At 34.0% G+C, this 229,657-nt stretch overlaps 5 protein-coding genes and 1 non-coding gene across 8 annotated transcripts; 2 read left to right on the top strand and 4 right to left on the bottom strand.

Moving 5' to 3' along the window:
- Positions 1 to 10,828: 10,828 nt before the first annotated feature.
- On the bottom strand, positions 10,829 to 10,910 carry TRNAL-AAG (transfer RNA leucine (anticodon AAG)). The gene has a single exon. It is a non-coding gene; the product is annotated as a tRNA-Leu (tRNA).
- A 6,196-nt stretch (positions 10,911 to 17,106) lies between these two features.
- On the top strand, positions 17,107 to 137,300 carry LOC140446044 (muscle-specific protein 20-like). The gene is made up of 3 exons (XM_072538551.1): positions 17,107 to 17,263; positions 108,030 to 108,241; positions 136,801 to 137,300. Exons 1-3 carry the CDS (start codon positions 17,234 to 17,236, stop codon positions 137,111 to 137,113), a joined length of 555 nt encoding a protein of 184 aa, XP_072394652.1. The 5' UTR covers positions 17,107 to 17,233; the 3' UTR covers positions 137,114 to 137,300.
- On the bottom strand, positions 31,531 to 49,965 carry LOC140447041 (circadian clock-controlled protein daywake-like). Its single transcript, XM_072539628.1, has 5 exons — positions 49,813 to 49,965; positions 44,606 to 44,760; positions 41,192 to 41,420; positions 35,624 to 35,773; positions 31,531 to 31,878 (listed from the first exon to the last, which is right to left on the bottom strand). The coding sequence occupies exons 1-5, from the start codon at positions 49,886 to 49,888 to the stop codon at positions 31,718 to 31,720; spliced, it is 771 nt and encodes a 256-aa protein (XP_072395729.1). The 5' UTR covers positions 49,889 to 49,965; the 3' UTR covers positions 31,531 to 31,717.
- On the bottom strand, positions 79,620 to 92,127 carry LOC140446043 (myophilin-like). The gene is made up of 3 exons (XM_072538549.1): positions 91,971 to 92,127; positions 81,658 to 81,945; positions 79,620 to 80,075 (listed from the first exon to the last, which is right to left on the bottom strand). The coding sequence occupies exons 1-3, from the start codon at positions 91,974 to 91,976 to the stop codon at positions 79,860 to 79,862; spliced, it is 510 nt and encodes a 169-aa protein (XP_072394650.1). The 5' UTR covers positions 91,977 to 92,127; the 3' UTR covers positions 79,620 to 79,859.
- Positions 137,301 to 148,864: 11,564 nt separating the features above from the next.
- On the bottom strand, positions 148,865 to 227,626 carry Ask1 (apoptotic signal-regulating kinase 1). 3 transcript variants are annotated; one of them, XM_072538546.1, is made up of 21 exons: positions 227,328 to 227,626; positions 227,033 to 227,241; positions 226,786 to 226,980; positions 209,496 to 209,644; positions 208,384 to 208,720; positions 203,374 to 203,524; positions 200,292 to 200,554; positions 193,102 to 193,308; positions 190,506 to 190,684; positions 190,275 to 190,449; positions 187,806 to 188,112; positions 186,021 to 186,173; positions 184,683 to 184,928; positions 180,720 to 180,858; positions 180,539 to 180,577; positions 171,549 to 171,614; positions 161,548 to 161,710; positions 159,795 to 160,034; positions 157,654 to 157,935; positions 155,837 to 156,046; positions 148,865 to 155,131 (listed from the first exon to the last, which is right to left on the bottom strand). In XM_072538546.1, the coding sequence occupies exons 1-21, from the start codon at positions 227,368 to 227,370 to the stop codon at positions 154,979 to 154,981; spliced, it is 3,906 nt and encodes a 1,301-aa protein (XP_072394647.1). In that variant the 5' UTR covers positions 227,371 to 227,626; the 3' UTR covers positions 148,865 to 154,978. The 3 variants fall into 3 exon arrangements, with proteins under 3 accessions (XP_072394647.1, XP_072394648.1, XP_072394649.1); XM_072538547.1 differs by lacking the exon at positions 180,539 to 180,577; XM_072538548.1 differs by lacking the exons at positions 171,549 to 171,614; positions 180,539 to 180,577.
- Positions 152,338 to 152,742, top strand: LOC140446684 (uncharacterized). Its single transcript, XM_072539279.1, has one exon. The coding sequence runs from the start codon at positions 152,338 to 152,340 to the stop codon at positions 152,740 to 152,742; it is 405 nt and encodes a 134-aa protein (XP_072395380.1).
- Positions 227,627 to 229,657: the final 2,031 nt, after the last annotated feature.

The following is a 229,657-nucleotide window of genomic DNA, read 5'->3' as shown; positions in this document are numbered from 1 at the left end:
ATTATTACATGCTGAACGGTGCGGATATCTGATTATAGTCTATGTCGCGTTTTTTAACATACCGTTTAGTGTATGACCATTACGTTTAACCTTTTAATTTTTGATTCATATCGCACCTTCAATGCCCTGAATTAAAATAATCCTACTTACCCATGCATCAACTGCAAACAAGTTAAACTTTATTACACCTACCTTCTAAAAATAAACAATATTGGATCCGTTCGTAATCGTAAATAAAAATTTCACAATCTTATGTAGGTACATAAATTTGTGATGGCGACATTTTACTTCGTCCCGATTTTAAACACATTAGTCCATCATGAAAATTCATGATAAACCTCTTCTGTGAAATTTTGCTTATTAATTTCTGTACAACCCCTTAAATATAAAATGACGGCGTGAGCTTATGCAAGTTTGAAATATAAGTATCATCAAGTCAAGGAAAACCGCTACTTTTAAATGCACAATGTGTTTTCGTTCCTGTTAACCAATTCACCCATATAAATGATTTAAAACATGTTGGAAACAAAACATTCATCATTATATTATATTCTTCCTAAATGAACAATTAACTGTCTACTAGATCGATATTGAAAGATTGCTCTGGTTATTATGAGATATAAAGTATAATTTATTCTCCTCAGTCCGTAAACCGCGAGCGCCCAGCCGTGACCTTGAAAAGATCATAAAATGACCAGAACGGACCTTAGATTTTCTTATGGAGATTTACATGTAAAAATGAACCAAATTGCACCCGTTCCTGTATAGCCTATTTACTGAGCTGAGTGTCCACGTTATATCTTGATGCAACTGATCTGTTTTTGAGAGAAGTGGAACAAGGAAGGAGCCTTCACACGTGCTATTACTTTTCTTTATTCTATACTGAGCTTCTTAGTCATACAGAGTGACTAAGACACAAAACACTGTCCCTACAATCAATGGCCAATCATTCCACCACCGGAAACCAAAGCAAACAAATAGGCTCTTTTCAGAGCCAAAATTGACAATTAACCTGAACATCGACGACATTACAAAAGCTAAAGAAGACAAAATCTCTCAACTGTGCGGAACCTACAAGTGGAACATAATATCCTTGCAGGAAACATACAGAGATGAAAACTCGAACATTTCCAACTTTAAAGGCATGCGCCCTGTTGCCAAATTACCCCATAATATAAATGTTAGAGCCATTTTCACAAAAACGAATATGACCATAATATCATCATCATCATCACGTAGCGCTACAACCCTGGGTGGGTCTTGGCTGACTGTACAACTTTTTTCCAATTTGTTCGGTCTTCCATCAACCTAGGATCAAATAGAATGTTCACTTTCCGAACAAATTTTCATTTTCCGGCGGCTACAAATAGCGTCTGTGTCCAGATGATCGGCTAAAGAAATGGCCCCTAGTCCCCGGCAGATCTTAGATGATCAAGGGATGCGAAGAATCCCCGGGAGGAATAGCCTAAATATTTTAAATACAAACTTTAAGATTGCAACATGGAACGTTAGAAGTCTGTTCGAATCAGGAAAACTAGCAAATGCATGTCACGAAATGAAACGTTTAGGGTTGCAGATATTGGGTTTGAGTGAAGTTAGATGGCCAGGTTCAGGTAAAGTTAAAACCATGAACAAAACTTTCTATTACTCGGGTAATAATGATCCGGTTCATCGTAACGGGGTTGGAGTAATTTTAGAAGACAAATATAACAATGCCGTCACAAACTTTGTGCCATTTTCGGACCGATGTCTTCTTATTCAACTATCCGGAAAGCCAGTAAATATTAACATCATTCAAACTTATGCCCCTACGGCCGATAAACCCATAGAAGAGCTAGACGCGTGGTATGCTGACGTAGAAAAACTTATAAAGATGACCAAAAAACGAGACCTAACATTTATCTTAGGTGACTTTAATGCTAAGTTAGGTAAAGGAAAAGTTTCTGGATTGATCGGAGACTTCGGACTTGGAGCAAGGAACGACAGTGGAGAGAGAATGACAGAATTCTGCCAACAACACAACATGGTAGCGACAAATACATGGTTTAAATTACACCCTCGCAGATTGTACACTTGGACTTCACCACAACACAATGAAAACAGAGTAATCCGTAACCAAATAGATTACATATTGGTCAACAAAAGATATCACAATGCATTCATCAGTGCAAAAACATATCCTGGAACTGACATCAATTCCGATCATAATCCTGTTGTTGCAAAAGTTCGCGCAAGATGGAAACTAATAAAGAAACAAAAACCTCAACACCAACTATTAGACATCCAATTATTGAAAAACGACACCATACATCAGACAGTAAATAAAGAATTAAACAAAAATTTAGGAAATATCGACCACAATAGAATTAGCGAGTACGATGACATAAACGTTCTGTGGAAAACTATTAAAGAACAAATGAACAATGTAACGGAAAAACATCTAAAAGTAACACCTAGAAATACCAAACAGGAATGGATGACAGAAGAGATTTTCCAATTAATGAACAAACGAAGAGAATCTAAAGGAAAAAATGACAAGGACGGAGAATACAAAAGACTAAATAGAATAATTCGAAAAAAAATAACCGAAGCAAAGGAGAAATGGCTGGAAACAAAATGCGTGGAAATAGAAGAACTACAACAAATGCACGATTTTTTTAATTTACATAAAAAGGTAAAAGAGTTTACATCGACTACCAAGAGAACGACTTTTCACACCATGCCGAACACGGATGGCAAACTGTTAGAATCAACGGAAGATAAACTGAAAGAATGGGAAAACTATTTTAAAATTCATTTTCACGACATACGAGAAGAACCAAGATTGGAAAATAACAACGAAGGGCCAACAATTCTGAAATCTGAAATCATAAATGCAATTAATCATCTTAAAACAAATAAAAGCCCATGTCCAGACGGAATATACCCAGAAACGTTAAAATTAATCAGCGAAGAAAATATCGAAATATTTGTCCTTTTATTCAATCGCATTTATGATACAGGTAAAATACCCCAAGATTGGCTGGAGTCAATATTCATCCCACTACCAAAAAAGCCAAACCCACAACACTGCAATGAGTTCCGTCTGATAAGCTTTATGAGTCATGCAGTAAAAGTCCTACTAAAAATCGTACATAATCGTATCTATAGAAAGTGCGAAACAATCATCGGAGACGATCAGTTTGAATTCAGAGCCGGCATGGGAACGAGAGAAGCCCTGTTCAGTTTACTAGTTCTCGCCCAAAAATGCTACGACCAACAGAAAGATATATTTATATGCTTTATAGACTTCGAAAAAGCATTTGATAGAGTAAGACACGACCTACTATTAGAACGTTTGCAAGAAGTCGGTTTAGATGGAAAAGACATCAAATTCTTAAAAAACTTGTACTGGAACCAAAACGCCAGAGTTAGGATCGAAGGTTCCACATCCGCAGAAGTAGAAATTAGGAGGGAAGTTAGACAAGGATGTGTTCTGTCGCCTGTGCTGTTTAATCTTTACTCCGAGTTTCTATTTAAAGAAGCATTGGAGGATTCCAAGGATGGAGTCAAGGTGAATGGCGTAAATATCAACAGTATCAGATACGCCGATGATACAGTGTTAATTGCGGATTCCGACTTAGGTCTACAACGACTCATCGACAAGACCAACTCGACCTGTGAGCAATTTGGTATGAAAATAAACATTAAAAAAACCAAAGTGATGTCAATCCGAAAAAACCAAAACGTACCTCAACCTTGCACAATAAATGGGCACATTTTAGAACAGGTCAATAGATTTAAGTACCTGGGACGTTGGATCGATAGCAGCCTAAATCCTGATCTAGAAATAAGATCGAGAATAGAACAGGCCAGAAAATCTTTCGAAAAAATAAAAAAACTGCTTTGTGATTCTCGAATAAAACTCGAAATTCGACTACGTTTATCAAAATGCTACGTCTGGTCGACTCTTCTATATGCAGTTGAAACGTGGACCCTTAAAACATCAACCGTAAATAAATTGGAGGCCTTTGAAATGTGGATCTACCGGAGAATACTCAAAATTTCATGAACATCGCATACGTCAAACGAAGAAGTGCTGCATAGAATAGGCAAGGAAAGAGAACTTTTTAACACAGTAAAAGTTAGAAAAACATCATACCTAGGCTACATACTGAGAAATAATAAGTACCAATATGCCCAACTTATAGTGAAAGGAAAAATCGAGGGAAAGAGAGGCCTAGAAAGGAAAAGACTATCGTGGCTCAGAAACATCCGACAATGGACAGGGCTAAATTTTGAACAGCTAATAAGAACAGCTGAAGATAGAGAAGAGTTTAAAATTGTAGTAGCGAACCTCCATTGAGGAGAGGGCACTTTAAGAAGAAGAAGTTATCTCCCCATCGCATTCTGGGACGTCCGAGTGGTATTTTGCCTGTGGGAATCTATCCGATACTATATCCGGACCATAATATCCGATACTGAAATACCCACTACCGGACTTTTCAGGGCAGCAATCAACAAAGTCAGAGTAGCCATGTTAGTGTCTAACATCCATAACGGATAGGCACCATAAGAAGAAGAAGAAGAAATACTCGCTATCGGCAGCGGGGCCTTTACATGCAAAAAAACAGGTATCAACCGCTTCCTAACAATTCCGCTTCCCACAGCAAACTGTTTTGACACGCCTTTTACCATGAAAGAAGACAACAAATGACTAAATTCACTCAAAATGGGAAAGTTGCAGAACTGTGGAACGGCATTCCAAATACCAAAACTATGGAGAGAAGCAAAAGTCATAGTGATACCAAAACCTGGAAAGTCCCACAAACGCCAAAGAGTTACCGCCCTATATCGCTTCTCTGCTACATATATAAGCTGTATAAAAGAGTTGTTCTGCTCTATATAGGAGCAGACGTCAACTTAAAAATTATACCACAGCAGGCTGGTTTCAGACCTGTTAGGATCTGCACCAGCCAAATTCTAGCTCTGAGGAACAAATCGAAAACCTGCTGCAAAATGTCTGCGCCTTTCTTAAGGATTGCGAATTCGCCAAAATAGTGAAGTCAATATTTAAAAATAGATGAGTATACTTGAGTCTTGAGAGGACAAAAAGTCACTGGTAAACCCAAACAAACGGCTTGGCTCAGGGTTACGGACTAGCACCTGTACTTTTCAACCTATAGACCAATGATCAACCAACGGGAACTTTTATTAAAAGCTTCATATATGCAGATGACTTCGTCACAGTCCAAGGTTCAAGGTTCGAGGAACAAAAATTGGAAGCTGGCCTGAATTTAATGTCCGATTATTATAAAGAAAATTCACTAATACTAATTCCAACTAAAACTCAGATCTCCGCTGTCCAATATCAGTCCCGACAGATCAAACGGAAACTCAATATCACTTGGAATAACACCACGCTAGAGCACACCGAAAAAACAACACACCTTAGAGTTATACTAGACCGCCCGTTAATATACATGTTCCATTGCGAAAAAAAAAAACAAAAGGAAGGTTACAAGAGATGTACTCTAATGTCTTGTATTTTTATAATCTTTACATAAAATTTATTTGTTAAATTGATTTTTTGTTCAATAACTTTTATTGTTGGTCTAAAATTTTTGTATTTTTATGAGGATTACCTAAGATTTACTTCCGAAATTTCTTTGTTTTGTTCAGTAACTCTGTATTTTTATGAGCAGGTTTATTTGCTAAATTGATTTTTTTCTTCACTCCTTTACTTAGTCCTAAGATACAACACCCTGTATCCCAAGGTACAATACTTTGATCTACATTGAGATACATAGCAAAGGTGAAGAAAATAGTTTTTTACTGCCTTAATTGACATATTTTATAACTTAAAATATTAATAGATTACTTTAAATCAGTCAGTATTAATAAAACTATTATAAAATGTGCCCAAGTAATCTTGGCTTTCCACTAAATATATTTTTTACTCCTTTGCTACTACTACAACCCTTCAATGTCTTTAAGCTCATCTATCAATCGATTGCATTTCATCGTCCCCAACTACTCATCTACTACGTCCCCAACTGAATGGAAACGCCGAACCCGATACCAATCGAAGATCAATGGCCTCCAACCAATCGCTGCAGAAATAGATTCCGATTTGGTCTATTAGGACGTCAGAACGCCGAGGAGATAACCGTTACACTCTCAATATTTCCAATAATTTCTGATATTGATGGTAGAACGAGAAGCGAAAATCAATACCAGAAGTTCCAAAAAATATTTTATACCTGGTAAATTCCGCGAGAGATTTGACTTGCATGTTAAGCCGGTCGCTAAAGAATGGAGATCACTCAGCTTTGTTGTATAGTGTTTAAATGAATGATACAAAAGATTATGTTCATTCTGATTTAGATTAGGGTGCCAGGAGCGCCGATTGGGGAAGAGCAGGTGCTTGAATTAAATTAAAGGATTTACAAACTTTTTTAAATTATAAAAATTTGTTATATAACATTTTAAGTTTACGCAATTTGATCGATATGTTATTTTTCATGATTATTATACAATATAATAATTACTTTTTTACGTCTTGTCTTTTAAACCAACAGTGAAAAATGTGAAAGATGAAACTAATAAAAAATCATGAATTGTTGGCACACGTGTGTCTATTTTCAATAGGTAAGAAAAAAACTGATTTTTTGTACCTTGAACGAACGGTTTTGAGTTCTATAACATCCAGCTTATCGTCAGGTCCCCAATTAAGATTTCTTATTCAATACCCATACAAAGAAAAAGGTCTAAAGTAATATACTACCAGCTTGATTATGGAAACCTTTAACAAGATCAGAGAAGAACATCTAATAGAAATGATAGAGAAGAGGAAAAGTTGGATGAATGACAAATAAGAACCGAAATACAAAAGGCCAAAGAAAATTTTTAAAAACACAGTGTGAAGGGATAGAGATGTTGGAACAAAAACACGATACATTTAATATACATAAAAACGTTAAACAAGCAGCTGGTCCTCCGAAATCCAACACCGGCAAGCAAACTGAAACAAATATTATCATAAATAAAGATCAAGAAATATGCATTTGGACTAAATACATACAAGAACTCTTTGATGATAATATGCTAAACTCATAAAGCTAGTTAACAAAGACGGTGTCAACGCCTATCAAAAATATTTAATGAGATATATTTAAGAGGAGTAATACATGGCTGATGTCGACGTTTATTGCTCTACCAAAGACAAGAAAATCTGTATCCTGCAATGATTTCCTGCGAAGAAAAAATCACCGTGCACATTTTGGTTTTTGAATTGCAGTGGGTACGAGAGGGAGAGGCTCTTTCTCGTACCCGCTCAATAGCATACAAATGCTATTTTAACCATGTAGAGACGTGAATTGCGATATTTATGCATGATAAAGTGTAAGCTTCACGAAAAGCTGATAGATATATTAACAAATATTGGAATAAAAAATCTCTGATCTAAGAATAATTAGCAATCTTTATTAGAATCAAATATCGTCTATCCCTACAAAGACAAAAGAATCCGATGATATCAAAATCAAACGTGGGTCAGCCGTCAATTTCATAGACTTTTAGCTCAGTAATACAGTGCGTTACGAAATTTTCAAAAATTTCATTATCTTAAATCACCACTTTCAGGTTCCGATGTAATAGTATTGTTACAATAGATGACATATTATACGATGACATAGATGATGATGTTACATATTTATTACTAATATCTTTTCTATTCAAGTATTTTCTAGATCACGCACCGGCCGGCGGAGTCGCAGGTAATAAACAATGGGTCCCCCTCCGATTAAAAAAAAAAAACAGCCTGAGTTCCCGTTCATTCGAGGCAATTCTTGTCAACACTTCCACGACCGGTCTTCCCCAATGTTCAAGTCAATTCATGTCTGCTTCTAGGGGATTCCGAAACTAACGGAGTTTTATATTTAAAGAAGGAATTCTGTTGTAAAGGGACAGTTAGTTTTTGGAGATCGCGCCGCGTTTTGAATTGTAACGCACGTATTATATATGTAGATAAATTATATAATTATTAAGTGTAAAATAAATTAGTAGTAATAAAGACTTTAATAAATTTTTGTTAAAAGTGTTAGTATAGAACCTTTAATAAATAAATAAAAACAATAAATTAGAATTAATAAAAACATAACAGTATCAATTGAATTTGGTGAGCATTGTAGCGTGAATTTTTTTTAAACACTTAAAAGCATTAAAACATCTAAACCAACCACCTAACAACCATCCATAACCATGTCCAAAAAGAATTCAAACAACTTTGAGTTGTTATTAACAGGTCCTCGAAGACACTTGTCTCAGGATCATGTAACCTATGTAGAGCCATACGTCGCCATGTTACCAATTCCAACGGTAACTTGAACATCCTAATTTGTAATAACATATAATATAACATAACTATAAATTAAGAACATTTAACGGGTTTTTACCCATATATTTTAGTGGCATATAGCATGTATACTTCGTTACACTGATGATGAAAATAAACTTTCCGAAAACGTTCTGTAAGTAATTGTGATATAGCCCGTTTGGGCATTTTATTATATACCTTTTATAAAAGATTTGAAATAAAAAAATTTGTGATACGTGGTATACAGCCAGCTACAGGAACTTAGTTTCCTAGTGGAAATTATTTATTATCAATTGCAAAAAAGTAGCCTACTTCTAGTTTTTGGTAAACTGTAATTATTTTTAGTAACGTTCAATAACAATTAAGTAGTACAATAATTGTATTAATTCGTGAATGTCCTGTATTATTGCTTAGAATTAATTTTAAGTAGAAATGAATTTGAGTGTAAAGCAAAGAATTGAAATACTTATGATGATTGGGTATGGAGGAAAATCGTGAACTCAGATGGAAGTGTGTAATTTATTTATTGGTAAATATACAGAAATATCCATCACGCAGTCATCAGTAAGTATGATTGAAAAGAAATTTCGAGAAACTGGTACGGTTGAAAATGCACGCAAATCAGGTCGTCCCTCTGTAAATTATGTTACATTAGATGTTTTACTTGCTTTTGAAGAAGATGCGTACACTTCTGTTAGTAGTGATCTCGATGTTTGCAAAACAACGGTACACAAAGTACGTAAAAGTAAATAAAGTATGTAAAATGCACAGTTGTATAGGAATTAAACGAGGATGACTAAATTAAATGGCGAGGTCAACCGTCAGAATTGTAGATACTGAGCAAAGGATAACTTCAACTGGATGCGGGAACATCATACACAATGCCCGCAAAAGGTAAACGTATGGGCTGGCATTGTAAGAAATAAAATCATTGGACCTTACTATTTCGAAGGTAATTTAAATGGGCCAGCATACCTTCAGTTTTTAAGTGGGTATCTCGTACCTACTTTAGTTAATTTATTCCCCAGTACAATTAATCTTGGAGGTTTTGATAAAAGTTTATGGTTTCAACAGGTTGGTGCGCCTCCGCATTATGCTTTAGATGTTCAAAGGTACCTAAACAAATTTTTCCGAACAGGAGGATTGGAAGACGTGGACATATTGAACAGCCAGCGAGGTCGCCAGACCTCAATCCTTTGGATTATTTTATGTGGGGTCATTTAAAGAATGTTGTTAATAAAACGAAATCTGCAAATATTGGAGACTGAAAAACAAGAATTCGTAAAGAAATAAACAATATTTCTCAAGAAAGCATAAACAAGGTTCTACAAGAATTTGTACAACGTTTGGGTTACTGTCAAATACAACACGGGCTACAATTCGAACATCGAAGGTTAAGTCATGTATTAATTACTGGTTTACTTTCAAGTTATTTATTATAATTTATTTATCATTTCTTAATATTATAAATCAGTAATAATTAATTTTCTAAACGCATATCTTTCAAATTATATCCGTTAGACCCCCAGTATTATACTTTTTTGGAATCAGCTCATTTTTATCGATCTAAAAATATCCTAAAATACAGGGTGTTACATTTAAAAAAGAGCCAATGACGTCATCACTGTAATGTGTATCACCTTGTATAATGAAATTTTATGGTAAAATGTAGAACATTAAATTTAAAAATCGACGTGTTTTAGATTTTTAAAAAATCCTTTTCATTTAGGAAAAATCGAATTTATTCCATACTTTACGGACACACTGTATAATACCCTACGTACGGAAAACACAGACGTAGATAGACAAAGTCTAATACATTACATATAAATATATCTATTATTTTCTGCATTTTTTTTAATTTAATTTTATTAATAACTCATTCTTTATACCTACACAATTGAAGTGTGTACGCCTTTGTAATATTTCAATACTACATTACATTATACCTTTCAACATTAAAATTTATGTTTTCAGCATACCACTCCCCAACTGCATAATAAATATACAATACATGCAAGTTTTTTCTATTATAATCCGTTCACACTTCTTAGCTATTTACCTGCGGTGTATGTCAGAGAGAAGAGCGTAAAATCCTTAGAACTTCGAACACATTCCATACACCTCCTCGACAATCTGTTATCCGGATATTAGGCGGGCCGAACGGAGTCTATACATTCCTTTTCGCGCATTCTTACCATTTTCAATGTAGTCTCTAAATTCTTTGTAGAGGGCACCACCACATAGTTGGAAACGTTGGATGCGTTGGAAGCACAGTTTAACCACAAAGTTTCTTTTTATACTATGTTGGAAGTATGTACACCATGTCTCAGTTCGAATCAATTTGGGTATCATGTTTTTTAATATTTAAATTTACTTTTTAAGATGGATTGGTATAAATAATTTATTACATAAATATAATTCCTAAAAAAAAGGAAAAAATTCTATTTAAACAAAATTACGAAAAAAGTTTGGCAGCGGTGGGATTCGAACCCACGCCTCCGAAGAGACTGGTGCCTTAAACCAGCGCCTTAGACCGCTCGGCCACGCTACCATTAACACCATACTTTCAAAATGTGAATTAATAAGCATTTTTGTAATAATAGAGAATTTTGTGAAATTTGTATGTATATAAACTTTATTAGACATACGAAATTTTTAATTTGAAAAATTATTTACATAGAATACAATAAACTATTCAACAGAAAATATGCCATAATAGCTCTATATACATAGTTAAATACACGAATGATTACTGTGAGGAAGCTCATTCGATCTGTTATATTATGTTAGTTAAAGAAGAAATCATGATACTAGGTTATTGCCTGTGACTTTGTGACTACATGAGAAAATGGAAACCATCTTTTCCGAAAAAAGAACAAACGATAGTTCTCCACGCAGAAGAAAATCTTAAATTTCTAGAATACATAACTCATTTGAGATGCCGTCGGACCAAAAAATATTACCTATACATCAAGAATTTCCAATAATAGGATCTACGTACATCTAGCGAACCCAAATCTCGTTTTGAAGTCCCACCCGGACTTTTTATTTTAATTACCTATCCTATAACAAAAATAAAATTAATCTCGAAAATCTCTGCTTACATTTCCTGTAATCTGGCAGAAAATTTAGTTAAGAACTTCCTCCGTGTCCTCTTTGAAAGCAAGCATTCCAGGTGATGAGTATCCTACATCCTCAACTTCCGCCGTCAGGTCTATCTTTTCTCCCTCTGATATCGAGCTTCACACGTCCTTACCTAAGGTTAATTCCTTACCAAGGTAATGAGAATAGGACAAGATGGAATCTAAAAAATTCTGTAACATCAAAATTGTACACTTACTCACGACGTAAATAATCAATGCCACATCAACAGAACATACCACTTTCTTCATTATATTATTGAACCATGTCTCTCTAAACCAATTTCACTCCATCTCTCTTTCTCCTTAGAAAAATACGAAAATGAAACAATACACGAAGAATCAGATAAACTATGTTGGTATCGCTACCAGTACCACGTTCCGTATCATCTATAATACAGGCCTACAGTGTTTTTGGTGCCAAACTATTAAGAGCTGATTTTAGGTAGGTATATTTGTAGTGCTGATTCCGAATATGGCTTTAGTTTTGCCCTATCAGTTCTAGTTTTTAAGATAACGTATATGGATATACGTATACGGGTATTTACGTATACGTATACATATATGATATACGTATACGTATATGGTATACATATATATGGATATGGATATACTTAATTGAAATAAAAATCACACAATTAGAAAATACGTATATTTTAAGCCATTTAACTACAATAAAACCATTTGCACAATGAAACAGATGTACAATTAGTTTTGAGAAAAAAACTAACAAAATAGAAAAAATACTTTACTTGAAGTACCGAAAGCTTCGCTTGCGTGATTTCCTGGAATGAACTTTTAAACAGTCTCTCTTCAAACTCCAGTAAAAATCTGCCATCATATGGGTGGCATACCTAGGTTTTCTGGAAAACAGTCCAGGTGGCTGTGAAGATAGTGGACTTTGATGCTAATATTACACCCAGGTGATTGAAAGTTATTCAGCAAACAGTTTACCAGCTCAGCATAGTTTTTACTTTTGTGATTTCCCAGAAAAATTTTTTCCCATTCATTGACCCCACAAAAGCCAGATCCTTTGTAAGAATTCTGATCTGTGGTGCATCAAAGATTCCAGCTTTAAGTTTTTCCGTACTTATCTAGGGCAGCTTTCTTCTAATGTAGGCGAACCATGATCCATTAGAATTAGAAAATAAGTGCCATAACGAATTGCTTCATTAGGCCTAGCTTAATATGGAGGGCTGGTAAGATTATTTTCTCTGGTTCGACTAAAGACTGGACAATAATGTTCTTTTGCCCAATTACCAAGTTTTTTTCTCTTAGGCCACTCTTTTTTAATCCAGTGATTTTTTCGGTCCCTACTATCCTAAAGGCACAAGAAACACGGACATTTTGTGTAGCCCCTTTCCTGCCCAAGACAAAAGTCTACCATTTTAAAGTCTACACAAATCACCTAGAGATGTTTGTGGTATTTTATCTTCTGTAAAACTAAAGCTATTGTAGCTTTAGTAGCATATTCTTCTTTCATCACGGTTGAATGAGCAATTGGTATTGAGCCAAACTTGTTTCCATTGTGAAGCAGAACACATTTCAAACTGCCCTTGGAGCTGTCAATAAACAAACGCCATTAATTTGCATTTGCATCGTAGTGCGGAAGTCAAATTCTAGGTATTCTTGGAATTCTCCAAGAGCCCCGTAACGTCCAAAAAAAAAATAAGGTTTTCTTCCTGGTTAAAGAACGGTAGCAGTTTTTTTCCCTTGTTCTATAAAAAGTAATTTTTGTGCCTTGTTCCAGTAAATTTTTATCATTTTATCTTGAAGCCAGAAGTTCCGACGCTTCCTTCGATAAGGCTAAATCTCTAACGAGATCGTTTAGTTTTTCTTGACTAAATAGTTGTGGGTTTGGTGTTGCCCCGTCGTAATCAGTATCACTGTCTTTATTGCAGTCAGAAATATGTTCAAAAATGTCACCTTCATCCTCAGGTAACTCTTGGAATACTGGGATCGGTAATTCCTCTGAGTGGGGTACTGGGCGTCTGGCTGAAGGCAAATCAAGATATGACCACTTTTGGCGATTGTTTCTATTGATCTTTGAAACATTGATCAGGCAAAAATAACAGTCGTCAAAGTGGTTTGTAGGTTCTCTCATACCACTGGCACGCCAAACTTAATACTTTTTCTTTTTCTTGTGGTCCACTGCCGTAAGTGTTCTGTGTCTGTTTTACTTACAATATGCGGTGCCCATGTTTTATCTTGATCACCAAGCCGAACCCCAAAATATCCTAGATATGCACGTTTCACAAAGTCAGTAATACTTTTTCTATTTTCTTGTAACGTATACTCCTTACAAAAGTAACAAAACACATCAGGATGATTAACACAACTTCTGCGACTTGCACTACTCATTTTTGAATGTCAAACCAATCTAAACTAGGAAAAGATTTGATGCAACACTTTGAACAACTCACAAAAATTGGAGGTTATGTACATTTGTTTTGAATATCTAAACAGAATTGACTACAACAAAGGCAATAATATCAGCAGTAAACAAGAATGAGTATGCAATCTAGCGGATACTTATTGAAATAATTTTACTAACTGGGCTTAGTCATCGACAGATAGCAGCACTAATAGTGATTTTGAAGCACCTAGTATTTTATCAGGTGGAGGCTGATTGGGTTTACAAGTGGTAAATGTATTATTTTAAAAGTTTAAAAATACTTTCCTTGTTGTTGTTTTATTTGCTTAAAAAATAGTAATGTAACGACATTAAAGTATTATTTCTTGCATAAATAAGGCGTAATACCGTGAGAACAACAAATATACTGAGAAAGAAGTTTAATTAACAATGTATGTTCATTTGAATAGCATATTCTTCATTATCTCAAATATTAAAACTACTATACATCGTCTCAATGTGACTAGTCTGTACAGGGTAAGATATGCAATGCTAACCTTATGGGAATTTCGCCAAGACGTTGCCAGTTTTATGCAGTGAGCGATGGCGTTCTCTATTGTCTATCTTTCAAAATAAACGGAATAAACCAGGAGTTCTCAAGTCCTCACGTACAATTTTATGTTATTTACAAATATCGTTTGCTAATAATTTGACATAATGCTATACATTATTTGTTTCTAATAGTAACTTATCAACTTTAATCTTTTATTAGTAGCAGTAGTATAATAAAATGTGCATTAAATAAACATTTGTTTCAAAGTTTAAAATAATTCCGGTAATTTTTATTAACTGCCAAATTTAAAATGGTAGTTATGTCCCTGCGGTGCTAATTACTGCCATAATGTGTAAGGAATTTGTAATTTTGGTTGATATCAACTGCAAATACTTTCTTCTAAGTTATTCAGTAATTAAAAAGCAATTAGAGTAATTCTTACAGAATATGTTTAAAAGCTTGATACATCCAGGGCCTTAATTGGTCTTTATTTGGTCTTCGGAGCGCGTAAACATATTCGAGTTACGATTATTTGTACCATCTTGGATGTACTGTTACTGTTTTGATATTGTTATTATTTGTTGGTGGCTGTTGTTGTGATTTACTGTTGGCAATTATTGTTATTTTCTGTTGTTGGCTATTGTTATATTTGACGCCGAATTTTTACCACAAAATGGAGGAAATTATTCAATGGAAACGTGGAAAAGCTCTGAAACTTTCAGAGAAGCTGATACTAATGAATATTATTAATTATCATCTTAATCAGGATAACAACGATTCTGTATTAAGTGTAATTAGGAAAGTGTCAGAAATGAGTGGTGTTTGCGAAAAAACTCTGTTTCGCATACGACAGGAATATTCATCACCTGGAATACAATCTCCAATGAGCAGGCCCAAAAAGCGAAAGGTTATTAATTCATAATAAAGGTTGTTAAAGGACAACAAGTACGATGAAGGTGTTCAGGTCCAAATTCGTAGAATAGTTCATCAATTTTTTCGTGACAACATACTACCAACAATAAACACCATATTAGCTGTTGTAAATGTAGAAGAAACTTTGCCCAACTTTTCACGGGCCACGCTATATCGCTTGCTGAGTGATATGGATTTTGTGTTTATAAAACGTGACAGAAATTCAATTCGTAAATACCGTGCAGAAGGATACAATATAGTGTATTTGGATGAATCATGGGCAAATATTGGGCACAGTGTAAAAAAAGAATGGGTTGATAAAACAATTACATCTCATCGCGATGCTTTTGTTCGTGGTCTGACAACAGGATTAAAAGCTCCAACAGCTCGTGGTGCACGGTTCGTTTTATTGCACGCAGGATCTACCAGTGGATTTGTTGATGGAGCAAAGCTCACGTTTTTGGCAAAGAAAAATACTCAGGACTACCACGACGAAATGGATTTACCGACCTTCGAAGATTGGTTCAAAAATAACTTAATGCTAAATTTGCCAGAAAAAACTGTTGTGGTAATGGACAATGCCTCCTATCACAGCAGAAAGTCAGAACAAATTCCCAACAGTTTAACATTAAAAAAAGATATTCAAGAATGGCTTCTGTCACCCTATCACTGTGAACTCAATCCAATCGAAATGGTTTGGAGTGAAGTGAAACGGTATATAGCTGGACGCAACGCGAATTTTAAAGAAGCTGAAATGCGAAATTTAATTACAGCAGCGTACCAGAAAAAAAAAATGTGGGAAATTGACAATTTGTTGGATGATATCGAACCAATTATTATAAATATAAATAACGGAGGTAGTGATGACAGTGACGATAATAATGATGATGATAGTGAAGTAGAATTTAAATGTGACAGCGATTGACAGAAAATGGAACTAAATATAATGGTGTACAATTACGATTACTTACACACGAAATTAAATACAATGACATCTTTTATTTTCAACTTATTTATTAGTTTTATTTTCGGATATTTCTACGTTTTGTTACTGCCAACATATACAGTGCGGTTTTTAAAAGTCCTTCCCCCCTTAACTTTTGACCGGAACAATACATAAACAAAATGTTTCTTTATATTTTAGTTTTATTTTATTCGATTTTATTTAAATCTATAAACAAATGGTTTGTATCGCTAGCACATACTGTAGAATTAAAAATAAACTGCTTGTGTGACATAAATAAAAGGCACTTCTTAATTTCTATTTTATTTTAATTCAACCCAAGTATGTTGTAGAAAATTTTATTTATGTTTGAGAACCACTGACAGAAGGAAGCCAGTCAGGGACGTTAGTAGGCATTAGTACTTAAGCTACTCTCAACGCAAAAGATGGATTAGGCTTATAGTTTTGACGAAAATTCTTTAATCAAAGGCCGAAAATGGAATTTATTTCGGGGTTTGACTGACCGTAAGTCGTAAGAGTAAAAAGTAAAGAACACGGAACAAGATAAAGTTTGTTTTACTATATTTTTAGTTTCTTAGTACTGCTCTTTACTCAAACAATTAAAAATAATTATTATTTTAAATATCTGATACCTATTTGGATATTTTCACCTAAATGTATGAATCATAATGGCTAAAATAAAAAAAAATCATCATCCGCCAATTTTTTCCTACGACAATTACAAAAACATAACCAATAACAAACAAACAACAGAAAAACAAACTATGAGTAAGGAATTCCATTTGAGAGGATATCCCGTGGGCGGGCTAAAAAGCATCGCACCGCCACTGAAAAAATGGAACGTATAAAGCTTGAGAGTAGTCTAAAATTTTCGTAGTTCACTTTGGGATTGTATTCCTGAATATTAACCGGTAGTGCCAGGTGACAGTGTTTAATTCTATATCCAGAAAAAATGCCAGGACCTTCAAGACCTCTGTGGCAAGTAAGTGCGCTTTTTTCCTAACTCCTGTTTACATTTCTGACATTTTGCCAACCAACGAACGAAAAAAGTGCTTGTTGGTTTTTGACATATTTCATTTTCACGACTATTAGCCTGTCGTTTGCGACATAAATAATTTGACCAAACTATAACTGTGATACTAATATTTTTTATAGAATATTGTGTAAAAAATTTGAAAAAAAGAATCACTTCCAACAATTTCGCAAATAGCCATTTTAATTCATTTTTTAATAATTATATATCAGTTTAAAACCCTTTTAACAGGTATTGCCGATAATACATCGACTCTCTTAATGGGCTGTAAAAATAAATTCTGTGAATCATGGGTAACTATCTTTAGAATGTTTATTTGCTCTAGAATTTCAGCTTCTACTGAAATTTGTGTCATAATTTGCTAAAATTAAGTATAACAGTGGAGGAGTTGGTTTACCGAAAGACGAGAGTTGGCAACTTTTAGATATTATGACTCACAAAAGACAATAAAACTAAGTGAAATACTATTTGTAAAGAAAAAAAAGTTAACTACCTATTTGTTTTTGTATTAGTCAAATTTTGGAAACTTTAAAACCGTTTTGTCATTCATGTTTAACACTGTTCAAAAGCAAATGAACTAATTTTTCTTTTGCCGCAATTTTTGCGTAAGATTCATTCATATTGTTCACCTATGTTTTATATTTGTGCTGTATTAGTTGTGTTATATTTGGAGATTGGTCTGTGGCTATTCCCAATTTGATCTCAAAATTACGTTAAAAATATTGAAAAAAAATCCATCTGGGTTATTTTTTTTTTCAATTATTTTTATCTATAACTTCTTCTTCTTTTTATATAGACATGACTCTGTCTGTTTTTCAATGTGCCTCCAGTAAGTTGTCATTCAATCGTTTGCGTGGTCTTTCAACTGATCGTCTTCCTATTGGAGAACCGTCTCTTGATGGCTTTCCTACTCTATTTGTTGTCATTCGGCTTATATGATAGTTCCATTTTACTCTTCTATTTCTTACCCAGTTTTTGATGTTCTCCACCTTGCATCTATGTCGTATATCTGTACTTCTAGTGCTGTCCCATAGTGTCTTACCATCAATTTTTCTAAGTGTTTTCATCTCTGCTGTTTCTAACATCCTTTTTGTTCTCTCTGTGTCAGGTCTTGTTTCTGCCGCGTATGTCATTATTGGTCTGATGACTGTTTTGTAAATTCTGCCTTTCGTTTCTTTCCCGATATTCTTATTTCTCGATATTGTTTCGTTTAGGTAGCCTGCGGCTCTGTTTGCTCTATTCACTTGATCTTCCACTTCGGTTTCGAGCTTTCCGTAGCTAGATAATGTGATGCCTAGATATTTAAACTCCATCACTTGTTCTATTATCTGACCTTCCAGCTCCAATTTACATCTTAGTAAATTTGCTGTTATAACCATGCATTTTGTCTTTGTTGGGAAAATTAACATGTTAAATTTTCTGGCGGTTATATTAAATTGGTGCAGCATACGTTGTAAATCATCTTCATTTTCAGAGAGTAGTATTGCGTCGTCTACATAGCAGATTATTTTAAGTTGTTTTTCTCCCATTTGGTATCCTTTTTTAGTTCTTACTTTTTTTATTATTTCATCCATAATCAGGTTGAACAATAGAGGACTCAGGGAATCTCCCTGCCTTATTCCATTGTCAGCTTCAATAGGGTCGGTTAGTTCTTCTTCTACTTTTACTTTTATTGTGTTGTTTTGGTGAATATTTTCGATCGTTTTGATTATTCCTAGAGGTATGTCTCTTGCATTCAGTAAGTGGATAACGTCTGTTAATTTGACCCGGTCAAATGCCTTTTTAAGGTCCACGAAACATATATATATATATATATATATATATATATATATATATATATATATATATATATATATATATATATATATATATGCCGGTTTGTTGTATTCTAATGACTTCTCTTGCACTTGCCTCATTATAAATATAGCGTCGGTGCATGATCTTCCCGACCTAAAACCTTGTTGTTCTTGTACTAGTGTTTATCTATAACATATGCATAAAACAAGAATTTGCGCAATATGCAATAAAACAACATTAAAATCAAGTTTAATTGTAAAAACAAGTATTCCTTTTAGATATGGATTTTCTGGATCTCTTTTCAACTTAGTTTGTGCATTGTCCACTGGGGCGACCCCTTTATCTAGTAAAACTAGCTTTATTAACTTAACAGAAATACTCTGCTACTGTCTTTGTAAAATCTACTAAAGCCAAATTACTTAATGCATTATCATTTCTTATCCAAAATATTCATACATAAAAGTCATCAAATCAATACTCATAATATAAAAAAATATACGCATTTACCACTTTTTGGATCTTAGTTTGATTGTATGCCAGTATGATATCTATTAAGTCTACACCTTCAATATACTTCTCCATCTTTTTACTTTATATAAGCATTTTTGCTTGTTCATTGGCGAATTGTTGTCTATATAAAGGATTGTGGGATTGTGAGGAAATCTCTTGCGTTGTCGGCTAATACTACCTCTTCCACTTGGTGATTTGTCCCTTGCTATTTTAACAACTCTTGTGGTTGTCATTCTACTGATGTGATTTTTCCTTTCTCTTTTCCTGTCTAGTGTTCATAAATTTATACCCTGTACATTACATTATGTTCTGATCTTGGTCTCTCAGTGCGTTTCCTGTAATTCTTTTGAGTATTCTCATTTTTACCGTTTTCAGTCTCCTCTGTGTTTTGGCTGTGTCGGGTCTTGTTTCTGATGCGTACATCATTATTAGTCTTATACTGGCCTTATAAATTCTTGATTGTTATTTAAATAGTATTAAGGCATCTTCTGCGTTTGGGTTAATAGGTGCATTTTTTGCAATTTTGTCTACAACCTCGTTACCTTCGATTCCAGTATGTGACGGTACCCAGATAAAATTAACTTCAGTATTTATGTTTTCTGCTTATTTTAGTTTCTTTTTAATTAGAAGAAGCAGTGGATGATCACAGTAGAGTTCGTTTAATGCCATTTTTGAGCTGAAAGAATCTGCAATAATGATATTTCTCTTTTTAATTTTGGCAACTATCAGAGGTAGTGGTTGTGGTTTTTGTATGGCAATGCTTCCTTACAATGTTTAGTGGATCTGAGATTCCTGTACAGTTTTCGCAGAAGTCTATTAGTTGTTCATAGTTTAAGGGATAACAGGAATTGTGGTCGCTAAATTATTCTTCTGTTGGTTTCAGCATTTCCTCTAGCGTCTTTTTTGGTTTCTAGTCTTGGTTCAATTTAGCCTTTTTTTGATATTGAAAAAATAAGTTCTAAGGAAGGAGTTGAGGACGGTGTGGAACGCTCAGAAACTCTAGTTAGGAGACTTCTGTTTAGTGTTTCATGTTGCACAGTTTGTTCGTTCAGTTGAGGTTGCTTCTGTTAGATGTCACTGGCTACTTCTTTCGTCACCTGATTGTTACCGTTTTCAATAGGATTCTCAACTTCTTCGTATTATGAGGTATTGAAGCTTTGTTGACTCTTGGTATTTTTGCATATTCGGCAAGTCTGGTTATCTAAAGATAAGTATACTCTATACTAACGAAAACGGAGTATGGAGATCTTCAAAAAGGCATCCATCTCAGAATTCATTAAACTTCGGAGACTTCGATGGACTGGTCATGTAGCGAAACTGAAGACTAAAATATTGCCAAAAGGAGCCCTAGATAGTAAAATGCAGGGCGCAATAACAAAAGGAAGGCCACGTAAAAGGTAAGAGGATGAAGTGGCAGCGGACGCGCAAAATTTGCTAGATGTGAGAATCTGGAGAAATCGGCGCAGGACCGGCGATGTTGTAGGCATAGTTTCGAGGAGGCCAGCTCGATTTGGGCTGTAGTGCCATTGGAGAGAGAAGTATATCCTATATGATGTCTCCTCATGAGTGATAAGAAAATAATCGTTTTTCTGCCTGAAGCTTAATTAAGGACTTGAAGTCCCTATCCGTAGAAACGATAAGGGTGACAAAAGGTTGACAACAAGTTCTTACAGTTCAGATTCTAAGATTGAATGTGGAATAAACGGACATACGTTAGAGAGTACTCGTCGTTGGCTGGAAGTGATGAGCCGACGTGATTCTAAGAGTTGTTGATTAGATAAATAATATCTGAGTTTACTTCCATTATCCATTAAACTTGTAATTTAATTCAACAAATTATTATAGATTCTTAGTGGTTACTACGTATCCCAATGTATGATTCTATTATTAATCATGCTTCAGCTTTACTGTATGCCACGTTTGTATCTACGAATTCTAAGTACATAAGTATAGCATTTTTAATAATTTCATAATACAAAAATGCAGTAAGAACTGTCGTTAAATAGGTTATTGCTAAGCGGTAGTCAATGTTTCGTTACAACATTGTTTCACGAGTACAAAACCAATGATATAATAATCAATACCACTATAGTACTTTTCGTATACCACTTTTAATATCTTCTTGCAACATCTCACTGTACTAGTTTAACAGAATTACATATTTAATGAGAGAAAAACATGAGTTTTAAACTGAACCCGGATGAACCCTAAAAGCTAGTTTCGAACCCACGACTCGCTCTCCACCAACCATCTGGCTGCCGTCCGCAGTGTCTCCATTGGTAAGCTTTCTAGCACCATCCCAAAAAGGTTTCCGAGGTTACAATACTAAATTACCTATTGTTGTGGATTTATTAAAAGGTTCAATATTTATAACACTTACGGATTTAATTTATTTCTTTATTTATATTAACTTATCTGACAAATTTATATATATCCGTACGTTACAAATTCGCGTGCGCGGGTTCAGAATTAACTGTCCCTTCCAAATAAAATGTCCTTTATATATGCCATTGCCTTTACGCTAGAATCATCGAACAGCCTTCTCGATTAGCGGTGAAATTATAACGGTAAGGCAAACGGGTATTTTTACATCGGCTCGACCGTTTCTGGAAGGTTCATTCAGGTAAATTTCTGCCGGCTAATAGAATACTCTCGTAAAATCTAAAAACAGAACACATTAGTCATAATATTTACGGTTATTTTAGGCCAGGATAATTATCGTAACATTGCCCCCCTCTTAAAAGATGGTTCCTCCTGGAACCTTGTCGGGACTGAAACCGGAACTGTATGCTGGTATCGGCAACTGGACCCTCTTTTACAACTTCCAGTTGTATAAAAATGACAAGGGACGGTTTTCTCTCCGCACCAGTAACTATGCGGATTGCAACAGACTAACACCTGGACTTCGGTGTCTTTAAAGATCTCCTCCACCATATTTCGGATAACCCTCCAATCTAATTGGCGGCACTCCAACTTTGGCATGGCTAACTTTTGCACGTCGGACTCTAGTACGTGCTCTCTCAATTGAAGTAAGGCTTCCCACACATCTCGGTAGGTAGGTTGGTCACGGGCAGTGTCTTTTGTTACCAGGTAGAAAAGGTAACGTGATGCATCTTGGAGTTTCAAGGTTTTACCGGGAGCTGGCACCTGGCATTGAAGTTCTGCAACTCGACCAAACTTCCTTCGAAAGACGGATGCCAACCCTGGTGCGTCTTTGATACTGGCCGGGATGGTAAGGGCCAGCGAGTAGTCATCGGGGAGCGCGAGTAGATCTTGCTTTTCTTCAGTGGTAACACCATGTCTTGCTTTACCGGTACCTCCATAGGCACCCATGAATTCCTCAAACGTGAGGTCAGACACGTCTTGGACTTGGTTTACTTCCACTTCTTCATCTACGTCGTGGTCACCTTCGAAAGACGCCAGCCGGTTATGGTGTACTATCATCGGCTTTCCCCTCGGAATCTTGCTTATTCGGTAGATGACATCGTTGATCTTCTCCATGATGAGGTATGGACCTTCCCAAAACTGCTGCAATTTGGGAGAACAACCTTTTCGCTTCTTGGGATTATACAGCCATACTTTGTCGTTCTTCTTAAAGCAACCCTTTTCGGCTTGTGTATCGTACCGTTTCTTCATTCGGTCGCTAGCGATCTGAAGGTGGGAACGGACCAACTCATGTACATCGTCCATTCTTCTTCGTAATTCGATCACATAATCTTCACCTGCTACATCTTCTCCAGGTCGACACCCAAATTCTAGATCACAAGGTAGTCGCATTTCGCGTCCGAATAGGACTCTGGCTGGTGTCTGGCCCGTTGATTCGTTAACAGCAGATCTGTAGGCCATTGTGAAGAACGGAAGGTATTGGTCCCAGTCTCGCTGATGATCGGACACCATCTTTGTCAAATACTTGCCAACTGTCCTATTCATTCGTTCTACCATACCATCCGATTGCGGATGATACGCGGTAGTTCTTGTTTTCTTCATGCCTAGTCTATCACATATTCCTTGGAATAGATCACTTTCAAAGTTCCTGCCTTGGTCACTATGGATCTCCAAAGGCACTCCAAATCGGCTGATATATTCTTGGATCAACTTATCTGCAACGGTGGCGGCCTTCTGGTCTGGAAGTGCATAAATCTCGACCCACTTAGTGAAGTAATCCATTACTACCAACATGTACTTGCCCCCATTTTCACTTTCTGGAAATGGCCCTGCAATGTCCAAAGCTATTCTTTCAAACGGGCTTCCAACATTATATTGTCTCATAGGAGCTCTCCTTTTCCGGTGAGGCCCGTTACTCGTAGCACAAATAGTACATTTCTTACACCAGTCTTTTACGTCGTCGGAACTGTTCATCCAATAAAACCGTTCCCGAATTCGCTGAAGGGTTTTCCTTACACCAAAATGCCCTCCCGATGGACTGTCGTGTAACTGACGAAGTACTTCGGCTATTCTGCTCTTTGGAATCACCAACTGTCTTCTTTTCTCTGAACCGTCATCATTTTCCAGGACTCGTTTGAGCAAGCCATCTTCGATGATAAATGAGTCCCACTGGGCCCAATACGTCTTAACTACTGAGCATAGGTTTGATATTTCCTGCCAAGGTGGTCGACGGTTTTCCTCTTTCCATTTTCGGATTTTCTGTATAACTGGATCTCTCTCTTGTTCTTCCCTGATCTTAGTAGGCGTCCAGTCGTCGTTGACAATCGTCGTTCTTAGCACTGCTGCTTCCTTGGATTCCGTTTTGTTGCAGTGGGAACACTCTGCTGAGCATGGCCTTCTGGAAAGAGAATCAGCGTTTCTGTGGCTAACTCCGGCCCGGTGCTCAATCTTAAAATCGTATTCTTGGAGTCGTTCGATCCACCTGGCTATCTGACCCTCTGGATTCTTAAACTGCATCAACCACTTAAGGGCGGCATGGTCGGTTCGGATTAGAAACTTTCTTCCATAGAGGTATTGATAGAAGTGCTCTACTGATTTCACTACTGCCAGAAGTTCTCTTCTCGTGACGCAATAATTCCGCTCAGGTTTTGAAAGAACTTTACTAAAATATCCGAGGACTCGTTCCTGTCCTCCTTGAATCTGAGACAGCACTCCTCCAATTCCCACATTACTTGCATCTGTATCTAAGATGAACTCTCCTTCTGGCAGTGGATACCCTAAAATTGGTGCTGTTATTAAATGCTTTTTCAAGGTCTCAAAGGCATTTTGGCAGTCTATATCCCAGCGGTATTCTCTTGCTTCCTCTGTAAGTCGCGTTAATGGCTTAGCGATATCTGCAAACTTCTTAATAAACCTCCGGTAGTAAGTACATAGTCCAAGAAAACTTCTCACTTGATGTTTGTCAGTTGGTTTTGGCCATTCCTTAATGGAATCGATTTTTCCCTTATCCACGGCCACTCCTTCTTTACTGACTATATGACCCAGATAATTGACTTTACTTTGAAATAGCTGGCACTTCTTGGGGTTTAGCATCAATTGGGCAGCTTTAAGTCGATTAAAAACGTTTTCTAAATTCCTCAAATGATCTTCGAATGTCTCCCCCAAGACGATTATGTCATCTAAATAAACCAGGCATGTTTTCCAAGATAACCCTCTCAACACATTTTCCATAAGCCTCTCAAATGTCGCAGGAGCATTACAAAGTCCAAATGGCATAACGTTGAATTGCCACAATCCAGATCCTGTGGTGAAGGCTGTCTTTTCTTTATCGACTGGGTCCATTTCTACCTGCCAGTATCCAGACTTCAAATCTAAAGTAGAAAACAATTTACTTCCAGCCAATGTGTCCAATGTGTCATCGATCCGAGGCAGAGGATAACTATCTTTCTTGGTAACGTTGTTCAGCAAACGGTAATCCACACAGAACCTCGTCGTTCCGTCTTTCTTCTTAACCAGGACCACCGGAGAGACCCATGGGCTCGTAGAAGGTTCTATCACCCCGTCTTTCTTCATTTCCTGAACAATCGTTTCAGCTTCCTCTCTTTTTGCCTGTGGTAATCGTCGAGCTGTTTGACGAATTGGCTTAGCATTACCAGTATCAATTTTATGCTTAACAACGGTAGTTCTTCCCGTTTTTCCTCCTTTCGGTACGAAAATATCACGATACTGCCGAAGAAATTCCCTTAATTTCCTTTTCTCCATCTGGTTTAGAGACTGTCCTGCAACTGCAACCATTTGGTCGAATTTGTCGTTGGAATTATCGGATGTTGTCGCCTGACGAATTATGGATGTCACAGGTACACAAGTTCCTACTTTTGTCTCTTTCTTTATGGTCACTGGGTAGTCGTTGACATTGATAAGTCTCACAGGAATTTCTTTAGCCGAAGTCACCAATTCCTTTCCAATTATGATTCCACGGCCAACCTCATCGTCGTGGTTCCAAGGCTCCATCATAACAGGTCTCCCTTCGTCTACAATTCCCTGTAGTCGCGCTACTATGATCGTTTCGCTTCTCGCAGGCACGACTGTATCTTCTGTAATGGCTGCTTGCACAGTGTTGTCATTATGTGGATGGAGAAATACTTCCTCGTTGCCAACTTTGATTACCTTATTCTTAAAATCCAATTGGAATCCATGCATATTCATTACGTCCATTCCTAATATAACATCCTCTTCGATGTCAGCAACTATAACAGTATGGACAAACTTTTCTGCTCCAATCCCCAATTGTACCTGGATTTCTCCATGAATGTTGGCATTTTCACCTGTAGCGGTCCGAAGTCGCAACCTCGTTGGTAACAGTTTCTTTCGGCTGTTTATAACTGTCGGGCGTATAATGGTTCTGGTCGCTCCGGTATCCACCAACAACGTATGCTTTTTACCATTTATGTCTCCATCTACATATACACTATCTTCACGACATTTCAAAGAAGCTATTAGTATAAGAGGGTCTTTGGAAGAGTTCCGGGTCGAAGCTGCCCCCCTAAGGTTGACTCGTTCTGGTTTTCCTGATGGTGAGTTTCTTGATTTTATGGTCTTCTTTTTCTTGCATGTCATGCTTTTCATCAAATTAAAGAGCTGGTCAAGTTTATCTTCATCTCCTTCCTCTTTTACAGTCCTAACTTTACTGTAACCGCCAGAGGCCTGCGTAGCTGACTCGTATTCGAGGGCGGCGGATAAAACATCAACCAGCGTCTTGTGACGAGCTAATCGTAGTGTTCTCTGCATTTCATGATCACGAAGACCATCAATAAACGTTTGAACGGCCAATTTTTCCATCATGTCTTCGGGAGCTGTTGGATAAGCATATCGTACTAATCTGGCAATATCTACCTCATATTCTTGAAGAGCCTCATCTTTCTTCTGTCTACGATTTTTAAGCTGCGACTGATATACATGTTCCAAATGTTCGTGGCCATATCGCATATTTAACCTCTTCTTCAGTTGTTCGAAATCATCGGTCTCCTCTACTGCTATGGTCTGAAGCACATCTAAGGCATCTCCTCGAAGAGCGATAGTCAGGTTTACCGCCTTTTCTTTTTCAGACCATCCATTTGCTCTTGCGGCTGATTCGAACTGTTTCATGTAGTTGTTCCATGATGATTTTCCGTCGAAAGTTGGGACTTTAACATGAATAGAACCTCCACTTCCTTCAAATTTCGGCCGTGTCTCCAACTTACATTTCGTCTCGTCTTCTTTTATCTCCACTGTAATTGGATTGTTTCCTCTCTCTGCTGTCCCGGTTTCCTCCATCTTCTTTTCCATCTCTTTCCATATCTTTTCTTCGAAGGCCAACATATCGGCAGCAACTTGGTTTTTTAACGAAGATATTCTATCGTCCAGGGCAGACATCTCAGAAGTGACTTTAGAGATTTCCGAAGAGATGTTAGCAGAGACTTTGCTTTCCAGAGAAGAAATCTCGTTAGAAACTTTGCTTTCTAAAGAAGCGATGTCGCCGGATACTTTGGCTACATCAGAAGAAACTTTCGAAATATCGTCAGAAACTTTGTTCTCCAATTTCGAAATCGACGAGATGACAGCATCATGTTTGTCTTCAAATATATAAGTCTCTGGATCTAGTCCTTCTTCTAGCAAAGCGTTCTTTAGTCGTTGGACTAACTCAGCCTTTTTTCCGGTGGAAGATAATTCTCTGTCTTCAAGATGTCTTCTTAAATTAGTCACTGTCAGCTCATAAATCGTAGCCATTTTCACAATTTATTTTATATTCACTTGTATTATTATTATAAGTCTAATTTATGTTCGATCTCACTCTGACACCATTTGTTGTGGATTTATTAAAAGGTTCAATATTTATAACACTTACGGATTTAATTTATTTCTTTATTTATATTAACTTATCTGACAAATTTATATATATCCGTACGTTACAAATTCGCGTGCGCGGGTTCAGAATTAACTGTCCCTTCCAAATAAAATGTCCTTTATATATGCCATTGCCTTTACGCTAGAATCATCGAACAGCCTTCTCGATTAGCGGTGAAATTATAACGGTAAGGCAAACGGGTATTTTTACATCGGCTCGACCGTTTCTGGAAGGTTCATTCAGGTAAATTTCTGCCGGCTAATAGAATACTCTCGTAAAATCTAAAAACAGAACACATTAGTCATAATATTTACGGTTATTTTAGGCCAGGATAATTATCGTAACACTATCAAATAATTTCTATCCATTAAACAGATCGGTGAAGGTCTTTCTTATATAGGATCTTAGACTAATAGATGTTTTGTAATCTTATATGTAAATAAAGTCATAATGGGACGTTATTGAATGGTTTTTCGTATTCTACGAAACAGAAATGCATTGCTAGATTGCTTGGTATGTTGCATTCTCTTACAAATTCCATTATTCTCCGTTCATAAATTGTTGAGAGCACGAAATGTGCCTCAAACTCATAAAACGGTCGTAAACCATAGGCGTTCCTGAGGTGTTTATTCATTAAATAATAATATAATATTTTTTAATACTGTTATATATAATATTAATAATATTTTAATACTAATATATTTAGCAAAAAAACATTTAAAACTTTCACGGCTAATGTTATGTAATTATATTATATTAATAAAAATAAGAATTTAACCATTAACAATTTTGTAAATAAGAATACCTTATCTCTTAGGATATTTGAATACTAATCTTCGCGTTTAATCACTTTACTAGAAAACCTGGAATTCATATCCGAAGGTACTATTCGTTGTAAGATAATTAGGATAGAATTCCCCAGATTTTTAAAAATATAATGGGTATGCTTTGTTCAGTTTATATTCGAAACTTAACTTAAAAGGGTGAAGTTATTACGAACGAAAACAATTTTTTTGTTTAGTACGTTTTTGATCACATGTAATTTACGGCTCGTCGGTCTGTCCGCGTCTACGGCAGTAATTAGCGTCTCGAATATTTCTTTTGCGAATTATATGCAGTGCGTGAGTGATTTTTTATTCCATATACCTACGAACATATATGTACCTTTCGCTCGTGCCCGTTTTGTTGGATTGTTTGTGATGGCTTCATCATCAACATCATCAAGTTTTACACCGGTACTGTTGCGTACAGTCAGTAAGTCTGTCTATTCACCAATAGAGAAGACTATTGTCCTGAATGTTCACGATGCTCTGGTTTCTCAGAATCCCACAAACACTGTTCGCAACTTAGTCGAAAGTTGTGCCAACATGACTGGCGTAGGAGAGTCAACTATATATAGGTTCCTATCAGAAAGAAAAAAACACGGTATAGCTAACCCAAACACAAACGAACACTTAAAGAGAGGGAAAAGCCTATTGAAATTGATGAATTTGCCAAAAATGGTATTCGAAGGAAAATTCATGGATTTTTTTTCAAAAAAGAAATACCAAACCTAAACAAAATTTTACAAGAAGTTAGAGGCGACCCGGATTTGCCTCATATCGGACGAACTAAATTGTGGTAAGTTTTAAAAGAATTAAATTTCCGGTGGGAGAAATCAGACCGAAAATCAGTTTTGATTGACCGGGAGGAGATAATATGTTGGAGAAGAAATTATCTAAGATCCATACGAAAATTCCGAGCTGAAGGAAGGCCCATCTTCTACCAGGATGAAACGTGGGTAAACTCAGGTCATACTCTAAAAAAAATTTGGTCAAATAAAAATATATTAAGCTCCAGGCAAGCCTTTATGGAAGGTTGGTCTACTGGTATCTGCCCACCTTCTGGTAAAGGCAGTAGATTAATAATTTCTCACATTGGCAGTGAAAAAGGATTTGTTAAGCATGGTTTGTTGGAATTTCAGTCCAAAATCACAAAAGACTATCACGAGGAGATGACAGCTGATGTTTTCGAAGAGTATTTTGAGCAGATGATTGAACACTTCCAACGACTGCGTGGAAGAAACAGGATATTCTTGACTGGCTGCGGAATAAGTATCTGCCTTACGAAGATGGAATGGTAAAAGCAGAACTTCTAAAAATTGCCCGGCAACACAAATCTAAGTTCAAGGAATACGTAGTTGACAAAATGACGGAAAGGCGAAACATTACAGTCCTTAGACTTCCACCCTACCACTGCGAAATAAATCCTATTGAACTCATTTGGGCACAAATGAAAAGTTATGTGGCTAGAAAAAATACGTTATATAAAATACAAGCTGTACGTGAATTGTTATACGAGTCTTTACAACATATTACAGAACAAAGCAGGAAAGATGCAGTAAGGCATGTAATAGAAGAAGAACAAAAAATGTGGGATCTTGATAACATAATTGATGCGACCGTAGAGACACAACCGCTAATTATTAACCCTCAAGATGACTCGGATTCCGAAGTTGATCCTATTTATTTTGAATTTGAATAGTTTTCTAATCGTAATTATATAAGGTAAGTAATAATAGTTGTAATCGTAGGGTATTAAAGGGGAAAGGCGCAAAATGTCGCCTGTCAAAATGTTCAATGTGTTTTAAATGTATCCATTTTTTTTTCAAATCCTGAGAAAACTAAACAGCATTTTTGAAAAATTTAAATATTTTTTAGAATAAATAAAAAGTTTCTTTTGCATGCAATATTTTCAATTAAAAATTATACTATATTTTCTCTTTTATTTTCACCCCTGTTACATAACATATTAAAATAAACATTGTAGAAGTTTTCAGGGACTTTCTGCCCTGAGTAATAATGTAATCTTTCATTCTGCGGTTAAATTTTTCAAAAATATTTATTAGTTTTCTCCGGATTCGAAAATATTGGATACATTTAAACACATTGGAAATTTTGCCAGGCGACATTTGGCGCCTTTTTCCTTAATTAAATAAATGTATCTTTTACAAATGGCAAGAAACTTTTTATTTTTGAATAAAATAAATAAGTTTTATTAAAAAATACAATTTACATAAGTACAATTTAAAAAATATATTTATTTAGTTCAAATAAATGTTTCAATCATATACTCTACGACACTGGTCGTTTATCTCTAACCATTCAAAATACCCCCGTAATAGGATTATAAGGTATTGTATTCCTTCAGATATAAGGTGGGTTAGTCTAAAACGTCTTAAACCGTCAGTTTTAGGTTGGTTTTTACTATAATATCGTATTACCTATCCTCTCTGTATTTCAGTTTTCTAATTAGGGTTAAACTTGTAGTGAGCTATCAACAAATTGTGAACCGACTGTAGTTATTGCAGACTTAGATTTTAATATCATTTAAGAATATGGCTTATTCGGGATCCGCAACTCCTTTGTATATATCTAGGAATTTTAATTTAGCTATATCTATAAACTTTTTATTGTATTCAGACTTTTTCAATACCATTTTCATTATACGTTTAGTAATTTCTTTTGTAACTCTTCTTTCTGCACCTGCTTTCCAGTTCTTTTTTATTAGTATTTTTATAGTATTTTGTATTAGTATAACACAAGAGTTAGATTACGAATAACTATAGAGGTTAGAGGTAGATACAAACAAAATAAGTTTCTCAACGTATATTTAGTAATGCGTTTCTTGTTTCTTGGTTTTTGCATTGAACTTGATATTATGAACTTATTATTTTCCCTAAAATATATTCCTAAATTTTAATAATACTTTTTACAAGAACCTATAAATATATAACCTTAATGAAAAACAGTGGTTTTTGTACAATTACAAATGCTTCAAAAACATTCTTAGAGTTCAAGATCGCCTAAAAAGAAGTTTGCTGGTATGTTGTCAAAAACTTTCTGTAGAATATCCAACATAATATCTTCAATTGTTTTCGACAAAATTGGATTTAGTGATTCAGCTACTGGCTTCCAGTTGGCGTTCAAATATGCGTTTGTTGATTCCTCTAAAAAAATATATATTTGTACCAAGACGAAATTTTAAGCTAAACACAAGATTCAATCAACAAGATGTGAGAATCTACATTACAAACAGTAAATAGAAACAATATTATGCTGTTAGATTAATAAAACCATTTCGTTAATCTAAGTTTTCATTAATCTAAGATTATGCCCAATACACGAAAAATATGTTGCAGAATATCAGAATTACATGGAAATAGCGTTGCAAAATACAGTTAGCCTGACGGTAACATGAACATGAACAAACCTCTGAATTTTGTTTATATTCATCGATTTGCTTAACATTTTGACAGTAGTTAAAAAATAGCTCTAAGATCAAAATCTACTCTATGGCAATATGTGCTTCTCCTCTTGGTGTGGGTACCACCTCAAGTCGGAGGTGAAAAAAGTTTATCAAAAAATATTATGGTATTCGCTAGAATAGTGAATTTGGGAGAGAACTGTAGAACAAAGGTTAAGGAGAGCGACATCGATAGGAGAAGAACAGTTTGGGTTTATGCCAAGAAGGAGGACAACAGATGCCTTGTTTACATTGATACAGTTGATAGAGAAATACAGTGAGGAGAAAAGAGGGCTACATTTGATATTTAAAGATCTTAAGAAGGCGTACTACACAGTTCCTAGACAAGAGCTATGGAGATGTATGAGAGAGAAATGAGTTGGTTTGCATCAAGGCTCTTCACTGAGTCCTTACCTGTTTAATATTGTTATGGATGTACTGACAGATAAAGTAAGGGAGGAGGCTCCTTGATGAATGCTCTTTGGCTCTACCTTGGCTTTTATATAACGAAAAATGGGACATTAGATCGAGAAATTGCCCACAGGATATGGCTGGCTGGTTTAACTGGAAGCGAATGAGCGGGGTTCTTTGTGATCGAAAAATCGGGGAAGAGATGAAAGGAAAGATATACAAGAGTGTAGTGAGATCTGCGTTGGTGTACGGCGGTAAAGTGTGGCCTGTAAAAAAGATGCAGGAAAAAAAGATGGAAGTAGCTGAAATAAAAATGTTACGGTGGATGTTGGGTAAGACTAGAGGTGACAGGAGCAGAAACGACTTGATTAAGGTGAGAGCCGGGGTGACAACAGTTTCAAAAAAAGATTCAAGAACACAGCCTGCAGTGGTTTGGTCATGTCAGACATAGAGATGAAGGGGACGAAGAATAGAGTTGTTAGAAGTTGATCAAAGAAGAGGTAGAGAAAAACCGAGGAGAAGTGGCAGAGGACTTGAGAGAGAAATGTTAAGGTGAATAAGACTCGATGGACAGAAATAAGTGGCGACGAAGAGTAATGAACAGCGACCCCTGAAAAAGGAAAAGCTAAGGAAGAAGAAGACATGAGAATCGGCTCAAACCATTGACGTTTGTTTCGATTGTTTTTTCTAGTAGTGCCTTTTAAATGTCTTCTTACTCGTAATACCTTTATTAAATTCACAGCTTTGAGTGGCCTGGTGGTTGGTATTACATACTTTTCCCACAAAAGGACACAAGGATAACAACATTTTCCGGGTGGGCATAGAACCAAATTGATCATTTTCTCAGATATAGACACTCCTAGAGGAAATTAGACAAACAGAGATCGATTTTGCCATCCGGCATCAAGAAATCTGGCAATAAATTCGGCCAAATGGAGGAGTAAGCTTAGAAAGGTGAAAGCTCAACTTAGGCTGTATTACTAATAATCATTATATGTCAAATATCGAACATCGTCTGCTACAACAATATCAATATATTAATATTTAAATACTGTATTTTCACAAAATTGGAGAATTAAAAAATTACACACTTGGTCACGTTGTTATAGGCGACAGCCATGCTTTGGCTGAAATGATTTGAGGGTGGATGTTTTGGAACTTAAAATTCTGATTATTCTAAGTGTTCTGCATTATTTATATGTGCTAGCTGTAAGCGTTTGTGTGTGAGAGAGTATTCGTGTATAGCATTTTTCATATAAAAATGCGTGCACGTCATTCAAGATTTACGACGTCAGAACCACACAGCTTTGCCAAAACATCAGAATAGTTAGTAAGTGAGGACTTTTTAAAATGTCAACTATTTGTCAAACTAGTTGACATTTTAGTTGACAGTAGCTAGTCAAACAAATTATATTAACAGTAAATACACTTAGTCTTAAGACTACCGTAACACACTAAAATCTATTAGAAAACATTTTAATACAAAATTATACATTCTAAATTTTAAACTTACCTCTTTTAGGACTTTAATAGTAAAAACGTCCCGTCATTATTTCCTGTTCAAAATAATCTGTCTATTTTTACAGACTATTTATTTGTTTTGGCATAGCACAATCACAATACACAACAATAATTAGTTTTTAAAGCTATTATTCTAAATTTAATATGTATTTATAAATACAATTTATTAATATATATTATGTTATAATCAAATTGTGCAAGAAATCAAAACATAAACAAAATTCTTACTCTAAAAAAGCGGCAACACTTTATACACTTTTGACAGACGCTGAACTGTCAATAAAATTTGAAGTATTCCTGTATCAGTTGCGTACAATTGTATAATCTCTTTAATTAAAAATATTATTTTGTGGAATATTAGACTTAAAGACTTATTTTATAAAATTTATATTATTAATAATAACAAATATTTTTGGTTATTTAATCATTATAATTCTAAAATTTCCAATATAAAGATATTTTTTTTTCTGATTATTACACCATGTTGACGCCTATGAAACATCGAGCAGTTCCGTATGGGTTTCGTATTATTAGCTGTGTTAGGAAAATTTTAACTCTAAGGTTGACGTTCTGGAAATTTTAAATATAAGTGACGTCACTTTATATAAATTGTGACGTGCACGCATTTTTATATGAAAAATACTATATTGTATACGTGTGTTGTGTATTGCATATGTATTGTGTAAGACTGAAAACGAGTGTTTTAGAGTTTCTTAATCCGCCATTGTTGGTATATTTTTGTTATTGGCTTTTTTTCAGTATTGAGTATACCAACAAGAATATACCAACAATAGCGCATTAATAAAGTCTGAGACAATCGTTTTCAATCATACACAATACATATGCAACACACAACACACGTATACAATACATTAACACTCTCTCAGACACAAACCGCTTACAGATCATATCCAAAATGCAATAATCAGAATTTGTAGTTCCATAGTTCAAAAATCCACCCTTATATCTTTTCAGCTAAGACATGGCTGTTGTCTATAACACCGTGGCCAAGTGTGTCAATTTTTAATTCTTCAATTTTGTGATATGACATAACCCCGTAAACAACTATGGCGGTTATACTTATCTTTTCAACAAAATTTTAAATAATCTTTTTTGATAACAATTTCCATTGTTGAAATCAAAACGTCAAATTTTTGCAGTTAAAAATGTAATTATATCGTTGCAATTAATTATGGTTTAATCCCATATAAACATATTTAAATTATACATGCCGCAAGAAAAAATTTTCAGAACCTGATAATAATATTTGTTTTCTGTATTATCCTTTTATTAATGTAATTAGATTCCTAGCTGGGATGTTCGTTAATTTTACTTAATTAAAATTTTGGAATTTTTTAATTTTATTTAATTAATAATTATCGAGGAACCTAGCTTTTAACTATCTCGTTATAATTCTCGAGAAAATCAGATTACTCTGACCTTGCAGGAATTTTCTGAAAAGCGTGATCTAAATTTAAACGTTTGTTTTTAACACAGTAATTTAGCAAACTGTTTACCTAAGGCTTTAATTCCGTCGAACAGGTTACCCATATGTAATTTCAAACCGCCAATGCTAAATTTGACGTGGACTTTGGTTACGTGGAAAAAGTCAAAACCATCATGTTTCTGCATAACTACATCACTCCTAACGTTGATTTCCAAATTTTCTAAAAAAATAATTAAGAATTATAATTGTCAAAATAAGCTATTTGTGATTTTTGTTTTAGTGATTTGATGTACACGTATGCGAAGATTTTCGCAAGTTTACAGTAGTTTACTGTAGTAAAAAGTATATACAGGGTGTTTCGAAAAGGTATCTCATAAATTAAATCACGTATTCCGGGGACAAAAATAAATTGATTGAATCCAACTTACCTTAGTACAAAAGTGTACACAAAAAAAGTTACAGCCCTTTGAAGTTACAAAATAAAAATTGTTTTTTTGCATTATCTCTTACACTACTTGACATTTTGTATTAAAAATGGACACATTACTTTCTTGTTCTAAAAGCATTTTTCATAAAAAAGAAACAACAAAATCTAAGCGCACAGAAAAATTTTAAGGGGTGTATGCAGCCCTAAATCTTCCCAAACTTTTGAGTACGTTCAAATCAAACGAATTTTGTGGCATCATTTTGCCTCAAACTTTTTTGCCTCTTATCACTTTTTCGAAAAACTAGTGTTGTTGGCCATCAATTAAACAGATAGTTTCTACTACTACTACTAAGGATTTCCACAGTTTTCACTGTCTTCCTTCACTCAACCGTTTTCTCCAATTTTCCCTGTCATTCCAGTCTCCATCTCGCAGGGTTCTTTTCTCCATAGCCTCGTCGATTTCATCTCTGAATGACCTTCGGGGTCTTCCTCCCTTTCTTCTTCCAATCGGGCTCCATTCTGTGATTTTATTTATCCAGCGTCCTCTGTCCGCTCTTCTGACGTGGCTGTACCAGGATAGTCTCTTCTCCTCTATATAGTCGATTATGTCTGATTGCACTCCCATTCTCCACTTAATCTCTGCGTTTTCAATTCTGTCTCTTTTTGTAAGTCTACAGCTTCTCCTCAGGAACTCCATTTCTACTGCTCTTATTCTACCTCTATTTCTCTTGTTTATTGTCCAGTTTTCGGACCCATATGTCAGGATACTTCTTGTCAGGGTATTATATATTCTCTTTTTTGTCTTTATCGTAATGTTCTTATCCCACAACACTGAGTTTAGTTGTCTTATACAGTTTCTTGTTTGTCTCAGTCTGTTGTTTATATCTTCTTCTGTTGTTCCCTGGTTCGATATTATGGTTCCTAAATACTTGAATTTATCTGTTCCATTTATTTGTCTTCCCTCGTCTATCTCTAGGTTTCTCATATCCTTGTTTTCTGTTGTTAGGTATTCGGTTTTCTGTAAGTTTATTTCGATTCCGTTGTTTTTATATTATTCTTCTAGTTTTCTGAGCATAAAGCTGAGATCTTCTTTATCTTGTACGATGACTACTTGATCGTCGGCAAGATAGTTTCTACGGATACAATAATTATAGACAGTTCCATCAATAATAGTCAATAATTTGAAGCTATCATTTATTGTGTGAATAAGATTAATATTAAAAATTTTGATATAACAATGGCCTACAAATTTCAGGAAATGGCAGATATGCATTTGACTTTGGGTAAGTTGGATCAGATTAAATTATGATTTCAATAAACTATCGGGAATATCGTAGATGAATGTCAAGGAAATAGTGCAGCAGGTGCAAGGCGTTATGCAGTAAAATACCCCAATCGAAATACACCCGATAGACGATTATTTCTGATCATTGATCGTCGTTTACGGGAAAAGGGTACATTCCAACCTCAAGTTGCTGGCAATAGTGGTTGTCCAATAATGGATGCAATTGATGAAGACATTTTAGAAATCATTGAAGAAGTCCCTGGAACAAGTACAAGGGTAATAGCTGCTCAACTAAATGTTCCTCACGTAAGGGTTTGGAGGCGTTTGAAGGATCAGCTGCTTAAACCCTATCACTTAACAACGGTTCAAGAGTTATTGGTTGAAGATTATCCTAAAAGGATTGGATTTTGCGATTGGTTGTTAATGGAAAACACTCGAAATTTTAATTTTATTAGAAATATTTTGTTTACCGACGAGGCTGCCTTCAGTAGAAATGGAATAACAAACCATCACAACGAGCACATTTGGGCCGACGAAAATCCTCACGCAAAAAAAAACGACTCATCACCAAAGGACTTTCAAAGTTAATGCTTGGACAGGAATTGTGGATAATAGGCCCAGTATTTCTTCCCAACAATTTAAATCGTGATAATTATTTGCAGTTCTTGGCAAACGATTTACAAGAGTATTTGGAAGAAATTAATATTGCAATAAGGCAAAATATGTGGTTTCTACAATGGCTCTCCACCGCATTACAGTAATGAAGTCCGGAAATATCTTTGCAGGCAGTATCCTGGTCAGTGGATTGGAAGGGGTCGTGTCGCACCTATTTCTTGGCCGCCCAGAAGTCCAGGCCATAACCCCATGCTTTTGGGGGTTTATGAAAGATAGAGTGTATTCTGTAACAATAGAGGTCGAACAACAATTGAGGGTTAGAATAATTGAAACTGCAAAACAATTTCATGTCATATGATTTTTCAGCGCATTCGGTTTTCCTTATTAAAACGATACCGAATGTGTATTGAAGAAAATGGGGGTCATTTTGAGCATTAATTGTAATATCATATTTATAGAGGTTATAGACATTTTTTGTATTTGTTAATTCATTTAAGCCATTTATTTAGTTGCACGTAATTTTTTAAAGGTTAATGAAAAGGGCCGTTACTCAATAAAAACTGTTTTTTGAAGTGTTCGGAGGCAAAACATTTTTAAAAATAATGTGTTAAACTAATGATGCCACAAAATTCATTTGATTTGAACGTACTCAAAGGTTTGGGGGGATTTAGGGCTGCACGCTCCCCTTAAAATTTTTCTGTGCGCTTAGATTTTGTTGTTTCTTTTTTATGAAAAATACTTTCAGAAAAAGAAAGTAACGTGTCTATTTTTATTACAAAATGTCAAGTAGTTTAGGAGATAATGCAAAAAACAATTTTTTTTATAACTTCAAAGGGCTGTAACTTTTTTGTGTACACTTTTGTACTAAGGTAAGTTGGATTCAAGCAATTTATTTTTGTCCCCGAAATGCGTGATTTAATATATGACATACCTTTCTGAAACACCCAGTATAAATCTAAAGCAAGAAATACAAACACAAGCGATAACAGCGGCAAGGATATCAGGATTTCTCCTAGTGTAACATAGAGAAATAAATATGTATACAAGCATCGAAAGCAAAACACGAATTTACAAAACCTCTGTAAGACGTATTATGAAGACTCTACAGAAACACGACCAGAAACAACCACTACCACCAACCACTAATGCCAGGTAGGTTATTGGTGACCACTACTAAAAACGGCAGAAATTAAGACCTTAAGATTAGTTACTGGAAAAACACTTAGAAATAGAGTGAGGAGCAGCGATATCAGAACCCTGAGTAACCTCCAACATGTTGTAAACTGGTCTAAATTAAGAAAAAGAACATGAAGAGACCACGTTCATAGAATGAGTAATAATAGACTTGCAAAGATTGCAAGAAAGGCCCCCCAAACGCTGGTATGAAAGTTGGTCATCGGAATCCCAACTAAGGCTACAACTTAAAAAAAAAACAAAAAATAAGAAGAAGAAGAAGAAGAAGAGAAAGTAAAGGTGGGTACATCAGATGCTCAAAATTGATGTCTCTTTACTTCAATATAAAAAGCCATACGATCTTTAAACATTTTTAGTACATTTTGCAAGATGCTAACTACTCAATTCTTCTCATCTCTTCTTCTTCTTCTTCCTTCTTGTATGTAAGCTTTAAAAAAAGATTTACATCATGGCAACACAAGACTCCTAGGTGTTGCCGAGCAAGAGAAGGTGTTTATCTCTATGAGTGTTCGATAGTAACTGATTAGAATGACGTGTAGAAAGTCTTCTTCTTTTTCCTTCTTGTATGTAGACTTTAAATCCTGTTTCTTCTTCAATATTAGTCTCCTAAATTATTTAAATTGTCGCACCATCTTTTTCTTGGTCTGCCAATACTTCTTCGTCCATTTGGTGACTTATGTCGTGCTATTCCTACTATCCTATCTTCTGCCATTCTACTAATGTGTTCGTTCTACTCCTGTTTCCGTTTTTTCACCCATCCATTTATGTCTTCTATATTGCATGCTCTTCTTATGTTTTCGCTTCTCTCCCTGTCCAACAGACTTTTCCCTGATATTCGTCGGAGTATTTTCATCTCTGTTGTTTCTAGTAGTCGTCTCGTTTTAGATGTGTCAGGTGTTGTCTCCGCCGTGTATGTTAATATAGGTCTAATTGCTGCTTTATAGATTCTTGTTTTTGTGTCTTATCTTAGGTGTTTGTTCTTCCAGATTGTGTCATTAAGAAATCCCGCCGCTTTACTTGCTTTTAAGCTTTGTTGTCATACTTCTCCGTACCTAGTTATATCTATCCCAAAATATCTAAACCTTGCTTCCTGCTTTAATATTTTCCCATCAATTTCGATTTTACATCATAGTGGGTATTTAGATGTTGTCATACATTTGGTTTTTTTCTGCTGACATTATCATATTGTATTTCTTGGCTATTGTATTGATGATGTGTGTTAATCTTTGGAGTTCGTCTTCTGTTTCGTATACATTGTATTTTCCATTTACCTTTGCCTGTATTCGATTATGGAAGTAGATGTTTTCGATGGTTTGTATAATATTGTATGTTTCTTTTATACAGTAGGTGTAAGACGTCTTCGACTTGGATGCGATCGAAAGCCTTTGTCAGGTCTATAAAACACAGATTTGCTGGTTTATTGCACTCGATAGCCTTTTCTGTGATTTGTCTTAGTACAAATACGGCGTCTACGCGGTATCTTCCGGATCTGAATCCTTGTTGTTCATCTGATAAAGTTGTTAGTTCATTGATTTTGTTGGTTAGGACTTTTGTGGTAAGCTTAAGTGCGGTGCGGTGTTTAGTAGATTTATACCTCTATAATTGTTGGGGTCTTCTTTATCTCCTTTCTTGAACATTGGTATTATTATGCTGTTTCTTCATGCGTCTCGTATCTTACAGTGCAATATTAGTTTTTGTATAAGTTTTGTCATCTCTAGGGTTATACTTTCTTCTCCGTGTTTTAGAAGCTCGTTGGTTATTCCGTCTGGTTCTGGTGACTTTCTATTTTTGAGTAAATTTATAACTATTTCTACTTCCTGAAAACTGATTTCTATTTCTTTCTAATTGTCTTAATTCAGGTACGTTATTGTGTTGATTATTATTTTCCTTTGCTTTAAACAGTTCCGTCAGGTATCTTTCCCATTCTCAAATTCTCTTCACTCTCAAATAGCTCTTCTCATCTCAAACATCACAAATACTGCTGTTTTGGATATTGTTATTATTGAAAGTTTTAAATAATTAAATTACTAAACTAAAAAGCCAATAGAAAATACTTACTTGAGTTTGATATATTTATTTCCATTTTTAAGCCACTACTGCACATAAAAATTACTTACTTGCATCAAACCACAAGGCTCCTTTTCCTCGTAAAGGTATAACCAGAATTTTGCCCAAAAGTTCATAGTTACCGTCAATTCGCAACCTAGGTAGTGAAAGTTTTGTATAAAAATCGTATGTTTTGGGATCTACACTGTTGTAAAGAATTTTGGTTTTTCCAAATCCTACCACTGTGACGTTGTCAAGGGAAGCATTAACGGTTACAGCTCCTCCACCACCTTGGAGGATCTAAAAAGAAGAATACATTTCTTACGAAATATATTTGTGTATTCTGCAATAAGTATTGTAAGCGTGTATTTCCATATTGTTTATACATAACAGGTGAATGCCTGTGGTTTAACTATAAGAACATTATTTACATGATTGATTCGACCGTTACTTGATGAAAATTCATTTTATATAACAATAAAACAATGAAAACTTTTGTTTCCAAAACTTCCACAAAATTTATTATAATTTTTTATCACTACAGCTGTTTCGGTAGAGTGCCTTTCTCAAGTGATCTATTTTTGGTATGTTTACACTTTATACTATTTAACTGAATAATTTGAGGGGAGGGGAGAACTGTTTGTCTCAAGCTGTTCATTCAGAGTCTGTCTGTAGTTTTTAATTTGTTAATTTCCGTAAAAACCAAGTCCAGAAGGTGAAGTCTGTATGTAGAATTTCTTTTTCTATCATTAAACTATTTTATGTTTTGCTATACGTTTGTTAAAAGTTTTACCAGTTTGACCGATGTAAGTTTTTGGGCAGTCGCCACATATAAGTTTGTTACACTATTGTGGAACTGTGGAAGTGCTTTTTCTTTAGGCTCTTGTAGTTCTTAATATATTTGCCTAAGTTATTTGTTCTAAAAGCTGATGTTATTTCTTTCTTTTTTATATGTTTGGCTATTTTTTTTGATATCTTGCCTACATATGTAATCGAGCAGAAGGTACTGGGTTTTTTGTCTGGTGGTAAAATACTAATTTCAAGGCTTTTTTTATGTAGTTTCTGATTTAAATTTTAAAAAAATTAATTATATCTGCTTATAGCCAATATCATCGACCATTTATATACACAACATAAATCATACTTGTAGTTGCAGATAATGTGTTCAGTCGCTTTATCTGCATTTGACGAATCAGTATTTTATTGTGTCCACTTTGCGCCCAGGTTATGTTATGATATCTGTGTGTGAGCCCAGTCCAGCGAGAAATAATTGTAATTACTTTAAGTTTAGTTTTCTATAGCTTTTTAATAATAAGATATAATAAAAACTAATAGAATAGCGGAGCTAGAATAGAACCTTGTGGGACTCTAGCTTGTGAAGTAAAGGTTGTAGAGATATTACCTTCATCTAACTCTAATAGTTCTGTAACTCAGATTTAATCTTACAATTTTTATAAATTGGAATAATGCCCTGATGTCAATCAACTTCCTGATCAGTCCATCATGTCATATTTGATCAAGAGCTTTTTGGACATCAAGCGACCACGACTCTTTTGAAGTCAAATTTATACCAATTTACTCCTCTCCCATTCGTCTGTTCTAGCAATACGGTATTCTATTCTTCATTTCAATTTCAAAAATCTTATTTTCCCATCTGCAACTTTTTTCATTTCCTTAGACTCTTTTTTCTTGTTTGGCACTTATTGTTATATTTAATATTTACCTTTTCATCTTTATTTAAACAAATATTATTACAAATAATGTCTTCTATCTACTATAGTAGAATAAGTATAGAATAAGTAGAAATATATTGCTTCTGCTACCAAAAATTACAAAAGTTTTCAACAATTCTTTTAAATATTTTAGATATTTCGATGTTTTATTTTTTTAATTTTAATTATTTTATTAAAGTACTAAATATTCATAATATTTGTAATAAAATAAATAAACAAAATAATTAGGTAATTCACGGCAATTTAAATTGGCAACACATTGGTCTAAAATAAATAATCACCCCTTGTGTACGTTTTCTCAATTATAATTACATATTTGTATGGTCAACTTTAACAGATGCAATTTTATGATAATGAAGGTATAACAAATCATGTCAAGCTTAATGCATTTTTGCGACACATAGTATAAATTAAATTATATGCCTGATGAATTCGAATACTGTCATTACCCGATAAAATGGCGTGACAACAATAACTAAGAAAAATACAAAAATTGAATTGATTATGAATATGGATTGATTAAGTAATTTTTAAGTAATGGAGTTTTCTGGAGTTTTGGAATGATTGGCCAAATTCAATTACAATATAGTAATAATTGTCCAGGAAGATAAGTAGTCAATTCTATTAATTATGTCTCTAGGAAACTTCTTCTTCTTCTTCTTTATAAGCAATTCTGTTCATTGGCGGATTAATACCTCTATGGAAGGTTGTCACTCCATCTTTTGAGCGGTCGTCCGATACTTCTTCTGCCGATTGGTGACTTATCTCTTGTCTCAGTCCATTCATTTATACACTGTACGATACATTTTCTTCTAATGTCTTCACTTCTCTTTCGATCTATTAGCTTAATGCATTTTTGCATTAAGCTAATAGATGCATTTACATGATCTATTAGCGTATTTTCTGTAATTCTTCTCAGTACTCTCGTCTCTGCAGTTTCCAGTAGCCTTTGCGTTGTGGCTGTGCCGGGTTTTGTTTCTGAGACATATGACATTATTGGTCTTACACTGGCTTTATTAATTCTTGACTTCATCTCAGTTTTAATGTGTCTGTTTCGCCATATGTGTTATTAAGGCTGCCTGTCAGTCTATTTGTTTTTTGTTCTTGATCTCTCACTTCTTTGTCTAGGTCTTCATAGCTAGACAGTGTAATTCACAGGTATTTTAAATTTCCATTACTTGTTTAATACTAATGCTAACAATTTCTATTTTACATCTGGTTGGTTCTTTGCTGACTACTATTGTTTTAGTTTTCTTAGACGAGAAAAGGAAACTTGAAGCAGCGAATTAACTTTTAAAGTGGTGTAGATTGTGATTATGACTAAACTCAGTGTGGAAAGGTATAGAGATGTACAAAATTACTTGGATTATCTAAAAGATTAGTAGCATATTATAGAATTACATAGAATATTCTAATGGAGACTCGAAGGAAATTTGCGCCTACATATAAAGTTTCAACAAGACTGGTTCTGTTGGTTCCCACGACTAATCTTAGCGCAGTAGGTGTTATGCACCATATCCAAGTGTTGGGGGTATTTAGAATTTTAGTTATAATACAATTGAACTATAATCACATTTGTTGCAGAATGCCAAAGAAATATAAAATGCACAAGTGATAAGTTTTTTTTTTATTTTCCTCGCTTCCAAAATATAAAATATTCAACTTTTGGAACATCGTTATTAGATATTTCAATATTTTAAATTATGATAAATGTTTGATTTTTCTATGTATATCTAAAAAAATAATACTTACATTTAAAACAGGAAGTTGTAAGGGATCTAGAACTTGCAAACCTATTTCTGGTAATCCTTTGGGTATTTCATTGAATAATTCTTGAACGGCATGCGTTGAACAGTTTATAAAAATATTTCTTGGTTCTTTTATCATACAAGTTTTCACAAAAGGAGCTAAAAAATAATTTACATAAGGTTTAGACATTAAATATTATTTAAATATCATCGACGGTAGTGATAATTTTTATGTTTGATCTTGTCCTTTTTGTATTTGATTATTATTTTTTATTGTGAATGTGTTTTTAATTTATCCATGGATTTCATGTGAATATTATACCATACACAGTGAACTAATTGACTAAAGAAATAGGCTTAGGTGACTGATATACTATGTGACTCGAAGGCACTGTTGCTCAGTCCTGGTAGATTATGAGCGAGGTTACTTACTATGAGAGAGGTGAAAAACACGTGAAAGACATACAAAACAACAAAAAAGAAAAAATCATACGAGATTAATGTTTTGATAAAAACTACGTTTAGAAAACTGGCGGATCTAGTAGGTCGATTTTAATAAACTTTGAAGCATTTTGTTTGTTTTGGTTTTCTCTATGATAGTTTACCACAATTTGACCAAAAAAAAATTAAATTTTTGTGACTAAAAAAAGTCAAAAAAATGATCAGTTTTTGAACAATTTTCAAGAATTTTGAATTTTTTTGGTAGAATATTACATAATGGCACTTCTTTTTTAAAACCCTTCCCAAATTTTATATTTCAAATTTGCCGTCCCAGAGATTTACTGTCCTTCCATGAAGCAGTAAGTTTTGGACGGAAAATTTTATATTTAAAATAAGAATTATTCAATGTCACACGTAGGACAAATTAAACTAAAATATTAAAACATTCTATGGGATGAAATGATAAAATTTAAATGTTATTGTTAACAGTATCTAACAGCAGATTTGTAATATGTATCAGGGCATACTTGATTATAATTATTAGAGCATACAAATTGGGAAATCTTTAAATATTTCAAAAATGAAGGGAGATAGGTACAGGAAACCCTAATATAGATTAAAAGCTAAGTAAATTTTTCACACGACAGACTAATAATATATAGGGGTTTCATTTAAAATAAGTACGTTATTACAGTTTGAATTTGCTAATAGAACAATCTAATATTTTGAACGCCTTGTAAAAAATTTTGCTATAATAAACATGTAATTAAATATGACAAATAGTCCATTGTTAAGGCTTAAGACAAAGTTGGTTTCCAATTCGTAGAATCGTAGACAGGGTGACTTCATCAACAAAAGTCTAATTAAAGTTCGTCCTGACAATTCGAATACTTTTCAAATAAGTTCTTTATATTGAAATACAGTTGCGGAAAGAATTACCGAGTGGACCGCCAATTTAAATGATCAGATTAAAGTAAAATCATCTAGTTTTGAAAGTTTTTCTATCTCCTGTGATGAGAGTTCGGACATTGGTAGCATAGCTAAAGGATTTAACCATTTTTGAGGAATTGTTGTAGCTAATATCGATGCATGTTACCATTATAAGACTTGATAGATTTAATAATGTTTTTAAACTTAAAACCTGCAAAAATACAATCTACTTCTGTAAAAATTTAATTCTGTAGCTACAGATGGCGCTCCTTCCATGATCGGAAAAAACAACAGCTTCGTAGCATTTCAACAATAAAAACTTGGGGAAATTCATGGTTCAAAAATTCATCAAACGCATTGCATTATATATCAAGAAGTACTATGCACGAAGTCGATCAAAATGGAGATTGTTTTGTCATATATAAAAAAAATTATAAATTTTAAAGATCTAGAGGCTTAAATAAACGATAATTCACTGCTTTCTTAATTAAATTAGATAGTGTGTACATATTTAGGTTTTCGAAAGAAGAAGAAGGACATCACGGTGTGGGAATGTATGTCGGCCAAAGGGATGGCAACTTTACAGTTTATTGAAGCTATAGTAAACTCAACCAAATATCAAGATATCCTTGAATATTCGTTTCTACCAAGTGCGGCAAAGATAAATCCATCCGGAGATTTTATCTTTCAGCAGGACGGAGCCTCATGCCATACGGCTAAATCTACCAAAAAATGGATGGGATAACAGAATATTAAAGTTTTATAGTTTCACCCCTGAATTCTGTGAAGGCCTAGTTAATACAATCCCTAATAGAGTTCAGGCTGTTATTCAAGCTAAGGCGACGTTACGCCTTATTAATTTTTATTTTAATTTGTTAAAATCCTCTTGTTCCAATATTTAGTTGTCAGCATTTTTTGGCTATCAAACAATTAATTAAATAGTAATCAACATAAAATATATAATTATCATAAAAAATGTTGTTAATTTGATACAATTAAAAAAATTAAGATGAAAGAATTTCGGTAAATTGGTATTTTATTCGCAAAATAACGGCTTGTTCCAACATATAGTTGGTAGGGCTTGTATTTTATCAAAAACTATCTCTGATTTTTTTTCGTAGTCTTCCGTATAGTCCACCATCTTCAAAAATCCCACAAACATGTTTTGAATGTTTGTAAAAACATTCAAAACATGAAAATCATGTTTTTTTGGGGGGTTTAAAAGGGTTTCGCACAATTTTTGAATGCCTCACGGACCTTATTTAATTTAAAATATATATAACCCATAAAGAAACTAGATTTGATCTGTTTTGAAGTCTACAAATTGAAGAAAATCTCCCAAAACTCCAAAAAAAAAAATAGTTTTTCCGGTTTTTGAAGATAGCACGAAAAATCTAAAAAATCAAATATACAGTTTTTGATCAAATACACAAAATAAACAAAAATTGGATCTTTAACCACCTCCCAAAAAAGGTTTTTTCGAAAAAAAAAATACATTTTTAGGTTATGTACACCCAACCTATGGGTCTATAAAAAATAGATAATTTTTGTAAAAGCCTTAACTACGCGTGTGATTTTTTTTAAATTTTTAAATTGATTCCACCTAAAAAAAATTAAAGTCTGGGTGAGAGAGCATTTTGCCTACCTTAACGGGGGTTACAAAGACCTGATAGTAAAGACCAAATACATGATAATAACAAAGAAAACAAATATACCAACAAACATACATTTGGGAAATGTACCGATAGAAAGGGTTGATAAATACAAATACCTAGGAACCTGGATTTCAGACAATAATGATCAAACAACCGAAATAAGAGCCAGGATAGAAATAGCAAGAAATGCGTTTGTAAAAATGAAAACAATTCTCTGCAACAAAGACCTTAGATTAGAACTGAGAGTAACAGCACTGAGATGCTACGTGTTTTCGATACTGCAATATGCGACTTGAATGCTGGACATTAAAGCAAGAACACATAAATAAGTTACAGTCCTTTGAAATGAGGTGTTACAGGAGGATGCTTAGAATATCATGGACACAGAAGAAAACTAACACGGAAGTATTGCGAGAAATGGGCAAAGAATGCGAAATAATAAACACAATAAAAATAAGAAAGTTACAATATCTGGGACACGTAATGAAGGAAAAGCGATATGAACTGCTAAGGCTGATAATACAGGGAAAGATAAGAGGAGGAAGGAGTATAGGAAGAAGGAGAGTGTCATGGTTGAAGAATTTAAAGGACTGGTTTAAATGCAGTTCTAGAGAACTCTTCAGAGCAGCAGAACATAGAGTAAAGATAGTGATGATGATATCCAACCTCCGATCGGGAGACGGCACTTAAAGAAGAAGAACGGGGGATACACCATTTGAAGTCAAAATTCATTGGTTCAAGATTTGAAATTACTCAAAAATTCGTATATGAAATTATTTTATTATTTCTATGTTTGAAAGTACTTATCAGCGATATCAATTATTTTCTGTTATGAATGGAAATAAATCTCCTGTCCCAACTGTATTAATAACGCTCACGTTGGGCTAATTTTGAAAGCAGTCTCGGCCAATAAAATTACTCCCGAAACAGGAAAGATAGTCGCAGAGAAGAGATGTCAACTACATGTCAGGACGTAAATAATAATTTTTAATAATAATAATAATTAATAACTTTATATATGTTTATTATTATTACATAATTTGCAGCAAATTATGTATATAATTACAGCAAATAAGACATACCATGCAAATAAAAAACTTCTAAAAAATAAATTACTGAGCAAGAAATCGGAAATGAAGATATATAAAACAATAATTCGACCGACTATGAGCAAGAAATCGGAAATGAAGATATATAAAACAATAATTCGACCGACTATGATGTATGCTGCCGAAACCCTTAGTATGACAAAAAAACAAGAGAAAGACCTTAGAATACTAGAAAGGAAAATCCTAGGAGCAATATTAGGACCAATAAAAATTAATGAAAACCAATATAGACAAAGAACGAATCATGAACTACTAAACGAAATTAAAGAGGATATAGTTTGTAAAATAAAACAGCAAAGGGCAAAATGGCTATATTTTCAATATTGGAATGGACACCAACTGGTAAAAGAAGACGTGGAAGACCAAGATCTACATGGCTACAAGAAGTAACAAATGATCTCAACAGGGCGGACGTACGGCAATGGAGAGAGAAAACCAGAGATAGGAAACAGTGGAGAAAAATAACAGGAAAAATTAAATAAAGAAAATGAGGACTGATCTACCTCGTAACATAGATCGAGAGAGATTAAGCGGCGTAACCCCGTGTGGGGTGTTTAGCCACAATATATATATATATATATATATATATATATATATATATAATATATATATATATATATATATATATATATATATATATATATATATCCAAAATTATTAAAAAATATATATTTGTTTATATGAACATTGATTTTTGTTGCCACCCATCTAAAGTTAAGCATCGTTTATTTGGGATAAGTTAGCTTTTAATTTTGACACCCTTGATCTACAGGTTAAAATAAATTCTTAATTTATAATATTTTTTGAAACGATGTCCGGATTAGAAATTGAAACGTCAAAAAATAGTAAAGTGTAATTTTCATTTCAATCAATATTGTGGTTTAATCCCCTATAAATACAACATTTAAAGTATTTTTGATTAAGATTGTAGCATATTTCCATTAAATACAGTAGTTAAAATATCTAATATTGGACCTGTTAAAAATGTGGACACCTATTGGAAAACATTTCAATTTTTAACACAAATATAAATTTAATTAATTGTTATTCTTAATTTATTTATTATAGTCACTTACGTTGTTTATCCAAAAAAGCATTAACAGACCCACAACAAATCACTACACAAGAAATATATAATTTATAAAAAAGCATGTTTCTATCAGAGGGGTGTGCTAGTGACTATTTTAGTTAATAGCGTTATGTACCGGTGCAAGCCGCAGATATCTATGGTTTTTCGCTTTCACTATTTGGTATTGCGATTTTCTGCTATTACCACTTTTTTGTTACGCAATAATTTGTTCTTGAAGATGATGACGGCAATAACAAAGTATAACACTTGATAGTCGGCAGATTTTACATAAATTTGTTATGTAGGACAATAGATTTATGACAAAAACAAACATTTTCGACCCTCTTTACTATTTACACGCCCGCATTTTATATTTTAACTATCCAAAACAATGCAACGAAAAAGGTGAAATAATGTATACTTTATTCCAAGAATTTGCGACTATTTTGGATTAGGGATGAAACGTTTGACTTAAACGGTCCGCTTTGCTGAGAAGGTGACTAGTAAATTCTTACAATATTTGAAGCACTGTCAAAGACAAGCAAAATACGGTTTTTTTAACTGATAATGTTTTTTTACTTTTACATTTTTTTAGAGAAATATACAATATTAGTGCAAAAATAGAAGAAAATTACAAATTTTATTGTTTCTAAATTGTAGTGGTAAATGATTTACTGATGAAATAATAACAATAACACTAAAAATATTTCTTATGAGAAAATAAAAACATATTAGCTTACAGTTTAATCAAGAATCAGATGCATACTCATAATCACTATCGTCGTATCTTCATTTGGATTGTAAATCATGACTGGGTTAATTGCTGCGATACGGTTTTCACGCATCTAAAATTTTTCCATTAACTTTTCACATTTCCGCACACTTTTCCCAAATTACAGGAGTAGCAGTATTCAATGCTTCTTGCCATGTTTCCAAAACTGTTGTGCCACTGTAACGTTACGCCACATCTTAGTAAGTTGTGCATATTCCCCAAATATATTCAATGGAATTGAATTCCAACGATAAGGGGATAGTCTTACTATGAATATTTTTGGTTTTTCATTTGGCTTGAAAGAATCCTGAGGAAATGAAATATGTATTTTCATTCGTTAACCACTCATATTTTATGTACCGTGTAGGACTTTGTTGATTGCTTATTTAAAATTTCCGAATGCTATGGGGCATTATCCAAATCTATAACATGATTTACGTAAACTTGAAAGCAGTTTTTTTCAAGTATTTCACAAACATATCTGCATTCATTTTATCGTGATAATCAGCCGATTTTGACGAAACACAAGATCCGCTTCATCAATAAAACCATTTTTTCCACCCACATGCAATATAATATGTCTCTTTCCCTCAGTATCGGTGGGTTTTATGGATTTTATACTCTCGTCCTGTCAAATCCGTTTTACTCCACCTTTAGCAAAAATCCTCGTTTTGTTAAATAAAAAAAGAAGCATGTTATTTTTCTAAATTATAGTTTTTACAAAACTCGATTATTTTATGAACGACCCTTTTCACACAAGGCTTTTCCACTGTCTTCCATTTTAAATCTAAATACAATCTGTTTGAAAACTCTCCAGAACCCTGGAAATTTCGAATGTATTTTGTCTTTTAATTTTTTTAACAGCATCACTACAGAAACATATTCTTTCTTTTCACACATTTTATAAATAATGTCTCGAATTTCAAATTCCAACTCTCAGGAAGATCTTTAGTCTTAGGATATGATCTAGGTTTATATTGTTCGACATCTCTTCACTATTAATCGTTTTTTCTGTTTTTCAACACTGACTTAGTTTTGTCTCACTGAGACAAAACTATTGTACGGATTGAACTTGTGGCAAAGTGCCTCATTGGCTTTTTCATCAGTAAAATAAACCTGCAAATTAAACATTACTTGATTTATAATTAAAACACATCTCGCCATTTTTGCTGTCAATACACAAACAAACGCAATCCAATTACAGATACTACTATGACAAACTTATTAGAATACCATTAATTTGAAACAAGGAGTATCGCTAAAGTAAGGTATCAGTATCTCTTGATACGAAAGTAAGAATGCTGCGATGCTACTTCTTTTCTGTCCTTTTTTATGGTGTTGAATCGTGGACCTTGAACGAAGATATGTGCAGAAAACTGGAAGCATTTGACATGTGGCTATATCGGAGAATGCTTAAGATCCCGTGGACTGACCGAGTCACAAATGAGAAGGTCCTCAGAAGAATGAATAAGAATCGAGAAGTACTGACCACCATCAAATCTCAAAAGTTACAGTTCTTCGGACATATATGCGAAATGAATCCAGATATGCTCTCCTTCAAGCCATCCTTCTTCTTCTTAAAGTGCCTATCCGTTCCGGATGTTGGCAATCATCACGGCTATCTTTACTTTATTTATTGCAGCGCGGAACAGTTCAGTGGTAGTCGTGTTATACCACTTTCGTAAATTTTGAAGCCAGGAAATGCGTCTTCTTCCCGGTCCTCTCTTACCATTTACTTTCCCTTGGAGAATCAGCTGGAGAAGGCCGTAACGTTCTTGATTTCTCATTACATGTCCTAGATATTCCAACTTTTTAGTTTTGACGGTCATGAGAATTTCACATTCTTTCCCCATTCTACGCAGGACCTCCACATTAGTAACTCTGTCAACCCAGGATATACGTAAGATGCGCCTATAACACCACATTTCGAAAGCTTCGAGCCGATTCATAGATGCAACAGTCAGTGTCCGTGCTTCTATTCCGTAGAGCAGAACTGTGAATATGTAGCAGTTCAATAGACGGCATTTTGTTTTTAATGATATGTCTCGACTGTTGAAAATGGTTCTCATTCTAACGAATGCTGCTTTTGCTTTTATTATTCGCTGTTTAATTTCTGTTGAGTGGTCCCATTGACTATTTAAATTGGTGCCTAGATATGTATATTGCTCGACTCTTTCGATATTGTGTTGGTTGATTGTAAGTTGAGCGTTTAGTATTGGTTTTTTACTAATTGTCATAAATTTGGTTTTCTTTATGTTAAGAGCTCGTCCGGATCTGCTGCTGACTTCTGATATGCGATTTGTTAATATCTGTAAGTCATTCAGATTATCGGCAAAAACTATAGTGTCATCTGCATATCTAATGTTATTATATATAAAGCTTCCTTAAATACCCATTCAGAATAAATGTTGAACAACAATGGAGACAAAATACAGCCCTGTCGTACTCCACGTTCTATTGCAATTTTATCAGTTAACTGGTCTTCTATTTTGATTTTGGCCGTTTGATTGTAGTAAATGTTTCTGATAATTCTAAGATCTTTGTTGTCAATTCCAATTTCTTGCATTAGAGTCATTAATTTGTCATGTTTAACTCTGTCAAATGTCTTCTGGTAATCTATAAAGCAAACGTATATGTCACAATTCACATCCCTGCATCTCTGAAATAGCACCTGTACAGCAAAAAGGGCCTCCCGTGTTCCCGTGTATACATTTAAATAAATTTAATATTCTTTTAGAACAAACCAGTATACATACTTTAGATAATCTAATAATAATGAATTACATAGTAATATACATAATGAAAATTGTTTCAACAGACTGAAAAAAGTACTCTGCAGCAGGGGCATTTCAATGTCTTTAAAGATAAGACTTCTGAGATGCTACGTGTTCTCCGTATTATTTTATGGGTTGTAGGCTTGGACATTAAAGAAAGATGTTTCGGACAGATTAGAAGCCTTCGAGTTATGGGCCTACAGAAGAATATTAAGAATAAGTTGGGTGGATAGAGTCACGAATGTCGAGGTGTTGAGAAGAATGGGTAAAGGTAAAGAGGTTTTAACTACAATTAAAGTCAGAAAACAGCAATATCTGGAACATGTCATGAGGGGCGAGCGTTATAACTTGCTGCAATTAATAATACAAGGAAGAATACAGGGTAGAAGGAGTCGCGGAAGAAGACGGATCTCCTGCTTAAACAATTTAAGAGCTTGGTTTAACTGCACTTCTGCTGACCTCTTTAGAGCAGCGGTATCGAAGGTGCGAATTGCCATGATGGTTGCCAACCTTCTTAGAGTAGATGGCACATAAAGAAGAAGATATGACATATTGGCGACCTTTGTAAATCTATCAATTAGACATTTAAATGCAACGGAGAGTTTAATACTGTCAAACGGTCCAAACTTTGCTCTTACTGGTACTCATCCATCTATTCCAAAATTAGACATAATTAGCTCAGTGAAGAAAATATCTCAATTGAAGTAAAATTGAATTGGAAAAGTCTAATAAAATTAAACAAAACATAAGCAAAGAGGAACTAAAGACTATAAGAACTTGACGACTCCATAATTATCCTACCAGCAGACAAGGGGAATGCAACTGTGATGGATCAAATTCAATATAAAACAAAATTAAAGATCTAATAACAAACGGACTTTATACAAAATTAACAAAGGATCCAAGAAAACCTTTAGAAAACAGAATATATAGAATATTATTCAAGTTAAAAGATTATTTTAAAAATTATAAATTGCAACTATTACAGCAAGACAGCTCATTTTTATAGAGTACCGCAAGTTCATAACGCGAATACATTACTTAGAGACCAATTTGTACTACAATGAAGTCTCCTTGTAATGAACTTTCAAAATTTTTATTAAATATTATACAACTATTTGTATCAACTAACAGAAGAATCACCGACAGAAGAATTCGACAGTCATCAATTCAAAGACAAATAACATGCTATGACTTTTCTGACGGGTATTCTCAAGTTAAAGTTGATTTCATGTTATCGAATGAACTATCTTACAATAAAGTCGTCCCAAGAACGCAACTCCACAATATTGACAATATCATTTTAAAGTCGTCTACTTTAAAATGTATAATATGTCTGAATTGTCAACATGAATCAGTCAGAAAAAATTAAATTATTACACTCGCGATCATAAAATCCGGGCCATCTTGAAAATTTCAAGTTTCTTAAATATTTTTGCCTCTGGTGCAGTAATAACCTTTTTTTTGGCTAATGTATTTTTTATTTGTCATCAATGTTTGTTTTAAAAGAAAAAAAATCGGTTGCCTGTAAAGTCGGTTTTACGGGCGAAGATTTTACGTGACAACGTCTTTTTTATATATTATTTTATATATTATATATTATTATATTATTATTTTATATATTATTTATATTTTATATATTATATTTTTATATATTATTTTATATATTATTTATTTTATATTATATTATTGATCTTATTATTTTCTACAAAATTTATTTGAAATTTTTTTCGATATATCAATTAGTTGCGGAGATATCGATCATTGAAGTTATTGTTTGCTACCAGTATTTTATATATTAATTTTTTCAGTTATAAAAAATTACTATTTCCAATTGTGTCTACCAAGTATGGTCACATGTATTTGCCTACATATTAAATAATAATAAGTACAGATAATGTTATGTGACGTTCACTTCTGATTATATATATATTTTAATATTTTTAATTTTAAAGAATCAATTTGAAAATCAAAACACTTATTCAGATCGAAGGTTCAAATTTTTGCTAAATAAATTTGAAATTAATTAAAATTTGTAAATGTAAATGGTAAAGTTGAAAATTAAAACATTTACTAAAATTGGAATTTGAAATTCTTGCTAAACACAGTTAAATTCTAACTCCGCGCGTGGTGATTGGTCGGTTTAGTTCGTTTGTTTGGTCGCCCTGTTTTGACAGGTTAGAAGTTCTCATAATTTGTTATTTTAAATGTTTGACTAGCAATACGCGCTGTTTCTTCTCAATCGACTGAATTACGATTGATTGCAGAGTGATTTAAACTAATAATTTACTTAACACTATCAACATTTGTCAATAGTATGACATAACCTATAAACTCAGTTTCTCAACTTTTGTGTCAATCTAACAATTAATCAATCAATCATAGTTTACGATAATGAAATATTACTGTACAATTATTTACCTTTATTGTTGTAGTTGTTGTAAATGACGAATCTAAGCACTCCACATTTTCACTACAGACACAGCTGACGATACTTTCAACGATTTTCAACTTTAGCGATTCAACGCGCCTAATTCTCTAGTGCCGCGCGCAGCGGACCGATCATGTTTGAGTGGGAGAGAGACGCAAGCATTCGCTGGTCCGGCGGGCCTCTCTCTCGTTCGGCGACTCACTGTAACAGACGTGAGCGGGCGTTACACTTTTCTTAAATGACTCCGAGCCACAACCTAATTTAAGACGTTGTCACGTCAAAATGGTTTTTTATTGTTTTTATTGAAAAAAACAGAAAACAAATCAAATTGTTGATAAAACAGACATACGAAAAAAAAATGGAAAATACAGAACGTGGTAAAAAATCAGTGAAATTTCAATGGCCAATATCGTGTATTGCCTCCCCTTGCTCTAATAACCTCTTGCAGACGACGGGACATACTCTCAATTTTTCTCCGGATTACATGTTGTGGTATGTTATTCCACTCTCTCACTAACAGATCCTTAAGCTCCTGTGCGTTGTTAGGAGGAGGTGTATGGGTTTGAATACATTTTTTCAAATCGTCCCAGAGATGTTCGATGGGATTCAGATCCGGAGACCTAGCTGGCCAGGATACCCTCGTAATTACAACTTCGTCCAAGTATTACATACTGATCCTGGCAACGTGCGGTCGCACGTTGTCCTGCATAAAAACGGCGTTTTCTCCAAGCCCTGCCATGTTGGGCATATCATGTTCTTCCAGAATCTCCGTAATGTACCTTCGTGCAGTTAGGGACCCATTTTCGATTAAGAGTAATCCGAGCCTCCACCAAATGGCATTCTTGGAGCAATGTAAGCTTGTGAAAATCGTTCACCGGTTCTCCTCTAAACTTTTACACGTCCATCGGATCCAGTTAGGCAGAAACGGGATTCATCTGAGAATAACACGTTGCTACAATCGTTAATTCCCCAATGCGCGTATTGTCGAGCAAAAGCTAGTCGTGCAACTCGAGGCACCCGGCGAAGTGGCAATCCTCTAGGCATTACCTGAGAAGATAGTCAAGAAAAACGAAGTCTTCTTCTGACTGTTGCAACACTAAAATTGCGATTTCGTACATCCTATAGTCGATTTTGATGCATAACCGCAGTTGAGGTCCAGTTTCGTAAAGCCTGAAACACAAGAAAACGGTCATCTAGTGCCTTGGTCGTTCTTCTTTGTCCAGAGCCAGGTCGCCTGGTTAGCAAACTTGCCTCCTGAAAGCGTTGAAGCACTCGTTGAAAGCGTAACCGTAGAAAGACTTACGCCAACAGTTCTTGCGACTTGCCGTTGAGTGTGACCGCGTGACTGTGCACAAGTGCAACAATTTGTGCAGTTTCAACAACAGTCAAAAGCATTTTTGTCAAAAAATAAACACTAATAATGGCACTAAGAAACACTAATGGTGGCAATAATAAACGTTTGTCCGTTGCATTTGAACAGAAAGTCGAAGTACAAACGAGACATTTAAAACAAGCGGAGTTACAGGTAGCGTTCATTTTGGGAAGTGTGCACTTTACCGCGAAATCGGCACTATTGGAATTCTTTGTTACAAAGGAAACCGCAACAATTCTCAGAAACATGCATTAGTTTGTATTTGTGTTATTAATATTTACGATAAAGCTCGTTAAAAATGAAATATCGATGATTTTCAAGGTGACCCGGATTTTATGATCGCGAGTGTAGTATAATTTTTATCAAGTAACAAAAAAAAAACAAAATTTGTTTATTTTATAAAAGTTTTGTATTTTGAGAACGATTTCCGAAGTGGAAATCGAAACGTCAAATAAATTTATTTCAAAGTAAAGTTGTGGCTTATTCCCCACACAAACAATAAATTGTATCAAGATGCCACAAGCAAATAGCTTCATAACAGTTGTATATATATTTGCCTGTCAGATTTAAATATGGCGTGTTAATAGAGTAAGAATTAGAGATGTGATACATTTATTAAATGGCAGGGAAATACCACTAGACTAAGTAAAACCGATTAAGATTATAAATATATAAAGACCACATAATGATGGTAAGATCCGAAGGAAAACTCTTGCAACCTATAAAGTATGAAATGAGAATTAAGAGTTAATGAGAAATGAAATTAGACAAGGAGATTCGCTAAGCCCATTAATATAAAGAAAAGGATATAAAATGGAAGAAAAGGAAATACAGATAACTTTATCTGACGACGCCAAAATAATGAAGGAGAATGAAGATGATTTATAAAGAGTAATTCAACCGTAAAAGTTAGGAAATAAGAGCGAGATGTGGAAAAGAGGAAATCTGTTGACAAAAAGAAAAAAGTAGAATATAATCAACATATGGACAGAAAACAGAATAGTAAGAATAGCAAGAGACATGTCGCTAAATAAAAGAAGGACAATAGAACGCCCGAGGAAAATGAGGTCCGACAATATCTTCTTCATTTTTGAGTGCTTCTCCTATCGGAGATTGGATATCATTAGGGCGATTCTAATTTTATTTACTACTGTTTTGAATAATTCGTTAGTGGTACAGCCAAACCACTCTCTTAAATTTCTCATCCAGGGCATTCTTCTACGGCCTGGATTTCTGCGTCCTTCGATTTTTCTTTGCATTATATTTTGTAGGAATGTGTACTTTTGTCCTCTCATCAGGTGGCTTAAGTATTCAAGTTTTCTCTTTTTTATATTCAGTGTAACTTCTGGATCGTTATTTATTCTGCGTATTACCTCTTCATGCGTAATTTTATCCACCCAACTTATTTTTAGTATACGGCGGTAGCACCACATCTCAAAGCTTTCAAGATTTTTAACATTCCTCTGTTTAAGAGTCCATGCCTCAACACCGTAAAGCAAAGTACTAAATACATAGCATTTTAAAATTCTAGTTCGTAGCTGAATACTAATATCACGATTACAAAATAATTTTTTCATTTTTATAAAGGTAGACCTGGCAATTTTAATACGTCTTTTTATCTCGTGATTTTGGTCACCTGTTTCATTGATGAGGGTTCCCAAGTATTTGTATTCGCTTACTTTTTAGAGTTGGGTACCGTTTATTGCGATACTAGTGTCATATATTGGATTCTTACTGAAGATCATATATTTGGTTTTTTTGACGTTCATCCTTATGCCGTAGTTTTTACATATCTCATTCATACTTTCAACTAGATGTTGTAGATCTTCCGCTGTTCTTGCCATTATCACAGTATCGTCAGCATATCGAATGTACAACCCTGTCGTACTCCTCTACGTATTTCTATTTCGTCCGACGTTTGGCCTTCTATTTTTATATTAGCTCGCTGATTCCAGTACAGATTTACTATTATTTGTATGTCTCTGGTGTCGATGTTCTTACCCTCCAAGATTTCTTTCAGTTTATTGTGGCGTACTTTGTCAAAGGCCTTTTCAAAGTCTATAAAGCAGGCGTGTACCTCTTGGTTAACATCTAGACATCTCTGTGTTAGGACGTTTAAGGCAAAGAGAGCTTCTCTTGTACCTAATCCTTTTGGCTCTAAGAGTCTAAGATGACTCTAAAAAATATTTTAAGCAGATGACTCATCAAGGAGATTTTTCGATGATCTGAACATTGCATTGCCTTAGTTTTCTTCGGTATGGTGACAAACGTAGACAGCAACCATTCTTGAGGTATTATACCAGTACTGTATATTGTATTGAATAGATGTAATATTATGGTTACGGATTTATCATTCAAAAGCTTCAACAGTTCTGTAGGAATCATGAATGTGTTGCTTGTGTGAGTCCATTTCAAAAGGTAAAAGAAATAATAAATTAGATTGTAAGTCTAATTTATTATTTCTTGTACCTTTAGTTCTGTAGGAATTTCATCAGGTCCATTTGCTTTGTCATTTTTAGCGTTTATTATTGCGTATTCTACTTCTTCTTTCAATATGTCTGGCCCAGTTTCATTGATTATCTGAGTTAAGTTGTTTCTATCGTCTTCAAATAATTCATTCAGGTATTCTGTCCATCTTTTTATTTTATTCTTTAGATCCACAATAAGATTTCCATCTTTGTCTTTACGTTTACCTATTTGGCATTTCTTTATGCTTCCTGTTATCTCTTTTACTTTTTTGTACATATTGAACGCATCGTATTTTTTCTCATAGGTTTCCATTTCTTCACACTGTTCTTTAATCCACGCCTTTTGGCTTCTTTTATTGTCTTTTTTATGTGTTTGTTTATTTCTTTGTATTCGTCTAGGTAATTCTTCATCTTTCTTCTTTATTCCATCAAGTCTAGTGTATCTTGTGTCATCCACCCCTTATTCTTTGTTGTTGTTTCTGTAAGATGTTTCTTTCCTGCTGTTTGTATAGCTGTATTTATGTACTTTAATTTTTGGTTAATGTTATTTGTATCGTTAATTTGTTGCTGCACTAAACGGAGGTTTTCATTTATTTCTTCTCCTGTTTCTTGTCGTATATTTTTGTTTCTAAGTTTATTTAAATCTAGTGCCTTTCTGTGTGATCTCCTAACAATATCAGTTGAGGCTAAAAACCGAAGTAAAACAGGCATGAGCCTATGAATAAAGTAAAAAGAAGACGAAGAAATTAATAATTATTCAAGAGGACATTAATGATTGTTAAAATATTTCCATATCTTTTTGTACTATTGTTTAAGATTCAAAAAAATTTAGTGTGTTGTATGCCATAAACAAATAGCTATAAAATAAACTACCGAATAGATTATTCACACATTATCACGTTAAACGATGTAATTTATTACTTGAACTACTAGCTAAAGGCTAGAATAACAAAGTATGTCATGATTGCATACGCAACCTATAATTTTTTAAATTAATATTTTTACAAGATGTTTGCAATACAATTATATATTTTAACAATAGAATAATTAATTTTTTAACTTCGTTGTACTTGACTTTCATTATCCTGAGATTTCACCCTATTTTAGTGTTCATTTCTATTTGTTAATTTTAATTACGACACAACTAGACAACAAGTTCCTTTGGATAATATGTAATTACTCTTATTGTGTTGAAAGCTATGAGATTGGTAAATAGATAATTCATCAGAGGAGTAGATTAGTAATATTTTGAGTATACTGTATAAAAAAACAAAAGGTATCTTTAAATTTATATCATACATACATTTTAAAGTTAAATTTAATTCAGCAAGTGATTGTTAAGAGTATGCCAATATTATACACATTGGCTTACATTTTCAATTTCTTTTAATTGTTTAACTACTAAGTGCTGTTAGCTTCAAAAACTTAGTTAACTTTAGAAATAGAAGAAGAACTGTCACACTTTAACCTAAATTATCTTGTCAAATTTACCTCTTAAATACTAGTAGACAACAAAAAAACCCAATTCCTCTCCTAGCAAGTAATGTAGTGCCTATAAGCCCCCTTTTTTAAAGTTTTATGTTTGTTTTGTCCTGTTAATTGTGTCCTGTTTGTCCCTAATTGTGTTTTAATTTATTATTTTAACATTTGACATCACAATTCTCTGCCTAGCAGAAATTAAATGCTTTGAATCAAAAGTTGATAATTACAAGTCACAGAAATTGCACACCCACAAAATAGTACAAGTACTTTCATTCATTGTCATATAACTGTCCTCTTTCTTTATAAAAATTTTCAATAATTTAACACACATTTCAAAATATATCTCTTCAATAAATATAAATAACTTTAATAATTTAAATAAAATAAAACATCACATTTTCTTTCAACAAACAATAACATATACCTTACTCCTATATCATCTGTTAACATCCCTCCCCTCAAGAAACTTCCTCCTAAGTTGTTAGACAGTTACAACATTGACCGAAGATCACTCATTATCAGTAATACGGGATAGTTTGAACTATGAATCACTAATCACTATATAATAACTCTTGTACCGGAATGTAAGTAGTATTTTGTTTATTTCTAATTTATTACAATTCAACAGATTATTTCTCTTACCAATTTGTGGGTTGTTACTCTGTCTGCTAATGCAATTTATTCATATTGATTAACACAGACATGTAATATTGGCATAATTACTAAAACCTTTTTTTGATCTATAACTTTTTTGATCTATATCCTTATAAGACAGCACTTTTTTATAATTTCAGTATTTAATTTACTTTGTACCACTGACCTGATGATGCTTTGCAAATTTTATAAAGCGAAACCGGTAGTCTTGGGTAGTAAAATTAAACTGATTGTGAGTAAGTCTAATTTATTTCTTTTTTACCTCTTGTTTAAAATGGACTCACACAAGCAACACATTCATGATTTATATTATACTATTCATACTTATGCTATGTAGTAGAATAGTTGTGGTGACGCGTTTGGTTTTGGTGATTTCAAACAACAGAAGAGATCAACCTTCTTTAAGAGAGTCTAAAACACGGAAGAAGAAGTATAATCCTTGAGATGACAAAACTTATACAAAAACTAATATTGCACTGTAAGATACCAGACACATGGAGAAACATAATGATATCGAAGTTCAAGAAAGGAGATTAAGAAGACCCCAACAATTGAGGTATAAATCTACTGAACACCGCACTTAAGCTTCCAACAAAAGTCCTAACCAACAAAATCAATAAACTAACACTTTATCAGATGAACAACAAGGATTTAGATCGGGAAGATCCTGCGTAGACACCGTATTTATACTAAGAAAAATCACAGAAAAGGCCATCGAGTACAATAAACCTATCTATGTTTTGTAGACCTGACAAAGGCTTTCGATCGCATCCAAGTCGAAGACGTCTTACACCGACTGTATAAAAGAAACATACCAATCAATATTATACAAACCATCGAAAACATCTACTTCCATAAAGAGAAGATTTGCCTTCCAGGCAAAGATAAATGGAAAACTAACACAGTGTATATCAGTACAAAGCGGAGTCAGACAGACTCGTTAAGCCCACTTCTCTTTAATATAATAATGGACGAAATAATACAAGCAGTACGTAAAGGTCATGGTTACAGAATGGGGAACAAGGAAATCCAAATAATATGTTATGCAAATGACGCCGCATTAACCGCCGAGACAGAAGACGAGCTCCAAAAATTAACACACATCTTCAATACTACAGCCAAGAAATACAATATGATAATATTAGCAGAAAAAAAAACAAATGTATGACAATATCTAAATACCCACTATGACGTAAAATCAAAATTGATGGGAACATAATAAAGCAGGAAGCAAGGTTTAGATATCTGGGAATAGATATAACTAATTACGGAGATGTTGAAGAAGTACGACAACAAAGCTTAAAAGCAAGTAAAGAGACGAGATCTCTTAATGAGACAATCTGGAAGACCAAGCACCTAAGACAAGATACAAAAACAAGAATCTATAAACCTATATTAACGAGATTATAAAACGAGACGACTACTAGAAACAACAGAGATGAACATACTTCGACGAATATCAGGGAAAAGTCTGTTGGATAGGGAGAGAAGCGAAAACATAAGAAGAGAATGCAATATAAAAGACATAAATGGATGGGTGACAAAACGGAAACAGGAGTGGAACGAACACATTAGTAGAATGGCAGAGGATAGGATAGTATGAATAGCACGAGATAAGACACCAAATGGACGAAGAAGTATTGGCACCAAGAAAAAGATGGTGCGACAATTTAAACAATTTAGGAGACTAATATTGAAGAAGAAACAGGATTTAAAGTCTACATTCAAGAAGGAAAAAGAAGAAGACTTGCTACACGTCATTCTAATCAGTTGCTATCGAACATCCATAGAGATAGATACCGTCTCTTGGGTGGCAACCCCTAGGAGTCTTGCGTTGCCATGATGTATATCTTTTTATAACTAAAACATTATTTAAATTTATCAACAGATATACAAAGTTAACAACATTTATAATGTTTTTACCCACTTCTATGTCTTTATACACATCTAAATGCAGTATATTTTTCTCTTAAATATTATGTATCACGGTGACACCATCTGGAAGCTTCAGATGGTGTTTATTAATTTTCAGGTGATGAGAAAAGGCTGAAGTATTGTCTCGTTTAGAGTGTTCTGCAAATCTGTTGTATATTCTACCGATAAAGATAATGGAAATTGTAGTTTCGATCACTTCTTTCAGTAATGTCCAATACAAGTAACTTATGTCAATGGATTATATTCTTACTAACTATTACCGTACAATCATTACAGTCACGTATATATTCATTTTTTGTCAAGAAATAATTTATTTTAGTATCATTTTGCACTATTCTATTAGATAAGTTGACTTTTTCTCTTTCGGAAGAATTTGTTAATAATAACCATACCTAATACCGTTGCTAATTCCAGCAAATCATCTTCAATATCATTTCTAGTTCCAAAATATAATCCTCCATGTATTGCTTTATATCCTCTTTCGGATTGACCCACATGCGCATTGAAATCATCTCTTATTATGACTCTCTCCTATATCCTCTATCGGATTGACCCACATGCGCATTAAAATCACCTCTTATTATGACTCACTCTCTCCTCTTAAGGAATATCTCTCAGTATGTGTCCTAATTGATCACATAAAGATATTCTTTCATTCTCAACTTAGCACCTTACACACCCGCATAACATTTCACACTTTTTTGTCAAATCAAAATTTCACTGAGATTATTCTATCTTACAACTTCTACTACGGTCTCTTTCATTTCACTGTTAGCAATTATACCAACATTAGACAAGGAAAGAGAGGGGACGCGTAATCATATGGAATTGACTGATGCCTAAACCGGCACCAGAAGGGTTGACAGGTCATATTTTATTTCTTCAGAAGATTGAGAATAATGGAAATATATATATATATATATATATATATATATATATATATATATATATATATATATATATATATATATATATATATATTGTTATGATATGTAAAATCAAGAAAAATATTGGTTTGTTTAAAATATTTTAAAGTTCAACAAAAAATTAAAATAATTCAGATAAGTAGGATAATATCCAACAAACATTTCGGAGAAGGAAAGTTATTAAATCTTTGAATTACCTGTACCAAACAAAATGTAAGCTTTGCATCAATCATTTCTTTGTTATACTTCAGTTGACCCGCATAAGTTTAAGTGAAACAAAAGACAAATTGAAACGGGTTTTTACAAATACATTAGTGTAGTGATTAAAGACAATAGAGGATTATAGAAAGAGGTTTTGGTTAGTTTTTAAGATTTATAGAAAAATAGTATTTGTAAATAAGTTTTAGGAAATTTATAATTATAGGTAAAAATTTGTTTGTTATCGAAATGAAGAAATGGGGGAATTGTGACGAGTTGTGATTGGCGGAGATTGAAAAAGGTGGGATAAGTGTGTGGGAGAAAGTTTAGCGAGATTGAGGAGAGAAAAAAGATATAGTTAGTTGGTTTCCAAGTCTTCAAGAAAGAACAGTGTTTGTTCTCTGTCGGTTCCCGAAATGTAGCAAGCAGTAGTGTTGAATGTTAGTGAGTTTTTGTGGAGTTAGTGTATCTGACAGAAGCTGAAACAACAAAATATTGTAAGTCATATTTCTCTACTTATATTCCAAGAGTCACTGTTCAGGCCAACGAGAGATTCAGTTTATCGTAAAGAGAAGATATTCCAAGAGTCAATTTTTCACTCGGGCCAACGAGAGATTCAGTTTATCGAGAGGAGAAAGGCTATCATAATTTGAATGATTTGTGCTTTTGAAGGAGATCATTAAGGACGATATACTTGCAACAATCTGATGTAAGATTGCTGATTACATAGGGAGCGGTTGAGAGGAGATAATATAATCTACAAGGAACAAGGATTTGGACCACTCATCATCAGAGAGAGATAATTTTGTTTTCTGCAGTTTTTTCTTTTATTGATAACACAAATTTTACACGTAATTTAGAAAGGATATAAATATTTGGATTAGGAGAGTTAGAATAGTTTGGGATTTTGAGATTTCAATTAATATTGTTTGTACCATTAATTTTTGATTGTTCACGTACGGAGAACAAAATTTTGAGAATCCTTATATGAGATTTGTTTATTGAAAACTTTTGAGTGTGAATTATTTCATTATTTTTATTTCAATATAGTGTTAGATCATATGTGTTTTTTTATTATTCCGGTATTCTCTGGACCTTACCTTTCACATGTAATAGCATAGATATTGAAGCACGAATTTAACCCTGAGATAAAAGAATTAAAAATTGTGATAGAGTCATAATCATATCATTTAAATAATTTTAATTAATCAAAAAAATTTAATTAGCTAATTATTGCTTGGCGCACCAAGACTTTAAATATCACAATAACTGGCTTCCAAAACGTGGGGCTTGAAAATATCGCAGCTTTACATTTGAAGGAAGGGAAAGAGATCTGGAATAAGTACAGGTGATCCAGAGATAAAAACATATAACATTGAGGGAATTTGAATTTGAAAGTATTTTGACAATTTTTTCCAGGGAATATAAATTTGATTTATTGATTGATCGTAGTTAGTGGATATTTACTGCTTTTGAATTATTTGATTTTATTTTCTTTACCAATCGTACATTTGATATTTATTTTGAATTATTTGAATTTTACTGATTGCATATTTGATATTTGTCGTGAAAATTTAATACATTTGGGGAGAAATATTGTCGTGTTCTGAAACATATAGAGTGTTGTAAAATTTCACATTTGGCGGGGACAAAAACAGTAAAGAAAAGAAACAACATGTCGACCACAAGGAGTCAAAGCAAAATGCAAGAAAGGAAGGAGGATAACAGAGAAGAGGAAACAATTGTTGAAGAAGGATCGGATAATGAAGGAAATGTTACAATAGTTGAGAAAAAAAAAGAATTATCAGGAATAGAGAAATTATTAGCAATGATGCAAATACAGACACAAACAATGAATGAAACATCACTAAAAATGGATAGAAATCAACAAGAAACAAAACAAACAATAGAGAAAAACCAAAAAGAAACATCACTAAAAATGGAAGAAAACCAACGGGAAACAAAACAAACAATGAGCAATATAGAGCAGCGTCTGGAAAACTATGAACAGGAAATTAGAGGATGTGTTGAGGGGATAAAGAAAGAACTGATACAACAAATAGAAGAGATTAATGAAATTAAAAATGATATGAAAGAACAAGAAATGAGAATTAAAGATAATTTGGAGGAATTAGAAAGCAAACTTGAAAATGTAATGAAAGATAGTAAGACGGTCCAGAAAAAGGAATTAGAACAGTTAGAAGAAAAATTTGAAATGGCATTACAAGAAGACAGGAAGGAAATAGAAAGAAGATTAAAGCAAAATGAAAAACAAATGGCAGAAATTGAACTAAGAGGGGTAGAGAGAAAAGAAGTTATCATCCATGGAACAAGCGAGGCGAAAATACAATTTGGCGGGGATATTCGGAAAACACACCCAGTACCGTTTGTTAAAAATTTGAAAACCAAATTACAACATATTAGATATTTTGACGATTGCAAAGAAACAATTAGAAACCATTTGAAAGAAGGAGCAGCGTTATGGTATGAAAGCAAGGAAGATGAGTTTGAAAATTGGACAGATTTTGAAAATAAATTTCTCATTTATTTCTGGGGGAAAAATAAACAGAGAGAAATCAACCAAGAGCTACAGAATGGAAAATATCACGAAAAAATGGGAATATCTGAAGAAAGATATGCTTTGCAGATATATAACAATTCAAAATATCTAGAATACAAATATTCTACCGAACAGCTGGTAGAAATGATCAGCAGACATTTTGAGGAAACGTTGGAAGATCACGTGATTTTGAGAAACTATCAAGATATTGATAGTTTGTGCCAATTCCTTCAATTAAAAGAAGCGAAAAGAAAAGAAATGAGAAATAGAAGACAACATGACCAATATAATGGACCGGAAAGAAGGTATTCATCAAATTATGACCAGAGAAACCGACATCCCAGATCAACAAACGAATATAGGCCGAGAAATTATAATAATTACAATAGACAACAAAATTACGATAACCGGAATGATACACAAAATAGAACAAATGAAAATCACAACAGGAATAGAGATGCACAAAATCCTCCGAATCAGAATACTAACGAACAAAGGGACGATAGAAATAACCAGAGTTTCCAACAACAAAATAGAAGGGAGATGAATCATGTAGCAATAGGAAACGACAGACAAATTTCTAATTCTAATCTAATATTTTTAGATGCATTTATAAAACATAAAGCGATTAAAATTGTGATTGATTCTGGATCGGAGATATCGCTAATCAATAAAAAACTAGTAAAAGAATTAAATTTGGACAGATTTGTGTATAAGATTCCTAGGGTTGATTTAGTGGGTGCAAACAATAAAAATTTGACGACAGTAAACGAAGGCTTGGGAGTACAGATAAGAGTGGGAAACAAATTCCATATTATGAAATGTGTGGTGATTGAAGATTTAAATCATGATATGATAGCGGGAATTGATGAATTGAGGAAAAAAGATATCACCATAAATTTTTCGGAAAATAAACTGGAAATCAGAGCAGAACCAGACAACACAGGAGAAGAAAAGCAAACAGATAGGAAAACAAATTCTGGAAGGATCAATGCACAGGAAAAACGCAAAGAAATCGATATGACCGTAGAGGATAAACCGAAAATACAAGAACAAGATCTAACAGAAAAGAAAAAGAGAAGGAAGAAAAAGAAGAAGAGTTCGAAAAGAAAGCAGGAAAATAAGATGGAGACCAGAGAAAAACAGGAAATAGAAGGTACAGAAGAATTGTTGGCAACCGACGATAAAACAGAATGGAAGCAGGAAGAAAAAGAAGGTATCATCAGAAAAATGAAAGGAATAGAAACATGGTGCTCGGAATACCAAAGGGAATTAGAGGATAAAAATAAAACAGAAGAAAAAATGGCACTGATGGACGAGAATCCAGAATTTCGTGAAGAAGTATTATGGACAGTGAACACATGTGAACAAAAGGTGGATGAAAGAAAAATAAATTGTAGAAAAAACATGGAGAAGGAAATAGAGAAGATTTTAGGAAACCATGGAGATTTTGTTAATAAAGTAAATCAAGTGGTTAAAAATTATGAATTTTCTTCCAAGGGAAAATACTTGGAAAAATTTAAAACGAAAATATATCCAATCCCGTATAAAGACAGGCAATATACGGGGTATTTTAACATTCACGACATTTGTCAGTATCATAAGTAGATTTTAATAACATAGTGAAATAATTTGATCCTAGAAAACTTTTGTCATTTTTAAAATTTAACAAAGAGTTTTCGGCAGATCAAATGGCGGGGATTTGTTATGATATGTAAAATCAAGAAAAATATTGGTTTGTTTAAAATATTTCAAAGTTCAACAAAAAATTAAAATAATTCAGATAAGTAGGATAATATCCAACAAACATTTCGGAGAAGGAAAGTTATTAAATCTTTGAATTACCTGTACCAAACAAAATGTAAGCTTTGCATCAATCATTTCTTTGTTATACTTCAGTTGACCCGCATAAGTTTAAGTGAAACAAAAGACAAATTGAAACGGGTTTTTACAAATACATTAGTGTAGTGATTAAAGACAATAGAGGATTATAGAAAGAGGTTTTTGTTAGTTTTTAAGATTTATAGAAAAATAGTATTTGTAAATAAGTTTTAGGAAATTTATAATTATAGGTAAAAATTTGTTTGTTATCGAAATGAAGAAATGGGGGAATTGTGACGAGTTGTGATTGGCGGAGATTGAAAAAGGTGGGATAAGTGTGTGGGAGAAAGTTTAGCGAGATTGAGGAGAGAAAAAAGATATAGTTAGTTGGTTTCCAAGTCTTCAAGAAAGAACAGTGTTTGTTCTCTGTCGGTTCCCGAAATGTAGCAAGCAGTAGTGTTGAATGTTAGTGAGTTTTTGTGGAGTTAGTGTATCTGACAGAAGCTGAAACAACAAAATATTGTAAGTCATATTTCTCTACTTATATTCCAAGAGTCACTGTTCAGGCCAACGAGAGATTCAGTTTATCGTAAAGAGAAGATATTCCAAGAGTCAATTTTTCACTCGGGCCAACGAGAGATTCAGTTTATCGAGAGGAGAAAGGCTATCATAATTTGAATGATTTGTGCTTTTGAAGGAGATCATTAAGGACGATATACTTGCAACAATCTGATGTAAGATTGCTGATTACATAGGGAGCGGTTGAGAGGAGATAATATAATCTACAAGGAACAAGGATTTGGACCACTCATCATCAGAGAGAGATAATTTTGTTTTCTGCAGTTTTTTCTTTTATTGATAACACAAATTTTACACGTAATTTAGAAAGGATATAAATATTTGGATTAGGAGAGTTAGAATAGTTTGGGATTTTGAGATTTCAATTAATATTGTTTGTACCATTAATTTTTGATTGTTCACGTACGGAGAACAAAATTTTGAGAATCCTTATATGAGATTTGTTTATTGAAAACTTTTGAGTGTGAATTATTTCATTATTTTTATTTCAATATAGTGTTAGATCATATGTGTTTTTTTATTATTCCGGTATTCTCTGGACCTTACCTTTCACATGTAATAGCATAGATATTGAAGCACGAATTTAACCCTGAGATAAAAGAATTAAAAATTGTGATAGAGTCATAATCATATCATTTAAATAATTTTAATTAATCAAAAAAATTTAATTAGCTAATTATTGCTTGGCGCACCAAGACTTTAAATATCACAATAATATATATATATATATATATATATATATATATATATATATATATATATATATATATATATATATATATATATATATATATATATATATATATGTTCGGATAAGTTTCCGCGGTCGGATAAATGAAAATTACTGAGTTCTCGGGAAGAACCGCGTTGAGAGTTTCGGCACCCATTTTGGAGCCATTATCAAGAGGGATACGGTTCGGTTCGAGTTCGGGGTCTCAATCTGCCTACTCCCCAGTGTCGAGTGACAACCGGTCTTACCCTGTGTCGCTGCTTTTATACTCGCTGTATGCGCGGGAACGGTATGCGCTGACGTGGTCTGAACTGACGTGGCCTGAGCGGTGTGGGCGGGAGGTCGCTGAAGAAGGGGTCGCCATGTTGCCGGCAATCGTTTCGCGTCATCGCGCGTGTTCAAGCTGTGAGGCCGTTTTTCGATTTCGATAGCTTCACGAATGATTCTCGCTTTTAATGAGCGGATGGGAGCGATGGTTTTTGCTTTTTCGAAATCTATTTGGTGGCCTGTCTGAATAGCCCAACATCATATTCAGACAGGCCACCAAATAGATTTCGAAAAAGCAAAAACCATCGCTCCCATCCGCTCATTAAAAGCGAGAATTATTCGTGAAGCTATCGAAATCGAAAAACGGCCTCACAGCTTGAACACGCGCGATGACGCGAAACGATTGCCGGCAACATGGCGACCCCTTCTTCAGCGACCTCCCGCCCACACCGCTCAGGCCACGTCAGTTCAGACCACGTCAGCGCATACCGTTCCCGCGCATACAGCGAGTATAAAAGCAGCGACACAGGGTAAGACCGGTTGTCACTCGACACTGGGGAGTAGGCAGATTGAGACCTCAGTGCCGAGAGACAGTTCTTTCAATATAGAACACGATACTGGTACGTCTCGAGTGAGGGGAGTAGGCAGATTGAGACCCCGAACTCGAACCGAACCGTATCCCTCTTGATAATGGCTCCAAAATGGGTGCCGAAACGTCGAGTTTTAAATTCTCAACGCGGTTCTTCCCGAGAACTCAGTAATTTTCATATATATATATATATATATATATATATATATATATATATATATATATATATATATATATATATATATATATATAAAATAAAGTTTTATTTTGAGGTTGCAGTCATTAATAGGGCAGGAAAGTAAAACTCTTTGTTCGTTAATCAAGCTTTCGCAAAATTTATTGGCTTCTTCAGGATATGCTAAAATATGGTATCAGTAAATACAACGAAATTAGAACTAAATAGCATTGTATAAAACTAGTATAAAAACTTACAACATGAAGTTAATCCATTAAATTTTCAAATTTACAAAACATTAAAACTTAACTTATTAAAATTATACAGTTATGTAAGTACAATATTCTAATTTAATTTAATTTTGTAAAAATTCATTGTGACATTGATTATGTTGATGTTTGATTTATGTCAGAAAGACACTCGTTTCTGTTTATTATATTTTTTGTTGTTGATAACTAGCTCTTGATTGTTATTATGGTTACGTACAAAGTGGCGCCAAATATGAATATTTAAATTTTTTGAAATTATAATATTTGTAGTCAGAAAATCTAATATTGGAAAATTATAGTATTAATTTTCGTAAGACAGAATGTAATTATAGATATTGCTTAGTTTATCAATATCAGTTTTTTTATTAACGCATTGATATTTATTTATGCATACCATTTCTAAGAATTCTCTTTTATTTAATTGAATTTTATTTTATTTAATTTTATTTAATTAAATATTTTTAATTTTATTTAATATATATATATATATTTAAACATGGAGGTCACATCGAAACTGGACTCACATTTCGAAGGTTTATTAAATGAGCGTTACCTGTCCTCTCTCTTTCCTTGTCTAAGATACCAACGCTATTCCTAATATTAATTTTCCTGATATATCACAATTTCTATCCTTAACCTAGCTATTTCGCCCTTTGCCCTTCTGTCTGACGGACAGAAACCAACACGACTTTAAAAAATAAAAGACCTTTGTAGGTCCTTTATAAATAAATATAAAATCGTCGATATATTATATTTATTACCTAATTTCTTTACTACTACGCCACTGCTTTTATTGCCTGAACTATCAAATCTTTACACTATTTTTAACAACATAATCACATTGAAACATGTATAAAGTGAGAATCGAATCAATCGCCATTTCAAATTCTTTTCTATACATATAGGTTAATTACAGCTGATATGTGTTTTTGATATTGGTCAATACTTACTAGTAAATAAAAGAAACCACTACCTACCGTACTAAAATGCAAGTGAAAGTTGACTTTATCGATAGATGCAAAACAGGATTTATCTCGAGTGAGGTATGACATAACTAGGAAAGAGATAAATATTTGAAAATCGTAAGAAAATAATGTGGTCAAGGTTAGGCTCAATGATTGTTTTATTTTATGATTTGTCGACCTTACCTGCTTTCACGCAGATGATTGATCTACTTTTGTCATTAATGCATAGAACGGATAATTAATAGAAGAATATACGACAAGGAAACTAACAGGGTCACTTGCTTCTCGTCTAGGGTCCCATCAAGACATTCTTAGTAGACAAACAAAACTGGACCACGGATAAGGTGTTAACATTTTAGGGTAAACAAAGGATACAAGTCTAAACTTCCACACGATCATGAAAAATTCCATGCTCGCGTACAAATTCTATAGAACCGTGCATGTGTCTGCATGTGAAATCTATAATAACATTATATATTTTTTGTGAGCCTGTAGCCAGTAGCGACTGAATATTGAATGGTACATACATATTAAATTCGATTAATTTTTTCTAGGGAGAGTTTGAATGCTGTTGAAACTTAGGACATTCAAAAAAGATTAATTCTCCTGGAACAGATCTCTTTAGAGCATAATAAGGTAAAAAATATCTCTCCTAAACAGATAACAGGCTTTCTTAGAAGCCTAGATTTATTGGACTGAATGTAGATGTAGAGTATACACAAAAGATCTTACAGGTCGAAATGTGTAAAGGTTTTCGATGCCAATCGACTTCTTTTAAATCTACTATCTTCCTGCGGGACAGATGATTATTTAGTCAATATTTTGCGAACTGTCAGTATTAAGTGCCACCTAGGTGTCTGTAGTCTTATCTAGTCATATGATCCTCAGCCAGGAACGACGTGTACTAATAAATAGGTTGGTGTTAAAGCGAGGTTAGGTTAGGTTATTTTGCGAACTGTGAGTATTAAGTGCCACCTAGGTTTATGTAGTCTTATCTAGTCATATGAGCCTCAGCCAGGAATGACCTGTACTAATAAATAGGTTGGTGTTAAAGCGAGGATAGGTTAGGTTTGGTTATTTTGCGAACTGTGAGTATTAAGTGCCACCTAGGTTTCTGTAGTCTTATCTAGTCATATGAGCGTCAGCCAGGAATGACCTGTACTAATAAATAGGTTGGTGCTTAAGCGAGGTTCCTTTTAGGTCCTTAGTTAAACGAACTTAAAACAAAATCTGTTTCAATTCACTATATTACTTTACTTGCCTAACAAATAACTTTTGTTAAAACACAATGAAACTGACCCACGCTTACGTTGTTTAGCAATACTCCACATTTAATACTACAATGACAATACTTCTACATATGTACTGAATTTATAGCTATAAATATTGAAATGTCTTTTATTTATTTATAATTAGTTATAATGTCTTTACTAATTTATTATATTGTTCCTACTTTAATTTATTAAAAAGCACGATAATTTATATAAGTTTATTAATCACTAAAAATACATAATTTATTTAAAGGCGAACGTAACAATAAAATCGCGACCGCGAATCTTCAAAACTAACTGTTCCTCCATATAAAAATGTTTTATTTATATACATAAATCGCCGTTATTTCGAAAAGTCTAAAACCTTCTTGAGTAGACTGGACGGCGAAAACGGTAAGGGCAAACTGGATTTCCCATCGACTCGCCTCGAACTTTGTTTTTTATAGCATCATGTGTCAGGTAGAAATGACCTAGAAAAGACTCGAATGAATAGCATATCAGTAATAAACATATTTACCGTTTTTGGGTCAGAATTTATCGTAACAATATCCAAATTGTTTAACCTTATCATGAATAAAATAATAAAAAAAGTAAGAACTAAAAAGGATACCAAATTGGAGAAAAACAACTTAAAATAACCTGCTATGCAGACGACGCAATACTCTCTTAAAATGAAGATGATTTACAACGCATGCTGCACCAATTTAATATAACCGCCAGAAAATTTAATGGGGAAATTAACATTTCCCCAAAAAAGACAAAATGCATGGTTATAACAGCAAATTTACTAAGATGTAAATGGGAGCTGGAAGGTTAGATAATAGAACAAGTGATGGAGTTTAAATATCTAGGCATCACATTGCCAAATGAACAATATGGAGAAAAATATAGGGAAAGAAACGAAAAGCTGGATTTCACAAAACAGTCAACAGACCAATAATAACATACGCGACAGAAACACGACCTGATACAAAGAGGATAAAAGAATGTTAGAACAGCTCTGTCCACTATGAGAAGTGATACGACGCAGATGCAAGGTGGAAAACATCAAAGACTGGGTAAGAAATGAAAGAGTTGAATGGAACGATCATATAAGCAGAGTGGTAACAAATAGAGTAGTAAAGACCACCAGAGACGATTACCCAATAGCAAGACAATCAGTAGGAAGACCACGAGAACAATGGAATGACAACTTACTAGAGGCACATTAAAAAACAGACAGTTATGTCTACATAAAAAGAAAAAGAGGATATATCCAAATACCTGTGACTTCTCAATGCCAGCTTAATGTTTATGTTTATGTATAAAAGCCACTATCGACGGCGACCAAAACGTTAAATCCAGATCGGTGGATATTTAAATATTAAACATTTATCTTTATATTAAATATGAATTATTTATATGAAACTATTTTTGGGGTTAATAATTAAGGGTGAATTACCTCAGTACAGACCATCGATTTCGTAGATCCCGTGTGACAGAAATGAATCAGAAAATACATACAAATCCAGAAAAAAAAAAAAGGAACAGCGCAGCCATGCCACCCCAAAACTATGGAACTGGATTCTGTCACACGTCATACTTCCGAAGATGGAAGGAAACTATTCAAAAGTAGTTAGAAAAACTGTCTTGAAGCTCAAAAATAATCGAAAGAGGTCCAGCGAGCGGCACAAGAAGGTAAAGGTTATGCATCAATACAAATGAGGCTTGACAGCAGACATAAAGCCATTAAAAACGTTTGAGACTAGTCTTGTAGTCTAAAGACTACTCATATCGTTGTTCCAATCACGTACAATTTCATCTCCTAAGATACGTTAGGATCATAATAACAAACAAAAAACTTAAATAATTATAGAAAATAAATCAAAATCAACAAAAAAAATAACACCTATTATCAAAGAAGAATTAATTAAACTAGAACTTTATTAACATAGTTTTATTTAGTTGATTTAGATTTCAATCAAAAGTACGAAATGAATTAAACTAAAATATGTGTTTACTTAAATCTAGCGTTACACTAGACAATAAAACAGAAAATCTCTATAAAGTTTATTTCTGTAATTGCCTGTTTTCTGTATATTTTCAAATATAAGTGGGCGTAGGAAAGTATTAAAAGTATTTTCGAAACCAGCTGTTTTCCAAAAATAAATCTGATGTGATATGTACTTTGGTAAAAGAAAACTGCCAATAAATTGTTTAATGTAGTTTCTAAAAAAAATGTTGCCAACTTGTGAATTTGGTATTGCTTTAGACTAAAATTATACTATAATAGGTGGAAAGATGTGAATTTTAAATTGGGAAATATTTAATCACAGTGGAAAAATTCAACTAAAAGATAGACTATAAAACTATGCATGTTTTAAGCTCTAATTTAAAGGTAAATATCTTCAAGTTACATAATATAATCTTCTTCTTTGTGTATTAGCTATCGTCGTATCTACCTGTTCATTGTATGATGTTAGGTATCCAGGACAGTTGTTTTCTTCCGATCCAGCATTTTCCTTCGATTTTGCCCTGAATAATCAACCGAAGTAACCGATATTTAGGTTCTCTCATTATATAACAGAAGTATTGGACCTGTCCCATTTTGATGATATTGATCAATTCTCGGTCTTTGTAATAATGTATGTCTTTAGCATACGTTCGTTAGATATGTGCGCTCTCCACGGGATTATGAGCATGCGACGGTAACACCAGAACTCGAACGCTTCTAATTTGTTAAAATTTTTTATTTTTGTTGTCCAGGATTCACACCTACACAGCGGACTAGACGTAGCACTTCAATACTGTTAGACCTGTGGTCAATGATAGACTTCTACTGCAAAATACAGTAGTTAGTACAGTACCTCAGTTAATAAAGCTTTTTTGTGCAAGTTCTATTCTGGTCGAAATTTCCTCGTCACTTTAGCCACTAGTCTTCGATATGAACTTTTCCGATAACCATCAACCTTGGACACTAAATAAAAATCACAAGAGACAGCCAAACATGCGAACTGCAAAGAAGAATAAACCTAATATGGGCAGCCTATGGAAAACTTAAAGACATTTTTAAAAGCGATATACCAATTTCTTTAAAACGTAAAATTTTTGACCAATGTGTGTTCCTGTGATGATGGTGCCGAAACTTTGACGTTAACAGCTAAAACTTCTTAAATGCTACAAATAGCTCAGAGGAAAATGGAAAGGTCAATGCTGAGTATATCGCTTCGTGACCGAGTTAGGAATGAAGACTTAAGACGAAGAACAGGAATTATCGATGTAATTTCCAGAATTTCCACACTGAAATGGAACTGGGTCGGACACGTCGCCCGAATCAGTGATGAAAGGTGGACGAAGAGATTGAGTGAGTGGAGGCCGAGGTCAGACAAAAGAAGTAGAGGAAGACCCTCTACTCGTTGGACTGACGATCTCAATAAAATTTCAAGGAATTGGATGGAAAGTGCTCAAGATAGAGCACAATGGACAAAAATGAGGGAGGCCAATGTCCAGCAGTGCATGCAATGGGCTGGGTGATAATGATGATGATTTCTTTTGAATGTTATATGATTTCGCTGTTCTATTCCATTTCTTATACTCTTTAAAATTTCTTATTTATAACAGACAAGGGTTAACCACTTTTTAATAAAACAGATGTTAACAAATGTTGTTCCCTAACAAGTAATTTTGGCTCTATCGTATACGGATTTAATGATTCTCTTTTAAATACTAAAATTTTGTGATTTATTTGTAATTTAGATATCTGTTGTCGTGTGTTGGTTTTCTGTACACCTGAGTCTTATATCCTGCATACTTTTTTGAGATTAAAACATCGAGAACATGTAATGTATTATTATATTAATTTTCTATGATAAATATTATTCAAAATTCTGCCTTGAGGGTCTGTTTAAGTGCTATGAGATCTATCCCTATACAACCACTACATGTTGAAGCTTATGCGCTTCCTCTTGCGATTAGAAGAAATTTATTAAGCTAAAAATGGGTACTCAAAGCCCACTCAACAAATCGCAAATTATTTTCCAGTATATGTCAACTTAACGAATCAGATCTCACTCAAAAATATTGGATTCAAAAGCCATCACCATCTTTGTGCACTGCTTTACAGAACAATTCTATTTTTTCAAATAATTTAGCCAAAGTGGACAAAAATTTAGACTTCTTTGCTCTCTTCCATAAAACTAAAGTTATAATACCCACATAAAGTGACAACAACAAAATGAGCAACAATATTTTGAGATCTGTTTTGAACTGTTATAGTGACGCCACAGTTATATACACGGACACATCTAAATCAATAGAAAGGACTGGCTGTACCTATTTTCTACCCTCAGGAGGTTCTGAATTTAAGTACAAACTTTCCAATGAGTTTTCAATTTTCTCGGCGAATCATTGGCCATACTCGAAGCTTTGAAATATGTTAAAAGCTCTTATATTAAAAAATCGTAATTCTTTCAGATTGTCTTTCAGTTCTACAGAACATAAAAAACACTTTTGCCCAAAACATTTAGTAATCCTTATATTTTTTAATAAAGGATCAGTTAAAGCACTTAGCAGACTCTGGCTTTAATATAAAATTTATTTGGGTTAAGACACATATTGGACTTAAGGATAATGAATTTGTAGATTACTTAGCTAAAACCAGTATAATATCAGGCACTTATATTCTTATATTCTTTATGTGTAACAGATGCCATTACGATCTAAAAAAACAGTTTCTGTTTCTGTTGTTTCTGTTGTTTCTTGTTGAAGGATAATGTTTCATTTTTTCTGTCTTACAGTTTTTCTTGGCAATATTTATCAAACCATTTCCTTGTTTTAGTCCCGCTTTTTCCCATTATTAGTTCTGCTGTCTCTAGGATTGATTTTTCCATTTGTTGCCAGAGCCTTTCGACATCATTGCTCTACTTTATTTAGATGCTGTTACATTTCCTTTGGGGTTAGCTTATTGTTAACCGATATCCTAGCGGTTAAATATACGTATAATAAATCAACAAACACTGCAATCCATAATCCAAAACCTTATGTATTTAACTAAATTTCCACACCAATACATAGAATAAAGGAACCTCTACATCAATTTAACTATCCAAAGAGTTCAAAATATCACAAATAAAACGAGATAGTTGGCGAAACTTAATAAGTTTTCCATTAATAATCTTATAACGTACAGGAAAAGAAATTAGTAGAGCTTGGATCCTCAAATGTAATTCTAAAATATGCGTTTATAATATGCTCTTATCACATAAACAATCAAACTTACGTAGATCTATTGCTTAACCTCAGAAAATCAATATTCCATAAAAATTTTTAATATTTTAACAATTAATAAAGTATAATCTTTTTTATTTTTGCGAAATACAGAAATTTAAAGTTCATTGTTAAGTGTAGTAATTCAATAGCAACATGCTGTATTTCTTCAATATTTTAATTATGCGTTTAATATGCATATTTAGCGTTTCCAAATTTACAAATAAATTGCCATCTGCAGTAACTACTGCAACAATTTACATGACTGCAGAAAGTGCTTTCCTAAAGTGCTTTAGGAACAGCTTTTAAACACGGTTAAAAGAAAACACAAATGAATCTAAACGTATATTGAAAAAATTAAGAATAATATTAAGAAAAAGTTATTTTAGAAAAAGTATATACGTCTAAACTTTAATTACAAAAACAATACATAAATAAATACCCCATTTACACTGAATATATTAATTTAAACTCGAAAGAGCTAGGTAGCATGCTGCTTGTTGTGATCTTTATTTATAAGGTTTGTTTCCAAATATTGCTAATACTCTTCCGAGTTGGGTCTCTAGAAAATTTTACATATGACGCGTGTTTCCGAAACCTCCATGTCCAGATTGAGAAGCACCTTTGTTGAAACCCATTTGGAGGTTGAGTTCTCCTTCGTGCGCCCTAAGTTGTTCCTCGGTAAAGTTCCTTTTGTTTTCATCGGCCATCTTAGGTCCTAGTGTAGGACCATTCCATTCTGGATGTTTTTGGGTGATACGACCCAAGGAGAACAATGAAATAGCAACCTGTAAAGAGATTTACCTCGATAATTAAAATATCCTTAAGCATCACTAATAATTTTTTTGAATTTGTCGTTAAATCTATAATATGTCTGACTACGGACACGGCAACTAAAGAAGAAGTCATTTTTAAATTTCTAAAGGTAAAAATTTAATAAAGTTAAATTTTACGCTCTTGAAAGTTAAAACATATTGAACGAGGAAGGACACCATGCTAGAAAGAATAATTAAGGAAATAAGGCATTTATAAATAAGACAATACTATGACAAATTAAATACTCTTAAAATTCGCAAGACTGGGAGAAAACGAAATAGCTGCGGAAATGATAAAAAATGGAGGGGAAGAACTACAAAAAAAGATGTATAGCTTTGCCAAGAGGATATGGGAAGAGGAAACTATGCTCAAAGATTGGACCATAGCTTTATTCTGCCCCATGTACAAAAATGTGAAAATTACAGAGATGTTGCTCTGTTGGATAGTTGTTATAAGGTATTAGCCAGGATGCTAAGATAGATGTGGATAAGAGAGAGACTCAACAGATTTGCTAAACATAAATTAGGTGAGTATCAGGCCGGTTAAGTTAATACATCAGTGACAGATCAGATTTTAATACTAAAAAAAACACGACTAGCTGCTATGAACATAAGGTAACCCTTCATGCGCTGTTAATAGATTTTAAACACGCATATGATAGGATAAGAAGGAATAAACGTATGAAGCACTGAGTTTCTTGGGTATATCCGTAAAAATGGTTAGATTAGTAAGAATGATTTTGAATAGCACACGAAATCCTGTAGTATAGAGAGGATTCTCATCGGGTGAATTTGAAGTGGAAAGATGTCTTAGACAAGGAGATCCATTACCCACGATAGTTTTTAATTTGGTATTGGAAATAATAATCAGAAATAGTCGAGTTAAAATGACCGCATCCATTTTCAACAATGAACATTAATATCTGGGAGAAATTGGAAAGATGGAAAAGGAAAATGCTAAGAGCTATATATGGAGGCAAAAACACGGCCTAAGGTTGGGTGCGATCAACAAACAGGGAGCTAGAGGAAGTGTATAACGAACCAAGCATCACTCGCCTTATAAAGGGTGAGATGGATGAGGCACGTGATTAGAATGGAAGGAAAGAGGATGCCAAAGATTATCCTAAAACGGGACATTCACGAAAAGAAAGAAAGGACGACCCAGATAAAGATGGCTTGATAGCGTACAGGAAGCTATCAGAAAACAGGAAATTGATCGTTGGGTAGAAAGAGCAACAAACAAGAATGAATTGAGGAGAATAGTAATTCAATTTAGTAGGCAAGGAGCACTATTGGAAAATAAGCCCCCAATTGATACAAGTTTCGTAATAATATAATTGTTATATTAATTGTATTTTAGCTCTAGGCCATCAATGCTTGTTGAGCTTTGTAAATAAATAAAAAATATGTAAGATTAACAGTCAAAACATCCTGATGTATTATCTATATTTAAAATTATAATGCGGAAACTTAAGTCATGGAAACAAATATCAAAGTCGGAAAATTTTTTTGTCGCTTACTCTGTTTTATGTACCTGATTTTAAAAATGTCTCACCTGTGCGATATTCCTTCTTTCGAAGAGATCAGCAGTCTGGAAAATTTCTTCTTCCGGTAGACCGTATTTTTTGGCAGCAGCTTGAAACCTTTGGATGTTTTCCATCAGCTGGAAGTTGGTCCCTTTGGATTGAATTTTCTTGATACATCCAGGTGTAAGTTTGTTCATCAGGTTACATAATACGACGCCATCTTTAAGAATATCTTCGAATTCTCCTTTGGGAACTGGTTCACCTAGGCAAGCGAAGATCCAGTTGAGGACTTCGGCTTCGACATCCTTGTTACGTTTCTGAAATAACATAATGTATGATGAGTTTTATATTTCCTAGATTATGTTTTTATATTTTAGTGCAGCACTTATAAAAATATCTGTAGTGTTTTCTGGTTATGATCCACTTTTTACAATGGCAAATTAAAAACAATTTAATATACATAAACCGGTATTTAGACGCCACGCCCTTCCGGTAGGGATCTATGGAGGAGTATTACCAAGCCGCAAGCCCTTATCTCTTGCCGTACTGCTCCACCATAGGCCGATCAGACACCAGTATATTCTAGTCTAAGCCTCAGATTCATCTAGAATTTTAAATTGCTGCGTTAGCCTTTTTTTATTTTTCTGTACACCGAGCTGGGGCTCGAACCCACATCCACTGAACCATTCGACAGTGAAGCGAATGAGAATCGGCCGCCTAGCTCGCTTGGCTATCTGACCGACAAAAAAAAACAATTTAATAAAACCATAAAAAATATAGAGAAAATAAAACGATATAATATTGATCTAAAGGTAACGGTTTATTTAAAAAAAAAATATATAATTAAATAAATACATATAAACAAAATTTACAGTAAACAAAGCATGAAAGAAAACACTTTCGAATTCTGCAACAATAAAAAATATACCTTTGTTTTCCGGAGATCTCTTTTAGCGTTAATATCGTTTTATCTTATGTCTTAATTTTGCTTAGGTCCTAAGATGAGTTATAACTTTTCACAAGAAGAAGAAAGAAAATCGAATATGTATTTTATATAAGTTTTAGAATATTATATATAAAAAAGTAAGAAATATGAATATAATACCTAATGAATGACTGTACAGTTTCCATATTTACCATTTTTATTGGTGACAGAATTTGAACTTTATATATTAACTGCTTTTTATCACAATTTTACTAACTGATGTGGCAAAAGCCAATCAACTATAAATTTTACATATTACAATTTATTTAATTCACAGAAAATTTAAACTTATAAAAAAATTATTAATATAAATGTCAAATCATATGCCAAAAATGATATTTTTAAATACAGTCATCTATCCTATTATGATAAAGACATTTTCTATTTATACGTCAGATTATAATTACATATACATAATATACATATACATAATATAATATATACGTATAAACTCTGTTTCTCTATACAAATATTGTTGAAAATATTTTTTATTTATTTTATTTATACATACTGCTTATTTAATTTGTACAATAAACTCATATTTACTGAAATCGTTGTAAAAGATTACTGTTTACGAAAAGTAGAGTAGATGGCGCTTTTGTAAGTTCTGTCTTTAGTTGCCCCTGAACTTCTTCTTCTTCTACGGCACTACAGCCCAAAATGAGCCTTGGCCTCCTTTATTTTTTGCCTCCACCCTTGTCTGTCTGTGGCTGCTCTTCTCCATACACGGACTCCTAAAAGTGCTTGTGCGTCGCTGCTTACTGTGTCTTCCCAGCGCTTTCTTGGCTTTCCAACTGGTCTCTTTCCCTGCATTCTGGCGTTCAGTGCTCGTTTTGGTAGCCTATCCTCTCCCATTCGTATCACATGTCCGGCCCATTGCAATCTTTGTATTCTAATGAAGTCTGACAGGGGTGTTTCCTTATACAGTTGATAGAGCTCGTTGTTATATCGAATTCTGAAGATTCCGTTTTCCCTCACAGGTCCTAGTATTCTCCTCAGTACTTTTCTTTCGAATGTGTCGAGTTTGTTTTTGGATGTTTCTTTCAGGACCCATGCTTCGCTGCCATAACATGCTATTGGCCGAATTAAAGTTTTATAGATTCTCATCTTTGTATTTCGGTGGACACTTTTAGACCGAAATATATGGGAGAGGGCAAAATAAGCTTTGTTTGCCTGCGTTATCCTTTTTCGTATTTCTCCATCCTCTGCTCCATCGGCATATATTTCTACTCCCAGGTATGTAAACTTTCCAATCGTTTCAATGTCATCTTCATGCATTTGCATGAAGATGACATTTCAGTTGCCCCTGAACCCATATACAGTATTCATAAGCCACATAATCTCCAGACAAGGTTCAAAACAAAGGTCGGCTACATGGAAGGTTCAAAATTCTGAAACAATTTCAAAATCCTAACCAAACAAAAAACTCGCCCTCAATTTCACCTCAAAATAGATTACATCATTCTCACTAATCCACAAGACAAAGCCGAAGTTTTCAAAAGCACCGAAAAATACTGAACCGAGGGAAGTTTAAGACATACTCAATAACCTACAGTACATGGAGAACCATCCTCATCCGATGATGGCACCTGTGCAAGAGGACACCGTCAGGCAGATGAGTAACCACGGTAAAATACGTCTCTTGGCCCTGATGGCATATACAGAAGATGCCTTAGAAAACTTTCAGAAACTGTCCTACCGCTGCTAGTCAAAATAATCAATGCATGTCCCTTGCTGAATTACTTTTCTACCTCCTGGAAAGTATCTAGCACGATCATGATTTCCAAAACAGGGAAAGCCCTTATCAGCACAGAATTCTGTATACCTATATCTCTATTAAAGATACTAGGTAAAGTCTATGAGAAGATTCTTAAAAAAAGACTTCCAATTTGGATTCAAAGCTGGAGGGAGCAACCTTCATCTCACAATCCATTAATGAACAAGGCAAACTTGCCGTAAGCAATTTTCTAGACGTCCAGAAGTCATTAGATTAAGTCTGTCACGATGGCTTCTAATTATACATTATTATCTCTCGAACCGGCAATCCGCATCAAAGTTGCTAACCAATTTTCCACACCGTCCACTCCATAAGCTGGTGTTCCCCAAGTCTCAATTCTAGCACTAATCTTCTACACAGTCTACAATAGCGACCTCCCCCTTCCTACACACAGATCCGAGTATATCCTACTGTATGCTTACGATACTGAATTTCTTACTTTCTCTCACTTTCTGTCACAATATGTATTCAATAAAGCCCAAAATCAATTAGACAAAATTTTAAACTGGTGTAAGAAATGGAGAGTTAGATTTAATCCGTCGAAAGCATACACTATCCTATTAGATATCCTGGAACTCATCAATATGAAGAGGAAGGTAACCAGATACTGCTCTACGGAGAGAGAATCCAATTCAGAAACTTGGTATCCTATTTGGGAATTTAATTTCATAGGAATAACAACTGACATTAAAAACACTCTAAACTGACCATAAAATGCTTGCAAACCGCTAAGGTTTGATAATTTAAATGAATAATCCAAGTTCGAATGTATTAAATGCAAATACATTCCATTGGCTGATATAATATTTGAGAATTTCACTAAATTCTATTGATAGCTACCTAAAACTATGCGAAAAGAAAAATTTCTCTTCATTTGTCCTTGTTCCTTCAACATGGATAGTGAATTGCTCATTGATTACTTCTAATATACCTAAAAGGCCAGTTACATTGAAACACTCAATGTAAATAAATATATCAGTTAAATTTTAAAGAAATTTAAAATAATTTCTAAATTGAATAGATTACCACATAAGCAAGAAGTGTAAGGTAAAAGACAATCATCCACATTAGAAATTTTTCATTTTTTTAGAAATTAATTCCATTTTGATGCTTCTGTAGGTATCTTTGTCAGTCCGTGAATTTCTTACTTCCCAGGTTTGGCTTACTGTTGCAGGAATATCAGCTTTTCCCTACTAATTACTTAGCTGTTAGTCGCTGTTCTTTTTTAACAGGATTATCACTGGCGATAGTTAAAGGTTGTGCGCGAAAAACAACGGATAAATGTTTAAAAACTTATTAGTGTGGACGAAAACCTATTAGATTTAGTGAAACCCAAAAAATATCCTTCGAAGAACTGTACATTAATGTTTCTTTGAAACTAAAAAATAAGGCTAAAATCTCAAACCTGTATTAATAGGTGAGAATGAAATCGCATTTTCCTAAACTGAGCCAATAATCATTACAGGATCTTAATTTTTGATATACAAAATGATGCCGGAATTCAAACGTAATTATTTACAATCAATTCGGGAATATTGTTTGGCAAAAATAATGATTTCTTACCTTAACAAGACTTGGGTTAACGCCGGACATACAGATGGCAAAGTGTGGCAATATAAAAGAGTAAAAAATGCTTGACAAGCCTTTGTTACATGTTACCGACATTATTGCGAGCAGCGTCAGGTAAAGGCAAGCGTACTCCACATGCTTCGAGAACTAGTTCGAGAACATAAGGTTCAAAGCCTATTTATGCGTATATCTTGAATCATTCAATTCGTTGATAGTTAGTTAATGACAATCGAAATTATTGCGATCAACTCGCAATCATCTATCTTCTTCTATAATTTTCTAAATCTCTAGTTGTAATAAATACAATTTTCACTTAATTCTTTATTTTTCTTTAAAAATATATATTTTGTGTGGAAATAAAACCTCTCAAATATTCTGTTACAAAAAATAATTATCTGTCATATATATATACAAATGTCTAACGAAGTGAAATATATAAGCATACCAATAAATCTATTTTTATTTTCGAATTTTCTTTGCCTCACTAAGATGCTCTCGTTCATGAGATGAAACTAAAGTTGAGTATCTTCAAAGATAGAAAACCTTCAGAGACAAGTCGTTTAAAACAAAAATATACGATCGTCACTACCGAAAATATCTTCTAAAAGCGATCTATTTTAAACCGTGTTATGAAAATTTTCATTATACACACCAATTAATTCACGCATTTAGTAAACATAGAACGAACATTTTTGCAAAACAAAATCGGTTAAAAGAAAAAGTGGGCAGTAGTACTTGGAACTGGACTGGTTTTTCGTAACTAACAATAATTTTGTGAGTTTAAAAATTCTCCTTATGTATTCAATCAGAGCTTTATTTAAATCCTCTCAATTAATACAAGTATTAAAAAAATAAATGGAAATAAAATGAAAGAACAGAAAGCTCAGCAAGAGCACAAAAAATATATTTACAGCAAATTAAATCCAAGCTATGATTAACTAGAACCAACTCAACCAATACCGGCTGAGAAAGGGATCCGCTATTGAACCCTCTTCGATTCAATGTCATCATGGATGGAGTATTAAAAATGAATGGAATATAACCAACTTATAGAAAAAATGTCAACAAAAAAAAAACATTCACGAGAATAGTCCAGAACAATTAGAAATTTATATTTAAACTTAAAATTAAGAGAAAAGTAGGAAAACAATATTAATAAAAAACCGGTAAAAAACTGTTTAGTTGAAAATATATTTTTACTAAAGACTGCTTGAATTCGTGTTGTTGTCTGTGAGTCAGTCTGTCTGTCTCACAGACAAAAATTCACCTTGTTCCAAGAAAGAGTTCTATTTAATTTGTGGTCAATAGGTGAAAGGTCACCAAAGTTACAGATGCCTCCGGATGTAAGAAACGTAGAGTTTTGAAACTGGGTATTTAGTTCCTTTATGAAATATGTATCTACATATATGGTTTGTCAAATTTACCAAATTGTCAAAGGCTTCCATTATATTTGTATCTTTCTAAACAACTTCTGCTACACTTTTCCCTTCTTTTAAAAATCTTGTAAAATTTTCTTTTCTTGGATTGTGGTTCATGGATTACAGCAAATTTGAAATTGACAAACAAGATAATTCATCACTCTTTATACTCTTTATTGTAGCCGAAGATAAGCATGTTTATAATAACATAATGTATATAGACATGTACTGAATATTTTCCTAAGAATACTGCACTCGAGAATTTACAACAAAATAGAAGTAAAACTAAGTGAAACACAATTTGGTTTCAGAAACAACCTCGGAACCAGAGAAGCACTCTTCAGATTGCAGGTCATGGTTCAAAGATGTATATCGGACAATGGATATTCGAAAAGACCTTTGACCGAGTAAACCATGACAAACTTATAGGTGTCTTGCAACAGGTGGGAATTGATGACCGAGACCTTCGTATTAGCAAAAATTTGTATTGGCATCAATGTGCAAACATACGAATTGGACACAACACGACGAAAGCAGTGGAAATACGACGTGGAGTGAGGCAAGGATCTTTGACACCTCGCGTTTTTAACATCTGGCAACCCTAATTTGCGACCATATTTTTTCCTCAGATAACCTTATATCATCATATTAAAAAATATAGCTTTATTTTGATATTAAAAACATGCATATCCGTCATGAGCAGCGTATTTTATTAAAAAAATAAATGACCGAAATTTTTGTTCAAAAATTAACAAAAACAAAAAAAAATGTTTTGTTCAAAAATTAATTACTACTAATTGAATTAAAACTGAGCATATCTATGTTTTAAAGACCTGATAAAGGTTTTCGATCGCATCCAAGTCGAAGACGTCTTACACCTACTGTATAAAAGAAAAATACCAATCAATATTATACAAACCATCGAAAACATCTACTTCCATATTCGAATACAGGCAAAGATAAATGGAAAACTAACACAGTATATACCAGTACAAAGCGGAGTCAGACAGGGTGACTCATTAAGCCAACTTCTCTTTAATATAATAATGGACGAAATAATACAAGCAGTACGTAAAGGTCATGGTTACAGCATGAAAAACAAAAAAATCCAAATATGTTATGCAGACGACGCCGCATTAATGGTCGAGACAGAAGACGAGCTCCAAAGATTAACACACATCTTCGTTACAACAGCCAAGAAATACAATATGATAATATCAGCAGAAAAAACCAAATTTATGACATAACAACATCTAAATACCCACTATGATGTAAAATCGAAATTGATGGGAAAATAATAAAGCAGCAGGAAAAGTTTAGATATCTGGGAATAGATATAACTAGTTACGGAGAAGAAGAAGAAGTACGACAACCAAGCTTAAAAGCAAGTAAAGCAGAGGGATGTTTTAATGACACAATCTGGAAAACCCTAGGACAAGACATAAAAACAAGAATCTATAAAGCAGCAATTAGACCTATATTAACATACACGGCGGAGACAAGAAGACGTAAATGGGTGGGTGACAAAACGGAAACAGGAGTGGAACGAACACATTAGTAGAATGGCAGAGGATAGAATAGTATGAATAGCACGAGATAAATCACCAAATGGACGACAAGAAAAATATGGTGCGACAATTTAAACAATTTAGGAGGCTAATGTTGAAGAAGAAACAGGCTTTAAAGCCTACATACAAGAAGGAAGAAGAAGAAGAAGAAGAAGAATTAAAACAATTGTTTGATTAACTACGTTATGAACGTAGTGATCTTGCAGTAAAGTCTCGTACTAGTAGGACATAGAAATAAACATAGAAAAAACGAAATACATACATGTGTTCAAACAAACAACAATAATATTTGAGACTATCAAATGATGGTACACTCAATAAAGCAATTGCAGAAAAATGAACACACGGGAAAGCCATATCATTACTAAATAATATAGGGACTTACGTTGAGACCTTTGACAGGACAGTTGCTATTGACGAATTCATTATTGTTTTTACCAGAAATACATCCGACTGGTAAAAACAACAATGGATTCGTCAATAACAACTGTCAGAGTCCGAAATGAGTTCACTGAAAACTTTACGATAGTCCAAGGATTAAAGCAAGGAGACGGGCTGCCACCGACACTATTCAACCTGACCTTGGAATATGCGATAAGACAGCTGAATATAGGAAGAGGTAATCTCCTAACAAATAAATCAATACAGATTGCGGCCTATGCCGATGATATCAGCATCATGTCTCGCAGATCAGAAGAGGCGGCAGAAATATATTCACAATTAAAAACAAAGGCAAAAGAGACCGGACTAGAAATAAATATTCAAAAGACAAAAAAGTTAACACAGGCAAGAGCTAAGGGAAACAGACGCACAGTTGAATTAGAGGACGATATTGAAACGGTAGAAAGTTGCACAAATTTAGGAGTTGCATTAAACACGGATGGAACAGAAGAACCAAAAATTAAAAGAGGAATAGTAAAGGGAAACAAAGCTTATTTTTCACTCGATCCTGTGTTTCGCTTCAAAAACACACACTGGAGATCGAAAATCGGGATCTACAAAACTATTATCAAACCAATAGTATGTTATGCATGCGAGACATGGGTGATAACTGGAAGTCTTCGAAAGAAAAGTCCTAAGAAAGAAATTTGTACCTATTAACGAAAAGGGAATATGGAGATCCAGGTATAACCATGAACTCTACCAACTGTTCAAAGAGACACCGATATCAGAATTCGTTAAACTTCAGAGACTTCGCTAGGCTGGTCATGTAGTAAGAATGGAGACAGAAAGATTGCCGAAAAGAGCCCTAGATAGTAAAATGCAGGCGCAAGACCAAAAGGAAGGCCACGGAAAAGATGGGAAGCTGAAATGGCAGCGGACGCGCCAAATTTGCTAGACGGGAGAACCTGGAGAACATCGGCGCGGGACCGACAAGGTTGGAGGCATAGTTTGGAGAAGGCCAAGGCCCGATTTGGGCTGTAGCGCCATTGGAGAGAGAGAGACGTTGCGACCAAAGTATCTTAAAGGAGAATAAACACAATTACTAGTTTTATTGGGAATAAGCCACAATTTCAGTTTAAAATTCCGATGTGGAAATCGAAACGTCAAAAATAATTTTATTTTAAACTTAAATTGTGGCTTATTCCCAATAAAAATAGTAATTGTATTAAGATGCCTCAAAAATAGCTTCAGAACAATATTAAGAATAAACACAGAATGAATAATAATATTGTTAAGCGTATGGTAAAGAATAGTAATCAGAAATAGTCACTAAAAGAGTAATCAGAAAAACGCTTAAGGCTGTAAAATGGATTTCGGAAGAAAAAGTCAACAATGACAACATTAAAAACAAATAACTTAAATGGTACGGACATATCAAAAGAATTACGAAATTACGAAGAAATGCAAAAACTTAGAAGACATAAAAAGGAGACGACCAAATAAAAACTAGATTAAGTCTAAAATCAATTTGGAAGATAGTCTTAAAAAACCACCAGTGGCTAGACAGAGTCGATTGGGTGACAGATACAACATAGAACATTTTAAAACCGATATGATATATATATATATATATATATATATATATATATATATATATATATATATATATATATATATATATATATATAAAGAAGCATAAAAGCTCTCAAACTTGACAAACAACTGTTAATTCATTGTGGGATTAAAACGATATAAAATATAAAATAATAAACTAGTGTCTAATAAAATATATTAATCAAAACAGTATAATCAATAAAAAGGTAATAGTTATTTATTGTACAAGACGATAAAATTGTACTTTATCTTCGAGGGCGTTTTTTAGCGTCGAGACGTCAGTCGAGACGCTAATTATGCTCGAGAAGATAATGAGATTTTATCGTCGTGTGCAATACATTTTTTCCTATAGCAAGACTTCAAGTTCAGGTGAAAAATAGAATTTCAAAGAAAATTGTAAGTTTTAGCACAAAAATCGCAATTGTGTTGCTCCGTTGCTAGGGATATGAATTACTCTGTATCCAATATAAAATCAATCCAGTACCTCGAATCAAGTGTTTAAGCAAACGAGAAGTTGTGATGCTCCAAAAATAGATATTTCTAATAATGTTAATTGTAAAATTTCAGTTGTTTTGAATCCTTAATGTGTTTGAATTTGTAAATTTTATTGAATAAAAAAAAGTTAAAACATTTTATCTACTCTTGCTGTTAAAGTGTCACTTTATCTACCCTTGCGGTTAAAGTGATACTTGATCTACTCAAAACAGTTGTTATAGCAACACTTTAACATTAGCTATGGAAAAAAATATATTTAAAGATATATGCACAAGAAAAAACAGTATCAAATACAAATTATATTTATGTTTAATAAGTCACTGTCAAATATCCTAATACATTACTCAAATACTGTTTTTGTCAGTATTTTATTTATTGTCCATTAAAATCAATGTATGGCGTTAATTAAAATTTTAAAACAACAAACTGAGCCCAAACTCTCACAAAAATGAGCAGATGTTCTCTAACCCATTAATACCGACGTTATTTCTGGAAATTTGACGTGTGAAAAATAATTAAGAGGAGTACTTACAGCCATGACTGCTGAGCTCGTTTATATCCTGGCGTCGGGATGCTACTGAGACGCCGATTCACAAGTGTTAGACTTTATGTTGAAACAGAGCGGAGGCGTATTAGGTGCACACTTGTTTTTTAATATATAATATCAGTTCTATTTCTTCAAAATTAAGTAATCGAACGATGATCGAAAATAAAATCGAAATTTTTGCGTAGGACGAAACAGTTGCCAAAAGAGAACATGTCTGTCGGCGAAAAATTGATAAAAAATTTATTTGAAATTCCGAATGATGTATGTTTCCTCTGTGTATATGTTTGTTTATAAATAATCCTGATCGTCAAAGCTGAAATTGTTTTAACTTTATTTTTTCTTATTAGCAAACTCGAGAAAAGCATAAATATGCTTTATAAATTGGCGTATTACGAAACAATCTTAAAATATACAAGCTTTAAATGCAACGTTTTGTTTTCGCGGAAGATATAATGTTGTGCCCTATACAATTGTAGTTATAGAAAAGAAAGTTTTTGACAAGTTAATTTTGCGCACAATATGACTAGCGCAGAAGAAAAAAAACGATAAACGAAGTTTTTATTCAGGGTCATTAGTAGCTTTTTAATTTCGGAGATTATACTTTCATAATAATCCAAAAATCAGCGAAAGGTTTGCCCTGGGGGAGATTGCCACAGTTTGCCACTGTTTTTTTGAAACCGATATTTAGGCAATACTGCAATATGCAAAAGGAAATAATGAGAGATCTCTTGAAATAGAGGAGATCCATATATTGTCTGGCAGTCAAGCGGCACTGGCGTGACTGAAGGAAGTGACGTCTAGGTTTGGAACTGCGTTAAAAAACTGAATTAACTGGAAGACCGGAACAAGGTTAAGCTTGTCTGGTTACGGAAAAGCAGTACAACTTACAAAAAGAGAATCGAACGAATCAAATGAACCGGCTTTAACTCTGGAAGTGCCACAGACTGCAGTAGGGCTCTAGAGGACTGGATCAGACAGAGTTATTGGGAGATAATCCCAAAACAAATACATGGAAACATGTCCATTGGTAGACCATGTAGGAAAAGAACAGAGGAACTGCTTCATATGGGCAGCAATAAACTGACAACGTTAACAGGAATTTTGACCGGGCATGCACCAGTAAGAGAATTCCTGAATAAAATAGGCATTTACAATGAAGATCTTAACTGCAGACTTTAAGATAAGAAACTAGAAACTGTAAAACATGTATTATTCGATTGCGAGGCGTTGGACCGTAAAAGATAAAAACTGTATGGCCAACCAAGGACCCTGGTATATTTAGGACACACCAAGCAAAAAACTTCTATAGGGTACAATTTGGAACAGACAAAGCTACTAAGTACCTACTAAGAATAATTTGTAAGTAGGTACAGACTTAACTACACCATTCTATTGATTTTTAGATCTGCCAATTTCTGCCCCTATTTGAGAAAAAAATGGGGAAACTGCAATTTTATTCTAGTCAGGATAAAGGGTTGGAAGAGCAAAATATTCATTTTTCATAATGTCTAAAGAATTGTTGAATAGAAGTTAAAATTTTTAACAAAAAGAGAAATCAAACGATTTCTACTTAGCGAAACCGAATTCAAATGTTTACCACTGTGTTTCCTAAAACTTGCGAAACAAACAGCTGGATAAATTACTCGGCAAGGGAATCTAAAATTGCATTCCACATGCCGTTCATCCTGGTCAAAATTCGTCATGAATTCAGTTTCTGGTACTCCAAACGAAGTAAGTAATAAAATTTTTAATTTCAGTTTGTGTTCTTTCATTACACATTTTCGTTATTCTTTGAAAAATATCAATAGAAAAATCACTACTGTTTTGTTCATTAACTTTTTATGTATTTCTCACTATTTAATAAACTTTTCAACAGATGAACACTGATTATCTCCTCGTATCGTCGGTTTTGCTTCCTTGGTCAGTAAAGTCATAAACTATTTCGAGCAAAAAAAAAAGAGCAAAAATCTGAATTTGGTTTCGAGAATTAGTTTACGGATTTTATTTCGAGCAAGTTTAAATCTGAGTTTATTTTTAATATTTTGAGTCAATTAAGAAATATCTTTTTTTTTGATATCAAGATAGATAGGTAGATAATTTTCAAACATTCAGACTTTTGAAAACATTTTTTATAAAGACAGACGAAACAATTGATTAATGCTGGAACTATCCATACCAAAATAATTGACAAATTTGTACATTTTTGGTTTTGGCTAGTATCGCTATATCGAAGAAAAAATATGTTTCTTCCATTTCTTACCGTTCAAAGTGCATGCCTTCATGCATGTAAGTACACTAATGTACCTGTAATTTCATAGAGGCGCCGTTTCGCGATTCTGTGGCGTAGTGCTTCCGATAGCTCGGCACTAAGGCTAGAGTCCTGGCTATTTAGTTTGTCTAAGACAAATTTCAAGGTTGTGTCGGTCGTTATCAAAGTGGACTCTCTTCTGCAAAGAGCTTCTACAGCCAGTTTCACCGGTTGAAGAGTGGCGATCAACTCATTGATTATTAACTACTCGCCAGCAGAGAATTTTATCGCAGAATCAATGGCTATCAACGCTTTATCGATGCAAAGTTTTAGGCTGTAGAAACGTTCCAGCATACTGAGCAAACTGTTCCACCTGGTGCGCCAGTCAAGAATCAAACTTAATTCCTTGCCTTTCTCTTCCTTGACATATTTTTGCAAGAACATGTCGCCTTTGGTAGGTGATTTTTTGAACGTTTTAACAACTTTTCGTATTTTCATGAGTAGATCGTTGTAACGGGGAATCAATTCAACAAGACTCGCCGATGTTGGTTCGATTGTTACTGCCAATCCTTTTTCTATTCATCTCTGTCTCCATATCTTCATTTTCGTCTTCATATTCATCACTGCTTATTCTACTTCTCTTTGAGGTTTCTTTTTATACAGCACGTCTACTACAGCTAAATGAATTCCATGTGCATAGCACAGTTGTTGATAGCAAGGCATGAGCTTGCCAACTTTCACCATAACGGATGCACTGTCGGTTGTGATACCAATGGTGTCGGATTCAATCAATAAACCAAAAATTTTCAACCGTTCTGCCACTAATTCAATGCAGTGTTCGGCAGTGCACGATCCGTGAATTCTGATCAAACCTAGATTAAAATGTTCTGCATTGTGCAAATTGAGATTTATGTATCTGTGATTTTTTTGGGAGGTCCACTCGTCGAAGCTCAACGAAAATCTTTGTCCTTTTTGTTTTAAATTAGTAAATTCTTTTATACGATTTGCTTGGACTTTCTCTGCATACTTATAAATTATCGCTTTTATAGTGTTTGGAGAAGTTGGTAATTGGAATCCACTTTTTGCGAATAACCGTCTTAAGTCGGGTGAGGTACAAAATGAACTCTAGCTAAAACCATCTTTGCAAACCATCCTAGTAACCATATCTTCCATAGAATTTTCTCTTTCAAAGTAGGAATCAATAGTCTTCTTCGACTTTTTGCTCGGAACTACTTCCTGATTATCTTCATGTTTTGACGAGGTTGCTTTGGAGGCATTGGCTGCTGGTGCTGGTGCTGGAACTTGAAGAAGAGACGTTGTGTTGTATCTTTTTCAGATGTCCTTTTAAGCCTGTTGTTGAGCGGTTGCTAATCAACAATTTTCTTGAGCATAAAGAGCATCTTGCACTTCACCCCTCATCCAGTTTTGTGAAAAAGTCCCACAGTTTTTTTTTACATCTTCAAGAGACAGTTTAATTAATATTGGAGTAACTGGAGCAGCACTAAATCTGAAAAGAAAAAAAAATGACTGTGAAATAAGGTGTAGGTATAACTCGTCCAGATAAAGAAACAAACTGTAAATGGCAAGGGCTATCTGAACGTTAGCGTGAATGAGAAATCAAGAACGCCTGATATATGTGTGAGCCTTAGTCTTAGTGTGAGAGAAAAAGAATGACCACCGGCAGTCCTTTAGAGACTGTTTCATTATCTGGACGAGTTATGTTTGTTGAATGTTTTGATTAAAAAAAACTAAAAATTAAGCGGTTACATAGGTCGTGAGGGTATAAAAAAACGACTTTTTAAAACAATTATATCTCAAAAAGTAAAAATTATTTTTATTTGTAATTACGACAAATGAAAGTATAGTACTTGAAGTACTCTGAAAAAAAATTTCAACCAAAAATATTCATTTTTGTTAAATTCACAGTAATTTTTCGCCAACAGCATGATTTGCTGGATCCACCATATAAAAAAAAAACGCTGGATCCAGCTGGATTGCTGGATGCTGGATCTAGCAATTGCAATCTCTAATTCCAGTCAAACCAGAATTTGAAATTACTTTCTATAGCTTTGGTTTCGCTATATTAAACCCAAGTCGTTTGACACAGTTCGACCTGCATTTGACTTAAACATTTATTTCTATTCTTTATCATTGATCACTCATTCTGCATATTTCTTTCTAATTTCCAGAAAAGTAATATTTTGATTATATTGTATATAATCAATTTTTTTATTAGATAATAAAAACTACTATTGTCTAGATTTTTAGAAAATTGAATGATTCACATTAAATTTCGGACATAATGTTGTAAAATGTTCTCCTCGCAGTCTCGTAATATTTATTAAATTATAAATGATTGGATATTATTATGATATCTTATAGCCAAATTTGGATAATGGTCCAGCTAAGCTGTGAATATTGACGAAACATTTACCTGTTTTATTCTAACTAGATTAGACATAAACTTTCTTAAAACTTTTACGTAAATCTTGTCTCAAAACAACATTACACATTTAACGTCACCTGATGATCTAAACCGAAAAACAGGCAGTCTGCCATGAACGAATCAATAGGTAGCAAGTCCTACTAATGAATATTTGTAATTACTAACTCATTTTCAAATACCTGTTGATGAATGATACGAACCGTTGATCAAATTTAATGATGTTTTAATTTTCCGTCAAAAAAATTGGCAACAATGTTTTATGGTTGTGCCAATGCGATGGTTGGCTCATCTGAATATAATTCTATTGTAGAACGAAAAATGATGCAATGCATTAGGTATATTATTTGTTAGATGTCATAACAAATGATGGGATCAATAAAACAACTTCTGTTTATTTTGAATTTTGTTGACATGTCTAACAAGAGATTTATTTTTGTAACAGTGTTGTTAAATTTACAGTGTTGAACTAGAATTTTTTAAATTCGCCAATCTTAGATCTGGAATAAACTGTGGTGATGATCATATTCATCAATTCCGTTAAAAATGTAAAATTTAAAAGCATTCCAGGGATGTTTTTTATTATATTGAGCGATCTTTATTTATACGTTACTTTATCATATACATTTTATGGCGTGTATTTGCCTTACAAGTTTGTGGTCTGCTTGCGTCTTTAGTCTTTGTCCATAGTTTTTAAAATTTGGTCATGGCACTAGCCATCGACTAATGTGTGCTTTTTCTTGAAGAGTTGGTATATTTTTTCCTTTTTATTGTTCGTTCTCGCTCTAAATATTTATTCTTCCTTCAAAAAATTACCCCAAAGTTAAGTTTGTTGCGTTCTGCACATACGATGACCTCAATATAACAATTGGAGTCATCAGAAAGAGGAGAGAATATATTATGTTCAAGTTCTGTTCTTTCGCATTGGGTATGTAAATCCCCATAGAAATAATAAGCAAGACGATCGTATGAAATTCTATTTAAAAATAAGTAAAATCAATAAACAAATTACATACATTGAATTACAACAAATCCTTTATATTTAACCGTTTGTCTCCGGATGAAATCATAACAGGAATATGCTAAAATATGATACGACGGGCAATACCAAAGTCAATGGAATAGAATACTTTTGTGTAATATAAAGGTAAACGAACCAAACAATATTATAAGTTACATACAATTAAACTATGCAGTAAATACGCTAAAATTATTGTTTATATATATATATATATATATAATATATATGTATATATATTATATATATATATATATATTATATATATATATATATATATATATATACACTCAGGTGCAAAAAAATCGATCCATTCCTTATTTCTTATTTATTTGAAGTTGTATAATTTTAGAGACATTAAATTACGTATGTAAATTTAGGTGTACCCTCGTATACGAGAAATAAAATAATATTTTTAGTATTGCTTTTTATATTTCTTAAAACAAATTGGTATTTCAGGTTTTTGTCAAAAAGGGTCTGAAGCAAGTAGATATTTATTGAATGTTGTTTTTAATTTAACAACCATACTAGTGTAGCGATTTTATTTTCAAAACGTGTTATATTTTTATTTAATTATCCTTCCTAAATGTCTCTAACTCCGACAGATGCTGCAAGGGCGGTGACTTTAGTTCAATATGGTCGTAGCCAATATTATGCAGCTAAAATGTTGGGAGTTAGTCGATCTTCGGTTCAAAGAACAGTTCGGCGTTTTAGCGACATCGGTAACTTTACAAGAAGACCAGGATCAGGTCGTAGAAGGGTAACATCCGAAAGAGATGATCGATTTCTGGTCTCATCATGTTTGAGAAATCGGTATCTAACTTCAGTTGAACTGGCAAATCGTCTGAGCAAAGTGAGAAATGTGGATGTAAGCAGATGGACAGTTCGTCGACGACTTGTAGAAGGTAATTTATTATCCAGAAGGCCAGCCCTATCTCCAATACTATCCATAGAACATCGCAGAGCTCGCCTTGCTTTTGCAAGAGAACATGAAACCTGGAGTGATGCAGATTGGAGCAATGTATTGTTCTCGGATGACTCCAGATTTTGTCTAAGGTCACCAGACGGCCAAGAAAGGGTTTGGAGAAGACAAGGAGAGCGATATTTTCAATGTAATATTGCGGAAAGAATAAATTATCGGGGGGTCTCCGTTATGGTTTGGGCTGGTATCAGTTCAGAAGCCCATACTGATTTAGTTATTGTAGATAGAGGTTCTATGACTACTGCAAGATACATAGCAAGTATTTTAGATCAGCATGTGGTACCTTCTGCTCCTTTCATTAGACCTAATTTTATTTTTATGGACAACAACGCGCGTCCTCACCGTGCTAGAATCGCCAACCAATATATAGAGGAGGTGGGAATGGTCCGTATGAACTGGCCAGCTTGCAGTCCCGATCTCAATCCCATAGAACATCTATGGGATATGATAGGAAGACGTCTTCGAGCACGAGTACCCCGTCCAAACAACTTGGCTGAACTTACAGCTTCCCTTTAAGAAATATGGGACCAATTGGATTAATTTGATATCCAGAGATTAATTACCTCAATGCCTAGACGTGTACAGGCTGTTATAAGGGCCCGAGGGGGAAACACTAGATATTGATTTATTATCAATGTTTTTCTTAATTTTAGAAAGTTTTGAATATTCCTGTATTTTTGAGTTTTGGCGTATGTCTCTATAAATAAATGATTTTTTTGGATAATCTGTAACAATTATTTTAATCTAACATATACTTTTACATATATACCTGATTTAAAACTAATATCTTGAAACGTTTTCTTTTTTCAGCAAATAATACCCATGGATCGATTTTTTTGCACCTGAGTGTATATATATATATATATATATATATATATATATATATATATATATATATATATATATATATATATATATATATATATATATATATATATATATATATATATATATATATATATATATATATACGTAAAATGTTCTTTTAAAAGCTCAAATCACTACAAAATATGAAATAGTTCAGCACACAAGATGAATTTTTTAACAATATGCATATACCAGTAAACAGTACTCGATATGCAGAAATGTAATTTTGGCAACAAATAGTATAAGGTGTACTTTACCCCATGAAATGATTTCAGCCACGATGGGATTGCTAGCCCTCTGGTTCGGTGAAAATTCAGGAATAAAAAAACTCACCTTTTTCACAAGACTCAAGCGAAGTTTGTGTGTTAGGACGCGCTGCTCTTAACTTCAAAAACGCATCTCTCTCATATGGCATATGGAACTCGTCCCTTATGTCAAACTCACGTCTTTGTTATCTCGCAGATAGCTCTTCTTGCAATGTTTAGCCCTTAAAACTGCTGTGCCCTAGTACACGCAATATCGTTTAAATATACTACGGGGAGAATCAACACTAACAAAAAGTCTGTTAATATTTTATAAATGTTTATATATCGTTGGGAAACTGCAACAAAGTTCACTTTATGTACACATTACATTTTAAACATTGTACAGTTTTGTTGGGTTCTCATGACTTTTTCCTCTTTATACCCTTCTCTCTATTCCCTTTTGGATTCTTTATTTTCTATTACTGTTTAGAGGCAACAATGGCATCAGTTTTGAATTTATTACGTTACTAACCTCTCTAATTTATAAACTGCTTTACTGTCTTTGAGTTATATTTTCCTTTCTTTTATTGCCTTAGTTTAATTGTATGTTTCTCTGGCCGCTTTGGTGGCCGTGTTTAATCTGTATTTCAGTTCCAGAGGGTGTTCAATTTGTCAAAATTGTACAACGGTTTTATTTCATTCCGTAAACTTGTCAGCAGCTTATACGTTTTTCAGAATACTAATTCGAATGGTATGCAACCAGGCCCGGACTGGCAAGACGTGCTAGGTATGCACCGTGCATCGTGGACATGCATAAATAAATATTTTTGAACCTTTACCCAAAGATAATGCAGCTGCCGTTTACCTAAAAACCTTTTTTTTTACCTTGCTCCCGAATTCGCCGTTTGATTCATTCATTGACAAAAAGATCAATCGAGTATGTTGAATTGCGAATGCACATAGGTCGATAATAACTCCCAGAATTTTCGATAATAGCTTAGATGCGACTTGCAGCGCCCTTGTAGGCCATTTTTAAGATTCGGGCGCCGTAGAATCAATGTCTACTGAATATGCTATAATCTTTCTGCGCTATAATAGTTACCTTCACTATACATATATGAGTGGGTGCGAACTGTTGCGCCCTAGAATCTTACATAACGAAGCCAGTGGGTACAGCAAATACCATCCTTACGCTTTAGGTTTTGTGGTAAAATAGTAAACAAAAACTGTGTACTTAATAAATGACACTCAAATCCTAAAAATGTTTTTCTTGTAAGCTGCTTGTTGCGTTAAAGTCTGTGATTTAAAAACCTTCGTAGAGTCCTAATTGGATTGCGTGACTTGTATTTGTGAGACAATCACCTGGTTTAAAGTGTTACAGCGAATTGTGTACTTTGATTTTATCTTTCTTTTATACATTTTGTAAGCCTTTTAGAAAAAATAATTCATAAAATATATAAAACTAAGAGCAACAATTCGCTGTTCATAGCAGGTGCGGTTTTTATTTTTGCTGTCCGCTCTATTTTTGATGGCGCTCTTTTTAAAAGATGTTAGAGCCACCCAATGGGAGTCTAAATATAGATAAGTAAATTAAACCCACATACCCCATGGGTTTATATTTGAGGGGCCCAAAAACATACCTAGATGTAGTACATTATGCCACGAGAGAGTAAAAATAAAGAATTGCCATAATCGCAAGTAAATTAACGACCGAGACGAAGTCAATTTAGGGTATTCTTTGTTTACTAAGGAGTAGCATAGGCCATTTTTGTCATGCCTTGGCGTCAAGTGGTCATTTTAGTTTTACGCGCAGGACCTAAAATGATTACTTTAAGTCGAGTCATGGCAAAAAGTAAATTAAAAGTACATACCCAATAATTGAAAATAAAAGAGTCTAAAAATAGTGAGTAGAAAATTAGACACACATACCCGATGGCTGCATATTTAAGGGATTTAAAAACACTACTCTATTATCACTACCTGTGAGAAAAAGAAGTAGGGGCAAAGCAAAGCCGGGGTAGAAGAATGGTGTAGAAGAAGACACGGGGAAGATAAACAGAAACGAAACAAACGAACCAAAGTAGAGAAGAAAGAAAATTCCTAGAACACGTAGGGCATCCTAGAACGGTTTCTTGATGATAAGTGATCATGCCTTTTAAACCGAATTTTAGATCTTCTTCTTCTTCTTAGCCTTCTGTCGTCCAGATTTGCACATAGGCCTCTCCCAACTCCTTCCATCGGTCTCTATCCTGAGCAACATATTTCCAATTTGTTTCGGCTATTCTTTTAATATCATCAACCCATCTCATATGTGGTCTTCCTCTTGGTCGTTTACTTTCGTAAGGTCTCCAATGTTGTATTGTAGTATTCCAACGTTGGTCTTTTTGTCTAGCAGGTGACCCGCGAAGATCCATTTAAGTTTTTCAATTTTTGTTGCTATGTCCTCTACTTTTGTTTTGGATCTTATCCAGTCGTTCCTCTTTTTATCTGACAGTCGTATACCTAACATTGCTCTTTCCATTGTTCTTTCTGTTGTGGCTAGTTTATTCATGTTTGCCTTGGTTAGGGTCCAGGTTTGACATCCATATGTCATGATAGGAAGGATGCATTGGTTGAACACTTTGCTCCTCAAATATTGGGGTATTTTGCGGTTCTTATGTATCCAACTAAGTTTTCCAAATCCTGCCCATGCTAGTCTTGCTCTTCTAGTAATTTCCGCACTTTGGTTCTCTTTGTCAAGTCTCAGGATTTGGCCTAGGTAGATATATTCCTGGATTTGTTCTATCTCACTGCCCTTTATAGTTATACGTCTGGGGTCATCTGTGTTTGTCATTATTTTTGTTTTTTTCATATTCATTTTTTTTTTAGGGCGACGTATTGGGAGCTGGCTGCTAGTTCCCCCATCATAATTTGCAGTTCCTCGAATGTGCTCGCTATAATCACTATGTCGTCAGCGAATCTGAGGTGGTTTAACTTGTTGCTATTAACGTTAATGCGATAGGTTGACCAATTTGTAGTTTTGAAGACGTCTTCTAGGGCTAGGTTGAAAAGCTTTGGTGATATTACGTCTCCTTGTCTCACTCTTCTCTTAATGGGGATGGGATTTGTATTTTCATAATGCAACTATGATAGTTGTACTATCATAGTTGCATTTTCATATATATTATGTATTAGTTGCCTATATCTCGAATCTATTCTACAATTATTAATAGCTTGTTCTATGATCCACATCTCGATACTATCAAACGCCTTTTCATAGTCGACGAAGGTAAGAAATACGGGTAGTTGGTATTCATTTGCCTTCTCTATCAATGTTCTCATTGTCAGCAGATGGTCTCATGTAGTATATCCTTTGCGAAAGCTAGCCTGTTCAACCGTTTGGTAATTATCCATTTTGTAGGTTAACCGGTTGTTAATAATTCTCATAAATAGATTGCATACTTGACTGAGCAAGATATAGGTCTATAATTCTGTAGATCACATTTGTCCCCTTTTTTGTGTAAGAGTATTACTAGCCTCTCGTTCCAGTCTATAGGGATCTTGCAATTATGGAGAAATCTATTAAATAGCTCTGTTAGTACAGGGATTGTTAATATCTTGCTTGTTTTCACGAGCTCGGCAATTATACCGTCGTGTCCTGGAACTTTATTATTTTTTAGCCAAATTTTAGATAGGATTAGAAATATTTCACTCTTTTTCAATTTAAATGCACGTTTTATTAGAGATTTTAATCAGTGTACATGGATTTTTGTCGAACGGTAATTCTAGAGTGATGAGTTTCTCGAAAAGTTTGTATATGGGAGGGAGTCATGGCATTGCACTATGCTACTTGTTCAATTGGTTTGCCAGCTGGTCACTGTAATGAATTACGCTTACTTCAAACATAACAGAAATGTGAATATGACGGTTGTTTTCTACAGTGCAGATTTATGCTTTTCTTTGCTCTTAGACCTTTTTTATAAACATTTTTTCATCCATAAGTATGAAGATTCACGTATTTTTAAAGACTGTTCATTCAAAAGTTTCAATCTGAATTATAAATGAAATATGCGTTAAAAATAACGGGAAAATGTATTATGTCAGATATATTTTTTGATTTATGCCTACACTAACAATTAAATAAAAATTACTGCTCGCATTTATCACTGAAGTAAAAATAGAATCACAACCCAGCTGTTCCTAGCACAAAAATATGTTTAGTATTTTTAAGTTTCATATAAAATGGATAATTTTTTGTAAATTAAAAATAAAAGGCATTGCAAGATGTTTATTTTAAATATAATTACTTTATAAGAAAAACATGATGGATATGCATTGATTTAAAAAATAAGAAAATAAATCGGAGTAGCTTTTTTCATTTTTGTTAAACTTTTATTCAAATTTAGCATTTCCCATTAGACTAGATAGCAGTATATAAGAAAATGTAAAAAAAATACTAAATTAGTCGAGTTTCCTTACTTTAATTTAGAAGTTGGTTATAAGTTGTCAAGTAACCTTGTTCAACCTCTGGACCAATGAGTTTTAGAGACTATGAAACGAAACTATCGTCGAAGGCTTCTCCAAGTGTTGTTGACCTAGTTGGATGGGGGAAAGACTGTGACAACAGTCCTTAAAATGATCACCGTTAAGGATGTGTCATGGTGAAAGCGAAATGTGATGGAAAATATAACGATAACTATATTGCTGAAATAATAGACCTCGCTAATCAGTTACCAACGGAACTGCTGATAAATGATGAATACGTCAACGAGTGGATTATGCAAGATCATCAAATGGAACTGACTGATGATGCAATCGCCGACATGGTTATCAACTCACACAATGTCACTGAGGATGAAGGATTAAAGGCGATTTGAGCTGCTCTAGCCTACACTGAGCAGCAGGAAGAGTCAACCCCTACCGATGTCCTTCATTTTTTCAGCGTTGACGCAACATCACAGCGTCAAAACGACGCCAGAAGTTGACCCAGAAATTTTTCAAAGACTTTTTTAAAACATGAAGATGATCCAGTACGTAAATGTTTTCCTATCTATATTACCTATGTACTCTTTATACAGGTTTACATACTAACTAATGACATACGTCACAACTTTTGAATTTTTCGTTTATTTTAAGCAACTACCCTATCTCCGCGGTATCCGAGTTTTTCGGTATTCGAGGTATGCGCAGTCCCAATTAGCTAGGATATTCGCGAGTCTACTGTATAATAAAATACAGGCTGTTCCATTTAAGAAAACTCAGAAAATACTCACTTTGAGTTTTGACCCACCCTGTATGTCAAAATTAAATATTTCACTATGTTAATAATTTTAGACAATAGTTCGCTATATTAAAAATCTTTTGAACACAAATATATTTTTTGATATTAAATCTCTACAATTTTACAGTGTTAATTTTGCAACGAAATCAATAAACAAAATGTACGAAATCAATAAACAAAAAGTGTAGATGATTACTATCTTTTAAATTACCTCGTATAACACTGAAAAACCTTATATTGAAAAAACGAGAATATCGAGAAGAGTCCAAAAATGTAAAAATATACAGGGCGCTCAATTAAAAAAAAGATAAGTCTGTTCCAACCTCTTAATATGAGTGGCCCCGTATATTTAAAAATATTTTAGAGTATGGTCCTCGCTGTGCTCTAACTTTAACCTAAATATTTTTTTTCGTATCTCTTACAATTAGTAATTCGACTTCCTCGCACGAATGCCGCACCCTGTATGTAAAGATCATAAAAACATTCATTTTTTTTTCAAATTAATAATTTAACATTTTTTAGAATTACAGTATAATATGAATTATACAAATATTATTAGTACGGAACTTTTTCCGGTGAGCCGGTAGGCTTAATTTAGCCGATTGCCCCACCCTGTTAACAATGCTGGATCCGCCACTGGATTACCCTTATATTTGTCTGTAAGATTAGTTAATTCTTCATTATCTGATTGTTATTCTAATAGTAGTAATAACAATCGTGATACTGTTATGTTTGTATAGTTTATTTTTATGAACGAGAGAGTAATTAGCATAATTTTAACTGGTAGCTCCGACCACTCCATGGGCGTGCTCAAGATTAATTGAAAAATTACTTTGAATAATTGTAAAAAATAAATGAATTATTTCAGTGTTATAAAGTGTTATGTGTATGTAAACAAAAGTGACCTCTTTTATCACACACTATATTAGAACGGACTGGCCTACATTAAAAAGGGTTTTAAAAAATTCACATTTTTTTTAATTTTTAAAAATTACAAAAGAGAAAAAGAGTTTTTAAAACCGTCTAAGGTATGTTAAATAGATGAATAAAAATATTAATATAAAACTTACAGCTACTTGTTACAAATCCAAATCAGATTCAGAAGATGAACTTTCAGAACCAAGATTTATAATAATTGGCTCGATCATTTTATCAGTAATATTGTCCAGCTTCCACATTTTTTCCTCTTCTTTAATAGTGTGATTTACTGCCTTTTCCCAGTTTTCAGGTTTTACATTATTTACGGCCTCCAAAAACAACTGTTTAACATCATGAATTTTAAAAGTGGTATTTTTTCTTGAAACTTCACTCTTTATCTGTGCCCACACCAGTTCAATCGGGTTTAATTCACAATGATATGGTGGGGATCTAAGTACTGACATTCCACGATTTTTGGCAATTTCATCAATTTCGTATTTTTTAAATTTTTCTTTATGAAGGGCACACAACGAATAAAGTTCCTTTCTTATAGATCCGGGATGGTACGTAATATTTTTTGAACTCAGCCAATTCTGCAAGTCTTTTTTTAACCACTTGGTTGTGGGCAGTCCTTCTATAAGTCTGGAGTGATAACTTGCATTATCCATTACTATTACACAGTTCTTAGGAAGAAGATCTATCATTTGTTCGAACCATTCTTGAAAGACATCAGCGTTCATGTCTTCATGGTAGTCACCGGTACGAGTTGATTCAAAAGTTAATAAACCACCTTCAACAAAACCGTCTGAACTGCCAATGTGTACTATTATCAGCCTGCGTCCCTTTCCTGATGGTGGGTTTAAACCAGTAGATAAGTTATTTACAAAAGCGTGCCTTTGACTTGTAACAGTTTCATCCTGCCAAAATTTATTTGGTGTATGACCCTCGTTGATCCATGTTTCATCAAGATAAAATATTTTTCTTTTTTGGTTTCTCATTTCCTTTATGGTTCTTAGAAAATGTCTTCTCCATATGACAATATCGCTTCTTTCTAATAAAATAGACTTTCTGGGATTCTTTTTCCAGCGGAAGCCTATTTCTTTTAAAAGTTTCCATAACGTACTTCGACTCATTTCTGGGTAATTCTTATCATCTCGAACTGAGACAAGAACTTTATCCAATGTTGGAAATTCTTGTCTAAAGAAGAATTCACGCACTTTCCGTCGAAGTCCTTCTTTAAAATGATATTCTATTTGAAATTTTGGTTTCCCTGGAGCATTACGTGGCATTTGAAAACTACCACATTTCTCTTCTTTAATAACTCTGTAAATCTTAGATTTCCCAACACCAAGTGTACTGCTAACTAACTCAACGGTTTCATCAACACTTTCACATAAACGTTTGTCTGTAAATGATAAAACAATTAAATATTAATGTTTTTTCATTAACTGTTAGAGGACCAATTTTTCGGCGTTTACACGGCACTTCCAAATTTTCCATAACACTAGTATACACAATAAACTGCACCTTGCAACTGAAGTACCTACTTTTAGTGAACTGTTAAGAATTTTGAATACGCCACTTGGACCTTCCTATATACAAAATGGAAAAACCCACTATCACATTTTCTGTGGAATAAGTTTAGAAGGTAATTATCTAGTCAATTACTGTCGTAGATTCCTGGAATTAAAGAATTAAATGTTTGATTGTTGAAACCCTTACTTCGTGGAATGCACTCATTTCAGATAAAATAAAACGTTTTATTTTATCTAAAGAATTAAACTTTATTTTGCAAATAGGTAGGTACTTATTAAACTTTTATTGTTTATATATAACCAATAAAATAAACATCTTACATTTCTTGCAAATTCATTAGTACCTGTTAACCTCCATCACTCCGACACTGGCAACCTTATTTAGGGATTAGTAAACCCCACAACTATTGTATTCTATTCTGCTCCAACCTTTATACCTGGTGGTCATAGTCAATTTAAAATTGTTACATATATTTAATATACACCATAATACACTATCATAATCTAGAGATGTTTTTCTTTCCACAGGTAGCCGGAAAACGTGATCCAGAACAAGAACGCGAAGCTCAGGCTTGGATCGAAGCCGTCACAGGAATGAGGTTTCCTCCTGGACTTCCATATGAAGATTGTCTTAGGGACGGTATTATCCTTTGCACATTGATGAACCGTTTGGCACCTGGAATCATCCAAAAAATCAACACATCTGGTGGAGACTATAAAATGATGGATAACTTGAACCAGTAAGTAAAATTTAATGTTGTTGTGCTAAATTTAAAAAATTATTGTTTAACTAAATGATAACTAAGCGGACATTTTTAATTTTAAAAATCTCTTAACCTCTAAATCTCTTAATAAAACTTATTTGGAATATTTGGTTAGTTAAATTGACAGTAGGGTAATGTTTATTTTAATTTATTTAAAAACTTCTACCACTAACACTAAAACACAATTAATTTATCACATTTATTTATTTAGCCGTTGTAGAACCACTACAATGAACAAATATTAATTTGTGACAAGACAGTTTCACTATTCATCTGGCAATTCTAGGAGAAGGATTCTTCATGCTATATAACCACTGTAATGAGGAGTGATCTGTAATAACAGTAAAATCATCACAACCTTCAATATGGCATCTATAGCATCTATTTCAATTGATAACAAAATTGCTAACAATTCTTTCTCAGTAGTTGTATATTTTCGCTGAGCTCTTGTTAAAGTTTTGTTAAAGTAAGCAATAGGATGTTCTAATCCATCATCTTTTTGAAATAAAACACCACCAACACCAGAGTCACTTGCATTACAAGCAAGATAGAAATGCTTGGAAATTCAGGACTTGCAAAAACAGGAGCTGTTATGTGGGAGTGACAGGAGTGAATGTCAGAAAGATTTTCAGAACTGATAATAGTATTTACTACACAAGTAGATAAATCTGTAGCCTTAAATGAAAAATTTTAGAAATCCCAAGAAAGTTGAAATAAATGAATAAAATCCATACATAATATCATTTTATGTGAAATAGAAGGAACTATTAACACTTTATGTGATTGAGTTTTACTCAATAAAGTAACAGGTAACCAAACATATCCTAAAGTACTCTGAATGTTTCCATCAGCAGTAGTGAGTTGAACTGAAACATCATAATTAAGTGCTAAATTGAGCTTTTTAAGTAAAAATAAAGAAGGAAAACCATTAATACTAACATTACTGCCACTATCAAGAAGTGCAGAGATTGTCTCATTAGTTATTACCTACAGAAATAGAAATATATGGTCTATTATTATTAGTATGAACATCTAGTAATGGAATAGAATTGAAATGTACCTTAGAATTTAAAGGACCACTAGAAGAAGGTAAAGTTTCAGATTGTACTGAAGAAAAAATGCATAAATTATTACCTCAATCAACCATGGGAGCTTATCGCCTATGGTCCGCCTAGCTCAGTATTTCAAGTGTGAGTTCGTCTTGTCTTAAACTAGGAATTATACCATGAACCCTCAGCTGATAGCAAATAAAACAATTATTAACTAATCATATTTTTATCAAAAAGAGGAAACAATCAACCCTGTCAATGCTTTAAAATGAATACAATGTGGATGATACTTATGGCATCGATGGCACCAATGGCTGCTTGTGTGGCCTCCCAATTAGACGGTTAGGTCTATAAATTCTTTAATAATGCAGCCAATATAATCGTGAATATGGTCAATAAATTCTTCAATAATGCAGCCAATAAACCCCTAGAGAATTCTGCAGACCATAAAATGAAGCTTATAATAATTTTTGCCTTCTTTTATAAATTTCAAAAACAGGCAAAAAATTATATTCCCACTACGTTAGAAAAGTTTATTGACAGAAAGTAGGGAGGAGACTAATATGAAGCTTGCACAGATGACATAGGACGTAAGCCTATATGGGAATTAGATTTTCTGTCAACATAGAACAGAATATTTAGTCTACCAGAAAGAAAGAGAAAGAAAAGAAAGACAGAGGGCACCAACTACTTTTTGAAGAAAAAATAGTAAAAACGAAGCTGGAGGTAAAGGAATTAATAAATCGATAAATAAATTAAAATAAACTCAACAGTCTTCCGGGTTAAACCACGTTGGTTATCATTGCGCTGAGTTTTCGACATTCTCTTCGATGTCTTCTTCAGGGCTTCCAAGGTCTCAGTCTCCCGAGCCCCCAGACACTACTACACTGATTACTAATCAATGCGTTACTTACAATACAAGTATTAGTAAGTTTTTTTGATTGTGCAAAATCCTGGATTCTTAAACTGCATTAACCTCTTAAGAGAGGCATAGTCGGTTCGGATTAAAAACTTTCTTCCACAGAACCTTAGGTAGCAACTCTACCTAAGGTCCTTACAGAGACTACGTCTCAGAGACAGCAACCCCAATTTGTGAGTTTTACATTACCGTGAAGTAAATCTTAACTTTAACATCCAATTAAATAATAAACAACCATGTAATACAAAAACCAATTTAATAACATTTAAAGGGTTTTACACCCATATATTTAGTGGTTTCACACATGTATACCAAGTAGCAGCACTGATGATGGAATAGGCATTCAGAAAACGTTCTTTGATGTATCCCGATAACCATATCCGACGTAGAAATCGAAACGTCAAAATAAACTTACTTTAAAGTAAAGTTATGGCTTATTCAGAGTAAAAATATTAAATTGTATTAGTATGCCACAAGGAAATAGCTTAATCACCATATTTAATTTAATGTAAAATTAAAAATATGTTCAATTAGCTGCAACTATCGGCAAGTATATTAAATTACTTATATTTTTATATGAAATAGTACATATTTCATAATATTTGTATACGTATATCAACGAAGGTATTCGGTTCAGGTGAGCAGTTCCCATCTATTTCTCTAACATCGCAGACACCACACGCTTTCTAGTTTCCTGATAAATCTAACGTATGTTTTCACTTTGATCCAACGTTAGTTGGTGTTAGCTAATGAAAATGTAATAAATGTGGTTAGTGGGTATCCTGGTTTGATCATTTGATGTAACAGAACCGTATCTAGACTATTGTGATAACCAACTGAGATGAAAAACTTTTTTTTTATCCATTTAAGAACTTACTTATGTGCCATAACTACTTAATAAAAATGGATTCAAAATTTTTTGTTGATTGTGCAAAATCCTGCGCTTGTTATTAAAGCACTTTAATTTAAAGACTTTTGAAAACGTCTTCAAAACCGATCAAGACTTTACGCCTAATAAAACAAAAATAAATAAATAACAGTGATGCTGTCAACAAGTAGAAACAAACAATAATTGTTATTTTCCGTAGAAATTCGGATCAGCAACAAATTGTCGTTATACTTATTACTTTAAACATTTTTTTTCTTTTCTAAGATCAATACTCGCTTACTAGCTAAAATTCTCTGTTCTAAAATGAAGTTTAATAATTTCTTTAACTAACGATTTTCTAAAATCTTCCATGGTTAAAAATTTCTTTGGCGTGTGTGTATAAATAACCCGTTGCAAACTAGTGATAAAAAGGTATAAACTATACGTGACTAACAAGTACCAATAACTACATGTCAAATTAATAACATAACATATGCTGAATGCATGTTAAGGCGGGTACAGACCTACAAACGCATGCGGTGAGCAGCCACAAATACACATACGTGTGCAAATGTGGACGGCGCTTACGTACCCTCTCGCCGCATCCGTTGCTTCTCGCGAATGACTTGAGCACACATAGTCACATGCTACATTTGCTCAAAGGAGCAAATGAAAGAAGTCCGTGGGTACAGGAAAAGGGTAATGCGTTTTTACAGTAACTACAGGGTGTCCCAATTCGGACACTTCCAATTGGAAACTTTAAAAAGATACTGGAGACTTGTGTAAGAATCCCCTGTGACCAGAAATCTTAATGTTATCAGTAAACGTTCCTTAACAGGTATGGCTTTTCTTAAGACTGTGTCGTTTTTCTTTATTACGGGGCCTATATCATTTAAAGGGCGTTTAAATTCTTCTACTGACATAAGTGTAAAATTTTGAAATTGTCCAGTATTAGGTTCTAACGCCAAATCTACTAGTAAATTGGACTTCATTTGTAGGGTTCTTCTTTTAAGTAAATGCGTCGTCCACCATCGCCTATTTTCCTTTGTTTTTTCTTTTTTAATGAACTAATAACCACAAATGCGGCACTAACCATAAACAGCTCCTCAGACATTTTTTCACGAATGGATGGAGCGCCTTGAGCACGCATACATATGCGGTGATTTCTAATTTCAACGAATGCTCTGAGCGCGAATGGTTTGGGTACGCACGCATATGCGTGGCTTCTCACCGCATGCGTGTGCTAGTCTGTACGCGCCTTAACAAAACAGATAACATACAGGACATAACAGTAATAAATACCTACGGCGTCAGTAAGTAGCGATTACCGAATGGTTAGAGCCAAATTAGAAATAAAACATAATAAAAATAGAAATAAATTTAGAAAAACTTGGAATATAGACACAGATAAACTAAAATCTAATACAGAACAATATAAAAGCAAGTTAAAACCCGCGAAAGTATTAAATCTAGATAAACTTAGCTTAAATGAAATCAATGAAGTCATAACAGAAGAACTATTAACTGCAAGCTCAGAAGTGGCAACCGCTAACAGACAACGAAAATCCAAAATAAGTGTAGAATCACAAAACCTGCTGAAACAAAGATAAAATCGTCTAAGACAAAAAAAGAGGCACTGCAGAATTTAAGGAATTAATGCAGAATCGAGTAATAAGAAAACAGATAAAAGAGGACATTAAAAAACATCAAGAAGACCGTATGGAACAAGTCATAGAGAAAAAACGGAAGTCTCAAATGCATCAAGCCAAAACTAGAAAGAAAAACATAATAACCATTAAAAATGAACAAGGACAACTATAAAAAAGTAAATCTGATATAGCAAACTCAATTGAAAAGTTCTACGCCGATCTGTATCGTTCCAGAAACGATCCCCCTAACTCCTCAAAGCAGAACTTGAAAAGGCAGATAACCAATCTCAACTCAGAAGTGATGCCCGAAATAAGCCACGAAGAAATAGAAAGAGCAGTAAAAGAAATAAAAAGGAATAAAGCACCTGGAAGCGATGAAATCCTAGCAGAAATGCTGAAGGAAGGCTCTCCGCCTTCTCTTCAGCAGGAAGGCGGAGAAGAAGCCATCACATATCTAAAAATACTATTTAATAAATGTCTATTTGAAGGCAACATACCCGAACAATGGAATACTGCTGAAACAATACTAATACTCAAAAAGGGAGACACCACAGACCTGAAAAATTATCGACCAATTTCACTTCTTTCACAACTTTACAAAACTTTTACAAAGATTATTACAAACAGAATAACAATTAAATTTAACGGATATCAACCAGTAGAATAAGCCGGATTTAGAAAAGGGTACAGCACCTGTGGCCATCTATATACTTTGAAAATCCTAATAGAAAAGTCTAACGAATACAATCTCCTATTATGTCTGGCTTTTATAGATTATGAAAAAGCTTTTGATAGCGTAGAAGTGTGGGCAATAGAAGAAGCATTAGTCAACAAACGGATCGACTCCAGGTACAGAATATTAATACATAATATTTACGAACAAGCTGAAATGATAGTGACATTGGGTAATGGAATCGACACAAGACCAGTAAAATTCAACCGAGGCGTAAGACAAGGAGACACAATATCTCCAAAATTATTTACAGCTGCCAGAGAAGATATCTTTAAGTCAACAGACTGGGAAAATAAGGGAATCCCTATTAACGGAAGATACTTGAACCATCTTAGATACGCAGATGATGTAGTGCTAATAGCCGACACGTGGAAGGCACTGAATATGATGATTGAGGAGCTACACACAGAATCCCTAAAAAAAGGACTAAAAATGAATTTCAGCAAAACTAAACTAATGTCAAATAAAGATGATACACCTATGATAAACAGCCAAGGGACAAATAGAAATGGGCTGGACACAACGAACGTCTTAAGGATGGCCGATGGAATAAAGAAATCGGGAATTGGCGGCCATATGAAGCCAAAAGACCACGAGGAAGACCGCAAATGCGTTGGAGCGACGATATTAAAAGAACTGCAGGACCAATGTGGAAACGTCTTACAAACAACAGAGATGAAAGGCCAGAATTAGAAGAGGCCTATATTCGGCAATCTGAATAGAGAGAAGGACTCTAAAAAAATATTATGCTGATAATACAACAGTAATAACTATTATAATTATAATATATACTTCTCTAAAAAGGCTTATGAATTCGGGAGCATACATAATGACGCTGCTATTAAGTATTGGAAAATCTGATAAAACAACAAATACCTCTTCCTCAGAATCAATTTTCCACTTTATATCTCTCGTCATAATATTAGGCTTCACAAATTTTTTAGGGCGATTTAAAACAGACTAAAAGAAAAATTTAGGACGAAATGTGTAATGTGAATGTATAAATCTAGCTTTGTTCGCTCTGTCTGTTCTTATATTATACAGGGTGGCGCACCGAAAACGAAACAGATGCATTTACTGGCAGATGATTCCTTTTTAAAAAAAAACGCTTGAACCCGTCGATTTTGTTATCGAGGGGGAAACAAAATTGGCATAAAATCACATTAACATTTGCAGCCCCCTAAGCGGGGGTGGCACCATCCCTGAAATCTTAAATGGAAAGGGGGGTCGAATGATCCATCATTTAAAAGGTCTTTCAACCCCCTTTACAATGATGTAAAATTTATGTACTTCAATTCAGTATTTTTGGAGATTTATTGATTTAAAGTTTAAATAAATCATCGTAAGAGGAGATCAATACATAGCAGCAAAGTTGTTAAAAAATAAAGAATGAACTGACCTGTCAGCCGAGTAAATGTTGAAAATGACCACCATTACTTTCCATGCAATAATAAAGATTTTGCTGAAAACGTTGCCGGACATTTTGCAATATTTGAGGAGTAATTTGATGGCACTCATTCACAATTCTTTGTCGTAAATCTTCTAAGGATGTTGGCTGAGTAGCATAGATTTTGCTTTTTAAGTAACCCCACAAAAAGAAATCCAAAGGTGATAAATCTGGCGATCTTGGGGGCCATTCAACGGCACCTCTTCTACCAATCCATTGACCTGGAAAGGTCTGATCTAAATAATGCCGAACTCTTAATGCGTAATGTGGTGGGGCACCATCCTGTTGGAACATCAACATATTCTCAACGTATCGACCATCATTCTGATTTTCAATTATATCTGTTAGCGCAGGATCTATGGCATTTTGCAGTAATTCCAAATACATTTCACCAGTCAAATTTCCAGGTAAGAAAAAAGGAACAACCAAATGGTCGCCAAAAATGCCAGCCCAAACATTTAATTTTTGTGGCTGCTGTGTGTGTACCTCATGGTAAATTCTGGGATTAGAGTCCGACCAATATCGACAATTATGATGATTTACTTCGCCATTTAAAAAAAAGGAACATTCGTCGGAAAAGCAAATGTTAAATAAAAATTGTTCATCGTTTGTAATTCGTTCACTCATAACTTCACAAAATTCTAATCGCTTATCAAAATCGTCTTCATTAAAATCTTGTACAAGGTGAATTTTATACGGATGAAAATTATGGGCCTTTAGAATCCGTTGGATAGTACGTCGACTAACACCACACGAAGTTTGAAATTTGCGGGTACTTAATGTAGGATCTACAATAACTTGCCCTAAAACCCCCACTTCTGTTGCTTCGTTCCTTATAAGATTTTCAATATTACGTTTTTTATTGGCGACTGATCCAGTTTCCCGAAATTTAGCTACAAGTTCTAGAACATATTTTCGGTGCACATTATTGTTCTCATGTCGCTCATTAAAAATTTGTGCTGTTCTATTAGCGCACTGATTATTTCCGAAAAATATTTCAATAATTTCAACCCCTTCTGCCGTGGAATATACCATGGTTAATTTATGTATAAAGCAATAAATGATATTTTAACAACAAAGATTGGTCAAATCAATCGCAAACTAATGTACTATTTCCTATTTAAAATAAGTACGTGGCATTCTCTACTTATGTTTCTTCAAGAAACAACTTTTTTTGTTACAAAGGACACTTCAATTGTTATTTTTATTATTAATAAACCATGGGCGTAGTAAATAAAAGCATTTACTTATCAAGAAAATACTTTTACTCAAATTTCTTCTGAAAGAAGTACAAACTAATTTGATGTACCTATTAAAGTCTACTTTAAACTTTAAATCAATAAATCTCCAAAACTACTGAATTGAATACATGAATTTTACATCATTATAAAGGGAGTTGAAAGACCTTTCAAATAATGGATCATTCGACCCCCCTTTTCATTTAAGATTTTAGGGATGATGCTACCCCCGCTTAAGGGGCTGCAAATGTTAAAGTGATTTTACGCCAATTTTGTGTCCCCCTAGAAAACAAAATCGACGGGTCCGAGCGTTTTTTCAAAAAAGGAATCATCTGCCAGTAAATGTTTCGTTTTCGGTGCGCCACACTGTATATTTACCTCCTAGCCGTTGCCTGTCTTGTGTTGTAATAAAGTCGCTATGAAAGGAAGCTTAGCGTTAAAAGTATACCTACATTATTTAATCCTTTGTTGGTTCTAAATATTTACTTTAAGTTGGATAGGGTTCTGAATGAAACGAATGAAAGTATGGTTTCTTGTCAATCTGCTGTTTCTTGGGAGACTGATGTTTACAATATATTTTTAATTGTTAACAAATGTAATAGGTCAATACATCATTAACAAATTCAAGTAGTCAAATACATTATCGTGGCTGCATGGATCAAGTTATCCAAAGCCATTAATTAAATAAGAAAAAGGCTTATCAAGTTGATTATATAAAGGGATCCAAACAAATGAAATATAAAATAAAGGATAGAAATAACTCGAAGTTAAATTGACAAATATACAAAGGTGGTGACAAAAGTTGTGATATAAATATGAATGTAAAAGTAATGTATATGAGATGTTGTTTCTGCATCTCATAAGGTAAGGTAGTGATGATAAGAAAACTGAAGGCTTTTTAAAATGTGAATCCACTACCCATACTCAAAATTCATTCTTATACTACTTTTTGTTTGTGGCGCCTTTCGAATATTGGGAATCATAGCTCAGTTGGGGTGCAGAGAACTATTTTTCCAAATTTCGGATCCATACCATTCTTATAGGATCAGAATTCCTTTGAGTTTGCCTGAAATTATATTTTAAATTAGTATTTATTTTTAACTCGTCATAATTTGGCCCCAATATTCAAGCCTTCTTCATTTTATAGCCGATATATCTTCCAATTACTTCCCTATTCAACAAATGCAGATTTTTTCTATTAAAGATCTTTTTTCTTTCTTTCTATTTCATAGATTTAGTTACATCAACTCTTTCGTTTATTGCAGTTCTAAAATATCGACAGTTTGTTATTTTTTAGTTTGGAATTCCATTTAACCCATACACAAAATAGGAGATATCTTTTAACAAAACTAACTCTTAAAAAGTTGAATGTGAAGTGCGAATCCAAGGAGAACTGTCTCAACCTGTTAAAACAAATAACGGGTTGCGCCAGGGGGATCTTCTCTCCTATATACTGTTTAATCTGACTCTGGAAAAATACGTATATCACAAATCATAACCATCTATTCCATATATAACAAATCAGTGCAGATCCTTGCCTATGCTGATGAAATCAATGTTTTAGAAAAAACGGAAAACGCTGTAAGGGAGGCGTACGTAGCACAAAAATGGATTTACTAAGTTAATAGTTAGTAAACAATTATATCGATAATTATAAAGGTAAAACTCTGCAAAACAATAATACGCCCAGTCAACAACATAAGGTGTCCCCTGTACTCTAACAAAAAGTAATAAAAACATGTTTCGAAAAAAACATTAAGAACGTTAAGAAGACAAAGCTTATGATAATTAGCAAGAAAAGAATAACAGAAGGTCAACTCTACGTCAATCAATGCCTTGTAGAAAGAGTGACGCACTACAACTACCTCAGCACCATAATAAATGAAGAATGGACCAACAATCAGGAGATTAGAGCACGCATCGGAAAAGCTAGATCCACCTTCAATCGGATGGGGGCCTTCTTCAAGAATCACAACCTCTCTTGATACAAAAGTAAGAATGCTGCGATGCTACGTCTTCTCTGTCCTTTTTCATGGTGTTGAATCGTGAACCTTGAACGAAGATATGTGCAGAAAACTGGAAGCATTTGAGATGTGGCTATATCGGAGAATGCTTAAGATCCCGTGGACTGACCCAGTCACAAATGAGGAGGACCTTAGAAGAATGAATAAGAACCGAGAGGTACTGAGCACCATCAAATCTCGAAAGTTACAGTACTTCGGACATATTATGCGAAATGAATCCAGATATGCTCTCCTTCAAGCCATCCTGCAAGGAAAAATATTTGGAAAACGAGGTCCAGGAAGAAGAAGATCTTGGTTAAAGAACCTCAGAATATGGTTCAATACAATATATGTGCAGCTTTTCCACGCTGCTGCAGATAAGATAAAGATTGCCATGATGATGATCGCCCACATTCGTAACGGATAGGCACATCATAAAGAAGAATGTCTATGATTGCCGTAAAGAAATTAAACTGGGTTAATTTTTCTATTCCTGGATTAACATATTATACTTGGAATGTACTGAATTAAAATATAGGATAGAAAAAAGAATATTCTCTGAAAGTTATATACAATAGTAGAAATAGATACATGAGCATAGTCCAAATATTTTTGATAGTGTGAAATGAACATCACCTAAGATGCAAACTTGTGGTTACACGACATAGGAGGATGCTCTTCTGTTAAATATAATTGCACTTATATGGAAATATACATATAAGTAATTTTTAGCTGTAAAATCAATAAAAAACTGATAATGGAATTTATTAATTGAGTGGAAAATTACTAGAAATAAAAAACAAATGTCATTCATAAATGGTTTATTTTTAATTTTCTCATAACTAATAAACAAATACAAAGAATAAGATACTCGTGAGAGTATTTTGTGTATATTGCACGGTTTTTTTACTATTTTAGAAGTAAAATGAATACACGTAGAAAAAACCTGTGGATACACATTTGTCGTTAAAAATTTTAAAAATACATGTTTGAAATGTAATTTTATTTTTAAAAAATAAAATTATTACAAATTAAAATACAGTATTGAGTAAAATGTAAAGCAAAAAGTAATATAACTGATTTTCAAAGAATAATTTTTTAGCTTTGGATGTTGGATGTCTAAACTTCCATTGTTTAGGTCACAGTTTTCCTCAGCTACAGCCTTCTTCACTCCAACATATCTTAATTCTTGACCATCAACGCAGATTACGCAAAGTTCACCAATACTGTCGTACCGGTTTCCAAGAAAACAGCGTCTTTGAAATAATATCAAACAACTGAGAAATGAGAACTACCGCTTCAAGCTTCAAGTTTATTTACTAGAAGCTTCTTTACTAGAAGATCAACTGGTAACAATGAGGAAAGAAGTTTGTTCAAATATTTCACTTGAAGAATATAAAAAAACTGCTTTCAAATTTTGTCCATCTAAAGACTGTGACACGTCTTTTATACCCCTTAAAGTTTTTTAGACATACATTTATGTTACAAACCGTTTAAAGTTTATTAAAGGTTGCAACGATAATATTTTGCCTACCACACGGGGCATTAATACAAGGGGTAGAAAATTGGGGAAGAAACTACTGGGGATGGAGAAGGGCAAGCAAAATAATCGAAACATATGCGAACGGCACTCAGGTTTTGGTAGGAGAGCTGGGGTCGTGGATAAGTAAAAGACAAGGGGGTTTGGATTGGGGCAACTACAGAAAAATGAAATAAAGGGTCATAAATCTCTTGGGACAAACAGAATGAAAATAAACCGGAAACACCTCAAGAAATTTAATATAGGACGCCACTTGAGGTGCCTAATTATACCTATTACAACCAGCTAGTTGTAACTGGAGATATAATTATTAAACATAAAAAATATATCTTTTTCAAATAAAACTCAAAAAGGGTTAGTTAAAAAAAATAAACCAAATGTTAAGAAACAAAATTTAACATTTATTTTTGTGTCACCACAAACAGTTACAAAATATAGAGAACACAAAAATGCTCAAAAAAAAATACAAAATATTACCACAATAGTAGCAAAATACAAAAATACAAAAAAAAACTTACATGTGTCATCTGTTTACAATTTCCAGGAGTGGGAGATAATACAAAAACTTACAAAATTTACATGTAAGTTAACCTTTCTTTTAAAGAAAACAAAACAAATCAAAAATGCTAAAACGGGCTGTCATAAATTAACATTAAATTTAAAACAAAACTGAATAAATACAATGACAGCTAAAAACAAACCATAAAATTTACTACTTATTAATTATTACAAATACTTTTAAAGTTTAATGAAAGCAATTATTAAAAAAAATGTCTGTCTTTACTTTAAATTGGACACAAAAAAAGTTACCTGAATTTCACAAAAACACTTTAAGTTCCTGAGGTTGTAAACTGGCACTTCCAAATATAAAACTGCTCCAGGAACAAAACGATGTTGAAGGGGGCATTTATGCAAATCTTGAAAACTGGAACCATCTTATTTACTTTTCAGATGTTAACACAAATATTTCAGAACATCGAAACGAGTGGTTACTCTTCTAAATTCGACATATTACATAAGAGTAAAATTCCACTTATTTTAAACAAATTATATCATCTCATAACAACGAACTGTCCCCTTTGATCGACGCTTCAAACCTAACCTCTGTAGCTACACATTGAACTGCTACATACTAAAAAACTTCACTAATTCCGATAAAAAAAAAAACAATAAAGAAAAACCATTACGAACTAGATGAAAATTCGGACCAACACCGAAACCACTGCCTCTAACAGCGGCTCCACTGAGAGTAACGAAATTATCTTCAAAAATTGCTCGCATAAACTAGAATAAACAAAACGCTAAAATAAACAAAACACAACGGAAATTAAGACGTAAATTAATTTGAAAACGCAATATCGGGCGGTTTGAACAGAGAAATATCGAAGAATTTGCGCCTGTGACATAAATAAACAATAAAATGATTTATTATCGACGGCGGCGACCTAAAAAGAACGAAAGATTATATTGGTTTTAAATTGAAGGATACGAACTAAGAAACATTGAAAAAATTCCTCGTTATTATAATGCATATATAAGGGGATTTCAATTAACACATATACGAGGGGATTCCAATAAATTTCAAATGCTACAAGGTTGGAGAATAACAATTCATGACGTGATGAAATTGTGGGATGTACTAAAAGCTTCTAGATTTGAGTGTCTTCTGCCTAGAAGATAGAAGATCCCATGAAAAAAGTGGTTTTTTATTCAATGATGTTTTGTAAAAAATGATGTAATCAAACTAGTGATTTTGCGAAATCACTACAATGTTTACAGTTGAAGAATGTGACACACCTACCTGAAATGTGCAACAATTCAACAATTTAGATATTTAACTCAGCCAAACAACAAGAAGGTATTACATGCTGTCTGGCAAGAGACGTTGAGACTATCCTCAGATTTAAAAAAATTTTTTAAAGTCAAATTTAACTTAATATGTGATGCAAGAGAAAATTAGGACGACAATCCTAAAAACAAATGATAGTTGAGATGATAAAAACAAACCTGACTGATAAAGACAGGATGATAAAAGCACCACGAACTCACAAAACAAATTAGCAGAAACAGCAGGACTTAACAGTTATTTAGTTATTTGTTGTGTAAAATAAGAGAACGATAAATTGGTCAATATCATTACGTTTGTTTATAGTTGAAGTCTATTTGAGAACATCTCAACGAAAGTTCTTTTGAAATAATTATTTTAGTGGCTAAAATTAATGTATTCTAAAAATCACCTTGGTGATTTGTGGACAAAACGTGTGTGGATAAAGCACACGTGTGTTTTGAGCAATTGATATTATTTTGATGAAAACTGAGGCGTTCTTTTAGGAAACGACCAGATTGTCTAATATAGGACAATTCACAGTTCCGACAAGGGACACTATAGACTCTGTTTAGATAAGGGGGTCTTAGTGTTAGAGAATAATTTTCTTATCGACCTAACATTCTTTATCCCAATCTTGACAGGTACAATTTTCGAGGCTTCTCCGGATTATACATACATAATTATCTCTTTTTCACTCATTATGAGAGGCCATTTTATTTGGCATTCTCTTTTCATTAAAAGAGCTTTTCTCTTCGTTCTAACTTCTAGAAGCACTTTACTCTTAAAGATGTGGACTGAAGCTGTTTTGTAAATTCAAGACGAAACGTTTCCGCTAATATATGAAATAGTTAACATTCAGCTTGTTTCTTTTCTCCTCTTATCTGACTGAGCTCTTCAAGAGTTACAGTGTGAAAAGTATCATTCCATCCTTCCATTTTTTCACTGCTTATATATAACACATCATCATCCAGCCTTAAGAGTCCACTGCTGAACATAGGCCTCTTCCTCATGTTTCCAACCCCGTGTATCTTGCGCCGCTCTTATCCAGTTTTTATTGAGTCTTCTTAAATCGTCAGTCCATCTTGTAGGTGGTCGACCGACGCTTCTCTTGTCTTCCCTTGGCCTCCATTCCAATAACCTCTTTGTCCATCGCCCATCTGTCATTCTGGCTATGTGTCCTGCCCATCTCCATTTTAGTCTGGCTATCTTCTCGATGATGTCAGTCACTCCGGTTCTTCTCCTGATGTCTTCGTTGGTTATTCTGTCTCGCAGAGTTATTCCTAACATGGACCGCTCCATTCTTCTCTGCGTGACTCTCAGTTTGGTAGCTGCTGCTTTTGTTAAGGTAAGTGTTTCTGCTCCGTACGTCAAGACTGGTAGGACACACTGGTCAAATACCTTTCTCTTTAGGCATGTGGGCAGCTCACTTTTAAAAGTTTCTCTCAGTTTTCCAAATGCTGCCCACCCAAGGCCGATTCTTCTCTTCAGTTCATGAGTCTGGTTATCCCTGCCAATCATAATTTCATGTCCCAGGTATTTATATCTATCTACGAGTTCTATTTCTTTCCCACCAATACTGATGTTCTGGTTGGGTATCAAATTGGTCATGATTTTTGTTTTCGAGATATTTATATTTAAACCTACATTTTGTGTAGGTTTACACATACATTATATTTACTTGGTTTACATACAAGAAATCTATTATTTTAAAAATTTAATGAGTGACAGTAGATGGCAATTGATTGAAACCCCCGTCGAGCGACGAGCAAATTCACTAGTAATATTATAACTTAATTATTTACATTCAACACTGTTTTGCAAGTGGAAAGTCCGAACCTGTTTTAAAAAATAATCAATTTACAAAGTGCAACTACCACTCTGATTACAATGTTGTCAAACTTATAAAATATAGTTTTCTGCTCCTAATTAAACAAAAAAAAGTTTTATTTCATGTTATTAGAACAATTATACACATTAAAAACAATTTCTATGAGAACTTATCAATATTTATTTACAAAAAAAACATCAAGTGAAAATGAAATATTACAAAATTAGGAATTATAAAGAGGATACATTTTATAATATACATATACATATATACCCGTTAATATATTCACCATGACAACATCGCCCAAATCAGAATCTCGTTTAGTATGGACTTTGTATCCTCTCATTTTTCTGCTACCCTGTTCATTGGAGGAAAAGTTAGTATTGTCCTTGCGGTAACAAGAAGACCGTAATGAATTTGGGCCATTACTGTTTATCCCTGTCTACACAATATCTTGGGATGTCAATATTGTTACAGCAAACTTCTTATTAACAATGTATAATCCTTGGACAGTATAGTTGGACTAAGACATGCCCACCAGGCATAGTCTTTTAGAAAAGGCTATAAACAAAATGGAAGTAGTGAATAATTTGATCTTAAAATATATAGGGTTTGTTCATTTAATATTAAATTTTACCTTCAAATAATTTTAGAGCGTGCTAAACTATTTTTTAATAACTAAAAAAGACATTGTCCTGTTTACACTGCAAATATAATAAACTAGTGACTTCAGAATAACAACATCGAAACCTTACCATGGCCCAACTACAGTCCAGATTTAAACCCAATCGATGCGGGGGGGGGGGGGGGGGGGGTTATTATAAAAATGTTGTATCGGCGTAATTTTATACCTCAAAATTCTGAAGAGCTGTCGCACGGTATACAACAGGTTTGGGGAGAGCTCTCTGAAGAAGATAATTTCATAGTTCCTTTTACGCAGATGGATCGAAGACTACAAGCTGTTATCAATGCTGATGGGGATATTACAAAATATTAATTTTATGTTTACATACCTAAATTTAGTATAGTTTTGATCTTCCAGACCGTCGCTTTTTTACGAGATTCGAGAGCTTCTTGTTTCCTGTATAAGGTTGTTTCTAATTGGTTGATTTTTGGTTATGTTCCTTTTGAAAGCGCTAAAATATTGCTGAACACTATAATTGTGCTGTCTACAATTTTATTTAATCTTACATACACTCGCGATCATAAAATCCGGGTCACCTTGAAAATTTCAAGTTTCTTGAATATTTTTGCATCTGGTGCAGTAATAACCTTTTTTTTTAAGCTAATGTATTTTTTATTTGTCATCAATGTTTGTTTTGAAAAAAAAAAAACGGTTTTTTTATTGTTTTTATTGAAAAAGCAGAAAACAAACCAAATTGTTGACACAGACATACGAAAGAAAAAATGAAAAATACAGAACTTGGTAAAACATCAGTGGAATTTCAATGACTAATATCGTGTATTGCCTCCCCTTGCTCTAATAACCTCTTGCAGACGACGGGGCATATTCTCAATTTTTCTCCGGATTACATGTTGTGGTATGTTAATCCACTCTCTCACTAACAGATCCTTAAGCTCCTGTGCGTTGTTAGGAGGAGGTGTATGGGTTTGAATACGTTTTTTCAAATCGTCCGAGAGATGTTTGATGGGATTCAGGTCCGGATACCTAGCTGGCCAGGGTAACCTCGTAATTCTAACCTCGTCCAAGTATTGCATACTGATACTGGCAACGTGCGGTCGCGCGTTGTCCGGCATAAAAACGGCGTCTTCTCCTAGCCCTGCCATGGTGGGTATAACATGTTCAACGAGAATCTCCGTAATGTACCTTCGTGCAGTTAAGGACCCATTTTCGATGAAGGGTAATTCTGTGCGGAAGTCGGAAGATACACCTCTCCAAGTCATGACCGAGCCTCCACCAAATGGCATTATTGGAGCAATGCAAGCTTGTGAAAATCGTTCACCGGTTCTCCTCCAAACTCTTACACGTCTATTGGATCCAGTTAGGCAGAAACGGGATTCATCTGACAATAACACTTTGCTTCAATCATTAATTCCCCAATGCGCGTATTGTCGAGCAAAAGCTAGTCGTGCAACTCGATGCGCCCGGCCAAGTGGCGGTCCTGTAGCCATTACCCGAGAAGATAGTCCAGAAGAACGAAGTCTTCTCCTGACTGTTGCAACGCTAACATTGCAATTTCGTACTTCCTGTAGGCAATTTCGATGCATAACCGCAGTTGAGGTCCGGTTTCGTAAAGCCCGAAACACAAGAAAACAGTCATCTCGTGCCGTGATCGTTCTTCTTCGTCCAGAGCCAGGTCGTCTGGTTAGTAAACTCGTCTTCCGAAAGCGTTGAAGCACTTATTGAACCGTAGAAAGCTTACGCCAACAGTTCTTGCGACTTGCCATTGAGTGTGACCGTCTTCCACAAACGCAACAATGCGTGCGGTTTCAACAACAGTCAAGGCATTTTTGGCAAAAAATAAACAATAATAGACACTAATAAAGGCACTAATAAACACTAATAGCGGCAATAATAAACGTTTGTTTGTTGCGTTTGAACAGAAAGTCGAAGCACAAATGAGACGTTTAAAACAAGCGGCAGTTACAGGTACCGTTCATTTTGGGAAGTGTACAGTTTTCCGCGCAATCGGCATTATTGGAATTCTTTGTTACAAAGTAAACCGCTAAGCTGACAACAATTCTCAGAAACATGCATTAGTTTGTATTTGTGTTATTATTATTTACGATAAAGCTCGTTAAAAATGAAATAACGGCGATTTTCAAGGTGACCCGGATTTTATGATCGCGAGTGTATTATACTGAATCTACTTACGACCTAAGCCATGTGCCATAGATAGTATCAGAAGTGATCTTAAGTTTAACTGTACCTGCCACACATAATAATTCTCAGACAAAACAAATAAAGATGAGAATTTGTTACATATCCAATTTTCATCGGATGTTTTAAATTAGTTGACTGATCCTCGTAGACAAAATCAAAAAACGAGTGTGATAGGCAACTTCTTATACACCACTGATTATTCAAGTTTCCTCTCCTTGTTCAACATATTGTTATAATGCTTGTGTAAACCTGTTCTGTTAAAAAACATACTGAATGAGCATAACATGAAATCGGTAGTTTTAGTAGCTCTGGGATGTTGGCACCTCATTGATCGAATTTCGTAAAAATAATTATACCGTCTGAATGGTCACGTTTTGGTCACAAATGGTCAGTTGGTTTCAGCTTTTGGTCAGTTCTGGTTAATTTTTTATTAAGGGTTGAAAATTTTCAAGGACAAAAAAAGATGTTGGCACCTCATTGAACGAAATCTATAAAACAAATGACTGTATTCGATAGAGATTAAAACGCTGACAAATGGTCAGATATATTGAGCGTTTGGTCAGTTTGTTTTTGGGTTGAAAATAATTATTAAAGTTGCAACAACCCTAGCACGCACGCGCAGTCCATTAAAAATTTTAAAAATACCAGGATTGCAGTTCCTTGAAACAATAAACATTTTAAAAATATTAGGAGAACAGTAGGTTCCCGCGTTTTTCTAAATCACTATGTTACAGTTAGTATTTCTGAAATATTATTAAACCACCTAAAACGTTACAAATTGATCTCCAATGGTCAGTTATTTCGAGAAATTGGTCAGTTCTATGTAATTTTTTATCAAGTATTGAAAATTTTTCAAGGACAGTTGATGTTAGTTTCTCATCTAAATCTTAACACTTTTACAGGACACCAAGTCTTACAGTGTTGCGAGATTTTGAATATGTGACGAATTGTACGTTTTCACCAGACACATTGTTTAGATTCTAATCATAGGAAGCGCTTATAGTAAAACTTGTTGATATCTAGACAGTGTAACAGTTGTTAATGATAATACGAATTGTAATATATTTCTCTGTTTTGGATATTGGGACGTGATTAATACAAATATATTCCAACGGGATTAACTTCGTTGATAGGTTTGGCAAATATGCATCTTAATACACATGCTCTCAAATATACACCGTTGTCGCGTCTAAAAATTAGTTTTTCTCGTCTAATATCATTGCTATATTTTTGTAGATTATCCAATTTATAATTCTTAAAGATCTGATTTTTATGCAGTCATTTTACTTATTCTTTTATTAGAATAAATGTAAAAAACTATTACTTAGACGCACAAAGTCATAGCAGTTGAAATTAAGAAAATTGCTAAGAGTTATTAAAGATTCTGGAAATTCTCAAGTGTTCTGAGACATACTGTGTTCTGACTCAAGTATTCTGCGACTGTTTTCTGTTAAAATATTATGAAGTAAACAAAATTTAAATATTAGCGCCATATGTCAATTACAGGAAGTTAAGATTGATACAATATAAACTGTCAATTGTATTCACTTTTGGAACAAAATAAAGTAGTCTTAACCGTATACTCAACTGGTTCGTTTCATTTATAAGTTTTAACAGGTTATAGTGACTCAGACCATTTTTTCCGTCGGTAAATAGATAAATGTTGTATACTAGTAAGTTTTAAGGTTCAAAATAGCAGTGAATTACATGTCTACGGTGCCAAAGCTATTGGGCCGCGAAAATTACAATGATGGGTTTCGCAGTGCAAAATTATCTTGTTCTAGAAGGTTTGTCCACGTGTTTGGACGGAACTGAAACCGAAGTAGACAAACAAGAAAAAGCTAAAGCCAAGTTAGTTCTTTTGCTTGATCCATCGTTATATATACATCTAAAACAAGCAAAAACCGCTAAAGAAATTTGGGACGCTTTAAAAAAAGTTGTTGGGATTGTTATTTCTATCGATTCAATCAAAACAAAAGTATTGGACATGGAAAGTGATGTTGGTAAGTGCGTTTGCAAGTGGTAATAGCATCGAGTTAGAATCTATGGAGAGGGCATCACGTGACTAAAAACGACCTCGCTTCGGCCATATTGTTTTGCCACTTTTGACAGATCGTATATGTTTATTTACGTTTCTTGTTTTTCAAATATTTTTAGTTTTATAATACTTTTATAGAAACTGTAATAATATATTGTGATAGTGCATAATAATGGTTTCTTGTTCTCAACGTAGTTGCAGTGGCAGAAGCAATGTTAATAAAAAATCTTCAGGAATAACGTTCTACAGGTTAGTATACAAATACGTAAACAAAGGAATGGCCCGTACTTCAGAGAATAAATTAATAGTATTTGACTGTATTAATTTATCTTTATGTATAATATATCGTGTTTTTAGTGTTTACCGCGGGATAAATAAATCATAGTTTATTAAAAATGTATAGCACTTTTTTAGATTATGATTAAATCTTCTAAATAACTAGTCATATTTTTATAGTAGTTTTAATATTATTGAGTCCGGCCATGATCCCACCGCCATATTGGTTTCACAGTTAGCCACACCTACCTACGCCGTTTTTAGTACATACGTTAATATGCTCATAGCTTCTCCATAGATTCTAACTCGATGGGTAATAGTAACCGAACCAACCACAATAGACAGTTTGAAAATCACAGAAGTGATGACAGATAAATAACAAGAGAGACAGAGATCTGTCGAAAATTAGATGTTATTGTTGTAAACAAACCGGTTACTATGAAAATAAATGTCGGAAGGTTAAAACATCTGAAAACATGCGTTTAGTGCCGCTGTTCTCGACGGATACTTAAAAAAACGGAATTCACAAATAATGAGGGTTTCAGTTGTTAAAAAGGCGTGGCATCAAAGATGTAATAAAAAACAGCAAGCGCTCAACGCTACTAGTTTAAAGTGTCAGTTGTGTGAGATTTTAAAGCATGCATCGATAGATAAAATAATATACACATTATCACTTGTCAAGCCAGTGCCATTGCGACTTTACTCTATTTTACTTTCTTTTTGATAATTCGCATTTTTAACAAAATTATCTTTAACAATTGATGATAGTAAAATTGTATTAGAGATGTTTCCTTATCAGATGGTAATTGGTAGTTTGATTTATTTATCTGTTTTGGCCAGAACAGATATATCATTTACAGTCAGTTTCTTGAGCCAATTTAACAATGTATATACTGAGTCTTATTTGAAATGTGCAAAAAGAGTATTGAGGTATTTAAAAGATACTATTAATTATTTTCTGATTGACACATTCTCTCATTGGGCAAGCAATACATTAGATTGTAAGATCCTTTACTGGATATGTATTTAAGCTTTGTGGCTCTACAACGTGCTCTGGCAACGTGTAAAACAAAAATCATTAGAATCCGTAAACTAATTTTCGAAAACAAATTCAGAATTCTGCTTTAATCTGTGCCTTCTAAGAATTGCAAGGCAAAATAGACGTTGATATAGATGTTATTAGAGACATGAGGAATCTAAAAATTGCATTCCACAACATATCCCCTCAACTAAGCAAAATTCTTAGCGAATTGATTTCTAGTACTCGTAGAGAGTATATCAGAATAAAAAGAAAAATACAGTTAAAATTTGATTTCACGTATAGGGCGCCTGCGCATCCACTAACGAAAGAGCGACTGCGAAAGCCGTTCTGATGAGGCCTATTAGGCCTAAATACGTATAAGCGGATGCGCAGGCGCCCTGTACGTGAAATCAAATCTTAACTGCCTTTTTGTTTTTAAAAATCATTAGCTTTATCTAGCTACGAGGCAGAATATACGGCCTTGTCAGAGGCTGTTTTTCTTAGGGGTTTGCTAAGTGATGTAATTGAAAAAAATGCATTAAACCTATCAGCACATCCAATGTATCATAAAAGAAGTAAGCATATTGATGTAAGATGTCATTGTTTGAAAGACCTAATATCTGACAAAATAATTAATGTAAAATATATGCCTACTGATGTTATTCCAGCTAATGTGTTGACTGTTAAAGGTCTAGTTGCTAAAAAGCAGCATAGATTATTGAGACTGTTTGGTATAGGTAACCTATAAATTTTGTTTAATTCATGTGGGGTTGTTAAAATATTGATATCAACTAAACAAATTTAAATATTAGCACCATATGTCATTTACAGGAACTTGAGATTAGTACTATTTAAACTGTAATTATATTCACTTTTAGAACAAAATAAACTTAGCCTTAACTTTATACTGAACTGGTTTCTCAACCGTTTTAACATTTGCTACTTCAATTTTCAGTTAAAAATTTCCATTCACATTTGTGAGACGGATTGCTCGCCCATAAACAGCATTATAATGTAATGAAATATAATTCTAAAAGATAGCAACGATAAAAGATATAAACTAAAACTAATCTTTAACACCAAAACCAAAGCCGTTAAATCTAGCTTTCTACCTGCTTCGACCTCTATATCATAGTATATGTCTAAGATAGATACATGGATGTTTTTATGTACCTACGTGTATATGTGAGTATCTGTATATATATTGTTTTATGTGTATGTATAATTCCTACTTGTTTTTATTCTCTAAAGTATGTTTGTTCTAAAATATAAATAAATAATTTACTATTTTTGTTGGGAATAAGTCACAATTTCACTTTAAAATAAGTTTATTTAATGTTTCGATTTCCACTTCGAAAATCGTTCTCAAAAGTCAAATTATTCCCAACAAAAATAATGTATTGCATTAACTGGATATTAGTAGATACACAGTTACATGATCAGCTCATCTTTCCTCATTTTGGTTGTATTTTTTTAAGTCTTGATCCAGTTTTTTGAGATCAAGGTTACTTAGATCGTTGTGTATTTTTATTTTTATCTAAGCAAATATATCTAACGAATATTAAAATCATTAATAAATGTTGAAGTTGTATGTAAAATGAATAAAACATTAATCAAAGCCACAAGATATGCTATTATATAATATTTAAATATTTACTTAAAAATGTAATTTATGTAAAGCAATTTTATATTGGTTTAAAGAAATATTGAGAGACTAACAACACTGTACACATCAGCTGTTCGTATTTTAGTATCAAAGACTATGCACATGCGTCTATACAAGTAAAAATGAACCAATTTTCATTACGGAACACTGCACAGATGATATTAGGGTAGGGTTCCGCAATGAGATTGAGAATGATGAAATTAGAACAGCTGACGCGTACAGTGTTGTTTGTCTTTCAATATTTCTTTAAACTTAAAGATTAACGAATAAACTAAAACTAAACTTTAATTTTTAAGTAAATATTATATAATAGTATAGCTAGATGGCTTCCATTATTGTTTTATTCATTATACATACAATTTTAACATTTATTAATGATTTTAACGTGTGTTACATATATTTACGTACATGCTATCAAACACGTGACCTTGATCTCATGTACCTAGTATACATACTAGTATTAATATGAATAAGAATATTGTTCTGAAGCTATTTTCCTGTGGCATCTTAATGTAATTTACTATTTTTGTTGGGAATAAGCCATAATTTTAGTTTAAAATAAGTTTATTACCACTTCGGAAACCGCATTTTGAGAACGATTTTCGAAATTTTCGAAAGAAGTGAAAATCAAAACATCAAATAAACTTATTTTTAAGTAAAATTGTGGCTTATTGCCAACAAAAATAGTAAATTATTTATTTATACTTTATAACAAACACATTTTACAGAATAAAAACAAGTAGAAATTTCAGATACACACATGTAGAAAAAAATAAATACATATACACACATATATGTGAATATACCTATACACATACACGTACATAAAGACTTCCATGTATCTATGCTAGACATACACACTATGATATAGAAGTTGAAGCCGGTAGATAGCTAGATTTAATGGCTTTGGTGTTAGTGTTGAAGATATTTATGTTACTACTTTTTATAATTATAAACTGCTTCATCATGGTGTTTATGGGCGAGCAATATGTCTCACAAATACAAAACAGCCCTCTATGACTTAACTTTAAGCTAATCTTAGGTATCAAGAACTTTATACGGCTAATGAAGAATAAAGCTTTAATTTTACATTATTTACAACAACATATACAAAACAACATTACTTGTATTCCCCGTCTCTATTAAAGTGTTACAAATTTAAAAGTTACAAGCATACTCCTGTAAAGGAGCGGTCTCACAGAACGTGAAGTGGCGTTCTTCATTGGCGAAGAGAAATAGAAAGTACGGAATAGAAAAAGAAAGAATATAAAGACGAGAACAAACACAACGTGGAATACCGTATTTCTTCTCAATATTTGTGGTTTACGATCCCTGTGATAGGACAAAACTGTCTATTTATAGCTGGCGGGTGCTATTCCGTTGTTTGTCGGCAAATTGATCCAGTTCAAAAAAATCAGAAGCTAATAAGGCACTGCATATCCAATTATAACAAACTTGTGTTGGAATTTTTATTATTGTATAAATTACCCAACTTAATAAAATTTTTACCACCAATACTGATGGCGTACAACAGACTTAACCCTAGAAACTGACCATTGGAATGGTCCGACTACATTTTGGGATAGGTCGAATACATTTACCAAAAAGCAAATATTTACTAATTTCACAATAACGTGGGGTGCCAACTGTTGTCACTTTTCTGATCGCTACTATCGATATCGTTTCTTGTTTTAATATCGTTTCTCTTTGCAGAAGCGAAGAGTATCATTCCACGAGCTATCTGATTCCTGCTTAAGACATTCCTGTTATGATAAAAATAATTACAACTGCGCAACCTAACGTAAGAGAATCTAGGGAGACCTTAGCTAATGTGAATTTTTAACTGAAAATCAAAGTAGAAAACAGTAGCAGAACACTTGAATCAGAATACAGTATATCGCAGGACACTTGATTTCAAGGATCTTTAATAACTCTTCCCAATTTTCTCAATTACAACTGTTGTGAATTTGTGCGTCTAAGTTATATTTTTTTGACATTTTTATAATAAAAGAATAAATAAAATGATGGTATAAAAATCAGATCAGATTTAAGAATTACAAATTGGATATTCTACAAAAATATAACAATATTAGACGAGAAAAACTAATTTTTAGACGTGACAACGGTGTGTATTTGAGAACATGTGTCTTAGGATGCGTATTTGCCAAACCTATCAGCCAAGTTAATCTCGTTGGAATATATTACTATTAATTGTGTCCAATATCCAAAACAAAGAAATATATTAGAATTCGTATTATCACTAACCACTGTTACACTGTCTAGATATCAACAAATTGTACTATAACCGCTTCCTATGATTAGAATCTAAAGAATGTTTCTGGGTGAAAACTTACAATTCATCTCTTATTCTAAATCGCGTAACACTGTACGACTTGGTGTCTTGTAAAAATTTTAATATTTTAGTAAGAAGCCAATATCAGACTGTCCTTGAAAAACTTTCAATAATTAATAAAAAATTACATAGAACTGACCAATTTCTGGAAATATCTGACCATTGGAGATTAATTTGTGATCTTTCGAATGGTATAATTATATTTCAGAAATACTAGCTGTAACATAGTGATTTAGGAAAACCCGGGAACCTACTGTTCTCCTAGTATTTTTAAAATGTTTATTGCGGCAAGGCACTGCAATCCTGGTATTTTTAAAATTTTTAATGGACTGCGCTTGCGTGCTAAGGCTATTGCAACTTTATTAATTATTTTCACCCCAAAAGCAAACTGACCAAACGCTCAATATATCTGACCATTTGTCAGCATTTTAATCTCTATCGAATACAATCATTTGTTTTATAGATTTCGTTCAATGAGGTGCCAACATCTTTTTTTGTCCTTGAAAATTTTCAACCCTTAATAAAAAATTAACCAGAACTGACCAAAAGCTGAAACCAACTGACCATTTGTGACCAAAACGTGACCATTCAGACGGTATAATTATTTTTACGAAATTCGATCAATGAGGTGCCAGCATCCCAGAGCTAGTTTTAGTTACCTGGTTGCATTAGGGGAAATCAATCGAAAGCCATGTTAATTCTGCTTGCTCTACATAAATCATCCAGTATGAAATTGTACTATTAGGATAGCAGAACATTCAGGAGATGCAACTAATGTTTGAGGAGAATTAATCAGTAATTGATTCTACAGGGTCGGTGGATATAAAAAGAATAGGTACTATTTAGATAATTTACTTAAAAAAGAATATAATTTTATATCATTTACCATTTTATATTTTTATGTATTTATAAGATCATTTAAATAATCGATTTTAAAATTAAAAAAAATAGGCAACAAAGTTTAATAATTCTTATGTAGCTTCTAATAATTTATTCTGATACAAATATATAAATGAGCATTTAAAGGCAGCGCCACGGGTTTCAGGGTACCGGTAGGGTATTGAGTATTTTTAATGTTATTAGTACTTTAAAGGCCATGAGTGAAATACAATGTTTGATTATACCGTCATTAAATCGTGACGTTGGAATGATGAAATGAAAAGGAAAGATTTTCAAGCAATTTATCATCAATATTATTTGCAGCAGACATTTGTACTTATTATCAGTAGAAGTTCTTGATGTAGTTGAAGATTCCTTTTTATTAAAAGTCCCAAATAAAGCTTTTAGGTACTTTTAGTTTGTTTCCCCTTGACTCTGCAATATAATTATCAACTACTATATAAGATTTTCATCCTTCTTGATCTCACTTAAACACCCGTACTTACTTTATTTTTATCATTAACACATCAGAATTTGCATTGATCAGAAATAAATGTTGAAACACATTATATATAAATTAGTTTTCCAGGCATAATTGACCCATGTTTTGAGCTTTCTTTTCTACATCTTTTCGACCCCCTTTTCCGTCTTTTTTAGGTCTACTTTTTTGATTTTTCCCAAAATGTCCAAGTTAGTATATTTTCTACATGATCCCTTCTCTGACATTCTTTGGATTTACCCCAACCATCTCAGTATTTGTACTTCTATAACCCTTAAATTATTAGTTTCCTTATATATATTTTGCAATTCTGCATTTTCTACTTTATTTCATAGTTTTCCTCTAAAGTTTTTCTAAGGACTTTTCTTTCGCAGATTTGAACCTGTAGCTACTTCTTTTAATTTATTCGTTATCCATTGTGTGTTTTTCTTTTATTGGTTGTATTTTCGGGTATTTTTCTTGTATGTAGATACTTCTGGTCTGTCCATTTCATATATTAGGCTTTGTTTTGTTTGTATACACTCCTTAGATTTTTATTTTTTCTTCTACACTTTGTATTACTGCCTTTAATACCTGTTTGCTTTTAAGTAGCTCTACAAAATCATCAATACATTCTAATTCCTGATTTAAGAATTTCTGCTTCCCTTATAATCTGTTCAAGAATGATATTAAATAACAGCGATGACAGTGAGCTTCCTTGTCGCAGCTTCTCATTGAGTAAAACTTTTAGTTTTTCTAACACCTATTCTTCACTGATTCACATTTTCTTTAGTACTATGTATTCTTATTTCCCTTTTATTCAGCCAAAACCTTGTTTAGTCAATAAATAGGGCTACCATGGCCCTTGATTGCAATAATAAATAGGATTCCTGGCGTACAACTAGCTTGGACAGCATTCGGCAAATTAAGCCACATATTGAAAAATAAAACAGTGAACCAATATCATAAAATCATTTTATTTACATAATCAGAGTATTTTAATTCCGATCCAGCAATCTAGACACATACAGAACATAAAAGTGACAAAGCCATAAAGATCAAAGACAGCAGTACAAAACCGCATCAAAGAGAGGGACACAACTAGGCAAGATGAAGTAAATTAAAAATAAACCCCATCTTAAACTGTATCACCCTCCGCTGCAGTTCTGAGTGCCGTAGATAGTAGCACCTCGCACCTATCACTTACATTCAGACTTTCAAGAAGTAGTCAAACCCTCTAATTTGAGCTACTGTTTATTTGCAGTTTCATTAAATTTTTTCATACATCTAAAAAATATATTAAATTTTGTTAAACCGGCTCTGACTATTATCAGTAGCCCCAAGCTATGAATTCTTAAAATTTCCTGTAATTTAGACGGTTTTTATAATTAAATGATAATCATCTTTAATGTTAATTAATTAAATAAACTTTGGTATCATCAATATCATCAACTAGTGCACAAAGCAAGTAGATCATTAGGATACCATCATAGTGAGTAGGTATCGGCATTTTCTTTTATTTCTGAACAGCACACAGTGGTAGGGGAAATTTGTTGAATTCCATGTTTAATTATGATCTTTTCTTATAGGTATGCAACTCGAATTACATATGTTAATTATACTATATTTTTTATTAATTTAATCCTTAGCAGTGGCCGCTTATTATTTGAGTTTGATGCGAAATTATTTTCTTGTGGGATGGTTTATACTGAACATTTTATATTATAGGGACAAACTACCGCGATCGTCTTATTCTGTGGTTTAGACTTAGGTATTTGTCTAGATCTTGAAGGCATCAGAAATTATTTACATTTGAATGCAACATGTTAATTTCGTTTTTTTACCAAAAACCCTAAACAATTATTTTATTGTTTCAGATTCCAAAAAGCTTGTGTGAAATACGGTGTTCCCGATGTAGATCTTTTCCAAACAACTGATCTTTGGGATAGGAAAAACATCGCTTTAGTCACAACTACCATTTTTGCTTTAGGTCGCACCTGCTACAAACACCCTGAATGGCGCGGTCCTTTCTTGGGACCCAGACCATCTGAAGAAAATAGAAGAGATTTTAGCGAGGAACAATTAAGAGCAGGTGAAGCTATTATTGGACTTCAAGCTGGTCAAAACAGAGGTGCCACTCAAGCTGGTCAGAACTTTGGAGCTTCTAGAAAAATTATTTTGGGAAAATAAACAGAACATTCGAAGAAACATATAGAATCTATGAAAATACTTGTTAAATACGTATAAAAGTAATTGTTTGAAATTTACAATAATTTAATCATACAAATAAAATATTTACCTGATTTGACTACCAAACTTATGTGAATGTATTAAGAATTTATATTGACATTGTAATATAAATTAATAAATTTTAAAATCTTTTATTTTATTTACGTATATGTTATTGTAAAAAATGCTATGCTGTATACTTACGGTTTACTGCATTCTTTTTTTTTTTATCGCTTAGCTAATTCTTAGTAGTTATGAAACAATTCTGGATAGCAAGTTTAAAGGATATTGTTCTTCAATTTCACATTCCCGAGTGTTAATTATATGATTTCTTAATGATGGGCATTTTAACACTTTTTTAGTTTTTTTATAAAATTTTCGGAAACTATAAGAAATCAGTATATTTTACTTTCAAATAGCCTAATTTAAATAAATTAAAACTGTTTTAATATACTGAGTGATATTTCGTCAGAGGAGAAAGTCATTATAAGAATTGATTTTAAGATTGGGCTACCGGTTTCGCTGTTTACAAAATTTTACAGCATCTTCAGGCCTCAAGAAACTAAGGTTAAAATATAAATGGTGCATGTAAACAAATTTTTACATGACAAAACAAACAAATATTTTTGATTATTACAAGGGACTTAATCAGTAGTCAGTTATACAATGACAACAAATAGACAAAATAGAATAGAAATAAGTGTGTTTTAAATTAGACCAGCTACCCTGTGATCTTGATTGCATAAGTCATTTTTAATAAAATAAATGAGAATACTTACATATCAGTACAAGTTTTATCGATGTGTTTTAGCCTTAGTTTCTTGAGGGCCTGAAGATGCTGTAAAAGTTTGTAAATAGCAAAACCAGTAGTCTATATATATATATATATATATATATATATATATATATATATATATATATATATATATATATATATATATATATAGGTATATATATAAATCTGGAGGACACTCATTTTTTCAATCTTCAGTTACGGTGCCGAAACATGGACAATAAAATCACAGGATAGGAAAAGGATTGACGCATTCGAAATGTGGTGCTGGAGACGAATGCTGCGCGTCTCGTGGACGGAGCACAGATCCAATCAGTCGGTTCTCGAAGAGCTAAACATTCAGACCAGACTCTCCTCTCAGTGTCTTGCAAATGTTTTAAAGTTTTTTGGCCACATTGCGAGAAGAGACAATGACAACTTAGAAAGACTAATTGTGTGCGGAAACGTAGAAGGACGTAGAGGCAGAGGACGCTCACCTATCCGATGGTCAGATCAAGTACAGAAAGCCACTGGAGAGACGTTTTCCGAGTCCATGAGAGCAGCCCAAAATCGCAAGAGATGGAGAGAATTGACAGCCCGCATTGTAGGAAATCACGATCCTCAGCAATGAGGAAACGACAAGAGAGAGAGAGAAATCTTGAGGAAATATCAGGTATAGTGGATAAAAATCTTTGTTTTTTTCTAAGACTCAATATTTCGCCATTTATTTTATAGCTTCATCAGGAGTAAACTGTAAAACAATTATAACATTACAAACAAATGAAGTACAAATAGATTTAAAAAACACTCACAGAAATTAAAAGATTTCACAAATAAAACTAACATTGAAATATGTAAACTTTTGAATGCCAAAATTAAACTGTCCTAAGCACGTTCCCCACAGCAATACGATAAAAAAAATTAAAATTACTTTAAATATACAAATAAAAACAACAATAAAATAAAAGAAACGTTAAAAGAATGATATTTCTTTGATGAATTATGTTTTAAAGATATTTCTACGAATTTTGCACTCTAGGATGTACCAAAAAATAGAACAACTTGGTGACACACAGTTTGGATTCCGCAATACCCTTGGAACAAGAGAAGTACCATTTAGTATTCAGGTTATGGTACAGAGATGTCGGACACCCAGTTTATGTGTTTTATTGATTTTGAGAAGGCCTTTGACCGAGTAAAACATATTGAAATGATAGCCATTCTTCAGCAGGTAGGTATTGATGATAAAGACTTACGCATTATTAAAAATCTTTACTGGCATCAACGTGCAAACATCAGGATTGGCCGGGACACTTCTGAAGAGCTTCAAATACGAAGAAGAGTAAGGCACGGCTGCATTTTGTCCCCGCTACTATTTAACATCTATTCTGAGTTCGTTTTCAATAAAGCAGTGGATAATGTTCAATGTGGTACAAAAATGAATGGCGTCAATATTAATAATTTAAGATATGCGGATGACACAGTGTTAATTGCAAGCAATTACGAAGAACTTCAACATCTAATTAATAGGATTACCACAACGTGTGATGAATATGGCCTTAAGCTAAACACCGCAAAGACAAAGGTGATGGTCGTCAGTAAAACGCCAATACAACCGGAAGTGGTATCAGCTTATGGTGAACAACTGGAGAGAACTAACAGTATCACTTACCTTGGTTGTAATCTAAATGAGAACTGGGACATGAGCAAAGAAATTAGAATACGGATAGATAAGGCCAGAGCTGCATTCTTTAAGATGAAGAAACTGTTATGTGGAAACAATATTACTTTAAGTCTGAAAATTAGATTAGTGAGATGTTACGTGTTCTCTACTTTTTTGTATGGTGTCGAAGGTTGAACTTTGACGGATACACTTCTTAAGAAACTGGAAGCCTTTGAAATCTGGGTGTATCAGAGAATCCTACGAATAAGTTGGGTGGATAGAGTTCGTAACGAAGCTGTTTTGCATCGAATGGGAAAAGTTACGGAAGTCGTCAAAACAGGTAAAAATCGCAAACTTGAATATTTTGGCCATGTTACGCGCCACCCAGAGAGATATAATATACTCCATTTAATAATAAAAGGCAAGGTAGAAGGAAGGAGAGGGCCATGTCGAAGAAGAACGTCATGGCTTAGAAACCTGAGAGATTGGTTTAACAGATCCTCTGCATCTCTTTTCCGAGCTGCCGTCAACAAAAAACGTCAACGAAATGCCGTTGGCTATTTCGTCAACGAAATAGCCAACGCTCGATAATCGAGCTCGGCACATGAAGAAGAAGAATTATTAAGGTTAGTTGTTATTAAGGTGAATGTTAGCTATATTGAATATTTATAAATTTTATTCAGTACATTACAATATATGTTACTTAACTGTCCAGTGTCTGTTTTATAATTTAAGTGTTTTTATTTTTGTTTATGTGATACATCTCAAGAAATAATCTACTTTTGTAGTTATCAGTCTGTGCCAAAATGTGAGCTTTGTTATAGTCAAGCATATGACCGGTATTTTCATAGTGCTCAACTACTGCACAAGTATTTTTTCCCAATCACTTTTATGTTGTGTGATGCGTTGTTTTAGCCATTGTGATGTTTGGCCAATGTAGCTATTTTGACATCCTAGACACGGTATTTCATAAACAACATTACTTCTACATAGGGTTGGTACTGGGTATTTGAACAAAGACCCAGAGAACTAAATCTCACTTTTTTATTTTATAACACACTAATTATTCACCGGTATTCTTTTACCGTAGGTTCCGCTTAGGTAGCGGCTTTTCTTCCACCCTTCTGCTTGAAGTCCAGTCCCGGGATCCTCGGCCACCGGTGACCGACCGCTCACCACCTTTCTCGGTGATGTCTCAACGAAAAGTCCCTTGTTCGCTAATTCCCCTAAACCGATAAATAATCTCAGGGTCATTAAGTGCTCTTCTAATGCGTAGTAAGAAACAAAACCCAATATTTCGTAAAATTTTATTAAAAAACTCCGCTAATATATTTAAATTCTAACCAGAACAGAGAAAACCAGATTAAAAAGAGAGAGTAAATAGTTCTCTCCTCCGAAAACAATTTTCGGCTAAAGTAAACAAAACCCCTTAGTGATTTAAACTGCTATTTTAAAACGTAAAGAGATATAAACTGTGTCAATTTTTGTGACGTACTTTGTGAAAAAGAAAATGCTACAAATTTATCATTGGCCATCGAGAGTGGTCATTGTACCTATACAATACCATCAATGATATTTGATGAATTAAACATATAGAAGTAGATAGATTGTAGGCATATATTAGAATATTGTTTCGCAACAGAGTGTAGGTCGATAGTCTGACAAATATTAAATGAAATTATAGCCGTAGGTGGTCAAATGTAGCCGAAATCACGTGCTATTTATGAATTCTAGGAAATTTTGAATTAGATCATTGGCGGCATGTAAGAAAATATTTCCTTGCAGTAGTCTCTTATAGTAATTAGTCTATCAATAGAAAGAACGCTAGCAACTGCAGATACTTGTTTGGTTGGTATGTAGATAATGTCTTCTACATACCAAAACGTGTTTATTTAGAAGAAGTTATACATCGAGTCATGCAAGACATGAATCATATTATTAGAAATGTTTCAAAACCTTGTGAACCTCGTAAATACGCATGCCCGAAAAAATAAATGGACCCTAAAAACATGCACCATTTTAATTTCATAGCAAATTAGAAGACAGGGTAGGATTTGCACGTGCTAATTATATCGAGTATTTCCAATAAACATGACATATTATGTTTCCCTAATCTTAAACATTGCTGTTAGTCAACGCATTTTTATTTTATCTCACATTACCACTTTCCGTCTTCACTGTCGATAAGAATTGCTGTGTAAAAATGTAAAATATTTACATTTCACTAATTTGGCTTATACCTTGGCACCTTTTAGGAACTGAAAAGTTTTGTATAAATCCATTTTTAAGTTGTGATAAGGGCCTCAAACAACTAAAAACAATGTTTTAAAATCAAATAAATAAAAACTAATATCTTCCATCAAGAGTTTGACTTACACACAAGCCTAGAAGCGATTGCGATAACTGCATGGTGTCCCAACAAGATAGTTATTTGTTCTATATACATTCCTCCAAACTACAACTTATTTAGCTCAGAATTAAGCGACCTCATAAAACAACTGCCAAACCCTTTCATCCTAGTTGGGGACTTTAACGCTCACAGCACAACATGGGGTTCCCAACGCACCTTTGGGAGAGGTAAACATATCGAAGATATCATAAGCAACTCTAACATTAACCTCTTGAATACAGGTAGCCCGATATATTTCCACATCCAGTCTGGAACCTCTTCTTGCATAGATTTTTAAGCTTTTGCGATCCTGGAACCGCTCCTCTGCTTCAGTGGCAAACACTAGATAGCTTATATGATAGCAATCACTACCCCATTTTAATCTCAAGTCATATAATCGAAAATGCGGAAGTCATAAATAAATGGAAAATTGCCCAGGCAAATTGGAGGTTATTCAGTGACACTCTTGAAGACCTTTCAAACCAAATTATTTTTAAGGAAAACATCGACGCTGCCGTAGAGCAATTTACAAATTGCATTCTAACTGCGGCCAACCAATGTATAGGTAAATGCACCATAAATCCCTCAAGAAAGGCCGTCCCATGGTGGAACGACTCCTGTAAACTCGCAATAAAAGAATACAAAAAGGCCCTTAATAGATATCGCAAAACTCGTAGCATCGAAGATCTTATTCATTTTAAGAAAATGCGTGCAAAATCCAAACGAATTCTGAAGGAAAGCAAAAAAGAATCCTGGAAAAAATTCGTTAACAGCATAACTTCAGATACCCCTCCCGCTCAAGTGTGGACAAAAATTAAACAAATGAGAGGTTTAAAAACATATCGTAAAATATCCGCAATAACAGATGGAGATAATATCATTACAAATGATAACCAAATAACCGAAACGCTAGCCAAATACTTTCAAAACAAAACTAAGTCTGAACTCTCCATTTCGTACCCCACAAACGACTCACCACCTAACCCTATCCAAACCAATCCAATAAACCTCGCCTTCACAGAAGTAGAGTTAAAGTTGGCAATTTCATCAATAAAAAACTCATCTGCAGGTCCTGATGACATCCCGTCTATCTTTCTCAAACATCTACAGGCAGGAACCCTCCTTAAGCTACTTGCGCTCTACAATAAGATATGGTTCAGCCAAAGCTTTCCGAGTCTTTGGAGACAGTCGCTTATCATACCGATCAAGAAAAATGACTCATCTTCTAACTTTGCCAGTGCCTACAGGCCAATCTCACTAACATGCACAATGTGCAAACTACTAGAAAAGATGATAAATAAACGTTTGCTTTGGTTTCTTGAAGAAAATAATCTTATCGATGCAGCACAGTCGGGATTCAGACCCAATCGAAGTACGATGGATAACCTGGTACTTCTCCAAACAGAAATAACCCAAGCTATATCAAATAAGAATGAAGTCATCACAGTTGCCTTAGACTTAGAAAGTGCCTTTGACACAATAAACAGAGCTGTTATCATTAGAAAACTTGAGCAACTCAATTTAACGGGTAATATTATCACCTTTATAAACAATTTCCTACAAGAGAGATCATTCAAAGTAGTTACAAACGGGAAAACATCTACATCACATATCTCACAAAATGGAGTACCCCAAGGCTCAGTTCTCAGTCCAACACTATTCCTTCTTAGCATCAACGATATAAACTCTCTTGTTCTCCCTCCAATAAAATACTCAATATACGCAGATGATCTTGTTCTCTATTGCCAAGGTAAAGTTACAAGGAGCACATGCTCTTTACTCCAAAACACTCTTAACAATCTTCATAACTGGTCCACTAAAATTGGAGTCAAATTTTCATCTGGAAAATCTAAAGTTATAAACTTCTCTAGAAGACATCACACTTACCCTCCTCTACTTCACCTAAATGGCTCGCCTCTTCAAGTTGTTGATAAACACAAATTCTTAGGAGTAATATTCGATAAAAGACTCACATGGAGAGATCAGATACAGAATACAAAAACAAACTGCCTAAATAGAATCAACATCTTAAAAACTCTAGCTCATCATCAATGGGGGGCAGAAGAGAAAGTCCTCATAAGAATTTACAGAACATTGATCCGCTCTAGGTTGGATTACGGAAGCATTCTTTACATATCTGCTTCCGATACTCACCTTAAAAGTCTGAATGCAATTCACAACACTTCTTTACGCATTAGCCTCGGCGCCTTTAAATCAAGTCCTTCTGAAAGTCTTTATATCGAATCCTCAGAACCTCCACTTTTTATAAGACGGCAACGTTTACTTCTGTCTTACTTCTCTAGAATTTCTGCTAATCCAAAAAACCCAGTAATTAAACTAATTAATACTCCCCACTCTGTTCCAGATAATAGTCACCCTCGAGCACATTCTCTCTCACAAATTTTAAAAACTTTGCTAAAAGACACAGATCTAAAACTCACAACTCCGTTTACTACGTCCAGAATTCCCCCGTGGACCAAAAAGCTACCTACTGTCCTTACCAGCTTGAACCGATACAAAAAAGCAGAAACGCCCAGAACTCTCTTGGTGCAAGCATTCAAGGAACTTATACAGACTCAGCGTTATGACAAAATTCTCTACACAGATGCCTCCAAAGAAGAACAGGCCGTCGGTTGTGCTATCAGTACCTCAAATACAACAGTAGCATCATATCGGCTTTCTCCCAGATGCAGTATACACACAGCCGAACTGTATGGAATACTCAAGGCATTAGACTCGCCCATTGCTAATGAGAAATCATTAGCAATATGCACCGATTCCCTCTCCGCCATTGACTCAATCAGAAATATATACTCCATACATCCCATTGTACAGTGCATCCACAGTATCTGCCAAGAGCAATCAAAGAATGGTGTTTCAGTAACTATCATCTGGATACCATCCCATGTTGGTATCAATGGAAATGAGAACGCTGATCATGCAGCAAAACTGGCCTGCTCCTTAGAAAATATGGAAAACATCCAACTTCACCAAGACCTAAAGGCCAGTATCAAGAAAAACGTACTAAGCACTTGGCAAACACACTGGAACGCGCAAAATACAAAACTACGCACAATCCAACCAACTGTTACCTCCATCACCATGCCTCAAATGAGCAGAAAAGACAATATTATTATCAGAAGGCTCAGAATAGGTCACACTCGCCTTACTCATGGATATCTGATGTCGTCTGAAAACCATCCTCGCTGTGAACATTGTAATGAGTCCCTAACAGTCCAGCACATATTACTAGAATGCGCCCACTATAAACCTCAAAGAGACTACTACAACTTTCAAAATAATTTAAGTGATCTACTTGGTTCTACAAACACGTACAGTGCCATAATTCGTTTCCTAAAAGACTGTCACCTTTACTACTTAGTGTAATTATATTAAGATGTTATTAATGTATCCTAACTTGTATATAAACAGATTGTATATGTATGTAAACATAAACGTATTGTAATAAACTTGTACCAGTGTCAATGGCCCATAGTTGCCGAGACACTTTAATTTAAAATAAAAAAAAAAAAAAAATAAAAACTAAAGTATTAGAAACTGATAGAACCAGGTTTGGTGAATTCAAAAATAATGTTTAAAAAAGGAAATAGGTTCTAAACATGAATGATACAAAGTACAAAATATCAACAAAAATAGAGAATATAAACATCATGAAAGAAGCAGCATGTACTAGGCACGGAGGGTAAACAAAGAACAAGAACGAATGACTGTTTTGACGAAGAATGTCAGATTACAACAGAAAGAAAAACGGAGCATATTAAATGATGCAACAGGGGTGCAGAATTAGAACTCGACAAGCAGAGGAGTAATATAAATAACTACGCAAGGAAGAAAACAGAGAATAACGCAGAAAGAAGAGAGAAAATATGAACAAAGAACTTCAAGAACTACAAGATCTAAATAAGCCAATAGACACGAGAAAATTTTACCAGAAACTGGTAGACAAAAGCAAAAAGGAATTCAAACAAAAGAAGTAAAGAGATAAGTAAGAGATCTTTCTCTAAAAACTAATAGGGACAACTAAATTATAGGATAACTTAGGAAATCATTCAAAGATTGCCCAGAACATGTACGATTCAAGGCATCGCATTCAAAAACAGAATGTCTGGATAACTGCTTAAATGTGATCAAAGCAAAATATGGTAACCTGAACTATTCTAGTATCGTCAAATTGATAAAAACTAATTAGCTACTATTATTTTCAGGTGCCCATTCAGCTGTTTTGCAGGATGAAGAAAATAATTTTAAAGGCCTTTTTATTCAAACTCCAACCATGAAAAATACAATGAATGCATTTCCAGAATTTCTTGCAGTGGACGCTACTGGCACGATACCAAGAATGAGTGGAATTTAGGAAAAAATTTTTTTAAAAACAATTTTTTAAATAACCGCCTGGAATCTATTAACGCTAAATTAAAATTAGTTATAACCAAAAATAGTCCTTTGGAACAGTTTATAAACAGCTTGTTTACAATTTATCCCACAGAGAGGGATCACAAGGCGGTTTATGATATTTTAAAGTAACCCGTCGATATATTTCAGGAAGATTCTGATGAAAAAAAAAATATTTTACATTGCTCACACGTGAAGCATGTTTTAAAAGAAATTCGTAATTCTAAACAAATCAGAGATATTACAATTTTTGCAGACGTTGATTACATCATTACCGATAGTCAGGGTTCCACAAATACTTCTGTTTCTCCGTGCAACTGTATCATCTATGATTCAATGATTGTAGCTTGCAAGCATATTTTTGCATTGAGACAGCATTTGCAATGAGAGCTTTTTGATAAAATGATCGTAAATCATAGATGGACAATGGACTATTATAAAAATAACCAACGAACATTAACGTCTTTGATTGAAGAAAACGAATCGACAGAATATGAGTTACTAAGTAGATCTAATGATAATATGTCTATATCATTGACCACACAAGGGTATCGACCACCAAGTTCCTGTGCACAAAGAAGAAAAAAATGTCTTTTGTTATGCAATGAACTAGCAGATTTAACTGCACAACGTACAGGCATGTTATTTCAGCACAGGTTTAATCTATTAAAGAATCTCAAAACACTGTGGGCCAATGATACTGCTGTTCTACTTACACCTATAGATGTTAATAGTCGAAAATGACACGCAAGTTATTATTGAAAGTAACGATCAGTAACGATCAAGTTGTATTTGAAAGTGAAAATAAGCTGTGTGGTGAGGTGGTTCGTCAAGAGATAAGTAGGGTAGATAACGTGGAGGGGAATATACAAGAGTTAAGTCCAGAAAATGGACTTCCTATTACTCACCAAACTCTTCAAGTGAACGATGTTGCTTTGTCGACAATTAAAATGCCAGTGGCAGTAAAGAAACGAGGACGCCCAACAAGACCTGACAGCAATAGGACCACCAAAAAAAAAGAACAGAAACTCCAAAACATTTCCAAATAAATCCAGGGTTCCATTCCAAAGAAAGGATTAAATTTCTATAATTATTTTTTTTCTTAGTTTACCACATGTTTTACAATAAATAAAGATTTAATTAAAATTTGGTTTTCGCAAAGGCCTAGGAACGTGCGAAGCTCTTTTTTCACTTAATATACTGATACAAAGATGCCTGGACGTCAATAAAGATATATACGTATGTTTTATTGACTATAATAAAGCATTCGATAAAGTATGACATAAACAATTAATGAATATCCTCAAATCAAAGAAGATTGACTACAACGACCTCAGGATTATATCAAATATATACTATAAACAGTGAGCAAAAGTACGTGTTAACGAACAGCTGTCAGAAGAAATTGAAATAAGATGTGGAGTGAGACAGGGATGCGTATTGTCGCCAATTCTTTTTAATGCCTACTGGTGACCAGAATAGCGGAGTATGGAAAAGAGTATGGTCTAACAATGAATGTCAAGAAGACGAAATTTATGAGAATATCGAAAACTCAAAGAAATAACGAGAATCTTCTAATAAACGGAACCAACGTCGAACAAGTGGACAAATATGCATATCTGGGAACAATGATTAACTCCACAAATGATTACATTCAGGAGATGAAAATCAGAATAGAAAAGGCTAGAGCACATTTCAACTAAATGAGAAGAGTGCTATGTACAAGGGATTCAAAATTGGAACTAAGAGTTAGGTTGGCGAGATGCTATGTTTTCTCGACTTTATTTTATGGAATGGAATCTTGGACCTTAAATGCTACATCAATGAAAAAACTGAAATCATTCGAGCTGTGGATGTCTAGAAGAATTCTGAAAATATCGTGGACAGAACACGTCACAAACAAAGAGGTTCTGAGGAGGATGAATAAAGAAATAGAAGTTTTAAATATAATTAAAACAAGAAAATTGGAATATCTCGGACATATTACACGAGGAGAGAAATACACCTTGCTCCAACTGATTATGCAGGGAAAGATCCAAGGAAAGAGAGGCATAGGGAGGCGTAGAATAACATACTTAAATACCATAATTAAAATACATTTTAATACTTCACTTTGTTTTCTTTTTCGTTTATAAGAAAATCTTCTAACATTAATAAATTCTTTATCAAAAATTGATACTAAGATGAGCAGCCTCCAAGCGAACGGCAGCCGAAGAAAATGCCGTCAAACGCATCATAAGAATGACGTCATAGCTGTTAACGGCATTATAGTTGCACGACCGTTTGACGGCAGTTTAAGTACAGCGTAAAATAATTAGATATTCTGTAGACAGAACAACCCAATTAGACGAAGAGAATAATGTTTAGGATAGGTTAAATTAAAAAATAATTAATTACACCAAATTATTTTTTATTAATTTCTTCTACTCGAAACAAAACAATATAAATTAGTCGCTAACGTTTATTATTTATTAAAAAAAAAAAAAATAAAAATTTAATCAACAGTAAGTAAATACAGTAAATATACAGTGATGTCGTATGAGCCACTTTTTATTATTATATTAATAGGTAACTGGGTTTTAATCAAAAAGGACAAAATTATTGATAGTAATGCCATTTAAAAATCAAATTATAGTACAAAACTCATTTTTCCAGTTCTCATGATATACAGCTACCAAAATAATTTTCCAGAGTTCCATGCTATATAATGAAAATATATTTAAATAATTAAGATGTTGAAAATCCATAAATACCTAGAGTCAAATTCAAATCCCATTATTTTTTCATATATAAAGGTCATTATTGAAAAAAGAATATTGTTAAAAATAATACAAGGTCGTATGATGTGGATGTTTGAACTTATTCCCCACCAAAAATTAATGAAGCGACAAATTAACTTTAAAAGTACCAAAAGTAAAATATGACATATCATTCCGACGTGTTTATTCATACAGATGAGGAAATCGTTATTAAAACCACTAGCTATCATAGTTTTACACATTATTTAGAATGTTTACGAGTAACTTTGTGTCTTTTAGTTTTTTCGGAACCAGAAGTAGAAACCTCCGGTTTATAATTTTCTTCCACATACCTTGTATTGTTGAATCCAAATCCGTCATCAGTTTTCCTGTACATTTTGCAGTTATGACTGCACCAATTTCCGGAAGGACAGAGGGACCAATAAATCTAATGGTTTAATCACAACATAAACATACTATTCAGTTTAAAAACGTTATTTTCATAGTAATGTTTGTCATCTTACCATTTTCCTCATCAAGGGAACATTACGTTGGTAAAATTAGTTCAGAACAAAAAGTTCGTAGGTGTTGAGGAAACGATCAGAATTTATAGTTAGCCAAAGTGGTACGTGTTCTTTATGTTCACGTTTTAAGAATAGAAAAACCAAAAGATCAAATCTGTTGTAAGTTCAACAATCATTTGGGTTACTAAGGTACGAAATTCATATGCCAACAATGTCTGGACCTGTCTTATATTAAAGGGTTCTTTTCTCTCTCATGGGTTATGTATCCATTTTATACTTTTATGTTTTTTTCTATAACCCTTTATTAGTATATCAACACAATAAATATTTCTGTATACAGTGCTTTTATTACTTTACAAAAACCCGAAAATTTATACTGTGAGCTCTTATGTGCTCAAAATGCTCACATGCAACAAATCACATTACTTCTTAGATAATAATTTCTGCCTCATTTATCTGCTCAAATGTCTTAATTTTTTCAAAAATATCGAATGCTGTTAAACACTCATCCACTTTGGTTTGAGTACTCCACAAAAAACTAGTAGTATTCATAAAGCTGTAGTCTGTAGGATTTCAGCCATCAAGGTCAAAAGCATCGAACAGGGAAGATATATAAATTTCCAAAAAAAGATTCGGACTCCTAGTATTTGATACAAAAGTAAGTCGGTAATTTTTTAGCTTTGGTAAAACATTTTAAAACTGCTGAGTGTCACTGAAATATTTGGCGTCGCAACATCTTATAGAGATGAGCTCAAAAAATGAGTATCAAAGATAAAAATGAAATAGGCGTAATATTAATTGTAATATTGTCACGGTAAAAAAACTTAAAAAGAATGAAAAATGTGAAATAAATGAATACGTGTATTTCATAAATGTAATTGTCTTAAAAAATTTTTTTACTAAATGTAATATTTTTTAAATAGCATTACCTTTAACAAAAATGAACTATCAAAACGAAATAAATTTTCTTAAAAATAATGTTTAGTCCGCTAAAACGCTAATCTTGCAACCTAATAAACAAAATTATTTGGAAGACCGATTCTTAGATAAAACAAAATTAAAACTTAATAAAATTCGGCGTAGGTTTACCAATTAACTTGGCGATTAAAATTAAACCAAATAAATAAATTCTTAAAAATAAATATATCCAGTCATTGCACGAAATTTCCAAATAAAAACATCGAATTAAAACAAAAATAAATCACAGTTTGAGGACAAAACGGTTTAGAGCAGAAAGCTCTATGTTAAACGATGTCTTAAATGTTAAACGATTGCAGCATTCTACTCTAAATACGGTACAAGATTTCTCAGAAAATTTGACTTAAAAATTGAAAATTATGTACATAAAACTGTAAGTGACACAATCTGATACAAATACAATACGATCATAAATATATTCATTAGCAATATTATTAATAAAATGTCTATTTTCTATAGAAAACGAAATTTTCATGTTCTACAACACATTACAAAAAAATTTCACATATTACAAGTACAGGTATATTTAAGTGCATAAAACCTTACGAGGTTTTGTACCTTATGCAGTGTTTAGTATGCGTACGATTTATGCACGTTTGGGGTCAGGGGTACAAAATCGTAATGAACCAGTTCAAGCTGTACCCTCTGTATGAGATGCCACTGGACAGGAAGCTTGAGGTTACCCGAGAGCTATTTCCACCTGGCCATTGGCATGGAGTGCAGTGGGACGCCTAAGCTGACCGAGCTGTACCTTTTACCGTAGACGAACTCAACGAAGCGTTGAGTGCCCTAAAGACACGAAAGGCTCCGGGACTCGATGGAATACCACCAGAAGCGGTGAAAGTCAGTATGGAGCCGACGTGGCTTTTGGACCACATGAATGTACTGCTTGTCCAGCAAATTGTAAGATCTCGAGGCTCGTGCTACTCCCACAGGAGGAAGACAAGTATCGACCTGTTTGCCGTCTGTCGTGCATAGGTAAATTATACGAGAGGCTCCTAAGAGGGCGAATAGACACAGTGATTATAGAATCAGGGGGGCTGTCACACGGGCAGTACGGTTTCAGAAAGAACAGGAGCACGGTGGATGCGCTGATGGAAGTCTTCCGGGAGTTACGCGGTGTGGGAGTAGAGGTGGGCAATCCTACTGTTGTTTGACGTCCGGAATGCGTTCAACACATTAAAATGGAAAGAGGTAATGAAGGCTCTATGAGAGAGAAGGTATCCGAGGTACTTGATGAATTTGGTCTCCGACTATTTGTCAGAGAGGAAAATTGTGGTAGAAAAAGGAGTAGTGGTTGACGTGACGGCTGAAGTGCCGCAGGGGTCGGTCCTAGGACCCACGCTGTGGAACTTGGCATATGACGGGGTTGTGAGGCAACAATACGGAGAAGGTGTAACCCCTTTCGCATTTGCGGACGACCTCGCTATGCTGGTAGTGGCGCGGGACACAGAGTACATGCAACCAAGTCAAGGAATGGATGAAAATGCATGAGCTAGAACTGGCTGCGGGTAAGACCGAGGCAATAATTCTCAAGGGACCAAGGAAAAGGGAAGGGATAACATTTGAATGTGCAGGAAAGAGAGTGGTTCCAAAGAAATGCATGAGATATTTAGGGGTGACTCGGAGTTAAAACGAAAAGTGGTGGGAGCACGTAAAAGCGAAGACTCAAAGAGCTGCAGTGAGATCCGCTGCCTTGGGAGGAATCATGCCCAACATCGGAGGGCCCAAAACTGAGAGGAGGAGGGCCCTTCATTCTGTTGTGCAATCGATCGTCCTCTACGCTGCGCCTGTCTGGAGCTCTGCAGCTTTAACAAAGGAGTACAGAAAGCAGCTCACCCGAGCAAATAGGAAGAGTCTATTGAGGGTAGCGTGTGCATACAGAACAGTTTCTGCCGAGGCGTTAGGAGTTATCACCGGGTGTATTCCGATGCACGTGCTAGTGAAGGAAAGAGAAAGAATATACGAGAGAAGAAATGAAGACATAGCAACAGAACGTTTAAAAAAAGAAGAAAGGAAAGGGTCCATAATAGTGTGGCAAGAGGAATGGGATGAGTTAAGACCAGTTAATTCTTGTAATTTATTCACAGTTATAGTTGCTATTTTTCGCTAATTTATTTACAGTCAAAATACTGCATTTTTTCTTCACCAGCGACCTCTAAGTTTTATACAAAACAGGTGTAAATTATTCAAATTTTATAAGCAACTTAATACTTATGGGAGTATGTTTATATCTGTTTTAAACTTTAGGTTTTACGACTAACTACACTCAGGTGCAAAAAAATCGATCCATTCCTTATTTAATTGAAGTTGTATAATTTTAGAGACATTAAATTACGTATGTAAATTTAGGTGTACCCTCGTATACGAGAAATAAAATAATATTTTTAATATTGCTTTTTATATTTCTTAAAACAAATTGGTATTTCAGGTTTTTGTCAAAAAGGGTCTGAAGCAAGTAGATATTTATTGAATGTTGTTTTTAATTCAACAACCATACTAGTGTAGTGATTTTATTTTCAAAACGTGTTATATTTTTATTTAATTATCCTTCCTAAATGTCTCTAACTCCGACAGATGCTGCAAGGGCAGTGACTTTAGTTCAAGATGGTCGTAGCCAATATTATGCAGCTGAAATATTGGATGTTAGTCGATCTTCGGTTCAAAGAAGTTCGGCGTTTTAGTGACACCGGTAACTTCACAAGACGACCAGGATCAGGTCGTAGAAGGGTAACATCCGAAAGAGATGATCGATTTCTGGTCTCATCATGTTTGAGAAATCGGCATCTAACTTCAGTTGAACTGGCAAATCGTCTGAGCGAAGTGAGAAATGTGGATGTAAGCAGATGGACAGTTTGTCGACGACTTGTAGAAGGCAATTTATTATCCAGAAGGCCAGCCCTATCTCCAATACTACCCATAGAACATCGCAGAGCTCGCCTTGCTTTTGCAAGAGAACATAAAAACTAGAGTGATACAGATTGGAGCCATGTATTGTTCTCAGATGAGTCCAGATTTTGTCTAAGGTCACCAGACGGCCGAGAAAGGATTTGGAGAAGACACGGAGAGCGATATTTTCAAGTATCAGTTCAGAAGCCCATACTGATTTAGTTATTGTAGATAGAGGTTCTATGACTGCTGCAAGATACATAACAAGTATTTTAGATCAGCATGTGGTACCTTTTGCTCCTTTCATTGGACCTAATTTTATTTTTATGGACGACAACGCGCGTCCTCACCGTGTTAGAATCGTCAACCAATATATAGAGGAGGTGGGAATTGTCCGTATGAACTGGCCAGCTTGCAATCCCGATCTCAATCACATAGAACATCTATGGGATATGATGGGAAGACGTCTTCGAGCACGAGTACCCCATCCAAACAACTTGGCTGAACTTACAGCGGCTCTTCAAGAAATATGGGACCAATTGGATCAATTTGATATCCAGAGGTTAATTACCTCAATGCCTAGACGTGTACAGGCTGTTATAAGGGTCCGAGGGGGAAACACTAGATATTGATTTATTATCAATGTTTTTCTTAATTTCAGAAAGTTTTGAATATTCCTGTATTTTTGAGTTTTGGCGTATGTCTCTATAAATAAATTATTTTTTTGGATAATCTGTAAAAATTATTTTAATCTAACATATACTTTTACATATATACCTGATTTAAAACTAATATCTTCAAACGTTTTCTTTTTTCAGCAAATAATACCCATGGATCGATTTTTTTGCACTTGAGTGTATATATAACACTCTTTGAAATTCGCAAACTAATATCAAATTGTGTCACTCCAGCAAAAAATACAAAACATACTAATATTATAAACTTCCAAAACTGTTTGGAAATATTAGCCGTTTTTAAAAATGACATATTTTTCGATTTTTTAAATACCTTAATAATATTTGGAAGACTACTAACATGATTTTAGTACTCCTAATTAACGCAAACGTAAATTAGTCCATAGCTAATTTAAAAATCAACAACAAACCGAATTACAACAAAAAAAATCAAATCCGAATTTCTTATTACGTTAACAAAGAAATAAATTGCAAACGTAATATTTTTGCAACATATCTATATAAAAAATATATATATATTTAATTTAATAAGTACGGAAGCCTTGCATTAGAAGACATGGTTAAAGAAATATTCAATTTTTAGCCAAACTTTCACATTATCCCGTGTTTATAATCGTTTCATTAAAAATAATATGTTTTTTCGATTAGGCAAGATATGGAAATAAACGTAAAAATAAAACAAAACGCGTTTGCATTAAAAGAAATTAATTTTAAATTATTATTTCAATGAAACAATTATAAACTTTTTGTTACACGAAAACAGTTTTATACTGTTCCGCTTTCATCTATTGTTACACCGTTGCAAATGATTACTTCGTTTCCATGTCGATGTTGTTCAATACCCCTCCAAATTCGAAGAGAGGTTGAACCTTTTAATCCTACTTTTTCCAGATCCTCTCGACTTATGTGATATAATACCTAAAAGATAAAAAAGAAGGTTTAGGTGGTGACAATTTAGTAATAAACTTAATTAGAGCAAGCCTTACTACTTTTGGCTGCTCACTTACTTTCACACAAGGAATTCATAATCAAAATGTAAATAAATACATAACCTAACTTGTATGTATGATTATCAGATTTCGTTAACTCACAAGTTTAAAGAAAATAAAACGGACTAAAACATGTTTAAATCCGTTTTGTTTACTTTTATAACATATATAGAAGAACTACTTATTTGTTAGTAATGTAATAAAATTCATAAACAATGGCGTTCAACAAAGTCAAATCCCATTTTACTCTATGGAATAAAATAAAAAATATAACATATATAAAGTAGATAGATAGACCCTTGAATTATCCGAAATTATCCAAAAAATTGTTCAATCCGAAAATTATCCGATGGTCCACGAAATTATCCGAAAATCGGATAATTATCCGGACCTTGGCAACACTGCGTGCGATGACCCGATAAAACGTGCCGGGGCTGAAAATACTTATCTTTACCACAGTTGCACAGTTGAACCCATTATTTATAAAAATGAATCCTTCAAAGAAATCAAAAGTTTATCACTTTCATATAGAGTACACTATGTTATTTTGTTAAAATGTTTTCCACTTCAACATTCATATGCTTTCTGAGCCCTTTTTCTTAGAAATAAATTAGAAATAAGTTATAAAGTTTACCTCTTCAAGCGTGTAGCCTTCAGAGACGAAGATTCTTTTTGCAGATTCATGAATTCCTAATCCTTCTAACCAATTGGCGAGACGTTGGTCTTCTTCAACTATTTCCTGGAGATCATTATTGTTATTAATACGTGATTGACAGCAACATCTGTGACAACATAACTGGCGAAGGGCTATTTCTTGACGGTGGGTTTCTATCAACTGCTTCAACTACAATTTGAAATTCTTGTGTAACAAAAAAATATACAATATGGTGGAAATAAAAGTAAAAAATTAATTTATCGTTTATCATTAAATCACCAGATTAGAGCACGCATCGGAAAAGCCAGATCCACCTTCAATCGGATGGGAGCCCTCTTCAAGAGTCACAACCTCTCTCTTACAAAAATACAAAAGTAAAAATGGTGCGATTCTACGTCTCCTCTGTCCTTTTTTATGGTGTTGAATTGTGGACCTTGAATGAAGATATGTGCAGAAAACTGGAAGCATTTGAGATGTGGCTATATCGGAAAATGCTTAAGATCCCCTGGACTGACCGAGTCACAAATGAGGAGGTCCTCAGAAGAATGAATAAGAATCGAGAACTACTGACCACCATCAAATCTCCAAAGTTACAGTTCTTCGGACATATTATGCGAAATGAATCCAGATATGCTCTCCTTCAAGCCATCCTGCAAGGAAAAATATTTGGAAAACGAGGTCCAGGAAGAAGAAGAACATCTTGGTTAAAGAACCTCAGCATCTGGTTCAATACAACATCTGTGCAGCTTTTCCGTGCTGCTGCAGATAAGATAAAGATTGCCATGATGATCGCTAACATTCGTAACGGATAGGCACATCAAGAAGAAGAATCATTAAATCTAGGAGCACATTCTGACAATGCATGATTTTTAATGTAAAACACTTGTTGCCAGATTTTCATTCCATTTTTATATTTAAAATTTTCACTGTACAGCCTGAAGTAACATTTGGTTTTTGTTAATGTAATCTTTTATTTGTCCCTGCCAAAATTTCTCTTGTTCAGGTTTGTATTTATGATAAGACGTACCTACTTCTAAGAGAGAGCTAGTCGAAACCCCAACAATAAAATTCTCATGTCAGGCGTCGTTTTATAGTTATACGCCTGAGTTGTCATTTTATTGTTGAACAATTAGCACCCAATGATATAGGTAGTAACTCCATTATTATACGCTGATTGTTATATTGATACAACCTTGGGTCTTGGATCACCCAAAATTTAGATCCGTCCTTCGAAATCACATCGTCGAATTGCATTGGAATGAACGAGTAGATTTGTTGGCAATTTTAGACCCAGAACTATTCTGTGGCATCACCAAAGATGCTGCTAGAAACGAAATTCAGAGGTGGCTAATAAGGAATCACCAAAAGAAATGGAATCACAAAAAGAATGGAATAGAGATTAAAAAGGTCACCGAAATGGTGATTGGACATTGTCGTTTAAGTAAACACCTACACTATAAATAGGTAAGGTGAATGAACGAAAGTGCAGAAAATGCAAAATGGAAGAAGAGACTACCATACACATCCTATGCCAATGCAATGTACTTAATGATATGAGGCCGAAATACACCGGTCAACTGAGGATTAAACCAAAACAGATCCTAAAACTATCATTGAAAAAAAAAAATGTTGCTTTTGTTGAGGCCACAGGAATTTCGAGTTTAATGAAACAAAAACCAGAGTATGATACAAAGGTATTATGACCAAGGGCCAGAGATAAAAGTATCTCGCCTTTATTAAGAATAAGAGTGAGTATTAAAAAAATATTTTTGTATGTTTTACGAAAACTAACTTACCAGTCCCTGATATTGTCTCTGACATTCAAGCAGGTCCTGCCACAATCTCGAATTTTCATTTCTCAATTGTAAATTAGAATCCCTTACATCATACCCCTCATTTGTTTTACTGCTTTTACTCGAATTAACTGTACTTGGAGAACTATGATTGGCGATGTGTTCACTTAACTCGGGCGTTAAAACAGTAATGGCAGCTTGGATACAAGAACGCACCAGATTGTCCAATGCGAACATCCAATGTGGCTTAATTGGATGAAGACGAAGAACTTCGTTCACGGATTCCTACAATTAATAGAAACATTAATAATAAAATAAAAACTGTAGAATTTATGCGCAACAAACATGTATAGATTACGGCATCCTCTTTAAATGTGGTTTTTTATAGAAGGCAAAAAGATTTTTATTTGCTAGTTGAAGATGATAATGTTATCAATTTTAGAAATGATCTTACGCCCTATTAATAACTTTTTACTGAAAAAGCTACAGACCTGCACCTCTCTATTGTTTGTTTAAAAATCATGTTTTAATTACTTTTATTGTGATTTTTCAATATATATAACCTGTTCACCAAGTTTGGTTGAAATCAGATGTACCCTTTCTAAGATATGACTTTCGGTTTCTGACAGACAGAAGGAAGAACACGACGCAATTTTATATATTCTGTATAATATATAGGATATATAAAATTTCTGCACCGTTGAAGCATGTACACAGTATCTCCCAATTAATTCCCTTAATTTTTTTTTACTACGCCCATGGCTAACAAATCCACGGGACGCGCCATGCCTCGATTTCTTAATTATTGAAAGTGGCATCGCATTGTGTCCTTATTGCCCTCATCTTCCAAGAACTGATTCAATGAATTATTTGCCTTTTGGCAATTTAGGAATCACACATTTCCTTAAGTCATTCACGTTATATACTGTTGTGTTTTCTCTAGTCAAATATTAAATTTCTAAACAGAGAAAGTTCCGTTGACTCGAAATGGTTCCCTGTGCGTAACCAATAATTGTATAATCATCGAAATTCCCCTCCTTCACAGCATTCTGAGCCCTAAGTATATAACTAACTCGAGACTAGAGCATTTTTGTCTCAATTCTTGCACACGAACGTTCAGCTTGATTGACTTTGATGTCAATTCCGCTACTACAACGTCATGTTGGTGTTTCTGTTACAACAATGCCCTGGCATTGTTTCTGTTAACCTGACGTGTTGTCTTTGGTTACTGTAAGTACCTTTGCCGGTTTATCTCATTCAGCCCCAATCCGAATTGTTTTATGATCAAAGGCACTATTGACCCAAATTTAGTTTGACTTGGACAATTGATAATATAAGTACGGTAATAATTATCCGAAGAATACTGGTTAAGATCTTGTATATCCAGCTCGATATTTTCAATTACATCATCATGTACTTTTTACCTAGCCTACATCAAGGCTTTTTTGTCTAATAGCTACAATTTCTTTCTACTTTTGCTCATAGGATTCATGGTTCTTTTTCGACCTTTGTTTGATACTTTCCTTTTTATACAATATACAATTTGTATACAAATTCGTTAAGGATTTCTGCTTAGTTGATAGACATGTCGTGGAATGCCAATTTTAGATTCCCCATGTCTCTATTAACATCTTTATCAGCGTCTGTTATACCTTGCAATTTTAGAAGGTTCAGATTAAAGCAGAAATCTGAATTTGTTTCGAAACTATCTTACCGATTTTTCTATCAGATGTCGCTATTGCGTCCATAACGAAGGCATTTTATTGTTGCTTCTAATAAGACAGAAAAGATTTATTTTTCACGTTGAGAACGGTTATGAATAACTGTTCTGATGAGACTTATTAAGTCGAAATACGTATCAACAGTTACATAGACGCTTTGTACGTGAAATCAAATCTTTGCTGTCTTTTTCATTTTATTCGGATCTACTCTGTATGAGTACAAGAAACAAATTCGTTAAGGATTTCTGCTTAGTTGATAGACATGTCGTGGAATGCAAATTTTAGATTCCCCATGTCTCTATTAACATATTTATCAGCGTCTGTTATACCTTGCAATTTTAGAAGGTTCAGATTAAAGCAGAAATCTGAATTTGTTTCGAAACTATCTTACCGATTTTAATAATTAGAGTTAAACACTCTTACCTGATAAAGATATATGGCAAATTGTAGTTGATTTATGGCTGCAGAATCGAAATCCAGTTCTTCCTTTAACTGCCTCACAGTGCTCTCGACAACTGTCATTGACTGTTCCGTGAGGTAAGCTTTCAAGCCATCCATTAATCTTAACAGATGCTTTTCTGTCAGCACCGTCTCCCCTAAATACTTTTCCCTAACTTTTTGCATCCATACTTCGCATATCTTCACACCATCGTTGGCAAGAACCTATAAATAATTAAAATATTTTTACTCAAAAAATATAATCAATTGATTGGAATCAAGCCTAAAAGCCATTGTGCCTATTACTACTCTCGTCTAGTGAATTTAAACATTGATCAAACTAAATTGATTTTGAGATTGACATACCCCAATTTGGAATCACAACTATAACCTATCTATATTACCAGGCGATGATGTTAAAATGTCTTATGATGAACATGCGATAGTGAACTTAAAGGAGACTCAACTTCCGTAGCAACCGTTTACCCAGGAAGAATTAAACGAACTAATTAGATCTTTAAACCTTTGAAAAGCCTCTTCTGACCTGATTCATGAGTTTACCAGCCAAAAAATTTCCCAGTACTGTTGCGGATAAGATGCGATATGCCTTTCACTACATAGAGAATCTACGTCTGAAAGAGAACCACTCTGTGGCCTTTACTTATAAGAGGAAGCTTACTGGAATAAGTGAGCTGAAATTATTTGGGAAGGAACTAGAAAGAACCGATAAGGTCAAGTATCTAATGTCTGGATTACAAACTCAATTAACTGGAACGTAAATTGGGACATCCATATTAACAACATAATCAACAAGGCTACGTGGCTCTTCTGGGACTGCAGACAAGTTATAGGTAAAACCTGAGGGGCTAAAACCAAAGGTAATCTGTTGGTTATACACATCAGAATCGACAGTTACATATGGTTCAGTACTTTGGTGTAAAAAGAGGTGTTGCAATCTTGTGTTACCTCTCGCGCCACCCTACAAAGACAAGCGTTTCTAAATATGGCAAGGGCCTTGAATAGAACAGGAACGGCATCTTTAGAAGCTATCACAGGTCTAACCCCACTGGAATTATATTTAGGAGGTAGCTTTTATTACCATCCTGAGATTTAAAGCAAACAATACTTGGATGCCGAATTATATATTGAAAAATCACACTTGAGAAATCATGATGATACCAGAACTAATCTTCATTGAGAAGATTAACACAATTTTACCATCTAAAGAACAAAAAGTTCCAAACATTAATGGGGACTTATATAGCTCACTGATGGATCTAAAACTGCCATGGTACTGGATCAAGAGTCTTTGGACAAACATGTAACTATAACAAATCTAACAGTGTAGGTATAATATACACACACACCTATACATATAACTGTATTCCAGGCTGAAGTTTTTGCTTTTGCGGTCTGCATTCATGAAATCCTGAATGGAGACTCCAAAGCAAAGAGAATCAAGATTTATACAGATAGCCAAGCGGCTATTCTGGTCACAAAGAACCTACTCACCAAACAAAACTGGCTAGAAACTGCAATTTCCTCAACAAGCTGGCAAACGACGTATAAAATTTACGTATATTTAAATCAATGGGAAAACCTATCTAATACATCTAATTATTATAAATGAAAATGATAAATAACTGTTAAATTGAGAGTAAAAGAAAAGTCAGAACGATGAAAATTTAAAAAGATCTAGATCTTAATTTTACAAGTGATTAACTTAAGCATAACTTACTTTAGCAAGCGTTGTTCGCCGTTGTGAGTCTTTTTTCAGCAGGTAAAATCCATCTGTTTCGGTACCGGTATCAACCTCAGGCGATAATAAAGTGCCAGATGAATTCCTTCGTTCCGTGGTTGGATTTTCGCTTTCGCAATCCAAGGATGGCGTGGAGGCCAAACTTATGAAATAATAAATATATTTAATATTACAAAAATAACAATATAAGTACTACGTAAGTATGTAAACTTCGATTAGAATGGTGAGATATAGTTTGCTCCAATTTAAACAATCACTAACCGGTCGAAGGAATAATATTCATATAAAAGTTAAGTTTAACAGATGATTGTCCTAAGGGGAAAACTGTAGTGAAGAAAATAGAAAATATAAAAAAAGGATATAAACAGATTCTTATCTAGAAAAAAGTATTGGATAATGAACAAACGTGTTTTTCACTAGACTATACATTATCTTACACGATATTTACAGAATGACAAATATTATTATTCGTGCTAAAAACAAAAAATTTCAATTTTCATAGTAGGCGATGAATTGTTGTTGTGTTACTACATACAACCTAGTAATGGGTGACTTTAATGCTAAGTTGGGATGTAGACTGGACGGGACCGAAGTTGCAATAGGTCCCTACGGATTCGGACAAAGAAATGAAAGAGGCGAAATGTTTTTGGGTTTCTTGGTACGAAATGGCCTCTTTGCAATGAATAGCCTTTTCATAAAAAGTCCCCAAAGAAAATGGACCTGGGCAAGTCCAGATGGAGTCACCAAAAATGAAATTGATTTTGCTCTTAACCAACAACAAAGACATGGTCCACGATGTAACAGTTCTCAATAGCTGTTCAGTGGGAAGTGATCATAGAATCGTAAGAGCGAAGATCGTGCTAAATCTCCAAAAACAAAGATACAAAATGATATCAAAAACACATCCAATAGGATGGAATCCAATCGAAAACACCATGTCCTTTGAAGAGGAAATTCTGAGATGTCTAGAGACAACAAATATAGACGTTATGGATGTCGAAACGTTCAATGATAATTTAATAAAACCTATTAAGAACGCAGAGAAAAAGTGCAATACAAATCTTAGGAGAGATAAGGAGGAAAAAATCAGTCAAGAGACAAAAAGACTTATGGAGACACGAAGAGAACTTAAGAACAAAAACGATACGAATGTACGCGTACTACACAAACTTAATAAAAATATTAATAAAGCAGTGAGAAAGGACGTACGACAATATAACACAAAAAAGATTACAACGGTTGTCGAGGACAATAAAAGTTTAAAGGTGCTGAAGAGATGTCAAGCTCTAGGTAAGAAGAATATTGTTAAGCTAGCAGATCGAAATGGAACAGTGGTAACAGTGATAAAGATAAGATAATCAAGGTAATTGAAGAATTTTACACAGAATTATATAGAGAAAGGGGTAGGAAAGACGGCACCAAGTTGAGAAAAGTCCAGAATGTGGGTTCAGAAAATATCCCAGAAATAACAATCGAAGAAGTCTCAAAGTAATTAAATCGAATGAAAAACAATAAAGGAGCTGGTGATGACCAAATCGTTATTGAGGCAGTTAAAGCAGGAGGAAAGACAGTATTGAAAGCATTAACAAAATTATATAACTTATGCCTTTCAAAAGAGGTTAGACCATCTCAGTGGAATAAAGCTGTTATAGTAGTCATGCACAAAAAGGGAGATATAACAGAGCTAAAGAACTATAGACCTATTAGCTTGTTATCTCACGTTTATAAGTTGTTTATGAAGATAATAACTAATAGGTTGACATCAAAACTAGACTTCTATCAACCTTGCGAGCAAGCAGGATTTAGAGCTGGATACGGAACAAATGATCATTTGCAAACCATTAAGTCGTTGATTGAAAAAAACCATTGAATATAATCGACTCCTGATACTTGTCTTTGTCGACTTTGAAAAAGCATTTGATACGGTCAATCAAAGTGAATTGCTCCAAGCTCTAACACAATGTAGAATAGATCACCGATACACATCCCTCATCAGATACATCTATCAGCATGCTACAGCCTGTGTAAGACTTAATGAAGAAACTGGGACCTTTTGTATTGAAAGAGGCGTTCGGCAAGGAGACAATATGTCTCCTAAATTATTTACAATTTTGCTAGAATACGCTTGTAAAACAATAGATTGGAACTAAAAGGACATATAATAATAATAAAAGGACAAATAACCTTAAATTTGCAGATGATATCGTTCTTATTGCAGGCAACTTTGATCAGGCACAGATAATGCTCCAAAAACTCCATACTGCCACAAAAAGAGTTGGTCTTAAAATAAATTTTTCAAAAACACAATTTATGACAAATTTAGTTCACAACAAAAACATCTCAGTAGAAGACAAAGATATTGAGCCAGTTGACTCCTATAAATACTTGCGCCATGAGATCAGAATAAGTCGAGACAACCAAACAATCGAGCTGAAAAGAAGAATAAACCTCGCTTGGGCTGCATTTGGAAAGATGAAATGAAGGATATTTTTAGGTTTAAGATTCCAATGCGTCTGAAAAGAAAATTATTTAATCAGTGTATTTTGCCAGTGATGACCTACGGCGCAGAAACCCTAACACTCACAAGAACAACAGTGAGTAAACTACAAGTTGCGGAAAGGGCAACGGAGAGAATAATGTTAGGGATTTCTCTACGTGATAAAATACCCAATGCTACTATACGTAAAAGATCAGGAGTAGCAGACGTTATTGAAAGGATAACAACACTAAAGTGGAACTGGGCAGGTCACGTAGCAAGATCAGTTGATGACCGGTGGACAAAAAGAATTTTGGAATGGAAACCCCGAATACAAGCTAACATAAATAGAGGTCGACCCCCAACGAGATGGACATGTGACATAAAAAGAGTGACTACAAATTGGATTCAGATTGCGCAAAATCGGACTAAGTGGAAAAGCATGCGAGAGGCCTATGTTCAGTAGTGGACGTTAGAGGCTAGTTGATGATGATGATTTAGTGACTATAAATATTTATACCTAGTAACAGCACTGAAGATGGACAAATAAGACCAAAAACGTTCTGTGATGTAGCTCGTAAGGGTTGTTTTAAATAAATATACCTTTTATAAAGGATTTTTTAATTAAGAATTTTGTGCTTTATGGTATACAGTCGGCTACATGAAATTAACTTTTCCTTGTGGATTAGAAAATACTTAATCATTAAATATTCAGACAAAATACAAACTTTAAACAAAACACAATACAAAATACACCATAAAAACGAAAAGACAAAACACTCAATAAAACAACTTTTAACAAATAGGTGATTACTTACTAACATTAGTATTCCCATTAACAAAACTTTTAAAATTATAATAAAGAGAATTAAGTATACCCATTGTATCTACCAACTACCATAACTTGAAGTAAAACTTAACATCTAAAATATATCTTTACAATATAATAATAATTAATAAAAAAAAATATAAAAAACAATACTGTTATTTCAATTAGATAACCTAGATGTGATTATGATGTAAGGAATAAACTAAATTTTTCGAAAACACTAGGGTAGATCTATAGAAAATGTCACACTGAGAGTGCAGTACGGGTAAGATACGGCAATGCTTTTCTTATGGAGAATAAACGCGCAGGGTTGTCGGTTTTCTCCAGCTGTTGATTGCTCATTGTCTCACAGGACCGGCTTGGATAAAATGCATCTGCCGGCAGTACGAGTAAAATATTTTATATCATGTACCTATACGTATACAGTAGAATAAAAGGCATTGATGAGTTATTGACAACGAAAACTATGATTTTTGCACATACAACGTCAACATGAGATATACAATTGAATCATATTCATAAGAGTAACATTTGAACACCTCTTTACAAGAACAACATACAATAACTGTAGTTTTAATGTTTTACATAAAATAGAAAAAACCTACATAATTTCTAGGAAACAATTTGGAAACTTGGAAATGATATTATTTATAGATATTATATATAATATTCAAATTTCCAATTCTTTCATAGAAATTAGATTTTTTCTATTGTATGTAAAATATTAAAAATACAGTTATGTTGTTTCTATAAATAGGTCTTTATTTCTTTTGTAAAACTTCTGCTACAAATTACCATCATTAACATAATCACCTAAATATGGCCATAAACTTGTTTGTCATAATTAGTATTTGATAAACTCCAAGCTTTCCCTATTTCACCCCCTACCCATCCTAAGGATGGGTAGGGGGTGAAAGTGCTTTTGGAAAACGAAACTACACTTTAAAATTTAGTCCGAGTTTCAACAGAGAGCATGTAGTCCGATAAGTTTAAATCCTGTGAATTATTTAACGGTTGCGCTAAACTCGTAGTGTTAAATGTGTTGTGTTTTTTACAAAATACGGAACAACTTAATGTAAGTGCTGCTGTAAGACGTACTTCGTTGATGACTGGTGTTAGCGAAAGAAGCATTTACAATTTCAAAAAAGAAAAAGAACAGAGTGGAACGTTGTAATCGCCAAAAAAACGTAAAAAACGAGTGTGTCAATCAAATTCTAGAATATTCACATATGACGAGGGTGTAAGAAATATTCTACGGAGAATTGTTCATTGTGCATTTTTCATGAAAAATTTGCCGCCATTCTTAAAGCATATACATAACTTCATACAAGGTAATGAGAATATACAGCCGTTGTGTCTTTCTACTTTATACAGACTTCTGAAAGATATTGGATTTGTTTATAAGAAACGTGGCCGAAGAAGCATCATGGTGGAGCGAGAGGATATTATTCATTGGCGCCATAATTATTTGAGAACTATACGACGTTTGCGAAAAGACCATTGCAATATCATATATTTGGACGAATCGTGGGTTAATGTTGGCCAATCTATAAATTACGAATGGTGCGATACTACGATACAAAACAGTCGTGATGCTTTTCTCAAAGGTTTAAGTACTGGCTTAAAAGCACTTACTAAACGAGGTCCACGATATGTTTTATTGCATGCAGGTTTTTCAGGAGGTTTCCTTCCTGGCACACAGCGTGTTTTTCTGGCAAAGAAAAATGATGGCGACTATCACGATGAAATGGATGCCGCATATTTTGAATCGTGGTTTAAGGAGACATTAATATCAAATTTACCAAATAATGGTCACAGCAATGGTGCAAAGCTTTTTCGATATTCCCGTTCCTGATAATTTTTCACATATTTACAAAAGAAAAAGTGTTTCTTGGATATTGGGCTGGGTGCACGGAAATCGAGTTACCGGAGGTTCCACCCGGTATATTTATAGCTATCAAGAAATGTAATTTAAAATACATTTGTTAGTTTAATAAAGTATACAGTTTTATAATAAAATTCTAGCTAAAAACTTAAGGTCTTTTTATTCAAATTCATGCCTCTTATTTGGCTACTTGAAGGCAATTATTTTATCAATATATTATTTTATAATAAATAACAGAGCCCGGCATAGAGATCTGGGTACGGTTCTGTGACTACCACTTGGACCTGTTTGTATCGCCAAGCACAAGGCGTGAAATCCGGCAATTGTGCATTCCTATATTAGCCGTACTGCACTCTCGGTGTGACATTTTCTATAGTACTCAATATCAAACAATGTGAAAATATTACCCATAGGAATATAATCTATACAATAATATTAAACCTACATTACTTATATACTCCAGTCGTCAGAGACGAAAATACTATTAAACCTCTAAAAATCATAAGAACAAGCTGATTTTGCTGAGAATGTCAATTTGGGACACCAAAAAAGATGCCAAAAAGTTTGTCATTTCTAAAAACTTCTACCTCCGGGTTTTCTCCTAAAGACAAACGGAAAACATCAATTTACCAAGAACCTGTACGCCCAGGAAAAACTGTTTCAAACAAGAAATGTAGCTGAGATAATTTTGAACAACAATGTTTATTAGCACTTTTTGTGTAGAATGAACCGTTCCCACAGAACCAACGCTGGAAGCAATCGACGATTTGGAATGCTAGTTACGCGCGCATAAAAGTTGTATCAACTTCATGGTAAAAATTCGATATCTTTCGATCATAATGTCCTATCAACAAAAACAAAAATGCTTTTTAATAGTAAAGTCTATGCATCCATCGTTGTGTTAAGATATAAAAGCAAATAATGCATCTCTGGTTCCTAGTCAGTTTCTAAAGCCAAATTGAGAATTGTCCTAAATATCAAATTCATCTACGAATAAGAATAGAAGGTAAGATATAGCTAGACGACACATTTTATGATACAAGATAACAAATTCTGGAAGGGAACATCATACATAAGAAAAATATTAAGAAATGGATGGCGATAACAAGTTGCATTCACAAGATCTTTTAATATTAGATATATGTATAAATTTGATGAAAATATAAGAGTCAAACAAACGATTTTAACTTTCAAAATGGCAGCAAATTTTTATGATCACATTTTTTAAAATGAATAGTTCAGCTACACTTCGGCGACACCAAGACAAGTAAAAAACGGAAGATATTTTAAATATATCATATTATTGTGTATATACATTTAAGAGGCACACAGTAAAACCTAAATTCGAGTAATAAAGTTTATTCCGTTACATGGTGATTTTTATATCTACACCTGTCCGTTACTTCTGCAGCTGTTTTTTAATAAAACTTCTTTTACATGAATAATCAATGATAGTATAAATAACAACATGGTAATACTAGAATAAGCGATACATGTATCATTTTCATACAACACAATGTGATCAAGAGCGACATTACAAACGCGGACTTTAAAAGAAAGCAACTCTAGCACACACGCAATATTTTATATAAAAAACATATTTAAGTAGGTATACAATTTTTTTAAACATAAAATAAGCAAAAATAGACATAGAGCATGAATAAACCTACCTGTTTCTTTTAAAATATTTACATATTCTTGAAGTGATATTTATATAATTAACTTATAGTTGAAATTTATTGATACAAATTTCAACATATTGAATTAAAGAATAAGAATAATTATAATAGAGATAAAACAGGTAAAACAGGGAGTAATATCGGGGTTTTAAGGAGTAGCACTGGCCCTGTTATATTCCTTGTATAGGGCAGATTACTATTCTAGAAATGCTAAAAAGGGAGACTATTATAAAAGATACCACTCTGAAGCAATACCAAGCAAAACAAATCCAGGAATACATAAAGCTTGGAAAAATGAATTTTTTTACGATTTAGGGGTATTAGTAAGAAAGCGAATTAAAGAGTGGATATTAATCCTAAGAGAGAATCGAAACACTAGGATGAAAATGTCATATTTACAACAAGAGGACCGAATAGTCATCTTCAAAACCATTATCCTCAGAGAAAGGGAAAAGAACAAATACAAATCTTCCAGAAGACATGTAAGACCAAGGATTAACTTGAAATATATACAAGAATAAAACAAAATTGAGAAAAATTAGAGTAATAACAGCATATATGGATACCACCAGGCAAACGATCAAGAGGTAGACTATATATACGCCCGAGCCAATATGTAACATAAGAAATAAGAAAGATAAAGGAAAAACAACAAGACAGTATAAAGTAGAAAAGAATGGTAAATACGAAACAACAGCAAACGTTGTAAACAATAAAAAAACTCAAAGTAAGCTGATTCCACATTGGGCTGTTCCATTTTCAAACTCTCATGGCAATTAATTGTCTAAATATAACTATCACAAACAGTATACTGGAGGTACTAGGCCGACTTTCTTTCATATTAGGCCTTAGACCCACAATGAGGTCTATGTAGATCCGGCACGTATTCTACCATGCTCGTGGGACCAGAATGGACCAAATTAATTAAAATAAAAACGGCGAGCTCAAAAACTAACAAAATTTCTTCCAAAAAAATGTACATCAAGATAAGGAAGAGCACAACACCCGAACAGAAATCAACAATTGAGGACGATTCGATTAATCCTACAGGCAACACCGAAACACTACAGGTATCACCGCAATGTTTATCCAGAGCTCAAAGAAGGAAGTTTAGGAATACGAATCAGCATGTTACATATAAATTCATGTATCGGATTGTAAAAGATATAAAACATGGCCTAGAAAGAGACTGGTTGACTTCGTAGCCATGTAGATATATGTGAAAAAGGTTTGTAGGTGGGTGCTTTCCGTGACGGCGTTGCCGAAAGACTCCCATAGTCCGGTCTAGATCTATGATCATACATTTGAAGTGAAAGTAGAGTATTAGGGTGTACGGAAGGTACGAGGGACACGATAATATGTGATACGGATCGCTTAAAAACTGAGAAAACCGGGACAGGACTGGCCTTCGTGAATGGGGATCTTTTTGTCCGACAGGAAAAGCTCTTAACGTTGTGAACAAATTATTCTTTTTTAGGCGGAGACATTGGCCCTACAAGAAGTGACAAAGAAAATGATCAAAGCTAGAATTAGAGATGATGATATTATTACTTATGTACTCGGATAGCTAAGCAGCCAAAAGCGTTTATAAATCCTATCAAATTACAAAACTGCATAACAACCTGTTAAGCTCAAAATAAATGGCAGACTAAAAATATTAAAGTAGTTGTTAAATGGGTGGCTGGGAAGACTGGTATTAGGAGGAATGAGGCAGCCGATGTAGAAGCTAAAAAAGGTACAAAGCAGGTGTGTTTCGGACCTGAGCCCTTTTCCCAGTTTTGTATCAGCAATGTAAAACGGATATATGGAAGTCGTCCCTAAGTCAACACCTGGCAAGATGAAACGGGAGGACCAATTGTCGTCAGACTAAGGAGGCATTCGGCTCAGTCTTGTTGGGAAACCAACTAACTACTTTGAGCATATATGGAATTCGGGAGATAGAACAAGTTCTCAGAGGTCACTCTAACCTCGCAAGATACTAAAAAATTCTGTAGGCTCAGCGAATCAGCAATGTGTCCCAGGTGTGAGAAAAGGGAAGAGTCAGCCGAACACTTTATGGGCGGCTGTCTAGTCTTTGCTCTCACCAAACAGCCCTTTAGACTAGAGGTAGTGACAGAGAGCAAGCTTGAGAGACTTGCTGGTTTTATCCAGCAGACCGGGTATCTAAAATGAAGGCCCGAATAGGGATAAATCATCATAAACCTCCCTCGAAGGAAACTGATGACAAGGACAATTGGGCCAAGACCTGCGTCCAGCCGCTAAAGGGCAGCCTGCATTAAAAAAAAGTAATCGACAAGCAGATATCACTATCCTATTACTACTCAGAGAAAATGATATTCGAGAATTAAATCGATGAAGCTCCTCGATATGAAGATGTCGACTTAGCTACGGGCCATTTTAAATAAAAAGACAAGTGGTGTTAAGGCTGAATAACTTCTTAAATTCAAAGATGTGCTGGCGTACTTTCCATAGAGCAGAGTTGGTGATCTGAAACTGACATTATGCTCTCTTGGTAAACGAAACAGAATAATTCATCGTAAAATGAAACCGGCTGCACTGGAAGCCCTATTATAAACTCAATCGTGTCAGTTTTATGCAGTTGAATAGAAATAAGTCTACGCGGGCTAGAAGGACTAATGAACCAATGTCTGCAATAATCACTTTTACGCAGGAGACCAAAAGGAAATCCATATAAGCGGAAGAAACGTCATAAGGTATTAAAAAAATCGGGGAACAAAATTTTAGAAGCTGGGAAAAGTTTGATCTGGTTTCTATTGTATATGTCACGAGAAATCCTTAAACTTAATAAAAGGGCACGGTTTGGTATAAAGTTATAACGTAAAAGGCCACAGAAAAGGACAAAAAGAAGAAAAGAGCTGACACATAAAGGGGATATTCAATTAAGAACAGTTACAGTATGACAATTATATTTAATTAATAGCGACTGCTGCATATTTTCTATGTTACCTGCTAATAATTTGTTCCACTATCATTGATTAGACAATTCAATCATATTTTATTATAAAAACTAATACCTGCAGAAATAAGCGGGGAACTCTTAACCTATAAATTTAAAGTTGATTTTAGAGAAATAAAAAATGTTAAAATTACCTGTTAAAAGTAAGGGCGGTAGGCATTTGAATAGGTGGTAGTAAAGAAGCTCGACTCTGATGAGAACTGTAAGTTAATTATTATTATACCACCACAAACAACACATACAAACAATTATATAAACATATTTGGTTCAAAAACATGAATCGTTATTTACAGTTAATTAAGACTTTATTATTAAAATGTAAAAAACTATACTTATATCAAATACGCAAAGTTTTTTAAATATCTCTAACAAAAATGAAATGTTCAATAAATATTGAAGTAATTATTGAAGTAAATATTGAAGTAATTTGTATTGTAATTTTTAAAACTAAAGTAGAATTCGAATTTTTTTACATGAAAGGCGTGACATACTGTATAATTGCACATGCGCGAGCCTTAGACTATCTTATTTTATAATTTAAGGCCTAGCATTATTTGAGCAAACCCACGTAACAAAAGTGTGACGTGGGTATGAAAGTACTTCTTGTAATGGTGGACATTATATTTTTGTAGAGTAAGAATACTTTGAAGTTGAAGCGAGAACTGGTCAGCAAATTAAATTTATACTGACTGATAACATTGTAACTGTAAAACAAATGTTATTAAGAAATCGCTGCTTAAAAATGCATTAATTTTGTCTTATTTTTCTTAAGAAGAATTCAATATCTGAATGACCACTGCTGATGATTCATACAAGATTCTTCTGTTTGTTATTTGACATTGACGTTGGTTTCAATGCTCATTTTTGAAGTTACTAATCATAGGTATGATCTTGTATTGTTTTAACTGAGTTGCTAGTTCTTCTATTTTTCCTGTTTCCAGCAGCGTCCTGAAGTTCCATGTTCCAATGTTTTTTCATTCCCTTAATTCCCTTTCTCTTTTTTGTATTTTTCTTATTATTCTGAATATACCTTGACTCATTTTCCTCTTCGTTTACATTGTCTGTTTCCTTTTCATCCATCCATTCTTCTTTTTCTAGTTTCTTGGAGCATTTTCAATTTCTGTGAGTTTTTGCATTCCATTTCAGTACCTTGTCATCTATTTCAAATTTCTGGTATCTGATTTTTACTTTTGCTCCTTTCCTTGTTTCTTGTTTTGCTCTTTGTCTCTGATTTCTTCATGTATATTTGTTTCCGTGGACGTTCGCGCTGCATTTACATATATTTCTCTACCGTCTCTTGTGTATCTGAGTTTACCATTTTCTTGCAGTATTTTCTGTTTGTGTCTTCCCAGCTCTTTGTTTCTATTATACATTTCTTGTATCCTACCTTAAACGCGCTTTTAATTTCTATTTTCAGTTTAAGCTCTTTTTCCATCATTTTTTGTATGCCTTCTCTTAGTCTCTCTTTACCTTCTAGGTCTACATCAATTCCTGATATGATTAAATGGAATATTTTTTCTTTAACGATCTTCCCTAATCTATTCTCCATAAGTGTTAATGTTTTTTTGAGTTCTTCGTTTCCTTTCTCCCATTTTTTTTCTTTTGGGAAACCAAATGGGGGACATGAAAAAATCGAAAAGGAAAAATATACAGTATGGTATGCAGGCGAAGAAACACACATATATTGAGGAACGGATTATGTATTAAAGTTATGGAATTTAAACCTATAAGTGAAAGAATATCATAAATAAGAGTAAACAGCAAATCGAATAAGTTGTCCATAATAAATGTCTATGCACCCACAGAAAACAGTGAAGACTTGACAAAACAGCTGTTCCACTAGAAGAAAACGCCGAGAAAATCCCGGGAGAAGATATATTAATCCTTATAGGAGATTTCAACGCCCAAATAGGCAAATAAAATTGCTTCAGAGAGGTTTCAGGTGAAAACACTTCAATGACACAACAAACAGTAATTGAAAAAGACTATGTAATTTAGCAGCAGCATTAAACATGGACATAAGTGCCACGAGATATAAACACAAAGACATACACAAAATAACATGGATGAGACCAAGTCTGGAGGGAAATCAAAGAGACCAAGTAGTGATTAAAAAGACACAAAAGATATTTTGGAACTCATGGAAGAGATAAAAATAACAAAAGACCAGGCAACGATAACGTATACGGGGAAGTATTGAAAATGCTGTGCGAAACAAACAGTCAATTTCTAGACTCACTCGTCAGACTCTTTAACAATATTTATAACAGCGGGGAGTTTCCTGAAGACTGGCTAGAGTCAACTTTTGTTGCCATACCGAAAAAACCAAAAGCAAAGTCTTGTGATCAACATCGGATGATAAGTCTAAGTAACCACATTTCGAAGGCATACACCAAGGTTATTTACAACAGAATAAGCAAAAAATGCGAGGATAATATTGGAGATTCGCAGTTTGGGTTTCGGAATTCTCTTGGGACAAGAGAAGCACTTTTTAGTCTACAGGTACTTATCCAGCGCTGCAGAGATATGAACAAAGACGTGTACATATGCTTTATAGACTACGCAAAAGCATTCGATAACGTAAAGCACGAAAAGATAATTGAAATTCTCCATAAGATCGGAGTCGACTACAGAGACATTCGAACAATAGCGATATTGGGGCCAAACAGCTAAAGTGAAAGTAGGATCTACATTTACCAATAAAATTGAGATCAAGAAAGGGGTACGACAGGGCTGTATCTTGTCTCCTATTCTCTTTAATATATACTCTGAAGAAGTATTTAAGACAGCGCTGGAAGAAACCACAGAAGGCATAAAGATAAACGGACAAATAATTAATAACATAAGGTATGCTGATGACACTGTGATTCTAGCTAGTAGCATGGAGGAACTGAGTTGCCTAATGAGTAAGATACAAAAAACAAGTGCACAATACGGACTCAGACTAAATATCACAAAAACCAAATGGATGTTAGTAAGCAAAACCCAACAACCACCACAGCAACTGATATTAGACGATGAAAGAATTGAACACGTGGATTCGTACATCTACTTGGGAACAATAGTTAACTCAAATTGGGATCAAGCGAAGGAAATACGTATAAGAGTAGAAAAGGCAAGAGCATCGTTCACTAGCATGAAGCATTTTCACCTCTAAAAGCCTCACCCTACCTCTCAAAATTCGACTTCTGAAATGTTATGTATTCCCGGTTTTGTTATATGGAATGGAGGCGTGGACAATGACCGCAACATTGATGAAAAAAGTAGAGGCCTTCGAAATGTGGGCTTACCGACGTATATTACGTATATCCTGGACTGAGCACGTGACCAACGAAGAGGTACTACGCCGGATAGGTAAAGAGAGAGAGGTAGGAATAAGTATAAAGAAAAGAAAGTTGGAATACTTGGGTCACGTTATGAGACACAATAAATATAGAGTACTACAACTGATCGTCCAAGGGAAAATAGACAGCAGAAGGGGTCCAGGGAGGAGAAGACACTCGTGGCTCCAAAACTTGCGGCAATGGTTCGGATTGTCATCTGCTGAACTATTCAGATCTGCCGCAAACAAAGTCAGAATAGCCATGTTGATTGCCAACGTTCGGAACGGACAAGGCACATGAAGAAGAAGAATGGAAGAGATAAGGAAACACAAAAACGACCCACACCTATATAAATTATGTGCCACTTTTACAGTATATTTCATGCAAATAATATAACTATGTCTTTCGATTTGAATACATTTTTAAAATTAGAATAATTAGAATATCAACATAATATAAAATTGGCAACACCGCAACCATTTTTGGAACATATATGTCTTTAATTTTAACACAGCACGTGTTTCCTTTAGAAAACTAATTTAAATAATAATAGCTAAATGATTCGTTTATATTAAATTTTTCTGAACCAAATTTACATGTCCCCTCTATGAATAGACACGAAATCTTTGTTTGGATTGTTTTGAACTATGTAATTCATAATGTTTAGAACCAATACAATAAAAAAAATACTAGTTACTAACAAAATAGTTAAAGATTAAAATAATCGCCCAAAAAATCCCCAACAAGATCCATTTTCTCATCTACAAACCTTTTACACAAACAAAACAAAAACAGCTGATTACAATTTACAAACAATATTTTTGGACAAAAACACAATTCACATACAACACCAAAATTACTATGTGAAATTACCATTTATTTACATATTTGCAGTACCAATCATCAACATTTAGAATATTGGGAATAATCATTTTATTATTACGGCATAACACATATACGTATAGTCAAAAATTGGTTAAATATTAAACTCTATACATCGAAAGCAGGTATGAACTTTTTTACAGCTTTTTAGTAGGTATCGACAAAAAACGGTAGTGGCTATAGCTCTAAGTACCGTACATTAAAGATATAAAATTAAGAACAACTGACATTATTTAAAAAGAAAGTTAACTACGGGGTAGTTGCATTATATATGCTATTGTTTCCAGGAAAGGACGAATTTGAGTCGAATAAAACAAATCTCATAATGACAGGTCAATGCTGGTATATATACGGACGGCTCTAACATCGATGAAGAAATTGGAGCTGAAATATAAGGAGGAAAACCAAGGTTAAGCTTGGATAATCACTCTTTAGTGGCTAAAGCCGAAATTTATGTTATAGAAGTGTGCCTGCAGGAACTAATAAAGAGGTACTTCAGGGACAGATCTATAAAAATTATATCGGACAGCTAGGCGGCATTAAAGGTACTGGAATCGAATGGAATTGACTCACAAGTTAATTTGGAACTGTCTTCAGAATCTGAGTCGGATCGAAAAAAGTAACAAAGTACTCGTAAGTTTGTTCTGAGTCCTGTTATTACTCTAATTTTTCTCAATTTTCTTTTATTCTTGTACACATTTCAAGATACTCCTTGGTCTTATATGTCTTCTGGAAAATTTGTATTTGTTCTTTCCCCTTTCTCTGAAGATGATGGTTTTTGACGATGAGTATTCGGTCCTCTTGTTGTAAAATATGACATTTTCAATCCAGTGTTTCGATTTCTCATTCTCTCTGAGGATTAATATCCACTCTCTAATTCGCTTTCTTACTAATACCCCCACCAAATCATAAAAAAATTTGTATACTATAAATTTTGTACTGTTTTTAAGAAATATTATTTTATTGCTTAGTTTTAGTTGTTACTATTATTGTTACAAATTGTCAATACCATTGAACGGTGCCCTTTTTATTTTTAATAATTTTTACTGTTTTCGGTTTTCTAGTCTTAGTCTCCCTTTTTCGCATTTCTAGAATAATAATCTGCTATTTCTGGGACCTGCCCTATACAAGGAAGGTAACAGGGCGGCCAGTGCTACGCTTTAAAAGCCCAATATTTCTCCCGGTTTTACCGAAGATATACATCGTGTTCTGGCTGAGTCGACCTGGGTCTTAGATATTTTAAAAATATCTAGATGTTTTCGCCTTGCCAGTCATCAGCGCCTTCTGCGTGATGTTAGGCATTCTATCTTTTAAGTTATCCCGCCCACTATGATCTCTATTATATTTATTCTTATTTTTTAATTAAATATCAATAAATTTCAACTATAAGTTAATTATATAAATATCACCTCTCGGCGATATAACAGGTGAGAATACGTGTACGGAGCTTAAATCACATGCTCAACAAATAGGCCTGTCTATAATCGAAAAAAAGACTAAAATCCTAGTACAAAGTCGGTCAGAGAGAACACGACCCTACCTGACAACAACTTGGAAAAAGTAGATAGCTTTATCTATTTAGGAGTCAACATTATAAAGAACAACATTGACGATGCAGAGTTTAGCAGAAGAATTCCGAAAGCTCGACCACAAGTCAAAAGAGTGTCTCTATAACATCCCGGCCAAACCTACTAACTGCAGCCCTAATAAACTGTGTTGTTTGTTTATATCGACAGTCAATAATATCCAGTATTTCTTGTATATATATAAATATATATATATATATATATATATATATATATATATATATATATATATATATATATATAAAGAATCATCTTTATCTCATTATATCCACCTACAGCGTCTCTAATGGGCAGGCCATGTACTTAGGATAGAAGAAAACAGACTTCCAAAAAAACTGTTGAATGCAAGAATGCAGGGGAAGAGACCTATTGGAAGACGGAGAAAGCTATTTAACGATAATGTGGACGAGGACGTTAGAAATCTCCTTGGAAGTCGATCGTGGAGTAGAACGGCTACTGACATTAACGGATGGAGAGGTTTGATGAAGGAGGCCAGGGCACGAATTGTTCTGTAGCGCTATAGGATAAATGGACTTGTAAAGGGTACTGCTACTTGGTTACTTCAAACGTGTTTGAAAGAGAAGAAGGGAAGGGCAACTATTTCAAAATATTAACAGCCAAACGGAAGCAAAGTAGTTCCCGATTAATGTAAGACTAAGATATCAGTACCTATATGAAATGTTTCAGAGGGGCCCGTTTTTTGCCGGTCAGTAGTTTGGAAACAGGAAAATCCCAGTAGTTTTGTAAAAAAATTTACAAAGAAGTAAAAACTTCGGGTGTATAATGATATATCATTTTATTCATTTTTCTTTGTAAATATATCGTTAAGTTGCAGAACACCGGTACTGTCGCATCAAGATACGACAACCGAGAGCCACAGCAAGCATCCTGGACGAGTAAAATAAAATAACGTGTCGACTCGACTGCAGGAAAATCTTATTACCTATGGATACATACGACGAAAACGGATACAATATAATTTTTTCTTCTATAAAATACACATTGTAACATAATCTCTTGAAACGAAGTATATGAAATGTTGGAATGGGTTTTACAAAAGTTTTGCCACATTGTACATTTTGAACATAAATCCATTTTTTCGGTTTAATAGTGTATGTTTCCCCCTCGAGCCCTAACAACTGTAGTCATTCGTCTTCTCATACTTACGAAAAGGCTATTGAACAGTTGTTGTTGCCCTTAAAGCGATAACAAAGCCCCAAAGCAATCCTTACTTCCTCTCTATTTTGAATTACAGGAATTCGTGCCCTAAATCTTCTGCCCAGCGTGTCCCACACATGCTCTATCGGGTTCAGGTCTGGGGAACACTTGCCAATTCATTGTTGTTATACCCACTTATAATAAAAAGTGTCTTACACAGGGGCGACTATCCTGAATTAGAATGAAATTGTTTCCAATGTATGGGCCAAAGGCAATCACATGGTCTTAAGAATATCTTTGATGTATACATCTGGTCTTTATGCTCCACCATAAATCACTATTAATTCTGTTCGTACCTCCAAACATATACCGCCCCACACCGTAATTGATCGTCCACCAAAATGTGCAGAAGTAGTAAAATTAATATCTGCATTTTCGTCTCATTAGCGTCGATACAATCTTTCCTACTGCCAATGAAAATTACACAGAAACGACTCTCGTTCATGAAGAGAATTTGACTCCACTGGTTATCATTCAAATTTTGACGTTCTTGACCAAATTCTAGTCGCGTTACACGATGGTGTCTTTGCATTCTGGGAGTTTCTATTGGCACATATGCCTGGAGACCAGCTTCTTCTTACTGTGCGCTCACTTATGGTGGTTCCACAACATCTTGCAGTAGTTTTTTTTGTTTAAACTGCTGTTTGACGTCTATTTCGTGATGTTTGCAACGTTATAAAACGATCATCTACAGCAGTGGTTAAGCGTTTTCTACCTTACACTCTTCTGCTTACATACTCCTGGTTTGTTCCCAATGACACTACGGTGGATAGCTGATGGTGATTTGCCAAACATTCGAGCAACTTCCTTCTTCTTCCTTCCTTCAACATTAGACCATTGTATAACCATAATAAGAACACAACTTACTAAAACAAATCTAAGGATTTCAATTCCAAAAAATCAGAATAAATTAACTAATCAATTAAATACCATTTAGTACTTCTTATCAACAAATAGTTGACAACAACACTATAAGACAAACAAACAAATAATTTGACGTTTAGACATTTAAAACTTCAACTGTGGCCTGGAGTATTCAAAGATATGTCCATAGTCCATAAAATATTAATATAGAAGAAAACCACTGCGCACAGGACACTGCGCTAAATAAGAGATGCAGGATTTTAATGGATGGCGTGAAATCGACGTCACTCTCAAATTTATATAAAGCAGCGGGTTTTGCAGATCACTCAACACGCATAAATGTAGCAAAACATGTAGAGAAAACGAAACAAGTCTCGTACGAGCGGCATGCTCTATACAGAGCTCGAACACCAAGAAAGCGACTGAATTCCAGAAAAAGCTTCCTTGGAACAGCGCAGAATAAGCCGCCCGAATAATTTCCTATTCTTTTAGGTTCGATGAACTGAGCAATGTTTGGACTTTAAACCGTGTAAAACTATGAATAGGGTAAGAAAGGATAAAACTAAACATAGCAAAATGGAGGAAAACAGATCAAGATGATGTAAATTGTGACTGTGGGGAAATATAAAATCATCTTTTTTACATGCAGAAACAGTCACCATCTGTGTACCCTCAAGGATTTGTCGCCCACAAAGATGTGGTTCTCCAACAAAGATGGAACTCGTCAACGACATTATATGAATGACATATGCAACAAAAGAAGCACTGATACTTTTTTTGGTGAGAATACTACTAAACATATTTCAAACACCAAGAAATATCCCTTCGAAGTTATTGTGGATAAACAATGATTTAACATAGAGTCAATCATTTCTTATAATTATAAACAGAGTCTACTATATCCCATCTAACATCTGTAATTCTACTGTACGAATATCTAGCTTAAACATTCCCTTCTTATGAAAAATACTCTTATGAAAAATTTGAAATTTTCTTTAAAAATACATTAACTCTGAATGTTTACTAATTCTCCTTCAAATCCATAAATGAATGTAATTAACCAATGTATGACATGCATGTATATGTAGACTGTAGGTACAAAAGGTAAGTTTACACCTGCCAATTCTTTTGTATATTTGAAATGCTTCAGTTTCGAAACCATGCAAAGTAAGTTTGTAGATGAGAAATGGGGTCTAAATTTTTTTTAATTCTATAAAAAAAAATCTCAACAAATTGTATTAGATCCCTTACCCAACTGAATGCCAATTTTCTTCTTCCTGCAATGCTTGTCTGATATAATTAAAATTACACTGATTAAACAAAGTACATAGTTTTTGTATGTGTTTAAAAACCGATAACAAATGTTCACTACAATATCATGCTATACAAATAAAATTATACATGCAATAGAAGATGTACAAAGCGTACTTACTCAGTCTCTGGGCTTACTGGTGTCTGATTAGGAGCACTATTGTGACCTGTTTGTCTTGTGGATTTCTTTTCCGCAGGTACAGAAACGCTTCGGTTAAATTCGGTGTTTAACCGAACAGTCTTTTGTCTCCTTTCGGGTCCTATATTAATTAAAAAAGTTCAATAAGTTAAATTCAAACAAAGATTTAAAAAATACAATTTAATATATATATACATATCATCATCATCATCATGTGCAGCTTTATCAACCGTTTCCAATTACGGTGCAGCCTCTCTTATTTCAATGTTATTCTATGTTCTTATTACTATTCGAGGATGTCTTAGTTATTCGTTGTTCTTATAATTTGCGCTCATTTGCGACCATATTTTTCTATCTTGTGCTATTCGAGACCACGTTGTTCCTGTTAATTTTCTTATATCATAATCCCATCTGAGATTCGGGCGCCTCTTTGGTCTCTTAGCGTTCCTGGGGTACCACATAGTTGTTCTAGTGGTCCATCTGTTGTCTGTTCTTCTTGCTATATGTCCTGCCCATTGCCATTTCAGGGATTTTATTCTTTGGATTACATCAGTCACCTGGGTTTGCCTCCGTATCCATTCAATTCTTTTACGATCCCTCTTTGTTATCCCTAGCATACATCTTTCCATTGCTCTTTGAGTTACTTGGAGTTTCGACGTTATTTCTCTCTTTAATATCCAAGTTTCACATCCATATGTCAAGACGGGTAATATGCATTGATCAAATACTCTCTTCTTGAGGTACAGTGGCATTTTGGACTTGGAGACTATGGAATTTCGTCCAAATGCTGACCACGCTTGTTTTATTCGTCTGTTGATTTCCGGAAGTAGTGATCCCGATTTATGTAGGAGCTGTCCCAGGTATATGTATTCGTCTACTACTTCTAGCGAGGTTTCATTAATTTTTATTTCCACGTTGACGATCAGATCATTGCACATTATTTTAGTCTTTGCTAGGTTCATTTTTAGGCCTACCTCATTGCTGGCTGTATTAAGGTCATTAATTTGTAGTTGTAATTCTTCAGGACTTCTAGCAATTAGAATGATGTCATCAGCGAATCTAAGATGATTTAGGTATTCTCCATCTATACATAGACCTTGGTTGTTCCAGTCTAATTTCCGGAAGATATTTTCTAAGGTTGCAGTGAAGAGCTTAGGGGATATGGTGTCTCCTTGTCGGACTCCTTTCTGAGTGGGAAATTCTGGAGTATTTTCATATATGCTTACTCTAGCTGTGGCCTCTTTGTATATATTTGCTAGCGTTTCGACATATGGTTTATCTACTCCTTGGTCGACAAGAGCTTCTATGACTGCTCTTGGGTATATGGAGTCAAATGCCTTCTCGAAGTCTATGAATGCTAGCGCCAGTGGTAGATCATATTCTTTTGTTCTGCTCATTACTTCTCTTAATGTTTGAATATGATCCATTGTGCTGAAGCCACTTCTAAAGCCTGCTTGCTCTCGGGGTTGTGCAGCGTCAAGTGTGTTCTGTATTTTGTTGTTAATGATTTTGGTGAATACCTTGTATATCACAGGCAGCAAGCTGATCGGTCTATAATTTCTAATGTCTTCCTTGCTACCTTTCTTGTGAATGAGGATTATGTTGGCTGAATTCCACTTTTTCGGAGTATGTCTCGATATATATCATATTCCGTTTTCGGAATATTATACATACATATAAATATATATATATATATATATATATATATATATATATATATATATATATATATATATATATATATATATATATATATATATATATATATATATATATATATCGAGAAAAGGAGTACGACCGTCAATCCAAAATAAACTAAGGTACACTCGAAGAGTGGTGGGTTTTTCGGTCAAAGTGGAGAAATAAAAGACAAAGAAGGTGGCTACTTCATCTATTTATTGAAGACGTTTCGCTTTCTGCTCAGAAAGCATCATCAGTTCATCTAAAAAGAACAATATGAAACCAAACATCCATAGAGAAGTTACAAAAAAAGTGTGTTACCTTACAAAGACATGTAGCAGTCAATGATGTTAAAAATAGAACAAAGCATGCGGATTGACCTCGCATGCTTTGTTCTTTGTTGACAAATCAATCACTGTAGGGTAAATGGTGATCTTAACCACCTTTTCCTTTCATTGTTTGGCTTTTTAACGACAAGTTGTCAACCAAATTTATCACATTCTTTGAATATACCGCCCTATTATATAGAGGTTGGTAGTTTGCCTTGCTGTTTTTGTCATTTTGACCTCAAGGCCATATCTATTCACGTTCTGTGCGTGGGTGTTAAACCTGTAAATTCATTTACCTGCGAGACTCAGTAAGCTTAAGACTGGTAACTTCAATTTATCTTTATTACTATATTATTCTTAAATAACTTAATAATGTTACCTAAAGTTAAAATTAAAATCTAATTGATTAAATAAATTGTTGGAAGTGCATTCTCAAGATCTTTCTAGTTCTTTACACTTTAAAATAAACCTTAATGTTTTTTACTTAAGTTTTTATAATAACTTTTTTATATACATGTATGTTTATCACATGTTCTTTTGCTGTGCTAATTTTGTTAAATTGCAAACTATACCTAGTTTCAATTAACTGTTTTATACAACTTTAACTCTAAATGTCCAGTTTCGTAAGCTTTTTCATTTTTAACATCATTGACTGCTACATGTCTTTGTAAGGTAACACACTTTTTTTGTAACTTCTCTATGGATGTTTGGTTTCATATTGTTCTTTTTAGATGAACTGATGATGCTTTCTGAGCAGAAAGCGAAACGTCTTCAATAAATAGATGAAGTAGCCACCTTCTTTGTCTTTTATTTCTCCACTTTGACCGAAAAACCCACCACTCTTCGAGTGTACCTTAGTTTATTATATATATATATATATATATATATATATATATATATATATATATATATATATATATATACATATACCGTATGAGACGAATCTAAGGGAATAAATTCATTATTTCGGAAACAGACGACTTAAAAAAAAAAATAAATCTTTAATAAACGTCAAATTTAAATTTTTAATGGCCATCAATTGCTATATATGTGTTGGACAATACATCATCAGTGTATGCGCAATAACGTAATCGACGATTTTTTGACATACAAACCGAGGTCACGGGACACTTCATTTGAAGGGCCTAATCGCCTTTGCAACGATGTATCATTCGAATATTTATTTCTACAGGGTTAACCAAAATTATGTACTTATTTAAGTAAAATAGATTTACAATAAATACCATTCATTGAACTAAAGGATCGCCTGCGAAAAAAACACTGCGAATAAAACAAAGTTGTGTTTTTTGCTGAATCGGGTATTTCCATATAGAAATGATTTGTGGTTCCCCTACAGTACGGCGTTAAGGTATGAAATTACTTAAATACCGTTTTCCCAGGTAGGTGGATAATTAGAAGGGGATCTATCGAATGGCCACCAAGGTCCCCAGATTTAACCCCGTTAAACTTTTTTATGGGTATATTTGAAGAGCAAAGTAAAGTCGACCGAATAATGTAGAAGAATTCAAGGAGCGGATCAAAACGGAGATTGCACAAATAGAGAGTAGTTCAAATCCTCAGTTGCTATCAACAAGTCCTCGTAGACACTTAGTCTCAAGACTAGCAAGCTCCAGTGGAGTCCTACGTTGCTATATTATCTATTCCTGTTGTAACTTTATAATTTATAGTTTATAAAGTTACTCTGTTAATTTAACAACATTCAAAGGGTTTTTATCCATATACTTGGTAGCTTCAAACATGTATATCCAGATAGCACTGATGATGGAATATTAAATCCGAAAACGTTCTGTGATGTAGCCCGATAGGGTTTTTAATATTATACCTTTTATAAAGGAATTTTTAAATAATTTTTTTGTGATACAGCCAGCTACAGGAATTTAGTTTCCTTGTGAATTTTTATTGTAGTATATATTACCTAAAAATGGATCCTCTAGTAAATGTGCAGCTGTAGCTCTTTTGTCCGGGTCAGGTTCGAAACATCTTTTTATAAATGATCTGGCTCGTTCTGAAAGTTCTTCAGGTACTTCTGGATGCGCCTTGTAGTAACCCACTTTAAAAACTGCAGCCTGGGGAGACCCCAATTCAATAAATGGAGGTTTTCCTGTAGCCATTTCAACTACCGTACAACCCAAGGACCATATGTCAGCAGGAGCACCATATCCTATAAACAGTAAATTTAAACATAATACTATACTAACATAGAAATCCGAAATAATTATTGATGCATTGATGGATTCGATGGTATTTCCACCACCAGAGAAAAAACCCAGTACCTTCTGCTCGATTACATATACAGGCAAAATATCAACAAAAATAGCCAAACACATAAAAAAGAAAGGAATAACACCAGCTTTCAGAACAAATAACAACCTAGGCAAATATATTAAAAACAACAAGAGCCAACATAAAAAACACTTACACAGTGGTGTGTACAAACTTAAATGTGGCGATTGCCCAAAAACTTACATTGGTCAAACAGGTAGAAATTTTAATAAACGAATAGCAGAACATAAAAGGGCTTTCAATAATAGAAAAACAGATTCTACATACGCACTTCACCTTCTAGATCATAATCATTCTTTTAATGACGAATTTAAAATTCTACACATTCAAAATAAAGGCCTTAAGCTATCTTTGTTAGAATCTATGGAAATCAACAAATTAAAAAACACAGATATAATTCTGAATGACCAGCTTGAGACAAACAGTTCTCCCCTCCTCAACCTATTTCATTAGAGACTATAAAGTGTAAACCCATGCCAAAAACAGATCACTTGAGAAAGGCAATCAGCCGAAACAGCTGTAGTGATAAGAATTTAAAATAAATTTTGTGGAAGTTTTGAAAACAAAGTTTTCAGTGTTTTATTGTTACAATTATTGATGCATCTTTCCACTGTACTCTTGTGCTCATTGCTCAAATAGTTTCCTTGAAAAGCTGGTTATATTCTCGGAGAGCTATTTGATATAATTAATAATGTATAATAGATTTCTAACAGCCTATAATTTCACGTCTTTATGGTGAAGCAATGAGATATGGTCTATTAGATAAAAAAAAAAGGTAAAAGAGAAGTGACAAAGGAATAATAGTCAACGAATCCATAGATTATGAGATCCACATAACATTTATAACAACGAGTAGATCATTTATTAATGTCTCATACCATCTTTTATTAATCTAAAAAATATTAGCAAAAACAGTGTAATAATATTATATTCAATAATTATTGACGCTCAAAATATCGTTTTCACTCACCTCTTTGTCCTTTGTCGATTACTTCTGGTGCCATGTACTGAAGAGTACCAGTAAATGTTTCTGTACTGGGACAAAGTCCTGCAAGTCTTTTTGAAGTTCCAAAATCGGAAATTTTTACTACACCACTGTATGTGTTAACTAAAACGTTATCACCTAAAATATATGTTTATTAGATTTCTCGTTAATAATATAAACTATCTATCATACTAAAATTTGTAATGATGAGGTTTATAATAACTACACCGTTGCTCTAGTCCTTCTTGTAAAAAATAACCAGTTATGTAAATAAAGTAAATAAAGGAAAGTTTCACTTAAAAAATTAATTTAAACAGGATTTTGAATGTATATTATTTAGAAAATACATTTTTACATAATAAGCTCAAAAACATTTAAAAATATTTTGAGGTTTTTTTTATATGTGTATATTTTCGAGTTAGTATCACAAATGTAACAGCTGGGAGCGATCACACACACAGAAAACAAGGTCAGCACTGTAATATTTTTGATTTTTGTGTCTGAAGCACCGAATTTGCAAAAGCCTGCAGCCAATCCAGATCAGGTATACAAACTGGAGTCTGATTTTAAGGTAAAATGAGATACAGATGAATTTTTTGTCATTCAAATGACTCTACATGGAGATAAAGAGTTGGGAAGCAGAAATAGCAGTAACAATAAAGTGCCTAAGGTTAGCACCTACCAAAAAGTCTACTCCCACCCCAACATGGGTATAGCAGCCATTTGAAAATAAAGAAATTCCTTCCTTCTTCGAATAGCTAGCAGAATGTATGAGTTATGGAACAAAAAAAAAGGAGAAATTAAATTATGAAGATGCTCCTATAGTTGAAACTGGAAAACAGTCTGCTAAGCTAGACAACCACCTTGTAAGGATAAAATATTTGATTGATTTGATCACTAGCCAGTACATGAAGGTCACAAAAATCGTAACACTTTTCTAGAATCCTGCCAGTTGATCAAGGGTTCAATGCATTAAGTGAAACAACGTGAGAGTCCCTGAAATCCTGTTTAATTTTTGTTTCTGAGAAAATTCAGAATTTCTAATAACATCTAATAAGTCTAAATAAGGTAAAATTTTATCTGCTCATTCCAAAAATGTAGACTCAGGAGTGTAAGGGATATAGATGAATCTTTTAAGACTACAAAAGCAACGACAAAGCATAATGAATATAGGAATCTTGAACGTACTAAGCCTATATCGGCCGAGAGCCCTAATTCAGGTGGTCAAAGAACTTGAATCCAGAAACATGGACATAACTGCCTTACAAGAGATTTGATGGACTGGAGAAGGCATACTAAAAACTAACGAATCTGCAGTATTTTTCAGCGGAAGTGAACAGGAGCACCAATTCGGCACAGGCTTCAGAGTCAAGAAAAGCCTTGTGGGGTCAGTCATAACCTTCAAACCGTTAACGAAAGGCTCTGTTACATCAGACTAAAAGGACAACTGCATAACTATTCAATAATTGCTGCCCATGCACCAACAGAGGAAAAGGAAGAGCAAGTAAAAGACAACTTCTTTGAGAAACTAGTGGAATTGACAAATAATCTCTCTAAATAGGACATGCATATTATCTTTCATATTTTACATGCATATTTTATAACCGCTGTTGTCGGTGTTGGAAATAAAGTGTTGCCATAAGAGTTAACACTTAATGTTAATGTTCAACACTTAAAATATCAAAAATGGCGATTCAAAACTTTATTGGACTAAACCAATATTATTTTTCCAGTCATAAACGAACATACAAATTATAAAAAAAATAATACCTTTTATATCTCTATGAACAATTTTCTGATCGTGTAGATACTTCAATCCCTCCAATATTTGTTTCGTATAGTAGGCCATAGTATGCTCATTGGATTTTAAAGGACCCCATTTTGATCTTAATAAGGCACTAAGTGAACCTCCAGGTACTTGTTCCATAAAAATCTTAAAATAATTATCCTCGGACAGTGAACCCAAATACTGTACAATATTTCTGTGACGTAACTGGGAATGAAGACGAATCTCTTCGTGTAGAGGTTGTACAGCCCCTAAATTTTTTTCAGGTACTTCTTTAACGGCAATACGTACCTGAAACAGAAAAATACATGTGTAAAAAATTGATATTAAAAATGTTTCTAGAAAGCTATTATATCCAAATGAACACCCTATGTAACGATCCGTCACTTAATTAATCCAACAAATTTCTAATTATAATCTAAACAAATAAATAATAATTTATAATCATTAAGAGTTAGGCAATCCATATTACCTATTTAGGAACTCGGAAATTCTTAAAGTTGGTAGAATGTGCTGCGCCGATACCTTCGAGTTAGAATCTATGGAGAGGGCATCACGTGACTAAAAACAACCTCACTTCGGCCATATTGTCATGATTGTGTTGACACTTTTGACAGATCCTATATGTTTGTTTACGTTTGTTGTTTTTCGAATATTTTTAGTTTTGTAATACTTTTATAGAAACTGTAATAATATATTGTGATAGTGCATAATAATGTTTTCTTGTTCTCAACGTAGTTGCAGTAGCAGAAGCAATGTTAATAAATCTTCAGGAATAACGTTCTACAGGTTAGTATACAAAGATGTAAACAAAGTAATGGCTCGTACTTCAGAGAATAAATTAATAGTATTTAACTATTAATTTATCTTTATGTATAATATATCGTGTTTTTAGTGTTTACCGCGGGATAATTAAATCATAGTTTATTAAAAATGTATTGCACTTTTTTAGATTATGATTAAATCTTCTGAATAACTAGTCATATTTTTATAGTAGTTTTAATATTATTGAGTCCGGCCATGATCCCACCGCCATATTGGTATCATCGTTAGCCATGCCTACCTCCGTTTTTAATACACACGTTAATATGCTCATAGCTTCTCCATAGATTCTAACTCGATGGCCGATACGCACATTTGGAAGATGTTACAAGCTGCGTTGAATTAAAACCTCATTTCTCGCCAAGAATTCAACGTGAGAACAGGTTGGCGGTGCCAATTATGTGATTATTAAGAAAATATTTTTAAGTCTTAATAACATTGGTTTAAGTTAGAGCAGATTATTTTGGTACAGTTTTGTTATATTTTCTTGTTTATTTGGATTTACTCCGTAATTGGCCCGGTAAGTCTAAATTTAAACTACGTAATTTACAGTCATTTTGTTAAACTCCGTTGTAAACATCTCTAAAATGATTTTTAATGTCACATTTCCTATCGTTTCATTAACAAATTTTGTAAATTTTAAATATATTGAGAATATCTTATTCTCTTTTAATTATACTCCTACTTTTGATTCCGAAAACCATATCATTATTCTAATTTATCCAAGGTCGCAGTTAATTTCAGGTCAATAAGACTTTTTCTCAGCATTAAGTCAATTTTTGAAGTTATACTTCTATACGCGCGCTCCACGTTGGAAATTTGTATGGGAGTGAATCTGTGAAACCATTACATATGTAAGATAATGAGTAAGAGAGAGACCGAAGATATATTTTCTCTCTCTTTCTCTCTCGAATATAAAAATGTTCCTTTTGTATATATAATTTAATATTATACATATTATATAAAGATATATATACATATAATATTATACATATAATAAAATATTTATTAATATTATTATTTATGTGATATGTTTTGTATTATTTATTAAATGTTCATAATTATATTATTCTTTTGTATTTCAAAATAATAATCTCAATAAATCACTGTATGATCCAGAACTGTCAATTTTGAAATACATTTGTGTTATGTCCTCGGTAGTGTAGTAGTCAGTATCCCCGCCCGTCACGCGGGAGACCGGGGTTCGATTCCCAGTCAGGGAGGACTATTATTACATTATTGTCATTTTTAAATACTTATGGATATTGCGTTTTAATTTGTATTGTATTATTATATATGGAATTATGTTGCACTGTATTGTAGTGTATTTTTTTATGTATATTATTGTCATTTTTAAATACTTATGAATATTGCAGTTTAATTTGTATTGTATTATTATATTAATAACAAAATAAACAATGAATTTTACTGCAGAGTATGTGTAAAAAAATTTTGCATTCAACTCCTTTCATACATATATGAAAATAAAAATAAACGTCTGAAAAATATGACTCAACAATAAATGTTAATATTTTTATGCCCCATCACGTCGTTAACAATTGTTATCCGCGTACCCCCGAAGTTCTGTAGCGTCATAGACACCGCTTTTATTTATGTATGTATATACTTACTTGCGTATTGAGATCTCGAGCAGCATAGACTACTCCATATGTCCCTTTTCCTAAAAGGAGTTTTTTACCTATTTCATCCCTTTCGTATTCATATTTAATATCTCGAGGGGGTTCCGATTCTACCAGACCCTCTTGATGATTGGTTAGTTCGAGGATAAGTTTATAAAAACATTCTCTGAAAATAGTTATAACATATAAATATAGGAAAGTACTTTTTAGATATTAACATACCGACAAGACTCTGAAGGGAAAAATATTTGAAAATCATCCGAGTTGTGATGGACGTAGAGAAACAGGCATCTTTCATCTCTTTTATAAAAGCTAACACTTCTAATTTGATTTTCTGTAAATTCCCAGTCGTGTATTTGTTTGCATTCTCCTCTCAAACTCCGGTCGCAAAGGTTATTTACCTAAAATATATAATAACTATCGATGGTAATAGTTTTACATAAATATACTGCAGCAATATCACGTCACATTTATCTATTGGAGTTCTTCTTGAGAGTTGCAACTCTCAACGTAGAAGCATGACAGGTAAAGGAAGACAGCTCGCCGATTCCATGTAGGGGAGAGGGATTGGTGTACTTTGTGTGGAGGAAACTCGTTGGATGCAAGTTAATATATAGTAGTTCGAACAGTCACGGCAGAAATGGAGTAGGTATTATTTTGAACAACGAATGGAAGGGACTTGTAAGGGTAACCAGAAGAAGTGATAGAATAATGAGTGTAAAAACTGAATACAAGCAATACCGACGTGAACATCATATTATGTGCTTACGCTCCACAGGTAGGGTGTGAAGCACAGGAAAAGGAATCATTTTGGAGGGCCCTGGATTGCGAAATGCTCGAGATTCCTGTAGACGAAAAGTGTTTTATTCGAGGTGATTTAAATGGACATATTGGTACAGAAAGAGCGGGAATAGAAGAGTTCATGGAGGTTTAGGGACGGGAATAAGAAATGATGAAGGTAATAGTGTGATTGACTTTGCAGTGGGATGGGATTTGGATGTCAATAATACGTTCTTTATGAAGACGGAAAACCAGTATGTTATATAGTAGCGGGGAAAGGGAAAGTCAGATAGATTTTGTGCTGTGTAGAAGAAGTCAGCTAAAAGAGGTTAGAAACTGTAAAGGGTGAGTGTGTAGCTAGTCAATACCGAACGGTGATAGTGGATACGAAGATAAAGGTGAGGCAGAAAGTAAGTAGGACACCACAAAGTAAAGTGGTTGAAGTAAAGGATTGGCAATAGTCTTTAAGAGTAGAGTGCCGGAAGAGTTTTAGGAAAAAGATACGGTAAATGACTGGTGGAAAGCCAACAGAAAATTTGTGGTGCGAGTGGGAGAGGCAGTGCTAAGAAAAACATCTACTAAAGAGCCTCCTAGATACAAACAAACTTGGTGGTGGACGATGAGGTGCAACAGAAGGTTAGACAGAAGAAAGAGGTTAGAAAGAGGTCATCATTCAATCTTCGCTTATCCACTGCTGGACATAGATCTCCCTCATAATTTTCCATCTATTTCGATCTTGTGCCTCTTGCATCCAATTCCTATGACAACGTTTTAGATCGTCAGTCCAATGTGTTGGTGGACGACCTCTGCTTCGGTAGGCATCATCTCTTGGTCTCCATTCCAGTATCCGCTTTGTCCATCTATTATCTGTCATTCGAGCCACGTGACCTGCCCAGTTCCATTTCAGTGTTGCTACTCTCTCTACTGCATCAGCCACTCCTGTTCTTTGTCGTAGCTGGCGATTTGGGATCTTGTCTCGTAGTGAAACGCCCAACATAGCACGCTCCATCGCCCTTTGATACACACGGATCTTTTGAACTGTTCTCCTTGTCATGGTCAACGTTTCAGCACCGTAAGTTAACACTGGCACAACACACTGATTAAACGTTTTTCTTTTAAGGCCTATTGGTATATCAGACGATTTGAAAATATGGTTCAGCTTGCCGAAGGCTGCCCAAGTCAGTCTTATACGACGGAGAAGCTCAACGGTTTGGTTATCTTTTCCTATGCGAATCTCATGACCTAGGTATTTATAGGCCATTACCTGGTCTATGGATCTTGTTCCTACGCATATATCTTCGCTGACTACAAGATTTGTCATCATCTGGGTTTTAGATATATTTATTTTCAATCCCCCTTCTAGCGAGGAAAGGTAGAGCTGATTTAAAAGTTCTTTGGCATCATCTATCCTATCAGCTATTAGTACAATATCATCTGCAAACCTTAGATGGCTAAGCTTTTCTCCGTTTATGTTTATGCCCTTGTCGGTCAGTTTTGCCCTTTTACATATATATTCCAAAAGCGTAGTGAACAGTTTCGGCAATATGGTGTCCCCCTGGCGTACTCCACGTTGTATCGGGAATTTCTGGGTTTGATGATCACCCACTCTAACACTGGCTGTTGCGTTTTGGTATATGTGTTTAATTATATTTATATACCGATAGTCAATTCGGCATTCTGTCAAGGCTTCCAACATTTTTTGTTGATTTACGGTGTCGGATGCCTTTTAAAAAGGGAGGAAGATAAGGATATGTACAAGCTGGCAAAGAGGGAAGCAAAGCGCGCTGTAGAAGTTGATAGAAGAAGAGGTGAGGAAAACCGAGGAGAAGATGAAGGGACTGTGTGGCAGAGGATTTAAGAGAGAAAGGTGTAGGTAAAGAAGACCGTATGCGATGAACAGAAATGAGTGGCGACGAAGAGTAAGGAACAGCGATCCCTGAAAAGGGAAAAGCCGAGGAAAAGAAGAAGAAAGGAGTTTTTCTTTCACAAGTAACAAAACAAATACATAATTCGCTTAATTTGTATTTTGAGGACTTACCTGTAGGGTTTGAGGGTCTCCTCCTAAATTAATACACACATAACTAGGCATCAATTCCTTACTGGGCTCTAAAATTAAAGCTGGGAATCTGAACGCTTCTTCCTGTTCTTCTTTCGTCGCTTCTAGAAAAAATTCCATCCAGAAGTGAAATATTTCTTCTTCTGGACTAACTGCCTCATCAGATTTTTTACGAAATTTATCTATGAGCTAGAAATAAATATACTTGTTTAGAAAAAGAATAAATTAGTATTAAAAATTTCCTTTTTAATGATAAAGAGCATCCCCCGTTAAGACCGACTTCCGCTCATTCGACACATTATTAATATGAATGAAAACTTATTTTATAAACTAGATATAATTGTTATTTATATTATTGTAAGCAGAAATATAATTTTCTATTGTTACAAAGTGAAGTGATCAGCTTTACGCGCCGCCAATAATCGAATTCAATATTTCATAGAATTTATAATGAGCACGTGATTTCGGCTACATTTCACCGCTTACGGCGCGTGATTTCGGAGGACTAATTTTATTTAATATTTGTGAGACTATAGAACATTTGCAGTTTGCTTATAGTTGTTACCTCCTTTAATGGAATGACAATTTCTTACCGTATTTAAATCGGCAGATCTACTAAATTTTTTTTACATTGTATATAAAGGATATGCAGATCCATCATTTGTTATCCAAATAGAGCAAATAAATTTGTTATTCTTATTCTTTTTTCATTATTTTCGTGCGTACCAGTTCATCTGCCAGCACATTTCTTTGTATTGCATTTGATCTTGCTTATGGAAATATGCAATACTGTTTGTAAGATATTTATGAATTGGATATAATAATGTTGGTAACAGTAAAAACACATATAGCACAACATTGTAAAGACCTTGGAAATCAAAACGAAATCGAAACGGGGAAGTACTGGATTTCGATTGTTTATAACTAATAAAAACGGAAGCGCTTATTCATGCATTCGAGAATTGATGAGTTGTTGCATGTTGCGTTGAAATGATTTTTTCCAAAATTTATAATTGAGCACTGATGTAATGATGACTTTTTGAACATGATTTTATCTTACAGATTTTTCAGTAGATCGATATAATGTTTCGGTAGATCAGTAGATTGAAGTTGAAATCATTAGATATACTGAAAAATCAGTAGACCTGGTAACCCTGCCTCGAAGCAAAAATAAATAATAATAAATAACTAACCTTCAAATATGTCATGTGTATGTAGCCTCTTTCGAAATAAGCTAAACAGATAGTCACGTCAGTTAAAACTGAGTAACGAATGTTTTTCTTAAGCAATAATTTTATACAGGGTGTTTCAAAAAAGGTAACCCCGTCTCTAGGGTAGGTAAAAAACTGAAAAATAATTGGGGTTTGCTTAGTGAAAAATTTTTGTAACGCCATCCGTTTTCAAGATACAGGGCGTTGAAGAAAAAAAAAATTTTACGCATTTTTTACGATTTTGCCGAAACTACTGGCAACATTGTAATGAAATTTTATACGAATATGTTTTGGAAACTGATACATCCCATGAATTTGTTTTTATATCTGATTCTCATAGAGGGCGCTAGTTACACGGATCGTACTAAGTATTAGTCAATACAACTTTTTTAAGAGTATAATTATTGATCCAAATTTCAAGTAAACTTAAACATCATTCAATTTTACACGAAAAAGGTACTCTTGGTAAAACTCGATACTGTGTACCGTTTTCGGAATATTTTGATTTGAAAATTATGAAGTAATAATTGATGCTGATAGTAATGATAAAGTTCTAATAGGTATACCTCTATTTTCTCCAAGTGTGCCATGGAAATCTGGCATTTATTGATTGTTATGACGATAAATCAACAATAATTAGAGTTTTGAAACCTTGACACGTTGTGCAGCTGTGAAACGTTATGCAGAAAAGTTTCCTAGAAGAAACTTACCAAGTAAAAAAACATTTAGAGCCGTTGAACGACGTTGTCGAGAAACTGGGAATGTAAGACCAAATAAAATAAATTCTGGTAGACCAAGAACAACAAGAACTTTACAATTAATAAAGAAAATAATATTTTAAATTTACTTGATCAAGATACAACAGTTAGTTAGCGTAAGGAATATAGCAAGACAAACAAATACTTCTTCTTCAAGTACTTGGCGGATACTGAAAGAACAGCAATTACATCCTTATCATTACAGACAAGTCCAAGAGCTCTTGCCAGATGATCTACCAGTTAGAGTGGATTTTTGTGAAACATTGCAACAAAGGACAGCCCACAATCCAAATTTTTTAAAATGCATTCTTTTTACGGACGAGGCCACCTTTACGCGACAAGGTTAACTCCCATAATGCACACTACTGGTGTTATGAGAATCCACGAGTCAAAAGGGTATCACATTACCAACACTCATTTAAAGTTAACGTTTGGGCAGCAACTTTTAATATTCTACCTGGAAATTTAAATGGTGATATGTATCTTGATTTTTTAAACAATTCCTTATTCGAGATATTAGAAGATTTAACGCTAAACGAGCGAAGATCTTTATTTTTTTATACACGATGGAGCTCCACCACACTTTGATAGAAGGTGTCGTAATTGGTTGAGTAATCATTTTCCGAATCGATGGATTGGTAGAGGTGCAGAAGCTCCGATTCATTGGCCTCCTCGGTCATGTGATTTTAACCCTTTGGACTACGCAGTTTGGTCGTATATTAAGGAAAAAGTCTATGCTACAGAGGTAAATTCACGCCAAGAATTGGAAGAAAGAATTCAACGTCAATTTAATGACATCATAGCTGATCCCCTACCGTTTAATCGGTTAATGGAATCTTTAGAAAAAAGAATAGACTTGTGTATTCGCGAAAACGGAGGGCATTTTGAACACTTACTGTAATTGAATTTTATTTTATGTTCTTAGTCATTAATTTAATTTTATTCTTGTGAGTTTTGTTTAATTACTAACTATTTTATACCAGCATCAATTATTACTTCATAATTTTCAAATCAAAATATTCCGAAAACGGTACACAGTATCGAGTTTTACCAAGAGTACCTTTTTCGTGTAAAATTGAATGATGTTTAAGTTTACTTGAAATTTTGATTAATAATTATACTCTTAAAAAAGTTATCTTGACTAATACTTAGTACGATCCGTGTAACTAGCGCCCTCTATGAGAATCAGATATAAAAACAAATTCATGGGATGTATCAGCTTCCAAAACATATTCGTATAAAATTTCATTACAATGATGCCAGTAGTTTCGGTTTATTACCTACCCTAGAGACCGGGTTACCTTTTTTTGAAACACCCTGTAGTATTAACACTATAATTCCAGTTAAAAAAAATGCGAAACTTTAGTCGTGGCCTTCCACGAATCTCTTTCTACAATGGTTTGGCACTAACGTAAAAATTGTCCAACGTGACCTCCGACAAAAAGCTACTGACAATAATTTTTGGGTGACGTGGCAAGCAATGTGTGAATACAATGACACTATGACATTTCAGCTTGTAACAATGTTATAAAACAATTTTTTATTTAAAGTTTCAGTTGCCGCAACGAAAGGAACCATGCCCCGGAAACTTATATGAATGACCTTGGATCATTCCCCCATCACCTTAACCCCAGCGAGTTAATAAAGAGAAATGACAGCCTATCTCTTTCACGAAGACTTTGTAGCAAAGAATTTTTGTGTTGTGCTAGTAAAAACACTAAACATGGTGAATTATTGTATTGTTCCGTTGTGTATAAATTATGGAAAAATTACAAAAAGGATAATGATAGTAAGTTGTCAGGAAGCAAAGAATAATAGTATTTAACATTTGTTTCTGAAAATATCAGTGTAATAAAAAATATCATGTAATTAGTTTATAACTCTTTTATCTTAAACAACAACTAAATATACGTATATCTAGAAAAAATTGTGCATTTTTTATATATTCTTTTATTTTTTAATAATACATGTGAGATTATTTCATAGGAAAATAATAAGATACTTTCCAGTAAATTTTAATTAGTAACTAAATAGCCCGCAAGAGGCGCTAAAGAGTATGTATGTAAGGGGTGTCCATTTGAATTTGCCGCCAAAAGATGATTAGTAATGACCCCAGCCGCAAGGGGTCCTAATGAACGAAAGTTACACATTGAGTTGCCTATCTGTTTATAATATTATATTATTTATCTATGAAAAGGAACCGACAAGCATTCCTGAGAATTGTAGGTTACTAAAAAGTCGCAATAAGGCAAAACATATACACAAAGACAGATATAACATACCTATATGAATTGCTATAGCAATTTGACCTACAATAAGACATAAAACGAAAAAAACTAGTGGATGTCATCGTGAAAGATCAAAGATGAAAGATCACTATTTTTATTTACAAAGAAAAACAAAATATTTTTGTTTGGGGACAAACAATGGCTAGTCCGATCGACAAACTAAAATGATACCGCCTGAAAATATGTCAATTATTGAACAAATGGTATTAGCCGATAAATAGAAGTTATATCATCTATCTCGTACAAACAGAAGACTTAACTGTCCAATATGATCGGGTTGGAAAGTTACTATACTCAGTTCGCTGATCCCAGTGTCAACTGTCTAGTAAATTTAATAATTATTTTATTAATAAGTACTAACAGTGGCTGGAAATTACTATACAACCAAGCATACGTGCTGATAGTCAATATTTTAAACACGAAAACTTTCACACGCAGTTTATTAACAAAATAAAACTCCATCAATTAAAATAAAAGTTTATTTTTGGTATTTTATATTAGTTTGTAGATTAGTATTTACAAATGGAATGTTTTTAATGAAAAATAATAAATATACAATCCCGTTATTCTTCTTTTTTCAATGAAAGAAGACTGCAACGTAAGTTTATTTGAGCTATTAAATCCGAGAGGATTTTTTTGTGTTATATGTTTCCGACAATGAATCTGTCAAAATATTCTCAAGCTTAGCGAATGAACTATATTGTAAAATCTAGTTTTTTTCTAAATACAGTAGTCTCTCTCTATAACGATTCCCTATATAACGATGAAAATAGTAAACATTGGTTGGTTCGTCATAAGGACAATGTATTAATTCTTTCTCTATACCGATATCGTTCTCTCTTTATAGCGATAACTTTTTAGCGTTCAATAGTTGATGACAAATGTGTTATTTTTGTTTAAAGTTCAGACTACCTGAGTCACGAGTGGCAAGGTCATTGTCCCGTAGTTGTTTTGTTTTGCGCTTAAGGAATGCGGCCACCCATTCTACTCTTTTTTATCAGAAAATTAAGTGACTCACGTTTATTGTTCGGGCGGCGTACCTAACTGTTATCACACAGATATTGTCATCTATTGACGACTTTTCATTTCCTGTTTGAGTTGTGTCTTAGTGTGTCAACAGTCAACATGTTTTCGAAAAAGCGTAAAGTGCTCTCGGTGGAGGAAAAGTTATCGATAACTCGAGTAATAGAGAAAGGTGAAAAGCAATCGGATGTCGTTCGTCGGACGGGGCTGTCTCAGTCAACTGTCGCTACGATATTAAAGGACAGAAAAAAGTGGCTTAAAGCGGAGATGGAGGGCGGTAGCAGGAAGAAGTTGCGGAAACCTCAGCACGAAGATTTAGATCGCGCTATGCTTCAGTGGTTCCAGCAGCAGCGTATGAACCATATTCCACTTTGAGGGCGTGTGGTCAGGACAAAAGCTGAGTTTTTTGCAACTGAACTTGGAATTGAGAATGTCAAGGCATCTGAGGGTTGGCTGAGCAAGTGAAAGCTGCGGCACAAGATCGACTACGGGCAAATCAGCGGAGACGCTCGCGATGTTAACAAAAACGTAACGGATGATTGGCTGGCAAACGTGTGGCCTGGACTGAAGGCACGCTATTCGTCAGACGACATTTTCAATGCGGATGAGACTGGATTGTTTTTTAAAATGACACCAAACACAACCTTAAAATTAAAATTGGAAAAGTGCGTTGGTGGAAAGCTCTCTAAGGAACGCATTACAGTTTTAGTGGCCCCTAACATAACAGGTTCGGTGAAGCGAAAATTGCTAGTGATAGGGAAGTCGAAAAACTCGCGTTGCTTTAAAAACATAAAAAATCTACCGGTGACCTATAAAGCAAACAAGAGTGCATGGATGACCTCGGAAATTTTTGAAGAAGCGATAAGAAAGTGGAATATCGAGCTTAAAGAGAAAAAAATTCATTTGCTTGTAGACAATTTTGTCCTGTTCATCCTGTATTGTGCGACCTTCAAAACATCGAACTCTGTTTTCTGCCAGCAAACACAACGAGTGTCCTTCAGCCCATGGACCAAAGTGTCATCAAGAGTTTGAAAAGCCATTACAGGAGAAGACTTTTGATAGAATTGGTTGAGAATAATGGAGATCTTAAACTAAACATTCTTGATGCCATCCTAATGATTAGTAAATCCTGGGACGAGGTGACGAGCAATACAATAAAACATTCCTTCAAACACGCAGGATGGCTGGAAGATCAAGGATTGGCTGATAATGGAGATGACCTGCCATTAGATGTTTGGGCCAGACAGTTTGAACTTACTACCACCTACGGACCGGAAGAGCTAACAGATTTTGAAGAAGTTGATGAAAATGTAGCTACAATATCTGGACTTTCTGACGAGGACATCCCGCAAGCAGTTCGTGTAGAAGAAGAAGAAAACAGTGACTCAGAATTGGAAGCAGAGCCAGAACCAGCTCCGACCCCTCAGCAGGCATTGGATGCTTCAAAAGTACTGCATCGATTCTTCATCCACCAGGAAGACGATATGAGTGCTGTGGAAGATTCGATGCGTCTTCAGGACAAGGTCAGGTCAGTTCTGTGCAAAGGAAAAAGAAGACAGACCAAGGCGACAGATTTTTTTGGTAATGTAGGCTAAAAATATATTTTGCAGTAGTTTTAATTGTACAGTCATTTTTTATACTGTATTGCTTATATTATTCGTTAATAAATCTATGTGGAATACAATATTAATTTATTTATATTCGTTTTGGTAATTTTTTTAAATTAAAATAGGTTATTTAGTACAGTATTATTAACATTATAGTACCGAATTTTGTCTCTCTCTGTATAACGATCTCTCCTTATAACGATGAAAATTCCCGGTCCCTTGCATATCGTTATAAAGAGAGATTGCTGTAAGTTAAAAATTTGTGTGAAAACTATTATTACCTACCTGTATGTTTCCAACAGTAGACTTGAGATACCAGTTTGGAGGTTTTAACTTGAACATACAAGCTGCTGCTTGAGTTGCATTGCTGTAATGTTGGAAAAGAACGGATATTTCGAAAAAAGTGGCAACATCCCAATAGTCGATCAACGAAGCTAAGCTGCCCTTTTTACCAATCAGATTATTTAATACCATGCCTATGTGCTGCAATTCATCCGATTTGCCTATTTCCGCACCTTTAATGACTAAGAGTGTTGCTAGATTAATGCCTGCAAAATAAGGGAAAAACAATTACTTCATGTAAAAAATTAGTCACAGTAGGGTAATAAAATGTTCAAGTAAATCTAAAAAGCTAATCCGAAGACGTACCGAGGACCAAATTCTTTAACGTTTAAAACTAGCATCATGAAGGAATAAACAAAATTACAATTAAATAATAAACATTCCAGTAGTGGTAGGAACTTGTGACGTTACAGAGGCCACATTATAAATATGTATAGTTCAGGCACTGAGTCAAAGGCTTTCTTATGGTCAATAAAGGCAGTGAAGAGGTTCCTTGTTTTGGTGTATGCCTGGTTAGAAATGACTGAGTCGATAATAAGTTGTTCTTTGCAACCCATGGAACTCTTAGCGCATCCTTTCTGTTGAGGTTCTATGATATTGTTTAGAGCGCAGTGTTGGTAGATACGCTGGGCTACACAGGATGTGACCAATTTATACAGAGTTGGAAGACAAGTAATTGGGCGGTACTTGGCTGGATCTTGGGTATTATTTTGATCCTTCGGTATTAAATAAGTTGTTCCCTGAGTTAGGAATGATGGTATTTCCTGTGGATTAGAAATAACACGATTAATTAGTATTGACAAGCACTCCAGAACATCTTAAACCAAAAGTTTTGAACTCCGTTTGGTCCAGGAGATTTCCAATTATGAAGGTCTTTGATGATATTAGAGACTTCTTCTGTGGTGAAGAGTTCATAGACAGTTGTACGGTAGTGTTGACAGCTATGCGTCGTATCTTCTATCCATCCAGCATTGGTGTTAAGAGCAGCTGGTATGGAAAGTTGATTTACCCAAAACTCCTGAATTTCTTCTTGGCTTGGGTATCATTTACTGGCACTTTCGACAGTGGAATTGAGTTTCCGATAGAACGCCTTCTCGGCATGCTCAAAAAGCGCACTGTCACATGTCCGGCTGTTACTAAGTTTGTGCCTTCTTAGTCGTCCTGAATAAACGGAGAGTTTTTGTTTTAATGTATCCAGGCACTGTTGGGCTGTGTCCTCGTATATATTTTGTCATTTGGCCAATGTCCCTACGCAATAATTCAATCCTGTTTAGAAGCCGTTTCTCCCAGTGTGCAACTCTGTTATCTGTCCTTCCGGCATTGGTACCCCGTCGTGTTCTGATCTTAATTCCCATTACATTAGCTGTTGCTGTTGCAGCACAGTAAATAAGCATGTGCAAATATTCCAGCGTATGGGCTTCTACGACGTAATTGGGTAGGACTTCAGTATTCATAATTTGTAACAGAGCACCTAGTTTTTTAGAAGAGTTTATTTTTGGTAGCGGTGGTCTGCTAAGTGGATTTGTTCCATTAAACTCTTGTACAGCACGTGCCATTTCGCTTACCAGAGTATCGCTTAACTCGTTATTGTCCTGCTGCGTATTAACAGGTTGAGTTTCTTGTATGAGAGGTTCAAGAGCCTGCTCATTACGGATTTCATTAGGGATTTGATCTGCAACTAGCTCTGGGTTATGAATCTCCCGTTCGACTTCGCTTCTGATGGTATTGCATCTAGTCTCTGGGATAAGATTGTTTCTTATAATTACTCGGTATTGATCAGCAACTCGTTGTTCAGTTACTTGAATTTCTGGGTACTCCCTGCAAAATTCGGCATAGAGATTTTGTCGATACCCGCAGTCCATTTCATGCGCTATTGCTGTTGCGCTGCTTCGGTCGTCCCGCTTGGGTGAGCGCCAGCTGATGTTCCAGCGCAGCACCTTGGTATTGTTTGACTCGCTTGTGGTTGTTCTTGTTGTTGTTGTTTTTGTTATTATTATTAAGCATTATATTAGGCATTATTACCGAAAAGACCTCCAATGTAACAAAAATAATATTTAAATGATAACATCTTCTGAGATAAAACGTTCCGGAAGCAAACAGAGCATCCATTCGGATTTCCGGGAGCGGACTATTTCAGAGCGAACACCATTACAGGTTAGAAAAATCAGAATTGCGTCTTGTAATCTACAGACAGGAGTATTTTGTTGGTGGATACGCTTAAAAGAAGGAGAGTACAAACTACTTGTATTCAAGAGACGAGGTGTAACAAAGGGCGAAAACATTCATTTCAAAGAGAATATGAATTCCATCGAATTGGTTAGGGCATTATTAAAAACTTCTAACATTTTGTTAGTGTTGCGAGTCTTCGCTTTTTTGTTGCACTGTGGATCGGTAAACTATTTTTATTATAAAGCAAATCACTTAAAAAACACAAGAGTATAGGAACAAAACAGCATACATTGTTTTGAGGGCTTGAACAAGATCTTCAATAATGCACACATGGAAGATTTGGTCGATATTTTCATAAAAAAACAGGCACATCAGAAAAAGCAATAAAGTGTGGGCACTATTGCCGCCGATATTTTGTTCTCAATAAGCATCATACACAGTTCAAAAAGTAGTAGTACATCCAAAAAGTAGTAGCCAATCATCAAAACACAAGACTTTTTTTAAATCAGCTCTTTGTAAACAAGACCAACGAAAATTTCGTGAAGTATGCCATTAGAAAAAAAATTGACTATAGTTTTCAATGAAAATGCTTTTCTATTACTTTTTTTAGTAAGACTCAAAAAATATTTCCAGAATGATCTTATTACTAGAACAGTAATGATATTTTTTATTTACTACCGTCTATAACTCAGTAGTTGTCGCTGTCGAACTTGTGATTCACCTTGAATGTAAATCTACAGAAATAAGGCGAAAAGTATTATGTGATTTTGGAAAAGGATATCTACTAGCTAATATTAAAATAATTTAAAATATTATCATCTTAATAGTAAGATTAGAGGGAGGAATTATAAAATACCTGCATATTCATTTGGTTGAACTTCGAAACCTTTCCTGTACCAGTATATCGCAGCGTCTAAGCTTTTTGTGTCTTTATGATCAGATTCTGTAAACATATCCTTGTAAATCCTTCCACATAAGCATAGCATATCCGGAAAGTGGTTTTCTTTCTACAAATTTTAATATATTTTATAAATAACTTGTTATAGTAGGAGCAACGATATAAAAGACTCCCTATTATTGTTTGCTGATAAATTAAATAATTATTGGAGTAGACCGAGCAAAAGAGGGGTCATACTTGTTTGTAGCGTTACGCCTATGCTAACAATAGTGAAATAAAGATTAATCACATCGCTAACAAAGAGGGGTTTCTTTAAAAAAACAAAATCAAGCAAACATTAAAAAATTAAAATCGGTCCATTAGAAGCTGAGCTGATAGATTGCAAATTTATGCTTAAAAAATAACAAATTATCGACTATATTACACATTTTGGTTTATAATTTTGCTTTTGCTCAACGTAAAAATATTTAAGGCACCTCATTTTAAAGCTATGATTATAAGCTTTAAAATGAATTCAATTTGATTAATTTTTGACAAAGTATAAGTTTAAAGTATACAATTTAGGAGTAAAAAATATTAAACTATTTAAAATATATTGTTGTTGTTTGTTTGGATTTATATGACTGTGGACACTAAATTCATTCACCAATTTCACCATTTTTATTCATTTATTCATTGTTTCGTATATATCCTAAATCTAATACTAATCTCTAATATATATTTATTTTTTGGTAATTTGTTTCTAGTTCTTTTTATTAGTTGATTTTTTAGTTATTTATATATAAAATAGACGATGAGGTCCTGAATCCCACAGCAAACTCTACTGCAGCTATCTACTTAATTCAATAGCTACTTTACTATGGACTGTCCAGGTTCCTCATTTTTTCTCTTTATTTTATTTTTTTTATAATTATTTTTTTTAATTTTCCTTTTCTATTATTTTACTTTTCTTTTTTATATTCTAACAAATTACAAAGAAATACTTAACTCTATATTTACAAATACAATTTGAGTTTAATATCTAAAACATGTTTATACAATAATCTATATAAAAATTCATTGTTTCCTAACGTTAAATAAAAAAGCATCATAAAAAGCATCAAGCAGAGAAATCTGGAGTATTTCAGACATGTAATGAAAGGTCCCAAATATAGGTTGCTACAAAATATCATGCAAGGAAAAATAGCAGGCAAACGCAGTCCAGGACGAAGAAAAACCTCATGTTTGAAGAACTTGTGAGATTGGTATGGTGTTGATACAAGCATGCTATTTAGGGTGGCAGTGAATAAAATTAAGATAGCTATGATGGTAACCAACGTTCTGAAAGGACATGGTACATGAAGAAGAAGATGGTGGACATCAGTCAAAGAATACAGCGAATTTAAAGAATTATTAACCTTATTAGATATAAGAGAACAGTCCAAAATTTCATGTTGTAGATTACCCATCTGACCACAAGTATATTGTAGACTATAGCTAGATTAATTTTAATGATTGTGTAAGACAGTGTTAAATTTCATTCTGCGTATAGTTCTTGTCATATCCTTTGTAGACTCCATTTTAGAAAACCAAGATTTATATGTAATATGGTTTCTGATTGCTCTGTAATGGTTTCCTGTATTTATATTCTCATTAATATAGCTTTCTTTCGATTCTTTCTTAGGCTCTTTGAATATGTCTGATTCTATATTCCTAGATGTACAAAGATAATGAGTTAATACTCCTTGTGTCACCGCGTTTTTTGCCAATTTATCTAATATTTCATTTCCAGTTATTCCACAGTAGCTTTTAATCTAAGTTCTTCATTTTATTTATTATATTAACATCATCCAGTGATTGTATCAGTAATTGCACTTTTTTCATTCCTTTTATTAAGAGATATGTAGATGATTTAGTTTTGGCACTTCCTAATCACAAAATTCATGAAACAGTCAACATTTTCAACAGTCATAATCAACATATACAATTCACAGTTGAGGAAGAGGTAGATAATTCTCTACCATTCCTTGACATGAGAATTGTAAGAAATACATACAATATGTTGAAAACCAGATGGTTCAGAAAACCCATATGTAGTAATAGATTTATAAGCTATTACTCTCACCATCCAAATAAGATGAAAATGAACCTTATAACAGCATTAAAAGAACGTGTTTTAAAACTTTCTCATCCAGATTATCTACAGGAAGATCTTCAGTTATTAAAAAATATTCTAATTGAAAACTCTTATCCTCCAGATATGCTACATAGGATGCTTTTTTCTAATATTGGTAATATAAATAATTTAACACCATTTTTTGCTCAATCTCAAAACATTGTATCTAACAATCAGAACATCTATTATCATTCACTACCTTTTATACCATCATTAACACCTAAATTAATACAAACACTAAAGGTTATTGACAATATAAAAATAGCAACCCAGAACATCAAAACTATTTCATCTTTATATTCTAAAACTAAATATCCTATAGACAAATTTGAAAAAACGAATTTAGTATACAGCATTAGTTGTACTCAGTGTGAGGCTGAATATGTTGGTGAGACCGGAAGAAATCTTTCAAATCGTATTATTTCTCACAAAAGTGATTGCAGAATTAAAAAACCATCTTGTGCTTTGGCAGAACATGTAATCGATAAAGACCATATTATGGATTTTGATAACATTAAAATTTTATGTAGTGAAAGTAATAAATTTAAAAGGACTTTTTTGGAAATGGTTTGTATTAGCAAAAATGATAAGAGTTTAAACAAAAGATCTGAAATTCAAAATTTAAGCAAAATTTATAATTATATTCTTTCTTTATGATTTATATATAAAACTTGTAAAATGTCATATTTAATTCTCCATATATCTGTCACATTCTTTCAGACATCTGTCAACGGTGAATAAATCTTCTTCTTTTTGTTACTAAACAAAAAAGAATGTTTAAACGAAGTTTTACTTTTGGCAATATAATTGTCAAAAATAAAAATTTTATGTTGGCATTTATGACATTGAGGATATTTGTAATTGGTTGCTATTTGAACTTATTTATAAATTCAATTATTCTTATATTAAAAAAATGTTTTCAAAATTATAAAAATTTTTAAGAGAAACATTTATTAGATAAAAACATTTTTGTATTAAATATTTTGAAGATGTAAGCAGTGATTTTTACTTACCAAACTAATTTTTATTTGGTAAGTTAACAAAAATTGTTTTTTCTTTTTAGTTCAACCTTGTAAGTATTTTGTCTTTTTTAGCTCTTGATAATAATTGTAAACACAATTGAAAGCTCGAGAATAAAAAAAAAATAGTTAACCAATAGCCCTATTATTGACTCCAACCCATCCAAAACAGTTATATATATATATATATATATATATATATATATATATATATATATATATATATATATGTATATATATATATATATATATATATATATATATATATATTCCCAAGATAATAGCCAAGAAATAATCACGAACAAAATGTTGCCGTAAGATACAAAGAACAGGCCGCACACTGCACGGATAGTTTCTGAGTATCTTGAAGAGGTTCAAATCACACGATTTGTTTGGCCTGCTCGCAGTCCAGATATCAATCCAATAAAACATGTTTGCAATGAAATGAAGAGACGTTTAAGAAGTATGTGCTGGCCCCCAGAAATTCAAGAGAGCTTCGCGACATATTGTTGCAGGAATGGAATGTGATCAAAAATCTGATACAAAGAATGCCGCGTCATTTGCAAGCCGTTATCACTGCCAGAAGAGGGAATACTCGCTATAAAGTTCTTAAAATTTCTTTTATTTTAACAAAAAGCATATCAAATTAAAATTGTTCGTTTTCTATATTCAGTATATCAAAGAAAACTTGATCATTTCACTTTCAATAAACTTTGAAGGAAAAAAACGTTTTTTTAAAGCAATACGTTAGTAAAACCATGTTACAACTGAAAATAGTTAAAAAAGAATAATAATTTCCAAAATAAATTCAAATTACGCGGTGACCCTATTTTTATGCTCGGCAGTGTATATATAGACTGTGAGCGTTGGGCGCATGAAAGAGAGTGTAACTGCAGAATGTTTGATTCAGTGAGAGAAATGGTGCACAAAATGATGAGGGATGATAGCAACAGAATTCTAAAATAAGCGAGTAGCACCTTAGTGGGGTTCGGACTGTCGCAGGCCGAAATAAGAGTGAATGAGAGACAGACGACGCGAGAGAGATGACAGCCTCACTAAGGCAAGGGGTAGAAAGTCTTTGGTGGTTCGTGTGGGTGTGGTTTCCTCGATGAATGTGTCGGAGAAAGAATGGGAATCGGGTGATACCAGGGCATCAGGAGAGATGTTAGCCTTAACCGACCCTTCCATCCTGATGTCTGGTGTGTCAGAGGAGAGATTTTTAGTTGAACGCCGACCGTCTGGAAGTGGTGACGGGATGAAATGTCAAAGGCCTAAATCCCTTGGGCAACTCGCCCTGGCACAGCTTCGTAAGGGTATTAGGAACCCAACACTACCTGTGTGAGTCACAGGTGTCTGTATGCAGATTTTCCTTCTTCTCTTTAAAGATGTAAAAAAAAGTGTATATATAGACGAATGCTGAGAATTCCATGGATATCAAAAGTTACCAACGATGATATACTTCGACGCATAAGTAAACAAAAATAAGCACGATCTGCTAAGCACGATCAACGTGAGGAAAATACAATACTTGGGTCATGTGTTGAGAGGTGAAGGATATGAATCACTCGGAATCATATTAGATGGTAAAGTACAGGGCAAAATATCATTTCGTGCAGCAGTTTCGAAGCTACAATTGACATTTGGATCACCAACCTTCGAAAGTAGGCCTTGCAATAAGAAGATCTTTAATTTATGAAATGAGAAAACATATATAGCTAAACTATTCAAGTAGTCCACAAAACAGATAAAAAAATTTAATACATTATTTCGTATTTTGTTAAAAATTAAACTTACACTTTTAAGAGACTCTTCACAAACCGCAAGAGCGTTCTTTCGATCACCGTCCTTTTTCCTTCTATTTAAGGCAAAAGCATAGAGAAACATAATATATGAATTCAGGTACTTTCTAGCTGTAGGAACTTTCCTGAGGTCTTCAACTAAGTGTATCATAGCGTCATATTCTTGAATATCACGAAAGCAAAATAACATGTTTAATATGACTTCTCCAGAAAGAACATTCGGATCATCAAGACGTTTCCTCATTAATAGAAGCGCTTCATTTAATTCCTCTCCATTTTTTTGTTCTTTCAGCTTCTTCAAGTCAGAAAGAAATTTTTCTTTCATGTGGGCTCTAAAAAATTCAATTTAAAAATAATATACAAGTAATTACAAGACATAATATAAGTCAATTATTATGTAAATTTGCATGATGGAAATAACTCTTTATTTCTGTGAATATCTAAGATACTAATTAGTAAAGATAATAAAATTAAATAAAATAGCCAATAATATATCTTTTTTAATATTGTTTTAAATGGGGTTAAACCACAATTGATTGTAATGAGATATAATATAATCTATATAATACATTTTACATTATTTGTATTGACGTTTCGAGTTGACTTTCTTGGCCTCGATCTTGTAGACAAACAGCCATATTTTGGTGTGAAATGTGAAATTCTGAAAAATGTTGTTGTACTCTTGGATTGAGGTCACATCACTAACATGCTTTAAGAATAATATATTTGATATTGTTGGTGAATCTAATACTTGGTAAATCCCGTTGGTGAATCTACCTATTTTTTCTTAGCTCTCTAGTATCATACAATTTTTTTTCTACTTTCTACTTTTTCCTCCTCTTTATAAGCAATTCTGCTTGTTCATTGGCGGATTAATACCTCTATGGAAGTCCGATACTTCTTCTGCCGATTTTTGATTTGTCTCTTGCTATTTTGACCACATGGGTTTTCCCCATTCTAGGTATGTGGTTATTCCATTAAGTGCCCATTCGTGTATATATTGTACGTTATGGCGATCAGCAAGAATATGAATAACACATGAAAAATTCTAATTAGTTAAACGATTTTCTAGGCATGCGGTTTATACGTAATTAAATGAATACTTACTTTGTTTGTACTTCTACATCTTGTAACAACTTTTTCAATTTCTGATGCAGAAAATCAATAGGTTCATCCACTCGACCACTAGGGCAAGTAGTAAGGCACGAATTCTCGGATAATTTATATGAGATAAATGAGTAACTACTACAAGATAACTGAAACAAAATAAAGCGATTTTTAATACATTTAATCATCTACCGTTAATATAGCCTCCATATTATACATAGTGCTCTAATAGACACAACTGGCAAATTTTGAGAATAATTGGTTTTTGTTTGAATATTAAACATTAGTTTAAGTGGAAAAAAAGTTGATATATGTATGTTTTTAAGGCAAATTCGTTAAAACAAATTGCAAATTTATAATATAGCATCGTTCAAATATAGCATCGTTCAAATGTCCACTGCGGCTTTTCTGGGTATCCGAAATGTCCAATGTACAATAACTCTGGCGCAAAAATTAGGCTGAAATTGACCGATGGCATGGACTATGTTCTCTTTGAGGGCCGCTATGGTTTGTGGCTTATTCGGATAGATCTGCGACACAAGAAAACCCCACAAGAAAGAGTCTAACGGGTAACGGGATCAAACCGCACAATCTCGGTGGCCAGTTCACATTATCTCCACGTGAGATGACCAGACCCTCAAATCGCTCGTACAGCATGTTTTATGTGGCACTTTCCGTTAGTGTTCATAGCATTCAATTCAGACCAAAAGAAGTTGATAATCATCGACCTATAGTGATCGCCGTTGACCAACTGCCCGTTTGGCCAACGTCCTTCTCAAAGAAATATGGACCAATGACGCCGTCAGCCTAGAATGCATACCAAACAATGAATTTTTCGGGACGCACTGAACGCTCTTGGTTCTCATCTGGATTGTTATCGGTCCAAATTCGGCAGCTTTGTTTGTTGACATAGCCGTTCCTCCAAAACTGGGCCTTATCGCTAAAGATGATTTTTCGATGAAAATGAATATAAGTTTCCAACTGCTCCAGAACCTATTCAGAGAACACAAGTCGTTTCCCTTCAGTTCCTGGGTCAGTTGAATTTTAATCGAGTTCTTATGTAGGACATATATTCGAGTTGTTTTGGAAAACTTTTTTCGACACCTTACATCAAAGGTGTCATCATCTCAATCATCTACGTTTTGCCCACGACATAGTACTTATTACCGAAGATCTGGGTGAAGCACAACAAATGGTACAAGAATTAGAAAACGTATCTTCAACAATAGGTCTAAAAATGAACATCGGTAAGACAAAATTTATGACAAATTTAGTTCCCAGCGCACACCTAATAATCAAAAATCAAGTGGTAGAATTGACAGAAAAGTACATATATCTTAGTCATGAAATCAGAATAGGCAAGGACAACTAGACCTGCGAATTCTAACGACGAATAACACTGGCTTGGGCGGCGTATGTTTCACTAAGAGCTATCTTTAAGAGCAACATCCCGATAGCTATTAAACGGAAGATATTTGACCAATGCGTTCTTCCTATTATGACATACGGAGTAGAAACTCTCACGCTCATAAAAACAACAGCACTAAAAATGCGAGTGGCACAAACGCGCATGAAAAGATCAATTCTAGGTGTGACAAAAAAAGGCAAAATAAGGAATCAAGACTTAACGAAAAGAACAGGTATCAGTGATGTCGTCGAACATATAGCCAAGCTGAAATGGAATTGGGCAGGTCACATAGCGAGACTGAAAGACACAAGATGGACCAGAAAACTAATTGACTGGAGCCCACGAGAAGACAAACGCAGCAGAGAACGACCACCAACACGCTGGATGGACGACATTAGACGAATATCCAAGAAATGGGTGCCACTCTTCACAGAACCGTGAAGAGTGGCGAAAAATGGGAGAGACCTATGTCCAGCAGTGGACCGAAGAGGTTGCATGATGATGATGAACAAAAACTTTCATCTCTTGTCCGATCAATCAAAGACAACATTCCAAATTAACACTACGGAGTTTAAGAAATTCATTGTGCAGACTGCCCCCGATCCTATATAGGCCAAACAAATTAGAGAATCCAAAATAGGATTTATGATCATCTCTAAGCCTATCTCCATTGTTATTTATCTCCTTCTCTCCATTCGGTCCTACAATGGCGTTAGTTCAAAATCCTGTGTATCCGTTGAAATCTCCCAACAGAAAAATGGCTTTTCTGTTAATAGTATCTAAGAGGTGACGAAGTTTTACATCGTGCTCGTCTTTAGCAGCAATCGTGTCGTCGTTTTATTTTTGATTTATTTAGTCTTTGATACTGCTGGCTAATTTTTTTATCAGTAAATAAACGCCTGCCGTTGCTCTGTGGTCCTTATTCACACCACTGTATAAATGTATATGTTCACTGCGTTTCTTTTTCGTTTCGGTACGAACTAGTATGTCCATTTGGAAAGTAAACCTCCTTCTGTTTATTCCAAGTCAAAATTCATAATTCTTTTCTTTTCATTTGCCAAGTCGTCGTCTGTTATGTCTATCCGGTTTCATATAAAATATCTTTAATATAGCAATGTCAACATTTTTTATTAGAGCTATTGTTTAATGTTGTTCTGCAGTTTTACTTTAAAATAAGTTTATTTTGAAGCATTAAACTTATTTTAAAGTAAAATTGTGGCTTATTCCCAGTAAAAATAGTAAACTGAGTATCTACTGTTTAATCATATTTACAATCAACTATGTATTGTAAATATTTAGGTAAACAATTTTCAAGGAAGTGACTATTTTTCAAAAACGTATTTACCTTTTTGTCAATAAACCTTATATAGATAACACTGTTTACTAGACTAGAGTATCTTATATTTTTATAAAATAATCACACATGCTGTTACATATTGTATAATATAAACCTTAAGATATAAATGTTTTAAAAAAGGATTTATTTTTAGTGGCTGTACAAGGCCTTTCCATAATAATCATTGACATCATCAAGCTGTTTAATCTTTCAATTAAGTATTCTATTTGCATTTGCTGTCTAATTTGCAAAATTTTTTCTGCTTTTAAACTGTTGTTGTCAAAACACAGAAATAATATTAAGTATACTATGTACTCTATGTATTAAGTGTATTATTATAACATTATTTAGTGTACTATTATAAGTTAGATTGAAGGAGTGTAAGATTGTCCTACAGTGAGTAGTGTATGACTTCCGAAGAGGAATATCAACAATATCAGATTAAATAGGTAAACAGAAATAAGAATAAGACTTACTTACAATCAATTTATACTAGCACCAACGACCGGTTATTAAATTATATTATGCGAATATGCGTATCATTGGAAAGTAGACATGACTCGTTTAATCTCCACAAGAAGGTAAAAGGTAGCAGGAATGTACAAACCCAAGAGATCAGGACATATGACTGATAATCATGGCGACCCGGTAATAGACATTGAACAAACAAATAATATATAATAAAGATACGTTGAGAAGACATTCGATGACGACGATATAACAACCATATAATTATGGAATACGACACAGGACCACCAATCACTCAAGAGGAAGTCAAAGCCGCAATTAAAGTAACCAAAGCAGGCAAAGCACCAGGGCACGACAACTTTCATTCAGAATTTCTAAAAATCATGGAAGACGAAGGAGTAAAATGGTTTACGACAACGTTCAATAAAATCTATGACTCGGAAAAAATCCCAGAGAGCTGGTTAAAATCTACATTTATTGCTATACCTAAAAGATCTAATGCAAAAAAATGCGAAGAGCATCGTATTATCAGTCTAATGAGCCACATTCTTAAGACCTTCTTAAAAATAATACACAGAAGAATTTATCAGAAATGCGAGTCACAGATCTCACGAACGCAGTTTGGATTCAGGGATGCGTTAGGTACAAGAGAAGCCTTGTTCGCGGTTCAGGTATTATTTCAAAGGTGCAGAGACGTCAACTACGATATTTATGTATGCTTTATCGACTACCAAAAAGCTTTCGACAGAATCAAGCACGATAAGCTCATGGATATATTAAAGGCAACTGATCTGGATAACAAAGACCTTCGAGTAATCAAGAATATACACTACAACCAATCAGCAACCATTCGGATGAAAGACCAACTAACAGAAGAAGTTGCAATAAAGAGAGGAGTACGGCAGGGCTGCATTCTCTCTCCCCCATTATTTAACGTCATAAGCCACGCCTTAGAGCATATCGAAGAGGGTATTCTCATAAATGGTGAGCGCCTGAATAACATCAGATATGCAGACGACACCATCCTCTTTGCAGACAGTTTAGAAGGTTTACAGACACTAGTAACGCAATTGTGGAGAATCAGTCAAGAATACGGGCTTGATTTTAACATCAAGAAAACAAAGTACATGGTCATCAGTAAGAAGCATATTCCACCTAGTCAATTACTGGTAGATCAGCAACAAATACTCCAAGTGTCCCGTTACTACTATTTAGGAACCACCATAAACGACCAATGGGACCACTCAGTTGAGATAAAACAAAGAATTGAAAAAGCCAGGTCAGCATTTGTCAGAATGAGCAAGATATTTAAGAGTCACGACCTACCCTTAAAAACGAAAATCCGTTTATTGAGATGCTACATATTTACAATGATGCTCTATGGGATTGAATCATGGACACTAGACATCTAGACCGAGGCATCCATGGGAAAACTCGAGGCGTTTGAGATGTGGTGTTATAGACGGATACTGAGGATCTCCTGGGTGGACCGAATAACAAACATTGAGGTTCTACGTCGGATGGATAAAACATGTGAAATTATATCCACAGTGAAACAACTCAAGCTAGAATATCTTGGACATATAATGCGAAACGATCATAGATATAACCCGCTGCAACTTATATTACAGGGAAAGGTCTACGGAAAAAGGGGACCAGGAAGAAGAAGAATATCTTGGCTTCAGAACTTACGAAAATGGTTTTCCTTGACCACTTCAGGACTATTTCGCGCTGCGGTTAATAAAGTTAGAATTGCCATGCTAGTAGCTGATAGGCACCACAAGAAGAAGACCTATTTGAAATGGACTCACATAGCAACATATTCAAGATTTGAATATTAGATTATATTATATACCGCTGTTGGTGCATATACTTATGCATTATGTTCATTTTTCTGATGTTTGTATTTAGTTGTAATATCACGACGCGATCGGACAGAAGGAGAAAGATCAGGATTTTCCGTCGAGTTGTTCCAGGACTCCGTCTTGGTTACCGGAGTTGTATATTAAACAGTCTTTAGTATGAAAATTCCCATTTCGTTGCATATATATTTTCGCGACATATATATTGCCTCCCATTTATAGCATTATACAGTTTAGAAAATGGAATCATAGCTTTAGAAAATGCTAATAGAACACAAGAAACGATTATGAAATTGCAATAATAAATTCGAGGATGATTTAAATAACAATATCACAACAGAAAGATTCAACAGGAAGACAAAAGCAGAAAATATAAGGTATATCAAAAAATAATAAAGATGTGCAAATATCACAACAGACAACTACGGACGGTAAGGAGTCGGCGTACCTTAAAAGTATGCAAATAAACTTTAATATTGCGAATTGTGATTCCGCGTTAATCAATCAATATTTACATACCCAGATAGCAAAATAAGATGAGAGTTTTGACATAATTATGGCAAACAATTAGAACACTCGAGATATATCTAATGATACTGTCATAACCAAATAATTATTAAAAATGTTTAAGTTTTATTTTACACTCCCAATTATATTTTTCAGTATCAAATTCTATTATTACACCAACAGTCTGTGGATAAACGGCGTATTCAAAAGAACAATATTTTTTCACATCATCTAAAACGACATTTTGTTTACAGGAAAATGTAAAGTTATTAAACTCATTCATTTTTACTGATTTCTGGTTGTAGGTCAGAGTTAACGTTCTTTATTTTCAGTTGTAACTGATTACGGATTTCTTGGGTTGGTTTTTGTTCTGTTTTATAGAGATTTGTATAATATTCGTGCGTCGTCTGTACAATTTCTTTTATATTGTTGGTCTCCACTCCTTCTTTGTTTTTTATGCTATTAATTTGTATGTTTCCCAGGTTCTGTTTTAAGCACTTCATGTTTTTATTTTTTTCGATTGTTTTGTTTATTTTTTCTTCCTGTAATCTCCGTTTACACTTCTTGATATTTTATCTAATAGTTTTGTTTATTTCTTTATATTCCATTTTATTTCTGTCCCCTTGTTCTAGTAATGTTCTTGTGTACATAAGAACCTTTGTTACCTGGGATATGAAACTTTCTTTTTTTGTTGTTGTCTGTGCTATTTCTTTACCCACTTCCATTAGAGTTTCAGTAAATATCATGTTTATTTCACCGATATGTTTGTCTTCTATACTTTCCTTGGTCGGCAATATTTCCTTTATTCTCTCTTCGTACGTCTGTTTTTCTTGTTTTAGTTTTTCTATGTCTAATTTCTGATTATTTTCAATGATCAGCTTGGCTCGGACTAGTCTATGGTCGCTACCAGTTCAGAAGCGATTTAGGGCTGTACGTCTTTAACCATGGATTTTTGCGTTGAAAGAATATAATCAATTTCGTTTTTATGTTCACCATTGGGAGTAATCCATGTCCATTTTCTTTGGGTTTTTTTTTTCTTAAAGAATGTATTCATTACATATACATAGTTGCTTCTCCTCCAAGTAATTCATTTGCTTCTCCTCCAAGTAATTCATCAATGTGTGTCCTCTATCATTTCTTTTGCCGTATCCATGGTGTCCTACTTTGTCTTCTTCTTTACATAGTTGTTCTCCTATTTTGGCATTGAAGTCCCCGATTATTAGCGTTAATTTTGATTTCTTTTCTTCCATAGCTGTTGTTATGTCTTCGTAAAAATGTTCAATATCTTCATCGCTGTAGGTACCTTGTTGGAGCGTATACCTGTATGATTTTTAAGGAAGTTCTTTTTAATTTAAGCGTCGAGCAAAGTATAGTCTGCAAAATTTGATCTGACGAACAAATGCCTGAATAATGGAGCATAAGCTTAATATGTCTGTTATGTCTTCTTCGTTATTAGGTCCCCTAACGTTGGCAATTACATTGGAGAGTTGTTTACGGTCTTCAGCTAATCGGAATAGTTGTTCGGCAGTGCGTATTCCTGTCCAATTGAGAATGTTTTTGAGCCATGATATCTGCTTTCTTCCTATTTCTCTGCGGCCATCGATTTTACCTTTCGTAATAAGCTGAGGATCCTGTACCGGTCTCCTTTAAGAACATGCCATAGGTATAAAGTTTTCTTATTTTAAAGTTTTCAGCAAATCACGAACGGTATTATTGCTCAATTTAACACAGCTTCGTTGGTATGCATCGCTGTACAGGGTATTCGGAGCATTCTTCTAGGCGATTCTATACTTGGGTCTAGTTGGTCTATAATGTAGCATCTCAGATATTTAAAGTAAGTAACTCTCTCAATGTTTTGGTGATCTATCTGTAGGGAAGCATTGTCGTGAGATTGGCGAGTAAATATCATACATTTTGTCATAAAAGCATTCATTTTTAGACCCATTTCTTTTCTTGTATTTACGCAATCCAATAACCCTTAAAGGCTCTGGAGACTGTCGCATAAAATAACAATGTCGTCAGCGTATCTAAGATTATTGATCAGTTCCCCAGTGATTTTCACTCCAAAGTCATTATCTTGGAAAGTCTGTTTGAAAATTATATACGAGTAGATATCAAATAACAGCGGGGATAGAATGTATCCCTCTTTGAATGTAACATTCGCTGGTTAATCGACTATCGACTCGTACGACTACTTTTTGCTGCCATTACAAGTTTTATATGATACGTAGGTCTCTACCATCAATGCCTTTGTTTCTTAATATGTTCAAAAGCGTTCCATGCTGTATCCTATCAAAAGCCTTTTTGTAAGTGATGAAAGACACATAAACGCCTTATGTTAGTCGCATTTTTGGAGGAGTACATTTAAGTCAAAAAGTGCCTCACGTGTACCCAGGGCATTCCTAAATCCAAACTGGTTTCCATCTAGATCTCTTTCGCAATGACTTTATATTCTTTCATAAATAATGAGAAGAAAAATTTTCACTTTGTGTCTCATCAGACTAATTAACCTGTATTCGTCGCATATTTTTGCCCGCTTGCCTGAGAAAAACCATAAGGAATGAAGCCAAAAATGTATGTAAGAATCTTCTTCTTCTTAAAGTGCCTATCCGTTCCGGATGTTGGCGATCATCACGGCTATCTTTACTTTATTTATTGCAGCGCGGAACAGTTCAGTGGTAGTCGTGTTATACCACTTTCGCAAATTTTGAAGCCAGGAAATGCGTCTTCTTCCCGGTCCTCTCTTACCATTCACTTTCCCTTGGAGAATCAGCTGGAGAAGGCCGTAACGTTCTGGATTTCTCATTACATGTCCTAGATATTCCAACTTTTTAGTTTTGACGGTCATGAGAATTTCACATTCTTTCCCCATTCTACGCAGGACCTCCACATTAGTAACTCTGTCAACCCAGGATATACGTAAGATGCGCCTATAACACCACATTTCGAAAGCTTCGAGCCGATTCATAGATGCAACAGTCAGTGTCCATGCTTCCATTCCGTAGAGCAGAACTGTGAATATGTAGCAGTTCAATAGACGGCATTTTGTTTTTAATGATATGTCTCGACTGTTGAAAATGATTCTCATTCTAACGAATGCTGCTTTTGCTTTTATTATTCGCTGTTTAATTTCTGTTGAGTGGTCCCATTGGCTATTTAAATTGGTGCCTAGATATGTATATTGCTCGACTCTTTCGATATTCTGTTGGTTGATTGTAAGTTGAGCGTTTAGTATTGGTTTTTTACTAATTGTCATAAATTTAGTTTTCTTTATGTTAAGAGCTAGTCCGTATCTGTTGCTGACTTCTGTTATGCGATTTGTTAATATCTGTAAGTCATTCAGATTATCGGCAAAAACTATAGTGTCATCTGCATATCTAATGTTATTCAACCATTCACCATTTATTAGTATTCCTTTCGCACAACCGTCTAAAGCTTCCTTAAATACCCATTCAGAATAAATGTTGAACAACAATGGAGACAAAATACAGCCCTGTCGTACTCCACGTTCTATTGCAATTTTATCAGTTAACTGATCTTCTATTTTGATTTTGGCCGTTTGATTGTAGTAAATGTTTCTGATAATTCTAAGATCTTTGTTGTCAATTCCAATTTCTTGCATTAGAGTCATTAATTTGTCATGTTTTACTCTGTCAAATGCCTTCTGGTAATCTATAAAGCATACGTATATGTCACAATTCACATCCCTGCATCTCTGAAATAGCACCTGTACAGCAAAAAGGGCCTCCCGTGTTCCCAGAGCATCACGAAATCCGAATTGTGTTCTTGTTAGTTGTTCCTCACATTTTGTATATATTCTTTTGTGAATGACCTTTAGAAATGTTTTAAGTAAATGGCTCATAAGGCTTATAATTCTATAGTCTTCGCACTTTCTCGCATTAGGTTTTTTTGGAAGATTTATAAAAGTTGACACTAACCACTCTTGGGGAACCACGCCCGTATCATATATACTGTTAAATATATTTGTCAACCATTTTATGCCATCATAGTCCATAAGTTTTAAGAATTCTGAGTGAAAATTATCAGGGCCTACTGCTTTACCATCTTTGGTGCTTTTGATGGCATATTTTACTTCTTCGACTGTAAATGGTGGTCCAGATTCGCAATTGGTGTTTGTTGTAATACCAGTGTTACTTCGTATATCTTCAAAAGTTTTTTCTACGTATTTAATCCAAATATCTCTTTTATGCTCTATTTCCAGTACTATGTTTCCCTGATTATCTGTCAGGAATCCAGTGTTCTTGAGTTTATATAAGCCTGCCGCTTCTTTAATCTTTTTATGGAGGTTAAATGAATCATATTTTTGTTGTAATGACTCTATCTCTGTACACTTCGAGCTAAACCAATTTTCTTTTGCTATTTTAATAGCCCTTTTTATTTCGTTATTTATGTTGTTGTAGTAATTCTTATTATCTTTAGCGTTTCTTCTGTCTTCCATCATACATAGAATCTCCTCCGTCATCCATTCCTTTTTATTTGTTCTTTCAGGTTTTAAGTATTTCTCTGTTATTTCTTGATTTACTTTGTGCAAATTTTCTAGTTCTACATCTGTGTTATCTGTTTCTGTATGGGCCCATGGTTTTTCTGTACGAGCCCACGTTTTTTCTTTTAGGCGTTTTTGTACCTTTTCCTTTACTGTTTTATTTTTCAGTTGGTTAATATCGTACTTCTTAATTTTTGGTCTTTGAACTTTCTTTAAACTAAGTTTCATTTTGGCGATAAGTGGATTGTGGTCCGAATTTATGTCGGATCCCGGGTACGCTTTAACAGATGTTATAGAGTTTCTAAATCGTTTGTTAATAAGAATATAGTCTATTTGATTTCGTACTGTGTGATCTGGAGTATCCTGGGGAGATTTCCACGTATATAGTCGTCTTGGAGGAAGATCATAAAAGGTGTTTGTCACTACGAGCTGTTCTTCAGTTGCAAATTCAATCAAACGGTCTCCGCGTTCATTACGTTCCCCTAGACCAAAGGATCCCACTAAATTTCCACTTTGTCCTTTGCCAACTTTGGCATTAAAGTCTCCCATTATTAGTGTTATTTCGTTTTTCCGAATCCTTTTGACAATATTAGTAAGGTCATTGTAAAATTCTTCTATGATTTCTTCTGGGGCGTCCGCTGTAGGAGCGTATACTTGAATAATGTTTGTTTTTATGGGAGTTGTGTTTAGCTGAACTAGGAGCATCCTTTCTGATACAGGTACAAAGTGACTGACACAGTTGGCGATTTTATTATTCATAATTAGGCCCACTCCATTTATATGTAAGAATGGAGTAGGGAAAACATAAAAAAATTGTAAGATTATCAGTAAAAGTTTATTATTGCGAGTTCTTCTTGCGAGAAATCTCTTGTTTTATTTACTATTATCGCAAATACGATTAAAACAATAACAAAGTTATTTTACCGACTTTCCGGTAATTTTCGCAACATAATTGTTACTTTTAGATAAAAATGCTCACTTGGGTGTTCGTAACATTTAGGTTGGTGCAGGGGGGTCTTGTAAAACGGGGAGGGGTCAAAAATCTTCAAAAATTGCGTTATATAATATTTGAACGCCCCCAAATGTACGTAAAAATGTGAGTTTGATTAACTACTTTATGAACGTAGTGATATAGCGGTGGGATCTAGTACTATAACAAAGTACAATTAATAATAGTACAATATTTAATAAAAAATCACAAAATAGGTGAATAAATTAATTCTAAGAAGCAGCATACCTTAACCTAAATATTTTATCTCGTATTGCACATGGGCCATAGAACAATAATACTAAAATTAAAATGAATACAATAAACAAAGCGACATAAAAATATAACAATACAATAATTGGTCCGTAAATAAAGTTGTCTGTAATGATGTTAATACAGTGCATTATAAATTTTTCTTTTATTAGCATATTAGCAACACATAACAGAAATTTAATGATTAAAATAAATAATTTATATTGTAATTAATTGCACATTTATTGTTCTGAATACCATTACGGTCAACTGGCATACACAAAATGTTTGAGTAAATCATTTAAATTTATCTAAAGTTCTTTTTTTACTACTACTACTAAGGATTTCCACAGTTTTCACTGTCTTCCTTCACTCAACCGTTTTCTCCAATTTTCCCTGTCATTCCAGTCTCCATCTCGCAGGGTTCTTTTCTCCATAGCCTCGTCGATTTCATCTCTGAATGACCTTCGGGGTCTTCCTCTCTTTCTTCTTCCAATCGGGCTCCATTCTGTGATTTTGTTTATCCAGCGTCCTCTGTCCGCTCTTCTGACGTGGCCGTACCAGGATAGTCTCTTCTCCTCTATATAGTCGATTATGTCTGATTGCACTCCCATTCTCCGCTTAATCTCTGCGTTTTCAATTCTGTCTCTTTTTGTAAGTCTACAGCTTCTCCTCAGGAACTCCATTTCTACTGCTCTTATTCTACCTCTATTTCTCTTGTTTATTGTCCAGTTTTCGGACCCATAAGTCAGGATACTTCTTGTCAGGGTGTTATATATTCTCTTTTTTGTCTTTATCGTAATGTTGTTATCCCACAACACTGAGTTTAGTTGTCTTATACAGTTTCTTGTTTGTCTCAGTCTGTTGTTTATAACTTCTTCTGTTGTTCCCTGGTTCGATATTATGGTTCCTAAATACTTGAATTTATATGTTCCATTTATTTGTCTTCCCTCGTCTATCTCTAGGTTTCTCATATCCTTGTTTTCTGTTGTTAGGTATTCGGTTTTCTCTAAGTTTATTTCCATTCCGTTGTTTTTATATTCTTCTTCTAGTTTTCTGAGCATAAAGCTGAGATCTTCTTCATCTTGTGCGATGACTACTTGATCGTCGGCAAAACTTAAGGTGTATAGGTATTCGTCTCTTACTGGTATGCCCATTCCTTCGCACTTTCTCCTCCATGGTTTGAGTGTCTTTTCCAAGAATATTTTAAACAGAGTAGGGGACGTAGCACAGCCTTGTAGAAGTCCTTTTGTCGTCTTAAATGGATTGTAGGCTTTATTTCCACATTTAATAGCTACTTTGTTTTCTTTGTATAGTGCTTTAACTGCTTTTATTAGTGTTTGTCGGATTCCGAGATCATTCATTGCTTCCCATAATTTGACTCTAGGTATTGAGTCATATGCTTTCTTTAGATCAACAAAGGCCAGATGGACCGGTCTACCTTTTGCCATTTTCTTCTCTATCAGTTGTTCTAATGTGTACGTATGATCTAGGCATGATTTTCCTACTGTGAACCCTGCTTGGCCTTCTCCAATTTTTCCTATTATTTCAGTTTCTAGTTTTTCTTTAATAATTTTCCCGTAAAGTCTACCTACCGACGATATTATACTAATTCCTCTATAGTTTTCACATTTTTTCCTGTTTCCTTTCTTATGTATGGATGTGATGTATGCTTGTGTCCATTCCGCAGGTATTTCTTCTCCATTTAGTCCTCTTTCGAACATTCTATGTAGCATGCGAAATAACTTTTCCGTTCCGTTTTTAATTAGTTCGTTTGGTATTCCTCCGGGTCCTTTGGCTTTTTTGTTCTTCAATGTCTTGATTGCTCTCTTAACTTTGCTCTTTGCTCTTTTTTTACAGAATGATATTTCTAAAACCCTCTCTTTAATTACCTAGTGTATACGATAATAGATTGATATTAAACTAGCCTTTGATAGATGGTGCTACTTGATACCGAATTGGTTTCGGTGTTGACATTTGCCATTCACGACATGACACCTGTCAAAATTTTAAGTTTTAAAAACAATTAGTTTGGTTTTTACAGCCGTCAAAAGCAAGCAAATTTTGTGTTTTCGTATCGTTCGGTGATTAAGTTCCTCCACAAAAAGGGTAAAACGAATGTGCAAATCAAAGCCGACCTGGACGAAGTTTATGGTGAGATTGCACATTCGTTAGCAACAGTAAAATTTTGGAAAGCTGGATTTGTTCGTGGTCGTACGAGTGTTTTTGATGATGAGTCAAATGAAGTCACCACGCCGGAAATGATCAACAAAGTCCATGACATGATTATGGCAGATCGTCGAATTAAGCTCCCCGAGTTAATAGAGGTCCTAAACATTTCCTACGAATGCGTACACAACATTGTTCACCATCATTTGGGCATTAAAAAGCTATCCGCGCGACGGGTGCCGCGTTTGCTGACAATCGATCAAATGCAAAAACGTGTGACCACTTCGGAGACGCTTTTGGCAATGATACGGCGCGATCCAAAGGATTTTTTTCGCCTATTTATCACCGTTGACGGCACAAGAAGCAGAGGATAACCACGAATGAGATGGATTGATGATGTGGAAGAAGACCTACAGATTCTAAGGGTTAGAACATGGAGGGAAGTTGCCAGGAATCGACAGGAGTGGCGACTTCTTTGTGAGCAGGCCAAGATCCACAACGGATTGTCGAGCCACTTATGATGATGATCACCGTTGACGAAACCTGGGTGCATTATTACACACCGGAAAACAAAGAACAGTCGAAACAGTGGCGCAAACGCGGCGAAGGGTCGCCGAAGAAGGCAAAGAGTGTACATTCGGCCGACAAATTGATGGCAACTGTTTTCTGGGTTGCAAAGGGCATCATCCACATCGACTACTTGGAAAAAGGAAAAACAATCAATGGTGAGTACTACGCAGCATCATTGGACCGATTCGTTGCCGAATTGCGTCGAAAACGCCCCGGTTTGGAACGCAAAAAAGTGCTCTTTCGCCAAGACAATGCACCGGCTCACCGATCGGCCGTCGCCATGGCAAAATTACACGAATTGGGCTATGAATTGGTTGAACACCCACCGTATTCCCCAGATCTTACCGTCAGCGATTTTTTCCTGTTTCCAAACCTAAAAAAATGGCTCGGAGTAGGCCGTTTCGCAACAAATGATGAAGTCGTCTCTGAAACTTCGGCCTATTTTGAAGAGCTCGAGCAAAAGTACTATTCGGATGGAGTAAAAAAATTGGAACATCGTCTTACTAAGTGTATCGAGCTAAAAGTGGACTATGTTGAGAAATAAATCGATTTAATTCCAAAAAACTTGTTTTTTCTATCAAAGGCTAGTTTTATATCAATCCACCCTCGTACAAGGATGTTTGATGAGGATGTTTTCCACTGTTTCATCGATTATGAGAAAGCATCCGACGTAAAACACAAACTAATGATAAAATATCTACAAGGGAACCAAACAGCAAAATTAGGTCTTCAAAATGTCAATGAACCGGAAGATTTCTGAATAAAAAAAAAGGAGTAAGACAAAGTTGTATGTGACGTTCTCACATACAACTCACAATCCACACTAACTGGAACAAAAACTACTTTGGAACTTTGGAAGAGATTTCTAAAGCAGCACATATTAAATATGGCTTTTTAAGTAAACAGTTGGAAGAAACCATTTACATTTCAAGTAGCGTCTGTTAAACAACATTTCACAACTACTTTTCACATTTGTACTATGGAATTCATATGAATACATATGCACCTTTGAAGTACATACTCTCTAAATTTTGAATTTGTGCAAGTTTCTAATGATATGTATCCACAAACTATAACATCAGAATTTAAGCTTCAAGCAATAAAATTTCTAAACACTGTCATTATATTTGCACAACAGTAGAACATGAAGAAATAAACCAAATGTCTAAAGAACACAGAAAGATATAAGGAAGTGTTATGGAAAATGGAAATGTTTAGATAGCATGTTTTGAGTGGAATACCTAGAGCATATTTGAGGAGCCTAGAAGCCAAGGGGTACAAGTGACTAAATATTGATAATGAGAAAAAAAGGTTTAAGTTTAACTCTCTTTTAAAATTATAAGTAATTGTTTTATACACATAAAACACTTTTAACGAAGTTAACAGTCTATTGCATTTACCTTTGTAAATTCCATGAGGATTGTTTTTTGTTACTGATGTCCTTCCAATGTTTTTCTGTGGCCAAACAATGTTTTTAACAACTTTTTATTAAACTGATGATGGAATGATTCAATTTCGAAAAGATCTTCTTTAAAATAAAAGTTTTAAGCTTTTAATAAGCATTTTTTTATACCTTGATATATACGAACACCACATGCTTTGTATTCAATAGGTATACTAGCCACTCCTGGATATCTCCACTTCATAGTTTTGTTCCAGTTTCACTTTTAATTTCAGGTTAATTATTTTTTTTATAACTCTAAAAACTTTACTTATTTTAACTAATGTACTAGTTAGTGGCAGCTGTAGGTCAATGACTATGGTACTAGCTCACCAGCCAGCTGCCTCAGGTTTGAGACCCCACATAGACACCATAAATTTTTCAATTCCTAATTTAACTGAGCTGCTGCCATGCTTCGAATCACATACGCTATAAAGCTATCAGTCTTGGCTATGTAAGTAGTCTTTGACACTAACACTTGAGCCAGAAGGTTACACAAATGGAAGATAAGAATAAGGTTAGTGGATGAAGTAGAACATGATATGACAGAAAATGGCTTAAGAAAAAAAGAAGTTAAATACTACAAATTATACATAAAGCCAGGAATTGCAAGAATGTGTACTAGATCATCATATAACGGGGGTCCTACGGCGATTGCCGCTTCCAGCATTTCAGCCTCCATCTTTTCCTATCTCTCCAATCTCCCTCTTCTAAGCCTCTAAATTGCATTGTTTTTGTAATTTCTCTTCTCCAGGAATTTGGTGGTCTTCCCCTTTTTCTTCGTTCTGGCGGAACATACATTAAGGCTTTCTTTGGCCACCGCTCCTCCTCCATTCTCATCAAGTGACCATACCATTGTAATTGCCTTCCTTGTATTCTATCTGAAAGAGTATCTCTAATTCCTATACGGTTTCGTATTTCCTCATTCCTGATTCTTTCCATTCTCGATACTCGACATGACCTTCTAAGATAATCCATTTCCACAACGTCTACTTTATCTCGTTCATTCTTTGTCATCGTCCAACATTCGGCACCATATGTGGTAATTGGTTCTACAATTGCTCTGTATACGCGAAGTTTGATATGCATCTTTATTTTATTAGACCACAGTAATGAATTTAGTATTCGGATGCATTTTTTCCCTTGGGTTATTTGGTTTTGTACATCTATCTTAACTCTGCCATCTGCTGATATGATGCTTCCTAGATATTTATACTGGTTGCAGCCTTTTATGACTGCGTTTTCAAGCCTCAGATCTGTGGTATTTCCTCCAATTTTTAAATATTCTGTTTAATGTCTACTAGATACTCCTAGCTAAATATGTCTGCACTATTGTTTTGTTGATGGTTTATGATTTTTATATGAAACTTAAGATGTACATCTAAAATACCAGTGTCAATATTTGACTACCAAAAATGAAATGTGTCAATAGAACTGTTAAATAATTCAACAATGTATCTCTAGGTTTATAAGTTTTCTTGATATAATTTGCTGTTTCATTTATTTTATTAATAGCTACAAAGATATCAAAAAAGCTATTATAACTTTAGCGTAACACATTATTTTCCTTTTATCAACAATAATGTATATTATTTTCAATTATACATTCTCGAATTGTACTTAAAATTTATTCAGATCTGATTTAAAATGAAGTAAACTGTTTATTAAATATCTAGAGTTTATGTTCTTAAATTTTAAAAACTATGGGTAATTCTTGGTATTATTATTATATTTCGGAGATTGTAAAATCACCATTACTTTACATAATCACAAATAAATGCTTACCTTTAATTTTAAGGTAACATCAGGATCAATGTCATTATATACCAAAATATTCTGTTTCATATTGAAACTTTCTCGTACCCCAAGATGGTAAAATAGGGTACTTTGTTGTGCTGGGAAAGATAAGTCAATGATAACAACATCTGCATTATAAAAGCTGCTCACAACATTAGCTTCTCCAAAATCTAGTTTTTCAAACTACAAGAAAACATTATTAGGACTTTGTTGTATTAGCTGTTAATATTATTACCTGGAGATGATTAAAATTTGCCCCTACTTGAAGACAAGCTTGTTTAATTTCCTCCAATGCCTTTTTTCTTTGTAAGATATTTTCATTTTGGATAATATCTATAACACAAACAACATCCATCTGACTCTTGGTCATTGTGCTGCCAGTGTGTACTGTAGTCCCAGATATATCAGAATGTGATCCAACACTGTCTGTTATGCTGCGACATTCTACAAAAATGTTTATTTTAACAATATTATACAGCAAGATTGTATGACATAACATTTTGTTGTTTTAATGAATCATATTTCCATACCTGTTTCAGTTTCCAAGACGGTTGTTATTGGTGGAATAGGCATGTTTGTTTTATATTGCAGAAATAAAGTGCAGACTATCAGTATTTGAATGTAAACAGTGATATCTGATTTGCCATATGCAGAAGATAATCCAGATAAGACCTGTTGTCGTTCACTTAGCTTCTTTCAATAACTCCCTCCTGAATATAAATTGTATAAATGGATGTTCTTTATCAAATTTAATTTCATTTTATTAAGTTTCAATTGAAGTTATAAATAATAATAAACTTGCATAATTGGATAGGACAAAATAATTCTTGTTGACATAACGAATGACATTTGTCAAAAGTGATACTTGTTCTATGCCACTAACATTCACAGAGCAACAACTACTAGCATAAATACTCTGTGCTAATTTCTCGTTTTATGCCATGCGTCGAGCTTAAGTACGTTGAACGTTCGATAGGATAATAAATAATTTAAGATTCTTTAGATCAGTTTTATTTGATTAAATATAACTAAATAAAATATAAATTATAGCCATCGAAAAAAAACCTACATAGTGTGGTATGTGCAATAAATATATCTATGGTTGGAATTTTAACCACTTGCATATACTGACATGCATATTAAGCTAAATTACCGTTTACAATTTTTTAATTTAAATCAATTAAGTAATCAATAAAAATTTAATGTTTTTAAATGATTTTTAAACAAAGCTTAAATTGCCAAATACAATGACATATATGTCACGAACTGACATTAAAATTTATCAAATGCAAAATGGCTAAAGTGCAAACTTCCGTTGTTTCAGTGCAAAACCCACAACTTCCTTTACTATTATGATTTTTGATTTTTTTCGACAGAATTTATTTTCGATTTTAATTTTAAATCGCAATATAACTAATAGATGGCGACATACGTATAATAAAGGAACCTAGGATTAACGAGATTAACAAAATAAATGTCGATATAGGACTTTTCATCAGCCGCCATGTTTTTCGTACAGACAGATTTATATAATATATTATATATTATACGTCATACGTTTATAAATTTATAAACAAATATTTTTAAATAAATATTGTTATTTAATAAACAAATAATGGTTTGAGAAAATTTATAAAATAATATATGTCGTGTCTTTAAATGATTTAGAGCCTGTATCACTCTTACATTGTATTCCATAACAACAGCGCTTCGTTGTTCTTTTTCGTACAGGTATCATAATAATAATAATCGATTAAAAAAATTGATTTGCTATAAAAAATGAATGGTTTTTTACATTATATTTGAAAAGTGGATATTGGCAAGTGGAGATGGGGCCAGCAGACAAAGCTAAGATAGCGTTTTTGACTGGTCAAGATTTATGGCAATTCACTGTCCTACCTTTTGGTCTCTGTGATGCCCCAGCCACCCGTGTTTGAACGTTGAAGAGATTACATTGAAAGATTTGTGTCATCTACTTAGATGACGTAATTGTTTATAGCCAAACTTTTGACGAATATCTCCATAATCTTACCAGTGTTTTCAAAGAATTGCGAATCTAAAATTAAATCCCAAGAAAGATCAGTTATTGCAAACGCAAGTGACCTTCCTTGGACATGTGTTTTCATCTGAGAAAGTGAGTAAGAATCCTGAGAAAATAAAAACTGTTAAGAGCTGGCCAGTTTCTGTACACAAGCATCAATTAAGATCCTTTGTGGGTTTACTATCGTCGCTTTGTAGGAGGATTTATTGGCATTACAAAACCTTTACATAAGCTAACGGAAGCAGACCAACAGTTTGACACTGGAATGAACAGTGCCAAAAAGCTTTTGATAGACTGAAAGACTCCCTCACTACTGCACCAATATTGTCATTACCACATTCCAAAGCAAGTTTCGTAGTCGATACTGATATTAGAAACGTGGGTTCTAGTGGCGTTCTTTCGCAAAACATCGATGGAACAGAACGTGTTATTGGATACTTTAGTAAAGTCCTCTCCAAAGCTTAAAGAAATTATTGTATAATACGAAGAGAATTACTGGCTATGGTGAAAACATTGGAACACTTCCATAAGTTTCTATATGGACGAAAGTTCCTTATTCATACCGATCACGCCTCTCTCCAATGGATCCTCCAATTCAAGAACCCCGAAGGACAGGTTAGTCGATGGTTAAAAATCATTAGGTATAGTCAATTGTATAAGGACCCAAATTGGACCAGGAGAGCATTGAAGTTCCACAATTATTCGTGCTGAACAACTTGCAGATGATGATATTGCACCAATTCTTACCACGATAGAAAAAGATACGGGTCGACCAACCTGGATTGAAATTTCTGACAAGAGTGTGATACTGAAAAGTTC

This window comes from Diabrotica undecimpunctata, chromosome 7 (genome assembly GCF_040954645.1).
Source record: "Diabrotica undecimpunctata isolate CICGRU chromosome 7, icDiaUnde3, whole genome shotgun sequence".
In the NCBI taxonomy this organism is placed as follows: Eukaryota; Metazoa; Arthropoda; class Insecta; order Coleoptera; family Chrysomelidae; genus Diabrotica; species Diabrotica undecimpunctata.
This window is presented reverse-complemented; position numbering and strand designations above follow the sequence as displayed.

What these genes read in the sequence shown, in the direction of transcription:
- LOC140446044 (XM_072538551.1), top strand. Translation starts at nt 17,234, where the DNA reads ATGCCAGGACCTTCAAGACCTCTGTGGCAA. An exon ending in CTTCAAGACCTCTGTGGCAA is followed by an intron (nt 17,264 to 108,029) that starts GTAAGTGCGCTT and finishes TTCTTTCCACAG; the next exon opens with GTAGCCGGAAAACGTGATCC. An exon ending in ATGATGGATAACTTGAACCA is followed by an intron (nt 108,242 to 136,800) that starts GTAAGTAAAATT and finishes TTATTGTTTCAG; the next exon opens with ATTCCAAAAAGCTTGTGTGA.
- LOC140447041 (XM_072539628.1), bottom strand. Translation starts at nt 49,888, where the DNA reads ATGCTTTTTTATAAATTATATATTTCTTGTGTAGTGATTTGTTGTGGG. An exon ending in TGCTTTTTTGGATAAACAAC is followed by an intron (nt 44,761 to 49,812) that starts GTAAGTGACTAT and finishes ATTATTTTTTAG; the next exon opens with CTCCTTTTGTGAAAACTTGT. An exon ending in AGCCTTGTGGTTTGATGCAA is followed by an intron (nt 35,774 to 41,191) that starts GTAAGTAATTTT and finishes TTATTTTTTTAG; the next exon opens with AAAATTTGGAAATCAACGTT.
- LOC140446684 (XM_072539279.1), top strand. Translation starts at nt 152,338, where the DNA reads ATGCCCAACATCGGAGGGCCCAAAACTGAGAGGAGGAGGGCCCTTCAT.
- LOC140446043 (XM_072538549.1), bottom strand. An exon ending in AAAGAAGGAATATCGCACAG is followed by an intron (nt 80,076 to 81,657) that starts GTGAGACATTTT and finishes ATCTCTTTACAG; the next exon opens with GTTGCTATTTCATTGTTCTC.
- Ask1 (XM_072538546.1), bottom strand. Translation starts at nt 227,370, where the DNA reads ATGCCTATTCCACCAATAACAACCGTCTTGGAAACTGAAACAG. An exon ending in GAGACCCTCAAACCCTACAG is followed by an intron (nt 190,685 to 193,101) that starts GTAAGTCCTCAA and finishes TATATATTTTAG; the next exon opens with GTAAATAACCTTTGCGACCG. An exon ending in AAGGCTACACGCTTGAAGAG is followed by an intron (nt 155,132 to 155,836) that starts GTAAACTTTATA and finishes TTTATCTTTTAG; the next exon opens with GTATTATATCACATAAGTCG.